The sequence below is a fragment of the Coregonus lavaretus genome (genome assembly GCF_964263955.1).
Source record: "Coregonus lavaretus genome assembly, chromosome: 3".
Taxonomy (NCBI): Eukaryota; Metazoa; Chordata; class Actinopteri; order Salmoniformes; family Salmonidae; genus Coregonus; species Coregonus lavaretus.
The window spans coordinates 62,941,775-63,214,902 of NC_139990.1; the positions used below are offsets into that span (position 1 = coordinate 62,941,775).

Consider the following 273,128-nt stretch of genomic DNA (forward strand, 5'->3'; position numbering starts at 1 on the left):
TTTCCCTAAAGACATCGATAGTTGATGTCGTGGTATTGGTGTCGGGATCATCGATTTTGGTCCGCTCTCGCCTGCAACAGAAAGCCTTGGGTTTGTCTGAGGACACAGTCTAAATATAGGAGTAGCCTCTGGGGCAGCTGTGGTTGGGGTTATATGTTATGAGTGTGTTTTTGTTTGATAGGTATCAGTGTGGACTGGACTGGATGAAGGCTGTTTAGACTGGTTGTGCTGGGGGACTTCCAGTTGGCTGACAATACTCTCGCAGGTCTGAGGCCAGCAAGTGGTGTGTGTTGGGGGTTGTAACTTTAGCGGGATGTCCTGGTCTGGACAGGTGCAGGGTGAACAGGTTGAGACAGGCAGGGAACTTGGGAACAAATGGGAGGGGACACGAAGGGCGAGGGGTGGGTGGTGAAGGAGGGGAGGGGCAGAGGAGACTCATGGAAACGGACAAGCACAAGTGGCTCCTTGTCTCCGGGTGAAAGTGTCAGAAGTGCTGAGTTGATACCTCTACTGTGCCGTAACGGTCCGGATTGAACCGGCACCAGTCCCCTCCGCCCTCTGCCAACTGTAGCATTGGGGGTGTGCTGCGGGCCACGGGCGCTGGACGTGCCAGGCATGCCAAGCATACCGCATAGCTCTTTACTGACCTAAACCCTTATTGTGGCTGAGCCCAGCGCGACAAGCCTCCTCACCCCACAGTGTATGGGCTACGAAGCTGGAACAGAGAGTGTAGCGCTGTGGATATGGGCATATGCTTCACATTCCCCATGGAACAACATACACACAGTCTGTGGCTTTCTCAATGGCTAGCTAACAAAGGATGAATGAATAAGCCAGTGAACTTAGCTAAACATAATAACTTTCCTGTAAGCTCATTTTATCCAAGACCATTTTAAATGTGTCTTTACAGTATTATACTGTATGTTCTATGTCCAGGAAATAGGATCTTGTTTTAGGCAATAGTTGAAAATGTTGAAATAGCCCTTGAGGTCAGATTTGTGGGCAGAAAAAAAGGAAAACAATTTAGAAACCCTGAAGAGAATTATCCAATCAATCACAAAACATGCAGAAACAGAAACAGAGAAATGGTCTGGTAAACCAATACATTTCAGAGGGAGACTTGATGGTACGTGGTTGACTGCTTTGCAGTGGTAGGAGGACAGAGGGTAAGAGAGGACAAGGTTAGTGTGATTGTGTTGGGCAAGCTACTGTAAGACCTGCATGAGTCCAGAGTCAGATCAATGCTGAACAGGGGCCATAACTACATAACTAACGTCAGGACTACCGGGCATGATGACACCTTGCTGTCCCCAGTCCGCCTGGCCTTGCTGCTATTCCAGTTTCAACTGTTCTGCCTGCGGTTACGAAACCCCTACCTGTCCCAGACCTGCTGTTTTCAACTCTTAATGATCGGCTATGAAAAGCCAACTGAGAGACCTGAGCCCTAGGACCATACGTCGGGACTACCGGCCGTGGTGACTCCTTGCTGTCCCCAGTCCGCCTGGCCTTGCTGCTATTCCAGTTTCAACTGTTCTGCCTGCGGTTATGGAACCCCTACCTGTCCCAGACCTGCTGTTTTCAACTCTTAATGATCGGCTATGAAAAGCCAACTGAGATTTATTCCTGATTATTATTTGACCATGCTTGTCACTTATGAACATTTTTGAACATCTTGGCATGGTTCTGTTATAATCTCCACCCGGCACAGCCAGAAGAGGACTGGCCACCCCTCATAGCCTGGTTCCTCTCTAGGTTTCTTCCTAGGTTTTCGCCTTTCTAGGGAGTTTTTCCTAGCCACCGTGCTTCTACACCTGCATTACTAGCTGTTTGGGGTTTTAGGCTGGGTTTCTGTACAGCACTTCGAGATATTAGCTGATGTAAGAAGGGCTATATAAAATAAAATTGATTGATAAGAGGCCACTATATGGTTAGTATTAGCTCTTTAAAAAGCCTCACCCCATGAGACCTATAGCTTAGCTGATTTCACCCATAATCCATTATAGGTTTGCCTGTCAATTACCTTTGCACAACACATTTGTGTTGGTGATAATGAATTTTGAACAGAGAATGGATCCTATAATATCTATGTGGTGTAGACGAAATACTATTACAGCAATTTCCCCCCACATTCTTTTCAGCATGAAAGGGTCTTTCATGAAAAGGCAATAAAGGAAGAAGGAGAGCATGAAAGAGAAATGTAATATTTTTCATACTGCAATTTTCAGTCAAATGAAATGGTTTTCACCCTAGTAGGAGGGAGACTAGAGGCTGCTTGTCTCTATGTGCTGTTGAAGCTTTGTGTTTCTCCACCAGTATTTATGGGCCATTTAAAAGGCTCCAAATGCGGTGTGGTTTGTGGCCTACTAGTCCTTCCCAACTCCTCTCTGGGAGCGAGGCCAAACTGGGCCTACTGTAAAAACAAATACTGTATAGTGAGGAGTCTGAGTTATGGACACTAGTTTTGTGGAGAGAGAGTTTTTGGCTTATATGTCTGTAAGCGCTTCCATCGTTCTGGCATCCATTTGTACTTGACTGAGTATAGCTTCTACAGAGCTTAGCAATGATCTGGTCAATAAATGTTTAGATTTTTCTGAAGGAAATAATTCTGAGAGGATCTATTGCACATACTCAAGCGCAAGACCAAAACAAGATATTTGAGGATGTGTCCCTCTTCTTCTCAAGCAAATAAAAAATACTATTCTTATCAAAGAGGAACATGATTAATTATGTAGTTTAAGCTATCTTTACAAAGAGGAACATTTTGCATCGAAGACATTTTATATTTTAGTCATTTAGCAGACGCTCTTATCCAGAGCGACTTACAGTTAGTGAGTGCATAAATTTTTTATACAGGCCCCCCGTTGGAATCGAACCCACAATCCTGGCGTTGCAAGCACCATGCTCTAACAACTGAGCTACAGAAGACCAACCTATAATAACAAGCATCATAGGGTACTGGTCCAAAGTAGTCATTTCAATAACCCCCCTATCTGATCAGATGTAGACACATACTACTAATGCCCTTCAAAGTTAATTCAAAACAGACTTGAAAAAAACGTAACCATGGTTTCCTCATCCCCTTGTGATACATACTGACAGAAGATAGTATGCCGCTGACTTTTAAGTGAAAACTTCTTTACTGTCAACTTCAGCAAGATGTTTCTGACGCCAAATGAGATGAAAGCCTTGGTGGTGGGGTGTAAAACAAGCTAAAATTAATATCCAATTTAATGAGGAGCTTCCTTAGATCGTTTCCATCGAGTCTTGGGGGTATTCATAAATGAAGTCCTTGCATTCTACTCTCTAGAAAAAGCACAGCGTTGAGGTTAGCGCTTTTACAGTATTTATCATTCATCAAATAATGTGCAATCAAATAAACTGTGTTAATATTGTAAAGCCTACATTCACATTAGTTGACAACTCAATCAAACGTAAAACAAAACTAGACGTTGAACTGACGTCTGTGTCCAGCGGGAAAAGACTAAACTGTATTTCTTTATTCTGTGGTCATATTTGTTCTATGGACTGTCAAACAGCAATGCTGTGTTCTGTATAGTGACAGCCAGGTGCAGTGAGGGCTCCTTCTTTGTTTAAGGCCAGTGACAGTGATGAATGGGACTATATGAAAGGGCCACAGAAAAACACAAGAAAGGTTGATGGAGGGAAAAGTATGAATACAAGGAAGGGACAAGCAGCATTACATGTGTCCTGAAACCTGGATCAATGTTCTCAGCATCGCCTTTTTTTTGCAGGCAAAACCCTGTCAACTTTTCAGTGACAGTGATTATTTCACTGACAGGTCTCGCTGGTAAAAAATGGCGACTGCGTCTGCCCAGCCTTTCAGACGTTCCATTGGGAGACATTTAATGAATTCTGATGCCAGCTGTCAGTGTGCTTTCGCTAGGGTGGACACATCGGGAATAGGAAGTCATTTTAAGGCGGGGGGGGGGGGGGGGGGGTGCAGGTAGGTCACGATGGAATAGCTGACAGCATATAAACCTATTTAGGAGGAGAAAAATACATGGTTTGTGAAGTCAACAGTCAGGCGGATTAAGGGAGGTGTGGGACCATGCAAGGTAATTGGAAAATGTATTTTTCTGTCAATCATATGTGGTGTTTTCTTACATCAGTATTCTATTAGTTTTTCTTCGATGTAGAAAGCTGAAGGACCAATCTAATTCTGGAATTTGCCAGACAGTGACTTATTTCAGGGAATTAGATTTTTCTGATCAGAAGAAAAAGTGTAGGTGGTGTTCTGATCGAATTTGTTTCACATGAACTTCCAGGGATGAAATTCCTTTATTTGAGGCCAGAGGGCTTTCTCATACACCTCAATTCAAAGACTAGACACACAAAAAAACTGTCTTCCCATATGAATTCAAGTCACACAGGTGTAGGCCTGCTTTGTGTCAGATAAACTAGCTTTCTGCGTAATAAACTGCAATTGAATATACTCTTTAGTTTCCCAAAGTCAAATCTTTGCAGTTAAAAGCACCAAAATGTTTATACATTTGAAAGGACTGCTCTTTCATTAAGGTGCAAAGTGGTTTAAGTGATACGTCTCTGATAAGACAAAAAGCCATCATAAGTTATTTCAAGGGCCGTCTACTTATTTGACCACAGCAGTAGACTCCTATTAAATAAATAAACGCCTCACCTCTGTGTGAGTGGGGACTTTTGACTCCGTACCCACACCTCACTCCCCCCACGCTAATGCAGTCATGATTACCCAATAGGCACTGAGGATAATTATATACGCTAATCAATACAGGCTTGTCAGGAGGAGCCAAAGTCAAGCAATTGCAGCACAGCCTTATTGTACCTCGTCAACAACATGGAGAAGGTTACAGCCAAGAGGTCAATCCCAGGTCACATCAACACATGTAAACAGTCCTCTTGACTAGGGTTGAATATTTTCCCGGTATTTTACAATGTTCCATCCCTAGAATAAATAACTTTTCTCCTGGATAACCTGGTATTTCCCGCCAAACAGGAAGTGTCATTCTAAAGCAGGGTTGCCCAACCCTGTTCCTGGAGAGCTACCCTCCTGTAGGTTTTCGCTCCAACCCCAGGTGTTACTAACCTGATTCATCTTATCAACCTGCTATTAGAATCAGGTGTGCTAGATTAGGGTTGACGCAAAAACCTACAGGACGGTAGCTCTCCAGGAACAGGGTTGGGCAGTCCTGTTCTAAAGCATACAAATACTGTATGTCTGGATTTGATTTGAACTTTGATCGGCATGAAAATTCAAGCCGGATGCTGCCTGATGAACCATACACTAGGGACATTTTATGAGCCCTACATTAAAGACATTTTATGAGCCCAAGCCCAAAGAAGCCCAAGTGATTGTGCAGTCATCCAATACATAACCTATGGTGACTCCCTGCTTAAATAAAGGTAAAATAAAATATATAGGTTACCTCACATTACGAACGACAGAAAAACATAAAAGCCCATAGATGTAGCTATTCTGTCTTGGGTAAATAAATGAAACACGCTCCAGTAAGCTACTCTTTGTGTGTGGACTGTATTACTGTACTGTATTGTATTATACGGACTAGAATACGCACCTTGTTCAAACCATGAAGATTGGAGAGAACATGCGATGCTGGTGCAGTACATGCGGCCTACAAAGTTACAATTATAGGCTAGCGAGTTTGATTTTAATTTTGAAATATAATAGGGCCTATTTTACATTTTTATAATTGGTAGGCAGACGCAACGTGTGTATTAGCCTACCTCCTCTTTCTCTCTATTGTTGCTTCATTGCTTTCAACAGTTAAATGAAATATGTTTCTTTGTCCTTATCGTCATCATTTTAATGACATGCTTGAATAATATAGGACTAGAATAGGATACAGATGGCGTTCTTTCACTTCTCTTCCAGATTGAATGGTGAATAAATAACTGCTATAGCCTACCACCATCACGCGTTCTCTCTTCTTTTCTTTCTATTGGCTGCTGCATTTAACATTCAGCAAACAAGAGCTTGCATTCTTCTTCAAATAGTCTATTACTATAAAAAAACAAGCTATTCTAGTCTAGCTTTTCCTGGGACTCCAAGAGCTAAGGAGTGTTTTTTAAGGATAGAGGCCAGCGGAGCGCAGGTGCGTATTGAGCAAGAGGATATAAATTAGAAACATATGCATAACCCATCATTCATAAGCTAAAAGGCTATACTGTATGTCATTTATTACCTGAAAAGGGTAGGCTAGGACATCTATCTATCTATATATCTATCCATCTATCTATAACATACACTGAACAAAAATATAAACGCAACATGTAAAGTGTTGGTCCCATGTTTCATGAGCTGAAGTGAAAGATCCCAGAAATTTTCCATAAACACAAAAGCTTATTTCTCAAAAATGTTCGGCACAAATTTGTTTACATCCCTGTTAGTGAGCACCTTGTGCTGGGGACAATAAAAGGCCACTCTAAAATGTGCAGTTTTGTCACACAACACAATGCCACAGATGTCTCAAGCTTTGCAGGAGTGTGCAAATGGCATGCTGACTGCAGGAATGTCCACCAGAGCTGTTGCCAGAGAATTTAATGTTAATTTCTCTACCATAAGCCACCTCCAACGTTGTTTTAGAGAATTTGTCAGTATGTCCAACCGGCATCACAACCACAGACCACGTGTATGGCATTGTGTGGGCGAGCGGTTTGCTGATGTCAACGTTGTGAACAGAGTGCCCCATGGTGGCGGTGGAGTTATTGTATGGGCAGGCATAAGCTATGAACAATGAACACAATTGCATTTTATCGATGGCAATTTGAATGCACTGAGATACCGTGACGAGATCCTGAGGCCCATTGTTGTGCCATTCATCCGCCGCCATCACCTCATGTTTCAGCATGATATCATGTTTCAGCATGATAATACACGGCCCCAATGTCTCAAGGATCTGTACACAATTCCTGGAAGCTGAAAATGTCCCAGTTCTTCCACGGCCTGCATACTCACCAGACATGTCACCCATTGAGCATGTTTGGGAAGCTCTGGATCGACGTGTACGACAGCATGTTCCAGTTCCAGCCGATATCCAGCAACTTCGCACAGCCATTGAAGAGGAGTGGGACAACATTCCACAGGCCACAATCAACAGCCTGATCAACTCTATACGAAGGAGATGTGTCGCGCTGCAAATGGTGGTCACACCAGATACTGACTGGTTTTCTGATCCACGCCCATACTTTTTTTTTAAGGTATCTGCGACCAACAGATGCATATCTGTATTCCCAGTCATGTGAAATCCATAGATTAGGGCCTAATGAATTTATTTCAATTGACTGATTTCCTTATGAACTGTAACTCATTAAAATCTTAGAAATTGTTGCATGTTGCGTTTATATTTTTGTTCAGTATATATACATCTTGAACAGGATGATCTATTTGGATGCAATTTGAATTAAATTGATGGAGGCCGAAAAACACGGAGTGCTCAAGTATCCACTGATTTAAAGCAATTATATTCGAGTGATAGGCTGTTTAAAAACTCAAAAAAAGGAATAATCTTTACAATTAAAAAGTGAACACCGAAAGATGGAGATATGTAAATTAGACACACATTCAGTCCTTATATTATCCTACTGTAGCATAGGCTATGCTGCAGCAAATGTAGACCTACCTATCACAAGAAAAAAAGTTACCATGATAAGATGATGCATTGTAGACTGCGCTCCATAGCCTACTGAGATGCGCTCTGTCCCCACCCTGAGCGTTGATGATTGATTATGCAGATAGCAGAGACAAGGCCGTAGAGAAGCCAGATTTAGCCAGATATAATTTAACTGTTCCATTTCACGTCATGTTGTTCATAGAAATAATATATTATAATTTACTGCTTTCTCGCATTTATATATCCCGGGGAAAAGGGAGTGGGTTTAGGCGGGAAATCTCAGTAACCCTGTTCTTGCTATTCAACCCTACTCTTGACAATGGTTTATAAAGTTGTTAAATACTTGTGTAATAAAACACAGGTAACTTCTATGTAAGAATAATGTGACACACCAGAGTCAATAACACACTTGCAATGTATTTTCATTTATTTCTATTATAAGAGACATACAATGGTATTCTGTGAGACCAAATTCATACGAGCCCAAGAGCTTCAGCCCAGAGAAAGAAAACATACTGAATCAACGAGAGCCCACCCCCCCAAGAGAATGTATTTACACTCTGTGCAATACTGATAGCTATTAGAAGTAAAACACCATTCCCTTTCCCATACAATCTCAACGCAAACTCAAATAACCTTCACTTCAACTCACCAATAAGTACCGTAGCTGCCCTTTTCCTGTTATGAGATATGGTCACATTCAAAATCAAATACTGGTTTCATGTGTAATGGGAGTGATCCATATGGTCTGTGAGGATTCTACTTATTGCATCCAAACAACAAGTTTGCCTAAAACGCAAGAATGTAGCCATCTATAACTAATGTTGTAGTTCAGGCTCATGTATCTATCGGTCAGCCCAAGGTGAATTCAAGTGGGAATGGTAAACTTGAGGTCAGACCAGCTTCAGGAATCTAGGGCATAAATACTATTTTCAGATACAGTAATAGTGTTTTTTCTCTCTCAAAGAATTGACCATGAAACCAGCAACCCATGAAGTAGACCAGAAAGTGCATCAGCAGAGAGTTCCAGAGGGAGTAGTATTTCTGAGGCCGATCTGACTGCTTTCCCTCTCTCTCCCTGAGGAGAACGCCCAGCGGACGCTCCGGGGAACACTGGCACCCCGGGCGACTCTTCCCAATGCTCCGAGAGCGTTGATCCAAGGACACGGCCGGCGCCGAGGCTTCCGATCCCTTCCAGTCTATGCTCATCGGATCAGGGCGTCCATTCCATTTCTACCTAAATCAATTACCACATCTTCTGATCAGACAAAAAAAACACAAAATCCCACCCTTAGGATCTTTTCCGCTACCTGTGGTGTTGAGGTTGAGACCAAGTGATATGTTGGGAGTATCAGAGAGCCCGAATAATCTTAACATCTGAGTAGCCTGCTATCCATCAAACAATCAAAAGGTAAAGTTAGCAATCAGGGAAAAAGCAAACCCAGTGAATACACATGAAAATATGCAGCCTGAAGCTGTGGAAGTCACTATGCCAGTGCTGGCAGGCTCACAGTTCAGGGATATTAAAAACCCTTGTTAGAAATACAAATCTACAATAGATATGACACATACCGACGACCATTAAAAAAAAAGTAACACCTATTATATAGCATCTTGGCGCCTTGCATTTACCCCTACACCCCATACTATATTAAATAAGGCACACATTTACACATACAATTAACATTTGGCTAGTATTATTCCTTTATTTACAACCAATAGCCACAAAGTTAATAATTATAATAACTGCAGTAAGTACCATGTTAAGAGTGTTTTTTTGGGGGGGATGGCATTGTCTGATTTTGATCCCGATTCTTTGGGGGTTGAGTGTCTGGTCCTCTTTGGGTATGATATATGATAATTGTATTATAATTCATGAGGATCAACTAAGCACCAATGTGATAAAAACATTATTTAGGAATTGTTGTAGACCCTAGTTCATAGACCAGCTGTATTAATGCCTTTCATCTGTTTCTCAGGACTTGGCAGGATAGTAGGGTCTCCATTTTCCAAAAAAGAGAAACGCCTAGCATAGTTGCTTTGAGTAGTTTCCTTTGCTTGTCAGTATCCACCAGCTTGGCTCTCTTTTTGAATGTGAGTAGTAAATTCACCATGAACGTGTTAATATGGTAAATGATTCTGTATTCACCCAGTCCACATACTAACCATGCTGAAACAGGGGCAGGCAGGTCCTTGCCTCATTTGGGGAACTTATTTTTGAGATGCCAAACACCAACCAGTAATGTATTTCAACAGAATGGGTTCAGTTTCAAAGTAAGGCAAAAAGACAGAGCTACCTTTAAAGGAGTTTTGTTGAGGTCGCTCCACAGGATACATATACTGCATATGTATATGTATACATATACGGTGTAGATATAAACACTCATATATATACACACACATGCATATATATAAACACGTTAGGGGGATCAGGACTGTTTGTCAACACTACATAAGAAAAGGTAAGCAAAAGCAAGTTTCATAGGCATCGCAAGAAGCTCTAGATTCAATCTTAAAATGTCAGATGCCAAACCCTTCCATAACTAAGTTGCATTGTAAATCCACACTGAGGACATTGGCAGCATAATATAACGGGGTCACGTTTCACCAACCCCAGTCCCTCACCTTCTATAAGCAAGTAGCTGAGCAATACCAATATGGTACAAAGATATTCATTGGACAAAAAGGGGGAAATAACAAGTTTGTTTGAGGTTTGTCGACAGCAACACGGCTGCCGCATAATCCAGGGCACGCCTTTTCATGAAGGTCTTTCACTTTTCACTCATTGAGAGGAGAGGACGAGGCACTCTTGTCCTGTTCTCCTCCTCTCCTCTTTCTCCTCAGTAGTTGAAGTTTCCCTGTTGGTTGACGGGAGAGGAGGCGGGGATGAAGAGGGGTTTGGGAGGGACGTCGGGTTTGAGGGAAGTGGTCCGGCGGACTATGGCCCCCCGGTGGAGGTATCCTCCGGTATCCTCCTGCTGCTCTCCGTTGTAGCTCTGCTGGCGCGTCAGGTACCCATTGGGGATGAGCGGGTAGTGGATCTCGCAGGCGCTGCCGGTGGAGTTCATTCGAGCCAGCATAGGGGGCGGTTGGTGCTGGTGGCCGTTACGCTGGCTGAAGCTTTGCTGCCGGTGGACCATCCCTCCACCACCCCCTCCGTTGGCAATCTTAGTGGCAGCGGTAATCAGTGAGTGTCTCTGGGAAGAGTGCCTCCGCTCCAGGGTGGACTGGTGGTGAGGGGGCATGTCCGGAGGTACATCCATGCGGCGGGTCAGGCTGTCTCGGGGCAGGGTGGATGAGCTGTAGTAAGGTGCTGACTCCGTCTCGGGGATGTGCGGCTGGACGCGGTTGGAAAAGGCTAGTTGACCCCCATGGCACCCGCCACTGGCTGACAGGCCGGATGAGGTCATGACCTGGGCGTTCTTGCTGGTGTTGGCCTCGTGGATGTGTTTGAGCAGCTCGTCCAGCGACGTGACCTCCATCACCTTCTGCGGGTAGCAGGGGTAAGGCTGCTGGACCAACATGCGCTCGGCATTGTGGATCTTGCGTTCCTCCAGGAGCTGGGGTCCACCAACCAGGGCATGCCCATTAGCCAGAGCTTGCCCATTGGAGAAGCTGTGAGAGTAGGGGTAGATCTGCTGGTGGAGCAGGCCTGAGCTGGGCCTGGAGCCTTGTCCAATGTTGTGGGACTTGGGCTCCTTGGCATTGTTGCAGTTCTGGTTCTTCTCCCACTGGTTCTTGAAAGCCTTCATGTTCTTGATGGGCAGTTCAGGGGTGGAGTCTGGGGTGGGCAGACCCGAGAGCTCCGAAGAGTGGTGTAGGTGATGGGGGTGGACCAGGTCTCCCATGGTCATCCCTGGGTGGTGACCACCGTTCCGTCTGGGTGCTCCTTGATGATGCTCCTTCCTGTTCTGGAAGAAGGAGTTGTAGAGCTTGGGCGAGGACACCTCCATCTTATCCTCCTTGTTCTGGCTGTCCAGCAGGCCATTGAGCTTGGCCAAGCTGCGTAGGGACAGGGCGTGAGGGATGGGGGCCTCCGGGTCCTTGGCCAGCCTCTTGGTCTTGTGGCCGGTGTGGTTGCAGTAGCAGGAGACCAGAAAGCCTGAGAGGAAGGCTCCAAGGACAAAGGCCACCAGCACACAGGCGATCAGCAGGGTGTAGTGGACACTGTGGTTGGTCTTCTCCATCTCGGGAGGCCGTCGGACACCTTCACAGAAAAAGAGAGAGAGAACAAAATGGTCTTTAGTGTAATGAAACCAGAGACCTAGAAGAGACTATAATTTATATAAGGTCAAGCAGGCAGCAGCTGGAATAGACTGGTTGTGTTTACAGGAGCTCTACTATGTGGGAAGCAGCATTGCAGAGGTGTTAGAACTAGCCTCTTGGCTTGCCTCCCTCTCTGTTAATGAATCAATAAAGTATTATTGCCAAGACCTCAGCTTTCGTCTCCAACTGCAAAGAGTGGCAGAGGGCAAGAGCTTCCCAGTCAGTGAGAAATCAACTCCAAAATGAGTTTGGGCTTTAAATATTGATGGGTGCACTGGCAGAGGTCTGATGTCATTCACACTGGCTGTGCTTTCAAATGCATGGATCAGGGTGAGTGCACCTGCAATGAACTTAACCAAAAATAACCAACTCGACCAACCAGCTCGTAGAATACATCACTCTTTAATTGAACGAGAGTCTGACTTTGATTCAAATGGTTGTTTGGGAAAACATCTGAACTGCCACAACTAAGCACCTCAAAATCTCAAGGTTGTTGTGACAAAACACTATGAAAACGCCCTTGGATGGTGTGACCCTGCCACTATATTTGCCTAATGGCATCTGAGATTCGACAGGAGGAGTGATACTTGCCACCTCTCTCGCAATCAGAGCTCAATTACAAAGGCTGCTGCCATCTGTGGTGTCAGGCCCTTCTCCAACCTTAATGATAGACTCTGTGAAATTGATAAGTCTGGGGAGGGGAATTGGCCCGCACTGGGAGGGGAAATGCAGGTGTTCCAAACAGGCTAATTTCATCCCGTAATGAGAGCTCAGGTTAGGCAGTAATGGGCAATGATAGTGCCAGATTAGACGTAATGGTGGTGATGGAATGTTGAAGATGATGATGATGAGGAGGAGGATTGGGGGGGGGGGGGGGGGGGGGTTGAAATGATTGGGCCTAAGAGAGACTTGTCAAGGGTTTTTCTCTTTCGATGAAATTACAAAGAGCTGCCACATGCTTCAGCTTTAACGGAGTGAGGGCACTTGAATAGAAGGGAATTTCACTGAGGGAATTTACAATTAGGCGTTTAGCGGAATTAAACATCTCGTACAACATTTTTGATGACAGCAGTGTCTTACACTTCATAACTTTTTAAAATGGGTTTTGTTCAAACAGGTTGCCAATACATTATTCTGTCTGAATAAGAAAAATATTGCTGGGCCTTAAACTGGAGTCTGTGAGGGTAAATGCAGGCAGCATACCAATACCATTTGAAAGAAAGATATTAATGAATTTATAAGGGAAAGGGAGATGTGAATAATAACTCACATTAATCTACAGTACATGCAGAACACAGCACAGAACGACCTTGGATAATTAAAAAAAAAATGCTCTTAGGTCAAGTGTGTGTGTGTGTCTTTAGGTATATATGTGGAGAACAGGTATGCAGTGCACACACACACTGTGGGCTGAAGAAATGAGTAGCAAAGCTCCACTGCAGCTTCAAGCACAAACTCATCATGAATCTATAAAAGTAACAAAAGCACAAACGGGAAAATCTCGATGTGTCAATAGAGGAGCACAGGCATCAGCCTTGAAGCTCCTGGCACTTTGCTAGTAACTCTAAAGGGTACTTGTAACCATTACCGTTTTTCTTTGACAGCCTTAATACAAACAGAGAGAAGATGGGGCAGAATTAGCATCAAACAAGGCTCGGTTCTTTGGTCTTGAAGGAGCTGCCGACACGAGTGTCTCTTTGCCTGGCGTTGATGGAAAGTTATATGTAGGTCACAAAGTTACCGGAGAAGTGTCTGCTCCCTGTCTCTCTCCCAGCGCTATCAGGAAGTAAAGGGTTTTCGAGCACTGCAAAGCTCTCTATCACTATCCATTGGACCATTTGCTCTACATCAGTGAGTAGAATACTGGGTGCCATTCCGCTATAGAGAGATGCAATATACTGTACTATCACATTCTCCTGTCGATAATGTTAAATTCACAGAATAAGTTAGACGTGCTGCTTTGAAATCGCGAGTTCTACCCATTCAAGTGCTATATCCATTGTATTCTATGGCGTTGGTATGGCTGTGCTTCGTTTATCCCATCTGTCCTAGGCCAGTGTGTCAGAGTGAGCCGAGGCAGTGTGGCAGCATGGGGTTTTATGAATAATACAGGTCAGGATGCCCATATCTCTGTGTGGCTTCCCCCAGCCTCCCTGTGGCTCCCAGCTCCCAGTCCTGTGACTCATCTGGGGCCTCTGACCAGGACCCTTGGGGGCCCCTATGACTATTGAAGGGTTCCACATGGCCGAGGAGCTATGAGTCAAGCGTCACAGTGGGGAAATGCACAGCGGAGGTACACAGATCTCCAACCCCACGCACAACCTGTCACAACACGTTTGGGGCTGGGGTGGATGACTCAATTGGGCCGTATGCGTGGCATATTGTGGCATGGTCACAGTGAAATTAATACCCACTGAATCATGGCATGGGGGAGACAGGTGTGCTGCTAGATGGCGCACATGAGGCAGAGCATGCAGGCAAACAGTATACTGCCAGTTGAGGCTAATGCATTGCCTCAACACAGTGTTGAAAGAAAATACATTTAAAAAGGGTCAAATGAATTATTTTATGATCCAATGTCGTATGACACCTCTGATAAAGAGGTGAGACAAAAATGTTTGAGAGCTTTGCTTTAATGTAACCATTAATTGGAGTTGTCCGCACTTGTGTAGTGGTAGAGTTACATCAAAAATGTTAGTAAAATATAGGTGTGTTATATAAAGATATGTGGTGCTGCAGGATAATTGAAGCTACTCAAAGCAACAACAATAACCTCCTCTCAATGTTTATATCATGTTAATAAGTGTTGTTCCATGTTTATTTTTCTCTGTTGTCACACTATCTTTAGGCAAAGTGTGGGTTCAGAATGGTCTCTGCTGAACAGAGGCATAATATAACTAATGTGTGAAGAACAGGAACACACACTCACACTCACATTAAGGACTCTCAGGTCTTCTAAAAGGTAAACACACATATGGTTGAGAGAGGACAGGAGGAAAGGAGGAGAGGGGGGGGGGGGGGGACAGCTGGAAGTATTCATGCTCGAGAGGGAGAGAGAGACAAAGAGAGAGAAAATATAACTTCAGTAAGAAACTGCCAGGCAATGGAAAAGAGAGAGAGAGGAATAGGACAGAAAAGAGACGAGCAAGAGAACTAGAGAAAATAAAATGAAATAGAATGTGGCAGAAAGCTGGGGACAAAAAGTGACAGAAATAGAGTGTGAGAAAGAATGTGCAGGGAGCAGATTGTAAGGGGGAGGCTGGGGGAAGATGATGGAGAGAGAGATAGATGTGTCAAAGTGAGTGACAGATTGTCAGCCTGGTGGGTTTTGAAACCTCGCTCTCAGAAGCAGCTGTGTTTTGGTACGTAGAAGACCCCCGCTTGACGCTTTCATAGCACTGCATGAGAGAAACACTGAGCGATTATATCCATAAAGGCTGTGCATTATGTAACCAAGCTAAAGCTATACGTAACCTGGAGTCTGTTCTGTGTTTCTCTAATTGGGGATGGGTTGCGCGAGGAGCCAAAGTTGAGAATGTGTCGTTTCTGGAGTGTGAAGTGCTATTACGGCAGGTGATAAAATGGCTCCAAAACAAATAAAAACAAAAGCAGTGAAACACAAACAACGCAAGCAGAGGTTTTCACCTTTGACTCACGTCTAACCCTTCTCTGAGATGCTTAAAACCGATAGTTAATGAATCATACAGATTCAATTAGCTCCATAAACGCCCAACTGACCTACTACTGTACATACCTTAGAAGTGTATCAGAGTCAAGCTGTTTTTATATTCTACTGCATGTGCACCATAGAATCAGCTAGCCATCTGCAGTGTTGATGGCCAAATGGATGGTCTTGAGAATCAGGGATGTAGGATAAGCTAGACATCAACTGATTATTTAGCTGGGATACTACGGTGCTTTTGGTAATCCTGATTGCTGATGGCTAACGATGTTGTGGAATGGTGAAATATAGACACAGCTCGACTTTGGGACAATTCCAAGGTACAGTATGCAAATGTTGTTTTCAGAGTGAACTATCCCTTTAAAGAGATAACTTTTCCATTGTGTGTCAGTACACTGCTCAAGATCGCACTTACAGTGCCTTCAGAAAGTATTTATACCCCTTGACTTATTGTTATAGCCTGAATTCAAAATGGATTAAATTGACTTTTTCTTACCCATCTACACACAATACCCCATAAAGACAAAGTGGAAACATGTTTTTAGACATTTTTGCAAATATATTGAAAATGAAATACAGAAATATCTAATTTACTTAAGTATTCACACCCCTGAGTCAATACTTCGTAGAAGCACCTTTGGCAGCAATTACAGTCTTTCTGGGTAAGTTCAACACCATCAGCTCAGCGTCCAACACCATAGTGCCCTCAAAGCTCATCACTAAGCTTATGACCCTGGGACTAAACACCTCCCTCTGCAACTGGATCCTGGACTTCCTGACGGGCCACCCCCAGGTGGTAAGGGTAGGCAACAACACATCTGCCACGCTGATCCTCAACACTGGGGCCCCTCAGGGGTGCATGCTTAGTCCCCTCCTGTACTCCCTGTTCACCCACGACTGCATGGCCAAGCATGACTCCAACACCATCATGACGTTTGCTGATGACACAACAGTGGTAGGCCTGATCACCGACAACGATGAGACAGCCTATAGGGAAGAGGTCAAAGACCTGGCAGTGTGGTGCCAGGACAACAACCTCTCCCTCAATGTGAGCAAGACAAAGGAGCTGATCGTGGACTACATGAAAAGGAGGGCTGAACTGGTGCTGTAGTGGAGCGGGTCGAGAGTTTCAAGTTCCTTGGTGTCCACATCACCAACAAACTATCATGGTCCAAACACACCAAGACAGTCGTGAAGAGGGCATGACAACACCTTTTCCCCTCAGGAGACTGAAAATATTTGGCATAGGTCCCCAGATCCTCAAAAAATTATACAGCTGCACCATCGAGAGCATCCTGAACGGTTGCATCACCGCCTGGGTATGGCAACTGCTCGGCATCCGACCGTAAGGCTCTACAGAGAGTAGTGCGTACGGCCCAGTACATCACTGGGGCCAAGCTTCCTGCCATCCAGGACCTATATACTAGGCGGTGTCAGAGGAAGGCCAAAAAAATTGTCAAAGACTCCAGTTACCCAAGTCATAGACTGTTCTCTCTGCTACCGCACGGCAAGCAGTACCGGAGCACCAAGTCTAGGTCCAAAAGGCTCCTTAACAGCTTCTACCCCCAAGCCATAAGACTGTTGAACAATTAATAAAATGGCCACCCGTACTATTTACATTGACACCCCCCCACCCCCGCTACTCGCTGTTTATTATCTATGCATAGTCACTTTACCCCTACCTACATGTACAAATTACCTTGACTAACCTGTACCCCCGCACATTGACTCGGTACCGGTACCCCCTGTATATAGCCTCGTTATTGTTATTTTATTGTGTTACTTTTTATTTAATTTTTTACTTTAGTATATTTAGTAAATATTTTCTTAACTCTATTTCTTGAACTGCATTGTTGGTTAAGGGCTTGTAAGTAAGCATTTCACAGTAAGGTCTACACCTGTTGTATTTGGCGCATATGACAATAACATTTGACTTGATTAAGTCTAAGAGCTTTCCACACCTGGATTGTGCAACATTTGCCCATCATTTTTTTCATTATTTTCCAAGCTCTGTCAAATTGGTTGTTGATCATTGCTAGACAACAATATTCAGGTCTTGCCATAGATTTTCAAGTAGATTTAAGTCAAAACTGTAAAGTGGCCACTCAGGAACATTCACTGGCTTCTTGGTAAGCAACTCCAGTGTAGATTTGGCCTTGTGTTTTAGGTTATTGTCCAGCTGAAAGGTGAATTCATCTCTCAGTGTCTGGTGGAAAGCAGACTGAACCAGGTTTTCCTCTAGGATTTTGCCAGTGCTTAGCTCCATTTCGTTTATTTTATTTCCTGAAAAACTCCCTAGTCCTTAACGATTAAAAGCTATTCATTTTTTATTAATTTGTCAATTTCGAAAAACATAATTCCACTTTGACATTATGGGGTATTGTGTGTAGGCCAGTGACAAAAAATCTCAATTTAATCCATTTGAAAATTCAGGCTGTAACACAACAACATTTGGAATCAAGGGGTATGAATACTTTCTGAAGGCACTGTAGCTAAACACTGGAGATTACTCCTGAGTTCTATTTGCATCAAGTAAAGACGTTCCAAAATAGCCTAATTAGTTTCTGTTCTCTACAGCTGAGGGGAGAATGTAATAGTTCCATTGAAGGGAACTTCATTCCATAGTACCGCAATGAGTCAAAATGGCCCCAGGCTTAGCAGGCTACTATTACCCCCAACTTATGCCAGAGATGTATTTTCTGCCGTGGAAAACACAACAACAGATTATCGGCTGCAACACTCCAAGCACTGTGAGAGATGAAATAACGAACTAAAATGTTTCATTTCTTTTCTAAATGAAGCACGAAGAGGAGTCTGCTAACAAAAATTCGGAGTACTTTGACAGTTGAAATAGCTGATGCTTGGGTAATGATGAACACAGTTCACTCTCTGTGTTCATGTGTGGTGTTTGAGTTTGTGCGAGATTGGGTCTTGGTGTTCGTGTGAATGAATTCAATCATGTACTCTCATCATTAAGAATATGCATAATATTACACATCAGTGCCCAACCAATTGGATGCAGCTTGATTTATGCCCACGAGGTAATATGATACGCTGTAATGTAACTGGTTCACTCCAATTGAAAAATAGTGCTAATGAACATGGCATTTTATTAGAAGTGTACTGATGCATGTAAACTCAGCAAAAAAAGAAACGTCCCTTTTTCAGGACCCTGTCTTTCAAAGGTAATTCGTACAATTCCAAATAACTTCACAGATCATTGTAAAGGGTGTAAACACTGTTTCCCATTCTTGTTCAATGAACCATAAACAATTAATGAACATGCACCTGTGGAACGGTCGTTAAGACACTAACAGCTTACAGACGGTAGGCAATTAAGGTCACAGTTATGAAAATTTAGGACACTAAAGAGGCCTTTCTACTGACTCTGAAAAACACCAAAAGAAAGATGCCCAGGGTCCCTGCTGATCTGCGTGAATGTGCCTTAGGCATGCTGCAAGGAGGCATGAGGACTGCAGATGTGGCCAGGGCAATAAATTGTAATGTCCGTACTGTGAGACGCCTAAGACAGCGCTACAGGGAGACAGGACGGACAGCTGATCGTCCTCGCAGTGGCAGACCACGTGTAACAACACCTGCACAGGATCGGTACATCCGAACATCACACCTGCGGGCCAGGTACAGGATGGCAACAACTGCCCGAGTTACACCAGGAACGCACAATCCCTCCATCAGCGCTCAGACTGTCCGCAATAGGCTGAGAGAGGCTGGACTGAGGGCTTGTAGGCCTGTTGTAAGGCAGGTCCTCACCAGACATCACCGGCAACAACGTCGCCTATAGGCACAAACCCACCGTCGCTGGACCAGACAGGACTGGCAAAAAGTGCTCTTTACTGACGAGTCTCCAGCATGACAATGCTACCAGCCATACTCGTTCTGTGCGTGATTTCCTGCAAGACAGGAATGTCAGTGTTCTGCCATGGCCAGCAAAGAGCCTGGATCTCAATCCTATTGAGCACATCTGGGACCTGTTGGATCAGAGGGTAAGGGCTAGGGCCATTCCCCCCAGAAATGTCCGGGAATTTGCAGGTGCCTTGGTGGAAGAGTGGGGTAACATCTCACAGCAAGAACTGGCAAATCTGGTGCAGTCCATGAGGAGGAGATGCACTGCAGTACTTAAATGCAGCTGGTGGCCATACCAGATACTGACTGTTACTTTTGTTCAGGGACACATTATTCCATTTCTGTCTGTGGAACTTGTTCAGTTTATGTCTCAGTTGTTGAATCTTGTTATGTTCATACAAATATTTACACATTTAAGTTTACTGAAAATAAACGCAGTTGACAGTGAGATGACGTTTCTTTTTTTGCTGAGTTTCGATTGTAGAGCATCAAGAGGTATCACTGAGACTTGGGTTGAAATAAAACATTCAAGTAATTTAGTGAGCGATCGAAATTTACACAATAGTTACCTGGAGGAAAATGGGGGAGGGTCGTGCTTTTTCAATTTCAGTCAGGGGGAGGGTTTAGTATTTTACAAATTTAGTCCAGGAGAGGGTCATGTAATTTGTAATAAATTAAATGTCATATTGCTCAGGGTTTGAGAATTTGTTGCTTATTATAGTATCTCATTTGTGCCCGATGATGCCCCTCATCCCTGATTCTCTACTGGGTGCGCAATATCAAGTGTGCCTAGTGTGGTCTCAATAAAATGATTCATAGCCTATACCCCTCAAACTCAACTCTGGACCTCGAAGCCAGTTCCACAGCATTTTTTAATTGTTCCCCTCTAATCAGGGACTGATTTAGACCTGGGACACCAGGTGTGTGCAATTAATTATCAGGTAGAACAGAAAACCAGCAGGCTCCGGACCTCGTAGGGTAAGAGTTGAGTGCGATGGAGGGCCTAGTGTCCGCATGTTTTTGGTTTTTACTTCAATGAAGCCCGAGACAACCAGGTGTGGGGAGTTCCTTACTAATTAGTGACCTTAATTAATCAATCAAGTACAAGGGAGGAGCGAAAACCTGCAGAAACTCGGCGCTCCGTGTAATGAGTTTGACACAAGCTATAGGCCTAGGCTATACGAAGTGCATGCTCGGAGAAGCACAGAGCAAAGTTATATTTATAAGAAAATGTACTGCCTTCCCAAGTGTTTGTGCTGCTGGGATGGTATATAAAACTAGGCTACACTGCATTACACACTGCAATGGATAGGCTAGCCCAATCATGAGCCCTGGCCTGCCCTGCTTTTACTGATATAAATAAACCCTTTTGTGCTGCCTAACCAATGACTGTGTTGTGTACGGTGGCACTTCAGGAGGCGAGTCAATTTGTCCCCAAAATTCAATATCTGTGCACCTACTGATGTCGAGGTATTTAGAAAAAAAGTATTCCGGATACCCATTAGCTGCTGCCAAGGCAGCAGCTACTCTTCCTGGGGTCCAAAGCTTGCTACTGATATAATTGATTTTAATACATATTAAATGAACCCAATTATATACAACGATTTAGTCCGCAATGCTTTATGCTAGAAACAAGCTGTAAAATGCCGGGGAAAGACGTGAGTCCGTTGCATATGGGATATCTTTGGTTTGTCTCTGACATTCAGAGGCTGCACTACAACCTTCTATAGCCGAGGAGCATTGGGGTAGTGCTATTTTCTTTAGGAGAGGGAGCGCAAAAATAAGAATTAAATGACATAATTTCTCAATCAGTTTGTACCGACAGATATATCATTATAGAATAGGTGCAGAAAATGCATCCTCCAATTGCAACGTCTGCCTATATGCCCACACATCTTGCCTCAAGAACATTTTCTATTTTTAATACCCTCAAACACCAAGTTAGGCATATCTAATTTCAAAGTAGGCCATTCTCACTGTCCATCGTGAATGACAATTATTCGCATTTTACCACTGCATGCCAATCATTTGATCTCAATCAGTTTCATTGGAAGATACATTTAACTCTTCTTGAATAGATTATTTCACTTATAATTCACTGTATCACAATTCCAGTGGGTCAGAAGTTTACATACACTAAGTTGACAGTGCCTTTAAACAGCTTGGAAAATTCCAGAAAATTATATCATGGCTTTAGAAGCTTCTGATGGAGGTTCTGTTGGAGGTGTACCTGTGGATGTACAGTGGGGAAAAAAAGTATTTAGTCAGCCACCAATTGTGCAAGTTCTCCCACTTAAAAAGATGAGAGAGGCCTGTAATTTTCATCATAGGTACACGTCAACTATGACAGACAAAATGAGAGAAAAAATCCAGAAAATCACATTGTAGGATTTTTAATGAATTTATTTGCAAATTATGGTGGAAAATAAGTATTTGGTCAATAACAAAAGTTTCTCAATACTTTGTTATATACCCTTTGTTGGCAATGACACAGGTCAAACGTTTTCTGTAAGTCTTCACAAGGTTTCCACACACTGTTGCTGGTATTTTGGCCCATTCCTCCATGCAGATCTCCTCTAGAGCAGTGATGTTTTGGGGCTGTCGCTGGGCAACACAGACTTTCAACTCCCTCCAAAGATTTTCTATGGGGTTGAGATCTGGAGACTGGCTCGGCCACTCCAGGACCTTGAAATGCTTCTTACGAAGCCACTCCTTCGTTGCCCGGGCGGTGTGTTTGGGATCATTGTCATGCTGCAGCCACGTTTCATCTTCAATGATGATGGGTGAGATCTTGCGTGGAGCCCCAGATCGAGGGAGATTATCAGTGGTCTTGTATGTCTTCCATTTCCTAATAATTGCTCCCACAGTTGATTTCTTCAAACCAAGCTGCTTACCTATTGCAGATTCAGTCTTCCCAGCCTGGTGCAGGTCTACAATTTTGTTTCTGGTGTCCTTTGACAGCTCTTTGGTCTTGGCCATAGTGGAGTTTGGAGTGTGACTGAGGTTGTGGACAGGTGTCTTTTATACTGATAACAAGTTCAAACAGGTGCCATTAATACAGGTAACGAGTGGAGGACAGAGGATCCTCTTAAAGAAGAAGTTACAAGTCTGTGAGAGCCAGAAATCTTGCTTGTTTGTAGGTGACCAAATACTTATTTTCCACCATAATTTGCAAATAAATTCATTAAAAATCCTACAATGTGATTTTCTGGAGAAAATAAATTCTCATTTTGTCTGTCATAGTTGACGTGTACCTATGATGAAAATTACAGGCCTCTCTCATATTTTTAAGTGGGAGAACTTGCACAATTGGTGGCTGACTAAATACTTTTTCCCCCCCACTGTATTTCAAGGCCTACCTTCAAACTCAGTGCCTCTTTGCTTGACATCATGGGAAAATCAAAAGGAATCAGCAAAGATATCAGAAAAAAAAAACTGCATAAAAACTGCACATTGGGACAAAGATTGTACTTTTTAGAGAAATGTCCTCTGGTTTGATGAAACAGAAATAGAACTGTTTGGCCATAATGACCATTGTTATGTTTGGAGGAAAAAGGGGAATGCTTGCAAGCCGAAGAACACCATCCCAAACCTGAAGCACGGGGGTGGCAGCATTATGCTGTGGGAGTGCTTTACTGCAGGAGGGACTGGTGCACTTCACAAAATAGATGGCATCATGAGGAAGGAAAATTATGTGGATATATTGAAGCAACATCTCAAGACATCAGTCAGGAAGTTAAAGCTTGGTCGCAAATGTGTCTTCCAAATGGACAATGACCCCAAGCATACTTCCAAAGTTGTGGCAAAATGGCTTAAGGAAAACAAAGTCAAAGTATTGGAGTGGCCATTACAAAGCCCTGACCTCAATCCTATAGAAAATTTGTGGGCAGAACTGAAAAAGCGTGTGCGAGCCTACAAACCTGACTCAGTTACACCAGCTCTGTCAGGAGGAATAGGCCAGAATTCACCCAACTTACTGTGGGAAGCTTGTGGAAGGCTACCTGAAACGTTTGACCCAAGTTAAACAATTTAAAGGTAATGCTACCAAATACTAATTGAGTGTATGTAAACTTCTGACCCACTGGGAATGTGATGAAAGAAATAAAAGCTGAAAGAAATGATTCTCTCTACTATTATTCTGACATTTCACATTCTTAAAATAAAGTGGTGATCCTAAAACAGGGAATTTTTACTAGGATTAAATGTCAGGAATTGTGAAAAACGGAGTTTAAATGTATTTGGCTAAGGTGTATGTAAACTTCCGACTTCAACTGTATATGCCATTATACTGAACAAAAATAAACACAACATGTAAAGTGTTTGTCCCATGTTTCATGAGCTGAAATAAAAGATCCCAGAAATGTTCATATTTTGTGCACAAATTTGTTTACATCCCCGTTAGTGAGCATTTCTCCTTTGTCAAGATAATCCATCCACCTGACAGGTGTAGCATATCAAGAAGCTGATTAAACAGCATGATCATAACACAGGTGCACCTTGTGCTGGGGACAATAAAAGGCCACTCTAAAATGTGCAGTTTTGTCACACGACACAATGCCAGAGATGTCTCAGCGTGCAATTGGCATGCTGACTACAGGAATGTCCACCAGAGCTGTTGCCAGAGAATTTAGTATGTTCATTTCTCTACCATAAGCCGCCCCCAACGTTGTTTTAGAGAATTTGGCAGTATGGCCTCACAACCACAGACCATGTGTAACCACGCCAGCCCAGTACCTCAACATCCGGCTTCTTCACCTGCGGCATCGTCTGAGACCAGCCACCCGGACAGCTGATGAAACTGTGGGTTTGCACAACAGAATAATTTCTGCACAAACTGTCAGAAACCATCTCTGGGACGCTCATCTGCATGCTCGTCGTCCTCACCAGACTGCAGTTTGGCGTCGTAACCGACTTCAGAGGGCAAATGCTCACCTTCTATGGCCACTGGCACGCTGGAGAAGAGTGCTCTTCATGAATCCCGGTTTCAACTATACCGGGCAGATGGCAGATGGCGTGTGGGCGAGCAGTTTGTGGATATCAACTTTGTGAAAAGAGTGCCCCATGGTGGGTGTGGGGTTATGGTATGGGCAGGCATAAGCTACGGACAACAAACACAATTGCATTTTATCAATGACAATTTGAATTCATAGGAGATACCGTGACGAAATCCTGAGGCCCATTGTCGTGCCATTCATCCGCCACCATTACCTCATGTTTCAGCATGAAAATACACGACCCCATATCGAAAGGATCTGTACACAATTCCTGGAAGATGAAAATGTCCCAGTTCACCAGACATGTCACTCATTGAGCATGTTTGGAATGCTCTGGATCGACCTGCACGACAGCGTGTTCCAGTTCCCGCCAATATCCAGCAACTTCGCACAGCCATTGAAGAGGAGTGGGACAACATTCCACAGGCCACAATCAACAGCTTGAACAACTCTATGCGAAGGAGATGTGTCGCGCTGCATGAGGCAAATGGTGGTCACACCAGATACTGACTGATTTTCTGATCCACGGCCCTACCTTTTTTTTTAAAGGTATCTGTTACCAACAGATGCATATCTGTAGTCCCAGTCATGTGAAATCCATAGATTAGGGCCTAATTTATTTATTTCAATTGACTGATTTCCTTATAATGAACTGTAACTCAGTAAAATCTTAGAAAATTGTTGCATGTTGCGTTTATATTTTCGTTCAGTGTAGTTTGTCATTCTATCGTTTTCATGGAATTTAAGTGGTAATTAGGCATAAATATAATTGATTTACAATTTATCCTAATTAATTTTCCAGAAATAATTTTACCATGCAGCCTGGTGTATTCTCAATGTGAAAAAAGTGAGGGAGCACTGCAACAGGCTATTAAACAACATACTACCTCGAAATCAGTCAGGACCAAGCCAGGTAGCCTGAGAAGGAATTAAAATGAATTATTTAGGCTATATTGTTATTATTTCAAGGCTATAGCCAGCCATTTAAGAAATCAATTGTGAAGCATTTGTGACATGCTACAGGCTGGCAGGAGCACTCAGCATTTCAACAACACACCAACAACAGCACTTCAACAACATGCCTATGAATTTAGCGTTTAGGCTGTATTAAATTAAATAAAAGAAAATATGACTTAGAATTAAATAATAATTAAAGGAAAAATGCCTTATTACACGAGTTTGGCCAGTCTTTGGTTTGAGGATCATGCTTTGAGCTATGCATGCGTAGTTTTAATTTTCCGCTTAGCATGCCCTAATCACAGTCAACACACATCTATTTTGTAACAACAATATCATGGAATAAAATATAATAAATTATAAAAATGTTAGTTTCCCCAGTCTTTTTTTTTACAAGTGCATATAGGCCAACCTGTTTATATGTGGCTGCAGTGTTAAACAATTAATGGATTTTTCTCGAATTCACTGATGGTCAGATACTTTACATTTTACATTTTTAGTCATTTAGCAGACGCTCTTATCCAGAGCGACTTACAGGAGCAATTAGGGTTAAGTGCCTTGCTCAAGGGCACATCGACAGATTTTTCACCTAGTCTGCTCGGGGATTAGAACCAGCGACCTTTCGGTTACTGGCACAACGCTCTTAACCACTAAGCTACCTGCCGCCCCACTAAGCTACTTCAGTTGTAACTGGTTCTGTTGCACTACATTTTTACAGTTGATAGACTACTTTAGCAGTGTTCCAAACTTAGACTATCCTCTTTTTTAACAGTAGCCTGTATAGAAATCTAAATGCATCCGGTGCTGCAGCATGCACTCATTCTTTGTCATGTTCTGTTGTGGTATTAAAAAATATTTTACATGACTGGAGACAGTGATGTAGAAATGACGTAGAATTGCATAGAAATGTGTTTATAAAAGGCACTTTTTTCTCGGACCGCAAATAAGTTGATCATTTCATGCAGTGCTTTTATTATAATTGATATCTTTTCACCCCCTCTTGTCCGCGGTGGTCTGTGAATCCACAACCTTCTGGCTACTTTGCCATGTAATGCTTACAAAATGAAGAACAGTTTCTAACACTGCATATATAAGGCTCCTGTCTGTCCTAGGAGTGAGGGTAAACAGTAGGCATGTTCTCTGCTATCCACTTTATGTTTTAATTATTATTTTGGGTATGGAGGAGTGCGAGGGACATTTTTATTGTCTGAAGACATAGCCTTGAATTGTACACATCATCTCCTCTCACTCTATCTTGGTTCGTGCAGGTGACTGTGACCTCTTCCTCAGACCAATTGGCAGTACGCCCAGAACATTGCTCTGGGAACCACAAGGAGTATCTCAGTTTCAAGGTCCCAGCTTTGAGAGAAGAAACCTCGTGAAGTATCAGTCAGTCACATGCAGGAACCAATGTTAATAATAAATAATTAATAATGTAAATCATGCTTCTATGACTTGTTTGTGTAGCAGTATATAAGGACTGAAAGGGAACGCCCTTTTCAGAGTTTTCATCAAGATTGGATTGAGTTTGTGAACCTCTCCGGCAGTGATAATAAAGGACGAGGAACCGCCTGTAACAGACCTCCACTGTGGGACGCGTCTGGGAGGAAACACCATCTACGAAACCTAAAGGGACAACACAACTGATTTCACTTTTTTTTTTAAGCGTTCGGGGAGGGTCGGTTAAAAATATATTTTACTAAGGGAAGACCATCCATTTTAATTTCAGAGATCCAATTTTCTCCAGGTATCCCTCATTATAAATAATGTACAATCCCTTAGAACCTGGCAAGTAGAGACCAATTTTCCATAATATCTCAGTACAGTATATCACTCAACCCTGACTTTGAAAACCAATATATTATTTGTCAAACCATTAGCGGTAATACAGTACAAAGACAGATTTTCCATTTCAAACAGCTTTGGAACAGACATAGTTCAAGTAGTGTATGATTGCCTCATCATACACCATCAAATCAAGCATGGCACTACATGCATTGTGGGACACATTTTACATGCAGTTGCATCAGAAATAAAATAAAGACAATAAAGAGGGCATTCACCAATCAGCACCTGGTAAAGCTACTTTATTCCAGAGCCATTCCCTACCTTAACTCCCTAAACAAACAGATTAACTGTGTGGATAGAAAAGCAGCTCTGGAAGAACCATAGCTTTACCAAACAGTGGCCTGAAAGCAGGCCTAAAGCCATAAACAACTGCTTGTAGGCAACAAAATCACACAAAGCACAGTTTCAGTCATAGGCTTTGAAACTGGGTAGAGAGGTCATAGGGAGAAAAGGGGAAGAGAAGCAGAGGAGGGTTCAACAAAGGAGGCAGATAAGGGTTAGTCAGTCCAACCGAAAAACAGGCAGGTTAATAGAGAATTATTCCCCATGGGGTCAGGGGTCGAGGAGACAGAAAGGGGTAAGGTGTTGGGGTTTGGAGTCAGGACAACTGCGTGTGTGGATCTGTACACTGTGGGCCCAAATGTCACTGGGACACTCAACACTCTGATGTTGACTAACACTCTGGTCTCCATGGTGTTAACATGACAATAAGAATGTCATGGTGACACTAAGCACTCTGAACCCGATGGTGACAGTAAACATATAGGAACAGTTTCCCAAACACAGATTAAGCCTGGTACTTGATTAAAAAGCATGCTCAATGGAGAATCACCATTAGCTTTTTTGTCCAGTACTAGGGTTAATCTGGGTATGGGAAACCAGCCCCTAATGTTGACAGACAGGTAAGGATATGTTGTGAACAACATTATTATAGTGAATGTTATAGTTGGGTCTGTTTTTTGTTGCATATGGAAAGATGTAGTATTGTGCACGTACTGTATATGATCCGTGGGGAGGTGTACAGTACAGAGCCCTACAGTGTGTGTTTTCATAGTAAAACCTGATGTCATTCATAGCTGTCATAAAGAGCGAGTGATTCGGGCACAGGAATTAAAGGAAAAAGTGATCTAGTTAAAGTGGCCTTTATTAAGTGTCATTACGACATGACTAAATAGTGACACTAAATTGGCTGTAACAGCTGTGAGTGAGGTGGGCATCATTTTCCTAGTTATGATGAACAGCTTAATGTACACACCCAGCTTGAGGAGGGTGCTGCATGGGATTATTGGTATGCCTAAATGTATATGCCTAAGTTATCCAAGTTATTTGAGTTTATAATACACAACTTAAAACGAATTTAGCGACATAGGATGACAAATGATGTCGTAATCAAGAAGAGAGGTGATATGAGAGAGTAGTTGTATTTATGGCTAGATGGGAAGTGATGTAACCTGGTGTCTATATTCCTCGGTCCACTGAGATATAAATAAGAGTAAGGAACTGGCACCGTCCCCCCCAGGACACCAACCCCTCTTCAGCAGCAAAGAGAAGTTCAGCCTAAGTTCACTCTCTGCTCTTCTCCTAGTGCTTTAATGAGTTTCAGAGCCCTGCTTGCTTGCCTCTATTATCGAGTTGTCTCCCTGTGATAGCGAGGGTTTTTTCGCGGTACCCACACAGGTTCATTTGAATATGCGGACGACCCCGGAGGAGGTCTGTTTAAAATAAAGCTAAGCAGGAAATAACACTGGAAAAACAAACAGTGAGGTCTAAAAGCTGGGTCTAAATAATGTGCTTTTGCAAATGCGTAGGTTGAAGCATTCTGACACTATAGAGAGGTATCCTTGATGGAAACACAGGGTCTAACCGCAGCTGAATGATTGCTGGAAATGTTCATAACAGCGAGGTCTCAAAAGGGGTGCTTGTACTTGTATTTTGGTCGGTCCTAGTCTTTATAATATTGCTTCTATCCGTAGTTGGATGAATCATGTCACCTTGTATTTGTATGTGTGTAGGCCTTATATAAAATATAAACAAAAGCATTTGGGACGCAATTCTAGAGGGCTTCAGAATTGCTATTACTGTAGCTTGCGGTAAATTGTTTTTGTTTATTGTGCCAAAGATGTTTCAAACCTGCCTCAAGGCTAGCCTTAAACTTACATCAGAGCTATCTCTTCTCAAATTAACCTCAGTTTACAGAAGTACATTATCAGTTGTGTTGGTGCTGAGCTAGAACAAAACCCCTGTTCTACCTATACTGTATCTCATCTAAAGTTTTTCCATGATGTTCCTTAACTGAAACCAATAGCATCCTATATATATATATATATATATATATATATATATATATATATATATATATATATATATATATATATATATATATATATATATATATATGTGTGTCCTATAGCTAGTACAGTTTGTGGGTGCATCAGAGAGAGAGAGAGTCCTTTCTGGAACTGCCACGCTGTTACTTCCAGAACAGTTCCTCTCTCGCCTTATCAGCCGGGTCCCCCGTGCTTTTGATTGAACCGGCAGCCAGGCGACACTAGCCCAGGCTGAAATAGATTGTGTCGCCCAAGTTTCTATTACGGTTTCCCCTTGTCCATGCGCTGGCTGCTGGTTATTTATTTGTTACAGGCTTTTCTCATTTGAGCCTGAGTGGCTCATCATTGCAGCCGGAGACTCTGTCGGCCTGAATGGAACCCATCACTACCAAGGATTTATGGACTCCTGACAAGGCGCCAGAGGAGCGCAGTAAGGAGAGCCTGGGCTAAAGGAAATAGCATCAATGAACAGTCTTCCCATCCTGCTGAATATTAAGAGCTCCGGTTGGTTTCCTATTGGGAGTAATCTGGGAATGACATTTAGGAAGCAGCGCTCTAGACAGCGTGAGAAGAGAAGACGTGCTTGGTCGTGTGTGATTGTTAAAGTGGGTCCCACTGGAGAGCGGAGAGGAAGTTACCCTAGTAGATGGACTAAATAAGAGATGAAAGGAGACATGCAGGAGTCATTTTGTTTGGACATTGATTTGAAGAGTTAATTGAAGAGTTAATTGGATCCAATGCAGTATCTATTTAAGTGATTAAGCCTCTCTAACTCATGGTTGCTTCATTAAGTGAGTGGATATATGGTTAAATGTTCAGTGTCATACACAGAGATTAGAGTGTTAGTCCTCAGCCTGATTAGCAGTGTACAGTTAAGCTGCAGGGCCCATAAATGCAATCCAGTGCAGGTCAAAGTTCAGCAGACACAGACACCCCACCCCCTTACCCTCCATCTCCACACTGATTGGTTCCGAGTCAGGTGACCCCTGGTCCCCAACTGGGACTGGAGGACCGCCATCAGGACCTGTACCTCTTTCAGAGTCACCTGCCACCTTTGGGAATGGGGCCACCTGATTGGTTGTGCTGGCGGTTGTTGTGGGTGTGGTCTTCCCTGTTGTTGTGCAGGTGGGGGAGGGGTAACAAAGTAACCCGTTAGTGAAATGGAAAATGCAGCACACAAAAATACCTAAATATGTTGTTTTATGACAAGGGAAGGATTCTTAGTACCTTGGAGAAAAAAATACCTAAATCCAGCATGAAAAAAATAATTACTGTTAAGCTGTTGTGCATAAAGTCTTGATGACAGTGAGGACATTAACATAAAGAGTGCATTGAAGAGAATTCAACTTAACCCATGACTGCAATAAATAAAGTAGGTAGCCTATACGTTACAACAAGTAAAGCACTCCTCCATAGCTGCAAGTTTTTCCCACTGTTTAATGACCTTAATAGATAAAACATTCAGGAGTTTCAGCAATTACGAGTCATTGGAGGAATACGCTCAGGCCCAATATGGTCATGATTTGGCTGCAGTATCGGCCTTAGATTTCCAAACCTGCTGCCTTTGTTACCAAACCAGTAAGGAATCTCTTACCCCCGGCACTGCAGCACGTTCTACACAGCAAAACCCTGTTGTTGTGGACGCGACCAGCTGGTGCATGAATGACTCTTCCAGCACATACAAACTCTGTTATACAGTTACCTTCCAAGTCTGATCTTCTTTACTAAGTGGTTTGACAGATGAGTTGAAATAGATACCAGTAGCTGAGGTAATGATTTACAGCAACTTTCGGTTCTCTGCGTCACTAAACTGTTTTACAGGTAGTTACCGTCTAACCTACACAGGGAATGGTCTATGGAAAATGTGACAATGGCAACATATTCAATTAGGATCTGTACTGGTACTGTGGAGGTATGTGGGGTCTGAGTCTGTGGATCTGTACTGTGAGAGACCTGGCAGATGAAAGCATTGTCATCTTCACAACAACCATCATAAGTGTCTTCCTAATTCTCTGACAGTGGATGTCCTTGAGGCCTTGTGTACAGCACGCTGCTATTGACGTGGACATTTCGCTAATATGCCGGCCATAATGTTAGCATACTGGAGGGTGCCAGCCCAGATTGAAAGCGAAAGGCCCGCTCTCGATGCCAGTTGATAGTTTTCACTCCGAATAAGGTGCCCTGTCAGAGCACCATCTGCGCCAGGCAAATTAAAACGGCACACCGGGGGAGTTCAGCCTTGGCATGACAGACAACAGCTCCAAGGCTGCATTATTTGTTCAGTTTATCAACATTGTGTGTGTGCCTGTGCACTGTTCTCTCCTTTACAGTGAGAAAAAAAAGGAGAAAAGCACAATTCGCAAATGTGAATGGTTTGATTGTCCACACTGCTGGGTGTTTGTCTTTCACTGCTCTCTCTATGGGATGGGATTGTTCACTGCCGGGGATTAGTAAGAAAGAGGACTTAGGAACCAATGCACACCAGCGAGAATAGCATTATTCAACATTATGGGGTGTTTTATTGTGGGGAAACCTTGATCTTCAGTTTGGACTCAAAGGCTTTTGTCATTCTGCAAGTTTGAGTCTGGAGTGAAGTACTTCAAACAGAGTACAGAGGCATGGATGGAGTAACCGCCTGGTGGAATTAGCCAGTGGGGTTGCTCATCTAGTCTGAGGCTATGCCGCCGTGCAGACAGTATTGCTTTTGTTCTGAAATAGATGGAAGGGCTGGACACTGGATGGATGGTATTGTTGAGATATAATGGCCAGCAACTCTCACTAAGATGGTCTCAATCACTTCCAAGGATAAGCAGCCACCATCAGTACCCATGGATAATTTTGTAAGGTGACAAAGGGATATATATATATATATATATATATATATATATATATATATATATATATATATATATATATATAGTAACGACCTGGTATTGTGTTCTGTGTTCGTGGGTGTGTTATTGTTCTCATGGGTGCTAGCAGGGGTTAAATATGCCAGGACAGATGGAAAGGTTGGGGGGGTATAATGGGTAATCCCGCAGGGTTTTGAAATGCATAAATAGGGGTTACTGTCTCATCTCTCTCTCTTCTGTTCGGGACCCTTAACTTGACATTTTATATTTGTGTACGTTCGGGATTTAGCGGCGTGGGGTGTGGCCTGAACAATAGCCCATTTAGGAATAAACCTGTGTTCTGCCTGTACACCTGGTGCCCATCTTTCTTTTCCTTTATGACCCAGCTGGGTCATTACATTGGTGTCAGAAGTGCTTTCGAACTACGGGATAGATCGAGATTAGGCGAGTTAGCCGTTTCAGTATAGGCCGTGGTTGGCTTTAGCGTAACTCGCATCTACGGTCATGATGCTCGGGGCGAGGCGGAAGATTAAGGAAGAGTCGGACAAAGTGTCCGTTGTGGGCTCGGGGGTACCCGGTCGGGAGGGTCAGGCGACGACTGCTGTAGAAGAGCTGGAGAGCCACATGGCGGAAGTTAAATTGTCAGTCAGCAAGATGGCAGAACTGGCGGGTTTTCCTTCACACCGCTCGACCAGAACAGACGTCACGGCGACGGGGATGTCGACGTCACCGCGTGCGGAAATGGCTGGGCCTGCTTATGTAAACAGAGATGGCAGCGCCCTATTGCCATTGGCCACGGTAGCGGCTAAACTTCCAGAGTTCAATGGACAAGGTAAATGGGAAGTTTTTTTCACTCAATTCGAGTTGTTGGCTAGAGCCGGGAGGTGGTCTGATGAGATGAAAGCGTTACAGCTTGCCCTGAGCCTGGCAGAGGAGGCGTTGGAATGCCTGCTAACGCTAGCCCCGGACAAGAGGGGCAACTACGGTGCGCTAGTGGAGGCATTGGGGGGCCGTTTCGGCAGCGATGCGCAGCCCAACATGCTGCGGATTGAACTGAGTAACAAAAAGAGACTTCAGGGGGAATCATTAAAGGCGTTGGCAAGTGGTATTCTGAGCCTGACCAGGCGGGCTTATGCAACTATGCCGACTGGGGTGCAAGACGAGCTGGCACGGGACAGTTTTATTAGAGCGCTCTCTTCCACCGAACTGGGTAAGCATGTTCAGATGTCGGACCCAGCATCTCTGCGGGCTGCAGTGGAGATAGCCAGGAAGAGGGAGCTGATCTGGGGTGAGGGAGTGGAGGTTGCCAATCAACCAGAGGTGAGAGCAGCGGCAGCCGGGGGTCACCAAACCAGAGTGGGTCGACGAGTTGGGCGGGTCAGTCAAGTCCGCTTTGCTTGTCATTGAGAGGGGCTCCAGGCAACATCACAGTGTCAGCTCAACTCCCATTGTCTGCTGGGGTTGTGGCCAGCCTGGCCACATTCAGCGGGAGTGTGGCAGATTCTCCCGTCACCAGGGAAACAACAGCGGGTTCTCGCGCAGGGGGCAGCGCAGCCCACCCCCCCACCACCGAACCCACAGTAAGCAGAAGAGGTACCCAGCAGCGCAGGCAAGAGGGTGGGGACCTGCTTCCCCAGGGTGTAGCTGCCGCCGTGTTTCCTAGTCCGGTAGTTGTGGTGGGACGTACCACCATTGGGGACTTCTGCAATGTCATCGTCAAGGTAGGGGGGGTGGAATGTTTGGCCCTGGTCGACACGGGCTCTACAGTAACCCTGGTGAGACTAGACATACTACCTGTTGGGGTGCGGGTGGAGCCGACCCTTGTCTAGCTACGGACTGTCATGGGGGAGCTAGCCCCCATGTTAGGGAAGTGTCAGCTGTCTGTGACTGTGGGGGGGGGGAGAACTGTGGGGTGTCCGGTGTGGGTAGCAGTGGTACAGGACCCCTGTATACTGGGAATGGACTTTTTGAAAAACTGTGGGGCTCAGTTGGACCTAGCTTAGGGCACTTTGAGGCTGTCGGGGGGGCCCACAGTGGGAATGTCGCCTTTGGGAGGGCCAGCAGGGGGCAGGGCTGTCCCTCAGTCTTCCTCCAAGCTTGCCGAAACTCCACTGGCCGTCCCGGCTGCTCCCTTGATCGTTGTGCCATCCCAGCAGCTGTCTCCGGCGGCAACAACCTTCACTGCCCATAATGGTGCAAGCACAGGCAGCCCAGTAGCCCAAAACACACTGGCTCCTTCACCCCATCAGCCCGACGGGGGGGAAGGAGGAAGTTATCGACGCCGTTGAGGCTGTGTGGCTGAAAAACTGTCAAGGTCTGGATGAGAGACAACAGAGACAGTTAAAGCAGCTGCTGTTTGACTTTAAAGATAGCTTCGCTTGGGGGGAAGATGAGGTAGGGCAAACGCACCTGGTTCAGCACGACATCGACACTGGGGACACCCGACCATTAAAATTCGGCCCGTCGTATTCCCCTTGCCAAGAGGGAAGCAGCAGACACAGCTATTGCTGACATGTTGCGGGCTGATTTCATTGAGCCATCAGATAGCCCATGGTCCGTGCCGGTCGTCATGGTGCCTAAGAAAGGGGGTAAACTTAGGTTTTGTGCTGACTACAGGGGCCTAAATTCTGTCACCACTAAAGACTCTTACCCCCTACCGAGGATCGATGAGTCGCTAGACCACGTCAGAGGGTCCTCGTGGTTCTCTTCCCTTGATCTGCGCAGTGGCTACTGGCAGGTGCCCCTCTCGCCTGGGGCACGTGAAAAAACTGCCTTCTCCACGGATAGGGGCCATTGGCAGTTCAAGGTGCTGTGCTTCGGGCTTTGTAATGCTCCTGCCACCTTTGAGAGGCTCATGGACAGAGTGCTGGCGGGGATTCCGAGAGACGAGTGTGTCGTGTACCTAGACGACATATTGGTGCACGGCACATCGTTTGAGGGGGCACTGGGGGTACTTAGGCGAGTGTTGGAGAGGATTTCGGGGGCGGGGCTAAAGTTACACCCGGAAAAGTGCCATTTCATGCAAAGGGAGGTGGCGTTCCTGGGTCATCAGGGCATCAGCACGATGCCAGACAAAGTGGAGGCTGTGAGGGGGTGGCCAGTTCCAGGGAGAGAAAAAGAGGTTAAGAGCTTCCTGGGTCTGGCATCCTACTATCGTAGGTTTGTGAAGGGGTTTGCGGGGGTAGCAGCCCCTTTGAACCACCTTCTCAAGGAGGACACTGTTTTTCAGTGGACCGAAGAGCACCAGCGGGCGTTTGAGGCCCTTAAACGTGCCCTGGTGGAGGCCCCTGTCCTGGCCTCACCAGACCCGAACGTCCGTTTATCCTGGACACCAACACAAGCAATGAGGGCTTGGGGGCTGTGCTGTCTCAGCGTGGTTCTGACGGGGAGCACGTAGTAGCTTATTACAGCAGAACTTTTGATAAGGCTGAAAAACGCTACTGCGTGACAAGGAGAGAGCTTTTGGCTGTCGTGGCAGCAGTACGCCATTTCAAGTACTACCTGGGGGGCCTGCCGATTGTGGTCCGGACGGATCACTCCGCCCTGCAGTGGCTTCTCTGGAGGCGTCGCCAGGAGGAGGACGCAGAGCTGCGTCCTGTGCTGGGGTGGGTGGAAGAGAGAAGACGACCGCCGTGGGGGGAAGTAGCCCCTCTATCACCAGTCACCAAAGGACTGTGGGCTAAATTCACAGTCCTTAGAGTGGCTGAGGGAGTGCTCCATAGGGGGTGGAAAAAGCCAGCTACTGGTGAAATTACGTGGCAGGTAGTGGTGCCCAAAAGGCTGCAAGGGAGCGTGTTACAGCAGCTTCACGGGGGAGTAGGCGCAGGGCATTTTGGGGTCTCCAAAACGTTAAAGCGCGTACGTAAAGGCTTCTATTGGGCCAGGCACAGGAGGGATGTGGAGGACTTTTGTAGGCAGTGCGACGAGTGTGCTGCTAAGAAAGGACCTCCAGGTCAGTCACACACCCTCCTACAACAATTCCCAGTAGGGGAGCCCATGGCGAGACTGGGGGTAGACATAGTGGGGCCGTTTCCAACCACAGACAGCGGTAACAGGTGGATTCTAACTGCTATGGACTACTTCACCAAGTGGCCAGAGGCTTACGCTCTCCCAGACCAGGAGGCAGAAACAGTAGCTGATGCGTTGGTAGGGGGAATAATCAGTCAGTTTGGGGTACCACAGTCTATACACAGCGACCAGGGGAGAAACTTTGAGTCACGGGTATTCTCAGAGTTGTGTAGACGGTTAGGCGCGGAGAAGACGTGAACTACTCCGCTTCACCCCAGAGTGATGGGCTGGTGGAAAGATTTAACAGAACATTAGCACAACAGCTGGCCATCGTTACCTCAAAACACCAGAGAGATTGGGACACCCACTTACCGTTTATTCTTATGGCATGTAGGTCGGCTGTTCAAGAATCGACTGCGTGCTCCCCAGCGCTACTAATGTTAGGTCGTGAGTTGCGCACCACAGCCGAACTGACGTTTGGCCACCCTCCTGATAACGACGACGGGGTTTTGCCTGGCCCGAACTATGTTCGTCGTCTGCAGAACCGGTTAGAAGCGGCTCACACCTTCGCAAGAGAGCAACTCGAGAACGCAGGGATGCGCCAAAAGCGCCACTATGACTCACGCGCTAGGGGGAGGCACTTTGGAGCGGGAGAACGCGTGTGGCTTCACAACCCCGTACCGGGTGGAGGTTCCCCCACGGAGCAGGAAGGTGGTGGTCCACCGGGACCGATTGGCGCCCTACAGAGGGAGGAAAACGGTAGGGAATGGAAGTGAGGACTCTGATGTGAGCCCACGGGAACAGTCTAGCGAGGAGACCCTAGCGCAACCTGAGCCTGGGGCGGGGGCTGCCTCTTTGGAGGGCGCTGGAAATGACATTGGGGCAGATGAGTGTTCTGGGGGTCCGCTGGTGAGAGTCACGGGGAGGCACAAGAGACTGATGCGACCTCCGGGTCGTTTTAAGGATTTTGTTTTGTAACACTAGGGGGCTAGGGTTTAGAAATGGGGGGGGGGGGGGGGGGGGGCTATGTAACGACCCGGTATTGTTTTCTGTGTTCGTGGGTGTGTTATTGTTCTCATGGGTGCTAGCAGGGGTTAAATATGCCATGACAGATGGAAAGGTTGGGGGGGGGGGTATGACGGGTAATCCCGCTGGGTTTTGAAATGCATAAATAGGAGTTACTGTCTCATCTCTCTCTCTTCTGTTCGGGACCCTTAACTTTACATGTTATATTTGTGTACGTTCGGGATTTAGTGGCGTGGGCTGTGGCCTGAACAATAGCCCATTTAGGAATAAACCTGTGTTCTGCCTGTACACCTGGTGCCCATCTTTCTTTTCCTTTATGACCCAGCTGGGTCATTACAATATATATATATATATTGTAATTCTGCTCTCTGACAAAAAACAATCGTTACGACACGGCCCATGGATGACTTTACCATAATTCATGGATTCATTACCATAATTCATGATTATCATTACCATACTTCATGAGTGACATTACCATAATTCGGAAATAATTATACAGTAATTGTCTAGTAATGCTACGTTAGGCTACATCTCAGCTGAGAGCTAGCGCTAGCACTACGCTTTAGCGCCTGCTGCCAGCCACTGAGCTCTGTAGCCACCGTGCTCTATCGGCAGGCTGTGGGGAGTAATGGAATGTTACAGGGATGATGATCCTCCTTGATTAAGGGAAGTAGGCAGCTTGGCCACTGGAGCTGCTAGCCTGTCAAATATCCATGCTGGTGCTGCTGCAGCGACTAGCTTTGGACAATAGCTCCAATGTTAAAGCTAGCTGTTTGTGTGAGAGAGGTGGTGTTACTGTTCTCTGCAACAAACACTCCCGAACTGCTAAAAAAAGGGGAACAGAGATGCTTACCGGGCTTTGCTAGCATTAGCCTGTTCGCTAACAACCTCAGACAGTTCGGACAAGCTTTAAAAATAGAGGATAAAGAAATGTCAACTGACCATATGCTGAATCAGAAAGAGTGTTTTGCTTGCGTGTGGTCGCCAGGACGTCTAGAGAAGAAAAGGGAAAGCAACAGACATATTGACAGAACAGTACATCGTGTAAGTCTGAGTAGTGGTTAAATACTTAAACTGTGCTTAGTTAAATGTATAATTGACTGCTTGTTTAACATGTGCAAGGGAAAATTGGGAGAAAAATTCCCATTGGGGTACTCTCTTCAGCTAGGAAATTACAGGCTACTTCAACTTGTATTGAGTTGCTGACACAGTTTATGAAATGAATTAATTTCAATGTACTATCATTCCCCAAGTATGGCAATCACTTTTTCTGTATCATTTGGGACAATTAAAAGCACTTGTTAAGCTTTGCTTGTTATGAAATAGCTTTTATGATGGCTCTGTGCATCTAGTGGAGAGCCATTAAGGACAGATGATTGTTCCACCTTACCGTGGCAGCTATCTGGGTAGTGAGGGTAGCCATTCTCCACATCCTGCTCAAATCCGCCCCTGAGGAAAAACAAAACAGAAGAGGACAAAACGGCCTGTCAGCGTGTATGCGTCATTCCTCTTTCACCATTTAAACACAACCTCCGCTTTCATTAATTGGGTACATTGTCAAGCTTTCCAAAATGGTTCTGTTGATGACAAAGACTTAAATAAATGGTGCTGCAAAAGAAAACCATTTAATTGGTTTTGTCTCTGCAAGGTCAGGCTGACTGTTTTGTTAATGCACTGGAGTCCAAATTCAAATGGATGTTTCGAGGTGCTATCACCTAGCTAGCATAATGTTTCACCACCAGTTGCATCCATGCTGATACTCCATTCTCTGGTTCTCCACTTTTTCTCTTATACAGCAAAAGAAACACTGCATTCTTGTAAGACATTTAGTACCTCTAGTATTAAACATATTTATTTAGGTTTGGTTGTGCTCCAGTGCATTGGACACGTCATCTTTCTTCTATGAATCAAAGGCTTGTACACATTCAGAAATCATACATTCCTCCTGGTGAGTAATGTGATTGCGTTGATGCACAGTGGAGCGAGTGGCCCCTTAGTCAAGCAGAACATAACATCAATGACACTGAATCTTCTACGATGCAGTATCGACTGTGCAGGCAATCAAAGAAAATAACAGATATAAATACTCATGAACATTCACACACACATATGCAAACACACATGCACACGCACGCACGCACACACACACGTATAGCAGTCACGCACTGGCAATCAAACACACACATCTACACACAGACTTTCCAGGCGCGGCCAAAAACAAATTACATCTAAATGAAAAGCAGGCCTAGATGAGTGAATACAGACCCAGTGAGCAAATCAAGAGTGAAAAAATAAAACAGGGAATTCAGAGGGGAGAAATAATAAACTCAATGAAATAATATCTTCACTTATCTTTCTATGCTCATCAGTGGGCCCACTGACAGCCAATAGCATTATTTGTATTACCACAGCAGAGTGGGTTTGTTTGTGAGTGAATAGGTCGGCCTGGGGGATTTTGTGCGAATGTGTGTCTGTGTTTGTGGACTACAACTAGTAACCAGTATTACCATATGCCTCCATTTCCTTTCTGTCTGTTATATAAACGTATGTATTTCTTCTTAGAGTGTGAGAGAGAAAGAGCCAAGGAGAGAGTCTTAGACTGGCCTCTTTGGCACGCCATGTCCCCAAGCGCTGACAGTGATGGGAGAGAGACAGGAAACCATGGAAACGCTTCACCTCTGGCTCAACCCCCCCAAAGCAGCCGGCAGAATTTATGCCACCTCTGGAGCGAGAGAGTAAGGGAGGAGAGAGTAGAGGTGGATGTGTCCCCTGTTGCTCTCCGGTCCAGCCCCATCACAGCCTTTATGAGCTGTTGCATCTGTTCTGGAGGCATGGCCATGCTCGGGTTCTGCCTATTTCACACCATATCACCTCTCTCTCTCTCTGACGTGGACAGAGCAGGCACAGTGTAATAGCTCTACTGACTGCATGTATAATATTTGCCAATCTCTTCGGTTCCACTCCATTGGCTTGCTGCATTGCACTGTCCCACTGGTTAAAAACGTGATAAATCAAGCCTCAGTCCAATTCTGATTACTTGCCCAGCACGTACGCACCGCCACACGCACACGCACATACGCACTTTTTGAATATTCCATTAACCTCTGGCTGTGAAGCTATGGCAAATATAACCCATGGGTGGCCAACCACAGGATATGCAATAAGTCAACCCCCGCAGAATAATCCATTTGAAGCAGTCCATATGACTATCAGGACAGTGGCAGCTGCCTTTACTGTGATGTCTGTCCACCTATCCACACTAAGTTTACAGCCCATGTTTGCAGAAGGAAATACCTACAGCAGGTGATTTAAGGCCACACTGAAAATCAGTGGAACAGCGACAGCCCAGTCCCTGAGTGTCAGGAGGCAACATTGGAGGTGAAATAGTACCTTCTACCGCTTCTCCTCTTCTACCTCTCTCTTTCCCTCCCTCACTCCCTCCGTTCGGCAGACAGTGAGGTACACACGACATGATTGAAATCCACCCAGCTGAACATTACTTTCGATTCCATGCGACAGTGCAGAAAGAGAAAGACAGTGGGTCAGGGGGGGAGGAGTCTCAGACAGTGGAATTGATTGGCCTTTTGCTTGCACACACACACCCTGCTTGGCGCTGATGCTGAGCCAGTCGATAGCTCTAAGTGTCAAATGGCTTCCTTCCAGTTCATCAGAATGGATCAGTCAATTACACCGAGGTCATTTTGATCGATGCCTCTCAGTTCTACCCCAGAGTGACCCACGACCCCTCCAAGCGGGTATCTGGGGTTTAATTTCCGAGTGATTGCAGATGTGATGTATGTCCGCCACTTAGAAATAAACAAGATGGATGCTCATCCTATATGTGAAATGGAGCCGACAGACCAATGTTTTTACTGTAATTTAGAGGCCGTATTCTTCACGTTGACAATCTGGGCAAGTCAAACTCCAGATTAGGTATCGATTATTGAAAGCATACAAGGAAGTGGTTTGCAGAGTACTATGAAGCTACTGCTACTTCATTCATTTAGTGTATGTTTCATGCAAGGTCATGTCTATGGCAATTTGATGTTGATAAATTGTCAGTAAAATTTTATTTTTCTGATCGAAGACTCAACAGTAATATTTGACACATAGTACTCAACAAAACAAGGACCAAAGAGTAGGGGCTAGGGATGGTTTGGTACTTGGCCTCTAAACCTGCTCTCTTATGATTGGCTGCGTGGTGGGGTGGTCCGTATGCGACATCTGTGACTCACCTGAATCCGGGCACCACCGTGGCACAGCTCCCCGTCCTCTGCCACACGCAGTAAGGGTCCCTCGAGGACAGACAGCTCCTGCGAGAAAGACAGTCAGAGTTCGGTGTGTGAACACTATCAAAAAGTAGTAGAGACCAAATACATATTTTAATGACGACTCTTTCGTGAGGCATGACCTAAAGTGATATGTGATATCTATTCACCTATCAACACCCCCATATTCTGGAGTGTCTCATTAACATCACAGGCCACAGTCACACCAGACTGTCATTTTACCTAACAGAAAAACCTCAACTGCCAGGTGAGCCTAGCTTGTAACTCTCCTATCTAGGAGCTCAGAAAGAGGCAGAGATGAATATGAGAGATGGTCAATGTAGTGTGACTGGCTGTCAGTCTGTTAGGCTACAGACAGCAGTGTTTGTTGAGAGCCCCCTGGGTGTCTGGTAGCCAGAGGCAGTCTTGGACAGAGACTCAGTGACACAGCCCAACTAACAGGCCAGTACGTAGAAGAGATGTAGGGAGCCAGAGAGGAGGACTGAGAGTTAGGTCAGTCATGCTTACAATACGTTAGGTCAGTCATGCTCAGCATGGTTTACAATACAGAGGGCCGTGTAGAGTGGGAGGGCGGAGGGGTCTCCACCAGACCAGCATTGACAACATGTCAGAGTTAAAGGTAATGACCCCCATCTGCAGGGGAGACTTGAAGCATCCCCGCTGGCTCCTTTTCTCTGTGCCTGTCAGGACATGATGAAGACACAGGTGTTCCTCTCACCTATGGGACCACCAGAGCTGTGTGTGTGTGTGTGTGTGTGTATATATATATCATACACACATATACACACACATATATACACACACACACACACACACACACACATATATATATATACACAGTGGGGGAAAAAGTATTTAGTCAGCCACCAATTGTGCAAGTTCTCCCACTTAAAAAGATGAGAGGCGCCTGTAATTTTCATCATAGGTACACGTCAACTATGACAGACAAATTGAGGAAAAAAACCCAGAAAATCACATTGCAGGATTTTTTATGAATTTATTTGCAAAGTATGGTGGAAAATAAGTATTTGGTCACCTACAAACAAGCAAGATTTCTGGCTCTCACAGACCTGTAACTTCTTCTTTAAGAGGCTCCTCTGTCCTCCACTCATTACCTGTATTAATGGCACCTGTTTGAACTTGTTATCAGTATAAAAGACACCTGTCCACAACCTCAAACAGTCACACTCCAAACTCCACTATGGCCAAGACCAAAGAGCTGTCAAAGGACACCAGAAACAAAATTGTAGACCTGCACCAGGCTGGGAAGACTGAATCTGCAATAGGTAAGCAGCTTGGTTTGAAGAAATCAACTGTGGGAGCAATTATTAGGAAATGGAAGACATACAAGACCACTGATAATCTCCCTCGATCTGGGGCTCCACGCAAGATCTCACCCCGTGGGGTCAAAATGATCACAAGAACGGTGAGCAAAAATCCCAGAACCACACGGGGGGACCTAGTGAATGACCTGCAGAGAGCTGGGACCAAAGTAACAAAGCCTACCATCAGTAACACACTACGCCGCCAGGGACTCAAATCCTGCAGTGCTAGACGTGTCCCCCTGCTTAAGCCAGTACATGTCCAGGCCCGTCTGAAGTTTGCTAGAGTGCATTTGGATGATCCAGAAGAGGATTGGGAGAATGTTATATGGTCAGATGAAACCAAAATAGAACTTTTTGGTAAAAACTCAACTCGTCGTGTTTGGAGGACAAAGAATGCATCGAAAGAACACCATACCTACTGTGAAGCATGGGGGTGGAAACATCATGCTTTGGGGCTGTTTTTCTGCAAAGGGACCAGGACGACTGATCCGTGTAAAGGAAAGAATGAATGGGTCCATGTATCGTGAGATTTTGAGTGAAAACCTCCTTCCATCAGCAAGGGCATTGAAGATGAAACGTGGCTGGGTCTTTCAGCATGACAATGATCCCAAACACACCGCCCGGGCAACGAAGGAGTGGCTTCGTAAGAAGCATTTCAAGGTCCTGGAGTGGCCTAGCCAGTCTCCAGATCTCAACCCCATAGAAAATCTTTGGAGGGAGTTGAAAGTCTGTGTTGCCCAGCGACAGCCCCAAAACATCACTGCTCTAGAGGAGATCTGCATGGAGGAATGGGCCAAAATACCAGCAACAGTGTGTGGAAACCTTGTGAAGACTTACAGAAAACGTTTGACCTGTGTCATTGCCAACAAAGGGTATATAACAAAGTATTGAGAAACTTTTGTTATTGACCAAATACTTATTTTCCACCATAATTTGCAAATAAATTCATTAAAAATCCTACAATGTGATTTTCTGGATTATCTTTTCTCATTTTGTCTGTCATAGTTGACGTGTACCTATGATGAAAATTACAGGCCTCTCTCATCTTTTTAAGTGGGAGAATTTGCACAATTGGTGGCTGACTAAATACTTTTTTTCCCCACTGTGTGTATATACAGGTAAAAGTCAGTAAATTAGAATATTTTGAAAAACTTGATTTATTTCAGTAATTGCATTCAAAAGGTGTAACTTGTACATTATATTTATTCATTGCACACAGACTGATGCATTCAAATGTTTATTTCATTTAATTTTGATGATTTGAAGTGGCAACAAATGAAAATCCAAAATTCCGTGTGTCACAAAATTAGAATATTACTTAAGGCTAATACAAAAAAGGGATTTTTTAGAAATGTTGGCCAACTGAAAAGTATGAAAATGAAAAATATGAGCATGTACAATACTCAATACTTGGTTGGAGCTCCTTTTGCCTCAATTACTGCATTAATGCGGCGTGGCATGGAGTCGATGAGTTTCTGGCACTGCTCAGGTGTTATGAGAGCCCAGGTTGCTCTGATAGTGGCCTTCAACTCTTCTGCGTTGTTGGGTCTGGCATTCTGCATCTTCCTTTTCACAATACCCCACAGATTTTCTATGGGGCTAAGGTCAGGGGAGTTGGCTGGCCAATTTAGAACAGAAATACCATGGTCCGTAAACCAGGCACGGGTAGATTTTGCGCTGTGTGCAGGCGCCAAGTCCTGTTGGAACCTGAAATCTCCATCTCCATAGAGCAGGTCAGCAGCAGGAAGCATGAAGTGCTCTAAAACTTGCTGGTAGACGGCTGCGTTGACCCTTGATCTCAGGAAACAGAGTGGACCGACACCAGCAGATGACATGGCACCCCAAACCATCACTGATGGTGGAAACTTTACACTAGACTTCAGGCAACGTGGATCCTGTGCCTCTCCTGTCTTCCTCCAGACTCTGGGACCTCGATTTCCAAAGGAAATGCAAAATTTGCTTTCGTCAGAAAACATGACTTTAGACCACTCAGCAGCAGTCCAGCTCTTTTTTTCCTTAGCCCAGGTGAGACGCTTTTCGCGCTGTTTCTTGGTCAACAGTGGCTTGACACGAGGTATGCGGCAGTTGAAACCCATGTCTTTCAAGCGTCTCTTGGTGGTGGATCTTGAAGCCCTGACTCCAGCAGCTGTCCACTCCTTGTGAATCTCCCCCACATTTTTGAATGGGTTTTTTTTCACAATCTTGACTAGGGCGCGGTGATCCCTATCGCTTGTACACTTTTTCTGACCACAGTTTTTCCTTCCCTTTGCCTCTCTATTAATGTGTTTGGACACAGAGCTCTGAGAACAGCCAGCCTCTTCTGCAATAACCTTTTGTGTCTTTCCCTCCTTGTGCAATGTGTCGATGGTCGCCTTTTGGACAGCTGTCAAATCTGAAGTCTTCCCCATGTTTGTGTAGGCTTCAGAACTGGACTGAGAGACCATTTAAAGCCCTTTGCAGGTGTTTTGAGTTAATCAGCTGATTATTTTGTGGCACCAGGTGTCTTCAAAATGTAACCCTTACACAATATTCTAATTTTGTGACACACGGAATTTTGGATTTTCATTTGTTGCCACTTCAAATCATCAAAATTAAATGAAATAAACATTTGAATGCATCAGTCTGTGTGCAATGAATAAATATAATGTACAAGTTACACCTTTTGAATGCAATTACTGAAATAAATCAAGTTTTTCAAAATATTCTAATTTACTGACTTTTACCTGTATATATATATATATATATATATATATGGGTATGGAACCATTCATTAGAAACTGTCTGTATGGAAGAAAGGTCCACCATGTCTAATCTCTCCTCTTTCTGTGGTGTAAATTCATTATGTCTCTTCCCCACCTGTGGCTTGTCAGTTTTGCTGACGTACTGTTCTTTACTGAGAATATCACCCCTGGTCTGGGGGTTCTCATTAACCCAGCACTGTGAGGCAAAACAGATGCAAATGTGACAACTTTTTGAAACCTTTGTGCTTTAATAACTAAAAAGAAATAAAAAATGTATAAACATTTTGTGTGGGCCAGAGAGTTGAGAATTTCACACAACTTTTGATATCTCTCTTCGCCATCTTTTTCACAAAATCTATTTTCTCTATATATTTCATTCAATGTGTTTCTGCTGTCTGAACCATATCAATTTCTGAAACCTAATAGAAACAGCAGCGGCAGCGAGAGATAGCGATAGAAAACCGTTTTTTCTTTGTGTAAGATAGAGGCTACAGTAAGGGGGGAGAGAGAGACCAAACCAACCAAACCTAATTTGGAGGCAGACAGATGGGGAGAGTGTGGAGAGGAGGATATGGGCCTGACACCTGACTCCTGCAAAGCATCATGGAGCTTAAGGGGCCCCTAATCCCTGGTTGAGGTGCGCTGGGCTGTTTCAGAGGCATCCAGCGATGGAGGGGCTAAAGTGAGACAGGCCCTATCCACTTTCTCCTCGCCGCGTTGAAACCCTGGCCGTGGGTTGGCCTACCGCCAATCAGCTGGTTCCAATTTGTGCATAAATGCTGTTGAGCACTTCTCTAAGGCTCGCAATGAGGGTTTAGCATGCTATGGGGGATACACGTCCCTGTTCAAATTTTATACAAAATGTTTTTCTTGGTGTTGGGGTGGGGGAGGGGACTTTCCTCCACAATCCCAAAATAGGACAAAATTGTAGAGTACACTAGCTCGGACAAAAACATATCAACTCCAGCAGTAGCTCTGACTACAAGGAAGCTATTTTCACTGCCCTCATAACAACAACGTCAGCTTCTAAATTCTTGGTGATTCATATTTTGAAAATAGTCCGTTGCATACAGTATATTTACAATTTGACATAAACGATAGCAACAACATGATTGATTGTAAGTCACATTGTAACTACACATCACCACAGTAGCACTGGGGGAAGGAAGCCTATATAGCAGCAAACAGAATCCACTGCAATATTAACACACACTTGGCAACTGTTAACAGTGCAGTAATAGCTTTATATAATAGACGGGGTGTCACTTACTTCTTGCAGGAGCCATAGTCATTGCAGCGGCTCAGAGGTACTCGGATCACACAGCTGGAGAAGGCCACAAACAGGGCGTGATGTTCCCTGTCCAGCTCCAATCCCAGAACCCGTCTGTCCTCTCCGCGGACGTTACATCTAGGAAAGGGGAAACAACAAACACGACTCATTATTTTCCGAAAATTATGCTGATGGGTGGTGACAACAACAGCATCCTGGGAGACTGTATGCAAATGAGAGTGGAGTTGAAAAGCTGTGCAGGACACGTACTAACAGCACCACAACACATATCTCTGTCTTACTACAGCGGACTCGGATTGGAAGCATCACATACAATAATTATCCTCTTACAGTGGTAAAAACATTAGGGACTTTTTTTTGTTGCTGAACCAATAGATGTGAATGTTATGAGAGGAGTGCGCTGTATTATAAAACAGATCGTTTGTATCATATAGCTGAAAGAGAATTGAGAAAGGGAGGCTGACTTGGTGGGGTTGTAGACATTGATGTCCTCCAGTAGCTGTGTGCTGAAGGAGGCGTTGGGCTGGGTGCTGGCCAGGATCTTCAGTACCCTGCCGTCCTCGCTCCCCAGGAACAGCACCGTGTGGTTCTTATAGGGCCCAGCTGACGTATCCACTGCTAGCTGGGTCAACTTGAACCTGGATGGACACAACAGGGTTGTGGTTCGGGTTAACATGATGATATCTCCGAAGAGAAAGCATCTGCAATTAAATATGTGAATTATTATCAGAGTGTGTGCATGCACTGCAATGTGACAACACTGTGTAAGATTATGCAGGACACTATTGTTAGTAAAACCATTGTACAGCTGCTCTCAACTTTCCTTCAGTCCCATACAAGTTGGCGACATGTTGTTGTTTACTCAAAACATCACACTGACTGGCACTACACTAGCTAAATGACTCAACAACGTGATGTATTCATCGTTAAAGTTCCGTTCAGCTCGTCTCTGGAGAGTTCTGAAGCAGATGTGACGTTTGAAGGCAGATGTGAGACAGACCGCGTACCCTCCCTCCGCTGTGTGAAGACGCCTGGTTGTCTGTCAGACTGGCTCGACTTCACCATGTAAATCACAGCAGGGGTCCAAGCTAGGGGGCTGTCTGGCCCTCTGACACCTACTCTACCTTCAGCACCACTACATGGCTGGGCTTCTCAATGAGCCGCTGGCGCTATTGCCTGTGTTAGTCTGGTGGACCCCTTCCGGACGTTGTCTTAAATTGATGTGCTTTTCAGCTTTTCACAGACCCCTTTCTGGTTAGATCTATAATTTGGGGAGGCCCTATCCTGCTTGGGTCTATATTTGATGTGGTGTTTTGGAAGACCCCATCCTGACTGCGTCTAACTTTTATATTTAATGGGCTTTTCATGTTGAGACAAGGGACCAACTGTTATCCATTTCCCCAAGGAGATCGATGAAATAGTTTTCCACCCATCAATTTCCCCTTTTATCTATCCATCTTTTCATCCCTCCATCCACCCTGCTGCTGTAGCTACCTGCTGGTTGTGCGTGTGAAGTAGGGCCGGTGGTTGACGGAGGGAACTGCCTCGTCCATCAGGGGGTGGTTCTTGATGAAGGTCAGGGTGTCGTCGGGGAAGGTCGTGGACGACTTGTAGGCAGCGGCAGAGCCGTCGCCGGCACAGCAGCCTGGTCTGTGGGACCGAGAGGAGGGGCAGAAGTTAGTCAGTGGAGTTTCAAAAAGTCAGTGGGATAGATTTGCTAAGCATTCACGCTGAGGGAATATAATATTGTAGATGCAAACTTTTGTTGACAGTGTTGACACTGGAATAAAGTAAATATGTCTGGACTGAGGCTGTCAAAGGTCCCACTCACATGTGTCGGTCTTACCTGGGCTTGGGCACTTGGTCCTCAGGCACGGGCGTCCAGGCTGACTCACTGTTCCTCTGCTCCTTGAACTTCCCGTTGAAGGCCTTCTCAATGTCATCCATGTAGAATGCACACACTGCTGAGCCTGTGATACTGATGAGGAAAACAACAGAGACATCTGTCATGGGAAAGGCCATTATTAGCCCAGGTTATAATGGAATGTATAGCTATAAAAGCATTCAAGACTGCTGCCCAAGGTTGTAAAGGACATTAAACAACAATCTTATAAAATAGGCTTTTAATCAAGGGGTATGATTTGCAAATGTGAGCATTATCTTCTGTAAAAGCTTTTGGCTGTTTTTTTCTTTATATTTTCTATAAAAAGAGGTACAGTAAAATCTCATTATACTCATTGTATGAGTATGTACTGTATATCTGTATGGCCGTCTGTAATGTTGCCGCCTGGTACTGTGACTGACCTGTTGGCCTGTGTAGTGAAGACTCCCAGCACGGCTGGTCTGTGATTGATCTGCAGCACGTTGGTCAGCGACTGCAGAACGTCAAAGTAGAAGAAGGAATCGCCCGGCACCGAGCAGTTGAGCCGCGCTTTGAGGAACGACGTCCAGTAACGCTCTAGAACCCTGGGAGAACCTCCGTTGTCATTCTTACATACACGAGCCACTCTGGAGAACACAACCTGAGGGGGAGAGAGAGAATGGGGAAAGGTTAGAGGAAGATTTTAGAGGATTTTCAAACTAATTATTTGATGAAAAATTGCATTTGGCCTTACTGCTATTAGCCCATACAAACACATTGAATAACAGATTCACTACATGGAACAACAGATAGTCCCCAAAAAATAGCAAAATAAAGTTTGCTCTGAAGTGTCTGTCCTATATCTGAGAGGGATAAGAAAGATCAGGAAACCATATATATTTTTTTAAAACATGTATTTGACCCCTTCTTTTGGCACTAAACTATCTCCACATACAATGCTATGAAAAAGTATTTGCCCCCTTTCTAATTTCCTCTACATTTGCATATTTGTGATACTGAATGTTATCAGATCTTCAACCAAAACCTAATATTAGATAAAGGGAACATAAGTGAACAAATAACACAACAATTACATATTTATTTCATAAACAAAGTTATGCAACACCCAATTCCCCTGTGTGAAAAAGTAATTGCCCCCTTACACTCAATAACTGGTTGTGCCACCTTTAGCTGCAATGACTCCAACCAAATGCTTCCTGTAGTTGTTGATCAGTCTCTCACGTCGCTGTGGAGGAATTTTGGCCCACTCTTCCATGCAGAACTGCTTTAACTCAGTGACGTGTGGGTTTTCAAGCATGAACTGCTCGTTTCAAGTCCTGCCACAACATCTCAATTGGGATTAGGTCTGGACTTTGACTAGGCCATTCCAAAACTTCCAATTTGTTGCTTTTTAGCAATTTTCATGTAGACTTGATTGTGTGTTTTGGATCATTGTCTTGCTGCATGACCCAGCTGCGCTTCAGCTTCAGCTCACAGACGGATGGTCTGACATTCTCCTGTAGAATTCTCTGATACAGAGCAGAATTCATGGTTCCTTCTATTAAGGCAAGTCGTCCAGGTCCTGAGGCAGCAAAGCATCCCCAAACCATCACACCACCACCACCATGCTTGACCTTTGGTATGATGTTCTTACTGTGGAATGCAGTGTTTGGTTTTCGCCAGGCATAATGGGACCTATCTCATCGAAAAGGTTGACTCAAGTTTGCCAAAAAGCACCTGGATGATCATCAAGACTCTTGGAATAACATTATATGGACAGATGATTTAAAAGTATAACTTTTTGGACAACATGGTTCCAGTAATGCCTGGCGAAAACCAAACTCTGCATTCCACAGTAAGAACATCATACCAAAGGTCAAGCATGGTGGTGGTGGTGTGATGGGTGGGGCTAAAGCTTAAAAGGGTGTGAACGATGCTGAATGGGTGTAGACAAAGAAGAGCTCTCCAGTAGGTACCAAAACATTCAAAGGCCATTTTCTCAAAAGTGAGATTACAAGTTTATCAACTTTCAAAGCAGATTTACTTTTCCATTGTTCCTCAAATGCAGTGTATGATATACCATTTTGTAGCTCTGTGTCTCTGCTTTTAGCCAATGTAAAAAACAAAATTTCAAATTTTGCTACATAAGACCGAATCAAGACAAACACCGCACTAGCTCTGCCACCTTTCACTGCAGATGCGGAAGTGCGACATCAGCGGATACAGTGGATTGAGACGCACGAAATGCAAAAAAACATATCTCTAGCTTAAACTGACGGATTTTGATGGATATTTTTTTATTATGGTAATTAGTTTTCAGCGGGGCCACAGAAATGGACTCTAGGGGGTTAAGGGCCTTGCTCAAGGGCCCAATGGTAGGGGATTGTCTTGAGGATGTGAACCCAGCAGCCCTCCAGTTGCCAGATCAATTCTGCCCTATTTTCCAGCGCCCGGCTAACGAACCGGCCACCTTTCGGCTACAGGTCCTTAGCCGCTGGGCTACCTACCGCCCCATTCTGTGAAATTGAATTACAACTCTCTTACCTTGCCAAGTGTGGTGTACTCCACAGCAATCTCACTGAAGAAGAAGTACACATAGTTCCCGTACTCAATGGCATGGAGGAAATGAGGCTCTGAGGAGACAAAGGGAGAAATATGAAACAGTAACACTGACTATTTGGTATTCACAACAATATTGCATTAGGCAGTCAGTGTTTTGGTAGGAAACATCACTCAAGTAGGTACCACACACTGATTTAGAATGAGATACCTCTCTAATATGTAACGTACTGCATACAAATAGATAATGATATTTGGCAATGCAAAAGTGAGAAGATTTCAGAAGGAAGATTCTGAGGAAGATTCAAAAGGTAAATTCACAAGTTGGTTCAAATTAAGACCTGAGGCAAAGGCCAGGGGCTCACCTCGTAGCCATTTGGAGTCGTACTTCACGGTACGAAGCACCGGGCTGCTCTCTCCCAGACTACGGTAAATCACTGCATCACTCGCCAGGAAGTCTGTCATGGTGGCCGAGTAGAAATCGCCACCTGAGAGGAACAAAATAACTAACTTAAGAAAGGCGTGCTTTTTTCAAATGAACACAATTGCAATGAAGATTAGGAACCGATGCCACCCAATGTGTATTTTTATCTCATGGCTACACTTGATGTAGGGGCTGTGCTGCTCTCAATAACACTCTGTGAACTACGTCTAAATGTCACTGGCAAATTGGCAAGATTGAGGGCAGGTTTATTGATCAAGTTGCTGCCCCCAGCTGACATTTCGCTCTGTCTCTGTCCAAAGCAACTCACCAGCGAAGAGGCCGACGTTGGATTGGCGAGACTCAAAGGGACAGCGGGCCTGACCCACCACCTCCTCACCATCCTGTTCCAGTGTGGACATCTGGGAGAGAGAGGGAAGAAAGAAGAGAGGGAAGGGGATACTTAATAAAGCTATTTATAGGAGTGTAACTCAAATGCAATTCAATTATATTGAAAAACCTCAACTAAAATAACTAAGTCAGTGTTTGCAGTTGTTAAGTTTACTATTTTCCCCTTACTGAAAAATCGATTTCAGTCCAAACTTGAGTATTGTTCTGTTTTATATAATTTTAGCTTTACTGCTAACTGCCAAGATATAAAGTCGACCCCTTAAAGTCATGGACAGAATATGCCTCTAGTCAATCCTGTTGAATAAATAGGAACACTTGTCATAAAGATACCTTTTATTTGATACGTTTTACATTGCATTGTAACAACAGTGAGGTCAAACGGTCAGGAGTAACACTCCTGTCAGCCTGTGGTATGGCTGCTACACTGGCGGCACTGTGAGGATACAGTATCTCTTAACCACAGATCTTTAGCAGCTATTCCTGCCCCACCGTTAACAAGGTCGTAAAACCTAGGCTCAGACAATACGTGTGAATCCCGCCGGGGTGGGGGCAGAATGCGACCCAGAGGAGAGGTCATGCTCAGCACCTCCAGCACGCAGCTGCCTTCACAAACACACACAGTGACAGCCCGTCAACATGTGTGTTTATATTTAATGCTGTGTCACTGCTCATTTTCCCTATGGGTACACTCTCTAAGTGAGAAATCCACCATTGTTACTGTGGTTGTTACCGTTACATCTCTCATCTGTCTGCTAAACCATGGTTCTGGGGCTTCAGTACTACAGTACAGTGTGATTTAGACTAGAGGTTACAGGTTTTCACCTCCTGGTCTAGCTACCACCTGGTCACACAACCTCTGTCTTTGATCAGCTGGCTCATTGGGCAGAGTGTTTTGTGGTGATGAATGTACATGGAAAATGTGCAAACATCTTCCACCCGTCCACACCCACAATCCAATCCCCTTCACCCTAACACCCTCTCCTGACCCCACTGCCCTCCTCAGTATTTCCAAGGAATGATGCAGACAGATTGCGTGATATGATTTACACTTCAGCACACTCTTCCCAGTTCTCCGGGCAGTCATCGCTCCCGGTTTTTCAGAGCCGGGAGGGAACGGGACAGGGAGAGGAATTTGTTCTGGATAAAGTGTAAATCAACGTCTTCCATTGGGAGTCTATGGCGGAAAAGGTAAAGCCTCTGCCGTGGTCTGTATGGATTTAGCCAGCTCCCCGTTGGACTTCTCAGACAGTAGACGTTACGTCCCCTTATCCAAAAAGCACACTGTGAATCATTGCCCAGAACCGTGATGTCATCTCTCCTCAGCTCAATCTGACTTCTTTTGTACTGGTAGACATCCTGGAGAGTGAGAGTCTATCTGCGCACCGTTGTCACGATTAACGTATCGCTATTTTCCTATTGTATGTTTCCACTTAGCCGACAGCTCTCTCTGGCACACTTTGGGTTGTTAATCATTTGAGCAGTCAGAAAGCCATGGAGAGTAGGTGGCGTGAGTTACTTTATGGAACTAAAGTAGTGGCTCCCCTGGGATTCTGACTCTAGTGTTCTGGCATGTTTTGTTCTCGCTCTCCCCTCCCCAACTCTCTTTCCCCCACTCTCTTTCCCCCACTCTCTTTCCCCCACTCTCTTTCCCCCACTCTCTTCCTCGGAGGATGACATGATCTCAAATCATCTGCGGTTGCAGTTTATTCCTCAGATGTGTGAATAAAGACTTATTATCATGCTGGATCTGTGTTCAGTCAACAGACCGCTGCCAACCTCTTGAGTCAACATGTTTCTCCATCAACATCCAGTATAGCAGCACTACTTTGAAGTGGTTCTGCAATCTGGAGTCCTATAGGGGTCCATCTGTGCACATCAATGTCAACTTGATGATTTTATACTGTAAATAAAGAGAGGACACTTTTTCCTCTGAAAGAAGTTAAGAGAAAGTCAGGACGCCCACACCAACACCTGTAGGCATATGCTCTGAAGGCACAACCCTTAACCGCTAAACCGCCCCAGGCTGCAGAAAATAACACTTTGACATTGGTCCAACACTTTTTTAAACTAAGCTTATTTACTCAATTTGTTTCAGAACAGTGCTGGGTATGGGGCTGGAGGCTTTAGATGAAAAGGTGACTGAGGTGTAGTGTCCTACCTTGTAGTTGCGGCAGGTCGGGTTAAAGGCGTTGGTACCGCAGGCAAATAGCGTCTCGTCGTTGCGTGGGACCAGAACTTTGATGTAGTTGTAGCACTCATCCTGTCAAAGGGAAACAGCTGGGTTTCAGGGGACGGCAATGTGACTCCTGGCGTTATCACCCCACCTGCAGTGTCATTGCACAGCTTATTATGCACGGAATGGCATTTTGCTAAGGGTGCACACACACACACACCTCTCTGTCATACTTCTGGTTCTATTCTCGTCATTACCATAATCCCTGTGCTGATCTCTATGGTTTCACTAGAGCTCTGGGAGGCTGACGCTGCCTGTGCCAGAGACTGGTTCTGGAACTACAGATACCTGTGGTGCTGATTTTGATAAGCAATCTGTGCTATTGTTAGTGCTACCCTCCCACATCGCAGAACAGACAGTGGGAGAGTGGGAGAGAAACAGAGAGAGAGAAAGGGAGAGAGATACTCACACTGTTCTTCCCCCTCACTGTGCATTTGTCCACGTCCTTTGTCTTCCAAGTCAATTTCTGGAACACACAGACAGACAACCAACTGTCAGAGCAAGAAAGAGACACTTTTTTCACCCAGCCATTCAAGTGCTATTAGCAGACAGCTGTGATGAAAATCTCATCACGTTCAATAAAGCTTCTGACAAACAAACAAAAACATCTGAAACACCTGAGGAGCTGTGTCTAACTCAGCGTGCAACTAAAGACTGTTGTTCCTCTACAATCCATCTCCCATACAATTCATCACAATCCACCTGTACTTAACAATAATACATCTCTATGGTTAATTAGACCAACAAGAAGATCAAGGAATCAGAAAGGAATCTGCAATGCATTCCTATGGGAAGTGGATTGGCTTGATACTAGCTATCTATGGTCCTCCTGGTCCTCCTCAACGTCCTTATCTCCTAGCATTGGTCCCCCAGTGGGCCTCCGCTAGTTGAGTGAATAGGAAGAGATCCATCAACTTGTTAACAAGGTTGCCTGGTTGAAGGTTTAATGCACTGCCCACCAGTGCAGATCCACTGTTCCACTACCGACTGACTGGGAGGGTGATTTACTGACTCCGCTGTCCACCCTGCAGGAGCACCAAACTCATCAACACCATGGGGCATGCTGGGAAATAAGATTTCTCCAGAGACTAAGGTGAAATCCCTCTTTTGGCGCAAGACTCAACCGTTACCCTTCTGGGCCTTAAAGTGGAGTGAAATGTCCCCCCCCCAGCTCTTCACTTCCCTCTTGAAGATCCACCATGATAGGATAGATAGGACGTCAGCAATATGCTAATAGTTCCCCCTTGCCCTCTGGCAGAGTGAGCTGGAGTTAGCTATTTATTGCTTATACCCATCCAGGACTTTGATATACAGTATCTCTGAATGGGGGATCATGATGTGCCTGGTGAGGAGACTGGGGATTAGAACTGAAACTGGGCCAGAGAAAAGGAATAGATCCATGATGAAGCAGACCCTAGGTTTTTGATTATGACTCAGGCGCACACTAATGATCTCACTGAGACATAAGAAGCATGGGAAAGTGAGAAAGCCAGGTTGGTATTATGGCTGATGACCAATGCACTATGTACTTTGCAATGCACATATTCTTAGTTCTCCTAACTTCAAGTTTTTTTTTAGAAAATACAGACTTTCTCTTCCAACAATTCTCTGCACTACACATCATTCTTCTCATGTATTTCCACTGCAATCAAATACAAGTCAATAACGTTAGATCTCATTGATGTTGAGTGGGTCCCTTATGGGGATGACTCATGCTGTAAATTAATCTAAATACGATAGGGACAAGCAAACACAAACACAGGCCTTAAAGTGCTTTTTATTTAAGCGCAATCGAGTTTGACAAATGGGATTCAGATGGGAGAGAGAGAGCACAGCACTTCAAAACCAGGAGTGCACGACATAACTTCTATTGGATATCTGTCTGAAGTGAAATGGCTTCGTATCTGCATGAGCGAAGAGACCGGCTGAGTAAGAAGAAAACAACACAAATAAACTAATTTAAAAGATTAGCAGAAAAAGAGGAGCCATTGAACAACCAGTAATGCTCTTAGGTCCAGCCAGCTGCAATGATACACTTAACCAATATACCACAGCTAAGGGCTGTTCTTAAGCACGACACAACGCGGAGTGCCTGGACACAGCCCTTACCCGTGGTATTTTGGCCATATATCCCAAACCCCCGAGGTGCCTTATTGCTATTATAAACTGGTTACCAACGTAATTAGAGCAGTAAAAATAAATGTTTTGTCATATCCATGGTATACGGTCTGATATCAAATCAAATTTGATTTGTCACATGGGCCGAATACAAAAAAGCACACAAAAAAATACAATATAAAATAATACGAAATAAAGGTAACAAGGCTATATACAGGGGTTACTGGTACCCAGTCAATGTGCGGGGGCACCGGTTAGTCGAGGTAATTGAGGTAATATATACATGTAGGTAGAGTAATTAAAGTTACTATGCATAGGCTTTTGGACCTAGACTTGGCGCTCCGGTACCGCTTTCCATGCGGTAGCAGAGAGAACAATTTATGACTAGGGTGGCTGGAGTCTTTGACAATTCTTAGGGCCTTCCTCTGACACCGCCTGGTATAGAGGTCCTGGATGGCAGGAAGCTTGGCCCCAGTGATGTACTGGGCCGTATGCACTACCCTCTGTAGTGCCTTGCGGTCGGAGGCCGAGCAGTTGCCATACCAGGCAGTGATGCAACCAGTCAGGATGCTCTCGATGGTGCAGCAGTAGAACCTTTTGAGGATCTGAGGACCCATGCCAAATCTTTTCAGTCTCCTAAGGGGGAATAGGTTTTGTCGTGCCCTCTTCACGACTGTCTTGGTGTGCTTGGACCATGTTAGTTTGTTGGTAAAAATGTATGCACATATGACTGTAAGTCGCTTTGGATAAAAGCGTCTGCTAAATGGCATATTATATTATATTATTGGTGATGTGGACACCAAGGAACTTGACGCTCTCAACCTGCTCCACTACAGCCCCGTCGATGAGAATGGGGGCGTGCTCGGTCCTCTTCTTTTTATTGTAGTCCACAATCATCTCCTTTGTCTTGATCACGTTGAGGGAGAGGTTGTTATCCTGGCACCACACGGCCAGGTCTCTGACCTCCCTATAGGCTGTGTCATCTTTGTCATCAGGCCAACCACTGTTGTGTCGTCGGCAAACTTAATGATGGTGTTGGAGTCGTGCCTGGCCATGCAGTCATGAGTGAACAGGGAGTACAGTAGGGGACTGAGCACGCACCCCTGAGGGGCCCCCGTGTTGAGGATCAGCATGGCGGATGTGTTGTTACCTAACCTTACCACCTGGGGGCGGCCCGTCAGGAAGTCCATGATCCAGTTGCAGAGGGAGGTGTTTAGTCCCAGGGTCCTTAGCTATGGTGTTGAATGCTGAGCTGTAGTCAATGAATAGCATTCTCACATAGGTGTTCCATTTGTCCAGGTGTGAAAGGGCAGTGTGGAGCGCAATAGAGATTGCATCATCTGTGGATCTGTTTGGGCGGTATGCATATTGGAGTGGATCTAGAGTTTCTGGGATAATGGAGTTGATGTGAGCCATGACCAGCCTTTCAAAGCACTTCATGGCTACAGATGTGAGTGCTATGGGTCGGTAGTCATTTAGGCAGGTTACCTTAGTGTTCTTGGGCACAAGGACTGCTTGAAACATGTTGGTATTACAGACTCAGACAGGGAGAGGTTGAAAATGTCAGTGAAGACACTTGCCAGTTGGTCAGCGCATGCTCGGTGTACACGTCCTGGTAATCCGTCTGGCCCTGCGGCCTTGTGAATGTTGATCTGTTTAAAGGTCTTACTCACAATGGCTACGGAGAGCGTGATCACACAGTCGTCCAGAACAGCTGATGCTCTCATGCATGTTTCAGTGTTACTTGCCTCGAAGTAATTTAGCTCATCTGGTAGGCTTGTGTCACTGGGCAGCTCGCAGCTGTGCTTCCCTTTGTAGTCTGTAATAGTTTGCAAGCCCTGCCACATCCAACGAGCGTCGGACCCGGTGTAGTATGATTCGATCTTAGTCCTGTATTGACGCTTTGCCTATTTGATGGTTTGTCGTGGGCTTAGCGGGATTTCTTATAAGCTTCCGGGTAAGAGTCCTGCTCCTTGAAAGCGGCAGCTCTACCCTTTAGCTCAGTGCGGATGTTGCCTGTAATCCATGGCTTCTGGTTGGGGTACGTACAGTTACTGTGGGGACGACGACATCAATGCACTTATTGATGAAGCCAATTGGCTGTCAGCCAATCAGCATTCAGGGCTCGAACCACACAGTTTATAATAGTCTATGACCCATGAGATCCTGACTCATGTAAACGATGTGTTTGTGAGACAACATAAGGCTTACCTGTTGTGGGACGATCTGCTCAGAGGAGGCGCTGAGACTGACAGCAAACACATGATCCCTGTAAGAGGTCAAAGGTCAGAAAACATTTGAAGATTTCTCGTCTCTGCCTGAAACCCAACCCCACCACACCACACTTAACACCCAAGCTGCCTGTTCTTAGCCTAAATTAGATTGATTAGGGTCAGTCACATAGCTCTTTAACGCAGGCTTATTGATGTAGAATGGCTTCTTGCTGAGCCTGAGGAACCTTTTACATAATGAACCTATAGTATGACAATATGAATGTAAGGGGAGCTATGCAATAAGGTTGATTGATACAATGACAGAAATACTACAAAGGGATTCAAGGAAGAGTTGTCAATACAGGGTTAATGTAAGGCAGTCCAGTGCATAATAATGAGAGGCATGTTGACTGACCTGGCTGCGATGTAGAGCATGTGGTTGATCCGGAGCATCCTCTGGAAGTCCAGGCCCAGTCGTACTGTATCGTTGTCTGACATGAGGCCCTGGAAGCTGGGGTACAGGTAGGAGTCTGCATTGGGAGGGGGAAAGAGTAGCAAGCTGAGTTCCGGGAAAAACTAAACCAGGCACTAAAGAAATCAAGTGTGTGAATCTGGAAATAGGGTGTATTCAAGCACAAAAATAGAGATTGTTTGAGAGCGTGAGTACTTGAGAGCGTGAGTACGTGAGAGAGAGAAAGAGAGAGAAAGAGAAAATACAGTGGGGAAAAAAAGTATTTAGTCAGCCACCAATTGTGCAAGTTCTCCCACTTAAAAAGATGAGAGAGGCCTGTAATTTTCATCATAGGTACACGTCAACTATGACAGACAAAATTAGAAAAAATAATCCAGAAAATCACATTGTAGGATTTTTAATGAATTTATTTGCAAATTATGGTGGAAAATAAGTATTTGGTCAATAACAAAAGTTTCTCAATACTTTGTTTTATACCCTTTGTTGGCAATGACACAGGTCAAACGTTTTCTGTAAGTCTTCACAAGGTTTCCACACACTGTTGCTGGTATTTTGGCCCATTCCTCCATGCAGATCTCCTCTAGAGCAGTGATGTTTTGGGGCTGTCGCTGGGCAACACAGACTTTCAACTCCCTCCAAATATTTTCTATGGGGTTGAGATCTGGAGACTGGCTAGGCCACTCCAGGACCTTGAAATGCTTCTTACGAAGCCACTCCTTCGTTGCCCGGGCGGTGTGTTTGGGATCATTGTCATGCTGAAAGACCCAGCCACGTTTCATCTTCAATGCCCTTGCTGATGGAAGGAGGTTTTCACTCAAAATCTCACTATACATGGCCCAATTCATTCTTTCCTTTACACGGATCAGTCGTCCTGGTCCCTTTGCAGAAAAACAGCCCCAAAGCATGATGTTTCCACCCCCATGCCTTCCACCCCCATGCCCACAGGGTGAGATCTTGCGTGGAGCCCCAGATCGAGGGAGATTATCAGTGGTCTTGTATGTCTTCCATTTCCTAATAATTGCTCCCACAGTTGATTTCTTCAAACCAAGCTGCTTACCTATTGCAGATTCAGTCTTCCCAGCCTGGTGCAGGTCTACAATTTTGTTTCTGGTGTCCTTTGACAGCTCTTTGGTCTTGGCCATAGTGGAGTTTGGAGTGTGACTGTTTGAGGTTGTGGACAGGTGTCTTTTATACTGATAACAAGTTCAAACAGGTGCCATTAATACAGGTAACGAGTGGACAGAGGAGCCTCTTTTTGAAGAAGTTACAGGTCTGTGAGAGCCAGAAATCTTGCTTGTTTGTAGGTGACCAAATACTTATTTTCCACCATAATTTGCAAATAAATTCATAAAAAATCCTACAATGTGATTTTCTGGATTTTTTCCCCTCAATTTCTCTGTCATAGTTGACGTGTACCTATGATGAAAATTAAAGGCCTCTCTCATCTTTTTAAGTGGGAGAACTTGCACAATTGGTGGCTGACTAAATACTTTTTTTCCCCACTGTAGGTGGTTGACTTGATATAACCCTCTGATTGCAGTATGCTTTCTCAGTTTCTTAAACAAAAAGTTTTTTCCTTTGCCCCACATTTGCTGCAGATGCCCAGATTGCAATTTGTTCTAACTGTCAGCTGGTTGTTATTGTACGCTATCCCATGACTCCATGCTGTGCTGCTAGAGATAATACACTTAATTGTATAACTTTAGATGGGGGAGCGGGAAGCATCTCTAGACCCTAAGTTTATCACAAGATCTAGACAAAACAAAAACACTGCAACAAAATCAACCCGTCGAGGCTGGCCTCTAGACCATCGTCTCTCCCATAGTGCTGCATTAACTGCTCAGGCCAGGGGTATCAAACATATGGCCCGTGGGTCGGAGGGGGTCCAATCCGGCCCGTGGTTGGTTTGAATTGGGGGGAAGGGGGGTTGGGGGTGAAACAAACTCAATATACTTTGAAATTACTAAAAACAAATCCAAACTGTATACAAATGATAATGGACCTATATTCATACAGTTTCTTGACTGTCCAGCTCTCTAATAATCACTGCAGTCAATAGACCTACATCCATACACTTTCTTGTCTGTCCAGCTCGGTAATAATCACTAGACAGTCATGGAGCATCGAAAATTTAAAAAACTATGGATAGACTCATTTTTGCATATTTTTACGGATAGGAAATATAACACAAATGAGTTTGACACCCCTGGCTTAGGCCCTCCCGTCCAACTTGGCAGGTGTAGCTGAATTAGAAGACCTCTAAAATGGGGCACTATCTGAAATTACAATCTCCTCGGAGGAAACATCTTTCCCCCAACCAAGCAAATCCGACTCGACTGTTTAAAGATTTTAACTCAGGGGCGATTGGACTGAGTCAAGCAGAGCAGTGATTCGCTGTGGGGCAGAAAGGGAGAGGGATAAGTTCCCCCTAGCGACCACTCAGCCCTTTTATTACTCCTCAGCACTTTCACTTCCTTTAAAGTTTTGGGCGCCGCATTGCCACGGAAACCTCTAACACAGTTCCTCCAATTAGCCTCGGCGAGGGAGATGATTCCGGCGATGGAGCTGGGCACTGGATGTATTACCATACATAATGGACATCCTGGGGAGTTGTGAGGGGTTCTGACGCCCTGTCACCTACAGACCTGCTGACAAATGGCCCTCATTACACCTGAGATGGGCTCCACATATAGAACTATTAGCATGGCTATTTATGCTAATGGCCATGTTACACTCCTCCAGATAGATCAATTAAAGCGCCAGGCCTCGGTCTCAGTCACCTCTTAAATAAATTAATGGGGCTGGCGACTGTAACCGCCAGGACCTCCTCACCACACCTCCTATTGATTAGGTGCCACTGATGGGATGCCCAAGGGGAGGCAACAGGTACCCAATCAGATGCTGTATTATGTCATATAGCTGAAGTCAAGTGTATAGCTATTTTATTTCGATAGTGGTAATTATGTATTAGAAGAAGTCATCCTATTATTGACATAGATCTGTAAGAAGACTGACAAAATATGTGTACATACAACTGACAAGATGCTGCCCTTTAACGGTATATCAGAACTTCAAGCCCCCCTGAACTAAGGACCAACATTGCATCATGACGGGCTTGCACTCACGTTCTCTTCCCACAATGCTGATTGGCTCCAGGTCCTGGGGGAAGGGTGTGGCTCCCATGGCCAGGTGAGGTAAGAGAGCTGTGAGGGCTAGAGCCAGGCCCACCGCCAGAAGGGGGAGGGGCCGAGGCGACCCGGGCACCAGCCTCATGTTGGCAGGGGTTCACCACACCTCACCAGAACAGCATGGCCAACAGCGGGCACATCACCACCTAGAAGAGGCGAGAGAGTGAGACACAGGTTAACATGGCTACAACAAAAGTTAGCTGTACCTCTATCTACATTTTCGTCATTTAGAAGTTGCTCTTATCCAGAGCGACTTAAAACAGTCATACACTAATGTGAATGACAACAACAGCAGCATCGGCTTCATAATGCTCCCTATAATTCTGCTATCAAGTTCTACAGTAGCTGTTGGAACTTTCTGAATTTGGATGCTAAGCTCTCATTAGCATGCGATGCTTACTGCCGGTGCGGCATTGTGATTGAGTGTTAGCTGAACTGTGATGGCAGTCTGTGAACACACACACAGAGAGAGAGAGAGAGAGAGAGAGAGAGAGAGAGAGAGAGAGAGAGAGACAGAGAGACACAGAGAGAGAGAGAGAGAGAGAGGTGAGGCCACAAGGGCCCTGACTGGGACACCTGGCTCATTTACTCCCAGCCTTCAGTCTTTCACAGGTGACTTCACACAATTAACCACCGCCCACACAGGGGAACGCGACTCCCTCTGTCTGCACCAAGACACCATGCCCAAGGGGAGGCAACAGGTACCCACTTTCACCTAATATACAAAACAAACTATGAATTGTTTGACTAGATGGGAAAAACGAGCGGCTCCTGTAAGGTCAGACTATTCAAGTTCGAGCAAAGTTTGCTCTCTGCATTATTAAATCACTCAGGTAAGCTATGCGTCAGACCTGAATTGTCTCAAAATGCTAATTTCCACATCTGCTTGATTTCTGAGATGAGAGACCGGGACAGATGGATGCGGATGGCGCAGGGATTTGTTAAACTAAATCTCCAGAATGCCGTGACCGGTGTTTTGGCACCAACTTAATAAGGGCAGCGTGTCCTCTAAGGGTTTCAACTCAGCACAGCCCAGATTGATGTACTGTACCAATGAGATCCTGCCACACCGCTGTTAAATGGGGAGCTGAAAACAAAGTCAACAGAGATATGAACCGCCATCAATATTGATAACGGGCTGCCTCATTCTGATTCAGAGGAGACGGTTGCATTTAGCGATGAGATCAAGCGATGATCACGGTGTCATAAATCGAGGGGAGGCGGTGTCTGCTCCTGTTTACTTCATGAATTACTGCCTCCTGCGTGTCCTGCCTGGGCGATATATGAGGACATTACTCCCGATGGATTAACTCACAGGCTTTTCGGCTTCTCAGATGAGGCAGACAGCTTGAGCAAACAGGATATGATGCGGTGGCTTCCTGCCTGAGCAGGACAAACAGCAGGTCCCCCAAACACCACTGTCACCCGATCTAACCTGAATCTACCATTGAAGATCTAAGATCTTTGTACATGCTCTGATGGTTGAGCAATGCCTTCAAGTTAAAAGAGTAGGCTCACATTTATGCTGCTTATGTAAATGCTTGAGGGATCTTGAAATAAATAAAAAACACTAGGTAAAGTTGCAGTTAAAAATATGCTAAATAAACTCAATAAAACTATGAAATTATTTGCATAACTGGCTCTCTGCTCTCATGAATATGCATAGACTAGGCCGACGATCATAAACATGTAGAGTGTGAAAATCAAATCAAAGGTTATGGAGACGGGGCAGAGATCAAATATCGACAAGTGCAGAGTATTTATCCAATGGCTATAAAGCCAGGAAAATGCAAAGATGACTCACAACAAGACAAGCACAGTGCCTGCAGGAGCTTATGCAAGACCGACCACCAGACGAACTGACCCTACAGACCCTCTGAGGCCTCTGGACCTTCCACAGATTTCCACACAAAGGCACTGAGTGGATGAGCTTCTTGGCGTGTTTATCAGCAGCACCCTGAACAGTTGCTGTTTCTGTTTGTGAAGTTCTCCACATGTTGACGAGCGACACAGCTGGGGATGGATGTGGAGCTTGTGGAAGTGGAAAATGCGACGAAGTGCCCAACGTAATCCAATTCAGTCCTAGCTACAGTAATGTAATGTAAACCAGCATAAATCCCTTTGATCTGCTGCATACACTGTTGTCCTGGGGTTCCCTTCGAGACGTGTGCTGGTGGTGGGGATTTGGCAAGGAGCCTTTATCCAGGGCTTGATGACAGTGACATGGTAGAAAGAACCCTATCATGTAGACTTCCAGGGTACTGTATGTGGAGGCACGTCCAGTCTTTCATGCTGAGTGAGTGACAGATGTGATGGTAAGCATCACTGCTAGAGTAGGGGCTGACTTCTGCCTCTTTAAAATACATTTATAGACAGTCCACAGTGACAAAGTGAACTTCTATGGAAGTTGCAAAAAGGAACAGACGCTCAGAACCTCACTATGCTCAATCCCCATAAAGCCAATGCAATGGCTTAATTTAACAGTCTTTTAAGATGTGGTTTTACAAATATCTTTAGGGCCTGCCTTCAAATTGCCCTGCATGTAGTGCATCTAATGTGTTCATGTTGTTTATCGCCTCAACCCGTAAATTCTTCAGCTTCTTCTCAATGGGATATTTCCATAGTGACAGGGGCATGATCTAAAACCTGATACCAGGGTCCAGCTGCTACCGCCACATTGAATGCCGCCCGCCAAAACTTGCTATGTCACAAACACACCGCACCCTCCCCATAAACGATGCAGCACCCATTAGGAATATGTGGCTCTTCATTTTCTTCTCTAATCAATCGCCTTTTACAGAGCGAATGGAGAGGCAGGCTGATGAGCTGACAGCTGTCGATGGGAAATAAGCCACTGCTTATCCCGACCCACACTCTCTCTCTGTGTTCTATTTTGGATGGGAGGTGTGGGATCATTTTGTTTTTAATGAACTGGACTTGTCAAGCCATCTGGGAGATACTGGCAGTTGGATCTCTTTGTAGGGTAAGGAATTGAGGGCCGCTGGGGCTGCACATTGATTATCTGACATTCATTTGGATTAGTCCACAGTGCTGGTTCTGTGGTTTGATGAGATGTCCTCAGTCTGGCGGTTTGAGGGCTTTTCACAGCATTGTGCGAAAAGGACACATAATGATGAGAAAATGGGAGCCTTTATGAGGGGTGGGTGTCATCTTTAAAAAGGATCCATTTTAATTCATACATAAACCTTCACAAGTAAATCTTTATGACCCAGCTTCAGTTTGGCTATGGGACCACTGTTCCATAAAAATATGCACTTAAATCTTAAATGCCAATTGTATCCTCAAATCAACCGCTTTATGCACCTGTCTGCTACGGGGACGTTTATTTTCTGCCAACACCTGTCGTACAAACTAAAAAGAGGCGCATTATCCTAATGCAGACCTATCCCTCTGATATGCTGTGACCTCACAAACTGAACACCGCTGCCGTTTCACTGGGGTGGAGGCTAATCCCTTCATTGTTTTGGATAACAGGGGAATAGCTAGCGACCACCTCTCACATCTGCGCCTTGGGACGCCACAGGGCCCCAGAGAAATAGGAATTGAATGAGCCCACCCCCAGTATACATGGGCCTACATAATGAGGGTGCATGTCCCTGGCCCCCTCTGTCATTTCAGACACGATTAGGCACATTACCCCCTGCTCTCCACGGACCATTACCCACCCGGGGCTCTGCTGGGGACTGGGGACTATCACATCACCATGGCGATGAGCAGGGACAGGGGGCCAGATGATTTGCCACAGAATGTGTGTGTGGTCGGAGTGTGTGTAGGCCTTTGTGGATGTGTGTCTACCTCATTTGGGAAGGGGAGCACTGCGATGCCTGTTTAGCTCTCTAACCATTTATCCCCTAGCTATTGTGACTTTTCTTTGGTCATTGATCCAATGATTATTACTGTGAAATGACCATTGTTCTGCCTGATAAAGAGCCAGAAAGTCATCCATGTGCATGGAGTACACTGTACAGCACATTCATTGATCAATAACAGTTCTGTGTGAAAATCTACAAGTTGGATAGAAGACTGATGCAGTTATAATTTCTCATATTATATTTACTCAATAGACTGATTAATGAAATTATAACTTCACAAATCATAGCTGAGGAAGCACATTGTTTATTCAAGACTGAGGTTACCTCAGGAATTGGCACTCAGTTTTCTTTTCTGACAAACAAGTTTGACCAACACCTTATACATTTTCTGCTGTGCAAAAACAACTTAATTGGAAGAAAACTAACCCGAGACATGCATCTTGTGAGTGACCTGGAGCTACAAAAGATCCCATTGTTAAGCCTGGGCAACATCGTCCTTACCCTACTCTCTGAGAGTTCATTTGACTGTCGATATCTGAACACTGTCCCATGATGCCCCCTCACAAGGCTGACGATTAGCTGCTGCACAGATACCGTTTTCTAGTCACACACAACTCTCCTCTTACCTCGAGTCATCCACTCCCCCACAGAGTCCTCACAGTGTGGCAGCACTGTATGCAGCTGATGATTCACATAAGGTTTTCAGGAAGTATGAATTCTCAACTCTGAATTCTCAACTCCTAGCCTTCAGTAGACTTTGTGTTAGATGCTACTTCTCAACAAGCCCCTCTTCTGCCCGGGGGCCTTTTCAACTCTCTACATGACCCCCTCAGACAGAGGAACTTCGCTAATTAGATTTCCAATGGCTAACCACACAGACGCCGCCGAGGCAAATTGGAATTGGGATCAAGGAGCATTGGGCAATAATTGGGGAACAGCACCCGCAGGATACGGAGGAGATTTCTATGGGTGATTTTCAGACGACTACTACATGCTGGTGGTGCTAGGAGTTCATCCTACTGTTGCTCATAAATTACCTTAGTTTAAGCCCGGAGTCTTTGAAAGCACCTCTACAAGTTCAACCACATCCAGCAAGGCCAGCAGGCTTCAGGCCGTTTATAGCCTCTGCTGGTGTAACTACTTTCACAGTAGTTTTAAACACTTCTTTATCAGTTACTTCAAAATTCTACTTTCAGTTGGGGCAGGAGTGCAACAACGTTCAATGTCAGAGTCAGAGTTGCAATATTGGCAGGCTTTGACAGGCCAAGTTCTGTGAATGAAGTCAACACTTGATCTAGATGAGGGCCAGAAACTTAAACTTGCTGTTGAATAACAACATGTCAGTTGAAGTTGATGGGGAATTTCAGAGGCCCTACCGTAGCAACATGAGAGCGGCTCAAGGGGGGCCTCAGTGACAACATTCTGAAAACTCTATTAGTATGCCGGGTCAAGAGGGAGCGACGGCTGGCTGCTTTCCTTTTGCCCCCCATAGTCCCTTAGTTCTGGGATTTGCATTTCAAACTGATGGTGGCAGTGTCGTGGAATCTCTCCATAGTCTTTATCTGAACAGTTGCATGGGCAGGAGAAAATAGTTTGGGGGAGGGGAGGGGAGATGGGGGCACCATGTCATCCAGGGTGAGATGTGTCTGTCAGCGGAGGTCAGGACCCTCCCTGCCATCACTGCCACTCAACTTGTCCCAAAGGGATGCTGTGATGCCCTCCTCGCCCATAGGGTTCAGACAAAGTGACGGGTCGTCCTGTGAGATGGGCCATCTATTGTCACCCTACGTAAGAGTGCTCTACCCCTTCCACATGGAAGGGTCCCCACAGATTAAAGCCTGTTTGTCAGCCATGGGCAGCCCATCAAGCCCCCAACTCATCCCCACCAGCTCCTCTCTCTAGGAATGATGTTGGGCTGAATCAAGTTGACAGTGAGAGTCAACTAATGTTGTACTGTAAGAAGTTGTGATACTGTTCAAAGTCAGTGCAAAATCAGGTTCAGGAACCCTGGGCTGAGGGCTCTCTAAAAATGAGACTGAAAGGGAGCATCTAAACAGCGGTTTGAAATATCGCACCAGTGTTCAAGGACCGAGAGATGTTGACAACTTAAACAAAAAATAACTGGCACTCATTGCTTTCTCTTTACTGGTATCAATCTCTGAGAAAAGTGCCTCTGCCTCCAGTCTGGGCCTAAACCTGTAAGGCATCCCCGCCACAGTGGGCGAGCTGGCCAGACTTCAGAGAGGGATCTATGCGAGACACAGACACTGAGACGGTCCTCCAATCGATCGGGAGAACCGCAGAGAGCGTTATCCATCGTCTTTGTGTCTACTTGAGATGAAAAAAGCCCCAAAGGCTATCAGTGAGAGAGGGATCAGACACACACTAATGTTATCCTCTTCATTTGTCTGCCTCACCTTCATTATATATTTTCATCTTCAGACAAGCCCTGTAATTCACTGGCAAATCCCTCTCTCTGTCTATCCCTCTCTCTATCCATCGTATCTATCTATCTCAAGTTTCTTCTTCTGTTTCTAGTGTGACATCTTCGGATGAGTGTAACCCCGGGTCACCTCAGACATACTGACAGGAATATACAGATGTTGTTCAAGCTCCCTCTTCAACCCTCCTCCCTTTGCCTCCACCTCATAACTAAAACTGAATGGTATCTACCTCCTCCTCTCAATCGCCCCATCATCAATAATTCAAAGTGTTGTTGAGAAACACTACCTGAACCTCTATTGACAGAAACTCAAGCACTGTCATTCCCTCAAGGGCATCATAATTGGATACCCGAAGTCTGCTGCTGCAGACCCAGGCGGGGGAACAGGAGTCTGTGTTTATGTTTTTTTGTTGAGGCGTCATTGTGTGTGTGTGGTGTGTTTGTTTCTATTTTTACATATTTATTTCAGTACTTCAAACCGGCTGCCTCCAGACCCAACAGCACACAGCAGGAGCCATCCCGTGCATAGAGTGAATCGGCCAGTCTTAGGAACATTCCCCTCAGAGATGTTTTAAAGGTGGGCGGGAAAGTGTTTGGTTATCTAGCACCGTGGAGAAAGGATTGTGGAGGGATTGCGGATGAGTCAGATTGGGAAGGGCAGTGAAGCTCTTTATCAATTGCAGTAGTGCACTTTCTCAAACCTGGAGAGTGCAGTTGTTTGGCACAAGTCAAAAGGTGAGGAGAGGTGCATTGCATGCAGGAGTGACAGCTTTTGAGAAGGTTAAAATGATGAGAGTTGGATTTCACAAAGAAACCTTCTAACTCCCACAGTACATACTTAAAAATAACAGGCTCACCAGTATGACATACAATGGTATCATAACATGCAGTATGTCAACAGCTTCAATATTTCAGTGTTGAAGTGGGTGGTAGAACAAAAAATGATTCAGCATTCATAGAGCTAGATTAAAGTTTAAACAATAGCAAAACTGTCAAAAACGGAACTACAGTATTCACAGTAAACATATCTTCTACGTCAAAATCAGTGGTACTCAAAGCCTCGCTTTTATGCACAATATAGAAATATGGCTAACTCAACGCTGCTGTCGTGCAGTGTCCTCTCCTCTGACAGCTAAACAATAGGAACAGAGATAGTGCTCCCTCCCCCTACGCTTTGCAGACTATAGTACCAGCATAGCCTATCATTATTTCACCAGAACTGCCGACCGCCCGGAGGGGAGAGGAGAGAGGAGCGAGCAGCCAGATGAAGACGATATTCACCACACTCCTGCTGGGAAAGATGAAACGCGCTGCACCGATAGACAGAGCGAGGGAGAGATGGAACGAAGGAGAAGAGGATGAGGTGAATAAGCAGCGCTGTCAGTGCTCATCAGGCTGCTGATCGCTCAGCATTCTCCAGTGGCTCTTTATTACCACCGGGGGGGAGGGGGGGGGGGGGGGGGGGGGGGGGGGGGGGGGCTAGCCCTGGACCCTCCTATCACTTAAGACCCACTGAGTTCAACCTAGGAGGTACAGTACAGTGCAGCAGCGGGGTGGAGATGTGTGTTCCTGCTGGTGTCAGGGCCCCTTGGGTGGTGATGTAAGCTAATGGGCGGGGGGACCGAGCTAAGCGGCTGGTCTGACTCCCTGTGATTAGATTTGGGCTCGTTGAGAGTGAGAGTGAGAGAGGGAGAGAGAGGGTGTGTGTGTGTGTGTGTGTGTGTGGTGCTGATTCCCCTCATTACACTGCTCTGATTAGGCACTGCGGTGCTTCTCTGGCTTGGCCAGTCCTCGTTCTGCTGCCAATGCAGAAAGCGAGCGCCCAAAATAAAGCCCGTCTATCAGCGCATCAGAGCCAGGCTGATTCTGAAGGACAACAGTAATTATGCACACTGCAGAGCGATGAGAAATATAATCAAGTTTACTGTTATGGCCCACCTTGGACTGTTAAGTAGGTTTAATAACCAATGATCTAACATGAAACAATTCATGAAGGAGACTGCGTGTTCTTTGATATTATTATTTCTGTACCATGGCCTTACAAGGAGAGGTATTGAGACTGAGCCCCATAGAAACAGGGACAATTAAGTAAATAATAATAATAAGTAAATAAAATGTTTTAAAACATGTGGAGAGCAACCTGTCTTTACCGCCCTGAAGGGTGCTTGAGCTGAGGACTGCTGAGATGATGGTCTCATGACACCTTTGTATCCATCTCTGTATTTAAGGTGGGGAACAATGAGAGAGTGCGACATCTCTATTAACAAAAAGCTCTTTGATCTCCATCTCTCGCCATGCTCTCCAGCAAATGGAACCTCCCTAGGCACCAATTAGATGGGTGCACTGTTTGCACTTCAAATCTCCGCGTTCCAATTCTGAAAGTTGGAAGACACATTAATTATCGATGTTGCAGAACTTTTGTTCCCCCTTGATAAAAAAGTGCATTTGGAGTGTCACGGTGTTCCGGAGTTAGGTTTCATTTGCAAGTGAACTTTAGAGATAGTGAAGGAAGATAAGTCAAACCCCTCAAGTTACTCATCTCATCCACATCGTGCCCATTGAATATCTTTCTTTCATTATGTTTGAAGGACCTGTATCATGTTCGTCAGAGCCATAGATAGAGCCCTTATGACGCAGGACAAGCACACAATAATATGTGTGAAAACATGTAGAAAGCACCTAGTCAAGGACTCAGGCGTCACATTAGAGACAGAATAGTTGTGAATTTATCAAAGGAAGATAAATGTCGGAGAGGATCTTTCCATTGCCTTTTATCCCTGTTTAGCGTCTGCAATCACGCTGCCGTCACCCACTAGATCCATCCTTGTCACATTACCCAAAAATATAATTTAAAAAAAGGTAGCGGGCACGCAAGACGGGTTGGTGACAGCAGTATGTTCCCAGCATCTTTAGCAGCCGGTGCACAAAATGGCCGACCTCTTTAATAAATGAATGATTTTCCAATCTGAGAAGTCGATGCTGATGAAGGGACATATAAATCAGGTGAGGAGCAGCGGAGGGGTTCTGGAGAACGCTCCTCGCAGTAATGGTATTATCATGCCCTCGTGCTTCACTGTTCCTGTGGAGATTAAACGCTTTATCATTGTCTTGGCTACAAACAGTCCCCATTCCCAACATACATCCCATAATCAAACACCTTCCCATTCAGACCCACCAGGCTGCCGCTCTTAACAGCACAATCACACACTGCCTGAGGGAGAGTCAGGAGAGAAAGAGAGCAAGAGAGAGCACTGGTTTATCAGGGCATCCCTACGTTCGGGTTATGGCCTAGTGGATGAACCTGACATCATTAGCGCCGTCTCACAACTGATGACATCATCGAGAGGCATCTGAGTCCCCGGGGGCTTTTTGCTCCATTTATCTCATGTTATTGCTGTGGCACTTCTTTCCCAGCTCAAGAAAGTCCATGACCATGGGCTGCTCGTACACAGAATGTGAAGTGAGGCTCTTCTCGGTGTGCTGAAGGCTACATTGTGTCAGTCTGAAGTACTATCAAATTGCTGGGGTTGGTAGCGCAGGCCTGTCTGACTAGACTATGTCCTGGGGACATGTAGTCTAGCCGTGTTGTGCTGAGAAAGAACCAGTTGCTGTAAATGAGGATGATGTCTGTGACCTCGCAGTGCACTGATCTGGAATCAGCCAGGAAATCAATCCTCCCACTCATTCTCAGTCCAGCAGATCTACTGACAGCTCCACACAATATTGAGACATTAAGGTGTCAAAACAACAACAGCTAACAAAACAAGCACACTAGAATAACACTACTTGCTGAACAAAATCTATAATATTTATTTCAGGACATATTTTATATTTTATGTATTACACAAAACAATGGATCTCATTTCTCTATGAGCAGACCAGAGCTAGAGGTGCACCAGACCAGAGCTAGAGGTGCACCAGACCAGAGCTAGAGGTGCACTGGAAGACAAAGGAGTCATTGAGGAGCAGGACTGGCTTCTCCATGAAAACACACTGAGCCCTCTGACCCCATTCCTCCTCCATTAGGTGTCAGAGTGACCAATGTGATCCTCCTGACCTTGACGCTTCACAGGGCACTGGTCGCTGTGCTCTGTATGTGAATGGGGTCATGTTGCCAACACTAGTTGCTAGGGCCGGGACGATACCAGTATCGCGATACTCGTTAGTATCGTGGCAAGGAAACAAAACATGAAGCGGATTTAACTTCTTTAGGAAAACAGCCCTAATGTTGAAAACAAACATCATTATGTTGTCATCTAGAGTCACATTTATTTATTTCCCAAGCTATAGCACACGTTTTACATACAGCAGGTTTTTAAAGGACCAAAGAGTTTGGTCTGCTTGGTGTTTTCATTTTTGCCATGTAAAAAATATTGCGATACTGGTATCGTCCCGGCCCTACTAGTTGGTGCCAACAATGCTCTCTCTAGTCTACAGATTGTTGACCAAGGTTAAGTATGTGTATGGAGACTGACGGTTGGAGTGTGTGTGTGTGAATGTGTATCTGTGTGTGTGTGTGTGTGTCTGAGCTGTTAAAGTGAGTCTCTGATCACAGTGCAGATACTGTAGATCCTGCAGCCCTTAGGGAGGATAAGCTCTTATCTTTCGGCTAAATCCCAAAAGTCGTTAAGGGGCTCCGGAGCTGCTTAGAAGTCCAACTAATTAGAGTTCAAATAATTTTTCTGTAACACTTTACTTGACACCCAGCGTCATAACACGTTATGACACGGCCATAACCATGTCATAATAGCTGACATAACCTGTCATAATATGGACATAACACTGTCATGACACATATTTGGACTGGTGACATATATTGCGTTATTTTATGGCTGGCTATGACACCTACATAACAAGGCAAAACATTCCATTACACCATAGCCTACTTGTCAACAGTATGTTAATGTCATATACAATTTTCAGAAATTGACCATATTAAATTATCATTGTAATTGCGCACACATTGATGTCAGACATGCACCTAGCCCAATACGCTGTTGCTGATGACTGGGATGAATGCAGGAGTAGGTTTCAGGAGCAGGACAAGACACCCTCTTTTTGACTGATGACTGACATAAGGGCATGCACGTGATAGGCCTTTCTGGCTTATAGGATTATGATGGTCATAATGCTTCTTGACAGTGTCATAAAGTGTATTTTCTACAAGTTAATTAAAATATGATGGAAAAAATGACTGTAAAGAATTCATTACAACAACAAAGGATTTAAGAAACAAACTTTCAAATGAAAGGACACTTCTTGGCAGGGAAAAAACACATTTTAATAAATGTGTGTTTTGACACTTATGTAGATGTCATAACCTGCCATAAAATAATGCAATATGTCATAACAGGTGTAAATATATGGGTCATGACAGTGTTATGACCATATTATGACAGGTTATGACAAGTTATGTCAGCTGTTATGACATAGTTATGACCATGTCATAACGTGTTGACACTGTGTGTCAAGTAAAGTGTTACCAAATGTTCTCCTCCTAGATTGATTTCTATGATGGACATACAGTATAATACAGCTAGTGTATCCAGCCATTCTACCATTCTGTTGAGACACTGACTGTAGTTCACAAAGCACGATCAATTAGTTATCAAGCTAGCTAAATACTGTACACTGCAGAAACCCTTTGTTTCAAATTTATTCAACTAACTGGCTGAATAAGTTGACGACGGACTCGCTCAAGCTGTCGGGACTAACCCACAACGTTAGACATGGACACGAATGATCTGCTTGGCGTGTTGACACACTGGTGGTTTGTTGTGGCCGAGTATTGGTGCTAAACTGTGTTGTTGGAGCCCGGCATGCTAGTTGGCTGTGGCGTCATGACTAGGTGCCCTGGACGGTTTTCACGAAAGAATACTGAAAACTAGCTGAATAAACTAAGTTAGTCTATTCCTAGAAAACATTGAACCGCTGTAGTTTACAACAATTATAGTTTCCGAGGTGGAAGTTGGAGAGTTATATTTGGGTGTTTCAGTGAAACGTAAGTGAGGGAGGCCCCGCTTTCTCGCTTTCCCAGATGTTTAGTTCTTTTCATTCCGATCTCCTTTGCATTATTGTAGCCATTTTCTGTAGCCTGTCAACTATGCATCTGTCTATCCCTGTTCTCTCCTCTCCGCACAGGCTATACAAACGCCTCACACCGCGTGGCTGCTGCCTCTCTAACCTGGTGGTCCCTGCACGCACGACCCACGTGGAGTTCCAGGTCTCCGGCAGCCTCTGGAACTGCCGTTCTGCGGCCAACAAGGCAGAGTTCATCTCAGCCTATGCTACCCTCCAGTCCCTCGACTTCTTGGCGCTGACGGAAACATGGATTACCACTGAAAACACTGCTACTCCTACTGCTCTCTCCTCGTCTGACCATGTGTTCTCGCATACCCGAGAGCATCTGGTCAGCGGGGTGGTGGCACAGGAATCCTCATCTCTCCCAAGTGGACATTCTCTCTTTTTCCCCTGACCCATCTGTCTATCTCCTCATTTGAATTCCATGCTGTCACAGTCACTAGCCCATTCAAGCTTAACATCCTTGTCATTTATCGCCCTCCAGGTTCCCTTGGAGAGTTCATCAATGAGCTTGACGCCTTGATAAGTTCCTTTCCTGAGGGATCACCCCTCACAGTTCTGGGTGACTTCAACCTCCCTATGTCTACCTTTGACTCATTTCTCTCTGCCTCCTTCTTTCCACTCCTCTCCTCTTTTGACCTCACCCTCTCACCGTCCCCCCCTACTCACAAGGCAGGCAATACGCTTGACCTCATCTTTACTAGATGCTGTTCTTCTACTAATCTCACTGCAACTCCCCTCCATGTCTCCGACCACTACTTTGTATCCTTTTCTCTCTCGCTCTCCTCCAACACTACTCACTCTGCCCCTACTCAGATGGTAATGCGCCGTCGCAACCTTCGCTCTCTCTCCCGCTACTCTCTCCTCTTCCATCCTATCATCTCTTCCCTCTGCTCAATCCTTCTCCCTCCAATCTCCTGATTCTGCCTCCTCAACCCTCCTCTCCTCCCTTTCTGCATCCTTTGACTCTCTATGTCCCCTATCCTCCCGGCCGGCTCGGTCCTCCCCTCCTGCTCCGTGGCTTGACGACTCATTGCGAGCTCACAGAACAGGGCTCCGGGCAGCCGAGCGGAAATGGAGGAAAACTAGACTCCCTGCGGACCTGGCATCTTTTCACTCCCTCCTCTCTACATTTTCTTCATCTGTTTCTGCTGTTAAAGCCACTTTCTACCACTCTAAATTCCAAGCATCTGCCTCTAACCCTAGGAAGCTCTTTGCCACCTTCTCCTCCCTGCTGAATCCTCCTCCCCCTCACCCCCCTCCTCCCTCTCTGTGGATGACTTCGTCAACCATTTTGAAAAGAAGATTGACGACATCCGATCCTCGTTTGTTAAGTCAAATGACACTGCTGGTCCTGCTCACACTGCCCTACCCTATGCTTTGACATCTTTCTCCCCTCTCTCTCCAGATGAAATCTTGCGACTTGTGACGGCCGGCCGCCCAACAACCTGCCCGCTTGACCCTATCCCCTCCTCTCTTCTCCAGACCATCTCTGGTGACCTTCTCCCTTACCTCACCTCACTCATCCTTGACCGCTGGCTATGTCCCTTCCGTCTTCAAGAGAGCGAGAGTTGCACCCCTTCTCAAAAAACCAACACTCGATCCCTCCGATGTCAACAACTACAGACCAGTATCCCTTCTTTCTTTTCTCTCCAAAACTCTTGAGCGTGCCGTCTTTAGCCAACTCTCTTGCTATCTCTCTCAGAATGACCTTCTTGATCCATTCAACTGAGACTGCTCTTCTCTGTGTCACGGAGGCTCTCCGCACTGCTAAAGCTAACTCTCTCTCCTCTGCTCTTGTCCTTCTAGACCAGTCTGCTGCCTTTGATACTGTGAACCATCAGATCCTCCTCTCCACCCTCTCCGAGTAGGGCATCTCCGGCGCGGCTCACTCTTGGAATGCGTCCTACCTGACCGGTCGCTCCTACCAAGTGGCGTGGCGAGAATCTGTCTCCGCACCACGTGCTCTCACCACTGGTGTCCCCCAGGGCTCAGTTCTAGGCCCTCTCCTATTCTCGCTATACACCAAGTCACTTGGCTCTGTCATATCCTCACATGGCATCTCCTATCATTGTTATGCAGACGACACACAACTAAATCTTCCCCTTTCCCCCTTCTGATAACCAGGTGGCGAATCGCATCTCTGCATGTCTGACAGACATATCAGTGTGGATGACGGATCACCACCTCAAGCTGAACCTCGACAAGACAGAGCTGCTCTTCCTCCCAGGGAAGGACTGCCTGTTCCATGATCTCGTCAATCACGGTTGACAACTCCGTTGTGTCCTCCTCCCAGAGTGCGAAGAGCCTTGGCGTGACCCTGGACAACACCCTGTCGTTCTCCGCTAACAACAAGGCGGTGACCCGATCCTGTAGGTTCATGCTCTACAACATTCGGAGAGTACGACCCTGCCTTACACAGGAAGCGGCACAGGTCCTAATCCAGGCACTTGTCAGCTCCCGTCTGGATTACTGCAACTCGCTGTTGGCTGGGCTCCCTGCCTGTGCCATTAAACCCCTACAACTCATCCAGAATGCCGCAGCCCGTCTGGTGTTCAACCTTCCCAAGTTCTCTCACGTCACCCCGCTCCTCCGCACACTCCACTGGCTTCCAGTTGAAGCTTGCATCTGCTACAAGACCATGGTGCTTGCCTACGGAGCTGTGAGGGGAACGGCACCTCCGTACCTTCAGGCTCTGATCAGTCCCTACACCCAAACGATGGCATTGCGTTCATCCACCTCTGGCCTGCTGGCCCCCCTACCTCTGCGGAAGCACAGTTCCCGCTCAGCCCAGTCAAAACTGTTCGCTGCTCTGGCACCCCAATGGTGGAACAAGCTCCCTCACGACGCCAGGACAGCGGAGTCACTCACCACCTTCCGGAGACACTTGAAACCCCACCTCTTTAAGGAATACCTGGGATAGGATAAAGTAATCCTTCTACCCCCCCTTACCCCACCCCGAGAGAAAGAAAAAAAACATATTGTAAAGTGGTTATCCCACTGGCTATAAGGTGAATGCACCAATTTGTAAGTCGCTTTGGATAAGAGCGTCTGCTAAATGATGTAAATATAAATGTAAATGTATAGAAAACAATAAACCACCCTGGTCATTCTTGACAGACATTTCATTAGGGTCGAGATCCGTTGTAAAGAACGCTGCCCACTCTCAAACAAAACAACAGTCACAGTGTGGATCAAAGCAGCGCATTTAGTATTTATCTGTCAAGTCTCCCACTGTTCCTCCGTCGATGCACAAACACTCATCTGCATTTGTTGTCCTGAAGTCAAAAAGCGAAACGCGGCAGGCACAAAGAGAATCAGAGAGAGACTAGACGAATCCACAGGGCGAGGATGAAAGATGGACAGAAAAAGAGAGAGGGAGAAAAACAAAAGCTGTCTGTTGCTTCCAGCATCCCCCCGACTTACCACCACCCACTACTCACTTCTCCTTCTCTTCCTCCTCTCCCTCAGCAGCCCTGGGAAGCACAGGAGGTTGGTGGCACCTTAATTGGGGAAGACAGGCTTGTGGTAATGGCTGGAGCGGAATTAGTGGAATGGAATCAAATATATCAAACACGTGTTCCATGTGTTTGACGCCATTCCATCCGCTCCTTTACAGCCATTATTATGAGCCGTTCTTCCCTCAGCAGCCTCCAGCAGCCGTAATGGAAAAGAGAGGAGACAAACAGGCCCATCTTTAACAGGCTAGATAGTGGTGTATGGGTGCTGTTAAGCCTGGGCGATGGTGTCATTAAGTGTGAGTGCGTGATAAATGCACTCTGCTTGACGTATTTGAGATTCTCATTAGTCTGTGTGCAGGAGGGAACTGGAGGCTATTGCTCTTGTGGCTGCGGTGACACCACGCCGAGTGTGTGTGTCTGTGTTTCTGTATCTAGTGTTTGTGTTTTGTTGTGTACTGTACGTGTGTACGAAGGGAATGTGTGTTTCATGTGTGTGGCAATGTACAACTGTGTGGGTGTGTAAAAGAGTTTGATAATAATCTGCTTCTGTGTCATGATGAAATGCTCTGTAGGTGTGTACATACACTGAGCATACAAGAAAACCTGCTCTTTCCATGACAGACTGACCAGGTGAATGCTATGATCCCTAATTGATGTCACTTCAAATCAGTGTAGATGAAGGGGAGGAGACAGGTTAAAGAAGGATTAAGCCTTGAGACAATTGTGAAATAGATTGTGTGTGTGCCATTCAGAGGGTGAATGGGCAAGACAAAACATTGAAGTGCCTTTGAACAGGGTATGGTAGTAGATGCCAGGCGGTTTGGGTCAAGAACTGCAATGCTGCTAGGTTTTTGACGCTGAACAGTTTTCTGTGTGTATTTAAGAATGGTCCACCACTCCAGCCAACTTGACACAACTGTGGGAAGCATTGGAGTCAACATGGGCCAGCATCCCTATGAAAAATGTATGCACTCACTAACTGTAAGTCGCTCTGGATAAGAGCGTCTGCTAAATGACTAAAATGTAAATGAAAGCTTTCGGCACCTTGTAGAGTCCATGCCCAACGAATTGAGGCTGTTCTGTGGGCAAAAGGGGGTGGGGAGTGCAACTCAATATTAGGAAGGTGTTTCTAATGTTTGGTATACTCAGTGTACATAGGAAGTGAACGTGTGTTTTTGCTTTGTGTGTTGTGTCAGGTTTCTTAAATGCTCCCTTCAAGGTATAGACAGCCACAGCTATAGCAGCAGCCAGCCGCAGAACGACCTGTGTCAGTAACTGAGTCGTCTGGACGTCTGCTCTGCTCCAATCAATACTTGGAGAGAGTGTCTGGCCGGGTGTCCTGTTACCCTGTCGTCCCTAAGCCTCCTCTCCCCCCTGCTCAACGGGCAGGCAGCCCTTTGTTGGCAGTCGTTCATATCAGCGCTGGCTTATCATAGAACATCATAGGAAATGTGAGAACAGCCACGTACAGGTCGGTGACACTTTTAATTTGTCTCGGGTGATATGGTTTGTCAAACTATTCCTGGGCCGCCTCATCATCACCGACCTTATTTGGTCACTTAGAAGTTGACTTTCGCCCTCTTGAGAAATGTGGCGTCTCTACCGCTATCTTGACCTTGAATAGCATCATGTTTTGAATTGTATTTATTTTCCGCATAACAACTGAGAAGAGTTTTAAAGAGTTTTTAATATAGATGCCGTTTGCAGTATCTGCTCTTCAAATCATCACGTTACAAAAAAAACTAGCTAAATCTAAATGGAGTGAGATATTTTAAAAGCTATAAGACGACACCCTATAAACAGGTCCCTGCTTTGTGATTGCAGATGTCTAGGGATTCAAATGAACCAATATGGTACTGGGGTACAAATGAACTTTTCCTAAATAGGTGTTCCAAATAAAGGAGTGCGCTAGGATATTATATTTTCAGGTTGTCATTAAGGTGGCTTTTAATGGATTGTGTACTTGAAATAACTTTCTAAATATCATTTTCACGGTTTACTTTTCAATCTGACCCAGGTCTTACATTGAATTACCAAGATAACATGCTATTAGTTATAAGGATGGTTGATTTTACTTTGAAACAAGGGAAATATTATTAGAAAACAACTGAAGCATGAAAAGCTGAGGCGAACTCTGCATGCTATAAAACAGCTCCTTCTGATCGTTTTGTTTATTTACACACCTTTGCCCAAAGTCTAAATGTGTAAACACGCAATAAAATGTACATTTCATGACTGCTCCTCCTTTTTTCCCCCTCTTAAACCTTTCAAATTTGTGGTCTGGCATTCATCCAAATCAAAACAATTTTTGTGTAAATTGAAACAAGGAGCAAGGACCCCACCCCCTACTTTCACTAGAAACTGTGCATACATACTTTTAAAAGGACCCGTCAAAACATTCCATACAGTGCAACGCCTGGGCGTTAGGGTTAATAAAAGTGATGCCTTGTAAAGCGAAGGTCGACTTTGCAAGTCAGGTCTCTTACACCATAACCCTACGAGACGTTAAGTGTCAATCAAAACACACTGGCATCGCTAACGAGGCCCACGTATAGTTACAGCCCAAATATAAATGATCTAATGTTCAAATTGTCTTCCAGAGTAGAAACTATAGCAATATTACTTATTTTGGGAGAGGGTACAATTACATTTGAGTCTATCCTATTAAATGACTAATCATACAGTAAAGAGGCAAAAGTAGCTTCCTTTGTGTTGAAATGCCATGCCAATTAAAAAGTCTGGCAGCAGCAACAGTGACGACTACCTTCCGTTACATTACATCCCTGTGCCATCTAAAATTAGCAATGCTCATGGATTTAGTCTCTCGCCCGGGTAGAGATCCACTTTAATCTTTGTTATTTTTTCTTCATTCCTGGGATTGGCGGTGCAGATGTCTTTTCTGTGTGCTAAAGCTCCACAGCCATATGTCGCCGCTGCCCTGTCCGTGACACGCACACTTTTAATCAGCGCTCTGTGATGGAGCACATCATGTCCTTTATGCCCGGAGCTTTGAGTCCTGGACTGATACAGCCGTGCTCTGAGCCTGTTGGCTGCCTGCATTCAGTGCTGAGCTTCAATACACACATTCCTGGGTAGCAAAAAGTTTACAATAATGAATAACTGTGAGTTACTCTGACCCATAGGAGTTTCATTATATTTACACCTTTTAGTGGCTGGCATTTAACAAACATGAATATATACAGTAGATAATGATAGAGGGAAAGTCCTCTATCCCAGGGATCATCAACTAGATTCAGCCGCGGCCCGATTTTTTCTTCAGGGGATGGTCAGGGGGCCAGAACATAATTACAAATAATTTGTAGATAGCAAATTGACCACAAGAAGTGCAAACAGATACACTACATGACCAAAAGTATGTGGACACCTGCTCGGACATATAATTCCAAAATTATGGGCATTAATATGGAGTTGGTCCCCCCTTTGCTGCTATAACAGCCTCCACTCTTCTGGGAAGGCTTTCCACTAGATGTTGGAACATTGCTGCGGGGACCTGCTTCCATTCAGCCACAAGAGCATTAGTAAGGTCGGGCACTGATGTTGGGCGATTAGGCCTCGCAGTCGAATTTCCAATTCATCCCAAAGGTGTTCGATGGGGTTGAGGTCAGGGCTCTGTGCAGGCCTGTCAAGTTTTTCCACACCGATCTCGACAAACCATTTCTGTATGGACTTCACTTTGTGCATGGGGGATTGTCATGCTGAAACAGAAAAGGGCCTTCCCCAAACTGTTGCCACAAAGTTGGAAACACAGAATCGTCTACAATGTCACTGTATGCTGTAGCGTTAAGATTTCCCTTCACTGGAACTAAGGGGCCAAGCCCGAACCATGAAAAATAGCCCAAGACCATTATTCCTCCTTCCCCAAATTTTACAGTTGGCACTATGCATTGAGGCAGGTAGCGTTCTCCTGGCATCCGCTAAACCCAGATTAATCCGTCGGACTGCCAGATGGTGAAGCGTGATTCATCACTCCAGAGAACGCGTTTCCACTGCTCCAGAGTCGAATGGCGTCGAGCTTTATACCACTCCAGCTGATGCTTGGCATTGTGCATGGTGATCTTAGGCTTGTGTGCGGTGCTCGGCCATGGAAACCCATTTCATGAAGCTCCCGACGAACAGTTATTGTGCTGACGTTGCTTCCAGAAGCAATTTGGAACGCGGTAGTGAGTGTTGCAACTGAGGACAGACGATTTTTACGCACTACACGCGTCAGCACTCCCATTCTGTGAGCTTGTCTGGCCTACCACTTTGCGGCTGAGCCATTGTTGCTCCTAGATGTTTCCACTTCACAATAACAGTACTTACAGTTGACCGGGGCAGCTCTAGCAGAGCAGAAATTTGACGAACTGACTTGTTGAAAAGGTGGCATCCTATGACGGAGCCACGTTGAAAGTCACTGAGCTCTTCAGTGAGGCCACTCTACTGCCAATGATTGTCTATGGAGATGGCTGTGTGCTCATTTTCATACATAGCCGAATCCACTAATTTCAAGGGGTGTCCACATTCATTTGTGTATATATAGTGTATAACTTTTGACTAAAATATAATCATTTCAAACCTTGCTTACATTTGTATAGGATCACATGTTTCTCTCTATTATGCATGGGAATACTTGGTAACAGATTTCTTAAATTAAAATCACTTGGAGCTGATTTCCTTGTGTTTTAGTCTATTATGTCCAAAATAAAAAAAGAAAGTGTTTACATATTATTATCTATTTATTTTTTGAAAACTTGGGGGGCCAAATAAAACCACCCATGTGCCAAATTTGGCCCGCGGGCCACCAGTTGGGGAACCCTGCTCTAGCTTCTTAGGCTCTTCACAGCCAACGGGGTATGTAGTCAAGTCAATCAGGAAAGGTAACGTTTTTTAAAATGCTGATGCGGATGAATGTCTACAACATTGACATGTTAATGCAGATGACAGATGAAAGACCTCACCCACACTCATGTTCCACTGTACAACATCAAATCATAATTCCTACTCCCTGAGAATCTACTGTACTTTAAGGACAGTGCAAGGTGTTGGGAAAAGGTGAGTGCGTGCATGTGTGCGCCCACCAATTATGTAGATTTTAAAAGCATTCTAGGTTCACCTCGGTGCCCTGCACTGAAAAAGCACAGACAAGGGGCAATGTCAAGACGACAAGTGCAAACAGCCAAAAGCTAAAAAAGGACTTCCTATTAAAACTAAAGTAGCTATTTTGGATGACAGCCAACTGTCCAAGTAAATCAATTTTAATTTGTTCAGGAGTTATCTGAAGGGTGAAAGTGATGTAATTTGAATAAGCAAATATGAACTTTAAGATGATTAAATGAATTTATATTTTTCCCTCAAAGTTAACATTATTCAATAGCTGAACACATTTACATACATTAAGTTACGTTCCAAGAAAGCTCAGTAAATGTCTTAAGTCAAACGGCAAAAACAAGCAAGTCCCATTAGCTTACAGTACATAGTTAAAGTCACACCGCATTTATTAATCTACCAAATTTTCTTTCATTAGCTTATCGTAAAACATCACAAAGGCTTTAGGACTTTCTAAATCTGCAACAAAACCAGGACTGCTACTTTTAGAGCCAACTAGCATCATATATCCTTCACCTTCTGAAATGAGAGCACTTTTAGTATTTATTTAGGCCTCAAACCAAGATGCTGGCAAAGAATCACCCTGGGAGGTGGTTTAGTGGGGTATAGCAACACACAATCAGAAAACCTGAAACTCCTTCCTGACTGATGTCTTCATCTAGACCAGACGGTGGGGAGAGGAGAGGGAGAGGAGGAGGACAGAGGGTAGTGGAGGTCAGATAGGTCATACAAAATCAACCTTACTGTTGACATTGTAGAACTCATTCTGTGGTTTTAGAGGCATTTGGTGAGAGGATTTATTTACAGGTCTCTGCCTGCAGCTTTCATTTGGCTAGATTTTACAGAGTGAGACAGTCCAAGGTCTGCAGATAGTCTGTGCTGACAGTAGAGCTGTTATCACAGAGTGAGAGCTGCTTGTCTCCTCACAGCTTAAGTACTTGAGGGTATTTTTGTGTGTGTGTGTGTGTGTGTGTGTGTGTGTGTGTGTGTGTGTGTGTGTGTGTGTGTGTGTGTGTGTGTGTGTGAGAGAGGTTTGGATCGAACCCTACATCCTGGAGTGTCTGAGAGGACACCTCATAAAACATTCCATGCTGTGTGAAGTTCATATTTTTTTCAGAGGAACGTTAACTGGCTGAAGAAGTTGCATCACTTATTTGGCCCCTTTAACTTTCCATGTGGAAGGAAAATGGCCTCCAAGTTACTTCGAACTCAGCAAAGTACAAAAGCAGAGCATGGCCTTAACTACATACGAGGACACCGAGGTCTGGACCTCAATAATTTTTACCTTAAAAAAGGTAAGGGCGTGGATCAGAAAACCAGACAGTATCTGTTATGACCACCATTTGCCTAATGCAGTGCAACACATTTCCTTTCACATAGAGTTGATCAGGCTGTTGATTGTGGCCTGTGGAATGTTGACCCACCCTTCTTCATTGGTTGTGCGATGTTGCTGGATACTGGCGGGAGCTGAAACACGCTGTCGTACACGTCGATCCAGAGCATTCCAAACATGCTCAATAGGTGACATGTCTGGTGAGTACGCAGACCATGGAAGAACTGGGACATTTTCAGCTTCCAGGAATTGTGTACAGATCTTTGCAACATGGGGCCGTGCATTATCATGCTGAAACATGAGGTGATGGCGGGCGGATTAATGGCACGACAATGGGCCTCAGGATCTCGTCACGGTATCTCTGTGCATTCAAATTGCCATAGATAAAATGCAATTGTGTTCGTTGTCTGTAGCTTATGCCTGCCAATACCATAACCCCACCGCCACCATGGGGCACTCTGTTCACAACGTTGACATTAGCAAACCACTCGCCCATGCGACGCCATACACGTAGTCTGCGGTTGTGAGGCCGGTTGGGCGTACAAATTCTCTAAAACGACGCTTATGCTGGACATTCCTGTAGTCAGCATTCCATTTGCACGCTCCCTTAACTTGAGACATCTGTGGCATTGTGTTGTGTGACAAAACTACATATTTTAGAGTGGCCTTTTATTGTCACCAGCAGAAGGTGCACCTCTGTAATGATCATGCTATTTAATCAGCTTCTTGATATGCCACACCTGTCAGGTGGCTGGATTATATTGGCAAAGGAGAAATGCTCACTAACAGGGATGTAAACAAATTTGTGCCCAAAATTTGAGAGAAATACGTTTTTTGTGCGTATGGAACATTTCTGGGATCTTTTATTTCAGCTCATGAAACATGGGACCAACAACTTTGCATGTTGCGATTATATTTTTGTTCAGTGTACTTCCACATTATGGGGTATTGTGTGTAGGCAAGTGACCAAAAATCTCAATTTAATCAATTTTAAATTCAGGCTGTAACACAACAAAATGTGGAAAAAGTCAAGGGGTGTGAAAACTTCTGAAGGCACTGTATGTCAGTCAGTCAGGCGGCTAGCTGCCGGCAGAGACTTCTATTGAAGTAACGTTGAAGGGCTCTGGTCTGGCTAGTATTACTTAGCCAGCTAGAAGGATGAAGTAAGAACTTAACGTTAAACGGAGCATACCTCAGCAGGAGAAGAGAATACGCTACTAAGTTCTCATAATAACTTTGCTTTACAGAGAGTAGGCTGAGACAGACAGTGATGTGGCGCTCAGTGGTGAAGCTGAGGCAGGCTGCAATGCTTGCAGGAGGAAGCAGAGGAGACAGAGAGAGAAAGGAAGCAAGCAGAGAGAGGTTAGTACAGTGGTTCCCAAACTTGAGAAAATCTGTACTAATCTCATCAAAAAAGTTAGGAACTTAAAAAAAGAGGATATGTTTCAATATGAACATCTCCACATGGCCTATCTTCCCTATAGGCCTACATTAAAATGCAATCAAAATGCAAACAATACCGTTTTTAAAATGGCATACGTTTTCGTTTCGTCGCTCTTTAATTCCTTGAGAGGAAGAACACACAGAGGAGATATTGTGAACAGTTCTCCAGCCTAGCTCGTTTCTTTCTCATTCATCTCCACCGTGTTGCCTCCCATGGTCTCTAAGGACCACCCGAGGTTGGGGTACATTAGCATCTTCCCACACAGAAGATCCCAAAGATGCTCAGGGGAAAGTCCCACAGGATGCAATGATCTGTGGATCAATATCCGGAGCTTAATGCAGTGTGTTCACAGAATATTAAGTCATCGTGGGAAAGTTATCCCATCACGCTCCAGGTGAAAAGAGCCAAAGCCCACAATTATCCTAAGCCAGCCACCCACCCCACAACGCTACAGTTTGAGATTATCAAATGCAAATCGTATCAAAACTACATTCAGGTAAGAGTCTGTCGATTTACAAAATACGAGATCTACATCTGTAAGCAAAATATTGATGCATAAATCAAAAGTAAGCAACATGCATCAACCTGCGTTAAAACATAGAAACTGGATTTATTTGAAGTGTCCACAGGGACTTCGGGCATTCAGACACAAACTCGTTGCTCAAATGTCGACAATGGCAACTGTGTAAACAGAACATCTCGTTGCTGACATCCTATATTCCTATATTGCTGTAAACCCCGGAGTCTCCTAGGCCTGCCATTAGTCTCTCTTGTCTCTGTCAAATCCCTCCTTGTCCCTCGCTTCTTTTCCAGGGGAGCGGAGCGGAGAGCCTGTGACAGCTTACGCACGCATCCACTGCACACATCATTGATAGTAATGGGGAGGGAAAGTAGGCAGGGAGGGGTGTGTGTGAGAAAGTGTGTATGCAGGAGGGTTAGCAAGTCAGGAGTACACAAGCGGAACAAGTGTGCCGCTCCGCGAGATGAATTCATGTCACCATGGCAAACGGCGTGACAACCAGTCCCCTCCCAGTCCCCATCTGCCTTGTCCCCAAGCCAATTTGTCACAGCACATTCATGTGTGGCGATGCCCTCCTTTAACATTGAGGAAGATGGCTGTGGGAAAAAGGAAGGAAGGAAGGAAGGAAGGAAGGAAGGAAGGAAGGAAGGAAGGAAGGAAGGAAGGAAGGAAGGAAGGAAGGAAGGAAGGAAGGAAGGAAGGAAGGAGAGAGAAAATAGCATTGGCAGAGGGTTTAAGCTTGAGCCCTGGAAACCAAGTGTTCAGAACAGGAGTTCAGAACAGTGGGCAAAGGCAAACTGCCTTAGGGATCTTTTGGGAACCACTGGCAGCACACTTATTGAGATACTACTGGTTTGGACTGGTGTCAGAACTTAGTTTGCACCCAACTGAATTAGAATGACCTAATTGAGGTGAACACCCTCCAGCATTGTCTCACGTAAGATGGCAGGAGCCATCTGCCTAAACAAACGTGGAACTCATCTCTAAGAATCATGATTTTGCTAATCCGCCTAACACTAGTTCCTAATTCTGAAAATCACTCCACTCTCCGTAGCTATGACGCATTGGCTACTACGGCAAACCATGCTCGATCAGCTGAGCAAACTAGTGCTACCCTGTTTGAATGGCCATTACGGTAGGTAGTTTGCCAGCTTACTAATGAAGTTGTATGGCACCAGAGTTATGGGACTGTTCTAAGAAATCAGCACGTGTCTGACTCTGACAGCTGGTACTGTGCCTCGCCACTTTGTATCATTTGGCCAATGCCATAACGCCGCAGAGAGCAGTCAGCTGTGCTGCAGAACTCGGCGCACTAATCACGGCAGAACAGAAACTGCCTTATCATGAAAACTCATTAGTGCTATTAGCTAGAATTTCACTACACTAGCTAGCGGGAGTATTCAGCATTGAGTTGTGTCAACTTGTTAGCATCCCTTTAATTTCATATGGATTGATTTGAGACTGCTTCAGCCAGCAAGTATGTCACTAGTTAGCTAGCAAATGTTTGTGCACATTTCGATTTTCATACTGATTCTACAACCACAAAACACCTTAGCTAGATGTAGAATTAGGTTGAGAAAATCCATCAATATTAGCTCCAGGTTTATAGTTTTTGGTAAGATTAACTGACTCGAGGATGAAAGGGGGTTCAGTTGAGAATGAAATGAGTGTTTGCGAGTTATCAGACAGATCAGTGAAGACCCTCCAGTGGCAATGGAAACAGTTGGTTTAATGTCTTATATGAGCCGTTATAGAGTAGTGAGGTTTGGGACAGGGCAATAAACTGCTGACAACCAAGGCATTAAAGGAGTGTACACACTACAAATCTGAGCTTATTTCCTACTATCTTTCACTAGAAAAAGCAGTGAAATAACCTTTGCAGCTATGCATCGAAGATATGAATAGAATTTCACACATTTGTGCCAGTATGTGAGGCCAGTGGGACGGGGACAGTGCTTTATTGTGAAGCGAGTGGGTGACAAGGTATGAAAGCAATGCGGGACACAGTCCTCTCATATACACACACACACTGTTTGCTGTGACAATTCCTCCATTCAGTGTTCAGTCTGATCACATTTCATGCCTATGCTCCCACTGACTGGTGTTCATTCCCATTTTACCCTTTGTGGCAGCCATAATGAAAAGCAGAAAATGTCTAACTATATCAGGGCCAGCTGTAGACACCCAACTACTCTGCCAGTGACCAATTGAGCAAAACACCTATATCCTCTATCTACATGTCCTGCACACCAAACCCTAATGCATTGTTTGCCTGCTAACATATTTGACAACAATGCAAGTGGCTGGCTTGCACTGCAACACAATTGCCCGTGGTGTTTGTATACATAGCCGGCCAAGAGGGATAACAGTACAAAGCCAATGCGCATAAAGGAGTGTGAAAGCAGAGGTGTCCAATGTGAACCCTCGTCCCGTCAAAAGGCTGAAAATACGGGCAACAGGGAGTGAAAAGGGTGACAGAGACAGAATAGCAGCTGTGTTGTTGTTGTTATATAAAGCATTGAGGGCGGTGGTCCGTCAAAGCCGGGCCTATACAGGTAAGGTTTAAATGAAAGTCCTGAAAGGGCCATTTCCACAGTGGACAACAATCACTTCATGACATGAGGGCTTACATAATCAGCTACGGTTGTCATGCGGAAGGCCATTGAAACATCTACTACAGGCATCATAGCACACCACTCCTGATCATCATGATCATCCATCAAGCTTCCGGGTTGTGACCTTTGAGTTATAGAACACCCATTAGATACGAGTCAGCATTTATTACACCCCACCCAGCATGTTTGACGTCATACTCCATCTAAACCCATGGGTTAGACTACTTGGATCCTGTTTTCAAGCCAAGTTTCTAAAACTTAAGACATGGAGAGAGAAGAATAATGGTGACAGTACTCACTCTCTGTATCAGTACAGATGGATGGTTATTGGTTACACCGTCAAATGGCCCAGTCGATCTTTGGTTCCTCCCAACAGAGGTGAAGAATTCAGAGGGTCTGATCCGATAAGTACGGATGGGGAGGGGTTGTGCAGTTGGGAGAGTCAGGGGGTGGAACCCCCCTCAGATTTCTACCCACAAAAAAAATGCAATCCTCAGCAAACTTCCTGTGAGAGAAAGAAAACAAGAGATGAACAACATGAGCGATGCGCTGCAGCGTTGATGGCCCAGTATGTAAAACAATGGGAGGCAGATTCTCAAAGCACAGCTGCGCTGCAAACACACAGGCTAATAACCTCTGCCTTTTCAACACACAGCATCGGCAGGATACTGCAACGGGCTGCTGACCCATGACTGAGAAAGAAGTGCGGGGGGCCAAACGCCCTCTTAGCATAATCTCCTCAGTCGCTTTACTGTCATAACATAGCGGCATAACACAAGCAGATGAGCTCTAAATAGAACCAGATGCGTGGGGCTCCTCAGGGGTAGAGGCGGTGAGGCGACAGAGAAGCTGCGGAGCTGCAGTATAGTGTGAGAACTTATCTCTATACTTATCCCTTTCTTAAATAGCCTGTTCCCCCATAGTCCCAAGTTAGTTTGATTATTCAAACAGCCTATTATGGATGTGTAATATAGCCACTAATGAAAAAAGAGCTGTCAATAAACTAAGCTTGTTTATTACAAAGTAATGCTAACAGCCTAATGGTACTTCATACAAAGTTGCTGCTAATAACTATGCTACAAATGGTTATTCCACTAAAGCTCGTTTATGAGCTCCAGAGCTTCACCGGTTCCGAACCATCTGGGGGTTTGAATTATAACCGGCCTTGTCAGCTAACTGTATTGTCATGGTTTTACCATCTCTCCTAAACAAACACCCTCGCAGTGATGGGAACCCGTGACAGATGAACTTCCCTCCAATCTATTCCAGAAAGGTCAGCACCCTGACTGGCCCATCGCTAACGACCAGCGCTGACTAATGGCATGTGGTCGATGCGTCTTGCGCCCGCAAATACGCCCCCGCCGCACATCCATTCACACGCAATCGCACAGTCGCACACAAATGGCTGCGGATTGCAGGCCGTGACCGTGGAGCTATCCCCTACATCCTCAGTGATTACTAAAGTATGTCCACTCACTGAACTGACTCACACCGCCCAGCGGATGGAAGACATCCGTCTCTCTGACCCCCCTGGATATTAAGCCAGCTGACTGCAGTTGCTATAGACTGGAGAGTGACTCAGGAGGCTAACCAACAATGGTCTAATGCACCCATGAATAAGGCTATAAACCCAGAACCACCCCAGCATTCTCCATATTAACTAGGCCAGCGTGGGTTCCTTGGCATAATGACCCACAGTGACTAAACCTATGTGGTGAAGAGGGGGACTCACATGGTGTGGGTCAGTAAGTGGATGCGTTTTGGTCTACATGCCAAATGACACAGGGTCCCAGACATGGGAAACAGAAGTTTGCTGTATAGGATTGATGTCAGTGCTCAACATTTTTTTAAGACCACCAGGCTCAAATACAAATATCCTCTCCCACTCATTTCCCTTTACACATACTTAAGACCTAAGACCACAGTGGTCACATTTGGCACAGAGCAGCCATTTTGGAGTCACATACACTAAACCATCGCAGAGGCCCTGTCAACATGTGTTGAAAGATGACAACAACAACCATCCTTGATAGCGAGATTAGCAGCCTCTGGCACACATGATAGCTCAAATTAAGGTCAGCTGATTTTGTTGACACACAATGTGTCTTTTCAGAGTAGAGGCTATGAGAAGGCATGAGCGAGGGGTTGTTGTTTTTGCACGCTTGTTTTCCCCAGCCCAACATGGAATGACTTGCAGTATTATTGATTTCACAAAACGAAGACTTCTAGAACAACCATACCATGCCCTGGAACCAAAGTTGAGTGAATTAGTTTTGGTGCACACATGATATAATATAAATAGGGAGAATATAAAGTATTGAGCACGTTTTTACTATTCTGATTTTGTCCAATCATTTCTAAATCTTATTTGCCTGGATTGGCCCCACTGAGCCTCAATTTCCCCTGCCTTGGGGACAGCTTGTCTAACTTGGTGTCATTAGAAGAAAAAAAAAGGAATATATTCACATGACCCTCCCCTTGTACTGTAAAAGAAAATGTTGCACACCCTCAACATAATTACCTCAAAATAATGTTTACGACCACAAATAACTGTAGTGACCCTGTGTTTATTAACGTGGATATTGACTTTGCCACATCAGCATGCTTTTGTGGCACAGTCGATGCCAAGCAGGGCTACAGGCCAGAAAGTTAAGGGTTTGCCGACCACAACGGACGAGCTCACTTTCCCTGCCTTTCTCATTACACCTACACTACGATCATAGCCGGCTGCAGATAATGATCAGCTTGGTGGAAATCAGATTTTCAACATTTCTATGCTATATTTATAAAATCATATAAAATATATGCAACACATTTTCCACCAACAGGTTTCTGTGCCAATGCACCACAACCAATAAGCAAAGAACTTTTGGCGATTCAATGTCATGGTTTGCGATTTCAACACCACAATCTGCAGTTTGGAGGCTGGAATTATATTTTGGACGAACGTGCGCAGGTAGACTACAGGAGATTTTTTAAGTAGCTTAATCAGATTAAAACATTGTGACTAGGGCTGTGATGATACCAGTATCGCATTATTTTTTCCATGGCAAAAATGAAAACATGAAGCAGTCCAAACTATTTGGTCCTTTAAAAATCTGCTGTATGTAAAATACTGTGTGCTATAGTTAGAAAAATAAATAAATGTGACTCTGGATGACAACATAATGATCCCAATGGGCACAGACGTCAGTTCAACATTTAGTTTTGATTTATATTTGGTTGAGTTTTCAACTAATGTGAATTCAACGTGAAATCAACAACAAATATCATCTTGTCATTGGATTTTGGGTATAAAAAGAAAGACAAAATGTTGTTGACTTTTTTGCAAATCCAATCAGTTTTCCACGTTGATTCAACAGCATCCCTTTTAACTCTGCATTGTTGTAAAATGACCCGTAAGTAAGCATTTCACTGTTCGGCTACATCAGTTGTTTATGAAGCATGTTCGAGTACTCACATAATCTTTTGGGGCGTACTCGAGTCAGCTGGTTAAATTATATTGTGGAACACAATCTTCAAAAAGGCACTAACCTTAGCAGTGGCACTAGCTTGTAGAAACCTATGATCGCGATGGTATAGCTTTGCTTTGTTACTTTAGCAAACAAGACGGTTTTAGAGTAAAATAGGCAAGGAATGTAGCTTGTGTATTCCATCAGTTAAATACGTTTTTATAGGCATTTATTTCTGTAGGCCTAACGGGAGCTTGTGTGTGCAATCAGCAGGCATGTGTTTAGGGAGCGGTCGGAACACAATTGAGTGAATAAGACATGGAGGGGGAAAGGGAATTTAGGGAGAAGAACTGTGATGCTTGGCTTGGTTTCGTTTTTGTTGTGCCCTGCAAATGCCCATGTACAAATGTAACACTAGAGTCAAAGCAAATGAACGTAGTCAAGACAAAATTTCACTTGCCATTTTGGGCAGCCACAAAGCACATTCCATCAAATAGTTTTATAGTATTTGATATTTTTTTTTATCTCTGATTAAAGATTGAGCTTTGACGTCCATTCGAGTCCTCACGTACTTGCGTACTCGATTACTCATGCCCATCCCTAGTGGAAACAACGTTGATTCTACCAGTTTTTGCCCAGTGGGATGTTTGTTTTCCTAAAGAAGTTAAATCCACTTTGTGTTTTGTTTCCTTGCCATGATACTAACGAGTATCGCGATACTGGTATCGTCCCGGCCCTAATTGTGACTGGTTGTGTTTATGCCACACATAAAAGGTAATACATTTTAAAAGTTAAATGACTAATAGTTAGGGTATATTGAAGCTTTATTGGTTCTAGTGCGTAAGGAATATCAGATCGGAGAGGAGGCAGAGCGCGGGTTAAGCTTTCCTGAATAACTGGGCCTGCTGGGAGCATATGTGGCCACATTATTATAGGACAACTTGAGAGAATGATGATTCATAACAGACAGCGCATCTCAGTATCAGAACTTAAAATACAGCCAGACTGGCCTGCTACTGTGCCTTTCTATACCTTTTAAAGTGTTGAGTAGAGCCCTGATCCAAATGGAATGAAATATTCAAATCGCAGGGCGCCGTTATTCAAATGACATTTTCACTGCAGTTTACAGCCTACAGTAGAATTTTGTACTCACTTGACAACAATAATGGAATTATTAATTGTAATGTGGTGTTGTAGGCTAGTCTAGGTAGGATAATTATATTGTCCCTAAACAAGATCAATAAGGGAGCTGCGTGTCTCATGTCTTCACTGTTCTTTCCGCTTATATAGAAAATGAGTGCAGCTTTGAATGATTTTGTGTGTGGTATGATTGCTAGTTTGCATATTGCAGATCTGGACAAACTATCCACCTACCAAGATTGTCATTATGAATGGTGGATAGAGGGCAGGATAGACAGACTGGTAGACTATTGACCTGTGTGGTATAGTTAGTGCGGGAAGTACCAAAACACCTTGATATAGGGGAGGCGCATGCAAGCAGATGAGGAAATTTGGCTAGGATGGAAGAAATTATAATAGTAAAACCTGCAAAAGGGCGAATGTAAACCCGGGAAAAAAAGGCACTACCCTCCCCCCGTGCCCAGTTCATCTCTGCCCTCAAATCCCTCCTTTTCTTTCCCTTGCAGGCTCCTCACCTCTCGCCCCCTTTCTCTATTTTTAAGTATTAGCCCTCTCTCTACCACTTCCAACCTTCACCTCCTACCATTTATGTGCAATTCCTCCACCTTCCAAAAAAAACCTCCAGTGTCCTCCTTAAAAGTCTTTGCAAACCCTCCATCCCTCCTCCACACCTTCCCTCCATCTCTCAGATCATTCTTCCCTCCAGATATCTCCCAGCAGGCATTGCGCAGTGCGCTGGTTCGCTCTGCTGCAGAGGTGATCAATGGCCCCTGGCCGTGGGCGCCTCGGGGCCCCTGAAATTGAGGTATTAATAATGCAGGGCCCGGCTGTCATATCCTCCATTAGCGTGGGGGAGACATGGGGCCCGGACAGCTGATTGATTACTAATTGGATTAATTGCCATATTTTAGGGGAGGAGAATGTAATAGTTTGGAAGCCTAGCTGGCGACTGAGAGGGGAGTGCATTTGGCATGCTGGAATTCAGAGATAGGGATACCGAATGCTGAAACGGGTAGCGTAAACTGTGAGGGGGTTAGGTAGACTGGGGTTGCCTGTTCAGTTTCTTTGGTTTGACGCCAGGGTTGAGAGAGTATGTCATTTGAGATACCGTAACATTTGTGCAACATGCACTTGATAGAAACAAGGAATTTATTAAGCAGCTTATCAATAGAGGCTTTCTCCATTATTGCAGTGTGTGTCTGCTGAACTAAATGAACCTAAATGGAATCGACACACTGTTTACCAAATCACCCATCTTGATGATATTGTTACTTTCATTTGCTAGCCATTTCCTCCTCCTATTTCCTTTGGAGGTATCTTGTTAGGCATCGACATCTGGCAACACACTTTGATAAGACAGATGTAGATTTGGTATAATTCGTGTAAAGATAGCATTGTTCATCAGAAACATTCTGTAATCTTCTAACCATCCTTTGAGATAAAGTAAATAAACCACATCACAGCCATGGCACACTGAGATCTGAGCCTCCGAAAAAAAAATTAACGTATTCTCCATAAGGGCCCATTCACCGCATTGGTAAAGCACAAAACATGCAGTCATGTCAATGCCTTTCCATATAGGATTCTAATTGTTGACCTATCCATCACACTGACCGCAGACGTACAAATCAACGTTTATTTGTCGCATACACAGTTTAGCAGATGATATAGCGGGTGCAGCGAAATGCTTAATTTACTAGCTCCTAACAATGCAGTGAAATGTCAAACAAGTACACAAATAATAGTTTCTCGTGTGTATCAAGAATGGTCCACCACCCAGAGGACATCCAGCCAACTTGACACAACTGTGGGCTAAATGGTGTATACTTGGTGTATACCGGATGAATTTACACAATATATGCTAAGAATGATATGTACAGCAGTGTCAATAATCCAGTATATAAATAAATATGCTGTGTGTATAAACTGTGTAACTACAATGCAATGTACAGTAGTAGAAATGTTAAAATGAACCATGTTGAGAATACAGTATTTAAAACACACTACGAAACCGCATGGCAAAATGGATAGAATTGCAGGAAATTAGCTTCTGGACCAGATTCCGGAGATATAAATATATACACTCAGTGGCCAGATATTAGGTACACTCATCTAGTACTGGGTCTGACCCCTCTTTGCCTCCAGAACAGCCTGAATTCTTCGGGCATGGAAACGTTGCTCAATTGGTATCAAGGGACCTAACGTGTGCCAGGAAAACATTCTCCACCCCATTACACCACCGCGAACAGCCTGTACCGTTTACACCAGGAAGGATGGGGCCATGGACTCATGCTGCTTATACCAAATCCTGACTCTGCCATTAGCATGACGCAACAGGAACTGGGATTCGTCGGACCAAGCAATGTCTTTCCACTCCTCAATTGTCCAGTGTTGGTGATTGCGTGCCCACTGGAGCTGCTTTTTGTTTTTAGCTGATAGGAGTGGAACCCTGTGTGGTCGTCTGCTGCAATAGCCCATCCGTGACAAGGACCAACGAGTTGTGCGTCCAGAGATGCCTTTCTGCACTGTTATTTACCCGTTTGTGAACCGCCTGTTAGCTTGCACCATTCTTGCCATTCTCCTTCCACCTTTGAGCTGCTTTTGCCCACAGGACAGCCACTGACTGGATATTTTGTTTGTTGCACCATTCTCGGCAACCGTAGACACTGTCGTGCGTGAAAATCCCAGGATGCCGGCCGTTTTTGAAATACTGGAACCGGCACACCTCGCACCGATGACCATACCACGCTCAAAGTCTCTTAGGTCACTAGTTTTACCCATTCTAACATTCAATTGAAACAGTAATTGAATGCCTAGATGCCTGTCTGCCTGCTTTATATAGCAAGCCACGTGACTCACTCTCTGTAGGAGAGAACCATTTTGAATGGTGTGTATAGACAGTATGTGAATAGAAAAAGTGTGTATAGCAGTAGTTATATAGGATGAGCCATGACTAGAATAGAGTATATACACTGTACATAGAAAGTGGGTAAAACAATATGTTAACATTATTAAAGTGACCAGTCTCTTTTTGTAATTTTTTTATTTAACCTTTATTTAACTAGGCAAGTCAGTTAAGAACAAATTCTTATTTACAATGATGGCCTACCCCGGCCAAACCCTCCCCTAACCCGGACGACACTGGGCAGTGTAGAGAACCGGGTGGTAGCCGGCTAGTGACAGTGTCTAAGGTTCAGGGCAAGGTACTGGGCGGAGGCTGGCTAGTAGTGACTGTTTAACAGTCTGATGGCCTGCAGATAAACAGCTTCTATCAGTCTCTCGGTCCCAGCTTTGATGCACCTGTACTGTCTCCGCCTTCTAGATGGTAGCGGGGTGAACAGGGCGAGGTTTGGGCGGCTAAGGACCTTGATGATCTTCTTGGCCTTCCTGTGACACCGGTTGCTGTAGATGTCCTGGAGGGCAGGCAGTGTGCCGATGATGCGTTGGGCTGACCGTATCACCCTCTGGAGAGCCTTGCGGTGCACTGTTTGCATGTATGTGCATATTAATGCGTCCAATGCTGTGCTTATGTGTGTTTGTATGCATCAGCCCTACGTGTTGCCCTTGGTAACTGGTGGTCAGGCATATATCATGAGTGGAATAACTAGTGTGTGTATTTGTGTGCGCACACACTGGGAGTGTGTGTGTGTGTGTGTGTGTGTGTATACTGTATGTTGTTTTGGCTGGTATGACCAAACTTATTACGACACACCAACACCCACAATAGAAACTAATCAATTTCTGCTCCGACACACATCGTGTGTGTGCGCGCGCGTGTCCACATTAAAGCATAACAAGTCATATCCTGCCAGCTGGGGCACAGAAACCTCAGGAGTGTGTATACAGTGTGTGAAACAACATACTGCAGTGTCCTACTTCCAAACTCATCAGGTTATTTTGTAGGGAAAATACAAATTTATTGGCCAATCCAGGAATCACAAAGGCAACTCATTATTCCTGAATAGAGTACAGCCACACTGCCTCATCCTTTCCCCAGTACAGAATGTCAGAGTGATACACTACTGTAATGGGATTTATAGAGGTCGACCTCTGTCTGATCCTTCCTCTTCTCCTCTCTGTCTTATGAATCATTAGAAGACCCTCATCCTTTATCAGGATTTTTGACAGTAACGAGGTGTTTTCAGGATTCCATCCTGGTTTCAAACAGTAAGCCTATCTAAACATCCATCTCTACATTTCACTCTCGAAGCGCATACACACACACCACACACACACTTTGCTTCCAGGCATGCAAAAGCGTTCTTCCTTGGGCAGTTGGGGACAAGCACGACTCTCTCTCTCTCTCTCGCGCTGTGCTGCACCTGCTCCCCCACCCTCTGCTCCCCCATCCTCTCCTCTCCTCACCCCTCAGCCGCCCCGCCACCTCCTCCCGGCCCCTGTGGCTAGCTGCAGTGATGGCACGCTGCGCTAATTGAAAGCGACCCTGACTCGTCCTTTTCCCCAGGCGCTCCAGCCGATGCCCCATTGTTTTCTTTCACTGGTGGTTGACAACTGGCCTTTCAGCCACGACGCGCTGCAGTGCAAACTCTGACCCTAGCGCTCTGTCCTCTCTATCTAACCCCTCTCCCCCCACATCCCCTGTTCAGGCCCATGGTGAAATGGAGAAACTGCAGAGTTGCAGATTTGGTTGTTGTTCTTCTTCTGTTTCTAAGGTAAGAATGGTTTGTCAAAATTAGACACAATTGCACATAAGTGGATTAAGTCATTTTGATTATGGTCCACTTACTGGAGCCAGCAAGCCAAGAGGTGAAAATGAGATGAGTGCTGATGATGATAATTCATTACACATCTGCCACACTGATCCTCAACACGGGGGCCCCTCAGGGGTGCGTGCTCAGTCCCCTCCTGTACTCTCTGTTCACCCATGACTGCATGGCCAGGCACGACTCCAACACCATCATTAAGTTTGCCGACGACACAACAGTGGTAGGCCTGATCACCGACAACGATGAGACAGCCTATAGGGAGGAGGTCAGAGACCTGGCCGTGTGGTGCCAGGACAACAACCTCTCCCTCAACGTGACCAAGACAAAGGAGATGATTGTGGACTACAGGAAAAAAAAGAGGACTGAGCACGCCCCCATTCTCATCGACGGGGCTGTAGTGGAACAGGTTGAGAGCTTCAAGTTCCTTGGTGTCCACATCACCAACGAACTATCATGGTCCAAACACACCAAGACAGTCGTGAAGAGGGCACAACAAAGCCTATTCCCCCTCAGGAGACTGAAAAGATTTGGCATGGGTCCTCAGATCCTCAAAAAATTCTACAGCTGCACCATCGAGAGCATCCTGACTGGTTGCATCACCGCCTGGTATGGCAACTGCTTGGCCTCCGACCGCAAGGCACTACAGAGGGTAGTGCGTACGGCCCAGTACATCACTGGGGCCAAGCTTCCTGCCATCCAGGACCTCTATACCAGGCGGTGTCAGAGGAAGGCCCTCAAAATCGTAAAAGACTCCAGCCACCCTAGTCATAGACTGTTCTCTCTGCTACCGCACGGCAAGCGGTACCGGCGTGCCAAGTCTAGGTCCAAAAGACTTCTCAACAGCTTCTACCCCCAAGCCATAAGACTCCTGAACAGCTAATCATGGCTACCCAGACTATTTGCACTGCCCCCCCACCCCATTTTTTTTACGCTGCTGCTACTCTGTTAATTATTTATGCATAGTCACTTTAACTCTACCCACATGTACATATTACCTCAACTAGCCGGTGCCCCCGCACATTGACTCTGCAACGGTACCCCCCTGTATATATAGCCTCCCTACTGTTATTTTATTTTACTTCTGCTCTTTTTTTCTCAACACTTTTTTTGTTGTTGTTTTATTTTTACTTTTTTGTAAAAAATAAATGCACTGTTGGTTAAGGGCTGTAAGTAAGCATTTCACTGTGATGTCTGCACCTGTTGTATTCGGCGCATGTGACCAATAACATTTGATTTGATTTGATTCCCCTTTCTTAACGAGACTCCAAACTTTTAAAGGATAAAACATTAATTGGAACGCTGATACACCCACAACACAGGCAATGTGCTTAGATTAGATTTCCTTCATATGGTACCTTCTGAAAAACCCAGCCATGTCCCCATGAAATGAGGCACGTGAACAGGGAGTTTTCCCATGGTGGTGGGCAGTTCTCATCACCCACACGGAGCAGAGCTGGAGCCCATAATCTAATAGCCTAACAGCACAGCCATAAATCACCCTGAGAGACTGCATGCTGCAACACACTGACACTTCCAATTTGGCAACCTGTGTCTTTATTAAAGACTACATTATAGAGGGGAGACCCCATCTTCTCCCTCCAAACCTCCTCCATTGGAAAAGCATACATCCTGTACACACACACATAAGAACGTTAACACACAAACGCACACAGATGCCATACATGCCGTGTAAATGTATGACCCGCGGATTGAGAGGGGAGGGTGATGAATGCTAGAGTGATGGCTGTAGTTAAGAAGCACATTTCAGTGCATGTGTGTTTTTGTATGTGTAGAAATGCACACAGTATGTGGTTTGGTGTCGTCCTGGTTGCCTGCCTGCGTGGGTCCATGCATGCATTTGTTTCCTTTCAGTCATTTTGACAACTTCATTGGAAAATGTCAATGTCAACATGCCTTCTGACAAAGAGTAGCAATGTACGATCTAAGAAAGAAATCTTAGGCTCTCTCGTTTCATTTTTTAAGATAATTATAGCACAGTCACACAGAGAAATTACAACATAGTACATCCAAAATGAAGAGAGAACATTGGCCCTGGGACATTATAAAACTAAATTAACTGGCAATTATAAGCCATCCCAACCCACAGGTCTAGCTTATCGAACCTGAAAGACCAGTAGGCCTATTATAAAAACATTCACATTTTGAGAAGGAGACAATGATTTCGGTAACAAGTTCCCAGCTATTCTGTGCTCTTTCTATCTATGGAAGTTCACAGAAACACTTTACTGTAGACACACTGAATCTTTGTCAAGACACTAGATCCATCGCTCATTGGGGCAAATAAAGCTTACTGTACCTTTACCAACCCCTCACTGAGTACAAGTCGCTCAAGCTGACAAAGTTACATTTTGAGTTGAACAAACTTTGGTAGAGAAGTCTATTAGTCAGTGTCTAATTTTAGAGGCAAAGCCGTTGACTGTATGCACCAACCAAATCAGCTTTCGCTGCCTGCCTCAGTACTCTCAACCAAAATAGTGCACATTTCGAAAGGAGAGAACTCCCAAATACCCTTTTTTCCCCCCAATCTGTGTGCACACATTAAGTGCCCCTCTGTAAACATAACCTCCAAACCGAGCCTTACTGTGGAAAGACATTACTGAAGACCTGATATTTAAAAATGGCAGTTGTTATTCTGTAGCAATACACCGTTGAGGAAGTGGATTCTACAAAGACACGAGTCAGGGCTGTTCTTGGGGTTTTCTTGTAATCCATTCCACTGTAATGTGACCTGTAGTTCTGAACCACAAGAGACAAGTCTCAGAGGACCTCTCTCACACACAGAGCTGCAGTGTAGATCTTTATCACACCCTGACGTGTTTCAGAACCAGACACCCCCCGTCTCTCTGGCAGCAGACACCCAGACAGCAGCCCCCTAACCTGTGTCAATACCACACATCCTCCCAGACCCACTGTGGAAACCTGGGCACTGTGCAGGCTGGGCTTGATGGGCAAATCACAACCAACTACCACTGCTGTGCAGATGTTGCAGAGCCATATCACAGAGACAAACACTCACACAGTGAGTCAATGTCTGGGCCGGTGTCGTGATCTCTGCTGACGTGGATCGTAGACACAGACGACAGAATCGGACAGGTAATCCTGGATTACAGTCCAGTCGTATCCTATCCTGGATGCCCTTTATACGTGGGTGTAACCTCATCCACCCTTCCATCCTCTCCTCTGGTGCCCATCAACAGAGCGCCGTGCCCTTGCATAGATGGAGAAATAATGAGCTCTAGTTGCCTTGTCAACGCTGTCCTTTCTACCGCCATGCTCTAAGCTCCCGTTCGCCCATTCCCTCCCCACCAGGCTCTTTTATAATCATGGGGATCCAGGAGGCAGATGAGATTTCATATTGTCTGAAATCCCTCAATCTCTGATTGGAATCCAGGAATGGACCATGCATCTCCTGGCTACATAACTACGCGTGTAGATTACTTCCACGCAGGTGATGATTTTAAGGGGATAATGTAAAATGCTCCTCAATGAAAAGGTCATGCTTTGCCTCAGATCTCAAAGCCATCAACCTGGTAATAACAATGATGATAGATGGGGTGTTTTATATCGGAGGATTTATACGCCCTTTATATTGGCTGGAACGAACTCAACCCGAGCGACAAAAATGATCTCGTGCCCAATTGGGTGACTCACTACAGCCAGTTTACACCAGTAAGCTCACCGCACAATTATCGCTATAGGGTATCCAACAAACTTCTCCTAAAGTCATACATCAAAGGGAAGAGAGCATTGGCTTGTAATTATGTAGGTTGGCTTCTGGTTAGGAGAAGTGGTTGACTTTCTGGTTTTGCTTCAAGCCCTCTTAGGTTCATCACTCTACAATATGACTTGAGAAGACACCGTATACTATGACATTTCCTGTGGGGGAGCATTCTGCTCCTTGCCCATGTAACAACATGGTGTCAACCACACTCCAAAACAAAACTTCAAATTCAGACAAACTGAAAAGTTGTGTTTCCTCATGATGTAGGCAGTCTGCCATGACTAAACAAATGCCTTGAAATATATGTAGAATCAAATGCGTTTGATGTGTTGGTATTACGGTTCAGAGAAAAAAGATTCAGCATCCTCAACCTCTAGGGAACACAAAACATCCTCACACCTCAGGTTAACGGTCTACGTTTTAACTCAGCTTCTCTTAAGTATTTCATATGCATGACAGACCATTTTTCAGACTAGCTTTTCATATATTCATTGCTTAAGTGATTCTTACTTCTAAACTGCCTTCACCTTGTGAATAAAACATTACTTTAAAAAGGTCAAACAGGAATAACTAGTATGGACTTTCTCAATATTTACTCAACCTATTTGTCTTTTAAAATACTTTTAGAAAGGGAAGTTCTACTAAACCCAAGGGTGTAACTTCATCTACAGTCCCAAAAAGTTATTAGGCTACTTCATACTCTTCATCCCTTCAAACATCCATTGGTGCTTAATGTACAGCTAAGTTAACAGTTACTGTAGCAGAGAAAGACTTCCAGTTCTGGCAGCAGGTTTGAATTTGCTCATGTTTCTCTCCCCATAACTGACTCATTATTTATATTTGAACAAAAAAAGTGATTTTTCTTCCTCAACAAAAGCAGCTGCTCAAACAAAGAGGAAAAACACATGCTGACATTCAGAATAACAAAATGTCTCTTTACAGAGCTTGGTTAACTAATGCAGGTAAGCTAACCTCTCACCCAGTAGAGAAACAGTTAAAAGAGAGGACTTGCTGAGCAGTGAAATTCCTACTCAAAATCAATGTAATTGTCTGCATCACTTCCAATCCCCGATGTTATATATATATATATATACACACACACACACACACACACACACACACACACACACACACATATACATACATATCCTTAAAAATATATATATATATTCCCCTTTATTACTTTCCAACCCCGCCACCCTTTCACCACTTGGAGTAAACTAGTGAACAACAACGCCTAGGCCTCTACTTCCAGCCCATACCCACTATCTACATTTTATGGACACAGTCAATTTTACAGTGATTACATTTTGTTTGTTCTTTCTCCTGAACTTATTCTACTCTCAACCTCTCCGATCATTTTCATGATGTCCATCCGGTTTGCTTCTATGCCATATCTTTCTAACTGTGCTCCTTCACAAAAGCTCCCAACCTACAACCCATACACTTATTATGGACACAGCGTGCCTACATTATTAGTTATCTTGTTATTGTTTGTTGTTAGTTGTTATTAGTCCCATCCTTCAATTCCATTTAACACCTCCCATCTATCTTTTAACACCATCCATATAGGATTTCTATTTGCCATATATATTTCAACTGTACTGTGATGTCTTACAAAAGTTCTGAACCTTTCTATTCTCATTGTTTCTACAGATTGTGAATTGAAAATAAAAATTTTTGCTAATAGTATTATTATGTTATTGATCGATTGACTATGACTTTTCAGATCACCCAGTAGTGCTATCTGCAGGGTTAGTATGAAAAATGTATGCACTCACTAACTGTAAGTCACTCTGGATAAGAGCGTCTGCTAAATTACGTAAATGTAAAATTCTGAAAGCAGAAGAGGACGAGGGGGTTTAGGGCCCCCGCCTTGTTTGTGGTCCTCTGTAGCTCAGCTGGTAGAGCACGGCACTTGTAACGCCAAGGTAGTGGGTTCGATACCCGGGACCACCCATACACAAAAATGTATGCACGCATGACTGTAAGTCGCTTTGGATAAAAGCGTCTGCTAAATGGCATATTATATTATTATATTATTATTAGCTCCAGGTAAATATTGCAATCATTTAGGCATTCCTGGACCTGTGTCCAAAAACAAGCTACAAATGGACAGTACCAAAACAAATGATCTAATGATTCTCTTCGCAGCAAAATCTGCAGAGCTGGGAAGATTTGTATGGGGGATACAATAACATTATATTGGTAGCAAGAATTTTATATAATAATTTTAATTGAAAGATTCTAAGTTTTGAATCCGGTGTCGTTTTGCGTATCAGTTCATAAACACTATGCCATGGGATCTGTACGTCATAAATCTCTTCCCAACTATTTTGCAATCTATATGGGACGGCTGTCAATCCTTTGGTCCTTAAATGAAACTGATATACTTTTTTATTTATCACAGTTTTCCTTTACCAATTATGTTCTTTAATGCAAGGCCGACAGACAAGTTCCTTACTTTCTCCTCCTTCCACTTTCCTCTTCCATCTTTGCGGTAAGGCTGCAATTATTTGGTTGTAATTTTGGGTAGAGCAGACATTTCCATATGTTTTTGTTAGCTGCATGTGTGACATAACTCCACCAGTCCTACCGATGATATCATTTACAAAGATTATACCTTTTTAAAATGTTGTCCCAAAAAAGTTTTTTTGTCAATTAGTATATTTGAGTTTAACCACAATATTTGTTGCATTATTTGTTCTGTCGTTTCTGGAGGATTAAATTGAAATTGCAACCAACTTTCTATGGCTAGTTTTAGAAATAGTGATATCTGGGAGATGATTTCCTTTTCAAATAATTGAAAGTGAGTGGTTGTAATCTGAATAACGGGAAAAAGGCCATTCTTGAAAATTGGGTGAGACAATCTTACTAATTTGCTAGAGAACCAGTTCAGATTTAAGTATAACTTTTACATTTACATTTCAGTCATTTAGCAGATGCTCTTATCCAGAGCCGGCCAAACCCTTCCCTACCTTGGACGACGCTGGACCAATTGTGCGCCACCCATGGTTCTCCCGGTTGCGGCCGGCTGCGACAGAGCCTGGACTCGAACCAGGATCTCTAGTGGCACAGCTAGCACTGCGATGCAGTGCCTTAGACCACTGTGCCACTCGGGAGTCCTTTTGTATGACTGAAGCTTTTAGTGATAGGTCTAATGCTTTAATAGTTAATAATTTCTGTCCTCCGAATTCATATTCATTATATAAATAGGCCCGTTTAATTTTGTCTGGCTTGCCGTTCAAAATAAAATGGAATATTTTTTCCTCATATAATTTAAAAAACTGTTCGCTAGGCGTAGGCAAGACCATAAGCAAATAGGTAAACAGGGATAATAATAAAGAGTTAAATCAGGGTGATTTTTCCACAAATTGACAGGCACCCACCTTTCCATGGTAGCAAGATCTTATCTATTTTTGCTAACTTTCTATTATAATTTATTGAAGTGAGATCATTTATTTCCTTTGGGATATGTATTCCGAGTATATCCACATCACCATCAGACCATTTTATTGGTAAACTACATGGCAATGTAAAAATTGTATTTTTTATTGATCCAATACGTAATATAGTACATTTGTCATAATTTGGTTGTAATCCAGAGGTTAGAAAATGTATATCCTCTATGAGGCTGTGGAGTGATTCTAGTTGTGGATTTAAAAGAAAACATGAATCATCAGCGTACAATGACACCTTTGTTTTTAAGCCCTGGATTTCTAATCCCCTGATATTATTGTTGGATCTGATTTTAATAGCTAACATCTCGATGGCCACAATAAATAGATATGCCGATAGTGGACAACCTTGTTTCACTCCTCTTGACAGTTTAAAACTTTCTGAGAAATAGCCATTATTTACTATTTTACACCTAGAGTTACTATACATGATTTTGACCCATTTTATAAGAGATTCACCAAAATTGAAATGCTGCAGGCATTTATATATAAACCCCAGTTGTACTTTATCAAATGCCTTTTCGAAGTCTGCTATGTATAGCAGGCCTGGTTTCTCCGATTTTCCATAATGTTCTATTGTTTCCAATACTTGCCTTATATTATCTCCAATGTATCTTCCATGTAAAAAACCTGTCTGATTAGAATGAATAATATCTGACAATGCCTTTTTAATTCTATGCGCTATACATTTTGCTAGAATTTTTGCATCACAGCCACTGAGTTACTATAAACCATTACTCAAGAAATGGTTCAGAAAAGACTAAATAAACTCTGACCCTAATGTTCTTGAACCATTGGAGGGTGCACATTAATGACCACACTACTGTTTGGATGAATGGATGTAGTGAGGGCCAGGGGGCAGGGGGGTGCCCATATACACTGACATGTCATGGCCTGGCACGAGCCAGTGTTTGGAAGGAGACTCATGGAAACCAGTGGGACATGGTCTGCCAGGCAGGCCCGCTACAGTACTACTCTGGTCTGCTAATGGGCCTCAGGGTTTGGGGCTGCCAATGTCGGCCCCACTGATGTGAGTGCCAGAAGGACCAGCCTCTTTCCATCGCTCCACCAGAGGGAAAATACTGCACTCCCACTGGCCAGCACTGTACAAACACACACCCACTCATAATGATCAAACATATGAATACACAGGCATATACATGGAATACTGTACACAAACGGTGGTGTAGATGTATTGCACATGGAGGAACAGATTTGCAGCAGAACTGTACTCAAACACAAACTAACCTGCATACAAAGACAAAAGCAACTTGGCAAACTCACCCCATACCTGATACTTCAACAGCAGACACAGCCCAAAAAAACAGAAAGCAAGATGGTCTGTTGAGATGGCCTGTTCCGATTCTTGGCGTGTTTCCAGCGCTTTATGAAAAATGGGTCTCTCTCTTTCGACTGATTCGTATTCAAGCCAGGCAAACGGGATCCAAACTGGAAACACTAAACCTCCCGTGAAGAAAAAGGGGGACAGAGAAACAAGAGTGCAAGAGAGGGAGCTAGCTAAAGAGAAATAAAAGGAGAAAGCTAAAGAATAGTGGGGCCCCGAGCGTGCCCCGTGGTGGGCCTTTTCACAGTCCCACAGACTGACTAACACTGACAGGTCAGCTGGAAGACTCGCTGCCAAGAGAAACCCAAAGCAGAAAGAGCCAGGCACCAGGCTGCACACACAGACCACACCTCCCAGCACAGCAAAACAATTTCCTTTTCAATCTGCCACACAATAACTGGGCCGCTGTTTATTGACCTTTTGCATGGGCTTTCATCAGGCAATCAGTTCCCTGCTCCAGGTACAGAAATATAATCTAGGCCCTCTGCCCTCGGCTGTGAACTCGCCACCTTCCAGTTGGATGGAGCTGCTAACCCTGCTTCTCCATTCACATCAGGGTAGGTACGTCAGGGACATGTGGCTTCGAGCGCCTATGGGACTGTGTGTCTCACTACTGCCAGCTGTCACTCCTTTCAGAGTTGATAAAATCATCATGGGTGACAATGACATACCATATCGCAATAATTAGTGGAATAACAAACCAATTAACTGTAATAATGGAGCTGAAAGCCTCCATACACAAGGGGGTCTGAGAGACAATGTTTGTGAATGCAGTGCACACTGTTTGAGTACTCATATCATGTCCCTTTGATAGGAACACACATAATTAATTTATAGGGTGAATGTCAACATTGCATATTATGACATATTGTGAAATTGCAAGCCACTTTCTGGTCTATGGGATACTGAATCCTTATAAAAACATACCATCAAAAAAAAAATACAATAGGACAGAATTTTCCTAATTATAGAACTACAGCGTTTCAGCATCAGCCCTTCTAAGCGTCAAACTTTTGGCAAAGTTTTGACCACAAGCTTTTGGTTTGACAGTTGACAGCAACACAAGCAAGTCCAAATAAATGACAGAATTATTATCATTCAGAAAGTTCTGTCCTATTGTTTAAAGACTCTTAGCAACACAAGCTACTTCGAACATACTATTGCTGTGATTCATAGGATCTTCAGCCATGTGGACAAGGGTTTTATATTTTCTGTTCATTATTTCCATTATCGTCACTGTCTGTGTAGCTGGAGGAGGAGCTGCTCTGTTGATTTGGACTCTCGCCATCTTTCTCTGGGACAGGGGATTAGGCGATGGTTGGTGATGGGGGCTCCTTCGCAGTAGAAACCTGCCTGTCCCGCGTGAATAACGGTGACAGTGCGAGTCCCGTTCGACTGACGAGCGGCAGGAAGCGGCTTATCTGCCAAAACAGCTGGAGTGCTCCGCATCTCCAGCTGTGAGCGCCGCCGCGACTGAACGACCCCATGCAGAGAGAGAGAGAGCAAGAGAGTGGAAAAGAAAGAGAGAGAGTGGGAAACAGTATAAAAAGAGGAAATTGGAAAGAGTGGTAGAGGGAGAGAAAAACTAGGTGGGAGAAATCACACTTTCTCTCTACTTTTTGCGCTCCCTCACCTGGAGATTAACTAGCCTTGTTCCGCTGTTCACTCTCGGCTCGTTCCACGTCCTCTGCTGCCATTTCAATATAGTCAGCCCGCTCCCAATGTAACACATCCGGAACGCACAGGAATTCCATTTGGGGCAGCACTCTGTGCCAAACTCATCTCCGGAGCCTGTGAAGTGTTGACTAAGCAGTGTGGGGCCGCTGTCGGGGAGCTGTACTGGGCTTTGTGGAAGGTGTGAATGTGAGACCCAGGTATCACTTTAATTGAGACTGAGATATCGCTGTAGGAGCAATACAACTGAATTGTGGGTGGACATTTTAACTTTGCAACAATGTATAACCTTACCGAGATAGTGGGGCGAATAGCTTTTGCCTCCAAATAAACTGAATGTGTCTCATCCCCAGTCACAGCCATAGTCCCAGAGAGGGTTAAGTCCCCAAACAGCAAAAGGAAAACAGCGTCTGTCTAGGAGTCTGTCTGCTGCGTCGGCACTCTGGCTCCTCTTTCTGCCATTGTAATGAAATTACAGTGGGCCCCATCTGATTGATGAAAGCGTCATGTTTGCGAGCGCCTCTTTTACATAAAGGAGAGGCTCTCCCGCAGACTGCAATTCATCATCCGACAGTCGGATGGATCCATTCGTCTTAATTCACGCCAGACCTAAAAGCAAGGGCCCGGGTTGTGCAGCCCTGCGTCAACCTCCCTGCTCGCGTTGGGGAGGGGTTGGCGAGGCTATCAAAGGAGTTTAACCTTGTTATTTACTGCCACTCAGCCTCCCTTAAGACAGCTCAAAGAGTGTATGCATTTTTCTGGGTCCAGTAAAAGAAGGAGACAATACAAACACATTATTACTCAGATCCTGTGCTTTCTATGTATTCCTATAGCAGTCCCTCCAATATATATGAAGATAGGCCTACACTGTCCAAGGGTCGTGATGAGGGGTCATTGTAATTGAGGCCTATTCATCACTCAGGACCACCCAGACTGCAAGGAACTTTCCCCCAACATCTACCCATAACTCCCCCACTTTTTACCACCACCACACTATACACAGAAATGTACCCTCACCAAATAAACTGCCACAACTGCATGTGAATCCTGATCCAAATACTCACCGGCAGATAGAGGGTAATATGGTGTGATTACACACTACAGTGAGTCCTGCTATCCAGCGTGAAGAAAAACCCTACCAGCCCGAAAAGAGGAACGTCTCATCTCTCTAACTCTGACGGCAAACTGCCTGTCAGCGCCATCAAGAATCCTTGGGACGTCCTTACCCTAAACCCTTAACCATTTTAACTTCAATGGGGTAGGGACGTCCCAAGGATCCCGGATAGCATGGACCATAAACTGCCAGCCTTATGCAGTTAGGCCAAGCCACATGTGAAAGAAACAAAGACTATGCATGCAGTCCATAATCTACCATGAAAAAACAAGGTCATTTGAAACATCATTACATTGTGTGACTGTTTCTTGTGACTCATGTAGTGAATAGAAATGGTGCTTTAGAAATCTGTTTGCCTCAGCAAGTGAGCAAATAGCTCTATGTTTTTTCTTTCTCTCTTTCATTCTTCTTGGCAAGTCAGCAGGGGTAATTGGCATGCATGCCCTGGCAGTGCACTAGACAAGCCGGGTCTTGAGTTTGGGCACGGAGCACAACGGCTTCGCTATGCCCACGTAATTTGTTTAAAGCTATGATTCAGCTACAGGCAGCGTCCTATAGGGCTCAACTGATGCAATCCATCACTGCAAATCCATTTCTCTGGGAGAAAAACAACCGATCCACACCGCTCTCTCACCACACAACCCCCTGCAGCCAGTTACCACTCCTTACCACTCCTTCAGAGTAAACAGCAGGAATGAGGCGAAGCTAAAGAGGGCTGGGAGGTGGCTAACCAGCCACTACCCCTACAGCCATAAGTCAAGCAGCCGTGAGAGAAAACAGTGGCGGTGAAAGGGGGTGGGGATGAGGGGGAGGGTTTCAAGGGGATCGAATCTTCTCATTAACTTTGGCCAGGCCTGGGGAGAGTTGGAGGATGAGGTGGAGAGAGGGATTGGTTTAATGAAGTCTCCTGCCGTGAGGGTCCGTCTCCCAACTGTGCTGCCCTGCGAGTAAGCTTGGCAGACAGATGGGCTGGGGAATTGATCAGTAGAGACTGTCCACAGAGACCTGAGCGGACAGAGACGCTATATATAGGAGTTCATCCACGGTTATAGATACGAAAACAATGGTTTCAGGATCTGCTAATCAAGAGGAAAGGTTGTATTTGAAGTGGATGCACAGCTGAACTTGAGGGATGAGATGTTTACTCAAGGTGCACCACATCAGAAACACTTCTAATTATTTATCAAAACAGAACAACATTGCAGACGCAACACCCCAGAGCGCAGGAGACTGATGAATAAATATCTCTGTGCAGGTGTACTCAGGTCAATATTCCCAACGAATTAAGAAAGAACTGGCTGCCATTAGTTATCATCCCTGCCCTGGCACTGTCGCGCCACTATCCTTCTGAGAGCTGTCCTAGTTTCAGCCTCTGTGTGACATCCATCTTTCACAGAAATTACATCCCCCCCCCCCTCCCTCACCGCCAGTCTCATTCTTTTGCCGGGCTCCATCTCAGAGATGGAGCCCGGCAATTCTGTCATCTGCAGAAGCTCAATACCAATAGCAGACAGGTGCTAATCGAGGCAGAATTCAACATATGCAGTCACAGGGAGGACTCCTATTTGTTCTATATAACCCAAGCCGAGCATTTTGATTCAAGCCCCGAGGACAGGGAATATGGCTTTTCTTTGATACGGCCCAGATTTCAAACCCTGCGTGAGTGACCTCTCAGGCTAAAGCGTCCCATATCCCCCCGTGTTATTGCAAATCTCATGCCAAAGGGATATAAGGACAGTTAGGAGAAAGTAGAGCATCTTAAAATTTTCATTTCGTTTAACCTATTGGTCATCTCATTGTAGGTATAATTATAGTGCCCCCTGGACAGTGAGCAGGTGAGATATGCATGCACTCTCACGTCTGTCACTGTTTAAAACACAGGCAAACACAATTAGCATAGCACAGAAGGATAAACGTGCTATAGCACTGCTAATTTGCCCTGTATTGTGCGCTTTTGTCAGTGCAGACAGTGTGCTGGTACCTCATTCTTTGTCTGGACTAGCAACTATGAGATGAAAATGTATTTTCTATTGACGTCAGTAGATCCTTTTTCTTACATCTCTACGACCCTTTAAAAAAGTCCTTGCAAGGAAACAAGGGCTGCTAGGCGCCCAGATTCAGATGGCTCAGTGGTCCTCCCTGGGGGCTCTAACACCTCTAGCTCTTCAGAGCACCGTCACCATAGTTACCACTGCTTGACGCTGATGGCAAATAGACTGACCACAATGGGGCACACGGGAGGGCACTGCCAAACACGCTAAGGGTCTTCACACACAAAAAGCAAGAGGGGACCAGAATCGCCCATCAGGGAATGCCAGTTAAGGTTAGTACTTTCAGGAAGTTGCCTGAATGCTCTTTTAGGGGAAATGGACAACTACAGGGGAAGGACTTGCAGGCTGGGTGCCTCTGTCTGTTGGCACAACGTGGAATGTTTAATTAGGCCTTGAAAAACAGGACATCACCCTCTTAAATGTCACATCCTGGTGAGGAGAACGGGGACGAGTTAGATTGACTTCTGTGAACTGATTGATGCCAGTATTTATTTACCTTTCCCTTGGCAATTCATGCTCCCCATCCCTGCCTCTCCCCCCCCGCCTCACTCTTTCAGCTCGCTCTTTCAGCTCTCTCTCTCACTCCCTCTCTCCCTCTGCCTTTCAGTTCCGCTGTTTACTCTGATGTATGGCTTCATTTCAAATTGGGCTTTTTTGCCAGAATGAGATTACAATCTATGCAATTGTGCGGAAACAAGATTGATTTTAAAAGTGGAGTTTCTGATAAGATGTCCTACAGACCAGACAGTGCTTAAAACTGAGACCATGGAAGAAGGTAGGAGGAGAGAAGAAACAAATATCAGAGTGGTTTGAAATGAGAGGCGACACTTGAAGAATGCAGCCGGCAGCAGCCTTTTAAATGGCAGGCCTCGTTACCGGGCTGGTTTCATACTGTCAGAAGGGCAGAGACAAAGATAAAGGGAACATCGCTAATGGATGGGGAACACTAAGGGCTGACATGCAGCGACTTGAACTTGCCAAACTCGCAATGTCGCGGAGGATGCCTGACAAAATACCACACAGTTCATGGATATGTAGGCTATTTGCATTCATTTCCTGGTTCTGTCCTTGACATTGCTTTGTAATGGCTCTACTTTTCTTGAGTAATGTCTAAAGTGATACAGTATCAAAAGAGTAGCTTGGGGTCATCATTGAATAATTAAGCGATGCAAAAAAATTACTTGAAATAATAATTGCCTCCCTCTCAATTCCAACCAAATTAATCAAACAGGCACCAAAAAGATTGAAAAATGTACCATTCCTTAGCAGAGGTGAAAAGAGTATAACTGACTCACAGCAATGATCTGGGGGCAATTTAGCTGTCATAATGGTTAATGCTTGGGTGGGGAAACCATTATTTTGGACTAACTTTGAAGAGGCAAATTCATCCCAGAGGTGAGATTCCAGATTGTATGCAATGGCTTTTCATTAAGTGATTACAGGAGTGGAGCAAAGGTAAAAAGCCTGTCAAAGCAATGACTCAGGAGTATGTTCCCAACCCTCCTACCCCTCCCAACAGAGGGAGCTCAGCAATTTACACACACCGAAAACAATGCTTTAACGTTCTCAACTAAATGTCATAGAGAGAATCTGAAAAGATAGGGAATGAGAAAAAAAAAACCTGTCGAAGCTCTGAGGAGTTGAATGGTTTACATGCTGGCTGCCAGCTTGCGTTTCGTCTTAGTGTCACAATTTGTTTGGAGAGAGTCACGGACATGCTAAAAAGAGAGGGCCCTCTCCGAAAGCCTTCCCAACGGCTGCAGAGTTACTAAACGTCACTCACAATCTTTCAGCCACCAGGGAGGGAGAAAGGGAGAGAACAAGAGAGGGGGAGAGAAGGAGAGAGGCAGATAGAGACAGAGAGACACAGAGAGAGGCTCATGCATCCTAATCCGTGCATTCTGTGGTGCTTGCTGTATAATCTGAGAAGACTGTAGAGTTCAGGTTTCAAATCTGGGAGATGTTGAGGGATTGGACCCGTTTTCCATTCCAGCCAGGCACACAAAAATAACAAGAAAACAGAAGACAAGTGTTTATAGAAGTCTCCTAATGTTCACTTTGTTGTTGTAGGTAGTCGATGAGGGGTTTGTGTTGTTGTGGGGGCCTGGTTTGGTTTCTTTAGATTGATTCAGTCTAAACCCTGCTTATCTCCATCTCACCTCCACCAGCAGTGAGGAGCGTGGGAAATTCTTTCCAAACGTTCAGTGGAGCTGGTAGAATGACCCAGAATTATCAACCAGTGCTTCAACCACGTATCTGCATGTCTGCCATGGCCGGCTGCCAGAGAGCTGACGGTTCAGAAGCAGAATCTTTTGACTACAAGTTGTCTCGTCTTTCGCTCTATCCGAACGGATCCCACAGGTGCTGAAAACCACTCTAAATGCTAGACGATGTTCTTCTGTATCGGCGAGTCCACAGAATTGTTTATTTTGATAGTGGATGTTCCCTTCCCTTTGTGGTTGCAATTTTACTTATTCTAATTTTGAATCGAATTGGCTTACATTAATCTTGCATTGCCTAGCCCACGCTGGTATAAGAGCAAGAACCAATGACTGTTGCAAAGTTATCCCTATCTCAGATAAATATCAATCAGCTCTTGGTGGCATTCAGCTGGATCCTATTATTTCAGCTGGTCCTGTAAAAACAGTTTCTGCAGGTGTTTTGGCTCGCTCAAGAACCAGGAGCTAATGTTGAACATGCAATCAAACGTCAATGTGCTTTAAGCATCAAACTCTGTGAATGACAGCACGGTGAAGAGCCCCTTCTCTTCGCTGACATGGCTGATTTAAATATCAAAACATGATGTAAAACAGTGATTAAAACTCAATTACAGCGCACACCGAAGAAAAGTCAATTAGCGCTTCAGAGGCTGGGAACAGGCAGCTGCCAAGGTGAGGATAGAGGGAGAAGAGAAAGAAAACAGGAGAGAGATAAAGAGAGAAGGGCTGGAGGAGTGAGTCGGAGAGAAGAAAAACCAAGAGACAGATACAGCCGCTGAGGGAGCGACGGAGAGCGCAGCAGTGAATGAGTCAGATAAACACAGGCTCTTGAATTCTGGAGTCAGACTGAAGGCAAATTTTACAGCAGAAAAGGATTTCTGTCAGTCCCTTCACAAACCATCCATAAATTATGACCAATTTGCATTAGGAGGCATTCAATTAAGAGTCCGATCCATTGTGGGACAAGCGGGCCCTTTTCTGATTAGGCCCCCAAAAAACAAAGCCCCCTTATTCAAATAACTCCATGATATAGTCCCTGAGCTTCCCTCCAGGCCAAGTTCCTTCTATTGATCCTGCATTACTTATTTATGCACCCGTAATGACTGTTGAATATAAAAAAGGAAGGGATGGAGAGAGGGAGAGGAGAGGGGAGGGGGGGGAAAGCTCAGGCATGGTGCCGTGCTGGTCTTGTTGATCACAAGTCTGGAGCCCGCAAGGGAGCGGTGTTTAAATACAGTAGTGGTGACACACCGTCGCAGGAGCCGCACCGCCATGGGAGAGCAGGCTGAAGTTTAACAGCATATGTGACACAAATCAGCCGTTACATAGAGCCCCTTTCATGACAAACCAGCCTGGGTCCCCATGAACTGCCCCACCGGAAAATAAATACATAAATGAATATGTAGCAGTAGTGCTGCTTAACCCGTCGCATTAATTATTGAAATATGGCTGAAATTAGTGATACACACAAGGCTCTCATGCGGAGGGTTTTTTTAAGAGGGTAATGAGAGGGTTAGGGCAAGAGGAGATCATTTCAGAGAGCTGCCAACCTGGGGCTGACATGCTTCAAGTGGATATCTTTTGAAGTGTTTGGCTGCCTTTTAAACAGTTCATGGAGTGGAGGAATATTTCAGGAAAGTGTAGAAAAACACAAGAGATAGAATAGCAAGAGAAAGTAAGGGCCTGGTCTTTAAATGCATTGCATTTGCTTGTTACTCAAGATATATGGCAGAATCCTAGACCGCATACACACATACATGTACACAAACAAAGTCCACACAGGGCAATCAACTGAAGCACGCAACCCCAGCAGGACTCCGGCACGCACGCACACACACTCACTCCTCTCCCAGTGAAAACAACCACAGAGTGAAATGTTTACTCTGAGCATTTTCCCGAAGATCTGAGGCCTGGAAAGGTCTGGGAATTCAGACCAGTGTTATCTGAAGAAAAAGTCTACAGGATATCAGTTAGGGTCATTGACAGTGCATGGGCCAGACAGCCAGCAGTTTCAACTGTACTCTCGCCAACAGCACATCTGTGTGTGTGTGGTTAATACAGAATGAAACACTCAATGGGCATGAATCAAAAATAGAGCAAGCCTCAAAAGCTGTCCTCCCTCCACATTAGTGTGTGATTGTTTTCTTGTAATGCTGGGATTATTCTTTGCTTCTCTTAGTAGTGTGGGTGTGTATAAGACATGGGAGTGTATTTACATGCAAATGAGTTATTCCCTCCACTCTGTTTTTGTGTGTGCGCACATTTTAAGCCACCACCCAATTACCTCAGGGGATCAGACTTGATGGAGCTCAAAATGGCTGGCTATTGACAAAGTCCATCCTCAAAGAAGAGTCATCCAAGGATTCGAGCTGTTTATATTACTCCACAGAAAATTGCATCAGCTTAATTTGTCATGGTTTGGGCATTAGTCAAGGCAATACCAGCAGAAAGCTGGTATTGCATCAGCTGAATAAGATTCATGGCTTATCTGGATTCTCCTAAATGGGGGTGAGTACAGAGAGGACAACACTGTGCACATGTTTTTATTCAGCCTTCACTTCATTACCGCAATAACAATAATCATAATCATAAACCCTAGGTGCTGTGGTGAAAAGCTGGGGCCATTGCTCGAATGATTCAGCAGAGACCAGATTCTCGGCAAATGGCGGTCAATGCCTTGGAAACCCTGCGTGAGCGTCCATAAAGGAAAGCTTTTAGGAGTAGAGTCAATTCTCGGCCAGGGCGCTCCAACATGTTCCTGCAGCATTACAATTTGAAAGGGAGGAGAGGAACACACCAGTGGAGAAAGAAAATGACATAATAAGAGAGAAAGAGAGACGGAGAAAAGTGTGAGGGGAGAGGGATAAACAGTGTTCTTCATCCCACTGACTTCTGGGAACGTATAGAATACAGGCCCAGTCCAATCAGACATTTTTTACTGTACCTTGTGTGCGTTTCAAAGTTCCGGTTTTAACCCTTTGATACGTACGAACAAACAGGTGTGATCGTTCTACAGTGATCCTTGCAGCGTACGTTCAAACCGGTGTGATTAGAACACTTCTTTAGAACGTCCAGTTACGATTGACGTGACAGTCAGCGTTTTAGCTGGCCACACTTTTTTCACAGAAACATTTTGCACACAGTTTTTACAATGTTATGTCCTCAATGTGAGAAGTTTATTTTTGGATGCAATGTTCATACATTCACAGAAGTAGTGACAGCATAACACAATTCTCATCCAAACCGAAAAATGTAGGCTACATTAGTCCTAGTGCTGAGGAAAGAGTGACCTAACACAAGCGGTTATATTTAGCTAAATCTCGGCTGACAGAAACCATAATATTAATTAGTTAATAGTAATTACTATTTACAATTCATCACGGGTGAGCTCACCAGTGCTCGAAATAATTGAGTAAAACACTTTCTAAAAGTCCAAAGTAATCTGACGATAGGTAGTTTGAGCGCGCCGCCATGTTTTTTTCCCTTCGCGTCAACCAAAGATAAGAGGTGGCAAGATGAGTTGGGTCTGTTTGCAGTATGCATGTTGTAGTGGGTGTGTCGTCTACCATCATTCACTTACGGAAGTTTACTCGAAAGACGAGTGAACTATCCCTTTACCTCATTTTGTTATAACATCTTTAGTCTGACAGACGTTTACGTGACAACCAGAATCCATTGTATGATGTCAACAAACATGGTGCCACACATAGCTGGCAATTAGATTAGCATTATCTCATCATAATCAGTACAACCTTCAAAAAAGTATGCAAGAATCGGAATGCATGATTTGTTACCAGTAATTGAAAACGTGAATTAAACAGTAAATGCATTATGCTCCATACGTAAATACGGTGTGTTACAGTAGAAACAACAACACGATATACAGAAATATAACGATAATGTAATAAGGCACTTACAGTTGAAGTCGGAAGTTTACATACAACTTAGCCAAATACATTTAAACTCAGTTTTTCACAATTTCTGACGTTTAATCCTAGTAAAGATTCCCTGTCTTAGGTCAGTTAGGATCACCACTTTATTTTAAGAATGTGAAATGTCAGAATAATAGTAGAGAGAATTATTTATTTCAGCTTTTATTTCTTTCATCACATTCCCAGTGGGTCAGAAGTTTACATACGCTCAATTAGTATTTGGTAGCATTGCCATTAAATTGTTTAACTTGTGTCAAACGTTTCAAGTAGCCTTCCACAAGCTTCCCACAGTAAATTGGGTGAATTCTGGCCTATTCCCGCTGACAGAGCTGGTGTAACTGAGTCAGGTTTGTAGGCCTCCTTGCTCGCACACGCTTTTTCAGTTCTGCCCACACATTTTCTATAGGATTGTGGTCAGGGCTTTGTGATGGCCACTCCAATACCTTGACTTTGATGTCCTTAAGCCATTTTGCCACAACTTTGGAAGTATGCTTGGGGTCATTGTCCATTTGGAAGACCCATTTGCGACCAAGCTTTAACTTCCTGACTGATGTCTTGAGATGTTGCTTCAATATATCCACATAATTTTCCTTTTACTCATGATGCCATCTATTTTGTGAAGTGCACCTGTCCCTCCTGCAGCAAAGCATGATGCTGCCACCTCCGTGCTTCACGGTTGGGATGGTGTCCATCGGCTTGCAAGCTTTCCCCTTTTTCCTCCTAACATAACGATGGTCATTATGGCCAAACAGTTCTATTTTTGTTTCATCAGACCAGAGGACATTTCTCAAAAAAGTACGATCTTTGTCCCCATGTGCAGTTGCAAACCATAGTCTGGCGGTTTTGGAGCAGTGGCTTCTTCCTTGCTGAGCGGCCTTTCAGGTTATGTCGATATAGGACTCGTTTTACTGTGGATATAGATACTTTTGTACCTGTTTCCTCCAGCATCTTCACAGGGTGCTTTGCTGTTGTTCTGGGATTGATTTGCACTTTTCGCACCAAAGTAAGTTCATCTCGAGGAGACAGAACGCGTCTCCTTCCTGAGCGGTATGACGGCTGCGTGGTCCCATGGTGTTTATACTTGCATACTATTGTTTGTACAGATGAACGTGGTACCTTCAGGCGTTTGGTGATTGCTCCCAAGGATGAACCAGACTTGTGGAGGTCTACAATTTTTTTCTGAGGTCTTGGCTGATTTATTTTGATTTTCCCATGATGTCAAGCAAAGAGGCACTAAGTTTGAAGGTAGGCCTTGAAATACATCCACAGGTACACCTCCAATTGACTCAAATGATGTCAATTAGCCTATCAGAAGCTTCTAAAGCCATGACATCATTTTCTGGAATTTTCCTAGCGGTTTAAAAGGCACAGTGAACTTAGTGTATGTAAACTTCTGACCTACTGGAATTGTGATACAGTGAATTATAAGTGAAATAATCTGTCTGTAAACAATTGTTGGAAAAATTACTGGTGTCATGCACAAAGTAGATGTCCTAACCGACTTCCAAAACTATAGTTTGTAAACAAGAAATTTGTGGAGTGGTTGAAAAACAAGTTTTAATGACTCCAACCTAAGTGTATGTAAACTTCCGACTTCAACTGTACTTTGATAGGAATGCACACATGTCCAAAGTTATTATTAGTAAGGAAAACAACAATGAAGGCCACGCGGGCGCCAGGGGGAAACATTTTCTGTTCTGACTGGAGATGCGCAAATGTCTGCATACTTGATCTGGGGAAACACTGGGATGTGCATGGGCTCTTGTTGAAGAAAGAAGTTTGTCCGGCTCAGTAATGCCTCAATTGTACGCAACAGTGAAATGGGCTACTTCTATGTGAATTAATGAGGTGGAACACACCTCAATTCAAACTATTATTAAAAAATAAAAGCAGTTAGAAAATCATTTAAAATTGACAAGTTGAAACATAGCCCATAGATAATTAGCAGGCAGCGTGCCTTGGTTTGAGGGCAGCGCAGGTTAACTGTCCTGTTGCGTAACAATCACATTTTGGAACAGTGAGTGCATTCTGACATCACGCACATTAAAAAAAACTCACGCTGGGGCGACCGTTAGAGATATTTGGAACTCACATGTGAAAAGGTGCATTCAAACATTTGACTGGAAATTATGGAGGGCAAATTCAGAGATCTGTAGCTGAACCATTTAAACTGGCTCTCAAACATTCATTGCCTGGTTGAAATGGCACTGTTAGCTGAGCTCTGTTCTGTTCTCCCAATCTTTACACCGTTCACCACTGCATTGTAGCCAGGGTTGGTGGGAAGTGTTTTGAGATGGAGGTGTGAAGAGTCCTGCATCCGCAGTAGACGAGTGTTATGGATTTCTCTACCTCTTCACCCTCTCTAAGAGACACTGGGAAGGGCGAAACGATGAGAGGAGGGAACTCAGAGTCACACATCTTTGTGTTGGTGTCATCGTTTAGCTAGTTTTTCTGAGAACTGGTTGGTCTCCTCCACCCCAGGGCAGGTGACTGCAAGCAGGTAGTGACACCTGTTTCCACTTGTTTTTGTTGAGCGTTCTCCACCAGCAGTTACACCCGCTTTTCTTTTTAGTTGTTGAATGAGTTCCACCCATTCAACAGCCAGATGCAGGCACCCACACATACACACACTCACACTGACCGATCTAGAACAGCTATTTCACGGCACACTTAAGCACAAACAGTGGCCACAAAGCCATATAGACTGAGTAATGCTGTGGCTAATTATTTCAATGGTCTAAGCTAAACAACTTTGCCTGTTTTTTCCCTTACTGCATATGGTTCTAATCCCTTGGGATGCAGTTCTGGGTACGGCTGCAATGGAAGAATGTGACGTTTCTCACATACAGTAAATAAATACCATTACCCATTCTATTGAATAAGCACAAGAGACATTTCTCAGAAATCATTACAGGGAATCACCTAACCTTGGAGAAAGTGTCCCCTGTCTACCTGCTCTGCCCAATTGCCAACTCTTGACAGCTTGATCCCATGTTCTATAGCCCCATGCGCTGGAGTAGGCCAGGAGTCAAAGACAGAACAAAACCTCTGCAAAAGTGTGCTTGACAGGGCAATCTGAGAGTAATGGAATTTAAGTTCTCCACTTAGAGCACGGAGAGTGCAGAATCACCATGGAAACCCAGATGGTGTCTTGGCAGTTTTGAGCTTTCTGCAATTGAAACCCTTTTGTTTGGAGGACCTTAGGTATGGTGCCATTATGGAAGTGATTTCCTTCAGAAGTGTGAAAAACCCTGCTTACATACTGTACAGTGGGGGAAAAAAGTATTTAGTCAGCCACCAATTGTGCAAGTTCTCCCACTTAAAAAGATGAGAGAGGCCTGTAATGTTCATCATAGGTACACGTCAACTATGACAGACAAATTGAGGAAAACAATTCCAGAAAATCACATTGTAGGATTTTTAATGAATTTATTTGCAAATTATGGTGGAAAATAAGTATTTGGTCATCTACAAACAAGGAACATTTCTGGCTCTCCAGACCTGTAACTTCTTCTTTAAGAGGCTCCTCTGTCCTCCACTGAATCTGCAATAGGTAAGCAGCTTGGTTTGAAGAAATCAACTGTGGGAGCAATTATTAGGAAATGGAAGACATACAAGACCACTGATAATCTCCCTGGATCTGGGGCTCCACGCAAGATCTCACCCCGTGGGGTCAAAATGATCACAAGAACGGTGAGCAAAAATCCCAGAACCACACGGGGGGACCTAGTGAATGACCTGCAGAGAGCTGGGACCAAAGTAACAAAGCCTACCATCAGTAACACACTACGCCGCCAGGGACTCAAATCCTGCAGTGCCAGACGTGTCCCCCTGCTTAAGCCAGTACATGTCCAGGCCCGTCTGAAGTTTGCTAGAGTGCATTTGGATGATCCAGAAGAGGATTGGGAGAATGTCATATGGTCAGATGAAACCAAAATATAACTTTTTGGTAAAAACTCAACTCGTCGTGTTTGGAGGACAAAGAATGCTGAGTTGCATCCAAAGAACACCATACCTACTGTGAATCATGGGGGTGGAAACATCATGCTTTGGGGCTGTTTTTCTGCAAAGGGACCAGGACGACTGATCCGTGTAGAGGAAAGAATGAATGGGGCCATGTATCGTGAGATTTTGAGTGAAAACCTCCTTCCATCAGCAAGGGCATTGAAGATGAAACGTGGCTAGGTCTTTCAGCATGACAATGATCCCAAACACACCGCCCGGGCAACGAAGGAGTGGCTTCGTAAGAAGCATTTCAAGGTCCTGGAGTGGCCTAGCCAGTCTCCAGATCTCAACCCCATAGAAAATCTTTGGAGGGAGTTGAAAGTCCGTGTTGCCCAGCGACAGCCCCAAAACATCACTGCTCTAGAGGAGATCTGCATGGAGGAATGGGCCAAAATACCAGCAACAGTGTGTGAAAACCTTGTGAAGACTTACAGAAAACGTTTGACCTGTGTCATTGCCAACAAAGGGTATATAACAAAGTATTGAGAAACTTTTGTTATTGACCAAATACTTATTTTCCACCATAATTTGCATATAAATTCATAAAAAATCCTACAATGTGATTTTCTGGATTTTTTTTCTTCTCATTTTGTCTGTCATAGTTGACGTGTACCTATGATGAAGTATACAGGCCTCTCTCATCTTTTAAGTGGGAGAACTTGCACAATTGGTGGCTGACTAAATACTTTTTTCCCCACTGTACCTCACTTACATACTCTGCTCTGCAAGGTAATCATGGCAGCCACACAGTGAGAGAAAGCCTTAGCGGTGGGTGATAAAGGCTGGGAGATTGTCAGTAGACAGCGTAACTTCCCCGAGCTGCTTGTTTCAGCAGTAATTATGGAAAGTGAATGGTACACTGTGGCTGGTGCTAAAGAGCTCACAAAGCATTTCGCTTGTGATGCAATGTCAACGAACTACTGGAGGGAAGTCAATCGAATAAGTAAAAGTGACTATAAAGCCAAACAAAATGTCTTAAACAAAGACATAAGAAGTGGAAAGTGGCAAGTGTGTTGGAGGGATGCAGAGGGAGGGAGGGAGGGAGGGAGGGGAAAGAGATGTGTTCAGAAGACTATGAATAGGGATGAGATTGGAGAGCACACCGCATCAGTGAACCAATCACAGGCATATTGAAAAATCTGGAGAGAGTGAAGATAAGGAAGGAGGAAAAGAAAGGAAGAGAAGATGGGAATAAATAATGGAGTGGATGAGAGGGCTAGCATAGCCACAGGAGCAGGTGATTGAAAATAACCACCAACAGGATGAACAGATTGATAGAGATGGAGAGCAAGTGTGTGTGTGTGTGTGTGTGTGTGTGTGTGTGTGTGTGTGTGTGTGTGTGTGTGTGTGTGTGTGTGTGTGTGTGTGTGTGTGGAGGGGGTTTCAGGTTGCTCCATCCTAATACCCATCACAAAGTACATGGCATCTATCACCTCCCTCACCCCCCTGGTCTGCCCTAAGTAATCTCCTTTTCCCTCCACCTCTTCATCTGCCCTCCTTGTCCTCGTCTCAGTCTGCTCTCATCCGCCTCTCTCTGTGTCATACAGGTGCTCGTAAGGAGGGCGCTTAACCCCTCTCTCAGGCTTGACCTGGCAGATATGGAAGGAGGGTGCCGGTGGAGCATGGTAGCAGCGGTAGGTACACAGTGTGCCTATAGAAAGTCTACACACCCCTTGGATTTCTTCACATTTTGTGTTACAAAGTGGGATAAAAATAGATGTAATTGAAAACATTTTGTCAACGATCTACACAAGACTCTAATGTCAAAGTTTTTAGATTAATTAAAAATAAAAATAATTTGCCTTGATTAGATAAGTATTCACCCCTGAGTCAATACATGTTAGAAACACCTTGGCAGCAATTACAGCTGTGAGCGTTCTTGGGTAAGTCTCATAAGAGCTTTGCACACCTGTATTGTGCAATATTTGGCCATTATTATTTCAAAATTCTTCAAGCTCTGTCAAGGTGTTGGGGATCATGGCTAGACAGCAATTTTCAAGTCTTGCCATAGATTTTCAAGCAGATTTATGTCAAAACTGTAACTTGGCAACTCAGGAACATTCACGGTCTTCTTGGTAAGCAACTCTTGGATTTGTGTTTTAGGTTATTGTCCTGCTGAAAGGTGAATTCCTCTCCCAGTGTCTGGTGCAGGCTTTCCTCTGGGATTTTGCCTGTGCTTAGCCTCATCCAGTTTCTTTTCATCCGGAAAAACTCCCCAGTCTTTGCTGATGTCAAGCATAACCATCCCAAAATGCAGCCACCACCAGGCAGTTACTCAGTGATGTGTTGTGTTGGATTTGACCCAAACATAAGGCTTTGCATTTAGGCCCAAAAGTGCATTCTGTATATTTGTATTCTTCTTTTCACCCTGTCATTTAGGTCATTATTGTGGAGTCACTACAATGTTGTTGATCCATCCTCAGTTTTCTGGAAGGGGGTAGTCATTCAAAAATCATATCAACCCCTATTATTATTAGTCCATATAACTTACTATGTGATTTGTTAAGCCACATTTGACTTCTGAACTCATTTAGGCTTGCCTAAACAGAGGGGGTGAATACTTATGCAACGACTATATTTTAATTATTGAATGTTTATTAATTAGTTTTAAAAAATGAATTGTCTTTTCACTGACATTATGGAGTATTGTGTAGATCAATGGCAAAAAAGTACAGTTAAATCTATTTCAATCCCACTTTGTAATGCAACAAAATATGAAAAAAGTTCAAGGGGGTGTAGACTTTCTATAGGCACTGTACATAATCTGGGAGAAATTGGATATTGAATGGAGGAAGGGACGAAGGCCCTGGTGGAAGATGAATGAAGATGAACTAATTTCGCTCACCCACACATATGCAGGGAGCAAGCCGATAATATTGAGAATGGGGAGGGGACTCAGGACCAAGAGGTTTAATGACCATGTCCAATCCACCGGTGTCGGCATCCATAGAGAGGTCATTCATCATGGGACAGACAAACGGCAGTGGGGAAGGGAAGGTTTGTAATAAGAAAGGGGGTTAAATCTAGGAAGCTCCGGATTGCACTACAAACTCAATTGGCTGAAAAAATGCAAGGTCACGGTTCGGGAGAAAAGGTAAGATAATCACATACATTATAAACACGGAAATAGGAAATGTGAAATGTCCTGGGAAATGTCCTTGAAATGCACAGCCATGTACTAATGGAAATGAATGGGAGGAGTCAAATAAATGTGGAGAGGTCAAGTAAGGGAAAGCAACTATTTTAGTGTCTGTATTTATTAATGAAATGGGCCTGTAGTACTTCCATATTAATAAACTCAATTAAACACAAGCAGAGTGCATTTATATTCCAGCAAACTGCTTGCAATTACCTATTCAGAAGACGTTGGCAATTAATACTGCAATCCCCGTAATGCTGTACCTAGAGAATTTGTAAACATCAATTATATGAAATAGGAGAGTCAATGAGATAGAACTTGTAGCGTGCTGCAGCAGTCACAGCAGGATACCACTACCAGCAAACATCCCCCTCAACGCTAACAAATGCTTCACTGGACAAAACCATCCAACTCCACCATATAATTTCCAAGCGAAAGCAAGAGAAATTCTGATTGGGGGTTTTGTGTTCTACTGCAAATACTAACAGTCTCCACATTGTAATAACCCAGAAGTCCCTTGACAGATAAAGAAGGGATGAAGGAGGAGGAAAAACAACACAGCTCAGTGGAAAACATGCCACTGTAAATCTCCAAGCCCTGCTCCACTGTCAATATCGCTGATCAGACTGGTTCTTCCACATTATGCAGACAACTCAAAGTCCATGGCTGCTTACAGTACCAATCTTTCACATAAACCATCCGTCTCATGGCCAGATCAATACAATCTGTCTCTCCAGCTCCCTGCAAAGGGTAGGCACTGTTTTTGTGGACGCTGGACAAAATACACTCCAAAAACACAGGGCTCTAGAGTGCGACCATTTAACTTGCATATGCGCCTAAATATTTTGCTGTGCGAGCTGGAATTTCTATTTAGGAGCACCAGTGCGCCTACAATAAAAATCACCCAGATGATAATTGTTGCAATGATTACTTCACTGTACCGCAGCCCCTGAGTGCCACTGAGAATACACAGAGCGCAGATTCATGACAGTCTTGATTGCATCATTACTACAAAGAAAATATTTTGTTACTTCAAATATTTTTCATTGTGCTCCTAAATTTCTTTGTGTGCTCCTAGATTTTTCAATCTAGGCGCACACATGCTCCTTGTTAAAAAAGGTAAGCTTAGAGCCCTGATACAGAATACACCATAGTAACTCTACTCGCTGTTTATTATCTATGCATAGTCACTTTACCCCTACCTACATGTACATATTACCTCAACTAATCTGTACCCCCGCACATTGACTCGGTACCGGTACCCCCTGTATATAGCCTTGTTATTGTTATTTTATTGTGTTACTTTATTTCCCTTTTTAATTTTTTTTAGCAAATATTTTCTTACTTACTTAAAAAAAAATGCATTGTTGGTTAAGGGCTTGTAAGTAAGCATGTCACGGTAAGGTCTACACCTGTTGTATTAGGTGCATGAGACAAATACAATTTGATTTTGAGATGTTAAGTCATATTTCTGAAATTTCAAAGCTGACCTAGACATCAAGTATTCTTGTCACCCTTCTAACAAATAGGTAAAAGGTATGTAAATCAATCTGTAGAGAAAGATCTGCACTAAAGAATAGGCTAGGGTTTGCTAATTGAATAAGCTCAATGAATTGCAACATCACATCTACTAATGTATCCGTAGGTAACAGAAAATCCTCATTATTCTACTAAACCTTGCTGACCTCTTATGCAGGGTTAGCCTAGGGCAAAGCTGTCTCAGTGACATGTTTAGCTGGGTTCAGCAAATGGCAGAGAGCATTATGGCTGAATCCCACTCGCCACACATCCCAGCACTTTACTGGTCAAGGAAGGCAAAAAGCATACTCTGGAGCCCAGGGAGTCCACTTAAGCTAATTACCAGGTTGCACGGACATGCTGCATTCGTTAAACAAGCGAGCAGGCAAGTTATCATCAGGAGTAAGCAGTCCTTCACTGTAATTATTCCTTTATTCTAATCAAGGGTTTAAATTGAGTGAGCCCTCTGAACCGTCCAAGCAACAAAGACTTCTGATTAAATTTAAATAACGAGACAAATAACTCAAGAGGAAGACACAAAACGAGGACAAATATTTTAGATAGTTTGACCAAATGGAATGGAAATCAAGCTAACAAGCACATGGGCACAAACATTTGTACTTAAATGCTTTGTATTTGAAGCCCACAAGATTAGTCATGCCAATTGTAATAACCAGTATGTTATTGTGTTAAATCATTTCTAAGAAAGAGCGACAGATGCTGAACATAAAACTATGAAATATTAAAAAAATTACTATCACAGGCTTGTTAAGACAGTAAACTATTGTTGATCACAAAAAATAGTAAGTGCAATGATCCTGAAAATCCTACTCAGCTGGCATGAATCCTTGCTGCTCCAATCAAGCAAATTGTTATCTGAGAATCTAACTGGGTATGAGGACCCAAAAATAATCTACATGGTAGTAATTGGAGCGATTCTTGGCAAAGGAGCAGCAGTATTCTGTAGAATTATAAACAGTGAGATGTCTCACAATTAACACACCCAGAGCCAAAATCCTGACTCACGATACAGCCTGTACATAGATAGACTTGTTATGACAGTTCATTTAACATGATCTGACAGGATTGGCACAAGGTAAAGGTATCATTATTACTATAAATGATGAGGATCAATCAAAACTTCACATATTCAGAATTAGGAGTTTGTCAGTTCAATAATTAAAAAGACTTAAAGGAAGGGAGGGAGGGGTTTTCAATTAATTGTTTCCCCTGAAATTCACTTGAAATGGTACCTTTCAATTTGGCTGCAGCTCTTCAAATTGGGATAAATAGCTTCACAGGCCCACCATCCTTCTGTCAGGTTTCACAGGTTATGGCCAGAGAAAGCCTCCACACACATCTGCCAAACCAGCTATCCCCTACCCAGTACCCCAATCAACAAAACTATCCCCTCGAGACTGTGAACGCCTCTGTGTTGCCTTGGGGAAAGTGCATAGGTAACGTTTGAGGTGACCCTCGGAGCGGGTTTGCTCACAGCGGACCTCATTCACCCAGCCCACTTTCTCAAGCCTTGTATCGCTGTGACTTTGAAGTCTGGCCAGAGACGGGTTTTGAAAATTCCAGCAATCTCCCCACCATGACCAGGCACAGGATTAGCAAGCCCCTGTAGGATTGGGTAGGAGGACAGGGGGTCGTTTTTTAGGGGTAGTGTGTGCGCAAGCATTTCCCCTCCGGCCAGAGCTGGGGATTAACAAGCTACTAAGGAAGCAGAGAACACAAGGAGCCAGTCTCTTTCTTGAGTTCCTCGGAAACCAATTTGTGGTGGGAGAAACTGAGGGAGGCAGCTAATTCTGCCCGTGACCTCTCTGCATCAACTTTCTCTTGTTTTGCTGCTCAACAATTTTCTCAAGAAAAGAGAGCTGTGTCCAGGCTGTCAGTGTCCCTCTCCTTCACAGTGGCTTTGAAAACAAGCCTCTACAGGGCACCGCAGAATAAGAGCCTGAGCGAAGGGGGGACTTCAATGACAGAGTATTAACAATTTAGCATTTACTGTGTGAGAAAATGAAAAACACATTTCTGCACTACATCAAGGTAGTGCAGAACCCCATCACTTAAAAAAGGGTCGCGTCAAACTGGTTTTGAAACAAATAAAAAAGCCCTGAAACTACTGAACACACTTGCATTTAACTAATCAGTCCTTAAACAGAACTAGACAGTAGCATATATTTTCAACTGGAACTGTGTCAGAGGAGCAGACAACCATTTGGACACAGGAACATAGATAGCCTTCCCACTAGCATTTGTAGATTAATTAGGTCTTTGTCTTATCTCTGATTGAAAGGAGCCTGAGGAGTTTGCCCTCTACGCCTTTGTTGAACAGAGTCTCTTGTGGAAATGGAAGATTGGCCTGTATGTGTGGGTGTGTGGGAAAGCGAGGTGGACGGGCCACATCCGAGTTCAACTGACTTAATAAAGCTTCTCTCTATCTACCCCGAGATCTCCTCACCCCAATTATATGCCTGACACCTCTAACCTCACCCCCGGTCCCAATCCAACATCCAGCTCTTGTCATGCCCCTCCCTTCACTGCTCTTAAATCACTCTGCAGGGCTGGTAGGGCTGATGGTGGCAGTCATTCCCCAGGCTCCTCCTGTTTTCTGGATCTGGCTGTTTGAATTGGGTCAGGGTTGGGGCATCTCCTCTGAGAGCCCTGGATGGTCAAGTGGCAGGTGAGATGCGAATTATTGAGAAGAGACAAACTGCTGTTTAAGCGATAGAGGGACACACTCCCCAAAGACTGCATATTTTCAGAAATTGCTATAATGATGCCTCTGTATGTCCTCAAAATGCAAAATAATGTAAATCACTCACTAACAGACACCAAACAATAACAAAGTACTGTAAAATGGGTCTTCGACTGATATTATGGAGATGTTTTTTTAAGACATTTGCACTGGTTCTACCCTCAGATTGGTCCAAGGTCACAGCTAGATTGCATCTGGCCAACCATCTGTTTAGACCCATCCCGTGAGATGGCCTGTCACCAGCACACCTTGGCCCTGTCCTCTACTGTCCATGGTCATGGTGGCCAGGGACTGTCAGACCAGACAGGATGCCTCTTCATCTAGGCTACCGTCACTAGGGGAATCTATGCAGCTGTTTTTTCAATGACTGGCGGGATGGCCATAATGCAATCTGAGCCACTTTCCACCACGGCCTACACATCAATATGCTATTGTCATGCTAATAAACGTATAACATGATAATATAAGTCTAATCTACTTCTACAAAAACAAAATGAGAGGATAATTCAAAGTTATGCTCATGAAAATTACTCAGCTCTGTAGATTAGATTTGATAAAATATTTTAATCAATGAATAATATAGGTCATTAAAGGAATTAAAAAAGTGGCTAAATAACCTTTCCACGGCTTCCATTTATCAATCTGTCACTGGGTGCCTCCAGCCACCCGACCGTGCCCCTATCCTATCAAACCACTCTTATTCATAATTATTAAAGATTAAACAATAAGAAGAAAGTTCATAGCCAGAGCTACAACTCCCAATCAACATTCATCTCACTGCAATTAATATTCACTGCATTCTTACCTTAACTTTCGACAAATTTGACTGCAGAGATTCAGCCAGCTGACACGGATAGATTATTGGCACTGGCTGGTTAGGATCGCCACCCCGAGTGAAGACATCCACAATCTAAACAAAAACAAAAATACAAATTATTTAAACAGGGACAAATTCAAGAGTGACGTACAGTTAGACATTCACAATATGTAATGGTCTAGCCAAGAAAAATAACCTCTGCTCTATGTGGTCATTTTAATCAAAATCGGGCTTTTAGGGCAAATTAAGATTTTCACACCTCAGAGGTCCTGCATGTCACATCATTTAAATCCCTCTGTCATGCAGCAATTCATATATTGTGAAGCAGGGTTCCCATCTAGTACATAAAGTTCCTTAACGAGTTGACTATTTCTTAAAAACAAAATGCAGCAGGTCAATAATATGAGAAGGCGATATGTACCAACCCTGCATAATAATTGTGTGTCTGTCAACTTTTTCCTCGCCGTCAAAATTGCAAAAACACTGTCCTCTATAAATATAATTTTCTATGCGCCCTGACTGACTACAAGTATATTATTATAAAATAATAATGTTTTACTCAAACCATCCGCGGGCCGGATTCGTATGTTTGATACCCCTGCTCTATACTATAGCCAGGTTTATAGTAAAGGAAAGACCCAGACAAACAATAAAATGGCAATGTACTCTGGAAATAACAAGAGCAGCAATGGACAATTGAAGTAGTCAACTCTGGTCAGTGAAAAAAAAGCAAGACATTTAAAATGTCCTGTGCTTAAGATGTCAGAACAGAAATTCCATTGACTAACAAAGCAGAAGAGGACAAGTTTCTTTGCAGGTTCTTCTCTATTCAGAGAAAGGAAGTTAACAAAAGTGCACTTAGTTTACATTGATAATGGGCAGCTTATGAAGAAAATCTGTTGACAAATCCTAGAGAGTTGGAGCTCGCCAAATCACAGGGCATCTCAGAACACAATCTGTTCTGGCAATCTGCTTCAAGAGAATTAGGCTTCACTTTGCCAGTTCCCCTTTCAGCACAGAGTGGTTTGAGAAAGCTTTTTTGAATTCTCCACTCTCTGACAATATGGCAAAGAGATCTTTCAAACAATGAAAAAGAACAATCTGTGGGTTTCGTAAGTGATTTTGTTCCTCTGGATAGCCTGACACCTAGATTTAGGTCCAATTTTTTAAATGGATGTCCATGCTCTTGCCGTGCATGCTTCATGTTGTGAATTATAGCATATTATGAGGGTTATCCAAGTCCTTGGCCAAAAAATGTACACTACAGAAATCCCAAATCGCGACAAGGCCTTGCTTAACATGAGGGCCATCAATCACAATTAAAATTCCTTCTGCCAGTCGATTCAGCAGAGCCTCAAGAAAGTGCATCCCCCCCAATTTATAGTTAGACTGAACTTGGTCGGTCAAAATCATCTGTGATTGAACGTTTTTGGGGCCATGATTAGAGACAATTGACCTAGATCCAACACTAGGTCCTTATCTATTCTAGACAAAGCTAATTGTGACAAATGGTCAAGGTCGGGTATGTGACCTAGTTCTTCGAAAACCCAGCAGGTAGTTCAACCTGTAAAGACTTGTTAAAAAAAGAAGCCCCTGGATTAAAACAAAAAAATGACATGCTGGCTGCCACATGCGAACGCTGGTTCAGTTAAGGTCAAGGCGGACAGACTCTCCATCTTATTTCTTCTTCATTGTCTCAAATTTTATAATAGCTCTGTTTATTTGTACTTTGTTCTAGTTTCACTCTGCCCCCAGTTTGAGTGAAAAAGGCCAAGAGCACAAAGAGAGAAAATCTAAACTACAGTGTATCAATAACAGCCTATTTGTGGATTGCGTGATATGCGTGGGCTTCTGGCCAATATACTATTGTTTTGCTATTTTTTGGTCTGTAGCAAAATGTTGATCGATGAATGCTGGTACTTGCCATCTGTAAGAGCTGTAATGGATCAGTTCAGAATTCAAAGCACAGCCTGGGGAAGAACAACACAAAATAATAACATATTCAACGCTTGTGTGCAGTGGAAACCAAATTCCATTTCAAGTTCAACAGCAAAACATTATTACCAAGGCACTAAAAGGTCCCAGACTTCAAATTGCTCCCAAATGCCCAGTACATTCATTTTTGAGGGTAGGGCTATGTGTTTTATTTTCCTTCAGGAAAGAGGGGAAGGTTGCACAGTTTAATCAACACCACAAATCAATAAGCCACCTGTTAGGATCATGCTCGTACTATCTGATTGGTGCACTGCGATCAACTCGTCAATGCAATTTCAAAAGATATTTGGCTGGAGTAAGGGAAAAGGCAAGCATCTGCTGGGCTCAATAAGCTTTCAAGGCTCTTAACATATTGAATGTGGAGAACAATCTTATTTTCCTTAAAAAATAAGAAACTTGCCTCACTCTAAAAGTATGATACCCAAGCCAAGGCAGCATAAGTGTAGCATAAGACCTAAAAACACCTGAAAAAGGAAAAACATACATGTAAATTGGAAGGAAAAAATATCAGAGAGGGCTTTGAGATAACGGTGCCAGCATAATCTCTTCTGATTGGGTAACGTGAGTAGAGGGGAATGATTCCACCACCAGAGCTAAGGCAACAAAACTGGCCAGCCTGGGCTTCCTCTAAACTGGCCAGCCTGGGCTTCCTCTAAACTGGCCAGCCTGGGCTTCCTCTAAACTGGCCAGCCTGGGCTTCCTCTAAACTGGCCAGCCTGGGCTTCCTCTAAACTGGCCAGCCTGGGCTTCCTCTAAACTGGCCAGCCTGGGCTTCCTCTAAACTGGCCAGCCTGGGCTTCCTCTAAACTGGCCAGCCTGGGCTTCCTCTAAACTGGCCAGCCTGGGCTTCCTCTAAACTGGCCAGCCTGGGCTTCCTCTAAACTGGCCAGCCTGGGCTTCCTCTAAACTGGCCAGCCTGGGCTTCCTCTAAACTGGCCAGCCTGGGCTTCCTCTAAACTGGCCAGCCTGGGCTTCCTCTAAACTGGCCAGCCTGGGCTTCCTCTAAACTGGCCAGCCTGGGCTTCCTCTAAACTCTGAGTTAACATATAAACACCATTACACAATCCACTGCTCGTAATCACAACTTGGTACTTAATCAAGTACAACTCTGGCCGCTGAAACATTTTACAGGATTTTTTGTTTTATTTGCAACTTTATTCTACTCTTTTCAGAAGCTTCCATATATGGTTGGAAGGACAAACAAGCAGCTCACACACTTGCATGTTAACATGTGTTGACATGCGCATGTGCAATTCTGCATTGATTCTGAATATGGATCTTCAACAGTGAAATACCACAACATCTCCAAAGAAACCAGAAAAGCTCCATTAAGCAAAATAACACAAATGACAACAACCACAGATCTCAGATCTCGCCACGTGGAGGAAGAGATGAAGGATAGGGTTGGAGGTTAGGAGGACAGATTTCTTCCAAACCCTGTGTCCTCTCCACTGACCTTGCAGCAGTTTGATTAATCACAGAGACTAAGGCGGGAAGACTTAGCTGCTCATTATCCTGGATGAAGCCCCAGGGTGCAGGATCAGGACCAGGGCTCGGCATTAAGATATTGGGATCATCTACAGCTGTGGACCACCATGTCACTGCCCGAAGGTTTAATGCAGTCTCCAAAATGGTCGTTGTTCAAGCGTATGTTTGCTCCCCAAATTTCAGTTACAGTCAATATTAGCAAAGATGTAGTAACAACGGTTTGCGTTTCAATGTCATGGACTACCTCAAAAGTACTTAAGGCGAGAGTGCCAGAATTTCTGGTTTGACAATGTTGATATCTCTGATTACTTGAGACATTTAAATTGTCAACTACAATGTAGACTTTGGAAAGGGACTAACTTTGTGCACATAACTGAGCCCTTTCTTTAAAAATGCATCGAGAACCATCCATGTGAGCTACAAATTGCCACTCAAAGATCATCAAAATATCATCAGTTTAGATCAAGCTAAACCCTAGAGCTCTCTTGTGCATGTCATCTCATTGTCAAAACACAACTTTACTAGGAGAAAATGCAAGGCTAGCAAGGGAGTTTTTCAGCTCTACATAAAATGTTAAAAGAACAGACCACAGAGAGGAGCATATTTATGCAATACTAAGAATATGTTCATCGGGCACACAGAGTACCCAGTAACTGTCTTTCCTCCTCTCAGCTGTCTATTGTGGGTCAGTGTAGTGCTGTGGGTCAGTGTAGTGCTGTGGGTCAGTGTAGTGCTGTGGGTCAGTGTAGTGCTGTGGGTCAGTGTAGTGCTGTGGGTCAGTGTAGTGCTGTGGGTCAGTGAGATCGAAAGCACAAGGAGCACACACACAGTCCAGCAGAAGGGAGAGGCATGTTGTGACCACTCGTCTCTCGCCATTCCTTCACCACATTCCCATACGCTACGTCTTAACAGTGGGTAAAAGACTTGACCCCCCTCACATCGCCCCCTTCCCCAGACAGCCACAAAGAAAATCAATCCGTATTCAGGTCAAGCCACAACTCCACCTTAACTCCTGACCCCTGACCTCACCCGGCTCTCCTCAGACCATGACAGGGGTTTGTCTGTGCTGCCTGTTTCAGGCTTTAAGAAAGTCCTTGTGTCAAGGGGAGGAGCAGCGGTCTAACCCTGTCAAGGCCAACACAATCACTCCAGCGGAGGAGTTCAAGGTGGTCTGACCCACACCAGACCCTGACGCTGAAACCATGGCGACAAGCTCAGCCAATGATTTTCCAGTCAAACCCCCACCGCCACAGAGAGCGTCTGAGAAACAGTCCAGGATATGCTCATGTTTCAGGGGTGGCACTGGAGGACTTTTTATTTATTTAAATTATCTACAACAACGTGACATAGCACAGTCTAATCTGGAAGTCTGAACAACCCTGCTGCTGGTATAACTGGGGACCAGGGGGAGGGTATTAGCATAGCATAATTACACTGGGGGAAAGATCCATGGAACAATATTGTGGACACCAGGGAGCAAGACATAGCCCACAATTTGCCATTGTTCTCCTTCCCCCTTTCTTAACCCATTGGTATTGGAGAATAATGCTGGAATTCCGACTGTTAGTTTAACCGATGGTGCATTTAGTATAATAATAACTGATCTGATTAGCAACCCTGTGCTGACACCTCACCATCCATCCCCCCGTGGGGTATTATCATGCTAATCTAAAAGAGAAAAAAATAAATTTGACTGAATGGAAAATATAGTAGGAGGCAGGGACCTTGGAAGCCAAGTGAACACAATGCCTGCGCATTCAGCCTAGTCTGCCAAGGCGAGCGGGTAGACAAATGGACATAGACATAATGCTAGCTGGTTAATTAAAATAACATAATTAAAAAGGTCTTCTGTGTGAATGGTAGCCTCAATGGAATCACTGACCTGAGTGTCCGATACATGTTCCTCAGAGCTCAGTCAGTCTCTCTCCATTACCGACTCCATTAGCACCTCAGAAGTGCTCCTACTGAGAAGAGGGAAAGACGAAATGGGACAAACTACGGGAGATGTGGGGGGCCTGGCTAGTTAGATGAGACATGATTTCCATTAGCCTGGGTCAGGTAATGACACATAGAACGCCCTCATCTCAAATAACTTTTCTTATCACTTGTTCAAAATCAGACAAACGTCTTGAGATTCTGTTTGTTAGAACATTTTGGTGACCATCTAGTCACGGACACTGACTGTGATTATAGTAGTAGGTATGGGAACCATGTTTAGAGTGTGACAGTGGGGGGGGGTAGGGGTGGTTTCCGCTGTGGTGGCTATTTGGGTCCTTTCAAATTAGGTGACTAAAGATATACTCTGTTTACTGTGCTTGCTCTCTCTCACTCATGAGGTATTAAAGCAATATCAGGCTCTGCAGTTGGAGACTTGTTTACCTTGAGTTGTTTTTCATACAGTCAGTCACCAGTGATTGCCCCTCAGGGAGAGACTGTCGAGGCAGAGCGATAATGTGGGAAAGGAGTAAAGGAGGATCAAATGAAGCCGCCTAGGATGCACTGGACAGGAGAAAGACAACCTGTGGGAGTGTGTCAACACAAATATGTTTACTATATCTGTGTAAAAGACGAAACATGGTAAACATCGTAACAGCCGATATAACACACAAAACACCCACCACGCACACGCAAGCACACACACGCACACCTGCGTGGATGAGTCACCGCATGGTTAACTGACACAGACCCGTGGAATGGGACGATAGCAGTGAGAAGGGGGGGTGCCCAGGGTAGAATTATATGACACTAACCCCCTGGATCTCTCCCCCCACAGACCGGTTTAAAAATAACTGATTCAGCCAAAAGGGTCTGGAGTTCTGAGAAACCCAGGAAAATAACCGTGCTAGGAGTTTGTTACTGAACTAATCTTGCACCTCGTCCAAACCAAACGACTGATATCATTATCACCACCCAGAGATGTAGACCTATACTGTAAAAACCAGCACATACACCCACACTCACACTCACACATGCACAAATACACACACATCGAAGTTAAACAAAGCGAAGACTAGCAGAGACTTGAATGTGATCCATTGTCACCCATACATGTACAGTACATGCTACAAGTCTTGATAGACTCCAGCTAAGTTTCCAGTAACAAGGTCGAACAAGACTGCTATTTATGGATAGTTGGGAAATTGGATGCAGGGTTTTGAACAAGCTAATAAAAACCCAATTGGCAGTATGCATGTCATATTACACCAATGTGTGACAGACTAGCATATTTATTTTTCAATAGTCGCATGATACCATTCCAAAAAAAAATAAGCGGTTTAATCAAAACACTTTGTGTAAATGAATACCAGTCACTTTTTGAGTGCGTGCAGAGCCTGAATCGGGTATGATGAGGCATTACTGCATGAAGCAACGGCTTTAAGGGGGGGAAAACAATCTTATCTTAGGTTTTTAATTTCCTGCTTCATTTCACGTTTCGGGCCCATAAAAATCCAAAATTTCCAAAAACTGCAATAAGCTACTTTGAGACATGATCATAACTCAGAATAAATTCTGGCGTAGCTAAACTCTAAATACATTTTTTGCACATGCAGTTATTGCTTTACAGTATAGGCTATATCTGTGATAAGACAATAACTGTGCCACAGATATGAAGAACAAAGACTAATAGGGGTAAATTCCGACCAAAGTTAAGCGTGCGTAAATGGAATGGAATTTCCTTTTGATGCACTTTTCTCTCTACGCGTATTCTGACGTTACGCATGAGAATAGCATACTATTCAGCCACTATTCGTTTGGGGTAGAGATCAAAGAAATGAAGATGTGGCGGAGGTGTCCACAGACACACTGTATACTGACCTTGACTTAATTCCGTCATAATTCCAACACCTTTAAGCGCAATGAAATGATGAATAAGGTCGAGCAACCTGTCGGTTCCAAGTGGAACAATATCTTTATTCCCCCCCCCCCCCCCCGATACAAATAACACCATTCTCCAAGCACTGAAATTTACAAATTTACAGAGCTATTTGAGTAATCTGTTTGGATAAGGGAATTGTACATATAAATTACAATTGTTTTAGATTTATTTTATCTTATGATCGCTGGAGAGATATGTGAAACCAGTCATATTTCAGCAAACTGAAAAGCATGTCAACATGACAGATATTTCGGGCTCTTTTCCACAGTGAAGTATAAATATCTGTGCCGTTATTCAGAATTCTAATTGTAGGCCTATGGCTTCATAATTTGTGGGGACGAAATTTGGAGACCCAAGCCGAGGCTGTAGCCTATGGAAACCTGTGCGCACTGACAGTAGCGGCGAACCTACCGAGTTGATGTATGCACTTTAGAATGATATGGCCGGACTTATCCACATAAATAGGGCAGCAGTGCCTTCAGAAAGTATTCACACCCCTTGACTTTTTCTAAATGTTGTGTTACAGCCTGAATTTTAAATGGATTAAATTGTCACTGGCCTACACACACACACACACACAAAACCCCATTATATCAAAGTGGAATTATGTTTTTAGAACTGTATAAAAATGTTAAACAAAGTATTCAAACCCTTTGTTATGGCAAGCCTAAATAAGTTCAGGAGTAGAAATGTGCTTAACAAGTCACATAAGTTGCATGGATTCACTATGTGCAATAATAATAATAATGTGTTTAACATGATTTTTGAATGACTACCTCATCTCTGTACGCCACACATACAATTATCTGTAAGGTCCCTCAGTCAAGCAGTGAATTTCAAAAACAGATTCAACCACAAAGACCAGGGAGGTTTTCCAATGCGTCGCAAAGAAGGGCTATTGGTTAGATGGGTAAAACATTTAAAAACAGACAATGAATATCCCCATTGAGCATGGTGAAGTTATTAATTACACTTTGGATGGTGTATCAACACACCCAGTCACTAAAAAGATACAGTGGGGAGAACAAGTATTTGATACACTGCCGATTTTGCAGGTTTTCCTACTTACAAAGGATGTAGAGGTCTGTAATTTTGATCATAGGTACACTTCAACTGTGAGAGACAGAATCTAAAACAAAAATCCAGAAAATCACATTGTATGATTTTAAATAATTAATTTGATCACCTACCAACCAGTAAGAATTCCGGCTCTCACAGACCTGTTAGTTTTTCTTTAAGAAGCCCTCCTGTTCTCCACTCATTACCTGTATTAACTGCATCTGTTTGAACTCGTTACCTGTATAAAAGACACCTGTCCACACACTCCAACCTCTCCACAATGGCCAAGACCAGAGAGCTGTGTAAGGACATCAGGGATAAAATTGTAGACCTGCACAAGGCTGGGATGGTCTACAGGACAATAGGCAAGCAGCTTGGTGAGAAGGCAACAACTGTTGGCGCAATTATTAGAAAATGGAAGAAGTTCAAGATGACTGTCAATCACCCTCGGTCTGGGGCGCCATGCAAGATCTCACCTCGTGAGGCATCAATGATCATAAGGAAGGTGAGGGATCATCCCAGAACTACACGGCAGGACCTGGTCTATGACCTGAAGAGAGCTGGGACCACAGTCTCAAAGAAAACCATTAGTAACACACTACGCCGTCATGGATTAAAATCCTGCAGCGCACGCAAGGTCCCCCTGCTCAAGCCAGCGCATGTCCAGGCCCGTCTGAAGTTTGCCAATGACCATCTGGATGATCCAGAGGAGGAATGGGAGAAGGTCATGTGGTCTGATGAGACAAAAATAGAGCTTTTTGGTCTAAACTCCACTCGCCGTGTTTGGAGGAAGAAGAAGGATGAGTACAACCCCAAGAACACCATCCCAACCGTGAAGCATGGAGGTGGAAACATCATTCTTTGGGGATGCTTTTCTGCAAAGGGGACAGGACGACTGGACCGTATTGAGGGGAGGATGGATGGGGCCATGTATCGCAAGATCTTGGCCAACAACCTCCTTCCCTCAGTAAGAGCATTGAAGATGGGTTGTGGCTGGGTCTTCCAGCATGACAACGACCCGAAACACACAGCCAGGGCAACTAAGGAGTGGCTCCGTAAGAAGCATCTCAAGGTCCTGGAGTGGCCTAGCCAGTCTCCAGACCTGAACCCAATAGAACATCTTTGGAGGGAGCTGAAAGTCCGTATTGCCCAGCGACAGCACCAAAACCTGAAGGATCTGGAGAAGGTCTGTATGGAGGAGTGGGCCAAAATCCCTGCTGCAGTGTGTGTAAACCTGGTCAAGACCTACAGGAAACGTATGATCTCTGTAATTGTACCAAATATTAAGTTCTGCTTTTCTGATGTATCAAATACTTATGTCATGCAATAAAATGCAAATCAATTACTTAAAAATCATACAATGTGATTTTCTGGATTTTTGTTTTAGATTCCGTCTCTCACAGTTGAAGTGTACCTATGATAAATATTACAGACCTCTACATGCTGTGTAAGTAGGAAAACCTGCAAAATCGGCAGTGTATCAAATACTTGTTCTCCTCACTGTACAGGCGTCCTTCCTAACTCATTTGCCGGAGAGGAAGGAAACCGCTCAGGGATTTCACCATCAGGCCAATGCGGACTTTAAAACAGTTAGTTTAAATGGCTGTGATAGGAGAAAACTGAGGATGGATCAACAACATTGTAGTTACTCCACAATACTAACCTAAATGTCAGAGTGAAAAGAAGGAAGCCTGTATAGAATACAAACATTCCAAAACATATATCCTGTTTGCAATAAGGCACTAAAGTAGAACTGCAATTCTGAATACAAAGCATTATGTTTGGGGAAAATCCAACACAACATGTCAGTGAGTACCACTCCTCATATATTGAAGCATGGTAGTGGTTGCATCATGTTATGGGTATGCTTGTCATTGACAAGGACTAAGGTGTTTTTTTAGGATAAAAAGAAAAGGAATAGAGCCAAGCAGGCAAAATCCTAGAGGAAAACCTGGTTCAGTCTGCTTTCCAACAGACATTGGGAGACACATTCACCTTTCAGCAGGACAATAACCTATAACACAAGGACAAATTTACACTGGAGTTGCTTACCAAGACGACACTAATTGTTCCTATGTGGCCTAGTTACAGTTTTGACTTAAAATCGGCTTGAAAATCTATGGCAAGACTTGAAAGTGGCTGTCTAGCAACGATCAACAACCAACTTGAGAGAGCTTGACGAATTTTTACAAGAACGCAAATATTGTACAATCCAGGTGTGCAAAGCTCTTTGAAACTTACCCAGAAAGACTCACAGCTGTAATCACTGCGAAAGGTGATTCTAACATGTATTGACTCAGGGGGTTGAATAGTTCTCTAATCAAGATATATTAGTGTTTTATTTTGTATACATTTTTTACAAATGACACATTTTGCATTGTTCCCTTACATTGTTAGTTTACCTTTCTTTCCTCTGTCAAGTCCGTGTGGTTGTTCCTGAGGGTCACTAGCAATAGTGTTTTACATTAGGCTAACATATTACAAGTTGTGCAATCATTTGGGACATGTAGCCTATTTGAATCATTATGGAACACAGACAATACATAGCGGTTTAAACCTGGAGCCTTGCGCACATTGTCATCACAGTTCCGGGATTAGTGAGGATTATTAGGGTAGATTTATAGGACTACTGTTCAACCCCTATTGTACCCATTTCTCACCTTCCAATATTTCATGGATCGAACAATTGAATATGGAAACTTTCATGATGAATCAAACCGCTGTTGACTCCAATGCTTCCCACAGTTTGTGTCAAATTGGCTGGTAGTGGATCTGCTCTGAATAGCTCATTCCATCTCATCCCACAGATGCTCAATTGGATTGAGATCTGGTGACTGGGCAGGCCACTGCAGTAAACTGAATTGACCAGCATGCTCTTGGAACCATTTCTGGACAATCCTAGCCTTGTGGCATGAGGCATTATCCTGCTGAAAAAAATGAAGGGATGCACCTGATTGGCAATGATGTTCAGATATCCTGTGACATTCAAATGTTGCTCCACTTTATCAAGGGGCCCAATATGTGCCATGAAAACACACCCCACACCATCACAACCAGCCTACAATGTTGACACGCGGCATGATGGATGCATGTACTCATTTGTTTTTTCCATGCCCTAGTCCTCCCATCAGCATGAAACAGCAGGAACCGGGATTCATCAGACCAGGCCATGTTTTTCCAATTTCCCAGTGTTCAGTATTTTCTCTACTTAGCCCCACCGCAACCGCAGTTTCTTGTTTTTTGCTGGAAGAAGTGGAACTCTGTAAGATCGTCGGCTGCCATACCACATTCGTGTCAAGGTACGATGAGTTGTGCAGTCTTTTATTGGTCTTTGGGCACCAATGTTGTACTGGACTGTTATAGTTGACTAACTGTAGCCCGTCTGTTGCTCTGCACATTTTGCGTCAGCCGCCTTTGTCCTCTTTCATCAATTACCCATTTTTCGACCACTGGCCTGCCGTTGACTGGATGTCCTTTGAGTGGGAGACCATTCTGGATGCACACGGGAAACTGTTGAGCATGAAAAACCCATCAGTTGCAGTTCTTTACACACTCAAACTGGTGCGCCTGGCACCTACTACCATACCCCGTTCAAAAGGCACTTAAATCTTTTGTCTTGCCCATTCACCCTCTGAATGGCACAGATACACAATCCATGTCTCAATTGTCTCAAGGCTTAAAAATCATTCTGTAATCTGTCTCCTCCCCTTTATCTACACTGATTTAAGTGTATTTAACAGATTACATCAATAAAGGATCATAGCTCTCACTGGTCAGTCTATGTCACGGAAAGAGCATGTACACTGAGTGTACATTTACATTTCAGTAATTTAGCAGACGCTCTTATCCAGAGCGACTTACAGTTAGTGAGTGCATACATTTTTCATACTGGCCCCCCGTGGGAAACGAACCCACAACCCTGGCGTTGCAAGCGCCATGTTCTACCAACTGAGCTACAGGAGGCCAATGTTTCGTACACTGTCGAGAAAATTATAATTAAAACATACACTGCATTTAAAGGGATGGCTTTAGGTAAATGTACTGAAAACGTTATTGAATGAAAACTCCACAAGAAAATCTGTTGGCCAGCAAGTGGGAGGGTTTTCAGAGATTTAATTAGATTTATTCAGCGCCCGCAAGGGAACCACAGCTGCTAAGCCCGTTACGCACCTGCATAAGGTAAGTCTGAATACCAACTACTGAAAAGTGCCTAGGAAATGCATGCGTAAGAAAGGCGTACATTTCCTAAGTCTGAATCGGGCCCTAAATGCATAAGGATTACATGTATTATGTGGCATGAATGATGGATTTTAAGATGATCAAATTACATTTTTGTTGATGTTATTCTCCTACTTCCTCTGCCTATTTCCCAATCTCTCTCGCTCTCTCCCTCTTTTACTAACGTCCTCCTCTCACACATTTTCTCTCTACAGAACATGTCTTTCCTGCATGCTAAGAAATTGTGGGTCGATTTCCAAGAACAACACATTCCAGCATGCTCCCACATTTAAATTCCTGGAACGTGGTTAGTAGAGAATTTTTCTAGCAGATTCGGTTTTGTACTTTAATTTTAGCCTAAAAATAAATAACAAATATACAGTGGGGAAAAAAAGTATTTAGTCAGCCACCAATTGTGCAAGTTCTCCCACTTAAAAAGATGAGAGGCCTGTAATTTTCATCATAGGTACACGTCAACTATGACAGACAAATAGAGGGAAAAAAATCCAGAAAATCACATTGTAGGATTTTTAATGAACTTATTTGCAAATTATGGTGGAAAATAAGTATTTGGTCACCTACAAACAAGCAAGATTTCTGGCTCTCACAGACCTGTAACTTCTTCTTTAAGAGGCTCCTCTGTCCTCCACTCGTTACCTGTATTAATGGCACCTGTTTGAACTTGTTATCAGTATAAAAGACACCTGTCCACAACCTCAAACAGTCACACTCCAAACTCCACTATGGCCAAGACCAAAGAGCTGTCAAAGGACACCAGAAACAAAATTGTAGACCGGCACCAGGCTGGGAAGACTGAATCTGCAATAGGTAAGCAGCTTGGTTTGAAGAAATCAACTGTGGGAGCAATTATTAGGAAATGGAAGACATACAAGACCACTGATAATCTCCCTCGATCTGGGGCTCCACGCAAGATCTCACCCCGTGGGGTCAAAATGATCACAAGAACGGTGAGCAAAAATCCCAGAACCACACGGGGGGACCTAGTGAATGACCTGCAGAGAGCTGGGACCAAAGTAACAAAGCCTACCATCAGTAACACACTACGCCGCCAGGGACTCAAATCCTGCAGTGCCAGACGTGTCCCCCTGCTTAAGCCAGTACATGTCCAGGCCCGTCTGAAGTTTGCTAGAGTGCATTTGGGTGATCCGGAAGAGGATTGTGAGAATGTCATATGGTCAGATGAAACCAAAATAGAACTTTTTGGTAAAAACTCAACTCGTCGTGTTTGGAGGACAAAGAATGCTGAGTTGCATCCAAAGAACACCATACCTACTGTGAAGCATGGGGGTGGAAACATCATGCTTTGGGGCTGTTTTTCTGCAGAGTGACCAGGACGACTGATCCGTGTAAAGGAAAGAATGAATGGGGCCATGTATCGTGAGATTTTGAGTGAAAACCTCCTTCCATCAGCAAGGGCATTGAAGATGAAACGTGGCTGGGTCTTTCAGCATGACAAGGACCCAAACACACCGCCCGGGCAACGAAGGAGTGGCTTCGTAAGACACATTTCAAGGTCCTGGAGTGGCCTAGCCAGTCTCCAGATCTCAACCCCATAGAAAATCTTTGGAGGGAGTTGAAAGTCTGTGTTGCCCAGCGACAGCCCCAAAACATCACTGCTCTAGAGGAGATCTGCATGGAGGAATTGGCCAAAATACCAGCAACAGTGTGTGAAAACCTTGTGAAGACTTACAGAAAACGTTTGACCTGTGTCATTGCCAACAAAGGGTATATAACAAAGTATTGAGAAACTTTTGTTATTGACCAAATACTTATTTTCCACCATAATTTGCAAATAAATTCATTAAAAATCCTACAATGTGATTTTCTGGATTTTTTTCCCTCCTTTTGTCTGTCATAGTTGACGTGTACCTATGATGAAAATTACAGGCCTCTCTCGTCTTTTTAAGTGGGAGAACTTGCACAATTGGTGGCTGACTAAATCCTTTTTTCCCCACTGTATATTTTGAAATCATACAGGAACTAGGTGGTTTTCAGCTATAGTCAAATCCTTTGCATGATGACAAAAATAGACTATAGAAAAACAGTATGAATGCGCCACCAGAAACAAAATCAACTTAAACCCAATATAAGGATTTTGGATACAGCTAAGCCCAAACACCAGCGAATCCAAAGTAAACATTCAGTGAAGTGAAGTGAAGGGACGCATTGCTTCAGTTTCAGCATGAGCAGCTAATCAATGAGGCAGGATGTAGGGGGGCTGCCCTCATTATGAAGTGATTAAGCGATAATTTGGAACACAAACCACTGCACCTTTAGCCCCACTAAGACTGCACCAATCAATAATGTGTATGTATGGCCAGCAGCAATTTACGGGAGGGCTTGTTTCGTTAACTTGTATTCTATGAGAAGATGAGCAATGGAGTTACAAGATTGTGGCAAAATATGTTGCTTCCTGCATTAAGTAACCAATGAGAAAGTGTTTTGATTCAAGTTTACTGATACCTATTGATACTGTATTTATATAATGGTATCTCAATGCCTGAATATTGCCATATAGGCCCTTGAGTTTGTTATGGTACATTGGGGGCTCTGGGGGATTGTGGGTATCGTCGTTGAATTAGAGTTTTAAAAAGGCAATGGTCTTAGTCATCGCTCAGTAATCCTCAGTGATGATGAGACTCAATATGTAAATGAAGAAGTAGCTACCTCCTCAGATGAAATATGCATGAAAGGGGAAGAAGTTTCATCAACACAATGTATTTCTTCCTCAAAACTCTTCTCCCTTACCAGCCCTGAGGGTACCGAGCAAAATCTTCCCGTCACACTAATCAAACAGCCGTGTGTGTGTGGCCAATCTCTTTTGAGGAAGACAAAAGGTAGTGGAATCTACAAGGATTACTCAAATGCAGATTGTAATTCTGTGATTTGGGAAGGTGCTTCAATCAAACATAGACAAGCCACTCTGACAGCATGATTGACATACTAATAGAACACAAATAAAGGATGAATAAACATTTTCACACAAACTATTTTAAGGGTTGGGAAACCTTTACTGACCTGAATACATAAATATGATACTCTCTGCTGACACAGGGGTTTACAGGTTATATTCCCCTGTAATTGCTGGAACCCTTCCACTTCAGTTCATGGAGCTTAACCAGACAGTTACCCAGCATTCTCGGCCCGTGGCTGCTGCGGGTTAGCTGAGCAGCCTAAGACCATGTTTGACAAGGGGTTAAAACTGCTGAAAAACGCTTTATAAAACCACAGGAAAACAGCCAGACTGGAAAGGAGGACCGAGGCCTGTCACTTGTCCAGAGTGTGGTCTGCAACCTTTTTTTTCATTCTACCCTTTGGTTGAACTCAGCTCTTTTTCCTCCCAAATTTACACTCATCAGCTCTGGTATAATTACCCATACTGTGCTAACCGCGGCGGTGTGACAGGAGGGCAGCCATCGCTCGCCTGTTTTTAGAATCAGAGCTAATTACTGCCCTGTCAAGGACTATATTTAAATGACTGCTACTGATGTGGCTAATAGGATAAAACAGTGTCAATATTGAACACAGTCAATTAAATCAGACATTTATTTTGGGCATCCAGGTCCTGGTGTGAGTGCTGAAATGAACACAGTAAAAAAAAATTGAAAAATAAAAAAAACGACAGACGTTTTGAAAATATGTAATATTCAAACCAATAATAGAATATGCATTAAATCATGCGCAATCTATGATGACCAAATACAGTGAAGCTTAGCATTGTGATGAGGACTCAGTAAAACAAGCTTCTGCATTGTGAAAAGCAAACAGCTGAAATACAGTACAGTACATTCCCCCTACTGGTCCCAGACAATGATTGAAGACCCCCTTCAGCAGCCATGCCAAAGCCACGAGGCAGAAATTCTCACTTTCCTCAACCCTCCATTTGTAATGCTTGATGCAACATGTTAATGTGACTTTCTCCCACTGTCCGTTGGTGGGGCCAGACCTAAAGGCCAAGGCCTGGTGGTCTCAGCAGATAACTGGAACAAGCCTGTCCCGTGTCAGCCTTGGGTTATGGATGATGGGGAGGCTCTGGAGCTGACAGGTAATAATTCACTCCCCAGGGTTCCGGGACCTGTCGCTGAACAGAGGCAGGCAGGCAGGGAGGGTGGGTGGAAGACTACGCGGCCTTGCAACCCCCTCCTTTCCTTACTTTCCCCCCTTACTTTCCCCCCTTCCCACTCCCCCCATCTCCCTGCCTAAGTCAGATGTGGGGTTCCCATTGGCTGCCCAGTTACCATGGGTAACAAACTACCATCAATATGAAATATGAGGTGCCATAGTCCAGTGCTTCTCTCAGGTGCAGGGCCAAACAAAGTCCCATATGCTGGGGGTGGGAGGCGAAGATTAACTGTTGCTTCTCCAAGCCAAACACAGTCACACTGCCCATTTTTTAAACTCCAGGAGCCCTCCAGAGCTGTTGGTAGTACTTCAGAGTCACCTCAGACAGATGGTTACTGTCAATGCTCCACACTTACAATGCCTTTAAAAAAGATACTAGAAAAGTAATATTGATCTCAAAATGGAAGTTAACACAGAAGGGACGGATTGCAGTAATTTAGCCACTGCAATTGATATGTGCCAGGGCGTCTGGCCTCTGTTTCCCAACCGAAACCATTCAGTATAGTATTATGGATAGTATTATGGTACCACAGTCTTCTGCGGAAGACAGTTGCCTCCTAAGACAGTTGCCTCCCAAGACAGTTGATTCTCTAAACAGTACAGTAACTTGAGTCTGGGCCAGTTCTGAAGTGTGTTGGAACAGTTGGAGACACAGCAGAGTTCGATGAGGGAATATCTGCATCACAGGGGTGACCGTGGGCTGGGAGGTATAGGCTGTACTGGACGACCCACAGGACCATAGTCCTGGGCCCCTGGGACGGAGCCTATTTCTGCCCTCATTACCCCGTGGACCATTAGGGAGACACAGCCATCCACATGTCACAGCCCAGCACAGCCCTGCAGCAGACCTCCCGTCATTTAATACAAAAACTACAGCGCCATCGGAAATTGGAAATAAAATTACACCCTGGTCTAAATGCACCATTAGCCATGCTAACCGAGCGCCGGCTCTTTCAGGGCTGAAATGAGAGCCGGACAGCATGCAATTTGGGAGCCGACGGAGAGGGAATGGGCCGCCGACACTCGCCTCTCTCAGCTCCAGTCACCCACCAGCCGGCAAGACCTGAGTTACTTATTGAATGGGGTTGGGTAATAAGAAAGCGGAGGTGTGTGTTTATGTGGGTAGGAAATATATATATATATATATATGAGAGCGAGAGAGTGCGAGAGAGCGATAGAGAGCTCAGAGGGGGCATACTGGTTGGTTAGGAGTTACAAATAATATGATAAACATATTATTCAAAAACGATAAATCCAGAAAAAGCAACAAACCAGTGGGATATTCCAACTCTGTTGAAGGGAAGCAATATCATCACTTGTTGATTAGGCTATGACATCTAAACCACCTATAACAGGGTTGTCCTTTTCTCTGACAGATCAACCTTGAGGACGAAGCACCAGTGAACAAATATGATACCAACTGCAACTTTGATTTCCTTTTTAATATGTAAAAGATGGGGGTGAATATTGTTTTTAATAAAATACCTGCGGCAAGAAGCATTTAAAAAGGAGAAAAACAACCTTGCTTGTACTGTAAGATAATCATACCCTGGAGCTGGTGAGTTTTGCACCAAATTAACATGAATATTTAAATTCCGTCTAAACTTCGGAATATAGACACAGTAATCACACATCAACATCACCAACATTATTGTGGAGGGGAAACAGTGGCAATAAAGATATGTCTTTATGTTAGTTGTGCATGCTGCCAGTGGCGTCATGCCCATAGAGGGCACAAAAGGCACGTGCCCCCCCCAGCAAGTGGTTGCTTCCAAGGAGCACGGAGCAAAGAGATGCCTAGGCAGGACACTATACTCTGGTGTGTATCGTCAGTGGAGGAGGAGAGAGTGTAGAGTGACACACAGCGTTTGATTTGATTTTAGCTGCTGGTGCTGGGCAGGAGGTATGTTTGGAAATGAATGTGATCAACCTATGTAGCCTATTGATTTCTTCTTCATGAATAAATAAATCAAAAATGTTATGTTGTTTGTCTGTAATACTAGCCACCTAGCAATTTTATGAAGTTGGCATTAGCTAGCCAGCTAGATACCCAATCTCCCACTCTCATAACTAGCTACCAAGCCATTTCAGGCTATCAATCAAGTTAGATTAGCTTGTCTAACCTGCCTGCTGGCAAGGTTGCTAGACTTTAGAAAAGCAAGCAATTACTAAATGTACTGAATAAGACTTACATTCCTTTACCCAGATTTGAGCAGAGATGCATTTTTTCTTTTTTAAGAACCACCTGTCAGGAGGATACTGACAGCTCAAGGGGTATGCTTAAACCCCCCCCCCCCTTCGACATTATTCTCACTACTTCCACACAATATTGGCTATTATATTTTGGCTAGAGTTTATCAAAACGCATTAAAAACTGCATGAAAAAACTAATATCAACATGTAGCGAGAATCACTTTTATTGATAGCCTCTAGCTGTCTTTTCAGGCTATAAATATAGCATCAGTGCACAAACTCAAAAACCATAAAACAATTTAAGAATCAAGTTTATCAGCCTAAACATACAATCAAAGGCATCATCATTTGTTTCATTGCATTAGGACAGATAACCAGCAGGACACAGGCTGCAAATTCAAAGTTATCCACAACTAAAATCACCCAATGCGCATTTTAATTAAGCAGCTGTCAAAATGACAAGAGATTGGTCTATAATGTAAAGCTGGTGAACCAAATAAGGTAAATCTAGGTATACAACAAGTTTTTGTCACAGCACACAAAGGACTGCGCGCATGCGATTCTGTGAAATCACCCAACTTTATACATCTTGGCGGACGCAGCTATGCATTTCAACTGACTCTTTAACTGGCAACAATTTTCTACAAACGCGATCTTGTATTCACACTGTTCAAGATGGCCCAGTAAGATTCTATGACAGTGTTTGAAAGACATGTATGGTTGCAGGTCTATTATATAGTCTATTCAAGTCTCATTTTAATTTCTGTAAACTATAGCCTACACAAAAATACAGACGTCCGTCTGCACAACGACAAAACAGTCATATCGCCTATCCAAAAACGGATGGAATATTCCTAGTATACAATTTTTTCATATTTCTTTGCTGACAAATGCTCTTATCCCATGCATTTAGCTGAAAAGACGATCGAGCTGTAGTCGATGGTTTAGGACAGCGTTAACCCTGGGTGCACCTTTTGGTTTTTGCCCTAGCACTACACAGCTGATTCAAATAACCAACTATTTTTCAAGCGTTGATTATTTGAATCCGTTGTGTAGTACTAGGGCAAAAACCAAAACAGGGGGGCTGGAGGTAGGTGGTCTAAACTTGCCAAACATGTTATGAGTGGTAGGCCTTCCTATAAGTAACGTTACCTACTTAGAACTAGAAGACGACATCGTTTTGTTTTGAATAGCCCAATGTCCTCTATGTACGATGTAGATCCTGGGGCAAACTTCTCCAAATGCGCAAGTTAAATGTTGGTGCAGCAACCGAGGCAGTCGGCTACTGAAGGAGAAAGTGTCGTAGTAGAATTCTTACCTTTTTCTTTCGTTAACAATAATTGGATTCTTGCAGGACAGAGACCAGTGTTACAGAAGCGTTGAGACAAAATTTGTTATTTTTTTTCCAAAAAGGCTTGTATTCCCAGAGCGCGAAAGAGCGTCCCTCGTCATGACAGAGACCCACGCACGCTCGAGCTGGACTGCAATCACAACATACTTCACCCAGCGAAGAGCAGAAGCGGAGAATACACGCCCTAGTGTGTTGAATTGGCAGGCAGTCGGTCCAATGGCAGGGGAGGGATAGTACCATACCTTGTTTGAGACGTTTTTTATTTTTTTACTTTGTTTGAGACGTGTTTTGTTCAAACCTTTTCGTTTGACTCCTCCCTCCACATCTCACTTTTGTCCAGTTGTAGGATGCCTACACATCTGGATCCTTGAAACCCGAGCCTGCAGCCAGTCTCTCGGCCAATGAGATTTCAGACACGGGCATTTCAATTGAGATATGATTGAGCTTCTTTCTGAAGGGGGTTACTTTGCTCCAAATATAAGATCACTGAACAAAATACTTTCATTCTGTCAACAAGGTTCTCTGTTGCCTTCAGTTATTAATATTGTGGTCCAAATATTAAATTACATGGACCAAACTTACTCCATGTTTTGCTTATACATCCCTTTAATTACATGCATCATGCCATTATAATAGCATTTTCAGTTTTCACATTAAATATGTTTAATAGCGTCCTTTGTATTGTAATAATGGTTAAACAATGAAACTTTTCTTCTTCAGATTATCAACAAAAACAAGCTGAGCACTTAGTGTAGGCTTCCCAGAGCCAATAGCCTATGCATTTCATGTATGTTTTCAGTAGGCCTTTTAGGTTAAAAATGTATGCAGCCCAGCGTACAGTATGTCAAGGTGCTAAGTAGATTTGTCCTATCTATGTTGACAGGCAGGGAATTATACCGGAGGAAGACAGAGCATAATGAGGGAACCAGTAGGGTTAATTGGTGAAGGTAGTTCTACTGTATGAAGCTATTGCTCCCTTACTGGGAGATTCTAATGAGATACAGTGGGGGAAAAAAGTATTTAGTCAGCCACCAATTGTGCAAGTTCTCCCACTTAAAAATATGAGAGAGGCCTGTAATTTTCATCATAGGTACATGTCAACTATGACAGACAAAATTAGAAGAAAAAAAATCCAGAAAATCACATTGTAGGATTTTTTATGAATTTATTTGCAAATTATGGTGGAAAATAAGTATTTGGTCAATAACAAAAGTTTCTCAATACTTTGTTATATACCCTTTGTTGGCAATGACACAGGTCAAACGTTTTCTGTAAGTCTTCACAAGGTTTTCACACACTGTTGCTGGTATTTTGGCCCATTCCTCCATGCAGATCTCCTCTAGAGCAGTGATGTTTTGGGGCTGTCGCTGGGCAACACAGACTTTCAACTCCCTCCAAAGATTTTCTATGGGGTTGAGATCTGGAGACTGGCTAGGCCACTCCAGGACCTTGAAATGCTTCTTACAAAGCCACTCCTTCGTTGCCCGGGCGGTGTGTTTGGGATCATTGTCATGCTGAAAGACCCAGCCACGTTTCATCTTCAATGCCCTTGCTGATGGAAGGAGGTTTTCACTCAATCTCACGATACATGGCCCAATTCATTCTTTCCTTTACACGGATCAGTCGTCCTGGTCCCTTTGCAGAAAAACAGCCCCAAAGCATGATGTTTCCACCCCCATGCTTCACAGTAGGTATGGTGTTCTTTGGATGCAACTCAGCATTCTTTGTCCTCCAAACACGACGAGTTGAGTTTTTACCAAAAAGTTCTATTTTGGTTTCATCTGACCATATGACATTCTCCCAATCCTCTTCTGGATCATCCAAATGCACTCTAGCAAACTTCAGACGGGCCTGGACATGTACTGGCTTAAGCAGGGGGACACGTCTGGCTCTGCAGGATTTGAGTCCCTGGCGGCGTAGTGTGTTACTGATGGTAGGCTTTGTTACTTTGGTCCCAGCTCTCTGCAGGTCATTCACTAGGTCCCCCCGTGTGGTTCTGGGATTTTTGCTCACCGTTCTTGTGATCATTTTGACCCCACGGGGTGAGATCTTGCGTGGAGCCCCAGATCGAGGGAGATTATCAGTGGTCTTGTATGTCTTCCATTTCCTAATAATTGCTCCCACAGTTGATTTCTTCAAACCAAGCTGCTTACCTATTGCAGATTCAGTCTTCCCAGCCTGGTGCAGGTCTACAATTTTGTTTCTGGTGTCCTTTGACAGCTCTTTGGTCTTGGCCATAGTGGAGTTTGGAGTGTGACTGTTTGAGGTTGTGGACAGGTGTCTTTTATACTGATAACAAGTTCAAACAGGTGCCATTAATACAGGTAACGAGTGGAGGACAGGGGAGCCTCTTAAAGAAGAAGTTACAGGTCTGTGAGAGCCAGAAATCTTGCTTGTTTTTAGGTGACCAAATACTTATTTTCCACCATAATTTGCAAATAAATTCATTAAAAATCCTACAATGTGATTATCTGGATTTTCTTTTCTCAATTTGTCTTTCATAGTTGACGTGTACCTATGATGAAAATTACAGGCATCTCTCATCTTTTTAAGTGGGAGAACTTGCACAATTGGTGGCTGACTAAATACTTTTTTCCCCCACTGTATCTGCATAGGAGAGCCTTGCTGAGCATTAGAAATGTTCCAACTGCAAATCACTGTCTAGTGGAGATAGTAATCATGTAGATAGACATGGATATACTACTGATAAATAGCTAGTTATCTGTCATTTGTTATCTACCACAGATGTCAGCTGTTAATTACATTGTATATTGTATAGCTTGCCAATCATTTTAGGTGAGTTTAGGGTCAATGCTGATAGATTTACTCCAGTAATTTCTCTTGGCAGTGAAATAGAGTCTGTGAGCCCAGCCAGTGAAATAGAGTCTGTGAGCCCGGCCATTGTGGTAAGGTGCCTTCAGGAGTAAGGAGAGGACAAGCTCCCAAGTCCACAATCTGAGTGGACACAATAAATCTCAGTAGGCGTGTGTTCAGTCAGCTTTGCCAGTAGGGGTTTCCTGGTTTTGGCAGGCTGAAATAAAAGAACTGTTCCACTTAGTTTTCTCATTTTTAAGTTCAATAGGGCACCAGCTGAGTTTCATACGAGTGTGTAATACACATATCCTAAATATCTCCAGAGCAGGACAAAATGTACATGTAAAATAACAAATGATTACCTGCTCACTGACACAGTTTTCAACCCAAACCAACTCACTTTCTTACATGAGTAGGTGATATATTCTGGGTAAGGTTATTAGAGAACTAGGTTAAAGAGATTCAATTAATGATATCATGCTATCTTGCCACACCATGGACTTGCAGAAAACAGACACTGTATTTATCCTATGCCAACAAGCGAAATAAAATAAACTAAATGCCAAGAAGCACTGGCTGTTGTCAAAAAGACAAGCATTCTTAAACTGGTCCAGCAACATATTGACTCTTTTTTTCTCACAATTGCATTGCAGTGAGCCAATGGGTGCTAAGTGAGGAGAAAGCATGTGAGGCCATCAGCACAATAGCTTAATTAATCAAGACTTGTTAGTCCATGGGAATGACTAGAGGACTCTTGTCACCATGCGATGTATCCATATTACCATGAGGCTCTTTCAGAGGGTTGAGAAAGCAAATGGCATTGAAAGTAAAAGTAAAGGGTAAAGCATCTTGAATAATGCTGATAATGATCCTCCGAAAGGACACGATGTTTGCATGCTGTGACGACTGAACACCTAAGAGTCTTCAAATCTGCCAAGGAACAAAGCCATTGGAGTGTCAACTCTGTCGTTAACAGGAAATGGGTGTAATGCAAGCTAGCTTATACTGTCCAGAGCATGTGACAGCAGTGCAAATGGACTGGGTCTCTCTCTCGCTCCCCCCCCGGAGTATATATAACACATCCTGTTAACACAGGATATACCCTGTTTGTAACACATGACAGGAACATACACACGCACACACACTCCAATCAATCCTCCTGTGGACGTCATGCCTTGCTGTGTGAGTGTCATCATCTTCTCCTGTGCATCATGTGCTCACCCTTCCAGGAGCCTGGTTGCAGTAAACAGCAAGGGACATTGTTGTCAGAGTAGGGAGTGAAAACAAGAGGAAAATACTATCTTTCCTCGTTTACATTTTTGTCATTTAGCAGACGCTCTTATCCAGAGCGACTTACAGTTAGTGAGTGCATGCATTTTTTTTTTCTTCATACTGGTCCCCCGTGGGAAACAAACCCACAACCCTGGCGTTGCGAACGCCATGCTCTACCAACTGAGCTACACGGGACCTCGTTTGTGTCCAATCATCAGAAAAGAGCCAAAACGTATAGTGTCTGTCACAAATATTTTCTCCAGATTTTTTAAGTGAACATGAGCTAAATGAATGTAGTATACGGCCGAACATCTTCACAAACTCACATGTTAAGATGAAAAGCTACAGCCACTGAACATCTATTTAGAGTGTTTACCTACAGAATGCAGTGGTGTAAAGTACTTAAGTAAAAGTCCTACTTAAGTCGTTTTTAGGGGTATCTGTACTTAACTTTACTATTTATATTTTGACTACTTTTACTTCACTACATTCCTAAGGAAAATAATGTACATTTACTCCATACATTCGTGGTCAAAAGTTATGAGAATGACACATATATTAATTTTCACAAAGTCTGCTGCCTCAGTTTTTATGATGTCAATTTGCATATACTCCAGAATGTTATGAAGAGTGATCAGATGAATTGCAATTAATTGCAAAGTCCCTCTTTGCCATGAAAATGAACTTAATCCCCAAAAAACATTTCCACTGCATTTCAGCCCTGCTACAAAAGGACCAGCTTCCATCATGTCAGTGATTCTCTCGTTAACACAGGTGAGAGTGTTGACGAGTTAGAATAACAGACTGGAACCTTGAAAAGGAGGGCGGGTGCTTGAAATCATTGTTCTTCCTCTGTTAACAATGGTTACCTGCAAGGAAAAACGTGCCATCATCATTGCTTTGCACAAAAAGGGCTTCACAGGCAAGGATATTGCTGCTAGTAAGATTGCACCTAAATCAACATTACATTTACATTTACATTTTAGTCATTTAGCAGACGCTCTTATCCAGAGCGACTTACAGGAGCAATTAGGGTTAAGTGCCTTGCTCAAGGGCACATTTACGTCATTTAGCAGACGCTCTTATCCAGAGTGACTCACCAATTGGTGCGTTCACCCTATAGCCAGTGGGATAATCACTTTACAATTATTTTTTATTTTTATTTTTTTTTGGGGGGGGGGGGGGGGTAGAAGGATTACTTTATCCTATCCCAGGTATTCCTTAAAGAGGTGGGGTTTCAAATGTCTCCGGAAGGTGGTGAGTGACTCCGCTGTCCTGGCGTCGTGAGGGAGCTTGTTCCACCATTGGGGTGCCAGAGCAGCGAACAGTTTTGACTGGGCTGAGCGGGAACTATGCTTCCGCAGAGGAAGGGGAGCCAGCAGGCCAGAGGTGGATGAACGCAATGCCCTCGTTTGGGTGTAGGGACTGATCAGAGCCCGAAGGTACAGAGGTGCCGTTCCCCTCACTGCTCCATAGGCAAGCACCATGGTCTTGTAGCGGATGCGAGCTTCAACTGGAAGCCAGTGGAGTGTGCGGAGGAGGGGGATGACGTGAGAGAACTTGGGAAGGTTGAACACCAGACGGGCTGCGGCATTCTGGATGAGTTGTAGGGGTTTAATGGCACAGGCAGGGAGGCCAGCCAACAGCGAGTTGCAGTAGTCCAGACGGGAGATGACAAGTGCCTGGATTAGGACCTGTGCCGCTTCCTGTGTAAGGCAGGGTCGTACTCTCCGAATGTTGTAGAGCATGAACCTGCAGGAGCGGGTCACCGCCTTGATGTTGGCGGAGAACGACAGGGTGTTGTCCAGGGTCACGCCTAGGCTCTTCGCACTCTGGGAGGAGGACACAGCGGAGTTGTCAACCGTGATGGCGAGATCATGGAACGGGCAGTCCTTCCCCGGGAGGAAGAGCAGCTCCGTCTTGCCAGGGTTCAGCTTGAGGTGGTGATCCGTCATCCATACTGATATGTCTGCCAGACATGCAGAGATGCGATTCGCCACCTGGTTATCAGAAGGGGGAAAGGAGAAGATTAGTTGTGTATCGTCAGCGTAGCAATGATAGGAGAGGCCATGTGAGGATATGACAGAGCCAAGTGACTTGGTGTATAGGGAGAAAAGGAGAGGGCCTAGAACTGAGCCCTGGGGGACACCAGTGGTGAGAGCACGTGGTGCGGAGACAGCTTCTCGCCACGCCACTTGGTAGGAGCGACCGGTCAGGTAGGACGCAATCCAGGAGTGAGCCGCGCCGGAGATGCCCAGCTCGGAGAGGGTGGAGAGGAGGATCTGATGGTTCACAGTATCAAAGGCAGCAGACAGGTCTAGAAGAACAAGAGCAGAGGAGAGAGAGTTAGCTTTAGCAGTGCGGAGAGCCTCCGTGACACAGAGAAGAGCAGTCTCAGTTGAATGACCAGTCCTGAAACCTGACTGGTTTGGATCAAGAAGGTCATTCTGAGAGAGATAGCAAGAGAGTTGGCTAAAGACGGCACGCTCAATAGTTTTGGAAAGAAAAGAAAGAAGGGATACTGGTCTGTAGTTGTTGACATCAGTGGGATCGAGTGTTGGTTTTTTGAGAAGGGGAGCAACTCTCGCTCTCTTGAAGACGGAAGGGACATGGCCAGCGGTCAAGGATGAGTTGATCAGCGAGGTGAGGTAGGGGAGAAGGTCACCGGAGATGGTCTGGAGAAGAGAGGAGGGGATGGGGTCAAGCGGGCAGGTTGTTGGGCGGCCTGCAGTCACAAGTCGCAGGATTTTATCTGGAGAGAGAGGGGAGAAAGAAGTCAAAGCATAGGGTAGGGCAGTGTGAGTAGGACCAGCAGTGTCATTAGACTTAACAAACGAGGATCGAATGTCGTCAACCTTCTTTTCAAAGTGGTTGACGAAGTCATCCACAGAGAGAGAGGAGGGGGGGGCGGGGGGGGGGGAGGATTCAGGAGGGAGGAAAATGTGGCAAAGAGCTTCCTAGGGTTAGAGGCAGATGCTTGGAATTTAGAGTTGTAGAAAGTGGCCTTAGCAGCAGAAACAGATGAAGAAAATGTAGAGAGGAGGGAGTGAAAAGATGCCAGGTCGGCAGGGAGTTTAGTTTTCTTCCATTTCCGCTCCGCTGCCCGGAGCTCTGTTCTGTGAGCTCGCAATGAGTCATCAAGCCACGGAGCTGGAGGGGAGGACCGAGCCGGCCGGGAGGATAGGGGACACAGAGAGTCAAAGGATGCAGAAAGGGAGGAGAGGAGGGTTGAGGAGGCAGAATCAGGAGATTGGAGGGAGAAGGATTGAGCAGAGGGAAGAGATGATAGGATGGAAGAGGAGAGAGTAGTGGGAGAGAGAGAGCGAAGGTTGCGGCGGCGCATTACCATCTGTGTAGGGGCAGAGTGAGTAGTGTGGGAGGAGAGCGAGAGAGAAAAGGAAACAAAGTAGTGGTCGGAGACATGGAGGGGAGTTGCAGTGAGATTAGTAGAAGAGCAGCATCTAGTAAAGATGAGGTCAAGCGTATTGCCTGCCTTGTGAGTAGGGGGGGATGGTGAGAGGGTGAGGTCAAAAGAGGAGAGAAGTGGAAAGAAGGAGGCAGAGAGAAATGAGTCAAATGTGGACATAGGGAGGTTGAAATCCCCCAAAACTGTGAGGGGTGAGCCATCCTCAGGAAAGGAACTTATCAAGGCGTCAAGCTCATTGATGAACTCTCCAAGGGAACCTGGAGGGCGATAGATGACAAGGATATTAAGCTTAAATGGGCTAGTGACTGTGACAGCATGGAATTCAAATGAGGAGATAGACAGATGGGTTAGGGGAAAAATTGAGAATGTCCACTTGGGAGAGATGAGGATTCCTGTGCCACCACCCCTCTGACCAGATGCTCTCGGGGTATGCGAGAACACATGGTCAGACGAGGAGAGAGCAGTAGGAGTAGCAGTGTTTTCAGTGGTAATCCATGTTTCCGTCAGTGCCAGGAAGTCGAGGGACTGGAGATTAGCATAGGCTGGGATGAAGTCAGCTTTGTTGGCAGCAGAACGGCAGTTCCAGAGGCTGCCTGAGACCTGGAACTCCAGGTGTGGGGTGCGTGCAGGGACCACCAGGTTAGAGAGGCAGCAGCCACGCGGTGTGGGGCGTTTGTGTAGCCTGTGCAGAGAGGAGAGAACAGGGATAGGCAGAGGCATAGTTGACAGGCTGTAGCAAATGGCTACAATAATGCAGAGGAGATCGGAATGAAATGAACTAAACATCGGGAGAGTAGAGAGCAGGGCCTCCCTCACCAAAAACTTCTACTTCTAACAACTATAATTGTTTCACTGAACCACCCGAACAAAAACTCTACCAACTTCCACCTTTAGAAATCAGAATTGTTGTGAACCACAGCGGTTCAATGTTTAAAGGAATAGACTCAACCCACTTTATTCAGCTAGCTAACTATGACACCATAGCTAACTAGCATGCTAGCATCCAAAAACACACAGTTTAGCACCAACACTTGCATCCAAAAACACACAGTTTAGCGCCAACACTTGGTCACAACAAACCACCAATAGTGTGTTAACACACTAAGCAGATAATTCGTGTCCGTGTCTGTTGGCTAGCTAGCAATGGCCACTGTGTTGACCTTGTTTGAAGAACGGCTAGCTAGCTAGCTTCGTGCTACCCCCGGCACCGCCGAACAACAATGCCAACCCACAGTAACTAACCACAACAGCCCACGATGCCTAGCTATGACGCCATAGCTAACTAGGATGCTAGCATCCAATAACACCCAGTTTAGCACCAATACTTGGTTACAACAAACCACCAAGAGTGTGTTAACACACTAAACAGATAATTCATGTCCGTGTCTAGTTTCTTTCGTAACGCAGCAAAAATTAAACGTTGGTTAGCTAGCACATTAACATTGGAAACAACTCTCCACCGTTGCACTAAACAGATAATTACCAATAAACGTTACCAGTAGCTACCCGCTAGCTAGCTAGCATACCAAGAGTGTGTTAACACACAAAACAGATAATTCATGTCCGTGTCAAGTTCCTTTCATAACGCAGCAAAAACAATTAAACGTTGGCTAGCTAGCACATTAGCTAGCACATTAACATTGGAAACCACTCTCCACCATTGCACTAAACAGATAATAACCAATAAACGTTACCAGTAGCTACCCGCTAGCTAGCTAGCCTCGTGCTTCGCCGGGCTCTGCCGTAACAATACTTAAACAATACGTAAACAATACTTACCTACAATAATACCTACAATAATTGCCTACGGAAACCTACAATAACTACCTAAATAAACTACCTACCTACGATCTAAATACATGTGTAGTGTATTGACAATATGATGGTGTTAAATGTTTTTAAATGGAACTGAAAGAATGTTGATTTTTGGTATCAAGAAGGAAGGTTTTAGCGTGACGCCACATATGACAGACAGGAAGTGGGTTGTAAGATACGGGGATTGAACAGTAGAGGGAGCCATTCAACTCTTGGAAGGCTATATAAAGGGGGGAAGAACGGCGGAGAGTTAGAGCAGCCCCTAGAATGGGAGGACACTGCTCTCCAGACCTCGCGAGTCTGTCACCCATGCTGAAGCTTGTGATCTGAATAAACCTTATGATCAACGTTCAGTATGAGCAGACTCCTTTTGTTCATCAGCAATAATTGCCACCACTCACTCGATACGACACATGGTTTAAGCTTTACTCAACACCATATGAGAAGCCAAGCTTACCTCCTGCTAGAGAAAAACACAACCTCTCCCGACGAAGTCAGCACCTCAAAAAAAGATCAACCATTTATCGGATCATCAAGAACTTCAAGGATAGAGGTTCAATTGTTGTGAAGAAGGCTTCAGGGCGCCCAAGAAAGTCCAGCAAGCGCCAGGACCGTCTCCTAAAGTTAATTCAGCTGCGGGATCGGGGCACCACCAGAGCAGAGCTTGCTCAGGAATGGCAGCAGGCAGGTGTGAGTGCATCTGCGCGCACAGTGAGGCGAAGACTTTTGGAGGATGGCCTGGTGTCAAGAAGGGGAGCGAGGAAGCCACTTCTCTCCAGGAAAAACATCAGGGACAGACTGATATTCTGCAAAAGGTACAGGGATTGGACTGCTGAGGACTGGGGTAAAGTCATTTTCTCTGATGAATCCCCTTTCCGATTGTTTGGGGCATCCGGAAAAAAGCTTGTCCGGAGAAGACAAGGTGAGCGCTACCATCAGTCCTGTGTCATGCCAACAGTAAAGCATCATGAGAACATTCATGTGTGGGGTTGCTTCTCAGCCAAGGGAGTGGGCTCACTCACAATTTTGCCTAAGAACACAGCCATGAATAAAGAATGGTACCTCCGAGAGCAACTTCTCCCAACTATCCAAGAACAGTTTGGTGACGAACAATGCTTTTTCCAGCATGATGGAGCACCTTGCCATAAGGCAAAAGTGATAACTAAGTGTCTCTGGGAACAAAACATCGACATTTTGGGTCCATGGCCAGGAAACTCCCCAGACCTTAATCCCATTGAGAACGTGTGGTCAATCCTCAAGAGGCGGGTGGACAAACAAAAACCCACATATTCTGACAAACTCCAAGCATTGATTATGCAATAATGGGCTGCCATCAGTCAGGATGTGGCCCAGAAGTTATTTGACAGCATGCCAGGGCGGATTGCAGAGGTCTTGAAAAAGAAGCGTCAACACTGCAAATATTGACTCTTTGCATAAACGTAATGTAATTGTCAATAAAAGCCTTTGACACTTATGGAATGCTTGTAATTATACTTCAGTATACCATAGTAACATCTGACAAAAATATCTAAAAACACTGAAGCAGCAAACTTTGTGAAGACCAATACTTGTGTCATTCTCAAAACTTTTGACCACGACTGTAAATTTTCCCTGACACCCAAAAGTACTTGTTACATTTTGAATGCTTAGCAGGACAGGAAAATGGTCAAATTCAAGCACTTATCAAGAGAACATCCCTGGTCATCCCTACTGCCTCTAATCTGGCGGACTCACTAAACACAAATGCATAGATTGTGAATTATGTCTGAGTGTTAAAGTGTGCCCCTGGCTATCCGTAAATAAATAACAAGAAAATTGTGCAGTCTGGTTTGGTTAAAGATGCACCACAGAGTTTCTAAACCCAGAGACACAACATGGCGAGACTTCTGGGAATGCTTGCAAAGCAGACCAAGCAGACCAGGGCCCAGATTCAGAAAACACTTCTTACGCAAAAACAATAAGAAGCTGCTTAAGAAAAAAAATATGAAGTGCAATTCCTCAACAATATCTTAAGATTTAATGATTTTCTTACGAACTCCTCAAATATCTTGCAATGGCAATCATGTTAGCATATTTCCAACTGAGATTACGGTTCTAAAACATGTTATTGGGTTTAAAATAATCAATACTGAAACTTTCAGATGAAGTTTGTGAGTGAATTAAACATGTTCAATTGCTTTCATGAGCTTATTCTCTCACTGCCCAAAGTTTAAGACAAGGGTTTAGCTATTTTGGAATTAAGAACAAATCCCAAAAGTTTATTTTCAAGAATCTAATTTCTTCTTAACTTTTTGCTTAAGGAGAAACATAAGAAATAGCGCAATAACTTTTCCAAGAACCTTTTTGAGGAATAGCAACTTTGCTTAACTTTCTTCATAAGTCTTTAGTTAAGGACAAAATGGCAGTTAAGAACATTTCTTCTTAAGAAGGTTTTGTGAATCTGTGCCCTGGGCCCAGGCCGGGGTTTTAGAAGTCAATGAGAGAAGTGAACAATTCTTCCTTGGCTGTTAATTTTCTCGAAATCTAAAGGCACAACCTAGATTCGAAACAACGTCTTAAGTGTCATGTTATTACTCCAACCTCGTGAAAGTGACAAACTGACAGGTCAAAACCAACTTTATATCGAAGGAGTGCCTTTGATTTGACGGCCTGCACATGCGCAGTTCGGTGCGAGACGACTGTTAGACCCAATGACTTGTTTCTACACATGAGTTTAGCTAGCCAACGTCACCATGACATCACCTACACGTGTGATCGGGAATTTCTATTGGAGAAGCAGTTTTAGCCTATCTTCATACTGTACTGTCTTTGTCTGCACATGCAGAAATCGCTCTGCCATTACCTGGTTGCTAAAATTTCATTTTATGTGACAAAACAAGCAGTCATCATGTAGAGAATCATTGTACCATCTAAACCGCTGTGAAATATTGTATTTTCAGCTGTTTGAATCGGTTGTACAAAACTGAAAGTAAAAGATGCAAAAACAAAAAACGTATGAACGGATACGGGAAGCATAGAAATAGCGCACATAGAATATATCTACCGCTTCTTAGACGTGCTTTCAATGAGAATGAAAGATCTATAACTCACATTTCTATGTGAATTTGGTCAGCCGCCCAAGTTACATATCGTAGCTTAAAAATAAGGAATTTGAAATGATTTACACTTTTACTTTTGATACTTAACGTAATTGCTCAAATCTGCTTAACTTTTTATACTTAAGTATATTTAAAACCAAATACTTTTAGACTTTTACTCAAGTAAAAGTGACTTTCACTTTTACTAGTGTCATTTTCTATTAATGTATCTTTACTTTTACTCAAGTATGACAATTGGGTACTTTTTCCACCACTGACAGAATGACGTACGTATTGAGGTCTTTGGATATCATTTTGCCTGCTCAAAAACCGATGTGATAGCTGTGAACAATCACAATGATCCAGCACTGGACAACAATAGAAAACTATTTGGATTGGAAGCACATCGATTGTCATGTTACAATCATATAACTGGGTTATAATCACATGTTCTCTCACTGATTATTTCGCTGAGTAAACATCTCTGGAAAATTGTGGTCCCATCCTAATGTCCAATTAATTTGCTGAAAAAGCAAATTAGAGGAAAGCAACCAAAAATGTTATTTTGGGGAGAAAAGCACAATGAGAGAATTTGACAATAATCTTGGTGAAAAGTATAATGCCAATTATGCCATTATTGACGGAATAGAATATATGGATACAAACTGAGGATATGGGATGATCTCTGAAATGTCAATGCTTCAGAAAAACATCCACTTTGCAACCAAGAGCCAATTTACGGCTAGAGGTAGAACAGGGATTATAAACCCAGCATCAAGCCTTTTTGTGGCAGAGTAGCCAAGATCACCCTCCACACAGCACAATTACCTTGAGATGAAGGAAGAGTCAGGCCACTGAGGAGAAAGGAGAGGAGGGAGGAGGGGAGAATGAGTAACCAGCTCAGTAAGGACCTGTCTATGATTATGTCTCTAATAGCTGAGATTCATGTGATTTCACTCTACTGCCATTTATTTCGGGACCATTTAGAAAGTTTCAATCGAAAGTGGGCAAAAGTTGTTGGCGCCTTTAGAGAAAATGACCTATTCATATTTGTTAAACCACCCACCCGCTCTGCTCACCACCATGATGGTAGCTGGCTCAGAGGACAACGGAGCCATCTCCATAGGGCATGTGAATAACAATTAGGGAGGATTTTTTTGGAGGTTGGTGGGAGGTTAAGTCAGATCAGTTGGGCTGCTGAGCCGTGCCATGTGGGCGAAGGTCATAGCTGGGTGAGCACCCTGGATTCCCTGCCCTGGGGTACTACTGGCCAGGCTCCGCTGCTAACTTTGGGCTGACCTTCGCCTGTCTGTTGGCTCCTCTGCTCTTTCACTGGTGGGCAGTTAAAACGCTGAGTCATATTACAAAACTAGCCTGAGACCCCCTTGGCCCTGGGTGGATGAAGGGCGGTATTTTAAACAGATCAGGTCACACCACAGCCCTCTGTGGTATTCAGTGAATAAATCTGGGCCTTTTAAAGATCGGTGATTACATGTTTTACTGGGTCCATCTGCCACGACTCAGGAATGGGGACTGGTTTAGTTCAGAGAAATTAATAAAATCCTGGTTTTACTCAGCATTGTATAATGGCTTACAATGTTGATGGCTTTTTACGCTGCAGGTGTCCTCCTGAGATGTCCTCCTGAGATATCCTGAGTCAGTTATTGGCCATGATATTAAAGCCTAATTCCTCCAACCTTCATTGTCTGTTTGTCTTGGAAAGGTTAGCTAAAAGCTCCTATCTGTATAGAACTAAGAGAAGTCCTTGCAGATGAGCAGGGGAAAGTGCTTATTTTTTTTTATGTCAAGAGAACATCGTTTAATAATTTAGAGGACTCCATGGGATTTTACAAAAGATAAATGCCTCATACCCTACAACATGCACTTTTCTCTACTGGCAGCAGCTAAACAGTAGGATGTTTACAGGGAGCAGACAGCAGGAAACAAACAGCAGTTGGTGTGGAATGAGAGAGAGGGCTGTAGATGGCATCGTTAGAGCAACAGTGGCTTGGGCTGGGAGCGGCTGGTGACATGGTGTTAATCAAACCAAGGTGGCAGTATGGGAGCAGGGGGAAAGAGGGGGGGGGGGGGGGGGGGGGGGGGGGGGAGTTAGGGAGGGACAGAGGGTGATTAGTAAGAGGCAGGGCGTTGATGACCCATAACTCAGGAGGGCATTTCCCACTCCCCACCCCATTCTAAGAACACACACACACACACACACACACACACGTCTGGGTGTTTACTGCTCAGAGCTTGTACTAAATAAGACTAATTAGACTGTCAGAGGGACAAGAGGGGGGCTATACCCCACCCCCTCCTCCCCCCAGTGAAGTGACAGCAATTAATTTGGTGCTGAATATGGTTGTGATGGCAGCCTCCCTCCTGGAGGTGACAGGCACACTGACACCTCACTGTACCCAAAGTCTGTTCTGTCGCCCATTGTGTAAAACAACAATAACAACAACAACAATAAACAGGAAGAGAGAGACTGGGAATGAGGCGTTCTAGGTGCTACATATTCCACTGCTGTAAATATGGTACACTGAATGAGTCCACCCTAATGGAATCGAATTCAAACACCCCACAGACAAAATCTGTGCAATCTGACAAATGATCTGAAATTAGTGTCGCCTGCCAAATGATTATGAATGTCCATACAGTAAATCTAACATAAATCCACACTGTTAAAACAGCTATCATAAAATCTGACAAATAGTCTAACGGCAGCATATTCAGACAAACTGAAATAATTGGATTCTAATTATAACATACTAAAAGATAAATGTAACCTCATCATCTTAAAAAGGTTGGCAGATGAAAACGGCTCGCACATCCACCAGTATACAGTATCTTGACTGGTGCCCTATTCTACTGATCTCCTCTCAGTGCTCCATTGAGAGGCGTCGCACGTATCTTTCCACCCTGTTGTACCTATCGTCTCGTATAATACCTCAGTGACTGTATTACAGCGGGTGCCCTGTGTATCCTATATATCTGCATAACAATATGGGGGCTGTTATATTGCTGTGTAATTTCCGTCAGATCCCTGACCTGATTCATCTAGCGAGTTCGCTGTTTTCCGTAATTGTCGTCCTTGTAACAATTACCTTGCATGAGCTAACACGTGTAGATAAAATAAAGGTTAGAGAGGAGAGAGGGAGAGAGGAGGGATGGAAGAAGAAATAGGGCAGGCCTACTGTTCATCTCAGCAGGCTCCATCATTGTAATGATAATCAATGCAATCCTATCACGTCCTTTAACTGTAATATTACATCCTAAGATGTACTTACTGCAAGGTTTCAAAGCAAAACAACAGTAAGACCTCACCCAGCATTCACACTCATACTATCTAAAGCGCTTGATGGCTGAGAGCATGTAGCTTCCTGTCGAGGCATAATTCAATAATATCGACACAGCAACATGCTACGGCCAGTCGGCCACTCAATCCCCTGCTGCCCATTCTCATTGGGAGATGAGAGATGGTGATTGCACTCTGTCACTTCCAGTTTTGCTCTCTGGAGAATTACAGAGGGCCAGCCAGATGTCTGCGTTTGATCAAATCAGACTCTCGCAATATCCCCGCGCCGCTGGCATTTGAATATTTCAGACATGATGAGGAGGAAAGGGAAGAGGAGTGTCAAAATGGTGACATTTCACTAGTGAAGGTGACGTCCCTCTGCTCACAGCTTTCCTTTCAACTTTCCTGAGGGAATGAGGTGGGGAAGGTAGGAGATATATCATCCACCAGAACAGAAATCAGGTCAGGTAAAGCAGGTTTAACCATAACACTCCTTCCACCTCCACCAACTTGCTAGATTCAGGAAGACAGCAAGTTGAGCCATGATCCCCTCACCTTCACCTCCCTCTGGTACCCTGCTTTGGCCGGTAAGACCCAGGTCAGGTAATGACCTGCTAGGTGTATGTAGAAATATGGATAGAGGAAGATGGCAACAATGACCATTTTATCCAGGAGCCTCTAAAGGCACCCAGGGGGAGAGATAATGACCTGCTAGTCTTATTCTAAATAATAAGGGGGGATTCTGCAGTGAGATTTAAAGACAGGACTTAGACCTGTCTGCATAGGTAAACCTTAGATAAAACCCTATATTGCTATATTCAGCTTTCTATTAATGGTGTATCTAACCGGAGTAACCCAGCAAACAGCTAACGTTCCTGTAAGGTTTCGTGAAGGCAAACAGCTAACGTGGCTGGAAAGTTCTGTGACAGCAAACAGCTAACGTTCTTGGGCCCGGTTTCTCAAAAGTATATTAAGGCTACGTTCATCGTTAGAACCTTCGTAAGAGCATCGTTAGATCTCCGAGCTGTTTCCCAAAACCATTGTTACTAAAGTTGGTCTTGAAAACGCTTGTTATTTAACAACGGCCTCAGACCACTCATAGAACAGCTAAGTGCGTCGTTAGATGCTTTAGACACAGAAGATATCCGCAAAACACAATATCAAGATGTTTATCCGTCTTTCTGTGACCCCGATAACTTCAGAACGAATGTGACAGTGACTACAAATACAAAGCTTCCCATTTCTTTGCATAACAAGCGAAGGATATAAAGACTCTTCCAATGAAAACCCAGATGACTGTATTAAAAGATACATACATTATAGGCTACATAGACCCTATATACTTGAATGATATTGAAATCAAATTCATGATACTTCAATTGAGTTTTATTCAGCTATTTATACGCTACCGTCTGTCGTTTTTGTCTCAATATATGTTGATGTGTAACATGTGCACAATGATGTGCCAAATCTTGATTTAGTGCATTATTATAGCGTAAGCATTAGAATAAGCCGCCTCAATATTTGCAGCCATAGGTGATAATATATCTCTAGGAGCTGATCCGTCATCAGTATTATGGAATAATTCTAATGTCAAAAGTAAGATTGGAAAGGGAGAACGCTGATTCAAGAGCAGTGCTTCCTTTCTTTCAATCCTATCAGTATCGCCACATGCCTCAACGACACAATTAGCAAACGTTCTCTCTACGTGTTGTTTTGGGAAACGCATGTTACATCTTTGGCCGCTGTAGGAAAGATGCATAATTAAAACAAACGTAAGCCTAAGTTCCCAGCGCTATTGGGAAACCGGGCCCTGGACAGTTCCGTGACAGCAATCAGCTAACGTTCCTGAAATGTTTCTTTACAGAAGTCAGCTCCCATTTAACTTCCTGGTCATGTAGGAAATCGAACAGAGGGAAACGATGCCGGTGCAAAGGATTATGGGCTTTTGTCTGACCTTTAAGCCTACTGCTCCTGTGTAGCGCAATGAGGATCCCAGAGCAGAGTAGGAGACTGTAGCCAGACTGGCAACGTTCAACACATTACCAATATCCATATTCATAAAGGCGTTCAACCATCACCTGTTTTCCATTGATCTACATTTGTATGTGGGAAGCTGACAGATGTATGAGGATGCGTTTAGTCTTCAAACGACACTATGCTGCCCTGAGGAGGCGCAGCGAGTAGAGAGCAAAACTCTGTCAGTCTCTGTCTGGGCCACTCACCTGGATGTCAGTGATCACTAAACAATGTCTCCACCTGAACGTTCATTGAAGTGCTCATTTGGAATGGCTGTATTGTATTGGTGTGTGTTTAGATGAATATCCTATGATTCAAACGCAATCCAGTGATCCTCTGTGGCTAGGATAGTAAGCCACAGTGAAGCTGTTAGATGTTTGACTATTCACCTTCCTGTAATTAGCGATTCTGAAAGGTAGTAAATGGGAATGGTTTGATTTATTGCATCCATAGTGATGACAGTCGGACATTTTGTCTCTTCTCATGTTCAACCAACAGTGCCTTTGCCTCTGAACTTCAAGCATATGACAAACCACCACCCCGCCCCCTTGCCATCTTTCAACGTCTAGACACCCGCTTCACCTTAGCGGTGATAAAAGTCTGATTAGTAATTACGAACAGGGCCCCATGTATTTGGCCTTAATTAAGAAGAACATACTGTAAGAGGAAGAAGGCAGTGGAAGAGGAAATCATCCCTTCTTGATTGGCTTTTAAGGGCCAATCAGCTGTTGAAACAATAACAAAGCATACTCCCCGCCACTGTTTTGTTAAAAAGCTGAGGGAGAACATTTACATGATATCAAAATAATATTTAAATTTTTTTGTTTGTTTACATTTACGTTGTATACAAACATTGGAGTAAAACCATCTTATATATTTGGGGTTCTGATGGGGTATGACAGTTGAACTAAGCTCATGAGGCATTTATATGTTTCTTCAAGAATGAATGGGTACATATAGTTAATTTATAAGTCCAAAAATGGATGTAGCAAGTGTAGATTGCCCCTTTAAGTATTTAAACTTTAGGCTGTGACTGAGTCTGAGTTATAGTAAACTTAGTGACACTTTACGGTTACTTAATTTTAGCCTGAGGACCGTTTCCTGACAGACACATCAATGAGAGTTGGCAGAAAAGCTCTCCCCAACTTCAAGGGTTCACCGGAAGGTCAAATATCATGTTAAATGGTGTACTGGCCTTGGGCAACATTACTGGAAAAAATTCCCTAATTTAACCTTCTGTCAGAATCTGAATTTTTTCAACTCCCCAAATGTGGAAGTGATCAGACAACATCGTATGTGAATCTGCTAACCCCAACTAGACCCTCTCAAATATTACTGGCTTCAAAGAGGATTTGAACTGAAGACATGAGAAGAGAAGAGGGCTCATATCTAATTCACAAACCCAGAAACATACTCAGGGTGTGAGGTTAACAAGAGCCTCGCATGTGTTTTGCTCAGAATAATGAATTCATATCACCCACGCCAACCAAGGTTATAGGGGTGGAATCATTTAAAAAACTATCCAGAGAGTTGGAATACTACATGTACATTGGTACAGTGAACTTTGATACTTTCAATTGATAAAGTACTTGAAGGACATTAAATAATCAAATATTGGGCTTACTTAGTACTCCTTGGTTGTATTCCACATCCTAGTACTGTAGGTGTCGAGACTGATGATTTGGAGACCTGAGATCAACTTTGAAGTAAAAAAAAAACGATCTTGCCTTTAGAGAACTTTACCGTTATGTGAATCCCTTCTCTGTTTCATCAATACATCACTGTTTGGAGAAAATCAGAGTTGATGAAATAATGGGATGTGCATATTATATCATACCGAGCTAATAAAAAGTTATCTACATAAACCACTGTGTCTCACGGTCATATCGGAGCTTTTTGTGATGAATAATCTAATGGTTTGACCTTATTCTTTCCCTTTCAATGTCACTGAAGGCAATAAAAGCAACACTTCAACAACATACATTCATTTGTTGGTGAAGCAGTGAAATATGTTAATGCTGTTTGTGTTTATGCCGTATGGATGCACTAACCTTTTTCCGCCCACACAAAAGGCTGTTTCTCCAAGCTAATGTGCTTAGTGAGCGCTGCTGTTTATGTTTTTAACCTGCAGGTTCTCATCTCTATATTAAATGGTCTCCATTTATAAAAGAACAAGTAACATTCTTTTAAATGGCAGGATACAGCCTTTGATTTTCAGAAATAGCAACTGATCTATTGACATGCATGTACGAGTGTGCCAAATCCAGCGACACTGAAGTGATAGAGATAGAGAGAGAGGAAACAGTCTTCTCTACCTTTTTTATTTCAACCTTTGAATGAGTTTGAGGTTTGAAGAGTGAAGCCATCATTTATTATACATAGACTGTTTTATTTGATTTTGCGAGGTCACATTTCATTTCATGGTCAAATGTTGATATAGAATGGATGGTATTACTTTGGGAAATAGAAGTGGAGGAAGTGATTGTTTCAATGGCCAAAAAAAGCCAAGGGATATTTCATAATAGAAGAATGATACAGTGGACTCTCTAAACTGGTAACTAGAATTTACCTATTATACACACTGATTCTTACACACAAGACCCAGTTCAACTCCCAATATCTCCTTCTCCCTCCATAGCTCTCTATCTGTCTGCATCTCTCTCTCACTCCTCTCTCTGACCACCGTTGCATGTGAATGAGCTGAAGGTGGCATTAGCTTAAATCTTTCCCGGAGACGCCGCTGGTTCCTATTAGAGAGAACATAAATCAGGCTGGCGCTGCATGGCGTGGTACGGAGCCCCTGCGGGCATGGTGCCAGGCTCATGTGGCAGTGGCACCCACACTCTGTGCTCATTACTGTCACCATACAAGCTGTCCTAGAGGGTTCCTGTCTGGAGACAGCTAGGCTGGAACGATGCTGTTAGTCTATTCCCTGACATGACCAAAACTGTGCCTAGGAAACCACTGCAGGCATTATGGTGTAATGTTGGATTGTCACCAGACTCTGTCCACCTTTCAATACCTGGGCATCAGCTTTGATGTTTATCTCCCTTGGATAATATGCACTCAATAACACAAACCTGTAGAAACAGATTTGAGCACATCTGTGCGTGTATGAGACAACATTCCTAAGGAAAGAAAATAATTAGAATTGGAACAGTCTTCTCTGCCTGAGAGGACAAACTGAGATTAAAAGTCAAAATGTCTGAATTAAGATATATAAAATCTATTTTTTCTGCTATAGGCCACATCACCCTGTATCCCTCCGCTGGCTTTCATCTGAAGCTTAGCAAGGTTAGACCAAGCCAACAGTTGGATGGTAGACCACCTGGGAAAAGGAGGTTGCTGCTGAAAATGGTGTTGGAGGGTGAGTAAAGGTCAGTAGAGGTTACTCATCAGACTGGTCTGAAGGAAACCCTGAATCACCCAGGGAAGTGATGAGGACCCTGTCCTGCAAAGAACTTTCAGGTCCTGTTCCCAGCCTTGACAAGTCTTGTTGCACATAAAATAGGCTATAGTCCTAGTCAAAATGAGGAGGGTGCATTTTCAGACAGAAAAGTAATGTGGTGTTGAAAGTTCAGCAGACCATACCAAAGCAATGAACCAGTCTCTTTATCACGTAACCTATAGAACTAACCTGAGTAAATTGCTAGGATAATTAATACTAATGCTGTCACTTCTACTGCTGCTGCTAATGTTGATGATGATCATTATTGATGAGAGGCAACACTTTGAAGATGACATGTCTTTAATCAAGAATTTGAGCTGATCCTGCAACTTCTGGGCTAAGTGCACGAACACGAGGGTGATTAAGGCCAAAAGTGAACATCTTAAAAACACTTAGTCTGACTTGTCACCCCTCCAAGTCCCTGCGGAGACTTCCTGGTGAAATATATATATATATTTTTTGTCATTTAGCAGACAATCTTATCCAGAGCGACGTACAGTTAGTGAGTGCATACATTTTTCATACTGGCCCCCCGTGGGAATCGAACCCACAACCCTGGCGTTGCAAATGCCATGCTCTACCAACTGAGCTACACGAGGCCCTAAAAGGTTAAATTGCTAAAGTAAGTAAATAAAAGCCAGTGGTGCTTGGTTTTAACAGGAGGCTACTGCCATTGGCTGTAAACTACGAAAGCTTTTAAACTCTACCCCCTCTAAACCCCTCTCTGGTGCCCCTCTTCTCGAAACTGGGTTTGATTTATAGAAGCAGGGCATTTCTCTCCACAACCCCCTCCTATAACCCTACCACACACTTTTCCTGCCTTACTCTCCCACTGTCAAGTCCCATTAGCAGTGGGGCTTGTGTATCTGTACAGCCCCAGGCCCACCAGTACATTTCTAAATGAAGACCAAATGTCGGTTTAGGGGGTAGGAGGGGGACGGCACAGAAAGAGTGGGACTTGGTAGTTCATTTGGGGAAATAAGCTTGGTGTGAGGGTTAGGGGAGGTGGGGAGACCCAGGGGGTGATTATATAGATTTGGGGATATCGTGGGAGTGCAGGGTGAGGGATTATAGCTCCTAAGTGTTGACACACTGAGAGGCGGGTCATGGGGAGAGAAAAATGTGCCTCTTGTTCAACATAGACGTGTATGTGCTAATTATTCTAAAAGCTGTGTGTGTGTTGCTATGAATGTCTATCTATCTATAGTGTATTCTACATCAATGTATTCTACACATTTATTCAATACACATGATACTTTATCTAAATGTACGTTTCCCCTGTAAATCGTTAGTTGGAGGTAGTTCCCAGAAAATATTTAAGATGGGAAGCTTCATTGCATGCAATCTGCAATGAGGTGTAGAAATTCAATGTGGTCTCATGGGTCCACTTTTATTGAATCGAAAGTTGCCTGCTATATTAAAGAAAAAATGAAGGATCTTGAAACAATTACCGGACCACAACAATATACTGTATGTACATGGTCATCATAATTCATCCTAATTTGTTAGTAGACATAGAACTTCTGTGAAGACATTTTCACTGGAAAAACTGTGCGGAAAAACAACAATTAAATATAATAATACATTAATATCCAGGCATTCCACAAAAAGGAACAAGTATATGTTAAAAAGTATAATTCCTAAGACAGTGTGACACTCTGGCTCCAGGACTTTTGTATTTGAGCCAGGGTGTATTGTGTTTTGTTGGGTTTTGGGTGATTTTCTATGGTTGCATTTCTGTCACGTTTATTTCTAGGTTTGGTCATTGACTCCCAATCGGAGGTAACGAGTGTCAGCTGTCGGCTCGTTATCTCTGATTGGGAGCCATATTTATACTGTGTGTTTTCTCTTGGGTGTTGTGGGTTTTTGTTCCAGGTTCAGTATTTTGTCACTGTTGGACTTCACTTTCGTCTTTTGTTTTGTATTGACGTGCTTGTCTAATTAAAGTCATCATGTTCACTCGCAACGCTGCGCCTTGGTCTCCTGTTTTAGACGATCGTGACAGAAAAACCCACCATAAAAGGACCAAGCAGCGTGTCAAGCGGCAACAGGATTTATGGACGCCTATCAAGGATTCATGGACTTGGGAGGAGATTCTGGATGGAAAGGGTCCTTGGGCACAACCGGGAGAATATCGCCGCCCTCGTGAAGAGCTGGAGGCAGCTAAAGCCGAGAGGAGGTGGTATGAGGAGGCAGCACGGAGTCGAGGCTGGAAGCCCGTGGGTACTACCCAAAAATTTCTTGGGGGGGGGCTAAAAGGGAGTGTGGCGAAGTCAGGTAGGAGACCTGCGCCTACTCCCTGGACTTACCGTGGAGAGCGAGAGTACGGGCAGACACCGTGTTACGCAGTAGAGCGCATGGTGTCTCCTGTACGCAGGCATAGCCCGGTTCGACACATTCCAGCTCCACGTATCGGCCGGGCTAGATTGAGCATTGAGCCGGATGTCATGAAGCCGGCCCAACGCATCAGGCCACCAGTGCGTCTTCTCGGGCCGGCGTACATGGCACCAGCCTTACGCATGGTGTTCCCGGTTCGCCCTCATAGGCCGGTGCGGGTTATTCCACCTCCCCGTACTGGTCGGGCGACGGGGAGCATCAACCCGGGTAAGGTTGGGCAGGCTCAGTGCTCAAGGGAGCCAGTAAGCCTGCACGGTCCGGTATTTCCGGCGCCACCTCCCCGCTCCAGCCCAGTACCACCAGTGCCTACACCACGCACCAAGCCTCCTGTGTGTTCCCCGAGTCCTGTGCGTCCTGTTGCTGCTCTCCGCACTAGGCGTTATGTGAGTCCCCAGGGTCCAGCATGCCCTGTTCCGGCTCTCCGCACTAGGCCTTATGTGCGTCCCCAGGGTCCAGCATGCCCTGTTCCTTCTCCCCGCACTAGGCGTTATGTGAGTCCCCAGGGTCCAGCATGCCCTGTTCCGGCTCTCCGCACTAGGCGTTATGTGAGTCCCCAGGGTCCAGCATGCCCTGTTCCGGCTCTCCGCACTAGGCGTTATGTGAGTCCCCAGGGTCCAGCATGCCCTGTTCCGGCTCTCCGCACTAGGCGTTATGTGAGTCCCCAGGGTCCAGCATGCCCTGTTCCGGCTCTCCGCACTAGGCGTTATGTGCGTTCCCAGGGTCCAGCATGCCCTGTTGCTTCTCCCCGCACTAGCCCTGAGATGCGCGTCCTCAGCCCGGTACCTCCAGTTCCGGCACCACGCTTCAGGCCTACGGTGCGCCTCAGACGGCCAGAGTCTGCCGTCTGCCCAACGGGGCCTGAACTGCCCGTCTGCCCAAAGGCGCTTAAGCCGCCCGTCTGCCATGAGCCGTCAGAGCCGTCCGCCAGACCGGAGCCGCTAGAGCCTTCTGCCAGACAGGATCAGCCAGAGCCTTCCGCCAGACAGGATCAGCCAGAGCCTTCTGCCAGACAGGATCAGCCAGAGCCTTCTGCCAGACAGGATCAGCCAGAGCCTTCCGCCAGACAGGATCAGCCAGAGCCTTCCGCCAGACAGGATCAGCCAGAGCCTTCTGCCAGACAGGATCAGCCAGAGCCTTCTGCCAGACAGGATCAGCCAGAGCCTTCTGCCAGACAGGATCAGCCAGAGCCTTCTGCCAGACAGGATCAGCCAGAGCCTTCCGCCAGACAGGATCAGCCAGAGCCTTCCGCCAGCCATGAGCAGCCAGATCCGTCAGCCGGCCATGAGCAGCCAGATCCGTCAGCCGGCCATGAGCAGCCAGATCCGTCGGCCAGCCATGAGCAGCCAGATCCGTCGGCCAGCCATGAGCAGCCAGATCCGTCGGCCAGCCATGAGCAGCCAGATCCGTCAGCCATCCATGAGCAGCCAGATCCGTCAGCCAGCCATGAGCAGCCAGATCCTTCAGCCAGCCATGAGCCGTCCAGCCAGGATCCGCCAGAGCCGTCCAGCCAGGATCCGCCAGAGCCAGCCAGCCAGGATCCGCCATTGAGTCCGGTGCTGTCCCTTAGCCCGGTGCTGCCCCTTATCCTGGTGCTGCCCCTTAGTCCGGTACTGCCCCTTAGTCCGGTGCTGCCCCTTAGTCCGGTGCTGCCCTTTAGTCCGGTGCCGCCCCTTAATCCAGTGGGGTTTAGTTGGGGGGTGGTCATGTGGAGGAGGCTACGGAGGCGGGTAGTGACTAAGGTGGGGTGGGGACCACGACCAGGGCCAGAACTGCCACCGTGGACAGACGCCCACCCAGACCCTCCCCTAGACTGTATGCTGGTGCGCCCGGAGTTCGCACCTTTAGGGGGGGGTACTGTGACACTCTGGCTCCAGGACTTTTGTATTTGAGCCAGGGTGTATTGTGTTTTGTTGGGTTTTGGGTGATTTTCTATGGTTGCATTTCTGTCACGTTTATTTCTAGGTTTGGTCATTGACTCCCAATCGGAGGTAACGAGTGTCAGCTGTCGGCTCGTTATCTCTGATTGGGAGCCATATTTATACTGTGTGTTTTCTCTTGGGTGTTGTGGGTTTTTGTTCCAGGTTCAGTATTTTGTCACTGTTGGACTTCACTTTCGTCTTTTGTTTTGTATTGACGTGCTTGTCTAATTAAAGTCATCATGTTCACTCGCAACGCTGCGCCTTGGTCTCCTGTTTTAGACGATCGTGACAGACAGTCAGTAATGAAAAATAGTTTAAATTGGAAGAGATGAACAGTAATGCTCGCGTCGTCAAAGTCACACCACAATTCAGTGCTAATATCTTCATGCCAGCGGGGATGTATCTCTCAGAGGGGCTCCATCTCTGCATGAAATGTAAACTGTGATGACTTCTCTGCTCAGCTTGGGACTGGGGACTGAGCCAGACACCAGACGCTCTGCCTACAGGTTTATCAACCCCGACTATCCAACTCAGTATTTTATTCAATATTATTCAGCAATACAATCCTGCTTCAGGGGAAACACTTAACTCAAATAAGCTCTCTTGCACATTATGGTAACGATAGCTCTAATAACTGACTTTACATAGTCCTGAATGCAAACTAATCAATAGACCATTATATACCAGCCAAGTTCATCAAGTTCTTTGAAAAGCAACCAATTATAATCTCTGCTATTGGTCTAAAGTTCTAAGGAGATGTACAAGAAACCACAAGTATACTTGTAAACTTCTACTTCAGTTACCCGAAATCTGAATGAATGGGCGATGTCACTCTGTCTCACCGTTCCCTGACAGCTTAATCAGATCCACCCCCCCCCCCCCCCCCCCCCCCCCAAAAAAAAAGAATCCTCCATCCGCTGGTCTTTTTGCTGCTCTATCACACCCAGGGCCATTTCCACAATAAGCCACTTTTGTGCTCATGTCAGACTGGGAGCGATAAAGAGTCATTTCTCAGAGCTTCTAGGGAGAGAGAGCAATGAATAGGGGTGACTAGCTGAGCTGAGGGAGAGGCTGCCTCAGAAAGAGAAAGAGTGCATGAATCAGAGAGCAACCTGGGATAGATAGGGAGACATTAGATGGTTGTGGGTGGCGACCGTGCCAGGCTGTCAATTGGTCCACTGGTGTATAATGATGTCTTGCTGATAAAAAAAAAAAAATCACACCAGGAAGGAAGTGACACCTACCTGTCATGACACATTTTCAAACCATGGTTGTCACCGAACCTGGGGCGGTCTAATTTAATGGCGAGTGGCTGGCAATGTGATTCGGAGGGAATTCAATGAGATTGTCCTGACCTTGCAGAGGCTGTGTGTGGTTTCATAGTTGCGTCACTGAGGGAACATGACAGGATTAGTGTCCTAGCGAAACGCAGGAGTCTGTCGGCAGAATGTAAACAGTCTTACCCTCTGTTGGCTACTTAGCCTGCATGACAGCAGTATAGGAGAGGGAGAGACTCATGTGGTAACACATTGAGCCATGAGCTGAATGCACTGCAATTGAAGATTAACTTTCTCATTCAAAGGCAATCAAAGCTTGAGCAAAATATCCACATTTGTAAATTGTGAATGAAACAACGGCCGCTGCCTGGTTTCAGGCAATGAAACATCAAGTAAATAAAACTAAAACTCAAGAATAGGGTCAGCACACAACAAAACGTGGCTTTATTCAAGGTGTCCACACACCACATCTCCAAGGTCACGTGACAGGCATCATAATTCTCAACTTCTGTACTCTAACACTAAGTTAGACTTTAGTTGAGAATCCTGTTACATGTGGCTGAACAGCCAAACATTACAATGACAAAGGTTAACCTGGTCAGTCATTCATCTGTATGGTAGAAACCATCAAAATACTATTTCACACACAACTCATTACAGCTATCCTTTAAATGTCACAATTATCTACACTACCGGTCAAAAGTTTTAGAACACCTACTCATTCAAGGGTTTTTCTTTATTTTTACTATTTTCTATATTGTAGAATAATAGTGAAGACATCAAAACAATGAAATAGCACATATGGAATTATGTAGTATCCCAAGAAGTGTTAAACAAATATGTTATATCTGAGATTCTTCAAATAGCCACCCTTTGCTTTGATGACAGCTTTGCACACTCTTGGCATTCTCTCAAACAGCTTCATGAGGTAGTCACCTGGAATGGATTTCAATTAACAGGTGTCTTCTTAAAAGTTAATTTGTTGAATTTCTTTCCTTCTTAATGCGTTTGAGCCAATCAGTTGTGTTGTGACAAGGTATGGGTGGTATACAGAAGATAGCCCTATTTGGTAAAAGACCAAGTCCATATTATTGCAAGAACAGCTCAAATAAGCAAAGAGAAACGACAGTCCAACATTACTTTAAGACATGAAGGTCAGTCAATACGGAACATTTCAAGAACTTTGAACGTTTCTTTAAGTGCAGTCGCAAAAAACATAAAGTGGTATGATGAAACTGGCTCTCATGAGGACCACTGTAAGGGTAGGTGTGAGGTGTGACCAAGGTGCGGTGCAGGTTAGACAGTAGGCAGAGATGGTGAAACAAGGCAGACAGCCAAAAATACAAAATACAAACTATGACTGAAATAATAAATAAACAGGGAGAACCCTTCTCACGTACCTGTCCATACTTCCCGCGATCAGACACTGATTAGTACTGCTTGGCACAGTGAAACTAGTAGAGAAAACTGAGCAAGAGAACACAGGGAAGTGAGGGCATAAATACACAGGTGAATCAGATAGACACAGGTGACACCAATAGGAAGATGATTAGTCCCGACTGTGAGTGAGGAGGTGCCTAAGGTTGTCGGAGATTGACACCTAGTGGGTCGCTCCGGAACTGCGACACACTCCTGTAACAGACCACCACAGGAATGGAAGACCCAGAGTTACCTCTGCTGCAGAGGATACGTTCATTAGAGTTACCAGCCTCAGAAATTGCAGCCCAAATAAATGCTTCACAGAGTTCAAGTAACAGACACATCAACATCAACTGTTCAGAGGACACAGTGTGAATTAGGCCTTCATGGTCGAATTGCTGCAAAGAAACCATTACCAAAGGACACCAATAAGAAGAAGAGACTTGCTTGGGCCAAGAAACCCGAGCAATGGACATTAGACCGGTTGAAATGTATCCTTTGGTCTGGAGTCCAAATTGGAGATGTATGGATCCAACCACCGTGTCTTTGTGAGACGCGGTGTGGGTGAACAGATGATCTCTGCATGTGTATTTCCCACCGTAAAGCATGTAGGAGGAGGTGTTATGGTGTGGGGGTGCTTTGCCGGTGACACTGTCTGTGATTTATTTATAACTCAAAGCACACTTAACCAGCATGTCTACCACAGCATTCTGCAGTGATACAACATCCCATCTGGTTTGGGCATAGTGGGACTATCATTTGTTTTTCAACAGGACAATGACCCAACACACCTCCAGGCTGTGTAAGGGCTATTTTACCAAGAAGGAGATGGAGTGCTGTATCAGATGACCTGGCCTCCACAATCCCCCGACCTCAACCAAATTGAGATGGTTTGGGATGAGCCGGACCGCAGAGTGAAGGAAAAGCAGCCAACAAGTGCTCAGCATATGTGGGAACTGCATCAAGACTGTTGGGAAAGCATTCCAGGTGAAGCTTGTTGAGAGAATGCCAAGAGTGTGCAAAGCTGTCATCAAGGCAGTACCTTCCGGTACTCTTCGTTCTCTTTCTCCTTTCTACGCTCCCTCTCTTCACAACACACACAAGATGAAGTGGCAAGTTTCTATCTGTCAGAAATATTTCCTAAATAAGGGTCCTTGACTCTTTCAATGGCATCCTTCAGCCTTTGAAATGGCTTTGATTATCTCACTATAAAGCTCAAGAGATGGTATGATTGCAGTGCAGGTAGGAACCATCCTCTTCACTCTTGATAATCTAAAGGAGATCTCAGGAAGTGAACATTTCCATGGTGTGAATGTACGGTGTCAATGTCAAAGCATGTGTTTGTGCATGTGGTTGTGGGTGGATAGTATATTTGTGTGAGTGTGTGTGTGTGCGTGATTGCACACATTTGCGCGCGGATGTGCGTGTGAGACAACTTTAACATAGTTGTAGAAAGCCAACCCCCACCACCCTCCATCTCCTACCACATCCCCTTCAATGACAGAGGCCATTACTAACATAGAGAGGGTGACAGGAACAAAGAGCAGGATAGAGAGGGAGAGAGAGATTAAGGGGATGAGGAAGCAAGAGAGACAGCAGGAGAAAGAGAGAAGAAAGGAAAGAGTGAAGATGAGGGTGACAGAGTGTGAAGGACAGAAAATGGAGGCAGACTTCAGGAGTGACGATGACTGGGAAATAAAGAGAGGAAGGAAGAAACAAAATGGTGGTGACCTTTTACCCACGCCCAACCATTAACCTCATCAGGCCCAAGGACCCCAGCAAATATCTGCGTTTTTTTCACTACTTTCATTTATCTGCATGTCCAGCATTTATATTTAGCATCACAATTAAGTGTTTTACAATTTTCTTTTCAGGACAACCAGGGCTACAAGTAGGAAACAAAACAATTTGACATAAACAGTTGTTTTACAATTTTATTTTCAGGACAACCAGGGCTACAAGTACAACACAAAACTATTTGACATAAACAGTTGGAGTGTTTCAGGGCTCTACACTGACATTTTTTACAAGGAGCATGTGTGTGCCTAAGATGTAAAATGTAGGTGCACACAAAGACATTTAGGAGCACAATGCTAAATATTTGAGGTAATAATTTGTGGTGCTCCTAAAGAAAAATTCCAGGTCGCACAGCAAAATATTTTGTTTGATTTTAACGAGCATTACTGTTCATCTCTCCCAATTTAAACTCTTTGTCATTACTGACTGTCTTACGCGTTATACTTTTTAACATATAATTGTTCAATTTTGTGGAATGGCTGGATATTAATATATTATTATATTTAATAGTTGTTTTTCCGCACAGTTTTTCCAGTGAAAATGAATGCTGTAGGTACAGAAATTGTTTCCTCAGTAGGAAATGAAAATCCAACTAATTAGTGACAACTGTGTGGAGTTTGGAGTTTGTGACTGCAACTATGTGAGCTTATTACATTATTATAGACACTAATGTATGTCCTGGGATTTCCTGTGATCTTCTATGTAGAAGAACTCCTTACCTTCTAACTACTCGTGTAGCTTGTGAGCTTCATAGAGCAAAACAGATTACATGTATGTGTTTGTGAGAGTCTCAGCTTTGTACCTCAAACCATTCAGACTCTATATACGTTTTTGTGAGAAGACCCTAGCACTGAGAGATTACCCCCCCCCCCCCCCCCCCCAATTTTTATTTTATTTTTTTAAATGGTTGGTTTCTAAAAAACTAATCGACTGACATCGGTTAAATTATTTGAATTCCATTTAGTAAAACATTTTCTGTGAGCTCAATGCACGGTTTCTCTAGATATAAATCAGATCATGCCCGAACTGTGCGATGTTGTAGGGAATTGTAGTTTTCAACAGGACAAGTCACATTATGAGTATGTGTCACGCCCTGGCTCTGGGGACACTGTTAGGTTGAGCCAGGGTGTGTAGATCTATGTATTCCATTTCTATGTTGGCCAGTGTGGTTCTCAATCAGAGGCAACGAGTGTCAGCTGTGGCTCTTTGTCTCTGATTGGGAACCACATTTAAACAGGCTGTTTGCCCACAGTGGTTGTGGGATCTTGTTCGTGTTGGTTTGTGTTTGACCATTGACTGTCACGTTATCGTTTTGTTGTTTTTGATCGTGTTTCATAATAAAGAGTATGTTCGTCTGCAACGCTGCGCCTTGGTCCTCATCTCTTACCGGCGATCGTGACAGAAGATCCCACCAAAACTGGACCAAGCAGCGTGTCCAGGAGCCATCGCCAGGGGAATCGTTAGCAGATCTCCGTGGCAACCTCGACTGGGTCAAGCCTAGTGAGGAGCAGAGAGGGTGGACTTGGGAACAGTGGAGGAAGAGCTTCGACTGGGTCAAGCCAAATGAGGAGCTGAATGGCGGGAGTTGGAGGCAGAAGAGCGAGAGTTGGGCGAGAACTATAGAGGCCTGGCCCACGGGGAAGAGAGACCCCCAGAAATTTTTTAGGGGGGGGGCTCACGACGTCGGGGCAGCAGGAGGCCGCGATAGAACGGTCCAGCGGGTTGGCAGAGGAGGCCGCCAGGTTACGGGGGCCACTGGTCGAAGAGGGGATGGAAGGTGTAGAGGCACGGCGAGAGGTACTGGGGTGTGTTACCAGTCCGGTCCGGCCCGTTCCAGATCCCGGTGTAGGGCCAGTGGTGTGTGTCCCCAGTACGGTCCGGTCTGTTCCTGCTCCCCGCACCAAGTGTACGGTGCGCGTCGCCAGCTCGGCCCGGCCTGTTCCTGCTCCTCGCACCAAGCCTATGGTGCGCTTCGCCAGCCCGGCCCGGCCTGTTCCTGCTCCCCGCACCAAGCCTATGGTGCGCGTCGCCAGCCCGGTCCGGCCTGTTCCTGCCACTCGCACCAAGCCAGGGGTGCGAGTCGTCAGCCCGGTCCAGCCCGTTCCTGCTCCACGCACCAAGCCAGGGGTGCGTATCGTCAGCCCGGTCCGGCCCGTTGCTGCTCCACGCACTAAGCCAGGGTGCGCATCGTCAGCCCGGTCCGGTCCGTTCCTGCTCCACGCACTAAGCCAGGGGTGCGCATCGTCAGCCCGGTCCGGTCCGTTCCTGCTCCACGCACCAAGCCAGGGGTGCGCATCGTCAGCCCGGTCCGGTCCGCTCCTGCTTCCCGCACCAAGCCAATGGTGCGCGTCGCCAGCCCGGTTCGGCCCGCTCCTGCTCCTCACACCAAGCCAGTGGTGTGCGTCGTCAGTCCAGCACGGCCCGTGCCTGTTCTCCACACCAAGCCAGTGGTGGGCGTCGTCAGTCCGGCACGGCCCGTGCCTGTTCCACTGGTGCCTGGTCCGGCACCGGTCAGATGCGTTACGCCGGAGCTAGAGCAATCCGCTCCTTCAGTGTGCAGTCCAGCTCCGGCCAGCGGGGCCAGACCGGACCAGGGGTACTTTGGGGGGTTGGAGATGGAGTGGGGTTCAGGCCCGGAGCCGGATCCGCCGCCAAGGCGGAGTGCCCACCCGGTCCCTCCCCTGTGGTATTTAGTTGGCGCGGTCGGAGTCCGCGCCTTTAGGGGGGGGGTACTGTCACGCCCTGGCTCTGGGGACACTGTTAGGTTGAGCCAGGGTGTGTAGATCTATGTATTCCATTTCTATGTTGGCCAGTGTGGTTCTCAATCAGAGGCAACGAGTGTCAGCTGTGGCTCTTTGTCTCTGATTGGGAACCACATTTAAACAGGCTGTTTGCCCACAGTGGTTGTGGGATCTTGTTCGTGTTGGTTTGTGTTTGACCATTGACTGTCACGTTATCGTTTTGTTGTTTTTGATCGTGTTTCATAATAAAGAGTATGTTCGTCTGCAACGCTGCGCCTTGGTCCTCATCTCTTACCGGCGATCGTGACAGTATGCTTGTCATCGGCAAGAGCTAAGCACTGGCAAAATCCTAGAGGAAAACCTGGTTTAGTCTGTTTTCCAACAGACACTGGGAGACAAATTCACCTTTCAGCAGGACAATAACCTAAAACACAAGGCCAAATATACACTGGAGTTGCTTACCAAGATGACATTGAATGTTCTTGAGTGGACTAGTTACAGTTTATCCTTAAATCGGCTTGAAAATCTATGGCAAGACTTGAAAATGGCTGCCTAGCAATGATCAACAACCAACTTGACAAAGCTTGAAGAATGTTACAAATAATAAGGTGCAAATATTGTACATGTGAACCCGATGTGCAAAGCTCTTAGAGACTTAACCAGAAAGACTCACAGCTGTAATCACTGCCAAAGGTGATTCTAACATGTATTGACTCAGGGGGTTGAATAATTATCTAATCAAGATATATTAGTGTTTTATTTGTCATACTTTTTGTTTTTTTTACCAAAAAATAGTTTTTCTTCCACTGACATTAGAGTATTTTGTGTAGATTGTTGACAAAAAAAGACAATTAAATCAATTTTAATCCCACTTTGTAAGACAACAAAATGTGGAAAAATTCAAGGGGGGTGAATACTTTCTGAAGGCACTGTACATGATCTAAGCCAGGGCAGCCCAACCCTCTTCCTGGAGATCCGCTGTCCTGTAGGTTTTCAGTCCAACCCTAATTTAGCATATCTGATTCAACTAGTTAAGGTCTTGTTGAGCAGCTAATAAGTAGAATCAGGTGTGTTAAATTAGGGTTGGACTGAAAACCCACAGGACGGTAGATCTCCAGGAAGAGGGTTGGGCAGCCCTGATCTAAGCGATTGATAGTTGATATTCAGCAGTTATAAAAGTAGCAGGTTAGTGTTTTTCATCATGAATCTTGTTCTGGAGGCAGCTCTGCAAAGTGGTCACTAGCTGGCACAGCTACAAAGTCATAAAATCAGATTTTAAACCTAACCGTCTCGGATGGTTGAGGAGCAGCTCTCGGGGGAATTGTGGAGGGATCTTGGATGGTTGGGAGCTTGGGCCGGTGGCCGAGAGGTCACTAGTTTGGGTCCCCGATTTGACTTGGTGGGAGATCTGTCGATGTGCCCTTGGGCAGGACGCTTGACCCTGGTTGCTCCTGTGGGTCGCTCTGGATGGGAGTGTGTCTGCTAGATGACTGAATGTAACATAAATGTTGAGCGGCTACACTGCAGGTAGATTCAATTAAAAAATATATCCATATATTTGTAAAAAATAACATCTTTGCTACATTGAACTAACAGAGAGAGGCACTCATCTCCTCCTAAAATGGTGTCTAGGAACATTTACCCGAACAAAGCCCCCACATTGCTACTCAACCGTTTAGAAACCCACTCACTCCAAACTCCCCATACTTGGACAGGGAGTGGGAGGACGCATGTAATTGGTTATTAGATAGATTCCCACTAGGTCGGCTCATTACAAGGGAAAATGGATGAACCTAAATGGGCTACCTTCTCGCCCATTCCACAACCCTAAAGAGCTGCTACAAATGCTGCAATTCCAACAACTGGCAATCACAGATGCCTGTCAACATCTAATGGCTAGGGTGCTGTGTGTGGGTGGGTGACTTCTTTTTTTAAACCTACCTAGTGGGGAAAATGTTGTTGTTGCTGGGGTGCTTTTAGAAACCATATCCATAATATGCAAATACTGTAGGTTGTGTCAAATGCATAGTGACCAGGGTACTAATTGCAGCAATTTCACCAACACAATAATGATACTATGATGCCACTCAAAGAATATCATTTGAACAGTAAACAGGGTCTGAAATTATACTAATTACAGCCTGTGGCGGCTTGACAAGTAGCAGGGTTATTTCCTTTACTATACAGTATGTGTGCTTCTGGCTGTGGTCGACTTTAATTGAAATGACTGGCACCAGGTTGTTGCTGGAGGTAGTCGAGACCAGTGACCAGTACCAGTAAATTAGCATTGATTCATGCACCAAAGATGGGGTGAGCATGCAATACATCAAGCACTTCTCAACACCACTTTAAAAACAAAAATATACCAATCAATCTGTGTTAGGGAACATACTGTAAGGCAAGTTTGCAGCACCACAATCGCACTCCACAAAACATCTATTTACGATAGCACTCGCTTTCTCACACCCACTACAGTTGGTCTGCTCAGGCCTTGGATAAAATATTATTGTGGACAATGTTAGAAAACAGAGAATGTGAATCGTTTCAGTGGCAAACATCCTTCAATGGTCCTAATTCAATTGTTTGTCCTGGCTAATAAACATTTTCAGCTATTTCATTTTATTAGTGGCAATGAAAGCATAATCCTTCTTCATCCTCAGCCTGGACAATTTACTTGTTTCTTTGTTTTATCAATTTATTTGGAATTTACCAGGTAATCTTGCCAGTGTGAAGGATAGAACATGGCAGTGTTTGTGAAGATCTGTTTTTATGGGGCAAGGGGGAATGTTTGTCCGTGTGTGAGTGTGTGTGCGTGCGTGCTTTTATAAATATGTATGTTTGCGGCAAGTCACTGGGGAATTTGGGGACAAGCCTGCCTGTGTTTCACCTGACTATTTCATTTCCTAATCACGGCTTATCGATTGCTTGGCTGCTCAATCAATATTTGTTATCCATGGCGTTTTTTCCCCAAGTAAGCATTTCAAGCCATCGGATATGATTTCACTGGGGTTACATCTGCCAAGCAAAGGATTTCTTGTCAAAACTCTAGGAGACATTGGAGAGCAAATTTGTATACATCTGCATTGCTTGCTCGTTGGGGTTTTAGGCTGGGTTTCTGTATAAGCACTTTGTGACATCTGCTGATGTAAAAGGGCTTTATAAATACATTTGATTGATTGATTGATTGATTGATTGATATAGGGAATCACTACTCTGGAACATGGGCAATATCTCCTTCTCAAAGTTGGGTCCTCAAATATCTGCAACTGTTTGGTCATAAATAATGTGATCACAGGTTTGTGTAAGCAGTAATATTTGTCTCAACATCCTCCTAAAATAATATTTTTGAGCTGCTTTTATGTTGACAGAGAATCAAGGCCAGGCTAGCTTTTTGGATATCCCACAGAGAACAAAATTACCTATTTTTAGCTCCTGTTCTCCATAGTGGCTCCATAATTTTACTCCTGTGCATTTTCCTACTGACATAACAGAGAGAATAATTACTACACAACGCAATGTCTATAATGCATTATGAAATTATCTGGCTGCATTTGTAAAGTTGCACATCATTTCAAACTGCTGAGTTGTACTGAGCTCTAAATGATCGAGATAAGTTCCTCATTATCAGCAGGGTAACCCGGGTTCTACTATTCCTAGGGGACGGTGCTGCTAAATACAGTATAGGTCATTAACATTCCGCCCCCTCCCTATTTCAATATAAGAGGCATCGTCTTGGTTTTCTACAAAACACATTCCCCACTAATCTGTCTCCTGAGCAAATCTTTAGAACTGTCAACAACAACAACCAAATCTTTAATGATGACTAATTGCATCCAAAACTCATATCCGTTTTGCCCCCAAATGAATAGACAAAAGAAACCTTCAGAACAACAAAATTATGATATGCCGCTAATCATTTAGTAATTAGGCAAGATGGATTAATTATAGTACCTGCTGAGAGGGTGAGAATACTAATGTTTCAGAAGAAATCCCAATGCTGTGTTAATCTAGCCACAACAGGTGCTCCAAACTTTGATCCACAGATATCTCTGTGCTTATGGGTTATAGGCCATGGGCTAGATTGAAAGGAAACACCTAAAGGCTTACAGAATAACAGAGAAAAGTGGTGTGGTTAAAACAGCGATTTTCTACAGTACTCCTACATAGAATTCTGGAAGAAAACGGTATCAGAAACAACAGACATTACATAATTGTATTACAAATCACTTAAATATAATTAAAAGACTGTGAAGACCCTTTCACTGAAATGGTGGTTCAGAAAAACGACTAACCATACTACAAAATATAACATTTATATAGAGGTGATATTGACTTGCTGGCTGCACATGGCCCACTCACCACCTTCATAACCACATCAAGCTCTTCAGTATAGCTCCACAACACATTGTATTACTCTACCACTATCTGACAGGGGGCCTTAGAAAAGGGATGGGAGACGGAGTCAGTGACTTTTCCATTTGAAAAGCCTGACACATGACCCAGCATAGCTAGCCCCATGTCAAAGAAAATACGATATGATTAATTCTTGAAACTGACAAAGGACCTGAAGAGTAAGGACATGCCACTGTAGCTGTACGCATGTGAATGCAGACAATACCCGCTTTGACCATGGGGAAAACATGGGACAGCTGTTAAAAAGGTATGTCAAGTCATAATCCTCTGCTTACAGTCAGGAAAAATGTACAGCGTTTCTAAGGACTGTAATTTAAGGCTAATGTAGCTTGCAGTATAATAATTGGCCTATTCATGAAATTGTCGGCTATGCAGTCCACTATGATTATTTAACTGTGAAATATGCCATGGAACTTCCAAACTATTTAAGATTATGAATAAACGTTTGACTTTTCCATGGAAGCTCCATCAGTACATTGAGAAGGAAGGATTAGAACATAGTAACTTTGCATTACAGTGAAAATAGTATGTACTTAAATCATAGTGCTAGGCTACCACTAATACCAATGGTTTCCTCAGAAGCACATTCAATTCAGTCGGTCAGTCAGTCAGTCAGTCAATCCATTACTAACTCACTCAATCCATCACTTACTCACTGACATAGCACAATAACTCTCCACTAACTTCTGAGCTCATTTCTCCCCTGAGTCGTATGGTTGGCAGGGCATGGTGTGTCAGACAGTGTGGCAGGGGCATGCCCCAGACTGTCACCAGCCTGCATGGCAGTCCCAAGGGACAGAGTACGAGCTGGAGGGAGAGTGTGTAAGTAAAACGCCCTTCAAAGTCTGTCTGATGATACAGACATACAACACCTCACTACACTCTGTCTCAGAGCCTCCCTGATGACCTGCAGCACCAGATTTACGTACAGTATGGGAGAGTAAGCACAGAGAAACCGTATCAGACTATTGTGATCTGGAATTTTCAGTTTGTGACATGCTAGATTTTATTGTGCTCTTTTACATCTTTGCTTAGTTTGCATGTTACATTGATAAAATGTCAGCCATAGTGTAAACACAAGGAGCCTGGTATCATAGACTAGACGTAACATAGTGAACAAAAATCCGGGACACTCAAATTAGTATATTATAAAACCATATCAAACGTAACATAAGACAGAAGGTTACTTAAGGCAAAAACAAAAGGAGGGTGGTTGGTCTGGGTAGATGGGTAGGTGTATAACGTGAACATCTAGCAACCCAAAGGTTGCGTGTTCGAATCTCATCACGGACAACTTGAGCATTTTAGCTAATTAGCTACTTACTACTTTTGAGCTACTTTGCAGCTACTTAGCATTTTAGTTAACCCTTCCCCTAATGCTAACCCTAACTTATAACCTAACTCCTAACCCTAACCTTAACCCTTAACCTAGCTAACATTAGCCACCTAGCTAACGTTAGTGTTAGCCACCTAGCTAAAGTTAGCCAAAACAAATTGTAATTCGTAACATATCACACGTAGTATACATTCGTAACATACTGTATGAATTACAATTCGGAACATATCATACAAATTGTAATTCCTAACATATCATACGAATTGTAATTCGCAACATATCCTAGGAAATGAATGATGGACATCCACAAATTAACACATTCGATACTAAACGTAACATATCATACTAATTTGCGTTTACTATGTTACGTCTACCCCTAGTCCAGGTTGACACAATATATGCTCCAGGTAATTCAGTGGTGTTCCACTGTTATATCTCTGAAGCATTTAGCTGTATAAAATCAATATGCTCTTGAACCGCAAGTTACCGCTTACTGCAAAGTAAAGTTCATGAATGGGGCTGTTGTTACCATGAGGGAATGAGTTAGGTGACATAAGTAGCTATTAGAGGTATTTAAACAAAATGCTGTAATCTAAAAGACTATTCGGGTTCTTCTGCCCTTTGGCTGTGAACCACTTGGGGTCCCAATTAATTGCTGGATGCCTTGAAATGGGTGTAGCTATGATGTTATGAGAAGAGTAGGTACTGAGAGAGCAGACGTATCAGGGAAATAGCTGGCCCGAGGCTAGATAACACAATTGCAGCACTCTCATTCTCTCCACAGCTGATAAAGGCTTGGGCTGTCTGTGTCTACATAGAGGAGTGTAGCTGCCTCGTCAGAATGGGAGAGATTCTCTGGCATGCAGGCAGGAAGCTGTTCATTAAAAACCATGCAGAATGTAACACAAAGCAGGAAGCTAAATGTGCCCCAGTGGATGGGTGTTGACAATTGAACAGCTGTTAGCTTCATCGTACAATACCAATCGATTAGATGACAGGATATGAATCCCTGTGCCTGGCAACGCTAGGTGTGTATTTTCTCCTGTCTGGTTGAAATTGGATTAGCATTTTTGGAAAACAAGAGTTTCCTGTGTGTGTGTGTGTGTGTGTGTGTGTGTGAGAGAGAGGTGTGTGCAATGCATTAGATTAGATGTTGCCCCAGTAACAGCAGGAGTTTTAGCCCTGGCCCTTGCACATCATTGTTCCAATGTAACATTATGGGATGTTATTCCTCCTTTGCTCAGCTGTTGCTCTCTTTTTTACTCAACTGTAAAAGCACTTTAAAATCACTCCATTAAGCTGAACTAAACCCACAGACTATAACAGGGACTTGTATTATCTGTATGATAATTCTGGACTCCCGAAGCGACACACTATGTCACTTGAAATCACTGTAGCATCTCCGGAATACCAACCAGAGGATTAGGATGGGAGAGACAATGACTTTTAATAAATCGATTCATATTTTCCACCCAAAAAGAACAAGTGCTGCAAAAAATCGTCTCAAATCTCCTCTCTCGTCAAGCAATCCACAAGCCCCACAAGATGCGATTACACCAGAGATAAGAGGATTTGGGCTATTATTCACAACGATATTGTGCCTTTTTTGGACTGCAAAAATCAAAATGGGTCTGCTGATCAGAATCCCCTTCGTGTGTCTCAGTGGTTGCTAATCCATGATGATACTGAAGATTGCACACTCAGGTGATCTTGAATATATTTCAGAGAACTATGTCAATTAACCATGGGACCACGCGTAAACATGGGGGAAATGTTAAAATGCCTATTGCTTTGTGATCCTGTCTAAATGAATCCCAGTAGGGTTGGCCAGTTCTAAGACAGATGCACTACTAGTTGTCACCACACTGATAAACTGTCTCTGAAACACTCAGCCAAACACTGCCACGTTCACAATCCATCAGTGCTATTTAAAGGCTGAATAAATGACCATGTCTAATGCCTAAGACAACCTCAAGGACTCAGAGCATCCTCAGAGATACAAGCATATTCTAATAAGCACCCAGACCGACAGTCAGGGATAAAATTATAATCATCTGGCCATTTCCATATCTGTCTCCTCATTCTCCATTCATTTTTCTTATGACTGGCCCTGTTTTCTGAATTTGTTTCAGCGATATGAGACAGCCAAAGGACAGACAGTCTTTGAGAGCTCTCTTAGGGTTCCTGCTGCAGACAGAGAAGCAGTCACAATACGGCCATTTTCTTACTGTAGACACTTAACTCAAGTCTAAGGGTGAACAGTTGATTGTGTCTATGGAAAGAGGGGAGGGAAGGGAACGAGGGATGGAGGGAGGGAGGGAAGGAGTAAGGGAAAATGAAGGTGAAAATTAGAGCAGTAAGGAGAGAGGATTGGCAGACGTATTCCTGTAAAATAATTTAACAATGGTGATCGTGGTACGTATCATATTAACAAGAATATGAGGAAAATGTAATTTCCTCCTCTCTGTCAAACCCTGGCCGTGAGAGGCCTGTTGTCTTTAGTTGGTTTGGTCAGGGTGTGAGTTTCTATGTTATATATTCTATGTTTACGTTCTAGTTAGTCTATTTCTATGTTTCAGTTCTAGGTTGTGTGTCAATGTTTGGCCGGGTGTGATTCCCAATCAGAGGCAGCTGTCGCTCGTTGTCTCTGATTGGGGATCATACTTTAGTAGCCTGTTTGCCTACCTTAGTTGTGGGATCTTGTTCCGGATAGGCTTGTATGGGTATACCCTGAGGACTTCATGTTACGTTGTTTCTTGTTTTGTTTGTATTGTTTATTTGGGTGAATAAACATGTACGCATATCACGCTGCACCTTGGTCTGACCCGTCTCTCAACGATCGTGACACTCTCTCTGAATGTGTGTGTTTTGGCAAATAATGTTCCCTAAAGACCAGCAACCACTTAACTTTAAACATACTAGGGTCATTCCACCAAATCGGTGCCTTCTGAGATGTGTACTTTGGTGAAAAAAACCCGTCTGACTTCACCAATTTCTTTAATTCTATCATAAAGAGCACGTTCAACAGAATTTTGTGAGTTTAGCAAGTCTTTATTCAAATATAAAATTTGATTTATTGAATTCTCCATGTGGTTTATTTTACTTCATTGACTATAACAGGCTTTTAAAATGCAAGGGGTACTCATTTCGTGGAATGACACAGTAATGTAAAATACATGTTGGGTATTGGTTTCTATTCAGCTCCGATATTCCCTCATACGGAATAGGCGACAGTCAAGACAAATTACTGGCAATTTTATGCTCAAAACACTGGAATGCCGTTCAAAACCAACATTAACAAACACTGCATGCATGTAAAACTGACAGCCATCTAAGCTGAACCCACAATTCCATCAATGCTGGCCTGCTTTCACCACTGAGCTGAGGCAGTATACACCCAGTATCAGACTCCAGTCTGAAGCCAGTAATAGTGGCCATCAAACCACCCGTAAAAAAGAAAGTATCACCAGGCTTATGGTGACACATTGGAGTTTTGAAGCCCAGTTGTGGTTGACTGGATCTGTGTGTAAAGTCAGGAAATCACTCCAAGCTGGTGCTGAGGCTCCATAATGATATAATGGGGCTCTGGTGCATTCAACAGAGACGTTTTGGGCCATGATACAGAGGAATGGAGCCATAAAACCTGGCTCATTGGCTTAACGTACCGGACCAAAGCTATACACTACTTAATCTGAGGAGAACTTGGCTATCACTGTTATGGAGTAGTAGACCTTACAATACTTTGTAAGAGTATAAATCTGGCTGTTTTTCTTTCAAAGAAAAAGCACCTAAAGATACTATGTTACTACAGTACACTCACAGTCACAATATACAAATCTACCCTATATTATGCAGTCAGGCTTTTGCTTTGCTGTTGTTGAATTAACAGATGTATATTGCGAATAATCATGCACAAATGATATCAGTACTCCATACTGCTACAGTGTGACTAATTACAAAGGTGCACCATGACAGAAGAATACTTGATACAGAAGCTACCCTGCTGCCATTGAAGTAAAATCAAATCAAATCAAATTGTATTTGTCACATGCGCCGAATACAACAGGTGTAGACCTTACCGTGAAATGCTTACTTACAAGCCCTTAACCAACAATGCAGTTCAAGAAGTTAAGAAAATATTTACTAAATAAACTAAAGTAAAAAATAAAATAAAAAGTAACACAATAAAATTACATAACATTAACGAGGCTATATACAAGGGGTACCGGTACCGGTCAGTCAATGTGCAGGGGTACAGGTTAGTCGAGGTAATTTGTACATGTAGGTAGGGGTAAAGTGGGGGGGGTCAATGTAAATAGTCCGGGTGGCCATTTTATTAATTGTTCAGCTTGGGGGTAGAAGTTGTTAAGGAGCCTTTTGGACCTAGACTTGGCGCTCTAGTACCACTTGCTGTGTGGTAGCAGAGAGAACAGTCTATGACTTGGGTGACTGGAGTCTTTGACAATTTTTGGGGCCTTCCTCTGACACCGCCTAGTATATAGGTCCTGGATGGCAGGAAGCTTGGCCCAAGTGATGTATTGGGCCGTACGCAGTACCCTCTGTAGCGCCTTACAGTCGGATGCCAAGCAGTTGCCATACCAGGCGGTGATGCAACCGGTCAGGATGCTCTCGATGGTGCAGCTGTAGAACTTTTTGACAATCTGGGGACCCATGCCAAATCTTTTCAGTCTCCTGAGGGGGAAAATGTGTTGTCGTGCCCTCTTCATGACTGTCTTGGTGTGTTTGACCATGATAGTTTGTTGGTGATGTGGACACCAAGGAACTTGAAACTCTCGACCCGCTCCACTAGTGCAGAGGACATGAAGTGTAGTCATCCATATTGTTCCCCGTAAGTGAGGGTTTCATCTCGCTGGGCTGATGACAGGTGGCTGCAGGGAGCTGTTTCCCTGTGAAAGGTCAGGAACTCTCCAGATCTCATATGTGGTGTAGACTCTTCATGTCACAGGGGGCAGCACATATACATGAGAGGGGAGAGATGTGATGGTATCAAATACAGCCTAGCTTTATGTGATGTTTACTAAAGAAACGTTGTATAATATAAAATGGAATTTATAGTTTAGATACAGTATGTTTCTAAGATGGGGTAATAACCTAATATTGGAGAATGACTCATGTTTATGTAGCCAATACATTTCGCTACATAAGACCGAATCGAGCCGGTCGGTCACAATTGGTCGGTCTCGTAAGCTATCCTATTGCATAATGGAACCCTTCTCTCTCCTGTGCACCCCGTGAACAACATCAGAACCCCTTACCGCCTCACCCAAGCCGAGAGACACTAATAAAAAAAACAGGTATGGAGGGTGGCGTCGCCGCCGAGCGCAACACAGTCACAGCCGTCAAAAACCTCATCTTGGTAATTACAACCCTCAGTTCCGTAACATTGACAGCGTGGCACTAATTGCTTTCTCTGTAATTGTGTTACTTTTTTATTTATTTTTCTGTGAGAGATAATGAAGGAGAAGTCATTGGCCATCTGCGCCAGAGGTACCTAATAGAGCCTGGTAGAGATGTGAGGATCAACACTGTATGTGTTTATAATACATTGACAAATATGGGACCATTTAGCAATGCTAAGCAGCTGAGAAATGACTACTTTATTATGATGACAAGGCGCACAGGTGAATTATGGGTGTTTAGCGCAGCACGCCATGGGTGCGGTGCCTGGAGCATCATTTTTTACACTCGCAATTTAATTACATCCCTGTAATCAATACAGGACTTTTGATGAATGGTTTAATAAGAGAGTAACTTCAGTCACATGCACACGGACGTGCGCACATACACACACACAAGCGCCCTAATACGTTGTTGAGTTCCTTCATACTGAAGTGACATTGAAACGGAAATGTGTAATTGCGAATCACTTTCCTGATAACATCTTTGAAGTGATAAAAGTTCAAAGGGTTTCATAGCAATAAGAGAGGAGCATCTGAACTGAATAAACAGTTCCTTTATATATATTTATAACTCAAATATAAAGTGCTAAATCTGAATGAATATGAGCTAAAAATGAATAATATTTGGAATTCTACCCTTCACGGACAGATTTATTTGGAGTAATTTAGACTTGGGTTTCTTTCATGTTTTGTGGTCATGTCCCTTTTCTTCCTATTCTTCCTATGTGACCATTACAAAATGTGCTGATAAGGCTCTGGCTCTGTGAGCTTATTAAATCGTTAATATTTCAAAAAAGAATCTTAGAGCTTTCCTTGGATATTAAGCATTTCATATTAATGGGAATATCCCACATCAAAGTTATTTTTGGATTGGGGACAGAAATGACTGTCGCACAAGTGAGGTGCAAAGTGTAAGTGAAGTTTGGCTTACATCCTGCAACCATATCCCTCCATATAAAGAATAAGCTGACGGATCATAAAAGGGAGAGGGATTTTAAAGTTCTGGAGCATATCCAGTCCAGGGATTGGAACTGATAAATTAAGTTATAATAAGGTCTTTGAATCCCCTATGGGTCAGGCTCTCTCTCTCTCTCTCTCTCTCTCTCTCTCTCTCTCTCTCTCTCTCTCTCTCTCTCTCTCTCTCTCTCTCTCTCTCTCTCTCTCTCTCTCTCTCTCTCTCTCTCTCTCTCTCTCTCTCTCTCTCTCTCTCTCTCTTTCTCTCTCTCTCTCTCGTGTTATGGGACAGTGCTCAGTGTTTTGTGCGGACTGCTGTCTCAACAAAACATTATGCTCAACTCAAATGCATTGTCAGCCTGTGTCAGGCGTAGGGGGGTAAATCACAGAATAACAGGATTTATTTAGAAAACACAGAGTTACGCAGTAATGCGTCAAAACACTCCAGTGCGCAAAACAGACACACTGGAAACAACAAGGCACACGGGGAAATATCCCGCCGATACAAAATACAAGGAGCTCCACCGAGCTTCTCTAACCTCCACAATAAACAATCACACACAAAGACAAGGGGACAGAGGGAACACTTATACAGGTACTGATGAGGGGATATGAACCAGGTGTGTGTAATAAACAAGACAAAACAAATGGACTGATGAGATGAGGAGCGGCAGTGGCTAGAAGGCCAGTGACGACAAACGCCGAAGCCTGCCCGAACAAGGAGAGGAGGCAGCTTCAGAGGAAGTCGTGACACAGCCCAATAACTCGCACTGATTTTTCACTCAACAAAGACAAGGATTAAACTCATCCAGCACTTGGCACAAGATGTCAATTTCATCATATACTATAACATACAGTAGCCCACTGTATGTTTATTTGCCATCAAAATATCCATGGTTTAACTTTCTCACCACTGCACCTGTCACGATGTTGTGATGTAATTTATCACATGATAGAAATTCCAGTTGATGTGCCATATTCTGAGTACTATTCTGTGGATATTTGAAAGCGGACTTTCAACATAAATCCAGTGACATAAATCCTGTGACTGAAAATCATGTGACCTCCACAGAGGTCAAACCGATCTGGAGCGGAGTTTTATCTCCAGTACTAACGGTCAATGGCTTGCGACCAGCAGAGTTGCCATGGAAATAAGGCAGCCTTCCAAAACCTAACGGCTGTTAAGAAGGTCATTGCTTCACACCAAATCAATGTGAAGTCACACTTGAATGTTTGATCTCATTAACCACAATGCATTGCATACCTCATTGCTGGTTTAATGTACCTCAGCTTTTCCTCCTACACATCACTCTCTAGGTAATTACCGTAGGGAATACAAAATCTGACAAATCCTCCAATGACACAATTAGCGTTGAAGTATTTCTCCCTCTAGAAGGACAGAAGAGCATGTCTGGTAACAGCAACTCAAGGTGATCAGTTACTGATCTTAAACTGTACCATTACATTTGTTGACATGCCAATGAATGCTAATGGCATCCTTACTTCTAGAATTGCCAAAGTTATCGGGAAGAACTGAATTACTACACACATATTTTAATATGTTGCATGTACATTAGGAATAATGGAATTGTTATCATATATAGCCTTGCTGTTTAAGGTATGTTTTATTGTCAATGCTGCAAGGTCTGTACCAGATGTACTTGCAGACAGCCAATTTGTCACCTGTTCTACAGTGATTCAATGGTACTTACCATCTGTGCAGCCAACTTTGTGGCAGCTAGTTCTCAGTCAATCTCTTTCTCATAAACAACCAAATAAAATGACCCAGATACATCTAGCATTTAACTTTAGGCGCTTTTGAAAATCAACAAGGAAAGTAGTCTTGAGACTACTGTTAAGAGGCTCATGCTAAGCTGAGAGAGCACTTACAACACTTCTGCTGGATCGCCTCCATTTAATAAACTAGTCTCACCATGGAAACCACAGCACCATACTATAGACCTATTACTGTGCTGAACATTGATATCAATGATAGAGGAGCCAATAAAAACATTACCACAGAACATTTCAAGCGAGAGCTAGCTCTCTGCACCCTTTGTATATAATAAGGTTTTGCCTTTGACTGGTGTAATCATAGAGCACTCTGTAGTGGAGTCTTGACACAGGCGGTGGGCAGGAATCATTATGCCATCTCATCAGGGATTACCCATTTTAATTACTTCCCCCTCTCAGCTATTGACTTCTGCCTCAGTCTGGATGGGCCTCCTCAATCGACATGCTATTCAAATCAATTGCTGAGATCTGCACAATGTTTGCATGATAAGCTACATTGAGGTATTTTCTGGGCTTTGTAATCCAGTTTGCATTGAATAGATAAGGTTTACTGCTTGCCGGATAATCTTTTGATGTCTGGCACCATTCCGATTTATTCCAATTAGTTTGCTACCGAAAGAGCCCAATACAACAAGACCAAGGGATAGAGCAAATAATTAGCGTGTCTTGATATACATGCTAATAATTGTCACACCCTGGCTCTGGGACTCTATATGTTGAGCCAGGGTGTGTATATTCTAGGTGTTGTATTTCTGTGTTGGCCAGAGTGGTTCCCAATCAGAGGCAACGAGTGTCAGCTGTTGCTGGTTGTCTCTGATTGGGAGCCATACTTATAGAGGCTGTTTTCCCACATTAGTTGTGGGATCTTGTTCCTTTCGGTGTGTTCCTTTTGGTTTACATAGGACGTCACGGTATCGTTTATTGTTTTGTTGTTCGTGCATTCATTAAATAAAGAAGTATGTTCGTTCATCACGCTGCGCCTTGGTCCACTCACTCTGGCGATCGTGACAATAATATAATGTAATTTTGAGTTACTCTACAATACCAGGTTGAATCATTACACAATTGTATTTTACCCCATTTTATATGCAAAGGACTAAATCAAGAATCTCTATTGACTCTGGGTTTAGAGAGTGGTCACGATAATCTTTTTCAACCATATTTACCGCAATTGATTGACTAAATGATGTCGGCCACAAGCAATCAATCCAATCATTGGCTCAAGGCAGCAATTACTGACGCTAGTGGTAGATTCCACGGGCAGAAAATGTAAGAAAACAAGGCTATTGACAAGCACATGCCCAATGCAAGATGTACTGTAGAAATGCTGAACAGAAGATTTAGATTTTTTAGATTTAGATTTAGAAGAAGAAGAAAGAGGATGAGGAATAAGGAGGAAGAAAGAAGGAAGAAGGAAGAAGAAGAACAAGAAGAAGAACAAGAAGAAGAGATAAATAGAGAGAGGGTGAGACAGAAAGTTAGCTTTAAAAAGTGTCAACGAGGTCTAGAGAGTGAGGGAGAATGCGAGAGAAGCTCATCAGTGTTAAGGGTGTTAGGGGAGCGTTATTGAGGGTCACAGCAAAGAGACTCCAGCATGCTAACATCGCGGCTGTGCATTAGTCCAGAGATGGCCTTATTTAAGCAGCAGACAGGATCAATTGGACTCCCTAATGCAGCACAACGAGATGGCCGCCTCCAGCAAGACAGGGTCAAGCACTTACCGCAAGTCTGGCGAGCACGTCTTAATTTGAGTGAATAATGTAGTATGGAGCTGGACGATGTGGAGCCTACTCCATCCACAGATAAAAGCCTATTTGTCTTTGAGCAGTGTTGTCGTTAAGCACAGAGGCTGTTTTCTCAATAAAACACCACTCCATATTAGTCACCATGGAGGTGGGTGCCAGGCAACTGTGACCATACTCGAACATTTACAAATGTGTCCCTTCAGTGTGTGGTTTGACAGATATGCTTTGTTCGTTGACAATTGTAGAGCTCAAGCTAAAAGTGCCAACGTTAGGAATGAGTCACAAAACCTCAAGGTGCCAGGTTCATCGTTACCGATCAGACACAAGTCTACTGTAAGATAACGTCATTACAGTTCCTTCAGGGAACTTAAGAGAATAGTCAGGCTCATTTGCGGCATGCTTTGCTTTGGTCTGCGTGATTTGTGAATGCGATCACTTAGCCTGTGCCTTTACAAGAGCTCCTCACACGACTCAGTGGCTATGATGTCATTGATGACCCATGAGACACATCCGCTGTCTAATTTTCCAATCAAAGCAAAGGCAATGGAACAAAGGACAGTGATTATCATTTTCTTACTAGAATATTGTGCTTCTTTGGTGAACATCAAACAAACAACCTGTACAGCAAATTAGAAGGATTTCACTAGATCTGAATCCCCATCCATTAATGTGACACGAAATTAACAAATTATAAGTGCAGCTTATTCAAATATTTAGACTTTGTTTAAGCATAAATCTATAGTAATTATGTCTACATTAATGTCGTGGGGATTTGCAACTATTTTATCTGTTTCTTAGAAGAGTAGGCCAAAAGCCAAACCCAAAGTTTTTACATGCCTTTCTTGTGTAACTTAATTGTCTGTTATTAAATCTATTTTCTCATCTTTAGTCATACTAGGCCCGCCAAATTGCTTTTGGATATTGTCTTCTCTGATATATGACCCTCATAAGAAAATAGTTGTTTATCCGGTGGTGGGTGATGGTAACTTCATGTAGTGATAATTAATAGATTGTTCTCAACATCTAACATTTAGATATTAAACAAGAAATGAGGCATTACACAATCAATCAACTGATGTAATGCTGACAAATGAAATGTCACAGAAATGCCAGCGAGTAAATATGTAATAGCCACTAAGCCAAATCACAAATAATTCACAAACAAAAGACACCTTTTCATCGTCTGTTTTAAGCACAGACTCCAGTCCAGTATCGGGCTGAAACTGTTTCATGTCACTTAATAATGTCTCCAATAAATCCCTTTGATTAAGGAACATGATTCACAAAATGATTCACAAAGTCTGGCCGATGTCCACAAAACACGACAGGGAACTTACTGGAAGAAGTTCTATCCATATCAGCCCCTCATTTGGTTTCCCAGAATTCACCACTTTTATGACAGCGAGAAGCCTGAGTTAGCGCTTTCACAGAATCTGTCATAATCTTTCAGCAGTAAACAGAACATGAATGAGACAGGTCTCAATAGCTAGCGATGACAGTGCATTAGAACAGGATAAACCAGATCCTCTGTGGCAGAATGGCCCTGTTGGATTGAATAGATGCCATTGCAGAACAGCGGGATCCAAACCATTACATGTAAGGGGATTTTCTATGTTTCATCTATATGGGGCCTTGATCTAATTCTGTGTTCCAAGGAGGTTGACAATCCAATTACTGAGAAGGGATTCAGAGGAGAAGTGCAGGGATAGTTGGTTATCGCAATAAATAAATATTTAAGGCAGCATTTCAGTTACCGTACAAGGAGTCAAGATTTCACAATGGAGTCAGATTGAACAACTACCATATCTCTGTCTCATATCTATGTTGGATGTTTTCATCTTCTGCACAACGATCATTATGTCTTCCTCAGAGGGACCATTTTGAGCGGTGTGGGGGCGTAATATAATATTTGGAGATATTGAAAAATATTTCCTGGGTCTTGAATTGGGAGGGAAATGTGATCATGGCTCCCTGTTGATGGTCTAACCCCCCTGCCTATCTGAATCTCTGCAGTCGACTACATTAAAAAACAATTTGGTTGCACGGATACACTAAATGTTTATCCCAGTGCGACTCAGCAGCTACCTACACAGTCCAGCTTGGCGAAAAAAACATGCTGCTTTCTGAGGAGAGAGAAACTTCCGTCTGATTGAAGTGGAAGACAAAATGAAGTGGGGTGGTTTTTAATTGCCTAATGGTGACGGCAAAGGTGTTCATGTGTTACAAATCCCGTCGGGAAGGTTATGTAGCTGTAGGTTGTCTAATGATGAAGCCAAGCAGGGAGGGCGACAGACAGACTAGAGAGGCTTGGCTACTGCACTCAGAGGGCTGGTGTAAAGGGTGCCCAACTCAATATTGATTTAAGGGCATCAGAACATTCCCAGAACGTTTGAAAATGTTTTAAGTAAGATAAAGGAAACTTCCTCAATGCAGGTGTTAGAGCTGTTAGAAGGTAATGTTTTCAGAGCAGGAAGAGTGAAGAACAGTGATTTATGTCCGAGTGGCGCAGTGGTCTAAGGCACTGCATCGCAGTGCTAGCTGTGCCACTAGAGATCCTGGTTCGAATCCAGGCTCTGTCGTAGCCGGCCGTGACCGGGAGACCAATGGGGCGGCGCACAATTGGCCCAGCGTCGTCTAGGGTAGGGGAGGGAATGGCCGGCAGGGATGTAGCTCAGTTGGTAGAGCATGGCGTTTGCAACGCCAGGGTTGTGGGTTCGATTCCCACGGGGGTATAAAAAAAAATAAAAATAAAAAATACTATAATAATAATGTAAGTCGCTCTGGATAAGAGCGTCTGCTAAATGACGTAAATGTAATGTCCTGACTGAAGTTTGTACTGCAACTGATGGAACTTAATAGGAACTTTACCTTATGGGAATGTTTGGGGGGTACTTCAGCGCCAACTCTATTCTGCCTCAGTCGTGTTCCTCCATCAGTGGCTGGCCTGGCTGGATAATCCCCACCAATCAATTACCCTTCACGGGCAAAGTCAATCAGGCAACCCCAGCAAGGCTTATTTAGAAAATGAGGGAAGCATTTAAGTGCAACAAACTCATTCCCCAAAGCTGTATAGCTTGCTAATGGAGCTTCGAATACCGCTGAATCCCATGTGACCCTCGCTCAGGAAGTGATGGATTCAGGTGGTTTAATGGTGGTCTCCTGCTTTCATTTGTTCTGTTTTGGCCACTTCTATCCTAAATCGGGCTATTTATTATAAGTGGATGTCAGGCTCGATGCTGTGAAAAAGGAGAGCTATTGCATAGGCTTAGAATAGCAACTCACAAATGGCTGATATTGTCCTCAGTTTTTGGTCCCGGCCTCAGAAGTTTGTGAAGAACTAGTAAATTGTGATTATTACATGTGACTACATCACACTTGATCTTCCTTTAAGTTAACCAGCATCAAAGCCAGTTACTTTTTAAATACAAGAGTTCACTTGCACTATTTGTCTTATCTTCTAAATCCAAAACAAATCCCCCAGTATTCTAGTGGAGTCTACAGGGCTTAAGGCAACACACCACCATAGAAATCTAATGGCGATAACATCTGAGGACTGTGCTCCTTCAGGCCTAGTCGCTCTGTATTTCATAACCATTAAGAAAAAGGATGTGTATTACCCCCATTGTTGGTGTTCAATGCAATCTCTGCCAGTTTAATCTACAGATGATACAAGCACTAATCTAATAATGACAAGAATGGGAAATTGCTACTCTCAAAGACTCTGTTACAGTGACCCCCAAGGATGTGTGTGTGTGTGTGTGTTTGTTTGTGTTTGTGTGTGTGTGTGTGTGTGTGTGTGTGTGTGTGTGTGTGTGTGTGTGTGTGTGTGTGTGTGTGTGTGTGTGTGTGTGTCATTAATACTGATCATTATGTGAATGGGTGAACTGTGCTCTGAAGGGTAATGAGGAGGAATATACAGTTGGGTCTGAAATTATTGGCACCCTTGATAAAGATGAGCAAAAATGACTGTATCAAATAAATAATTCAAATACTGAGCTATATTGTATGCAAAAAAAAATGTGGAAATGATATTGTGTTATACAAATACAACTGCTCAGAAAAATAGTTCAATTTTTTTCTCAAAAAGATAGGGCTCAAAATGATTGACACCCCTGTTTTCAATACCTTTCAATGCCTCACCTTGCGAGGATAACGGCACTGAGATATATTTAATGAGTTGGAGAAAACATTGGGAGGGATCTTAGACCATTCCTCAATACAGAATCTTTACAGATCCTTGATATTGTTCGTCTTATGGACTGCCCCCTTCAATTCAAACTACAGGTTTGCAAATGTTGATGTTGTGGTCAATTAACCATTTCTTTGTGGATTTTGCTGTGTGCTTGTGGTTATTATCTTGCTGGAAGATCCACTTGCGGCCAAGTTTCAGCCTCCAGGTAGAGACAACCAGGTTTTTGGCTAAAATGTCCTGGTACTGGTTAAAGTTCATGATGCCGTTGACCTTAACAAGGGCCCTAGGACCAGTGTAAGCAAAACAGCCCCATACCATCAAAGATCCACCACCATATTTTACAGTAGGTACGGGTTATTTATCTGCTTATGCACTCTAATTTCAAAGCCAAACCCACCACTGAGCTCTATTTTCATGTCATCCAAGAAATGTAAACGCCTGGAGTTTGCTAAATGGAATTGGCACTTGGATTGAAGCCGGTGCTGTGGTCAGATAGATTACAGGAAAATAGAGCTCTTTGGCCATGCACACCAGCGGTGAGTTTAGTGTCGATGCATAAGGAGAATAAATATATAATCATCTGATTATATTTGTATTTATTTTATTTTTATTTAACCTTTATTTAACTAGGCAAGTCAGTTAAGAACAAATTCTTATTTACAATGACGGCCTACCCTGGCCAAACCAAACGACACTGGGCCAATTGTGCGCCGCCCTATGGGATTCCCAATCACAGCCGGGTGGTGATACAGCCTGGAATCGAACCAGGGTCTGTAGTGACGCCTCTAGCACTGAGATGCAGTGTCTTAGACCGCTGCACACACACAATATTTGAATCAATTATTTTATACAGTAATATTTTTTAAGGGTGCCAATCATTTCAGACCACACTGTACATTACTTAGAATTACTTAGAATTATACAGTATTGGACCTTTCATCTGTGTCCCACTGTTTACATTACAGTGGAGTGAGTCAGTGAATTCTGTAAAATGGTGCCTTCCACCACATTGCTCATCGTTTTCCCTTGATACACTGCAATCCTGTAAAATCATGTCAAGCAGACTCTCTGTCCTCATGACAAATTATTGATTATGTGTGAATGTGTTCGTGCATGTGAGCCACATGAATGTCTGTGCGAGACATAGCATATGAAATTGTGCGGTGTCCAAAACACCCCTGCTCCCTAGGGCAGAGCCAACATCGCTTCACTAACACCCCCCTGAACCTGCCTGAATGGACCGGACTGCTCCAATGAGGCAGGAAGAGGAGACAAAGCACTCATGTGGGTTGGGAGCAGAGGGATGGAAGGGGTGTGTCACTCTCCTCCGCAAGGGACAACGAGGCGTTTTGTGGGGGCCGGAGGCTAAGAGACAAGCCATTGACCCGCTATAGTCGGTCACTGAGAAACCAGAACTATTGTTCCCAGGTTCGTTTTGGGACGTTTTGTCAGAAAAAGGGATGAGAAGCTCTGTAACAATGAGCTTGATGGATGTCCAGGTCTCTGCCCCTGACAACTGTGGTAAATTATTCTTTTTACAGGGGCTCATGGTTTTGTTGGATAGTGACAGAAAGGAAAGGGTTGATCCTCAGCCAGATACTCCTATTGTACAGAATAAAGTTCCCCAAAAAGTTCTCACAATTAATGGAAAAGCTCAGGATATTTCAACATTGTCATCCTCTTCGTGGCGTTTCAACTTACTGCTTTCAAAACGACAGCATACCAACTAGTCTGGCACAGTAACATTAATAATAAAGCATGTCCTAATTTCACCTCCAAATATCTGAAGTGTTGGTGCTGCCTGCCTCAAGCCAGTATTGGTAACTTTAATTGGTCTACTCTTTGAGATATGCTAATCAGACCAGAGCCATTAATTTAATCAACCATGCTGATGGTTGTGATTGGGCCTACACTCCAACTGATTATGGGTCTGATTGGACAAAAACAAGAGTAGACTTACCGATAGCATAAAAGAGGTAAACATATGTTAATCATACTTTCTGAAATGTGGAACAATGCCTTTGCCCTTGTAATCCACTCTGTCTCTGTCTTTATATCATGAAAGTGCCTTCATGATGTAACAGGTCATCACTGGCCATGTCCAGTTTGTCGTCAAAGGATATATGACTGATATCTAAATAATAAAGATAGGAAGCATATCAAACCTCTTCCAGCCTTCCATGTTTTACTTGAATTGACGAGTGGGTGTCAGGCAGAGACACAATGGCACAACAAGGTGACAAACAACGTCATTGCCTTTGTGACACATCTTACTGAGATGGAAAGTGCTGAATAGGACTTTGTCAGCTCTCCCTTTGTTCTCAAGCAAGTCCAAGTATATGTTAACCCTTTCTTACCCCTTTTTGTATGGTTTTCCCCACTAGCTTGTATTATTAGCATACTGTGTTATATGTATTTTATGAAGTTCTTTACATGTTTGTAAAGCCTTTTGAATTGCTTTAAAGGCACCAATAAATCACATTTTAGAGATCCTTGGAGATTATTCCACAAGTAAGGTGCAAAAAAACTAAAAGCAGATTCACCTAAATCAGTGGAGATTGAAGGGATCTCCAAATCAAATCAAATCACATTTTATTGGTCACATACACATATTGCGGGTGTAGCGAAATTAGCCATCCCTGAGACCGGCTCTGCTATCTTGTACGTCTGTCTATAAGTTAACAGTGAAGTAAGGTATGTAGGAGGGCTAAACGAAAGAGTGCAATGCATCGATCTATGAGATTTGAAAGAGGGCCAGCATATTCTTGATACAGAATACAGTGATGCGCACTGAGCCTATCGCCCATAATAAAGCGCAGTGCGCTATGATAAACTGCGTCCAATGGCTTCAATACAGTGGCAGCTGCATTTAGGATTCAATTAAAGCTGTACTAGCAGTTCATAAAGTTGCACAGGTCTCATTGTATATTTGTTGAGTTGAGCTTAATATACAGGCCTGAGGAAAGTATACGAAAACAACTATATACAACTTGGCCAAGTTGGTAAAGTTAGAAAGGTTTACGATTGAACAATATAAGTAATCTGTTATGTGCCACATGCCCCGCAACGTACCCTAAATGCATTATCATAAAGATGTATGCATGCATTCTGCTTTGCATTGCAATCTCATTAGCGTGGCAGTAAGACGCGGACATTACCTTCATGCTCCATCGGTGGTGAATGCCACCACACTTAAAGCTAATTGTTTCTTATGCATGTGTTTTGGTTTATTCATCATTTTCAGAGAAACAACACATTATGCAAATGAGGCCAAAAGGATCCATTCAGCAGATTCCCAAAAGCCTTTTCCTGTTCTTTATTCACTGTCCGTTGTTGTGCGTTGTTTTGTGTTTTGATGAATCAAGTGAAGCCACAGGCTATACATCACTCCATGTCTGACAGCAGGAAATGAATGGTTATTTGTAGCTGTACTTAAAGCTTTTGTCTCCCATTTGATCAGTGATATTACAATTAAATGTGCTTTAACACATGGCTGTGACTGTGTATGGCAGTAAAGAATACACTTACATTGTTCGAGGAAATTGTCTACGGAAAAGGTACCACGAGGATAAATCAACTGAGACCACTGAGGTCAGTAACAAATTAATAAGTGCCGAAATAAATGACAAGCTAATTTATTGTGCACTTCTACTGTAGACAGGAAAAACGATCAAACAAAACCATCAGTGTAAATCTATGCTGGGTTTGGACCTATTTTGAGTGCTATATTCCCATCCCTAACGCCACCTTGTCGTTGTCTTCCACACTCTCTTCCTGAAGGTCAGATGTTCCTTGTGTCCATCCCTCCTCCCCAACCCTCCCCACCACACCTCCCCTGTCTCCATCTTGCTAATCTGAGAGTCAACATTAGATGTACAGCCCCTACCGTCTACCTAGAACACAAACACACACACTGGAAGCTGAGAAAGTCCTTCTGAAATGGGAGTGCGACTGCACATGTCTGTAAATATACATTGGGAATTGGGGAGAGATTGTGATGGGAGACAGTTGAGTCCCCTCTCTGCTGCTCTCAATCAAACTTCACTGATGACACGTGGCAACAATCCCAGACGAACAGACAGGCAGTGTATGTGCAACAGTTTCTCAGGCTATTAGGTTGCTAAACAACATTGATATGCTCTTGTTACTCCCCACCAGTATATAAATGAAAGCAAACCTTTATTGTTCTGGATATACCTGTTTTGTTGTGTATTATTATAGAGTGAACATATTGGAATTAACCCAAATCACCTCTGTATTCTCATGTTGCTCTTATTGTAGGACCAGTGGCCAGGATACTATATAATGCAGCAAACATGTAGGCTGCCAGTCCAATGTCAGTCTGACAATGTGTGACACATACAGACTTACCCTGGCTTCACACTGCCACTATGCATAATCAATACATGATATGAAACACAAACAACCATTAATATAATTTCACACAGTCACAGTCACAATATCGTTCGCCTTCTGTCTCACATCAGAACAGATATCAGAGCTTCAAGGTCTCGAGAACGGAATTTCATACATACATAAAATATGAGTACTAATGACTATTCCCTTATTACTGCAAAGTTCAATTAGCATTATAATGATTTGCCATTTATTTGCTTTTACAGCGATGTGAAAGAATTGGGTTTCATTAATAATTTGTGAATGTGAAATTAATTGAAAGATACTGCCATAGCAGCTGTGTGTGTCCTGTTTTGCAAAGGGGGGCACAATTAAATGACGCTTCTCTGTGACCTGGGTTTGAAGACCAAGGAGGAGGTGCCGGGATGGAGGGGGGGGGGGGGGGGGGGGGGGGATCTTGGAACAGACAAAAAACTCACACTGATAGACTAATGTGGCCTGTTAGGGTTGGCTACTGTCATTGTGTCATCTCTCACAGAACCTTTCTGTTGTTTCCCACCACGGTGCTGCATACTGATTGCCTCTCCTGGCTCCCAGAGAGAGAGAGAGAGATAAGGTAAAGTAAAGGAATCACCTGTCCTCTACAACACTGCTGACAGCTGCCTCCGCAAAGACAATCTGTTCCTGTTTTCATTGTGTATTTCTGAGTCTTTCCCTTTAAATTGCCATAGAAACGGCCCCTCTGAACATAGATTGATTGCCAATATAGGCAATGAAAGCCAAGGATCTGGAGATATAAATGATGAAGGCTCCGGCACCTCTCAGATTTGACTTTATTAGTTCCGGCACCTATTTGCCCGGATCCGGAACCTCTCGCGGCCTGATTTATTAATTATTTCACTGTTCGCACTGTAAACATTCTAATAAAAGCGATCAGTGTTAAATCAAGTTTCTCTTCGTTATTTCTCCCGCCCCCAGAAAGACCATGATGTAAAAGCGTGTGATCCTTCTGTGTAATCATGCTATCCTGCCACACTGATTCCAGACCTGCTCTCTTATTTGTACATATAGGTTATGGGGAGGGCCGGTGGGGTAAGTAACTGATCAGGTCTTGGTAGTGGTGGTCAGCTAGTGAAGAGATCCCTATGTAATCATGTCACGTAGCCTAGGCTAGTCGTCTCCCTACGGAATTTGAAACGTGGGAAAGCCAAATAAAAAATGTACAAGAAAAGACAATTGAGTTTGATGAAATGTTTCAAGTCCAGAGAACAGTCAGTGCCGGAGGAGACGAGTGAGGGGCAAACTGTTCCTGATGGCGATGCCTTAGCTAGCAGCACTGCTAATCCCGCCAGTTCAGCATCACCACCGACACCACCACTATACAGTAGACCTACTAGCGAGTCAGACTCAGCGGGAAAGGGAGATGGGGAGCTAGGGGGGGGACAGTGCATCCACCGACGAAGTGCTCGGAACAGGTGCAATTTGCAGTTCAAGAACAAGCAAACGTATAAGCCCTGGCTTGTCATGCAGAATTCAAAGTTGGGCTGTACAACATACAAAAAGATAGGGAACTTGGGTCTAGAAATGACTTGAGGGATTAAACTAACAAAAGAGTGGGTGGAATGTACAGTAAGTTAACATCCTCTGCCTCAGATGTAAAAAACAACAATAAAGGTTTTTGAACATGCCCGAACATAGGCGCATTTGTTTGCAGCAAGCCTTGTAGACAAGGCTAAAGGGGACACCCAGGTTACATACTGAACAAAAATATAAACGCAACATGCAACAATTTTAAAGATTTTACTGAGTTACAGTTCATATGAGGAAATCAGTCAATTGAAATAAATTAATTAGGCCCTGATCTATGGATTTCACATGACTGGGAATACAGATGGTATCTGTTGGTCATCCACCGCAGGAGACTCGGTCTGGCTCTGATGCCATGGTGGCTGATAACCTAAAACACATTGAAATGGCGTTAGGTTAGTGGAGGAGTGGCGGAGAGAGTTCTGGGCATATTCGGCCCATGGCAAGAACACCAACCACTCCCCCGGCCGGTCCTGTCAGTAGGACTGCAGGAACCTACCCACATCCTGATTCACCCGTTCTACCTGCCCATTAGACTCGGGGTGAAAACCTGAGGTCAGGCTGACCGAGACCCCCAGACGTTCCATGAACGCCTTCCAGATCCTGGATGTGAAGTGGGGACCCTGGTCAGACACTATGTCCTCTGGCACCCCGTAGTGCCGTAAGATGTGTGTAAACAGCGCCTCCGCAGTCTGCAGGGCCGTGGGGAGACCGGGCAGAGGAAGGAGGCGGCAGGCTTTGGAACAGTGGTCCACAACGACCAGGATGATGGTGTTACCTTGAAAGAGGGGAAGATCAGTAAGGAAGTCAATACACAAGTGGGACCATGGCCGTTGTGGAACTGGTAAGGGATGTAACTTACCCACTGGATGGTGCCTAGGTGCCTTATTCTGGGCGCACACCGAGCAGGAGGAGACATACACCCTCACGTCCTTAGCCAAGGTAGGCCACCAGGCAGCGCACTGTACGACCGATACCTGGGTGACCAGAGGAGGGGGACGTGTGTGCCCAATAGATCAGACGGTCTCGGACAAGAGAAGGCACGTACTGCAGCCCAGCTGGACACTGAGGTGGAGATGGCTCTGTGCGTAACGCCCACTCTATGTCCGCGTCCATCGACCATACTACCGGCGCCACAATGCAGGAGGCCGGGAGTATGGGGGTGTTGTCTATGGGCCTCTCCTCTGGGCCGTACAGCCATGACAGTGCGTCTGCCTTCACGTTCTTCGTACCCGGGATGTAAGATAGTGTAAAGTCAAACCGGGTGAAGAATAGGGCCCACCTGGCCTGGCGAGGGTTCAGGGTGTTTCGCCCCCTTGAGCCAGTGCCTCCACACGGTCAGGGCTCGGACAACAGCCAACAGCTCCCGATCACCAACGTCGTAGTTCTGCTCCGCCGGGCTGAGCTTCTTGGAGAAGAAGGCACAGGGGCGGAGCTTGGGTGGTGTGCCCGAGCATTGAGATAGGACAGTGCCTATCCCTACCTCGGACGCATCACTTCCACTACGAACGGTAGTGATGGATCGGGATGGGCCAGTACCAGGGCTGAGGTAAACAGAACCCTCAGGTTACTGAAGGCCCTGTCAGCCTCAGCAAGCCTGAGGAGCCGGGACGGCCCACACTTCAACTGTGATGTGATGGGAGCTGCGACCTTGCCAAAGCCCCGGATAAACCTCCAATAGTAGTTAGCAAAGCCAATAAAGCGCTGCACCTCTTTTACCGTGGTTGGAGTCAGCCAATTACGCATGGCTGAAATGCGATCTCCCTCCATCTCCACACCTGAGGTGGTAATGCGGTATCCGAAGAAGGAGACGGGCTGTTGGAAAAACAGACACTTTTCTGCCTTGGCATAAAGGTCATGTTCCAACAGTCAGGCCAGCACTTTGCGAACCAGGGACACATGCTCGGCGCACGTAGCGGAATACACCAAAATGTCATCGATGTAGACCACTACACCGCGACCAAGCATGTCCCGAAACACCTCGTTCACAAAGGACTGGAAGACGGATGGAGCATTCATCAAACCGTAAGGCATCACCAGGTATTTGTAACGCTCCGTGGTGGAGCTGAATGCTGTCTTCCACTCGTCCCCCTCTCGGACACGCACCAGGTTGTACGCACTCCGGAGATCTAACTTTGTGAAGAAGTGCGCACCATGCATTGACTCGATCACAGATGGAATGATGGGTAGAGGATAACCATAACGTATCGTCCCCTTGTTCAGTGCTTGGTAATCAATGCAAGGGCGCAGACCGTCTTTCTTCTTCACAAAAAATAAACTTGAGGAGGCGGGTGAAGTGGAGGGACGTATGAACCCCTGGCGCAGGGACTCGGAGACGTGTGTCTCTATAGCCTCCGTTTCAATCTGTGACAGGGGATACACATGACTCCTGGGAAGCACAGCGTCTACCCGGAGGTTTATCGCGCAATCTCCCGCCCGATGAGGTGGTAATTTGTTCACCTACATTTTGGAAAACGCGTGCGCCAAATCGAGGTATTTGGGGGCAATGCGCACGATGGAGGTACTGTCTGGACTTTCCACCGTGGTTGCACCAACGGAAACACCTATACACCAACCCTGACACTCTCGCGACAACCCCGTGAGAACCCTCTGCAGCCATGAAAAGGTGGGGTTGTGTAGTGCTAACCAGGGAAGACCTAACACAACAGGGAAATCAGGAGACTCAATAATAAAAAAGATGACTTGCTCTCAATGAGTCTCGTGCATAACCATAGTGACTGGTGCTGTAACTTCCCTAACAAACCCGGACCCTAATGGTCGACTGTCAAGTGCTCTAATGGGGAGTGGAATGGATAGGGGAACCAATGTAATGGCTAGACTATGTGAAAATGACCTGTCCATAAAGTTCCCAGCTGCGCCTGAATCGACCAGCGCCTTACACTGGGGAACTACAATGTAATCAGGAAAGTGGATAGGTAGGGTACAGTGCGCAGCAGAGGGCTCTGAGCGAGTGTGGGTGCTTGATACCTAGGGTGACGCGAGAGTGCCCTGCCTGCCGCCTCCAGACCAAAAAGAATGCTGAAGACATTGTGAAGGAGAATGTCCTCTCGCGCCACGAGAGTGACACTGGCGCTGTCGTCCTCTGCTCTCCCGGATCGCCGCTCCATCATCTCGTGATCCGGGTTGGGGGTAGGGGGGGGGGGGGGTGGTGGAATGGGCAGGCCCCTTCCAGGACATCCTCTAGCAGCCAGCAGGTTGTCCAACCAGATGGCCATGTCCATCAGTTGGTTGAAGGGCAACATGGTTTCCCGGCAGGCTAGCTCCCTTCGGACGTCCTCTCGCAGATGGCACCGGAAGGGGTCGATGAGGGCCCGCTCGTTCCACCTGGACCCAGCCGCTAGAGTCCGAAACTCCAGGGCGAAGTCATGCGCAGTCCTCGTCCCCTTTCTCAGGTGGACCAGCCGCTCGCCCGCCTCTCTACCCTCGGGCGGGTGGTCGAAGACTGCCCGGAAGAGGTGAGCGAACTCCCCGTAGTTGTCCAACGCGGCTCCTCCTTCACTCCAAACCGCGTTGGCCCACTCCAGGGCTTTCTTCGAGAGACAGGAGACGAGGGCAGCCACCTTCTCCCGCTCCGATGGAGCCGGGCTGATGTTTGAATAATATAGCTCCAGTTGTAGGAGGAATCCTTGGCAGAGAGCAGCTGCCCCGTCGAAATCCCTTGGTCAGGAGATATGGATCCCTCTGGGTGCTGGGGTGTGGGTGGCTGGATCCGGTCGCCCAGCTGGTCCCAACAGATCGGGTCCTCTCCTCTCCAGGCGTTGGACGACCTGGAGAACCCGATCCATCGCTTCTCCCAAGCTGGCTAGCATCGTCAAATGCTCCCGGAACCGTGCCACGACTCCAGGCATGTGCTCCTCTCCTGCTGACTCCATGGCGGGTGTGTGGTTCTGTTATGAGGTGATTTGAAGGAGTCAGGCGCAGGAGGGTAAATCACATAATAACAGGATTTATTCCAGAATACAGAGTTACGCAATAAAGCGTCAAAACAGTCCAGTTCGCAAAACAGGCACACTGAAACCAAGAAGGCACACAGGGAAAATAACCCGGTGATACAAAATACAAGGAGCTCCACCGAGCATCACTAATCTCACAACACTTATACAGGTACTGATGAGGGGATATGAACCAGGTGTGTGTAATAAACAAGACAAAAACAAATGGAATGATGAGATGAGGAGCGGCAGTGGCTAGAAGGCCGGTGACGACGAATGCCGAAGCCTGCCCGAACAAGGAGAGGAGGCAGGCTCGGAGGAAGTCATGACCAGTAGCCTACATTGATTTATTTTATTTGAAGTTATATTCCGATATTGTGATAGTAGTTCTACTGCTACATTGATGGCTTGACAATTATATGAAATGTGGGTCTCGTAAGCCCCACAGCAAATAGTTGAAGTCAGAGTCTGTATAAAATGTTAGCAATGCGCTCGTTAGCATTTAGTTAGCATTTTCTATGGGATTTTACATGTACTGTACTTGTTAGCATTGCTAACCTTCATATTATGGTTTGGAAATAGCACCACTTGGGTTCAGTGCCGGTATTATCAAATATCCCGGTAATGCACAAGGTCCGCATGATGGTATGACAATCTGGATACCGCCCAAGCCTACACTGCATCGCCCTCCTCCAGAGGAGATAAATAACCACCCTTTTCCAGTGTACCTTCTCTCTCTCCCTCTCTTTCTCAGGGGTCATATGTCAAGGGCATACACACAGTACAAGCCAGCCCATATATTGCACAAAGATCCCTTGACACAGCAGAATAAAAAACAAGACTCTGGGAAAAAAGGAGTTAGCAAAGGGAGAGATCCAAGATGGCTGTCATGAACCCTGCATCCTGAGTCGGTTCCTGCCTGTGTTGCCATTTTTCTGCTCGGAATCTCCAGTTTCCTGAGGGTTCGTGAACGCTCCCGGCCTGGTTGCCGGGCGACGTTGCTAGGCGGGAGATCTCCCGATTAACCGCACCTGCATCTCATCAGCGGTCTGCACACCTGGTCCTGATCATCACCCTTCTTAAGCCCTGACCTGACATCCATTCCCTGCCGGATCGTTAGCCATGAACAGTATGTTTGTCAGTGTATCAGCCTTGGAGTTTCTAGCGTTAGTTTTGTTGTTTTGCACCTTGTTGGCTTGCCGTGTACTTACCTCCGTTTTGTTTCTATCTGCAGTCAATCTCCCGGAACCTTCACCCAACCCCTGCCTGGTTGTCGGCGGCTGCCGAGCCATTCTTGGATCTGCCACTGCACCTCCACCAACTCATCTCCGCCGCCCGCTCTGTCCCCTGGATTATTCTACATCGTTTTTTGAATCTGTTAAATAAATACTCACCTTCGTTTCAACTCACCTTGTCCTGGTCTGCTTCTGGGTTCTGGCTTAGTAAACCGTGACAGAACGATCCGGCCAGAAATGAACCCAGCGGACCTGGACTCTGTTCGCCATGCCATTACCCATCAGGAGAAGATGTTGGGACAACATAGCACGGCACTACAGGAGATAGCATTGTCCGTTCTGAACTTTTCTACCAGTCTGACGAAGATCCAGGCTCAGCTCAGTTTGCCGGTGGAGAATCCACGACCGGTTTCACCCATCTCGCCTGCCGCTTCTAGAGCTGTGCCCTTCCGTGAGCCCAAGGTTCCGACGCCTGATAAATATGAGGGGGAGTTGGGAAGATGCCGTTCTTTCCTTATGCAGTGTGGATTCGTGTTCGATCTACAGCCCCACTCTTATGCCACAGACAAGGCTAGGATAGCCTTTGTCATTGAGTTGCTGCGTGGTCGAGCTCTGGAGTGGAGCAGCTCAAGGATGAGTTGATCTCCTATCCGGAGCCTAGTGACCTGGACAGCTTGGTAGCCTTGTCTATTCGGGTGGATAACAGAGTTCGAGAGAGAAGGAGGGAGAAGCAATGGGGCCCGTCCAATCAATCAGCTTCTCAGTTCCCAGTCGGGTCAGGGGGTGGACCAGAATACGTCGATCATTGTCCACCACACAGGATTAGTGGAGAGGTCCTGCCTCCAGATTCTGAACCCATGCAAGTGGGGCGGCACGGGTTAACCAAGGAGGAGCGCCAACATAGACGTAAGACCAACTGCTGCCTCTACTGTGGTAGTTCGGGACATTACATCTCCACTTGTTCCCGGCGGTCGTCAAACTGCTCGGCTCGCTAAAGTTGGGAGGACTTTTAGCGAGCCAGTTTCAACCTCTCAATACCTCTGTCAGACCCCGTTTCCCGGCTACCCTCATTAACAGGAATCAGAGTTTAGCGATTAACGCTTTCGTCGATTCAGGTGCCGATGGAAGCTTTATTGATGCCGAAGTGGTGGAACAGCTGGGGCTTTCCAAGGAGCGATTACCGGAAGCCATTGAAGCTACCACTCTGAACGGCAGTAGTCTGGCACGTATCACGATGAGGACTGAACCGGTTAAGATGCTGTTGTCAGGGAATCATTCTGAGGTGATCTCATTCTTCATTCTGCCTTCTTCCCATGTTCCTCTGGTCCTTGGATACCCCTGGCTGAAAGAACACAATCCCACATTCGATTGGGTGACTGGCAAGGTAACTAGTTGGAGCCTTGATTGTCATGCTAACTGCCTCAAGACTGCCTGTTCCCATTCTGTTCCCAGTCAGGTGATTGAGGCTAAACCCCCAGATTTGTCCCTGGTTCCTGAGACATATCACGATTTGGGGGAAGTGTTCAGTAAGCAGAGGGCTCTGTCACTCCCTCCCCACCGACCATATGATTGTGCCATAAACCTGTTCCCTGGAGCTGTCTATCCCAAGGGACGGTTATACAGCATCTCCCAACCTGAACGTGAGGCTTTGGAGACCTACATCAAGGAGTCCCTAGCTGCTGGTCTCATTCGTCCCTCGTCATCACCCCTGGGGGCAGGATTCTTCTTTGTGGGTAAGAAGGATGGCTCTCTTCGACCGTGTATTGATTATCGGGGGTTGAATGATATCACGGTCAAGAACAAGTATCCCCTGCCCTTGATGAGCTCTGCCTTCGACTCCTTACAGGGGGCTACTGTGTTCACCAAGCTAGACCTACGCAATGCGTATCACCTGGTCCGGATCAGAGAGGGGGACGAGTGGTTGACGGGTTTCAATACACCGATGGGTCACTTCGAGTATCAGGTGATGCCGTTTGGACTGACCAATGCTCCAGCAGTGTTCCAGAGTATGGTGAATGATGTCCTGAGAGATATGATCGGTCTCTTTGTGTTTGTTTACCTGGATGACATTCTTATCTTCTCGAAGGAACCTTCCAGCCACGTCCAGCATGTCAGGCAGGTTCTGCAGCGATTGTTGGAGAATCGCCTGTTCGTGAAGGCCGAGAAGTGCGAATTTCACGCCCACACTACATCCTTCCTCGGGTACATCATCTCCAGGGGAGAGATTAGGATGGACCAGGAGAAGGTTAGGGCGGTTCTGGAATGGGCCCAGCCCGGTACGAGATTGCAGCTCCAGAGGTTTCTGGGGTTTGCGAATTTCTATCGCAGATTCATCCGGGATTACAGCCGGGTGGCCGCTCCTTTAACTGCCCTGACTTCCAGTACCAGGACCTTCAGTTGGAATCCTGAGGCGGACCGACCGTTCCTGGATTTGAAGAGGCGATTCACCAACGCACCGATTCTCTCTCAACCGGACACGGCCCGTCAGTTCGTCGTGGAAGTGGATGCGTCTGATGTGGGGGTTGGCGCCATCCTGTCCCAGCGATGCTCCACTGACGGGAAACTCCATCCCTGCGCCTACTACTCTCGTCGTCTTTCGTCTGCGGAGAGGAACTACGATGTGGGTAACCGGGAGCTTCTCGCGGTGAAGCTTGCCTTGGAGGAGTGGCGCCACTGGTTGGAGGGGGCGGAGCAACCGTTTATTGTCTGGACCGACCACAAGAATCTTGCTTACGTGCAATCGGCTAGACGTCTCAACTCCCGTCAGGCCAGGTGGGCTTTGTTTTTCGGACGCTTTAATTTTTCCCTGACGTTCCGACCTGGGTCTAAGAACGGCAAGGCGGACGCCTTGTCCCGGATGTTCTCCAAGACGGAGGAGAGTGGGGCCAAGACCGAGACGATTCTTCCCCGGAACTGTGTCGTGGGAGCAGTTATGTGGAGGATTGAGGAGGAGGTTATGGCGGCCCATCGGACGCAGCCCGGTCCCGGTAACGGTCCACCCGGTCGTTTGTTTGTGCCTGAGTCGGTTCGTTCTGCTGTCCTCCAATGGTCCCACGCCAGCAAGATGGCTTGTCACCCTGGCGTGGCTCGGACGATGGCGTTACTTCGCAGATGATTTTGGTGGCCGGCCATGGGAGAAGATACTCGGAGGTTTGTTGCTGCCTGTCCAGTGTGTGCGCAGAATAAGAGTGCCAACCGGCCCAGCTCTGGACTACTTCACCCCCTCCCTATTCCCCGGCGACCATGGTCGCATCTGGCCATGGACTTTGTCACTGGGTTGCCCTCTTCTGAGGGGAACACGGTCATTCTGACTATCGTGGACAGATTCAGCAAGTTCGCCCACTTTGTGCCCATTTCCAAGCTTCCCTCGGCCTCTGAGACGTCCGAGATCCTGGTTAGGGAGGTTTTCAGGGTCCACGGGTTGCCCAGTGACATAGTTTCCGACCGTGGCCCTCAGTTTACCTCTGCTGTCTGGAAGTCTTTCTGTTTGGCCATTGGAGCTACAGTCAGTCTCACATCTGGTTTTCACCCCCAATCTAATGGTCAGGCGGAGAGAGCCAACCAGAAGATGGAATCCACGCTACGCTGCCTTGTCTCCTCCAACCCCACCTCCTGGGTCTCTCAGTTGCCTTGGGTTGAGTATGCCCACAATACTCTCCCTACATCTGCCACTGGGATGTCTCCCTTCCAGTGCCTGTATGGCTACCAACCTCCCTTGTTTCCTTCTCAGGAGAAGGATCTCTCAGTGCCCTCTGTTCAGGCCCACATTCGTCGTTGCCACCGGACCTGGCATCGGGCCAGAAAGGCCCTCCTTAGAGTTTCTGACCGGTATCAGCTCCCTGCGAATCGTCGCCGGATTCCCGCCCCCACCTATATCATCGGAGATAGGGTCTGGTTGGCCACACGGGATCTTCCTCTGCGGACTGAGTCTAAGAAACTGTCACCGAAGTTCATTGGTCCGTTTGTGGTGGAGAAGGTGATCAACCCTGTGGCGGTTCGACTCAAGTTACCTAGAACGCTCAGAGTCCATCCCACCTTTCATGTCTCCTGCCTCAAGCCTGTTCTCCTCAGTCCTCTGTTACCCCCTCCGCCTCCTCCTCCCCCTCGGATGATCGGAGGTGGTCCTGCCTACACGGTGCGCCGCATTATGGATTCCAGACGGCGGGGCCGGGGTTTCCAGTATCTCGTGGACTGGGAGGGGTATGGTCCTGAAGAGAGGAGTTGGATTCCTCGGCGCCAGATCCTGGATGCTGACCTCCTTCGTGACTTCTACCGCCTCCATCCTGGCGCTCCGGGTAGTCCGCCCGGTGGCGTTCGTCGGAGGGGGGGTACTGTCATGAACCCTGCATCCTGAGTCGGTTCCTGCCTGTGTTGCCATTTTTCTGCTCGGAATCTCCAGTTTCCTGAGGGTTCGTGAACGCTCCTGGCCTGGTTGCCGGGCGACGTTGCTAGGCGGGAGATCTCCCGATTAACCGCACCTGCATCTCATCAGCGGTCTGCACACCTGGTCCTGATCATCACCCTTCTTAAGCCCTGACCTGACATCCATTCCCTGCCGGATCGTTAGCCATGAAAAGTATGTTTGTCAGTGTATCAGCCTTGGAGTTTCTAGCGTTAGTTTTGTTGTTTTGCACCTTGTTGGCTTGCCGTGTACTTACCTCCGTTTTGTTTCTATCTGCAGTCAATCTCCCGGAACCTTCACCCAACCCCTGCCTGGTTGTCGGCGGCTGCCGAGCCATTCTTGGATCTGCCACTGCACCTCCACCAACTCATCTCCGCCGCCCGCTCTGTCCCCTGGATTATTCTACATTGTTTTTTGAATCTGTTAAATAAATACTCACCTTCGTTTCAACTCACCTTGTCCTGGTCTGCTTCTGGGTTCTGGCTTAGTAAACTGTGAGAATGGCGTAGCAGTGCGGTCGTGTTCTTTGTTGTGTGTCCGTGTAAATAGCCAGTTTTTTGTATTTTTCGTACATATTTCCCTATCACACTTTTCATCCTTCTACTAAATATACTTTCCTGCAACCCGCCTCACTCAATGTGGAACGGATTCTATTATTTACTCACATTTATCTAGAATCTCCAGTTGAAACTAGCTAGACAGCTAACTAGCTACTTGCTATTAGCCACCGTTAGCGGTTTTCACCCAGAACATTGGATTTTCTGCCGGAATAACTGAATCACTGGACCCTAACACCGGATCGCAACTAGCTAGACGCAACCGAATGGATGTTGCTGTAGGCTAATCACCACTGCCCCCGAAGCAAGCACCAGTTAGCCTTGAGCCAGGCCCATATCCCGGCTATCTACCTCTTTGTCTACCGGACGGGAGTAGGCAGCTAACTAGCTACTTGCTATTAGCCACGGTTAGCAGTTTTTCACCATTGTCCGTGGCCTGCACTACCAGCCAGCTCTAGCCTGGACTATTATTGGCCAGTCTGCACTGTCTGCAAAGCGCGTTATCGACCCAGAACATTTCGGATTTTCTGCCGGAATCACTAAATCACTGGATCTTTAACACCTGATCATCGCAACTAGCTAGCTGCAACCAAATGGATGTTGTTGTTGGCTAATCAGCCTTGAGCTAGCCTCGAGTTAGGCACATCTCCTGGCTATCTACCTCTCTGTCAACCGGACGGGACCTCCTAGAGTCGACACGGAGCCCTGCCGATCCATCACGACTGGTCTGCCGACGTAATCGTCTGTGGTTTCAACAGGCTTCCCGTTGCCATGTAATCGTCTGTGGTTTCAACAGGCTTCCCGTTACCCCATATGTAACTCTGTGTTGTTGTTTTTATCGCACTGCTTTGCTTTATCTTGGCCAGGTCGCAGTTGTAAATGAGAACTTGTTCTCAACTGGCTTACCTGGTTAAATAAAGGTGGGGAAAAAAATTGAAAAATTAAAGAAAATAGATCAGTCTTTCAGTGGTGATGTCCAGTGACATGTTGGGATTTGTGCTGTAGCAGTGGTCAGAGCAAGATGGTGGTGAATGTCCAGTGACATGTTGGGATTTGTGCTGTAGCAGTGGTCATAGCAAGATGTGGTGATGTCCAGTGACATGTTGGGATTTGTGCTGTAGCAGTGGTCAGAGCAAGATGTGGTGAATGTCCAGTGACATGTTTGGATTTGTGCTGTAGCAGTGGTCAGAGCAAGATGGTGGTGAATGTCCAGTGACATGTTGGGATTTGTGCTGTACCAGTGGTCAGAGCAAGATGTGGTGATGTCCAGTGAAATGTTGGGATTTGAGCTGTAGCAGTGGTCAGAGCAAGATGGTGGTGAATGTCCAGTGACATGTTGGGATTTGTGCTGTAGCAGTGATCAGAGCAAGATGTGGTGATGTCCAGTGACATGTTGGGATTTGTGCTCTAGCAGTGGTCAGAGCAAGATGTGGTGATGTCCAGTGACATGTTGGGATTTGTGCTGTAGCAGTGGTCAGAGCAAGATGTGGTGATGTCCAGTGACATGTTGGGATTTGTGCTGTAGCAGTGGTCAGAGCAAGATGTGGTGATGTCCAGTGACATGTTGGGATTTGTGCTGTAGCAGTGGTCAGAGCAAGATGTGGTGATGTCCAGTGACATGTTGGGATTTGTGCTGTAGCAGTGATCAGAGCAAGATGTGGTGAATGTCCAGTGACATGTTGGGATTTGTGCTGTAGCAGTGGTCAGAGCAAGATGTGGTGATGTCCAGTGACATGTTGGGATTTGTGCTGTAGCAGTGGTCAGAGCAAGATGTGGTGATATCCAGTGACATGTTGGGATTTGTGCTGTAGCAGTGGTCAGAGCAAGATGTGGTGAATGTCCAGTGACATGTTGGGATTTGTGCTGTAGCAGTGGTCAGAGCAAGATGTGGTGAATGTCCAGTGACATGTTGGGATTTGTGCTGTAGCAGTGGTCAGAGCAAGATGTGGTGATGTCCAGTGACATGTTGGGATTTGTGCTGTAGCAGTGGTCAGAGCAAGATGTGGTGAATGTCCAGTGACATGTTGGGATTTGTGCTGTAGCAGTGGTCAGAGCAAGATGTGGTGATGTCCAGTGACATGTTGGGATTTGTGCTGTAGCAGTGGTCAGAGCAAGATGTGGTGATGTCCAGTGACATGTTGGGATTTGTGCTGTAGCAGTGGTCAGAGCAAGATGTGGTGATGTCCAGTGACATGTTGGGATTTGTGCTGTAGCAGTGATCAGAGCAAGATGTGGTGATGTCCAGTGACATGTTGGGATTTGTGCTGTAGCAGTGGTCAGAGCAAGATGGTGGTGAATGCAGACACACTGGTGAATTTTGTGTTTATTGTTTGAATTCGCCCCTGGTCAAAGATAAAGCACATGCTCAGAGTCTGATATCAACTAGAAGGGATTATGTATACTACACTCTATAATCCATAAAAGGACAAAATACCTGAGGCACTAGCTACGCCTCCACAAAGTCCATAAAGATGAGAATATTTACAATGCTGACTGTCAGTGTGCTCATTGTTTGCAACATAAAAGCTTTTTTTTTTTATCTTGTATCTTTCTCAAGGTCGGACATCTCCTCATGGGGAAACAACAGTAACAGTGTTATGGTGAAATAAGTCTAGACCTCCTCCTTAGCCAAACACACAGACAGTTATTTGCATCCAGGCCCAACCTTCTTGGAACAGCATAAAACTTCAATATAAAATGATTTTTTTTACAAAAAGCTTGTTTACTTATTTTTCCTGTTTTTATAGCTTTCTATGTTCTTGAGTGAAATAATTTGACTAGACTCATGTTCATGACATGGTTATTTGTATCTGGTCCTTTTCTCTCTCATTAGCAGTAATAGCAGTAATGGTTGCATTTCAGTTCCAGGCAATATTCTTCCGTTTCTGAGAGGTGGGCATTAGTATTAACCCTGTTAAAGGACATTGATTATTTGGTCCTCTACTAAGATACAGTATTGGATTGGCTCTAAAACCCACAGGCTTACCAAGAATACAAATGACAAAACACGAAAACGCCTCAATCAGACAAGTAGCAAACCCAGTCATTTAATTTAATTAATTTTACACTATTAATTCCCCTGTTTGGGCCAGATGAACCCCTTTCACCTAGATCTGTTCCATTCACTAACACCAGCCCATTAATAATGATTAGATGCTGCCATTTCCATCAGGGCTCTCAGGAGAGACGTGCAGAGAAATAAATGCTATCTTGCCATGATGATATTTGAGGAAAAGGTTACTGTTATTGCACAAGACAGAACAGGGAAATGGAAGGGGGCGTCACCAAGCTCTCTACTAAGGAACAAGCTAATAAGATGGTCGCAGCTGGTATTTTCTGAATGAAATAAATACAAAGGTCACTTGTCTGAGCCAACCGTGCAAGGCTTCATTGTCCAAAGACTTTTCCATTCTGATGTTGTAAGATGGTGTCCTATGAAGCTTTTGGCATATTTCCAGGTAACATATATGACACATAGGCCTAATGGTTCTCAAAACAATCAGATAAATATCTGTTTTTTAAATTGCTCAATTACTGCCAGGACACAGTCACTTTTCCCCACAATAGTCTAAGGCTAAAGTCTAAGTGCCCCATTTTGACAACACAAAAAAGTGACACTATGTCCAAGATACCATAATACTCCTAAATCCCTAATTGTTCAATCATCCATAGAGGCTGGTAATAATGTATGCACACAATACAACCACAAAACCTAGAATAAATGCTGGTCCGACTATTTGAAGATAGACAGCTTATTTTGATAACAGTGCTACATTGTCAAAATGTAATCTAGTTAAAAACACAGGGGTAAAGAGGAAGTCTCACTCAGCATCCAGATGACTTTGGAATCACACCCGCTGCTCTCATTTGCTTTTTAATTATCCCTGGACAGCAACACCCTCAGGCCAAAGGCTGCTGCACTCATGCACTATGTTCACCCTCCTAAGATAGACATCATTCTGGGTAAAAGTGGAATAATGTTATCCCTTGCCCATGTGTTTATTACTAAAGAACATGTGTTGTGTCTTTTTGGACACTCAGGTGAGTTCAAAGACTATACCTGGAAATTGACATTGAAGTAGTGCATGTTCTTTGAAGTAGAAATAATATACCTTTTCAAGGACGTTCCTGGGTGGGAAGTTCACTGATTCATCAGTTGATGTTGATGTTTCAGAGGAGGATGCAGGAGAATAATGCTAGGTTAGAACAAGGCTGTCTTTACCATCCATCGATGAACCAATCATCCCTTTCAGTGTATGCTGTGCTGCTCTGCAGTTTGTTCCAAACAAGCCAAGTTCACCATGTTATTTGTCTTCTGTCACTAAGGTCAATTGGACTTCGGGGAGCAACAGATCTTTATGGACTCAGAGAGGAGGCTGGGAATTGAGGAAACAACATTCCTGTTGCTGCTCTATTGCGATGAAAAGGTGTCTATTTACTTACTCAAAAGTATACTGTAATTTAACACTTTTCTGAGCCTTTGACCACATCATCAAATGAGGTCCAACTTAGAGGGAAGCAAAAAGAAGGAAGGTAATCATTATAACTCTTACTCTGATGGGTTAGTGACAGCCATACAATATGAAATGCTTTGAAACCTACTGAGAGCTGCTAGTTTGAATTAATTAGCATTAGTATCATTTCTCACCAAGGCTCCCTCACTATCAGCCCCCGTCGCCTCACACCAGGCTTACATCCCTCTGTGCATCTATTTATCCATACGTATGGAGGAATGAGCTGGAGCACACTGCCACATAGAGCCCATCCATCCGTAGCCCATCTCCATAGGCCAGTGATGGATGGAAGTCAGCAGATTGTTGCAGCCTTAACCAATTTATCCAGGAATGCTGTGACATCTTTTTCTAATAACTTCTGCGTTCCCTGAGAATCAGCCTAACACACTCTGACAGACACATATGTCAATATTGTGCTTGTGCGATTTCTACTCTCCTAAACCCAACTGTAATCTCAAGAATGAGAAAGAAAGTTGCCCAATGATATTGTAAATTGGGTAAATGGACAGATGAAACACAGATACAAGACATCTACAGTATGGACAGTAAAGTTGTAATGAGTTATTGTGATAATTAAGGAGCGTTATTTCATCAATCTGGGTCAAAAGTTGGCCTTGTAGTGTAATAAAAGGAGCAGACTAATCAACATTTTCACAATAGTTTTGATATCAAGTGAACCGGTAGCAGTGGCGTGTATTCATGGATGCCAAGGGAAGACAGGCTTTCCCAAAGAATTGATAAAAATGGACAAAAAAACATACAAAATAATGTCTCTTTAGTCTCTTTGTGTTTCATACATTTCCTTCAATTCGCAAGAGGCTGAATATATCTCACCGGAGAAAGCATCTGAGCGGACGAAACAGCACCCCTCTGTCTCAGTATGTGTAGCATATCTATCTGATGCTGTCTGGTCAGAAAGAGTATGACATTGTTGCTGCCTGTAGCACTGAATGCAAGGGAAGCCACAGAGCATTTGGCCTCCCTTGATTATTAAAAAAATATAATAATAGCCAATCAGTGTTGAGCTAAAATGAGTGAGCTCAACTGTGAATGATCCTGGCTCACCCAAAAAATGTGTCAGTTTGAAGCCAGTTTGGATTTGGCTTCAGACCAATCACATCTCAAGCCAAACGTCATTATTGACAGAAAAAAACTTGAATTGGTTCATTTCGTTGTGTTGTTGTCCTCCAGCGGCTAGCTAGCTAGCTAAAATCTGCCCTTTCCTACAGTAAATTAGCCATGGATGGAGATAGGGATTTGGACTTGTGGTTTTACTTAATTCTCTGTACTGGCCAATGATTATAACGGTGATTCTGATCCAACCATAAATTCATACATTGTGCCCCTGGCCTGAGAGGATGGAAGTTCAACATGTAGCTAGATGTAGTAACATTAGGCTAATGTTAACTAGCTGGCCTGGCACATCGTTTCCCATGAAAGGAAGTTAGGCTAGAGAGCAAGTCTTTTAGCCAGTTAGCCTAGGACAACAAAAACAAAAAAAAGTGTACTGTATGACAGAGTCATAGACCGTTTAGGCAACATGAATGAGGAGGATGGCATTGACGTTTCTCCACAAGTATGGTGAGTCAATATGTTTTTTCTACTTGCACAGATGCATGCACACACACACATAAATCAGCACCATGGACAGCCACATCATATTTAGCTTACGTTGATTGGACTAAATAGTTTTTGGAATGTTTTAGTTGTCACTGTATTAGACTAAGCAGAGGTGATTTGATGATGTTGTAATGTTGAAGTTGAAATGGTGCTGGAATAGGGGAGGCAGCTCCTGTTTTCTTTGCAACTTCCGGTAATTCTCAGTGGTTCTAAATCAATAGTTGTTTAGTAGTCCGAAAATGTCGGAAACATTACCTTGCTTGACCATGCTGTAGGTCATGTAACTGTTTGTTACATGCAATATGTTTTGTGGACTTCACCGGACAGATGTTGCTCTACGGTTTTGTAATGAAACAAATGTGTGGTCAATTGTATTCTGCCACTGTGTCTTCTTATTGTCTCGGCCTTAGGCCTATATAGTACGGTGCAAAGGCATATTAACAAACAGCTTATAGTGTAAACAACACAATTATCACAACACATAAGTTGTAATATGGCTTTTTTTTCTGTATTGGTTTCCCCAGTGATTTTACCCACGCACAGCTACTGACTGGTAGACACATGAGACTAACCCAGTTAGATAGTGACCATACTGGGGCTTTCTCCTTTGACAAGGTCTATGAATGAACTGAAAAGTGTTTCAAAATTAGAGTCTGCACATTTTATGCTTATTCTGTCCAATTCCAAAGCAAAATACATCTCTGGGTCATAATTTTTTAAATCAAAGATTAAATGAAAATCACAGCTCTGGTCAAAGCACATTTAATCACTTTTTTGTCTCTCTTCCTCTACAGTTCTCATTATTGGTGAATAACGCATTTGAGATCAGTCTCAACACTTCCTGCCTCTGAAAAGCTCTTTATTAATTCAGTCCAGAGCCAGCCCCATGCTCCGACTTTCCCCTGACTCGGCAAGGCCGTGTGAAATAACACTGTTTCAATTTAGACCGCTCCTCCAATAACGAGATGGAGTTCAAAAGGTGCTTAATCTCACCTGCCACTCAAGAGACTTGGCAGGAATACTGACAAGAATGGAGCGCAAAATGGTGGCCGGTGTGGACACTAGCAAGAGTGCTTTTTGATGAAACATCTTAAAAGACAGTTTGTGGATTCACTGCAGTCTTGCAGGAACAACATTTTTTTACTACTTCAGTGGTGGTCTAAGCTACTACAGTATACTCTTGATTGGTCTGATCAAATGTAAGCCTTAATGGGACAGGTATCATATGAACAACAACAACACTACAGTGCAACCATGGATAGGTATGGATAAGTATGAACTACAGACGTTGTATTTCAAATGTATCGAGATTGACAAATATAAAAAAAAGTGCTTTCACATGATCAGGCACAGTATGGAATCCATAATGTAGTCCTTATATATCCAAATGGATGGCCCATTATACAGTATATTTCAGGTCTGCACTACATTTCAAGGGAGCCATACATCTAGTGTGACTCGGCTCCTAAAGGCCCATCATTCTCTTTTGTCGTCGATAAATCAAAGCTCGTAATCAGTGTATAAATATGCATGAGTCGTGCTCCAAGTGCTTCTGGAGGTGTAACTCTTCACAATGGAACAGACCTCAGACCTGCCACAAATCCTGGCCAGAAGTCAGCAAGCTGTTAGGTGGTGAAGAAATATGTTTTTGACATGAGGAATTATGCACAAAATAATATGTTAAGCACCTGACCCACTTCTTTAGCATTCCACAAACAACCTAATGTATTTTTTCTCATTCATTTACAAGGGATGAAATATGGGATGCCAGAATGTGAACAATTATGGAAAATTATAAATGTTTGACCAATTTGGACAAGGGTATGAGCATGTCAGGGACCTGAGATGAATGCCTTTTCAATTTGGCGTCTCTTAGTGGCTGCCAGGTTCTCTCTCCCTGCGGTAAAGTGCCATTTCTCCTTGTACTAATTGAATACTCCCCCCGCTCCTCCCACACCATCATGTATTGCTCATCTATCATTGTTTGTTGGGAGCCAGTGTGGCGTCCTTTCCCCTGACTTTGAGAGAGCACTTCATCTTATTTGTTTGTTCCTTGACACAGCCATGATGCACTCGACCAGGCTGGCCATTTAGAAGCTGGGTAGCGTTCAAGAATGGAATACTTAATCATAGAACACAACCAAAGTGTGGTAGCTTTATAGAGGTTATTTTTCAAACAAGTAAACAAAAGCCATACATAATGGATTCGCTTTGGAAACTATAGTTCACTGATAGTGGTGGTACTTGTAAGAAACAAACTTGTAACAGATGGTCATACAGAGAACAATATTGCCAAGAGTACTTATTCATAAATTGATGTAATCAATAGTCTAGCCAATGCCAGAGACTATCCCAAACCCACAAAATCCTTAAATCAGTCAACAATATCAACTGAAAACCAGCAGACACTGCAGGCCTTAAAGACTGAAGCTCCTGAGCTATAATATGAAAGTCACTGCAGCCTCAACATGAGCACACAAGCAGAACCCCTAGGGACCCTGACAACACAGTGTAAATATGATGAATATGTAGAGAGAAGAATCAGGGGGTGGTGAGGACTGGAGGCTTCTGGGGGAGTATGGTTCTGTGTAGTAAACCTCAGGTATAGTAGAGCGATACGAAGGACATGATTTCCCTAGATATGAGGTAACGTTTATTTGCAGTGTGTTTGCCATCACAGAGCCTTCAAATAGATGCAAGTCACTCTCTGGTTTAATCTATTTCCCTGCAGCCCACCTCCGACATCGATCACCCCGCAGTGCAAACTCTGACCGATAAAAACAGAATGAGAGGTAGGTGATTTCAATATGGTCGCCAGCGCTGTTTTCAGAAGCCACTTCACACAATTTTGTACCCTCACTCAAAGCTATTTTTCTATTAATTAACTAATGGAGAAGACAAACAACAAGACTCCATATGCTATCAACATATTGGTCCAGCTCTAAATTTGTGACGAGTACTGAGGATACGAAGAGGCAGGACGCAGACGCAGGAATCAACAATGTAAATGTTTACTTAACACTGAGCAAGAGAACAACAAAGAGCGAGTACACAACAAGACACTAACAAACACACAACACAACACTGAACAGTCCAGGGTTATATAGGGGTGGTGATGAGATGAGGTGCAGGTGCGCTGGAGGTGATTAGGGTGCGTTGGGTTTCCATTCCGGTGTTGCCGAGGTGGTGTGCTCAGACCGGTGGCTCAGTAGACCGGCGAATCAGAGCGCCGGAGGGGAGCAACGAGAGGAGACGTGACAAAATTGTGGATTCATATAAGCTTTGATTGTCCTGATAAGGATTAGAGGTCCCACTTATCTCATTTATAATGATGACCCTTATAGGGCTAATGATGATTTTGCTATCACGTCGGGGTCACCAAACTGATGTGGGGAAAACCTTGACATCTATTTGGGCTCTTTTTTTAAAACCTATGTACAGTATGCCCTTCGTGTGCCAAAACCAGCATGTCAACCCCATAAACTAAAGTATTGACAAACCACTGGGTATTGTGATGATAGCCTGGTGTCTTTTTCTACCACTGTGAAAGAGCCCAGCATGATAAAGCACTGAGTAACCTTCCTGTAGCTTAAAACCCACAAATATTTTTACATTAAGAAAAGTTGAAAGAAATGATTTACTTTCTTTGCCTATTTCCAGTTCAACTGAGGCTCTAGCTCCAGGTCCCTCACATGGGAAGTGTATTCAGTCGCTCTCTCTCTTTTTATTTCTCTCTCTCTGTTTTTCTCCTTCTCTACTCTCTGATGATATTCATTGTTGCTGCTGGAGGACGGTGGTTTTTCAGGGAGCTGTGGTTTGTTTCTCCACACCACCGGTCTAATTATACCCTTCTTAGGATGGGTTGAGTAGGTAGAGCCATCTCTAATAAAAACCACAGGGCAGCTTTTTGCTCAGCCCGACTGAGCCTCTCTGGGATGGAGGCCGTATGACCTCAGATGAATCCAGTTCGACCCCTAGCTGTGTCTTACTTTAGATGGTAGTGGGAAATGGACCCACATCAAGAGCAGCAATATATAGTCCGATAAACACTCTGGTGCTAATTCAGAGGTTCACTGCTGTTTAGAAGGAATGGACAGCAAAAGTAAAACAGTTGCATATTTGAAATTAAATAATGATTTAGTCTAAACAGCATTCAGTTTGACAGGCCTTGCATGCATCTTCATTTAGAATTCAAATCAACATCTGTTCGGTACAGTAATTTAAATTTAGTTTAATTTGTGTGCTTGGATAGACCGATGCAGGGATATGACAACTCTCTTTGTGGCAACTTTAAATGTTTGTAAATAATGAGTAGGCTTAGGCTTAGTATTTTCAGGCAAGTAATTCCAATTAAAATGTTGTTTGCTTATACAATCACAGAGATAGACAATGCTGTGAACAATCTCTCTTAAATGAGAGGAAGCAGATCTAGGCAAGATCTAGGCTATGTATATTCTGACGGGTAAACCGGGGACTTTGCTAAGGTTATATGCTTAGGCATTTGGCATATGAAAATCTGTCAACCATTTAATTTCATTTGATTGAATTTCCATAATGCTCAGACGAGTGAAATGTCCTACTTAAACATAAACTCAAAACCCCCTAGAATAATTGTGTTCTACTTAGCTACCCCCCTGTCACACACTCTCACTCGATTGCTGATAATATATCTTAAAGGATGAAAAATACAAATACATTCGTCACTTACCGTAATCTGTGCCTATATGAAAAGAGTGAAAAAGTTACAGGGAAAAAAGTAATTTCCTTTTCTTTCCTGCACCACACAATCAAAATACAGTGCTATCATAAGAGGCCTACTTAGACTGAAGTCAAAGGGGCATACAACAACCTAGTCTACGACATAGGCCTGTGTCATATATTTAAAATCACATGAGCTAATAACATATTTGAAAAAAATATGAAATGATGTCATTGGGCTAGGTCTTTCTTGTGTTTTCTGTTACTCTACTTCGAGCCAGGTTGTGTGTATAAGGACAATATAAATATGACATGCTTGGGAGCCCACCTTTGAGGGTGGCATTTAGGAACACTGTTGATTTAGGATCTTAATTTGAGCCAGTTTGCAACAGGAAATGTGCATTATTATGTGGATGATAATTAATGTACATTTTTGTAGGGAAAATCAAGTCTGAGATTTTTTTGTGGAAATTACAAACTTCAGAAGTCTTTGGAAACCTCAAATACACAAGTAAAAAATGTCCTGCATTGCAGGAAAGTTCTCCTGCAACAGGGTGATGAAATTAAGATCCTACATCTGTATAATGCTATATGAAACGCTGCTTAGGCCTAATGCCAGCACGCCACTCCCTCTGGCATGAGCATAGTTCAAAGGGAGTCCACATAGTCCTCTGACATGTCTACGGTTTGGTTTGTTTATCCTATAATGCTTTATCCACCTCGGGGAAAACAAGATAGGGCATCATAATCAAGTGACTGATGAAGCTTCGAAGAGAGTTTGGGGTGAATTTGGTTGGTAAGTGGAAATTCCAGGACAAGAGTTTACAAAGGTGAGTTTGCCTTGGGTACAGGTATATATTTACATCATATGGTAATGTATATTATGGGCCAATGACTCTACAACAGGGGTGTCAAACTCATTTTGCCCTGGGGGCTGAATTCTGGCTTCAACGAGGTCAGTGTCACCCATTCCTGTATAATTTCAGCCCATTAGCACCGGTCATATGCAGTCAATCACCTGCTGTTAGTAGAAAGTATATACATTTTAGCAATACCATTTATAACCATTACCTTGAATTTGGGATTTAGCTCAATTTCAGTTTTCAAAAACAAGTGTTTGTGCTACTGTTACAGTATGTGTGCTGATATGTCACTAATTGACTATATTCTCTTGGCAGCCAGTTACTTCAGAGAGGCCGTTGTGTGGAGTGCCGTGCACAGATGTGGAGTAGACGGCAATTGCACGTTTGCAAAGTGCTGTGTTAGCATTCCATTTAAAGCTAAGGCGCCAGACGGTGTGGTTTGCTGCTAACTATGTCGATAGTGCTGACACAAGAGAGCTGCAAGACGGCAATAAGAAAACAACAATAACAACTACGGACACTGTCAAAGTTCATGGGGGCAGGGCTAATATCAAACCCTCACTTTACACATGATCTCTGTCTATGCGCAACAAATCCTAACTGAATGTACCCAAATCAATCAAACTCCAATTCAAATCACAACATTCTAAAGACAACAGCAATTTTGGTCATGATGATTGGATATCCCTGTGGAGGGCAGCAATTGTAATCAAATCAAATCAAATTGTATTTGTCACATACACGTGTTGAGCAGATGTTATTGCGGGTGTAGCGAAATGCTTGTGCTTCTAGCTCCGACAGTGCAGTAATATCTAACAAGTAATACAGTGGGGGAAAAAAGTATTTAGTCAGCCACCAATTGTGCATGTTCTCCCACTTAAAAAGATGAGAGAGGCCTGTAATTTTCATCATAGGTACACGTCAACTATGACAGACAAAATGAGAAAAGAAATTGAGAAAATCACATTGTAGGATTTTTAATGAATTTATTTGTAACACTCTGGCTCCGGGACTTTTGTATTTGAGCCAGGGTGTATTGTGTTTTGTTGGGTTTTGGGTGATTTTCTATGTTTGCATTTCTGTCACGTTTATTTCTAGGTTTGGTCATTGACTCCCAATCGGAGGTAACGAGTGTCAGCTGTCGGCTCGTTATCTCTGATTGGGAGCCATATTTATACTGCATGTTTTCCTGTGGGCATTGTGGGTTATTGTTTCCGTTTTCAGTCAGGTTGACTGTGGACTTCACTAGTCGTGTTTCTTGTTTTTTGTGCTTTAACTAAATAAAGTACCATGTTCGCTCAACACGCTGCGCTTTGGTCTCCTCCTTTCGACGATCGTGACAGAATAACCCACCAAAGAAAGACCAAGCAGCGTGTCCAGGAGCAGGGAGACTGGACATGGGAGGAGGCACCGGGCAAGGAGATGGAGAGGCTGGCGATGGCCCAGGTGGGCACATCGTGGTCCTGGGAGGACATGCTCGGAGGCAAGGGACCTTGGGGAAGGATCAAGGCCCTGGCGAGAGAGGAGCAACGGCGGCAGCAGGGCCATCGTCGGAGGGTCGTGTGTCAACCTCAGAAAATTTTTAGGGGGGGGCACACGGCATGGACGATGGGGCTGACGGAGGAGAAAAGGGGGAGTATCCAGGAGGCCACCAGGCCAGGGGTACACCGCCCTGTACGTCCTGTGCTGATGCCTCACACAGAGTGTGTGAGGGTAGGCATTCAGCCAGGACGGGTGGTGTCCGCTGTTCGCTCCAGGCCTCCTATCCGTCTCCACAGCCCGGTCCGGCCTGTTCCTGCCACCCGCACCAGGTCTACGGTGTGCGTCGCCAGCCCGGTCCGGCCTGTTCCTGCCACCCGCACCAAGTCTACGGTGCGCGTCGCCAGCCCGGTCCGGCCTGTTCCTGCCACCCGCACCAAGACTACGGTGCGCGTCGCCAGCCCGACCCGGCCTGTTCCTGCCACCCGCACCAAGACTACGGTGCGCGTCGCCAGCCCGACCCGGCCTGTTCCTGCCACCCGCACCAAGACTACGGTGCGCGTCGCCAGCCCGGTCCGGCCTGTTCCGGCCACCCGCACTAAGTCTACGGTGCGCCTCAGACGGCCAGAGTCTGCCGTCTGCCCAACGGGGCCTGAACTGCCCGTCTGCCTAAAGCCTGCAAAGCCGCCCGTCTGCCATGAGCCATCTGAGCCGTCCGCCAGACCAGAGCCGCTAGAGCCTTCCGCCAGACAGGATCAGCCAGAGCCTTCTGCCAGACAGGATCAGCCAGAGCCTTCTGCCAGACAGGATCAGCCAGAGCCTTCTGCCAGACAGGATCAGCCAGAGCCTTCTGCCAGACAGGATCAGCCAGAGCCTTCTGCCAGACAGGATCAGCCAGAGCCTTCCGCCAGACAGGATCAGCCAGAGCCTTCCGCCAGCCATGAGCAGCCAGATCCGTCGGCCAGCCATGAGCAGCCAGATCCGTCGGCCAGCCATGAGCAGCCAGATCCGTCAGCCAGCCATGAGCAGCCAGATCCGTCAGCCAGCCATGAGCAGCCAGATCCTTCAGCCTGCCATGAGCCGTCCAGCCAGGATCCGCCCCTTAGTCAGGTACTGTCCCTTAGTCCGGTGCCGCCCCTTAATCCAGTGGGGTTTAATTGGGGGGTGGTCATGTGGAGGAGGCTAGGGAAGCGGGTGGTGACTAAGGTGGGGTGGGGACCACGACCAGGGCCAGAACCGCCACCGTGGACAGACGCCCACCCAGACCCTCCCCGAGACTGTATGCTGGTGCGCCCGGAGTGCGCACCTTTAGGGGGGGGTACTGTAACACTCCGGCTCCGGGACTTTTGTATTTGAGCCAGGGTGTATTGTGTTTTGTTGGGTTTTGGGTGATTTTCTATGTTTGCATTTCTGTCACGTTTATTTCTAGGTTTGGTCATTGACTCCCAATCGGAGGTAACGAGTGTCAGCTGTCGGCTCGTTATCTCTGATTGGGAGCCATATTTATACTGCATGTTTTCCTGTGGGCATTGTGGGTTATTGTTTCCGTTTTCAGTCAGGTTGACTGTGGACTTCACTAGTCGTGTTTCTTGTTTTTTGTGCTTTAACTAAATAAAGTACCATGTTCGCTCAACACGCTGCGCTTTGGTCTCCTCCTTTCGACGATCGTGACATTATTTGCAAATTATGGTGGAAAATAATTATTTGGTCAATAACAAAAGTTTATCAATACTTTGTTATACAGTGGGGAAAAAAAGTATTTAGTCAGCCACCAATTGTGCAAGTTCTCCCACTTAGAAAGATGAGAGAGGCCTGTAATTTTCATCATAGGTACACGTCAACTATGACAGACAAATTGAGAAAAAGAATTCCAGAAAATCACATTGTAGGATTTTTTATGAATTTATTTGCAAATTATGGTGGAAAATAAGTATTTGGTCACCTACAAACAAGCAAGATTTCTGGCTCTCACAGACCTGTAACTTCTTCTTTAAGAGGCTCCTCTGTCCTCCACTCGTAACCTGTATTAATGGCACCTGTTTGAACTTGTTATCAGTATAAAAGACACCTGTCCACAACCTCAAACAGTCACACTCCAAACTCCACTATGGCCAAGACCAAAGAGCTGTCAAAGGACACCAGAAACAAAATTGTAGACCTGCACCAGGCTGGGAAGACTGAATCTGCAATAGGTAAGCAGCTTGGTTTGAAGAAATCAACTGTGGGAGCAATTATTAGGAAATGGAAGACACACAAGACCACTGATAATCTCCCTCGATCTGGGGCTCCACGCAAGATCTCACGCCGTGGGGTCAAAATGATCACAAGAACGGTGAGCAAAAATCCCAGAACCACACGGGGGGACCTAGTGAATGACCTGCAGAGAGCTGGGACCAAAGTAACAAAGCCTACCATCAGTAACACACTACGTCGCCAGGGACTCAAATCCTGCCGTGCCAGACGTGTCCCCCTGCTTAAGCCTGTACATGTGAAGTTTGCTAGAGTGCATTTGGATGATCTAGAAGAGGATTGGGAGAATGTCATATGGTCAGATGAAACCAAAATATAACTTTTTGGTAAAAACTCAACTCGTCGTGTTTGGAGGACAAAGAATGCTGAGTTGCATCCAAAGAACACCATACCTACTGTGAAGCATGGGGGTGGAAACATCATGCTTTGGGGCTGTTTTTCTGCAAAGGGACCAGGACGACTGATCCGTGTAAAGGAAAGAATGAATGGGGCCATGTATCGTGAGATTTTGAGTGAAAACCTCCTTCCATCAGCAAGGGCATTGAAGATGAAACGTGGCTAGGTCTTTCAGCATGACAATGATCCCAAACACACCGCCCGGGCAACGAAGGAGTGGCTTCGTAAGAAGCATTTCAAGGTCCTGGAGTGGCCTAGCCAGTCTCCAGATCTCAACCCCATAGAAAATCTTTGGAGGGAGTTGAAAGTCCGTGTTGCCCAGCGACAGCCCCAAAACATCACTGCTCTAGAGGAGATCTGCATGGAGGAATGGGCCAAAATACCAGCAACAGTGTGTGAAAACCTTGTGAAGACTTACAGAAAACGTTTGACCTGTGTCATTGCCAACAAACCGTATATAACAAAGTATTGAGAAACTTTTGTTATTGACCAAATACTTATTTTCCACCATAATTTGCAAATAAATTCATTAAAAATCCTACAATGTGATTTTCTGAATTTTCTTTCCTCATTTTGTCTGTCATAGTTGACGTGTACCTATGATGAAAATTACAGGCCTCTCATCTTTTTAAGTGGGAGAACTTGGACAATTGGTGGCTGACTAAATACTTTTTTCCCCCACTGTATACCCTTTGTTGGCAATGACACATGTCAAACGTTTTCTGTAAGTCTTCACAAGGTTTTCACACACTGTTGCTGGTATTTTGGCCCATTCCTCCATGCAGATCTCCTCTAGAGCAGTGATGTTTTGGGGCTGTCGCTGGGCAACACGGACTTTCAACTCCCTCCAAAGATTTTCTATGGGGTTGAGATCTGGAGACTGGCTAGGCCACTCCAGGACCTTGAAATGCTTCTTACGAAGCCACTCCTTCGTTGCCCGGGCGGTGTGTTCGGGATCATTGTCATGCTGAAAGACCCAGCCACGTTTCATCTTCAATGCCCTTGCTGATGGAAGGAGGTTTTCACTCAAAATCTCACGATACATGGCCCCATTCATTCTTTCCTTTACACGGATCAGTCGTCCTGGTCCCTTTGCAGAAAAACAGCCCCAAAGCATGATGTTTCCACCCCCATGCTTCACAGTAGGTATGGTGTTCTTTGGATGCAACTCAGCATTCTTTGTCCTCCAAACACGACGAGTTGAGTTTTTACCAAAAAGTTATATTTTGGTTTCATCTGACCATATGACATTCTCCCAATCCTCTTCTGGATCATCCAAATGCACTCTAGCAAACTTCAGACGGGCCTGGACATGTACAGGCTTAAGCAGGGGGACACGTCTGGCACTGCAGGATTTGAGTCCCTGGCGGCGTAGTGTGTTACTGATGGTAGGCTTTGTTACTTTGGTCCCAGCTCTCTGCAGGTCATTCACTATGTCCCCCCGTGTGGTTCTGGGATTTTTGCTCACCGTTCTTGTGATCATTTTGACCCCATGGGGTGAGATCTTGTGTGGAGCCCCAGATCGAGGGAGATTATCAGTGGTCTTGTATGTCTTCCATTTCCTAATAATTGCTCCCACAGTTGATTTCTTCAAACCAAGCTGCTTACCTATTGCAGATTCAGTCTTCCCAGCCTGGTGCAGGTCTACAATTTTGTTTCTGGTGTCCTTTGACAGCTCTTTGGTCTTGGCCATAGTGGAGTTTGGAGTGTGACTGTTTGAGGTTGTGGACAGGTGTCTTTTATACTGATAACAAGTTCAAACGGGTGCCATTAATACAGGTAACGAGTGGAGGACAGAGGAGCCTCTTAAAGAAGAAGTTACAGGTCTGTGAGAGCCAGAAATCTTGCTTGTTTGTAGGTGACCAAATACTTATTTTCCACCATAATTTGCAAATAAATTCATTAAAAATCCTACAATGTGATTTTCTGGATTTTTTTTTCTTAATTTGTCTGTCATAGTTGACGTGTACCTATGATGAAAATTACAGGCCTCTCTCATATTTTTAAGTGGGAGAACTTGCACAATTGGTGGCTGACTAAATACTTTTTTTCCCCACTGTATCTAACAATTTCACAACATATACCCAATACATACAAATCTAGTAAGGAATGGAATTTAAGAATATATACATATATGGACAAGCAATGACAGAGCGGCATGGACTAAGATACAGTAGAATATTATAGAATAGAATACAGTTTATACATATGAGATGAGTAGTGCAAGATATGTAAACATTATTAAAGTGACAAGGGTTCCATTTCTTAAAGTGGCCATTGATTTCAATAGGCAGCAGCAGCCTCTAATGTGCTAGTGATGGCTATTTAACAGTCTGATGGCCTTGAGATAGAAGCTGTTTTTCATTCTCTCGGTCCCAGCTTTGATGCACCTGTACTGACCTCACCTTCTGGATGATAACGGGGTGAACAGGCAGTGGCTCAGGTGGTTGATGTCCTTGATGATTTTTTGGCCTTCCTGTGACATCGGGTGCTTTAGGTGTCCTGGAGGGCGGGTAGCTTGCCCCCGGTAATGCGTTCGGCAGACTGCACCACCCTCTGGAGAGCCCTGCGGTTGCGGGTGGTGCAGTTGCCGTACCAGGTGGTGATACAGCCCAACAGGATGCTCTCAATTGTGCATCTGTAAAAGTTTGTGAGGGTTTTAGGTGCCAAGCCAAATTTCTTCAACCTCCTGAGGTTGAAGAGGCTCTGTTGTGCCTTCTTCACCACACTGTCTGCATGGGTGGACCATTTCAGTTTGTCAGTGATGTGTACGACAAGGAACTTTAAGCTTTCCACCTTCTCCACTGCGGTCCCGTCGATGTGGATAGGGGGGTGCACCCTCTGCTGTTTCCTGAAGTCCACGATTATCTCCTTTGTTTTGTTGACGTTGAATGAGAGGTTATTTTCCTGGCACCACACTCCCAGAGCCCTCACCTCCTCCCTGTAGGCGGTCTCGTCATTGTTGGTAATCAAGCCTACTACTGTTGTGTCGTCTGCAAACTTGATGATTGAGTTGGAGGCGTGCTTGGCCACGCAGTCATGGGTGAACAGGGAGTACAGGAGGGGCTGAGCACGCACCCTGTGGGGCCCCAGTGTTGAGGATCAGCAAAGTGGAGATGTTGTCTCCTACCTTCACCACCTGGGGGCAGCCCGTCAGGAAGTCCAGGACCCAGTTGGACAGGGCGGTGTTCAGACCCAGGAACTCAAGCTTAATGATGAGCTTGGAGGGTACTATGGTGTTGAATGCTGAGCTATAGTCAATGAACAGCATTCTTACATAGGTATTCCTCTTGTCCAGATGGGATAGGGCAGTGTGCAGTGTGATGGCGATTGCATCGTCTGTGGATCTATTGGGGCAGTAAGCAAATTGAAGTGGGTCTAGGGTGACAGGTAAGGTAGAGGTGATATGATCCTTGACTAATCTCTCAAAGCACTTCATGATGACAGAGGGGATTGCTACGGGGCGATAGTCATTTAGATCAGTTACCTTTGCTTTCTTCTGTGCATGCTCTGAGGACGCAGCTAGGGATTCCGTCTGGGCCGGCAGCCTTGTGGGGGTTAACATGCTTAAATGTCTTACTCATGTCAGCCACGGAGAAGGAGAGGCCACAGTCCTTGGTAGTGGGCCTCATCGGTGGCACTGTGTTATCCTCAAAGCAGGCGAAGAAGGTGTTTAGCTTGTCTGGAAGCGAAATGTAGGTGTCGGCGATGTGGCTGGTTTTCCTTTTGTAGTCCGTGATTGTCTGTAGTCTCTGCCACATACGTCTCGTGTCTGAGACGTTTAATTGCAACTCCACTTTGTTTCTATACTGATATTTTGCCAGCTTAATTGCCTTGCGGAGTGAGTAGCTACACTATTTGTATTCTGCCATATTCCCAGTCACCTTGCCATGGTTAAATGCGGTGGTTCGTGCTTTCAGTTTTGCGCGAATGCTGCCATCTATCCACGGTTTCTGGGTAGGGTAGGTTTTAATAGTCACAGTTGCCACAACATCACCAATACACTTCCTGATAAACTCAGTCACCGTTTCAATGTATTCGTCTAAATTATCTTTGCAAGCTACCCGGAACGTATCCCAGTCCGAGTGATCAAAACAATCTTGAAGTGTGGATTCCGATTGGTCAGACCAGTGTTGAATAGTCCTTAGCACGGGTACTTCCTGTTTGAGTTTCTGCCTATAGTAAGGGAGGAGCAAAATGGAGTCGTGGTCAGATTTGCCGAAAGGAGGGCAGGGGAGGGCCTTCTAACCATCCCGGAAGTTCGAATAGCAATGGTCGAGGATTTTAGCAGCGCGAGTACAACAGTCGATATGTTGATAAAACTTTGGCAGCCTAGTCCTCAAATTTGCTTTGTTAAAATCCCTGGCTACAATAAATGCAGCCTCAGGATATGTGGTTTCCAGTATGCATAAAGTCCAGTGATGTTCTTTGATGGCCGTCGTGGTATCGGCTTGAGGGGGGATATACACTGCCATGACTATAACTGAAGAAAATTATCTTGGGAGATAATACGGTCGGTATTTGATTGTGAGGTATTCTAGGTCGGGTGAACAGAAGGACTTGAGTTCCTGTTTGTTACTACAATTACACCATCAGTCGTTAATCATGAAACACACACCTCCGCCCTTCTGCTTCCCGGAGATATATTTATTCCTGTCTGCGCGATGAACTGAGAACCCATCTGGCTGGACCGATTTCGACAGAATATCCCCAGAGAGCCATGTTTCCGTGAAACAAAGTATGTTACAGGCCTTGATGTCTCTCTGGAAAGAAATCCTTGCCCGGAGCTCGTCGAGCTTGTTAACCAGAGACTGAACATTAGAGAGTAGTATACTTGGAAGCGGTGGGTGGTGTGTGCGCCTCCTAAGTCGAACCAGCAGGCCGCTCCGAGTGCCTCTCCTCTGCCGCCGATGTTTTGGGTCAGCCGCTGGAATCAGTTCAATTGCCCTGGGGAGAGCAAACAAAGGATCTGCTTCGGGAAAGTCGTATTCCTGGTAGTAATGCTGGTGAGTTACCGTTGCTCCGATATCCAATATTTTTTCCATGCAGTATGTAATGATACAAAACACTTTCTAAGCTAATAATGTAAAAAAGAATACATAAAAAACAAAATACTGCAAAGTTAAATAAGAGCAGGTTGCGAGGCCGCCATCCTCGTCGGCGCCAAGCCTTTATTATACTAGAATGGATTGTGACATTTTGGTTGTTCAGGGACTAGGAAGCATACATGCCTGCACCCTATCCTGTGAACCGTACATCCAGAACCCCCCTCTGGGTCAGACGAACAAACGTCTGAGAAGAAAAGGGACAAGGAACAGTTTGAAGAAACCCTGTCACATCCCAATGTTTTGAATCTCTCCTGTGCCAGTGGGAGGTAGGAGCTGTCTGTCGGTGGTGGAGAGGTGACCTTGAACGAGGCGTTTGGGGGTGCGTGGGGGGGATTGATGCCAGGCCTCGGCCCGCTGTGGTCTGTCAGACTGTTATCAATACGATTGAGCTCTGACGGTGGGAGGGGGGTGAGCAGGGAAAGGAGAGACAGTGACAGAATAACTAGAATCAGAGGGAAATGCAGGGCTGAAGGTAAGGACGGATGGTTGGAGGGGAGGGGAGGGGAGGAGGGATGTGCAGGAGATGGTACGGGGTCTGGGGCGTTGTTTGTTCCCTTGCTGGCTGTCAGCCGGCGGTAATGAAGTTAAATGAGGGCAGCAGCTCTGTGGAGAGACGTGGAGGGGGGGATCACCGCTGGGCAGAAGAAAGGAATGTGGAGGAGAAGGAATGGAGGTGATTGACCGTGGGAGGGAGGAGAGAAGGCGGTGCGGTACTGGTTCAGTCAATCAATATCTCCTTTTCTATCCAACTAACCACCTCCAACTCCGCCCACCACCCCCCGTCTCTCCTGACCTGACAGGGGAGGCTCTTTGTGTGTCTGCATGTGTCACCAGGCTGAAAGGGAAAGTCACCTTCTCCTGTCGTTTAATGGGAATCTTTAACAAAAGAAGCCTCCCTCTCTGGCTCTAATGCAGTTCTCCATGTGCTGGGAGCCAGGTGGTTCAAAGTCAGGGAGGACTTTTCTTTTTAGATCATCTCTCAAATGTAGAGACACAGCCCACAGACAATTGCAAAGTGGCTATTGTGTTGTTCACGTCAAACCAAACAGCACTCAGTAAAACAGTATCTACACTTAATAAGCCCATGTACTACATTGATAAGAAGACCAATATCTCAATATACAATAAACATATTTATCATACAAAAGAGGCCAAACTCTGAGTGAAGTTCAAAATGTTTACTCAGCGAAGATGTCCAGCTGAATATATCCATTCAATACAGTGCAGTGTCCTCTTATACCCTTAGCTCTCGCCCCCTCCCTTCCACAAAGATGTACTTCAGTACATTTCCATCACCCAGGATATCTCCGTGCTCCTCCATGCATATCACAGGACTTCTTATCAGTCAGGAGTAGGGCTGTTGTGGTTACCTAATTACCGCCACACCAGCAGTCATGAGTCATGACCGCTGTAAAATTCCATGTGACCGTTGAGTCAAGGTAATCTCCTCTTATGCACTCTGGACATGCTTTGGTAGTACCCAACTTGCTAACGATCATCAGGTCGCCAATGGCCTGGTACTCAGGGCTCTATTGTCCCTCTAACCACTCTGACATCAATGCAAATGATATCGAAAATTACATCCAGCACTTATCATCAAAACAGTATTGCGCTTTTAAAACTCACCTCACTCTGATTGATCTATATATACAGTGGGGAGAACAAGTATTTGATACACTGCCGATTTTGCAGGTTTTCCTACTTACAAAGCATGTAGAGGTCTGTCATTTTTATCATAGGTACACTTCAACTGTGAGAGACGGAATCTAAAACAAAAATCCAGAAAATCACATTGTATGATTTTTAAGTAATTAATTAAAAACACCCATATATATATTAAAACTTATGCATACTCATAGGCCTATATATTAGCCCAAGCCCCCCCCCAAAAAATTGATTTCAAATAATGATTGTTCCATTATACAATACATAGCCTACTGCATATTATACATGCCAATTGTTTAAATGTTTTTTAATAAGATGTCTTTGGTACATAATTGGTCTAGCCTATACTCCAAAATTAAACAAATTCAGAGTTAGCCTACAATTATAGTGAATTTGTATTTGATTTTGAATAGCCTAGTAATAGGGAATTGTTTTATATTTTCATAACTAATAGACTGACACATTACTTTTAGCTACAGAATATCTCACCTCCATGCGTTTCCATCTCCTCCCCACTCTCCTTCATTCCTTTCTCGAGCACATAGAAAGAGGGGCTGTCAACAGTTTATTGAAATACGTTTTGTTGTGAAAACATGTTACTAGTGATGTTCCCAAACAGATTAAACTTGGTTTCCCAAATTAAGCACTGGGTAGCTGCAGGAACAGGGTTGGAGAGCCCATGGTACACAGAGTTTGGGCAGAATATCACCTGTTGTGCAGCGAGAGGCTGCATGCTCCTCAAACAGTGGTTAATGTGTGGAGTGAAATAACCGGAGTAGCAAAAAATATCCTTCCTTTTAAGTTCAATTATATTTTTCTTAATATAAAATCATACAGTATAATATAAAATAAGGGCACGGGACTTATAAGCATATCTTGTCTGCTAAATGAAGATGCCTACAGCCTATGGCATGGGCGCATAGCCAGATAACATACAGTAGGCCAACTCATATTCTGTTCTTCTGAAATAAATTTTATTCATATCATAATGTTTCTTTAGACCTGCCTAAAATAAATAATGGATTTATTGTGATGGTGTATATTTAATTGATTTATTTGACTTTTTTAAATGTAAATGTGTGGAGGCCTGGAGATGCTAAGTGTTAATTAATGGTCAATTACCGTTAGACAGTCTTTTGCATGACAATAACTGGCTGACAAAATTTCATGACTGCCACAGCCCTAGTCAGGAGGCCTTGAGTTATTGGAAGTACACATTCCTACAGTCTACTGCAGTCCACTATATAATTACACTCTTCAAATACACAAAGAGCTTGAACCTAACACTACTTTCTATCTTTAAGGATATAAAAACAATCTATTCATACTAAGAGGATATAATGATATAAAACAGTAAAGATATAAAACAGTAATATAAAACAGTAATTTACAATCTATCAACATGAATAAGTTAAAATGTCCACCTTGCAGAAGAGCATATTCTTACTCCATCTTGGTCCTAATAACACACCAATTCAATAAAGGGCTGTAACCTTAGGCTTGGAGCTCAGGGTCAGTTTTTCAAAAGTTATCTATCTGGATTTTGGCTATCGGATAGGATTAAATGCATACAAATAGAATGATAGAACAGACAAATCATTGACTTGAATGGGGACTCCCGTTCTATTCATTCTATTTCTATGTATTTAATCCTATCCGATAGACGAAATACAAATAGATCATTTTTGAAAAACTGGACCCAGGTGTTACTTCTAACTCGCTCTGGTTTTGTAACAATGCTACCAGGTTGACATGGCTGTGTGGTATACACGGCTATGCAGGACCTTGGCATCAAGGAACGTTTGTCTATCTGATCAATTTAGCAACAGCGGTCACAAGCCCTGTCATTCCTTCTGTATGGTATTTTTCAATCCAATTAGTGGAACAGGAGATTAGTTTTACAACCTTGTGAAGGTGTAAGACAGAGAAACGGAGCCAGTGGGGGACAGAGTGTACTGCCGGTAGGCTACTCAGCATTCTTCCGATCACGATGGCATTGCAACTTGTGATACACTCCAGAATGACTCAACAGCACACTCTAATCAGAGAGATACTGGAGCTTGTGTTGTTGCTGTAAGAAGAGTACTATCACAGCCCTGAATTTAAGGTCCTGAAGTCCTACCATAACGATTGCCAATGACATGTACAGTGGGGGGAAAAAGTATTTAGTCAGCCACCAATTGTGCAAGTTCTCCCACTTAAAAAGATGAGAGAGGCCTGTAATATTTATCATAGGTACACGTCAACTATGACAGACAAAATGAGAATTTTCTTCTCCAGAAAATCACATTGTAGGATTTTTAATGAATTTATTTGCAAATTATGGTGGAAAATAAGTATTTCGTCACCTACAAACAAGCAAGATTTCTGGCTCTTACAGACCTGTAACTTCTTCTTTAAGAGGCTCCTCTGTCCTCCACTCGTTACCTGTATTACTGGCACCTGTTTGAACTTGTTATCAGTATAAAAGACACCTGTCCACAACCTCAAACAGTCAAACTCCAAACTCCACTATGGCCAAGACCAAAGAGCTGTCAAAGGACACCAGAAACAAAATTGTAGACCTGCACCAGGCTGGGAAGACTGAATCTGCAATAGGTAAGCAGCTTGGTTTGAAGAAATCAACTGTGGGAGCAATTATTAGGAAATGGAAGACATACAAGACCACTGATAATCTCCCTCGATCTGGGGCTCCACGCAAGATCTCACCCCGTGTGGTCAAAATGATCACAAGAATGGTGAGCAAAAATCCCAGAACCACACAGGGGGACCTAGTGAATGACCTGCAGAGAGCTGGGACCAAAGTAACAAAGCCTACCATCAGTAACACACTACGCCGCCAGGGACTCAAATCCTGCAGTGCCAGACGTGTCCCCCTGCTTAAGCCAGTACATGTCCAGGCCCGTCTGAAGTTTGCTAGAGTGCATTTGGATGATCCAGAAGAGGATTGGGAGAATGTCATATGGTCAGATGAAACCAAAATATAACTTTTTGGTAAAAACTCAACTCGTCGTGTTTGGAGGACAAAGAATGCTGAGTTGCATCCAAAGAACACCATACCTACTGTGAAGCATGGGGGTGGAAACATCATGCTTTGGGGCTGTTTTTCTGCAAAGGGACCAGGACGACTGATCCGTGTAAAGGAAAGAATGAATGGGGCCATGTATCGTGAGATTTTGAGTGAAAACCTCCTTCCATCAGCAAGGGCATTGAAAATGAAACGTGGCTGGGTCTTTCAGCATGACAATGATCCCAAACACACCGCCCGGGCAATGAAGGAGTGGCTTCGTAAGAAGCATTTCAAGGTCCTGGAGTGGCCTAGCCAGTCTCCAGATCTCAACCCCATAGAAAATCTTTGAAGGGAGTGGAAAGTCTGTGTTGCCCAGCGACAGCCCCAAAACATCACTGCTCTAGAGGAGATCTGCATGGAGGAATGGGCCAAAATACCAGCAACAGTGTGTGAAAACCTTGTGAAGACTTACAGAAAACGTTTGACCTGTGTCATTGCCAACAAAGGGTATATAACACAGTATTGAGAAACTTTTGTTATTGACCAAATACTTATTTTCCACCATAATTTGCAAATAAATTCATAAAAAATCCTACAATGTGATTTTCTGGAGAAAAAAAATCTCAGTTTGTCTGTCATAGTTGACGTGTACCTATGATGAAGATTACAGGCCTCTCTCATCTTTTTAAGTGGGAGAACTTGCACAATTGGTGGCTGACTAAATACTTTTATCCCCCACTGTACTTGTAAGGGATCGGGGGTTGGCTGGGTCTAGACAGAGTCTGACACTTCCCCGATCTACAGAGAGGGGGAGTCATCAGACTCGATCTGGTTCACCTGAGTTCTGAGCACACCTAATTAGGGTAGGATATAAGGTGTGCTCAGAGGTTCAGTCAGTGCGAGGTATTGTTCCTTTGTGACTTGCTAAGCGTTTTGTTCCGAGAGAGAGAGAGAGAGAGAGAGTTTGTTGTTTTGTTTACCCGTGTATCCGACCTGTGCCTGGCTGTTTGACTCCCCGTATTGCTTAATCCTCTGCTTGTCTGCCCCAGTGATTACCGTTCTCTGATCCTGTGCCTGTGACCTCGACTACGACTAAGCCCGCTCCTTTGGTACCTCTGCCTGTCTATGCCTGGCCCGGTTTTGACCACAGCCCGCCCGACCACGATTAAGCTATTCCCTTGTCTGTACTCTAATAAAGCATCGCTATTCTGCGATTGAATCTTACCACTCTGTCCGAGTATTCATTACAGAATACCTCGCCCTTACCATGGATCCAGCGGAATTACAGAGGCGATGGGAGATACAGGAGAAACGCATGGATGAACTCCTACAGCTACTCAACGCTGGTGCAGCGGAAGGCACCACCCCGAGTACGGTCAGTCCTCGTCATGCACCTCCGATTTCTATACCGACAAGGTACGACGGGGAACCTGGCAGATGTCAGGGGTTTCTACTCCAGATGTCCCTGTATATGTCGTATAATAGTACTATGTTTTCCGATGACCGTAGCAGGGTGGATTTCATGATTTCTCTGCTAACGGGAAGAGCACTGGATTGGGCTAATGCGCTTTGGGCAGCTGAGGTCCCCGAGTTGAATGCGGAAGTTCAGTTCAAGAGACTGTTTCAAGAGGTGTTCGACCACCCAGTATCTGGGCGTAGTGTGGGAGACCAACTATGCGAACTTCAGCAGGGCCGTCGCACAGTAGCCGACTACACTTTAGAGTTCCGTACTATAGCAGCCGGTAGCGGATGGAGCGAAACTGCTTTGCTCACAGTTTTCCGAAGAGGGCTGCGCAAAGACGTACAGACTGAGTTGGCTTGTCGAGGAGATATCACTGCGCTACATGAGTTTATCAAAATAGCCATCTCTATTGATAATCTTATAGTGCAACACAAGGCATCCACAGTCCGGGAGCCCTCGATCACTGGTCCTATGCAATCGACAGAGCGGAGGAGAGAATCTGAGGAGGAACCTATGCAACTGGGACGGTCACCTCTACAAGGTTCGGTGAGACAACAACGTCGGCAAGACGGACTATGCCTGTATTGTGGTCAGGCGGGTCATTTCGTTCGTCAATGTCCGGTACGACCTAACCGTACCCTAGGACATCGCCTCGGAACTGCTAAACCGGTGAGTGAGACTCCAGTGTTGAACATTACATCTAAACAAATGTATGTGCCTGTTACCTTATCTGTCGGAGAGAAAGTGCGCAGGTTGGAAGGACTTATTGATTCCGGAGCGGCTGCCAGCTTTCTGGATATGGGTCTTGCTGAGGAGTTGGGAGTTCAACTTATCCCAATTCAACCTCCCCTGCGAGTCAACGCGCTAGACGGTGAGCCCATGGGCACTGGGTTCATTACGCACCGTACCGGGGAAATCAAGTTACAAGTGGGCTCCCTGCACCATGAGAACATCATTCTGTTCGTCATCTCCGCTCCACGGGAGCCGCTAGTCCTCGGCCACCCCTGGCTCGTTACCCATGATCCGGTCATCTCCTGGAAATCTGGCGATATCACGGCTTGGAGTGAGGTATGTAGGGCTGAGTGCCTCATTTTACCTTGCAAAACGTCTACTGTGGAGGATGCGAAGGGTGCGGTGTCTACTGTTGTTCCTACAGAGTACCAGGATTACGCGCAGGTGTTCTCCAAGGAGAGGGCTACCGTGTTACCACCGCATCGGGCCTGGGATTGTGCAATTGATCTGCTATCCGGGGCTACCCCTCCTCGCGGACGAATCTACCCTTTGTCTCAGCCGGAACGGGAATCAATGAGCCAGTATATTGATGAGGCACTTCAGCAAGGGGCCATTCGCCCATCTACGTCTCCCGCCGCATCCAGTTTTTTCTTTGTTAAGAAAAAGGATGGCGGACTTCGTCCTTGCATAGACTATCGAGGTTTGAACGATATCACCATAAAAAATCGGTACCCCCTTCCTTTGATTCCAGCAGCCCTCGAGCAGGTGGGGCAAGCCTCCATCTACCGTAAACTGGACCTCAGGAGTGCGTACAATCTGGTGCGCATTAGAGAGGGGGATGAATGGAAGACCGCCTTCATCACCCATCGAGGACATTATGAATATTGTGTTATGCCCTATGGACTTACTAACGCGCCCTCTGTGTTCCTGTTAGGCCTACTGCTGCTAGGTAGCTCTCTCTCTGCTCTCTCCCTCCCCTCTGTCTGTCCTTGATTGCAGGAGTGAAGTCTGGTGTGCGGGAGTCAGGGTTCCAGCTGCAGCTCATTCACCATAATCACCTCAGCCTTTAAGACCCGGTCAAACTTGCCACTCATCGTCAGATCATAGTCAAGACTACCATATTATTGGAACCTGACTCCTGCCTCCGCTTCACTCCTGCCACCACCATCCTGCTTACCACTACCGGACCTTCCTTTTGGACTCACCACGGACACTAGGACGTTACGGTACCACTCCTGCTCTGAACCTGGATCTGTTACCCTCCCTGTTAACCTGGACTTGCTCTTCCCCTATTATTGGAAACCTGGACAAATTGAACTTTTGTAAATAAACCTGTTAAACCTTCTCTGGCTCGGTGTAGTTGTCTGCATTTGGGTTCATATCTAGTTAAATCGTGACAGTATGATCTGACCAACATGAACCCAGCAGACAGTGCACTCAGATTCGGACTGCCATAGCCAATCAGGGCATTTTACTTGGCCAACATGATACCTTGTTTAAGACTATTTCTGAGAACAGTCAGGTGCTGCTTAATCAGGTTCAATTACTCACCAATCAAGTGTCTGCCCTTACTACTCAAGTTAATAATGCACCCCTCGTGCATGGCATACAAACTGCTCCTTCTCCTGCTCCGCCTGTTTTTCTTTCCCCTCCAGCCCAGATCAGGGAGCCTTTTGTTCCTGCTCCAGAGCGCTATGACGGGAACATGGGAACCTGTGGTGATTTTTTGACTCAGTGCTCGTTGGTGTTTGAACAACAGCCCCTCACCTACGCCTCCGAAAGAGCCCGTATTGCCTACCTTATCAACTCTACTAGCGGTTCCGCTCGTTCCTGGGGATCCGCGGTCTGGGAGAGCCAGTCGGACATTTGCAACGCTTACATTGCCTTCACCACTGAGATGAGGAAGGTTTTCGACCACCCCGTACGGGGCAAGGAGGCTGCTAAACGTTTGTTGTCTCTTCGGCAGGGGTCTCGCAGTGTGGCGGAGATGGCAGTGGAGTTTCGAACTTTAGCGGCAGTGAGTGGTTGGAATGACGAGGCATTACAAGGAGTGTTCATTAATGCTTTGGCTGAGACCTTGAAGGATGAATTGGTGTCATATGATGAATCGCCTACGCTGGATAATCTTATTTCACTCACCATCAGGTTGGATAATCGGATTCGGGAGCGCCGCCGGGAGAGGAGTGGTAGTTCCAAGCAACCTGTCTGTCGTCAACCAACTCCTCCCCGCCTCTTCCCTAAGGAGAGGGCCGAGTCTTCCCGAGTCGATACTAGGAGCACTGAATCCGAAGCCATGGAGGTGGGTCGTGCACGGTTGTCCTCAGAGGAGCGGGCACGTCGTATTCAGGCTCGGGTCTGCCTGTATTGTGGAGAAGCTGGTCATTTCGTTCCTTCCTGCCCAGTTCGTCCGGGAAAAGGGCCGGCTCATCATTAATGGGAGAAGTTTTGGTGAGCCGAGCAGCGGATTCTTCCTCTTCTCCCCGCATTCTGCTCCAGGCATCCCTCCAGTGGCAGTCCCAGGATTTCCCTGTTAGTGCGCTGGTTGACTCTGGTGCCGATGAAAGCTTTTTGGATCGAGAGTTGGCTCAACAAATGGATTTAGAGACTGTACCTATGGACCATCCGCTGCAGGCTAAGGGTCTAAATGGACAATTGTTGACCCGTATTACTCATCAGACTGTGCCTGTTTGTCTCAGAGAGTCGGGTAATCATCAGGAGAACATTCAGTTTCACATCATTGACTGCCCTCAGACTCCCCTGGTCCTTGGTATCCCCTGGCTCATAAGACACAATCCACACATTGATTGGGTGACAGGTAGAATTGTTTCATGGAGCACATTTTGTCATGTGAATTGTTTGTGTTCTGCTCAGACCCCTGCCAGCACTGTGCCTCAACCTCCACTGGAGTCCATGGATCTCTCTGCTGTCCCTGACGTGTATCATGACCTGGCATCCGTTTTCTGCAAACACAGAGCTACTTCTCTTCCTCCTCACCGGCCCTACGACTGCGCCATTGACCTCCAGCCAGGAGCCCCTCTCCCCAGCAGTCGCCTGTACAATCTCTCCCGCCCGGAGACGGAGGCTATGGAGAACTACATTCGGGACTCCTTGGCGGCAGGTATTATTCGTCCTTCCTCGTCACCTGTAGGAGCAGGATTCTTTTTTGTTGGAAAGAAGGATAAGACCCTCAGACCCTGTATTGATTTCCGTGGACTTAACAACATCACCATTAAGAACAAATATTCTCTGCCTCTAATTAATTCTGCTTTTCCCCTCCTACGTGGTGCAACTATCTTTACCAAACTGGATCTACGAAATGCATATCACCTGGTGCGCATTCGTAAAGGTGATGAATGGAAGACTGCCTTCAACACACCCTTGGGACATTTTGAGTATCTGGTCATGCCTTTTGGGTTGTCTAATGCCCCTGCTGTGTTTCAGGCACTAGTGAACGATGTCCTTCGGGACATGTTGAATCGTTTTGTTTTTGTCTATCTGGATGATATCCTGATTTTCTCTGAGTCCTCCCAGGAACATGAACTGCATGTGCGCCAGGTGTTGCAAAGGTTGTTGGAGAACAAGCTATTTGTGAAGATGGAGAAATGTGAGTTTCATGTGTCTGAGACCTCTTTTTTGGGTTACATAATAGCTCAGGGGGAGTTGCGGATGGACCCAGCTAAGATCTCTGCTGTCACGGACTGGCCAGCCCCCTCCACCCGCAAACAACTTCAACGATTCCTGGGGTTTGCGAACTTCTACAGGAGGTTCATCAAGGACTACAGCTGCATTGCGGCGCCACTCACCGCTCTCACCTCCATCTCACGACCGTTCGCTTGGAATGAAGGGGCCGAATCAGCGTTCGAAGAACTGAAACATCGCTTCGCCTCGGCTCCCATTCTGATGCAGCCGGACCCCGACCGCCAGTTTGTCGTAGAGGTGGATGCATCCGACACTGGGGTAGGTGCGGTGTTGTCACAACGTTCTCCTGAAGATAACAAACTGCATCCCTGTGCTTTTCTTTCAAGGAAACTTTCTCAGGCAGAGAGGAATTATGATGTTGGCAATCGTGAACTGCTCGCCGTTAAGCTGGCTCTCGAGGAGTGGCGGCATTGGTTGGGGGGGGCGGAACAACCCTTCATCGTTTGGACGGATCATAAGAATCTGGCATACATCCAGTCAGCGAAGCAGCTCAACCCCCGTCAAGCCAGGTGGGCACTATTTTTTGGGAGATTCAATTTTTCTCTGTCTTACCATCCTGGGTCACGCAACGTCAAGCCTGACGCCCTGTCTCGTGTTCATTCGGCTGTTGATACTGGTAGTAACCCTGAATCCATCTTGCCTCCTACCTGCAGTATTGCGGCCATCACATGTGACATCGAGGGGATTGTTAGACAGGCTCAACATCATCAAGCTGACCCTGGGAGGGGTCCTCCTAACCGGTTGTTTGTCCCTGAGGCTGTTCGCTCCCAGGTACTTCAGTGGGCTCACTCGTCTCCCCTTACCTGTCACCCTGGAGTTACGCGGACCCTTGACTTTGTGCGACGGAAGTTCTGGTGGCCCAGGATGGAGGCGGACACTCGAGCCTTCATTGCTGCTTGTACGGTATGTGCACGAAGTAAAAACTCCACCCAGGCCAGCGCTGGTCATCTACGACCTCTGCCAATACCCAGCCGGCCCTGGTCGCACATTGTCATGGATTTTGTCACTGGACTTCCCCCCTCGTCCGGAAAGACTGTCATTTTTACTGTGATTGATCGTTTTTCTAAGTTCGCTAATTTTTTGGCTCTACCTAAACTGCCCACGGCCAGAGAGACGGCTGATATGTTGGTTGAACATGTGTTCCGCTCTCATGGTTTACCCTCTGATATTGTCTCTGACAGGGGTCCCCAGTTTGTCTCCCAGGTATGGAAGGCGTTCTGTAAAGCTTTGGGCATCACATCCAGCCTGTCCTCGGGATATCATCCCCAGACCAACGGGCAAGCCGAGAGAGCGAACCAGGAGATGGAGACCGCTCTCCGCTGTGTCACAGGGTCTAACCCTGGGTCATGGAGCTCCATGCTCCCCTGGGTGGAATATGCTCATAACACCTTGACTAACGCTTCCTCTGGTTTGTCTCCCTTTCTGTGTGCTCTGGGTTATCAACCTCCCCTGTTCCCTTCTCAAGAGAGGGAACTGGCGGTACCCTCGGTGCAGTCCCACATGCGCCGCTGCTTCAAGGTCTGGAGGAAGGCCAGGGTAGCTCTGTCCCGAGCTTCGTCATACATGCAGAGGCAAGCCAACCGTCACCGGTCCCAGGCTCCCGGTTACTCTCCTGGTCAAGAGGTATGGCTTAAGTCACGTGATCTTCCATTGAAAGTGGAGTCTAAGAAGATGGCGCCGCGTTTTATAGGACCGTTCAAGATACTGTCTATTGTTAACCCCTGCGCAGTTAAGCTACAGCTTCCTGCCTCCCTATGGGTTCATTCCACTTTTCATGTTTCACAGATTAAGCCTGTGTCTGTTAGCCCTCTGTGCCCGCCCTCTCGTCCCCCTCCTCCGCCCAGGATCGTGGGTGGGGGTCCTGTCTACACTGTCCGGCGACTTCTGGATGTTCGCCGCCGGGGTCGTGGTTTCCAGTACCTGGTGGATTGGGAGGGTTATGGTCCTGAGGAACGTTCCTGGGTGCCCAGGAGCTTCATTGTGGATCCTGCTCTGGTCCATGAATTTCATAGGTTACATCCCGATAAACCCTGTCGGCCGCCAGGTGGCGTCCGTAGAGGGGGGGGTACTGTTAGGCCTACTGCTGCTAGGTAGCTCTCTCTCTGCTCTCTCCCTCCCCTCTGTCTGTCCTTGATTGCAGGAGTGAAGTCTGGTGTGCGGGAGTCAGGGTTCCAGCTGCAGCTCATTCACCATAATCACCTCAGCCTTTAAGACCCAGTCAAACTTGCCACTCATCGTCAGATCATAGTCAAGACTACCATATTATTGGAACCTGACTCCTGCCTCCGCCTCACTCCTGCCACCACCATCCTGCTTACCACTACCGGACCTTCCTTTTGGACTCACCACAGACACTAGGACGTTACGGTACCACTCCTGCTCTGAACCTGGATCTGTTACCCTCCCTGTTAACCTGGACTTGCTCTTCCCCTATTATTGGAAACCTGGACAAATTGAACTTTTGTAAATAAACCTGTTAAACCTTCTCTGGCTCGGTGTAGTTGTCTGCATTTGGGTTCATATCTAGTTAAATCGTGACAGTTCCAGGCGTTCATGAATGACATTTTTAGGGACTTGATTGATCGTTTCGTCATAGTGTACATTGATGACATCCTAATCTACTCTAACTCTCTGAGTGAACATGTGTCCCATGTACGACAGGTTCTGGACCGACTTCGCCAACACTCTCTGTTCGTGAAGGCCGAGAAGAGTGAATTCCATGTCACGACGATTTCCTTCCTTGGGGCCATACTCACTCCCGACGGGTAAGACTGGATGAATCCAAGGTACAAGCTGTACGAGACTGGCCTCAACCCCAGACGGTGAAAGAGCTTCAGAGATTCTTGGGGTTTGCCAATTACTATAGACGGTTCGTGCGTAATTTCAGCACCACCGCAGCTCCCCTGTCGGCGATGTCCAGCCACAAGGCGCGTGGTCTGAAATGGACGGAGGGGGCAGTGCGGGCTTTTGAGACATTGAAACAACGATTTACCACCGTCCCCATTTTGTGTCAGCCGGATCCTACCTTGCCGTTCATCGTGGAGGTGGACGCCTCGGAGGTTGGAGTTGGAGCCGTGCTATCCCAGCGCCAAGGTGAGCCGCCCAAATCACGACCCTGTGCTTTTTTTTCTAAGAAGCTGAATCCGGCCGAGCAGAACTACGACGTGGGAAATCGTGAATTGCTGGTGGTGAAGTTAGCACTGGAGGAGTGGAGACATTGGCTGGAGGGAGCAGCTCATCCGTTCCAAGTGCTCACGGACCACCGCAATCTGGAGTATCTTCACAGTGCTAAACGACTGAACTCCCGACAGGCAAGGTGGTCTTTGTTCTTCAACCGTTTCCAATTCACTGTCTCTTATATTCCCGGGTCCAAGAATTGTAAGGCGGACGCGCTTTCCCGACGGTTCGAGCGCGCTGACAGACCGGTTGAACCAGAACCTATCCTCCCCATGAGTTGCCGTGCTGGCCCTGGGAGGTGGGCTATCGATGACACGATTCAGGAGAGCCTACAAGCGGAACCAGCCCCTCCAGAAACCCCGGTGTCGAAGGTGTTTGTACCAGCTCCGCTTCGACCTCAACTGATGGAATGGTGCCACACGTCGCTAGGATCTGGTCATCCCGGAATCACTCGAACTACTCGACTCATCAGTCGAAAATACTGGTGGGATTCCCTCACAGATGACGTCCGAGACTACGTATTATCCTGCCCAGTTTGTGCTCAGTCCAAGACGCCTCGAGCACTACCGGAGGGTAAGCTGATGCCATTGCCAACCCCTCAACGACCCTGGTCGCACATTGCGATGGACTTTGTTACCGACCTACCAGAATCAGAGGGCCATACTGTTATTCTCGTGGTCATCGATCGATTCTCAAAGATGTGTCGGTTAGTACCCATGACCCATTTACCTAACGCCACTCAGATGGCGGAGACTATGTTTAACCAGGTGTTCCGGCAGTTTGGTGTTCCAGAGGATATTGTTTCCGACCGGGGACCCCAGTTCGTATCCCGGGTTTGGAAGGCCTTCTGCGAATGCTTGGGTATCTCGGTGAGCCTCACCTCCGGATATCATCCCCAGGCCAATGGGCAGACCGAACGGCTCAACCAGGAAATTGGGAAGTATCTATGGCAACAATGTTCGCGGCAGCCGCAAGAGTGGAGCCGATTCCTTCCTTGGGTAGAGTATGCTCAGAACTCACTCATTCACACCTCCCTACGTCTAACGCCCTTTCAGTGTGTTCTAGGGTATCAACCACCCCTGTTTCCGTGGGATACCGCACCCGGGATGGTACCGGCGGTGGACGAGTGGTTCCGTCGGAGTGCGCAGGTCTGGGAGACGGCCCATCAACATCTCAGTCAAGCCTCACAGCAGCAAAAGACCTATGCCGACCGACGCCGGAGACCTACTCCCACTTATCAACCCGGACAACGAGTGTGGCTGTCTACCCGAGACCTGCGGTTCCGACGGAGCTGCAAGAAGCTCCAACCCAGGTACATTGGTCCCTTCAATGTACAGAGACGTATTAACCCTGTCACCTACCGTCTGTTACTCCCTCGACACTACAGGATAAACCCTACGTTCCACTTCTCCCTGCTGAAACCTGTTCATTATAACCCGACGTATCCACCAATCGCTCAACAACCTACTACACCACCTTTGGAGGATGAACAGGACACCACCTATACAGTCCACGAGATACTGGAGTCAAGACGGAGACGAGGGGGCATCGAATATCTCGTGGACTGGGAGGGATATGGACCGGAGGAACGGTCCTGGGTTCCTGCTAAGGACATACTAGACCCCGCTCTCAAGGCCACTTTCCACGCTGAACACCCAGATGATCCCGGACCCCGACCCAGAGGAAGACCACCCGGTAGAGGTAGAAGGCCGTCAGGAGCCGGCCCTGGGGAGGGGGATACTGTAAGGGATCGGGGGTTGGCTGGGTCTAGACAGAGTCTGACACTTCCCCGATCTACAGAGAGGGGGAGTCATCAGACTCGATCTGGTTCACCTGAGTTCTGAGCACACCTGTCCGTAATTAGGGTAGGATATAAGGTATGCTCAGAGGTTCAGTCAGTGCGAGGTATTGTTCCTTTGTGACTTGCTAAGCGTTTTGTTCCGAGAGAGAGAGAGAGTTTGTTGTTTTGTTTACCCGTGTATCCGACCTGTGCCTGGCTGTTTGACTCCCCGTATTGCTTAATCCTCTGCTTGTCTGCCCCAGTGATTACCGTTCTCTGATCCTGTGCCTGTGACCTCGACTACGACTAAGCCCGCTCCTTTGGTACCTCTGCCTGTCTATGCCTGGCCCGGTTTTGACCACAGCCCGCCCGACCACGATTAAGCTATTCCCTTGTCTGTACTCTAATAAAGCATCGCTATTCTGCGATTGGATCTTACCACTCTGTCCGAGTATTCATTACAGTACTCTACAGTCCGACCAAAATATTTTCAATTACCTTTATTGCCGGTGAGTTATTTTGTTCTCGTTAATGTCTAGCCAGCGTTAATTAAATCCTTAATTGCATTTTAATTGGGAACAAGGTGCCATTTGCAATAACAGCAAGGGCAAGAGGCTCAGCCAATGACAGGCGGATGACACAAGGTCGATAATGAATTAAGATCAACAATGAAAAAGTCCATCATAAAGAAACCTTGAAACAATAATTTACAGCTGCCATTTTGTTGAGCTCATGTCCCTCATTGTTGTATTTTCTCCTTAATCTATCATCCATCACATTTTGATGAGGAGTCTCGCTTCACTTATTCCATTAACTTTATTACTAATAATATACTCCATTATGCCCATTATTAAATAGAATTGCAATCTGCTTATGATAGCTCGCGTCCAAACAGTTAATTAACTAAATGAATAGTGAAACACAACTAAAAAAACACAAAAATTTGCATACAGTAATTGAATGTCACTCTTAGTTATTCTGCTTTCTTGAAAGGATGGATGGGCACTATATACACACCATGGTCTTCAATGAAGAATGATACACTCACACACACTTGCATGCACGTAAAACATGCATGCACACACACACCACACACACATGCACAAGCATACACACAGACACACCCTGTCTGCAATGCTAAATACAATTATCTCCATAGACTAATCTATAACATTGACTTCGACAGTTCATGTTACGCTTCTGTCCTTGCGGGCAAATTATAACTAACTCTCTGCCTTGGGGCATATCAGTTGTGGTGCATCGAGTCAATCACATGTCCACAAGCTGAATGGTAACGATTCAATGAAATGTCTCATGAGATTAATTTCATAACCATCCACACTTTTTATACCACAAAAGAAAAAAGACAAATGTTGGGATGAATTCAAAGCAGTAAGCATCGTGTCCTAAAGATACTTCCTGATGTAAGCTTTAGATGCACATCAGCACAATGACACATTCAATATTTAGTTCAGACCCAACCAAGATGGCTTCCACTATAAATATCAAGAAGTCATATAATATACCCGCAAGCAAGAAAATAATATGTCATTTTCCCACACTGCTCTTGCTATAGCACCTTTTGTTGAGCATCAATATCTCTGGTGAAGATCACACAGCACATGGCAGGAGTTCCATCACTGCCCTGTGTGCCCGCTGCTCGGTAAGGAGACATATTTCATAGACAAAGGCAGGCAGGAGGTCCAAGAAAGAGGATCTTTGCTCGCTCTTAATGAGGCTAAGAAAAAGGATGGGCCTTTTTCCTCTCCTTTCCCCCCCTCCTTCAGCTCCTTGAGAAGCCTGGTCAGGCACGATAAAGGGGAAGAAATTGAAATTCTTTATGGAAGTGGCACTAGCTCGAGCTCCGGAGAGATGAGGCAGGACTCCAGAAATAGAGAGGGTTAGATGTGCTAACATCATCCTCTAACGACAAATGTGTTTCAACCCTCTGTCGTTTCATTCCTCTTATCTGACTGAAGAAACTTTCTTTCCTGCCCATTTCTAATTTTGCGTGTCTAGCTAGCTACTTCATTTCCTCATACAGATTTGATCTTTCATCAACCTCTCCTCTCTCGGTCCACTCTGTCTTCATCCGCTTTTGTTCTCAACTCCATGGCCTCCTTTCCCCAACTACCCTGTGCTAAATCCCCACACTTCCCATACACATTAAAACTGCAATTGTACAGGGGGCATCCCCTATCATAAAATCTTTACACATTCCGAAAGAAAAATAAATATACTTTGCCTCAAAATCTAATTCCGAAATCTTGATACATTTCTTCGGCATAATTCTCTTTTGAGGGCTTGTGCTTTGGATGCTATCATACACTTAAGATTCAAACAAAGCATAAAGATGCTTTTATTATGAAGAGATATGATGATGTTTGAAGATAACACGCTGTTTGGTTTCTTTTGTCAGCTAGCTGACGGGGTGAGGAAGGGAACATTTTGTTCCAGATTCTCTGCTCCCTGGGGTTAGACAGACCAGCTTCAGCCATGACTGACTGACCACTTGTCACAGGGAAAACAAAAAACACACAATTAAGCAAACCAAATCATAAGTCCAGACGGTGTGGCAAAAATAGCATTATTTAAATCAGACATTCACACTCTGCAACCTCCCAATGTAACCTGTAGCAGCCAGGTTAATGACAGTGGGATGGAGGTTTCATTTAATTTCATCTCCTATTAAACCCTGGGCCCATAAAGACCCTAGCCATCTACAGGTGTTGTCCTGTCACTCTCAATTAAACACCCAGCCATCCAGCCACGGCGCTACCAGACCGAACTACACACAACAAGAGTCAGGGCATCATTAGCCATGGATCAAACTGCATTAGGCTCCAACACCCATACCGTCATGGCTAGGTGCACAGTACATTTCGCAGTTCTAAATCAACACTTAAAGAGTCAATTTTAACACATCTCAGAGTACATATGGTCCCACTCTACAGAGTGTAAAAAGTACTCTGATTATAGTGTTACATTTTCAGTGTTGACAGTTGAAAACGGCGCCGGAGAAGATGGCTGCCGTTTTACAGCCCTCTAACTAATTGTACTATTATGTGTGTTTTTCCGCGTTATTTGTAATTTATTTTGTACATAATGTTTCTGCCATCGTCTCTTATAACCAAAAAGAGCTTCTGGATATCAGGACAGCGATTACTCACCTCGTATTGGACGAAGATTTTTTCTTCAACGAGGCGGCCGCGAAGGATATCCTACAGACACCCGACAAGGCCCAAATCCCCGTCATTCGCATGAGGAAGAGACGGAGATATCGTGGACAAATACTACGGAAGTCTCTAGGTTTTGCTCGCCTGAGGTAGAGTATCTTATGATAAGCTGTAGACCACACTATTTACCAAGAGAGTTTTCATCTATATTTTTCATAGCTGTCTATTTACCACCACAAACCAATGCTGGCATTAAGATTGCACTGAATGAGCTGTATAAGGCCATAAATCAACAGGTAAATGCTCATCCAGATGCAGCGCTCCTAGTGGCCGGGGACTTTAATGCAGGGAAACTTAAATCCGTTCTACCTAATTTCTACCTAAAATCCCGCTATGCCCTCCGACGAACCATCAAACAGGCAAAGAGTCAATACAGGACTAAGATTGAATCGTACTACACTGGCTCTGACGCTCGTCGGATGTGGCAGGGCTTGAAAACTATTACAGACTACAAAGGGAAGCACAGCCGCGAGCTGCCCAGTGACACAAGACTTCCAGACGAGCTAAACCACTTCTATGCTCGCTTCGAGGCAAGCAACACTGAAGCATGCATGAGAGCACCAGCTGTTCCGGATGACTATGTGATCATGCTCTCCGTAGCCGATGTGAGTAAGACTTTTAAGCAGGTCAACATTCACAAGGCCGCAGGGCCAGACGGATTACCAGGACGTGTACTCCAAGCATGTGCTGACCAACTGGCAAGTGTCTTCACTGACATTTTCAACATGTCCCTGACTGAGTCTGTAATACCAACATGTTTTAAGCAGACCACCATAGTCCCCGTGCCCAAGGACTCTAAGATAACCTGCCTAAATGACTACCGACCCGTAGCACTGACGTCTGTAGCCATGAAGTGCTTTGAAAGGCTGGTCATGGCTCACATCAACAGCATTATCCCAGAAACCCTAGACCCACTCCAATTTGCATACCGCCCCAACAGATCCACAGATGATGCAATCTCTATTGCACTCTACACTGCCCTTTCCCACCTGGACAAGAGGAACACCTATGTGAGAATGCTATTCATTGACTACAGCTCAGCATTCAACACCATAGTGCCCTCAAAGCTCATCACTAAGCTAAGGATCCTGGGACTAAACACCTCCCTCTGCAACTGGATCCTGGACTTCCTGACGGGCCGCCCCCAGGTGGTAAGGGTAGGTAACAACACATCTGCCACACTGATCCTCAACACAGGGGCCCCTCAGGGGTGCGTGCTCAGTCCCCTCCTGTACTCCCTGTTCACCCATGACTGCATGGCCAGGCATGACTCCAACACCATCATTAAGTTTGCCGACGACACAACAGTGGTAGGCCTGATCACCGACAACGATGAGACAGCCTACAGGGAGGAGGTCAGAGACCTGGCCGTGTGGTGCCAGGATAACAACCTCTCCCTCAACGTGACCAAGACAAAGGAGATGATTGTGGACTACAGGGAAAAAAAGAGGACTGAGCACACCCCCATTCTCATCGACGGGGCTGTAGTGGAACAGGTTGAGAGCTTCAAGTTCCTTGGTGTCCACATCACCAACGAACTATCATGGTCCAAACACACCAAGACAGTCGTGAAGAGGGCATGACAAGCCTATTCCCCCTCAGGAGACTGAAAAGATTTGGCATGGGTCCTCAGTTCCTCAAAAAATTATACAGCTGCACCATCGAGAGCATCCTGACTGGTTGCATCACCGCCTGGCATGGCAACTGCTTGGCCTCCGACCGCAAGGCACTACAGAGGGTAGTGCGTACGGCCCAGTACATCATTGTGGCCAAGCTTCCTGCCATCCAGGACCTCTATACCAGGCGGTGTCAGAAGAAGGCCCTCAAAATTGTCAAAGACTCCAGCCACCCTAGTCATAGACTGTTCTCTCTGCTACCGCACGGCAAGCGGTACCGGAGTGCCAAGTCTAGGTCCAAAAGACTTCTCAACAGCTTCTACCCCCAAGCCATAAGACTCCTGAACAGCTAATCTTGGCTACCCGGACTATTTGCACTGCCCCCCCCCACCCCATCCTTTTACGCTGCTGCTACTCTGTTAATTATTTATGCATAGTCACTTTAACTCTACCCACATGTACATATTACTTCAACTACCTCAACTAGCCGGTGCCCCCGCACATTGACTCTGCACCGGTACCCCCCTGTATATATAGCCTCCCTACTGTTATTTTATTTTACTTCTGCTCTTTTTTTCTCAACACTTTTTTTGTTGTTGTTTTATTTTTACTTTTTTGTTAAAAATAAATGCACTGTTGGTTAAGGGCTGTAAGTAAGCATTTCACTGTAATGTCTGCACCTGTTGTATTCGGCGCATGTGGCCAATACAATTTGATTTGATTTGATTTGATTTGTTACACAAATATAACACTATGGGGTAATTAACGCTCACAGTGTTATTTCTATTCAACACTAGTGTTAATAGAATTAACTCATATTAGCGTTAAACAAAAACTGTTACAGTAAGGGTGTTTTGGGTATTGTTTTAAAGGTAGACTCAACGAAATGACATTGCCATGAGCAACACCGCAGATATTGAGATGAGCAAGATGCAAGACTTCGCCAGGGCATCAAAACAGCGGAGAAGTTGAGCCTTGTGCTTCAACGATCTTAGTTGTTGCAGAAATTGACTCAGTATACTGTTTATTTTCTGCATCTACGTCATATCGCTGAGTCTACCTTTAAAACTATATGGTGTAGCCTAATTTGCATATTTCCCATGGTGCCTTTTCTTTGAGTGAATTGTAGAGTTACCACCTATGACTGTATTTGTTAGTAACAGTGATATGGTTGTTGAATTATTTCCTTTTAAAGGCCTGTGGCTTTCACCAAATGAGTTGCTAGGCGAATATTATCATTTAAATATTTTCAGTGAGCTGGCTCACTTGGCTCCGTTCACGTAAAAGAGCCAGCTCCCAAAGGACTCTTCGTTCAAAATGCTTAAAAATCTACCTAGAACCATGACAAAAATGCAAATCTCCAATGTAAAGCCCTAAAGAAAGGCTACCATTATGTCAGATCGTGAAAAGCACGTTCTAATAAATTTTTACCTGGCCAATTATTAGATGGCCTGCAAAATAAATAATGTTTTTTTAACGCACTGACAATATCTGCGTGGATCAGTTTGACGCACTCTCCCCACTATTTATTGTTTCTGCAGTGAAGATTCGCCCTCGTTACAGAATTATTTTGTGATTTATCTGCTCAAAAAGCAGTAGTAGCAGTATGCAAATCAGGGAGCCAAATGAACGGCTCTTGCAATTCGGTTCCCAAAGTTCACCAAAAAGATCCATTCAAAAAGAGCCCTTTGTTCAAGAACGACCCATCACTAATGACAATACATTACAGACACTGAGTGTACAAAACATTAGGAACATGAGTTGCACCCCCTTTTGTCCTCAGAACAGCCTCAATTTGTCGGGGCATGGACTCTACAAGGTGCCGAAAGCGTTCCACACGGATGCTGGCCTTGTTGACTCCAGTGCTTCCCACAGTTGTGTCAAGTTGGCTGGATGTCCTTTGTGTGGTGGACTATTCTTGATACACACGGGAAACTGTTGAGCGTGAAAAACCCTGCAGCGTTGCAGTTCTTGACACAATCAAACTGGTGCGCCTGCCTGGCACCTACTACCATACCACATTCAAAGGCACTTAAATATTTTGTCTTGCCCATTCACCATCTGAATGGCACACATACACAATCCATGTCTCAATTGTCTCAAGGCATAAAAATCCTTCTTTGACCTGTCTCCTCCCCACATCAATAAGGGATCATAGCATTCACCTGGATTCACATGGTTAGTCTATGTCATGGAAAGAGCAGGTGTTTCTAATGTTTTGTACACTCAGTGTATATCATGAGGCCTTACTTTGATGGCCTAGTGTATCCTAACACAATGTTGTTAGGAAACTCCTGGTTTACAGGCCACATCAGGCCTGCAAGTCACATTATGATGGCTTGCAAAGTGATGTGTAATTCCTATTGGAATCCAGCCAGAGTTAGGCCATCCAACAGTTTGAATTTTTATTCACCGCATTCAGAATGAAATCCAGGGTTAGGAAACTTGATAACAAAGATTACCTAAACCATTTCAACTGTAACAACCCTTTCAGTAAAGGGTGTTATTTATCTTTGTGTAGCATAAGATTAATCAACCAATCAATGTACATGGAAAAAAACACAGATATTTAAAACAATCCTAAAAAAAAAACTACCTGCAGTAGAGTGTGCTGGGAAATATGAGTGGGTGTGGTTTTGATGGGACTGTTTCACTCTCCACAGTGTAAAACAATAACTCTGGTTATTAACACCAACACTGGCAGTTCTTTTACACCACTGAGTGTTAATTTCCCTCTTACAGAGCGAATTAACTCCTGAATCAAGACTAGAAATGTTACAAAAAATCAACACTGGCCAATTTGCTGTGTGGGTGGGCACACATCACACTGGTGCACCTAGATGTCAGAGCAGGTCAAAATGGATACAACTCAAACAGCCATGCTATCCCAGCCTTACTGTCCAGAAAATAATAAGTAACGCTGTAAACTTGCTGCCTTGAATCAGGTCTGAAGGCGAGGAAGAGCAGTACCAACTCATAATGAAAATAACAACATAATGCTTGGTTGAATTAAATATCATGTTTGGCTGTCTGCCCAGCCTCCATTTCCATCAGATGAAAAGACTGTTGCTTCTATATCCTAACTATGTGGTTTACAACTGTTTACACCATACTGTATATACTGTATATGTTTTGCAAAGGCTGGTTTATTCAGGGCAAAAAATATCATTTGAACCAAGACGATTATGGAGAATGTAGCTACATTTATGCTTTAGTGTAGATAATTGCAGTGTGGTTGTCAAGACTTCGCATCTGACTAAGAGCATAGAGAACCAAGCTAAAAACAGCCTTTTTGTAAGCTGTTTTAAGCCATTAACCATGAACAGTAAACCTTCTCATTTGAATGTTCTGATTGGTTCCTCACGCTTTCATACGTCTTACTGAAAAATACAAAAAACAACATAATGTCATGCAGTGCAGGAAAATATGATAAATACAATGCATTATTTGTCACAGTGTGCATGCACAACAGAAAATAAAATTCCACAGACTTCATTGATGCACAGTTTGTACTCATAATTCAATCATTTCTTCAAGGGTTGGAAAGCATTTTCCAATCCTACTCATTAAACCTTGCAGAGATAATGGTACAATTACTTAATCTATACGTTTTTCAGTTTTGGAAGCATTTCCTTTCACATACAACAACGTTTAAAAGTTGAATGCAAATCAAAATCCATATTCCTGGGCGACTTCAATTTGAGCAGTCTTTGTATACTGTGGGGGTTAGTTATCGGTTTTGGAAGTCTTGCAAAGCCATTATAGCTGTAGTGACCCAAGAGCATTCTGGGAGCAGAATAGACAGCGACAGTGGTGCTGTCAGAATAGACATGGAGATCCCTTGATGTAGCCAATCAAGCTGCAATACAGTTGTTAGTCCCATTGGAGGATATATCATTTAAAATAATTCAATTTTCATTTAAATGTTCCAAAGAAACCTTTATTTAAAGGATTTCCTTAACAATTCAGTCTAACAACAAAAATACATCAGTATCCACAAGCATACTCTCCAATATCGTTTGACCCTAATAGTACACATTGGAGCACTCCCCCCACCTCGAATGCATTACCCGACTATAGAGATATAGTTTATCATCACAACAGGGTTTGAAACAGCATGATGGGTATCAGCAACAACTTAAGCCACCACACACCTCTCGCTGTTACAAATCATGGGATGGGGCACAGGGTAGGAAGGATGAATGTGCATCTAGTGGTATCTAACCTCCCTCGTCCTTGCAGGGGTTGGTTAGGCTGCCTGGGAGGGAGCAGAGCAGCGGAGGGAATGGGATGAGATGAAAGGGATTCATTTTCCAACAGTTTGAGGTTAACAGCCTGTCATTGGGCTTCCTTATCTGATGCCCAAGATCGATGGCAGAGTGGCCAGTGACCACAAACACATCCGTTCTCTAACCCCACAACAAACAATCCCGCCAATCCCCAGTATATCGGCAGCAGGGGCAAATGGTGATATAAAATCATTAACCACCCTCCTCCATGGCTGTCCGGGGCCTGTATTCTTGTTTTTCTCCCAATACTGCATAGATGGAGGAAATTCATGGGTTTGGCGGAGGACAAATCCAATTAGAAATCATGTTTTTGTTCGTAATGTACTGAGAAATGAGAAATATCAGCACAATCACAACATAAACAGGCTTTCTTGGATAGTGGGAATGGCTGCTGAATGAGAAAGAAGCAGAAACATGGGATGTGATCTGGACAGTCCAATTCAAAGAGTCATCAACTGGTGAGATGCTTTTTGAAGAAGGTTTGATTGATGGAGTGAATGACTGCATATGTCTTTCATTCTTATGAATATGTTTCTATAGGCTACTACTTTGTTGAGCAGGAGGACAGACAAGCCACTGAAGCAGTGAGTGTGTCCAGGTGTCTGTAGAAAGGTCACCAAGGAGTATTATAGCTGTGGGATATCTTAAAGGTTACCGCCATCATGCTCCATCCAATATTAATAACACCAGACTACCCAGCAAGACCCCCTGCAGATAAACAAGACCGTTTAGAAAAGGAGCTGTCATAAGAAGCCATGTACTTCAAGCCAAACTTCTTCTAGTGTTACCTCTGTCTAGTGTAGGAAACAAGTGAAATCTAAAGTATACCATTGTAAAGAAGTGAATATGCCGTCTTTTCAAACCCAGACATTCTTCAGGATTTCTTAGAAAGGTCACAGTCAGGTAGTCGATGACTCTTTGCCCTTGTGTTTCTAGTGTTGCCATTACTTTATCGATCCAGTGACAACATCAAGGAGAGCTTAAAGGTTATAGTCAACAGGCCATCTTTGGCGTTGCCTCAATACCTGTATGGCTAGGTCCAGGATATTATAATGACTGGCTTTCTTAGCAGCCAAAACACATATTTTGCTATTAAAAATGTTTATAAACACAAGGCCAGTGTCCTCTATAAGAATTTGGCAGTCTTTCTCAGGCTAATATTCTAAAAAGGTTCATTGCTCAAACCCCTCCCAAAACGGAAATATTTGCCTGTTGGAAGGGTGATATAAACAATGATGAAGACAAATATCAGAATGAATCTGTGAGTCACAGACGACAGGCTGTTTAAGACAAAGGTAATGACAGATTTGGCCAGATGTTCATTTGCATGTAAAATGCAGCCACATTACATATTGCCAAACTTTTACATAATGAACTGATAGAGAAAGTGATCATTATTCATTTCCAACCTAAACATTTTGGTTGCTACTGCTCTATCCTCTTACTGTTAAGTCTCATCCCTGGAATCATTTCCATACAATGACCTGCTGTTTCCGTGCCACACGTGTGGATTAGACCATAAATCTGGTATTCAAAATGGAATGCAAATAAGCCAAACATCAAGCCGTTGCCTGTGGCTTTTTAAATAGGGTAGTTTGTAGTGCTCTCTCCGCCAATGCTTTACCCTCAGGAGCAGAGCGGGTGTCTTTCTTTGTTGTTGTATTTATGCAACAACTTAATCCTATACAGTTCAAGGCCCCGGCCTTCTCCGTAGCACAGAGCCCTGGCTTCTTAGGGTGGGTGTAAGGACTTGACTAAAATCTGAATACCAAATATTGTGAAGCACAAATTATCCTGCTTAAATGTGCAGGTCCTCTTTTACAGAGAAAACTAATCAATGCACAAAATAAGAGAATGTTATCTTCCTCTTAGCTTAAGACACAGAGAATAAAGGTATATTGTTGCAGCCAACACACCTCCACGGCTTAAAAAATTGCCTCAGTCTGCTGCTCTTTTGACCTAGCTAAGAGGTCACAAAGTAGAAAGTAACAACAAACTACCATACATTCCAAAGATCATGTGAGTCACACAACCTTGTAGGATGCGAACGTACAATTATTCCTTCCTTCACACTATATGGTATACCTCCAACACAGTTCAGTGAACTGTGCATCCCCCTAAAGCTCTGCAAAGCCCCTCAGACCCCTACCCTCCTGCAGCCTTGATCTTGTGGTTAACAATAGATGGTGGTCAGGCCAGCTAGTTACTGTTTCCTCTCCCTTTATGGAGCCTCCTAGGTCAGGCTACAAGGCCACTGGACCTGCATACCTCAAAGAGGGAATCTGTCTTTGCTGTTGTCAGCAGCAACTTCCCTTTTCTATACTGTGGCAATGTGCTCCATGGTGGTAAGAAAGAGCATTGATGGTATCTTTCTGCAGCTGATATCCTTTCAATGTGAAAATTGGAGGCAAATGAAAGAGTATTTTTCCAAAACTGACAAAGGTCAGTGAGGAAGTATTGTACACTTTCTTCTTAGCTTGTTTGTATAAATCCTGTATTGCCATTGATCAAAACAATAAAGTATGCATGTATTTTCAGGGAGGAGAACTCCATAAGTAAGGAGACAATAGATATCAGACTGTGAATAATGCATACAATCCATCTATTTAATGCAGAATGAGACTGGGCCTAAAACCTCATCTAGATAAGCATCAGAATTGCAGAGCAATACCCCGAAGCTCACTGGTTATATAAAGCGGTTCACTTGCATCAAATATGCACCAGATTACTTATATGGTATACAGTGGGGAGAACAAGTATTTGATACACTGCCGATTTTGCAGGTTTTCCTACTTACAAAGCATGTAGAGGTCTGTAATTTTTATCATAGGTACACTTCAACTGTGCGAGACGGAATCTAAAACAAAAATCCAGAAAATCACATTGTATGATTTTTAAGTAATTAATTTCCATTTTATTGCATGACATAAGTATTTGATCACCTACCAACCAGTAAGAATTCCGGCTCTCACAGACCTGTTAGTTTTTCTTTAAGAAGCACTCCTGTTCTCCACTCATTACCTGTATTAACTGCACCTGTTTGAACTCATTACCTGTATAAAAGACACATGTCCACACACTCAATCAAACAGACTCCAACCTCTCCACAATGGCCAAGACCAGAGAGCATTCACTGAAGTCTGGTTCTCAGTATAAAAGATTAATCTCAGGAGAGCGAGAGAGAGAGAGAAAGGTAGGGTTAATGCCTGTTCATTTAGCCTACATTGGATATCAATTTGGGGAGTGTTTCTGCGAGCAGCCTCATCGGAGTATTTCGATTTATTGATTTATGAGTTAAGTTGAAACTGCACCATAGGAAAAAGGGCCTCGTTCTGTTCATATGGGAATCGATACTACAACTCTAAATGTTGAGAAACGTGAGAGAGAGAGAGAGAGAGAGAGAGAGAGAGAGAGAGCGAGAGAGAGAGAGAGAGAGAGAGAGAGAGAGAGAGAGAGAGAGAGAGAGAGAGAGAGAGAGAGAGAGAGAGAGAGAGAGAGAGAGAGAGAGAGAGAGAGAGAGAGAGAGAGAGAGAGAGAGAGAGATGTTGGAACATTACACAAGGTTACTGCCTAAAGTCTCTGTGATTTAATTTAGGATCACGTTTACCAGATAACAGGCAACAGCCTCTGTTTCCTAAGTTGGAAAACAAGACAAAGGAATAAGAAGGGGAATGAAATAAAGGATTTATTCACAATACCGTATTGCTATTGCATTATATATCAATCACAGTGTATTACTCCTGGGTTATTCAAATATCTGCACCGTTGATATATCAAACCATCTTAGTTCATCATTTCACCTGTCAGTTTTCATGTGAGCGTCGAGGGGAAATAACATTAAATGTATCTATAATATCAATGTGTCACCATAAATATTCATTTTCGATAAGTTATTCCATTCAGGGTCAGATAAAAGCTTGAAATAATATGAGAGAAATATCATCTAATGACTTTCACAGCTGTGGATGAAATATTAAACAGAGGCCTCCAGGGCACAATAGCTATGTGATTGTTAATAAAAACATTTTAAGTGAAGTTGATTGCTTTAAGAAAGAGGGAGAGAGCAAAATAATTGGATTGCATTATGGTGCATAGGTTTGCATTATGTGTATTGGACTGTATTACTGATGCATTGGAATGAATGCAAGTGTTGCATTAGCTAGAATTAATGGGCCTAAACATAGATACACTAAAAAGACAATGACCAATGTAGACATATCACCTGCAAACTTTGAAACGGAGTGGACTGCCTATTTCTGTCACATTTTAAACACAGTATATTTTATGAAGGCTACATAAACTATTCATAAACTCTTCATAGATGCTTCATTTGACCTTCATTTGAAATGAAAGACAATGGACTGTCTGTTATGTAGGCCTACCATTTATGAGTATTGGGGTTTACTTCCAGGCTGTCCAAGTCTTGAAGAATCCCCAGTCTAGACTATCCTTTACCGCTGCAGCCATCTATCTCAGAGACAGTCTTCTGACCCAAGGTCATTCTATTTTTGATCTTCTATTGTCACCAGGCTTGTTCAAATGTACCTCACTCTCTAGAGAAAGAGAGAGAGCGAGAGAAAATAAGAAAAGTCTGCTGTTATACAGATACATTTTCTCTATGGTCGGAATGCAATAGGTCCATTTATAGTGCTTTCAGAAATGTAATCTAGCTTGGCGGTGGAGAAATGTAGCCTGCCTTGGCTTCAGGTGATTCTGATAGCAGACTGATAACAGGTAAAGCCCTAGACGTTCTGCTGAGCATCCTGAACAGTGTTCACTCCCAACTCTTTCCTTTCTGCTGTCTGTGTGTGGCGATGACAATGCAGCCAGGGAGATTTGCCCACCTCCTTTCTGCCAATTTCCTCCCAGGCTGATGAGATGCTTAAGCAATGTTAACAGAATACAGAACGATGGGTGGAGAAGAGTGGGAATTACAAAATGCTGAGCAGCAATTTCCTTTACAGCATTCCTTAGGCGGGCTCTTGGACCCTAAACACATTGACTCTCTCCCTGAGGGTGGAATAGGGTTAGATATGAATGTAAATGGACTGAAAAAAGAGACTGCTGAGTCCACACACAGATGGTTGTTTCAAGCTGGCACTGGCAGGGTGGCACGTGGCTGCCTTGGCACGCCGCAGCATCTGGCACGGGTGGCATGGAGGAAAGCACACCCCGCCAGAGTTGGTTTATCTCACCACCCAGCATTCAGGAAGACAATAGCTGTGGAAATGCAGTTTCCGCCTCCCCGCCCTCCCCTGCTGGGGTGTTGGTTTCGGACGTGCATGGGGAGGGAGGGTTAGGGTTTTATGGTAATCTCATTCTGTGGTTGACAGATTTACTCTGGGCTGGGTGGTCGCTGGGAAGAGAAGAGAGCGTCTTTCACTAAACAAATGAGAGGTTTTACTGACTAACTGACAGGCCGGTTCCTGTGGCAGCACAGCTCTCACTAAACTAAAGCACACTTGAATGAATCGATTGACTTCCCACCTTCTCTGGCTAACAATCACTTCCCAAATATAGTTGTCAGACTGCAATCTCTATGTGATTATGTAATTGGTTTTAAGCTTAGTGTTCTTCTCAGGAACAATGATGGTGATTATGTAACAGACAAATTACATGGCTGCCTAGAGGATGATGGAGGAGAAGCCTGGATGCAGCCTGAAGCCCAGAACCAAGGATTACAGCAAACTCAAGAATAGGTTTTGATTACATTACGAAAATGGCGAAAAATAAACAATGTTATTTTTGAAGTAAGTGATATTGAACTTACTGATCTTTTCTATTGATCTCTTTAGTTTTGAGTAGTTGTCGGTATCGGCAAGATGTTAATAAAGTAGAAAGTTAATGACTGTTTATTTTCTTTTAAGGAAAAAGGCTGAATTTAGAAATAGACAACCAAATCCAATCCAGAATGAAGAGATAACCAGTGTTCCCAGACAATTGACAGCTATCCTTAACTGGGCCATGCTAAATCTTTATAACAACCACAGATATGTAGGCCTATTTTATAGCACAACATATCTACCAGAATTGAAAAGTAACAGAGAATAGGATGGTATCAGTGTTAGTCACAGCTCTAGATTCTCCTGTAAATGTCCTGAAACCAGTGTGTGTTCCTGTTCTACACACAGAGCCACCTCATCCTCCCCTGGATCTGTGTTGTTCCTACCGCAACACAACTCATTACTGGGGCTCACTGTCTGCACACCACTGTGTACCCATATTGTGTGGAGATCCTGCAAAGTCCCCATAATCTGGCACCGATTTTCCATTAAAGCAGCCAAAGCTTAACCACATTGAGACATGTCTAGGGATCCACAATTAAAACACACACACACATGCAAGCAGTGGCACACACACTCACACACACACACACACACACACACACACAGCCAGACAAAATAATCTAAAAAGAGGTGATCCAGAATACATTGTTGTTCCTCTGATTCAAACTACTACTTATATTGTGACACAGACATAAAGGCTATTGATATTTACAGCCATGACCATAAGGAGGCATTACAATAAACCCTCCATGAGTCTCCTGCAAGCTCATAGAAAACAGAATAGAACATTTTATAAATACTTCTAAGTTAATTCCTTGCATTCAAAATTGCTGCCAGAGCCAAGACAGTATAAGAATTTTGAAGGTCTGTCCAGTGCTTGGCTGAGGCTCCAATCGAGAGGAAGGACTTCGAGTGGGATTAGAGGGACATTGGGCTCATCCAGACCCTTCAGAAGGACATAATGGTGCAATAGTCTCCAGCAGAGGGGCATCATTAACTCACCACAGACAGAAGTGCTGCTGGGCTGAGGCTGACAGCTGAGAGGGAGCAGAAGAGTTGCAGTGATTAACTGGGGCCAAAGTTCAATACTACTGTCGGTCATTGAGAAAAAAACATTATGCTTGGTTTTACAATCCACTATCTATATTAGACCAATGTTAAAATGGTAATGACATAATAGCTTCTTTTGGTGTCTTTGGATTTAATGAAACATGATGAACAATGAATTCAGGGATTTTTTGGGGTTTTCTAAGGGAAGAAGTGTTGAATATGAGTAGGAGCAAGAAGGTGGTGTCATACGAGTGAGTCACTATGAGAGAGACTGAAAACAATCACACACAGTGCATACATCACATTTCACACTTTATCTTAAAGACATGGTAATGGTGTTATTGTGTGAATGATTTATGACAGACACACACAGTCACAGACACACATGCTGCAAGCAAAGCGACAGACATGCAGCAGACGCATTCTCTTTTGCACACACTCAATGCTGATAAAGCGGATTCAGCAGCAGTGGGCTTTTACCTCACATCCTCAATCAAACATACACACACACACACACACACACAGCGACACCATTCCTTCGCATGCCTTCACACAGAGATAAGCCTCTCAAGTGAGAAAGACTGAGCTGATCAAACACCTCACAAACTCACAAACACACCCTGCCTGTCGCTTCACCACGACCTCTTCTCAGATTACTGCTTTCTGATGCAATTATCGCCCATACAGTGGGGATTATGTGTTCACTTTTGTTTCCCAGTGATCTGTGTCTGCCATCATTCTAATGTGTCCTCTCTGTGCACCCTATTCTCTGGAGTATCCTAACAATGACTAGCTGACCTTGTCTCTATTTAGCTGCTTCCACTCTCTGACGCTAACCCACAGGCGTTACCCGACAGGGAAGGGATTGGAACATGGGGAAATGATTCCCATCGGATGTAAAGGAATACGAATGGGAGATTATGGTTCACTGCTGTGGAAAATGGTGAGAGTGAGGAAGGGGCATTATCCGCTTTGCACTGTTTGGACTGTTTTTCCAGTCTTTGTATTATGGATCAATCATTAAAAGTACTAGCTGTAATAGCACAAGAACTGCCCAGTTCAGCATTTGCTGAATTAAGACTGGCAAAAAGATGACTACTTGTGCAAGAAATGATATTGTCTTTTGAAAATGCTTCCACAACACTTTGAAAGTCACCTATCTTCAAGTATTTTTATGAAATAATATTGATTACTTGAATC

At 44.6% G+C, this 273,128-nt stretch overlaps 1 protein-coding gene across 1 annotated transcript; it reads right to left on the bottom strand.

Annotated features, from left to right (window-relative positions):
- Positions 1 to 8,032: 8,032 nt before the first annotated feature.
- LOC311109735 (semaphorin-6D-like) lies at positions 8,033 to 150,966 on the bottom strand. Its single transcript, XM_084152707.1, has 21 exons — positions 150,802 to 150,966; positions 130,499 to 130,603; positions 89,713 to 89,918; positions 62,515 to 62,723; positions 59,333 to 59,447; positions 58,916 to 58,973; positions 54,996 to 55,052; positions 54,512 to 54,613; positions 52,274 to 52,364; positions 51,887 to 52,009; positions 51,507 to 51,595; positions 49,406 to 49,623; positions 48,948 to 49,079; positions 48,596 to 48,751; positions 47,566 to 47,739; positions 47,081 to 47,218; positions 41,691 to 41,768; positions 38,846 to 38,904; positions 38,398 to 38,448; positions 30,513 to 30,677; positions 8,033 to 11,835 (listed from the first exon to the last, which is right to left on the bottom strand). The coding sequence occupies exons 4-21, from the start codon at positions 62,660 to 62,662 to the stop codon at positions 10,469 to 10,471; spliced, it is 3,321 nt and encodes a 1,106-aa protein (XP_084008833.1). The 5' UTR covers positions 62,663 to 62,723; positions 89,713 to 89,918; positions 130,499 to 130,603; positions 150,802 to 150,966; the 3' UTR covers positions 8,033 to 10,468.
- Between the last annotated feature and the right edge of the window lie 122,162 nt (positions 150,967 to 273,128).

Coding starts and splice junctions, on each gene's coding strand:
- LOC311109735 (XM_084152707.1), bottom strand. CDS start 62,662: ATGAGGCTGGTGCCCGGGTCGCCTCGGCCCCTCCCCCTTCTGGCGGTG. Junction 55,053..58,915: donor AGCAGATCGTCCCACAACAG/GTAAGCCTTATG, acceptor TGTGTGTTCCAG/AAATTGACTTGGAAGACAAA. Junction 49,624..51,506: donor AGTACACCACACTTGGCAAG/GTAAGAGAGTTG, acceptor TCTCCCCCTCAG/GTTGTGTTCTCCAGAGTGGC.